Raw genomic sequence first — 288,358 nt, forward strand, 5'->3', positions numbered from 1 at the left:
CTGCCTCTTCCCTCCTGTAGACTAAGCAATAAAAGAACAATCTAAAAAACAAACAAAACAAAAAAACCACTCCCATTTAGAGCAAGGCAGCTCCTTGCCTATGGCCATGAATGGAGACTTGCTTTTGCTGTTGAGGTATTCTTCACTGGAAGCAGATGTTCTTCCATTGATTTCATAGACCACGGTTTCCTCAGGGGCTGGGTAGTACCTGGAAGTCTAGACAAGGTCAAGGACAGCTTAGGCTTAGGAAGGACTCTTTAGTGGATGGATACTCTGTCCAGGGTCCCCCTCAGGTTCTCAGGTAATGTCCATCTGAAAGTGGAATGGGGAGGTGATGGGGCCTGGCAAGGAACTTGGGGATTATAATTCTAATAATTGAGTTAAAAGTGCTTGATAGAAGTAAGGGTGTATCATAGTCATGGGGAGAACTCTGCTCTTTCCACTTCCCTCTGCAGACCACTGGGCTTGCAGGGCTATCCACCTCTACTCCCTTCATGCAAGGCCTGGAATTTGAGAGGACAAAGGGTTGGCTTATTCCTCCCCAAATGTAAGGACTGAAGGCATGTTGGGCAGGGAGGAAGAGATGAAGTCTGGTTCCAGGCAAGTGGGGAGTGGCCAGAGCTGGGAAGAGAAAATGGGGATAGACTCCAGTTCATGTTTTTGCCAGTTGTCAGTTTGGAGGCCATTACTGCAATGAATGAATTCCCACACTTTTCATTCTTTGTTTCAGTACATATTAAATTCCAAATAATTCTAGATTATATTGTATGTCTTCCCCTCGGCTAGGAGATAGAAGAGCTCCTAGAGCGGTTTCTCCACCTACTTTTCATTATCACTCCTGAAGAAGCCTTTTTAGATATTTTTGTCCTAATTCCTATTGCTCCCTCCCATGAAATTTCGATACCACAGATATACTGTATATATATTTAATAACTGTATATTTGTGCTTAATACATAAAATATTTTTATTAAATACAGGGGTAGTGATGACTAAAATGTTTAAGTTAAAAGTTTAAAAATCATAAAAGCTATTAACATTTAACTTTATAACTATTTGCTGAACAACTTTTTTAAACATTTTTTAAAAAGATTTTATTTATTTATTTGACAGAGAGAGACACAAGCAGGGGGAGTGGGAGTGGGAGTGGGAGAGGGAGAAGCAGGCTTCCCACTGAGCAGGGAGCCCAGTGCAGGGCTCGATCCCAGGACCCTGGGACCATGACCTGAGCCGAAGGCAGACGCTTAACTGACTGAGCCACCCAGGCACCCCCTTTTAAACATTTTTTTAAAGATTTTATTTATTTGTCAGAACGAGAGAGTGAGAGCACAAGCAGGGGGAGCGGCAGGCTCAGGGACCCCAATGCGGGGCTCGATCCCAGGACCCTGAGATCTTGACCTGAGCCGAAGGCAGAGACACTTAACTGACTGAGCCACCCAGGCATCCTTATTTGCTGAAAACTTTAAATGCAATTTATTTATATTATAATGTAACTTACATTGTAATGTATCAAATTACATATGAAAATTAGCCATTTATTTTAAGTAGGCTCCACACCCAATGTGAGGTTTTAATTCATGACCCTGAGATCAAGAGTCACATGTTCTTCCAACTGAGCCAGCCAGGTGCTCCTGAAAATTAGCCATTTTTATTTTTATTTTTTTCAGCCATTTTTATAACAGATATGATAGCAGTGTAATAATTTTTTTAAAAAAGTTATTCACAACTTATTTTTTCTAGCAAAAGTAAAACAATTGGAAATTTAAATTAATTTAAAACTATTTTTAGTGAACTTAATTTTTAAGTGTTACTTGATACGAGAAAATAACTAGCTGCTAGATATTCATTCAGGTATTAACAGTTTTTCTTTTCAGTACTTAACATAAATAATGATGGAGTGAATAACTTTTGTAGAGTTAAATAGAAACTATTTTAATTTAATTCTCAAAGCCCAAATAACACAAAGGCACTGAGGGTCAAAGGCAGTCAATGGCAGCCAAAAGGCACACACGGGCCACTTCTCACTATATGTCTGCAGTGGAGGAATGGATTGAAAGTCCTCCAGTCACAGCCATCTATTCTCCGAGATTTTGTAATGCTGACCTTGCATAGGTTTTGTGTATCTTCCGTGACCTCAGCATTGCTGCTCATGTGATAGCCAAGAAAACCCAGTAAGAGAAATTAAAAACTGAGGAGTAAGATTTTTATCAGGTAGGCTTGAGCCTTAGAGGACCACAAACTATCAGAATAGCTGATTATTTTTGCCTCCCCAAGAGCCAATTTTCACCCCTCTGGGGGTGATTACCCACCACCCTATCCACCAACACTCACACATTGAAAATGCAAGCCCTAGAGTAATATTTCCTGTGGACTGAATAAAACAAGGTAGAATGAATGCTGGGTATCCAGGAAAGGGGGGTGAGGGGAGAGAGTAAGAGAGAGTATCTTCTAGAAATCAAGCATTTGTGAGAACAAAATGGACAGCAAACCTTTCCCCAAACTTAACACTTTCAAAAATGCCTTGGTTCAACATAATGCTACTAATCCATGTATAACCACCACTCACCCCTTATCCAAAAGGAGATTACCGCGAATCTTATCACTATCTCCAGCTCCAGGTCCAGTACTTTTGGGTGATAGCCTTTCCTATTCTAGTTACCTTACAACCCTTTCTAGATATGCTACAAGCTATGAACTAAATTGTATGTTGAGCCACCAAGCACACACTATATTCTACAGTGGGGCAAAGATGAAGAGGATGGAAATAAATTACACATACACACAGAGAGAGAACAAAGAAGGAAATAAGGAGGATGGTTATAGTCTTTGTTACTGAAACTAGCCTAGTTTCAGTACTCTCCAAGTACTTTGTTGTATTATTGTTATTGCTATCAGTTCTCCAGTCTTATTCCTTCCCAGTCTTGGATCATCAGGCCAGAGTGTTAGTTGGTATTGATTGTGTGCCTGGCCAGGTCACTTTCTGGATAAAGAGATCAACCAGATTCATAGCTCCAAGTTTTGCCTTCTAAGAGGATTTCTCTTCCTTTACTTCCCATCAGGGTCACACCTGAGTGGAGCTATTAACGCTACAGCTGTCAACTGCCACCTAGTTCCTCCTTATCAAGCAGCAGCACCTGCAAACCATGTCCCTGGGTTTTTTCTTCTTCAGTAAGCTGGTTATTGGAAATTACCCACAAACACTTAGGTGTGAGCTGACAAAGAGCAAGCAGTGTGGCAGGAGTAGGGGCTATGGGAGTGTGAACCTCCTGCAACTCACTTGTTCCTTCAGGTCCTTCTCCAGACTGATTTTGTTTATACCACTGTCCTTTGGTGATGGAGTGTTGTTATTGCCTGCCCAACTTTTTGGCTTGGTGGATCAGATGGCACCAAGCCCAGGATGGGCTGCTCAGTTTGCAGGGTCACTGGGGATCCCATGGTTAGGTATTCGAACTCTACCAGGGCCAGTAATTTAACTTTGCTGAATTAGTCATCAGGTGCCAGGAGCTGTTTCTTAAAAGGAGAGTAGTTATTTGACAAAGTGCATGACTTTTGCTTTAAAACTCTAGAGGCTTGTGCTTTGATTCTCCAGTTGGGGCTTGTCAGAGGCTCTATACAGCATCCCAATCTGTCACACTCACTCAACGCACTCAGACATTTACTTGTTTATTAAACAAACATGCATTAGAGACTAAAGTATTCATGGGTCCCAGAGTGTCCCACTCTCAAGACACAACCAGTCCAGTGAGGGAAACAATGACAGCATCGAGAGGAACCATGAAGAGCTATGAGAACCCAAATGAGCAAGTGATTCGCTCTTTTTTGGCAAAGGCATGTTATTAGTCACAGATGGCGTGTGATGAACATCAGCACAAATGCATAGACACAAGCCCACATGTATATGTCTAAATATAGGCATTGTGTACACACATTCTGATTATGGATTATGAGTCAGCGGTCAGTGTGCTCTGGTGGAAGGAGCCCTTGATTGGGAGGTAGGCAACAGAAGTTAAACTGCTCTAGCTTCCTTACATGGTCCCTATGTGACCTGAGACACATCCCCGCTTCTCTCTGGCCTTGTATCACCTGCCTGTAAGATGAGAACAGCATTAGCTCATAGTCCTGTGAGCATCACTTTAGATAGTGGATGAGAAGCACCCAGATTGCTCCCTGATACACAGTAGGTGACGTCCTCTGTGACTGATTTTGGGTGACAGTCGATGGGAAAGTGCTTTGTAAACTGCATGGTGCACTGTGCCTATAAGTATGAAGGTTGGTACCAGGCATTTACATGTACATGCACACGTTTGTGTGCGAGGGCGGTATGCATTGTGGAGATAGCCATGTGTCCAAACTGGGTATTGAGCTGTATAGGCAGGGCCATAGGTGGCCCCAACCAAGAGACCCCTGGCTGTAGGTGGTGCCATGGAGCAGGGATGATGCCACCAGTACCCTCTGCTCTGAGGAGTAAGATGGGTGGGAGTCAAAGGTCTGAGTCCACCTCAAGGGGAGCCTGCCAGTCTGAAGGTAACAGAAAGGGAGCCATGAGGACCAGGCCTTCCAGTGCAGTGCCTTGCCTAAGACACTACCACCTCTGCAGTGGGGGGATGCTGGGGGGCAGGGAGGAAAGCCTGGTTTTCAATCCTGGCTCTTCTTTTTTGGATTTTTACATTTTATTTCTGGCTCTTTTTTACTGGCTGCATGACCTGGGGCTGTTCTTCTCTCCTCCCTGGGCCTCAGCTTCCTCAGGTTTCATAAACCGTTAATGGTAATGCCCACCCCACAGAGCTGTTGTGAAGACTGAATGAAGATTGAATTCCACACATGTGGAGGCAGACGGTGCTGTGACTGTGCACAGGTGCCCAATAAAAGAGAGTGCTTCCTCCCTCCTGCACCTCATTTCCCATTTGTTCTACCCAAGCCATCCTCCCAGCAAGAACAATACCTGTATTAACAAGCCCAGGCACAGGGCCAACACTAAGGAAAATGTATGTCTTTATCTTATTTTATGCCCATAATGTGCAGGTTAATATGCTGGCTGGAGAGAAGAGACTCATGCCATAGTCAGAGATGGGCCAGAACTGGGAGAGATGGAGCCCAGGGCACAGTGACCTGCCTGGGAGGGCAGGAGAGGACAGGGGAGGGCTTCCTGGACCAAACCATGGAACAGCAGCTGGGCCCTGGAAGGGGGTAGGGGGAGGGCGGGAAAAGAGCAGTAACTGGTGGGGTACAAGTGCTAACAGTGGGATGGCCTGAAGTGGGGGTGGGGAGCTGTGGCATCAACCCTGAGTAAGGGAGAAAATAGATTCAAGGATGGGGCACCTCAGGGCAGCTGTCAGGGCATGTAGTGGTCACCAGCTGACAGAGGAGAGCAGCCTAGGTGGGGGAAACTGCACACGCAAAGGCACAGAGTTGTGAAAGAGAGGAGGGGAACCAGTCAGGCAGGGGTGAAGGGTGCTCACTGTAATGGGGCTGGAGGAGCAGCCAGATCTGGGCAGGCCTGAAGTGTCAAGACCAAGCTAACAGACGTGCAGATGCTGTTAGCACATGGGAGCCATTCAAGGATGGATCAAGACTGAGTGGCTGATTGGGTGGAAGAGCGGGTATGACCAGAATCTGCTTTTACCCTGTCACTGAGTCCTCCCATCCTCAGGACCCATGCAGTGGCTGTACCACCCACCCACAGCCCACCTGGGCCAGCTCAGCCAATGCCTGGGGTTGCTTGGGCCCTTCCTACCTGCTTGCCCTGAGCTGAGAGACCAGACTCACCTCTGATGTGGCCTCTGAGGTTGAGTTCACTCTCACCATGCTGGCATAAGTAGATGGAGTGGGGTGTGACTTGGATTTTCCTAAGATAGTAGACAATGTGGCTCTGGATGTGGTCCTGCACTCAGTTCACCAGGTAATGTGTGCCCTGTCAAAGATCTTGATGTAGGACAGATGGCTGGGTCTCCCCAAGCAGGTACAAAGGTGGCTAAGGAGGTGATGGTGATGGGCTCTTTTATTATTCCCCATTTGCTCCTCTTGAGCCATGTCTATCCCATTCTGTGCCCCAGGATAATGATTTTTCTTGATTGCGTCCTCACAGCTCCCCTTCTGCAAACAAGACACATTGGCATGAGATGGAGGATGATCAGAGAGTTTAGGGTGTTTTTTCCCATGTATTCCTATTTACTGAGTTGTTTTTTGGCCATGTCTGAGTTCCCTAACCATGGCCATAAACTCCTGTGGGTAGCCCTTGTCCCCATTTATAAACCACTGTCTTATAACCTATTCCCTTGATCTTTAAATTTTTGGAGTGGAAATGGATTTCAGCTGATCAGTCCTTGGGTATCTGGCCATCCTTTGTAAGTTCCCTTAACACTACCCACCTCTGAAAATTAAGTCTTCACTAATTTATCTTCAGTTACCCATTGAGTGTGCCATCTGTTTTTTGAAACTGTTCTGATTGACAGAATGTGAACAAAAATGGAATGTATGAATGTGAGAGTAAAGGATGGAGTGGATGAATGTAATGTGAATAAATACATGAATGATCAGTAAGTAAGTGTGAATGAGGGAATGACAGAATAGGTTGATCTATAAACTTCCATATTTATTCCACTAATTGCTTTCCTCAAATGACCACTGAGAATACAAGGGCAACGGGAAGACAGTGTGAATTGCAGGCTGCCCTTGAGGATACCATCTCAGGCTCTGTAGGCCAGAGAGCTGTCCTGGCTGCCAGCCTCGCTTTAAATTTCATCTGCAGATGTTTGAAGGCCAGACTGGCTACATCAGAATCACTATGTGAGCTGTTAGAAATACAGATTACTGGACCCCACCCTTCTGGATTCTGCTTCAGTAGGTTGGGGAGGGGCCCAGGAATCTATGTTTTTAACCCATTTGCAGGTGAATTTGATACCAGCCAGATGGGAGAACAACTGAGCTGGCCTACCCACCTCCTCTGAGAGATGAACGGACAGGCACAGAGAAACCACTTATGCCATGTGGCCACCCTCACCAAGCTGTTTAGCTTGGAGGCTTTGCCTCATTTCAGCCTGCTGGCCCAGAGACGCAGGGTGGTATACATACATAAAGGAGAGAGACAGCCACACAGACCTGGGTTCCAATCCCAGCTTTGACCTTCTCCTAAGGTGGGACCCAGGCAAATCACTCAATTGCTCTGCTTCGCTTTTCCCGCCAGTACAATGGGGAGATGCCATCTATAGCCCAGGACCATTGTGAGGATTTGAGAAAATTCCTTCTTACAAATCACTGGTGCAGAGTCTCATGAAGATGTGATGATAACTGTAATTGTTTGAGCACTTACTAAGAACCAAGTACGGTTCCAAATGCTTTACATAAATGGTCTCATTTAATCCCCACAATCACTGTCTATGAAATAAGAGCTGTTATCATTCCCGTGCTATGGATGAGGAGACTGAGGCTTAGAGAGTGTGAATAACTTGTCCAAGGGCCCACAGGCAGCATCTGAGTCCTTGCAGGCTGCACTCTTAAGCCCTAAGCTATAAATGGCAGCTCCCTCCCCCTTCTCCTTAAAGGTTAAAACAGAGGGTAGAGCCAATCCTGTGGGGAAAAAAAAAAACAGAACAAAGACCTCTCAAAGGAAGGAAGCCAAGGGAATGTATGTAAGCAGGCGCCTCAGAGAGTATGGGGGCTCAGTTTGCCCCTAAGCTTCCTGGCAGCTGTATGTAGCAGGAAGGAGGGGGGAAGCGGAATTCCCAAGGTTCCATTTTCTGGAAAAAAGGAGGCACAGAGACATGTCTAAATGGACATTTGTCTTGCGCTGGAATTCCAGAAGAGTTGATCTTGTGGCTGGCTCGGCAAACATCCGGGACCAGAAAATCATCTGTGATTTCATGAGGCGCTAAAAGCCTTATTCACACACGTGATTCTGAGAGTCAGAAGGCAGAGGGGGAAGAAAACACATAAAAGTCTATCCCAGAGGAGAACCTTGCTAGGCTGCAATTTCCCACAGCAGTAAGGGGCATGGGAGGGGACCTAGGCCCTGTTTCCGTGTTTGTCTCTCTCCACAGCACACACCCCACAGCCTCTGTGGGAGGAGACGCAGGTCCCTGGTCTACCTGGGGACATGACACTCCTCCAGAGACTGGGCCCAGGGATGGAGGGCACGTGAGCCAGGGCGGTGTTGCGGGTGAGGGTCAGACTTCCAGAGCCTGGGAGCTGTGGGGAGGGCTGGGTCTGTCAGCCCGGGCCTTGCAGGAAGAGGCAGAGCAGGAGGAGCTAGTTGTGGGATTAGGAGAGGATTATAGCACTGGGGCAAGTGGAAGGGTGTTGTAAGCAGGAGGAGCAGCAGGTGGTGCAGGGTTTGCTTTTCCCCATGCTCAGATATTGCCCCTTTTGATGTCCCCTTTCCTGGATTTCTGCTTGGTGAGCCTTCCATGCCACCCATCTCAACCCTCCCCACCCATACAGGTGAGGCTGACTTGCCCCCATCCACCAGGATTGAGAGGGGAGAGACCTGTGTCTGAATCACCTTCTGCCCCACACTGCAAGACCAGTCTGCCTTCTCCAGCTCAGGCATCTTGGCCCACTTTGTGGTCCAGTACGATGTAGTCATGGAGGGCATCACTGGAGACGTGCAGGTGAGGGAGCCAGGGGAATGGAAAGAGTATGGGCTCTGAAGTCAGACAGGCCTGGCCAGTAATCTGGCTTCTGCAAGTTGCTCATCTGGTTTTCCCTAGAGATCAGTGAGGACAAGTGAACACGGACAGAATGTAGTATAGGGACACATGACTTCACACCATAGGAGACACATGTGCTTCCTCTAAGTGTTAGAGACCTGGAACTGTATAAATTGAATAAAACTCCAAATGAACCTATTCTTTTTTTTTTTTTTTTAAGATTCTATTTATTTGAGTGAGAGAGAGAGAGCACGCAGGAGCAGGGGCAGGGGGAGGGGGAGGGGCAGAGGGAGAAGCAGAAGGAGAAGCAGACTCCCCACCGAGGAGGGAGCCCCACACAGGGCTCCATCCCAGGACCCTGGGATCATGACCTGAGCCGAAGGCAGATGCTTAACCCACCAAGCCACCCAGGCACCCTGAAGTGTATCCATTCCTACTTGAATCAAGCTATAGCCCACTCTTAACCAGTCCTTTTGGAAAGTGAACCATTGGCCTGTAATTGGTCTCTCACACTCATGGGGCTCTCACACTTTCTGCAGCTCTGATGCTCTCATGTTCCCTCACACTTTCTTGCCGTCTCTAAGTTTGAAAAATTCTTTTTGCCTCACCTGAGCCATCGGCCTAAACAGGGAGCCCTTAATTCTGAGCTCACACATTCGTGAAGAGTATACAGAGATCCCATGCTCTGCCAGAGGGTTAGAGCATGGATCCAAGACCCTTGGCTTGACAACAACGATTGCATAGCAGCCTGAGACGTCTGGTGCCAGCCTTCCTTTCCTGCCATACCTCTCACCACCTGCAGCACACAAACCACCCTCTGGCTGCCCCACACCACACCACACCACACCACACCACACCACACCACACCACACCATACTGTACAACACCACACCACATGCCTTTCTTCAAAAACACCTGAATTTGCCACTCATTTGTGTCTGAGCATTTGCTCATACTATCTGCTTGCCCTGGGAATGTCTTCTCCCTCTTTTCTCCACTGGTCCTCATCCTTGAAGACCTTGCTCAAGTGCCACCTCTCTGATGACCCCAGCCCACGGACAATTCCTCTCTCTGCTCTGGGCTAATATAGTGCTTTGGTAACACCTCTTCCCATGCACATATTTACTCATTCATTCATACGTGGATACATCGCCACCAAGCAGAGCTACTCTAGCCCAGTCCTGTCCTCATTGACTCTGGGATCTCAGAAATGAGGTGGACACAACCCCTAGTCTTCCTTTGGAACATCCCGGTCCCTAAGCAGCTGGATACATAGAGCTTCGGCAGTCATAAACAGTTCTAAATGCTGCGTATAAATCTGTAATGGGTTATGTGCAGATACCACTGAGGAGGGTTCCAGGAAAGCCTTCCTAAAGGAGTTGGCCTTTAAATTAGCCTGGGAAAATATGAATAGACTCTACCTCTGCCTGGGTCGATAGTGTGAAGGGAATAGCATGCAGAGAGAGTGGGGGACAGTATGTGCAGAAGCACAGAGGTATGGTACAGCCTGTTGTGTAGGGGGAATAAAATAATTCTCCCTCTCAGAATAGGAGCTGAGGGTACCCTGCCAGTAGGTGGCAGCAGGTGCCTTAACCTGGTGTTCTATCATGTGGATGTGTAAATTGAGGTATTTGCTTCCTATTCTTTACCTTTTTGACCATTGCCTGGAGCAGAAATATAATTAGAACAGATGTAATTAGGCACTAAATAGCAAGACAGATACTCCCATTTACTGTGTGCCCTGACTCCTGCATCCCCTACCAAGAATCCCTCAATTGACCTCCCATTCCTGCTTGAGTATGCCCATCTTTCAAAGTCCAGCACATTCACCCCTTCATTCACTCAGCTGGGACTCCCTATGTACCTAATCTGCTTCATGCCCACTGCTGGCTGGTGCTGGGAACCCTGAAGTGCATCACACACAGATCCTATTCACTGTCTCTGGGTGAAACAGACACACACACACACACACACACACACACACACACACAAGATGAGAAGTGCTCTTCCAGTGACAACACAAGCTGGGATGGATGCCATCATGAGGGAAGAAGGTGGTCAGGCAGGGCTCCCTGGCCGAAGTAAAGACCGACCTGGGTTAAGGAATACAAGACCGTGTACCAAGTTGGGAGAAGGGCTGTGGAAAGGGAAAGGCATTCTAGCCAACTGGGGGCTGCCTGATACAGGGAATAAAGGCTGGAAATACCCAGGGGTGTTTAGGGAGCCTCAAGTAGGTTGGAGTTCCTGGAGCATTGATTTGAGGCACAAGAAATGGTAAGAGGTGAGACCGAAGGCTACGAGTGCTGCAGGGGCATGATAAGGAGCATGGAATATGTCTTGGAGGTGACAAGGGAGCCATGAGAGGGAATGACATTATGGGGTTTGAGTTTAGAAAGACCCGACTGAGCAGCTGCTGCAAAGATGCATGGATGGGAGGGGCCACAATAGAAGCAGCAGAACCAAAGAGAAAGAAGTCTTGAATCTGGGTTTTGTTAGTTTGGGATGGAGAGGAAGGGTGGGCCTGAGATATATCCAGCAGATTAAACCAGAAGGAATTGGTGGCTGGTTGGATGTGGGGAGTGAGGGGCACAGGAAGATTCAAGGGTGACGCCAAGGTTTGTATCTGGAGTGACCATGTGGATGATAGGGTCTGTAAATGACAAAGGCACACAAGGGCAGGATGGAGGAAATACATGAATTTATTGTTTGGGCAAAATACATTGGAGGCATCTTCAGACATCCAAGGGAATGGGTCCAACGGTGATCAGGTATGCAGTTGTGGAGGGGAAAGAGCGGAGAGCATTGGATTGGAGAAAGAGGTATTGGGTCATCGTGGAGATTCAGGGACTGAAAATACGAAAGCTAGGGAAGTGACCCAGGGAGAATGTGTTGAGCCAGAAGAGCAGATCCAGGATGGTAATTGCTAAGGCACAGCTTCCCAGTCCAGCAGCCATTGATCTCCTCAGCTCTCTGGGTATCCAGCCCCACCAGCTGACAACAGTCTGCTCAGAGCTCTATATCCCCACCATTTCCCTCCATTGTGCTACACAAGCATAATCATTTTCTTTGCATGCCACGACTGAAAAAAAAAAAAAAATCAGGAAGGACTGCTTAAGGGACAGGGGGAGAAAATGGAGCTCAAGTAAGAGGCTGAATCAAATGGGCCAGAAATCTGGTAGGAGAATAAGGAGAGTTTGCCATCTCTGATTCCCAGGACAGAAGATTCTTCTTGGGACCCAAAGTGATCGCCAATTGTGAAATACATCAGGGAGCTGCAGTTCAATAAGAATCAAAATACACCCATTGAGGGACGCCTGGGTGGCTCAGTTGGTTAAGCAACTGCCTTTGGCTCAGGTCATGATCCTGGAGTCCCCGGATCGAGTCCCACATCGGGCTCCCTGCTCAGCAGGGAGCCTGCTTCTCCCTCTGACCCTCCCCCCTCTCATGCTCTCTCTCTCTCATTCTCTCTCTCAAACAAATAAATAAAAATATATAAAAAAATATATACCCATTGAGTTTGGAAACCAACTAGTTATTGTTGCCTTTAGTGAGGGAAGAGTCAGTGTGTGGTGGGGGCTGAAGCCAGTCTGTGGTGTGGAGAGGAATAAGCTGGAGGTGGGCAGACCACTGTAGGTGATGATTTCATTACCTTGGCATGCTGCAGGGAGGAGAGGAGATGGTTTGAAGTTTTGATGGGATTGGGATCAATGGGGACTGTCTTAGTGGATGGAAAAGACACAACACTTCCCGCATCCTAAAGAAGACCCAGTAGCATGTGTGGGGCAGGTTGGAGAGAAGGGTCTGACTGGTGGAGGAGGTGCTGGAGGCTGGGAGTGCATGGGGTCCAGGACAGGACTGTCTGGTCCTTAATAGAGGAAGAGGTGTATGGGTGTGTGAACCCTGTGCAAGGATGGGGTGGGCAGTCCAAGGGACATGGCGTGGTGCCTTTAATTTTCTTCATTAGGAAGGAAAGGAAACATTTCCTGCCAAGTGAGGTGGCATGGCAGCTGAGGGGAGCGTGAGAGGTTGGTGACCTGGGTCATGCCTCTGGCTTCTAAGATGTGAGGTGTGAGGCCACCATGAGGAGATAAGAATGTGATTTTTCTGGAAACTCTCACCTGCCCAGGTTATGGGAGGAATAGGAGGGCAGCTGGGCTCTGCCTTGGGCCTGGGCAGTTGCAGGATGGATGACCCAGGCCTTTGAGAACTGCTGTAGAGTGCCAGGAGAAAGTGGAGACAGAGCCCTCATATGCACTTGTGAATTAATTCAAAGGCTGGAGTGGAGGGCAAGAGCAAGATGTCCTCCCTTATCCTCCTTTCCCCCTGAGTGAGAGAGGAGGAGATAGTGTGGCCAGCCTTGCCATTCAGAGAGCTCCTGAATGGCAGAGAGGAGAATAAAGCTGGCTGTCCCAAGGCAGGGCTTACTTCAGGCTACTGAGCAGCACAGACCCTCAGCAAGCCCATACTTCCCTAGGCTGAGCTGACACTGGTCCTGGGGGCCTTCCCAGCTCCCCCCTCCACTTCCCTTAGCTGTTCCAGCTCCCAGGCTCTGCAGAGGGGAGATGGAGTGGGGGAAGGGGGTCAGCAGCCAATCACATCCGTGGCAGGCCAAGGCATCTGCACCTGGTCTAACCAATCCCCTCTGAACAAACAGCTCACTCAGCCTCTGCTCCCTCCTTCCCTGCTTACTCTGCCCAGCAACAGCAGAAAGGAGGTTTAAGGAGGAGAGGGAAGCCCTGCAAACTCCCAGCCCCTGGCAGCAATGGAGCTGGGCCCCTGGCTCACTCTATAGAGGGAGGTTAAAACAATACTTACAGTTCCTGGAGCCCAGGCAAACTGTCCCCAGGGGCCCTCAAGACTGTGCAAGTCAGCTCTCATGGACAGGAACTCACATATTACAGAGATCCTGATCCTTGGAGCCTTGGGCCACAAGCCAGTCTCATTCACTCCACAGCTCTGGGGCAGGCCCTGGGCTGACAGCCTGAACAGCAGAGACACAGTTCTGGTGGAGGAGATGGACATTGAAACAAACAACTGCACAGATGCTTAATTTAACTAGAAACAGAGGGAAGGCCTAGGGAGGAAAAAAGCAGGGTGTTATGTCGGAGAACAAGAGGGGACCTGAGTTAGACTGCCTTTCACAGTTCTTGTTGGTTTCACTTCTTTTTGTCCAGTTTTACCAGGGCTATTTTATTCATTACTTTGCCCCCCAGAGCCCTCCCACCTGTCAAGAAAAACGTGGTATTCGTTATTGACATGAGCGGCTGGCTCCAAGTTTGGCACCACGATGAAGCAGGTAACGAGGACCCAGCAGACCTTTCATAGCTCTTGTTTTAGAAGGCTCAGAAAGCAGAGAGTATGGGAACAGTGGTCCCCTGGGACCAGGGACTCTACCTCCCTTCACCCTCGGATCTTTTAGGCCGAGGCCTACCTTAGGGTCCTGGTAACCTTGCACACCAGGAGCCATGTAGACCCGAAACCACAGAATACTGGGAACGTTGAAACATTGGACAATGGGGCTATAACCATCAAGACCCTTAAGCACAAAACTTCAGATCGCCAAGGGGCCCAGAGTCATAGAACCTTTAAGCTGGAGAACTCTGGTGTCATAAAACCTGAGTCAACAAATAAGAAGAAGATCATAGTCAATTTAGACTCTGAACCTTCCAGAGGCCACAGGTTTGTTTTGTCCTGGTTTGTTTATTTTACTTCAAAGCCAGAAAAATATGGTGCCCTGGCACTGTAGTGCTTAGAAACTACAGAGTCCTGGGTCCATCTAGATTTAAATATTGTAGCCCTTCTACCAGAGCACCCTTAGAACGGAATAGTGCAGCCATAGGCCAAAGAGATTTTGAGTTTAGAGCCTGAATCCATAAAGTTTTGGAAGCAGTATTTTGAACTCCCATACTCTGGGACTCTAGAATTATAAAATTCAAGTGACCTGGAGCAGTACAGTCTATGTGCCTTGAAGTTCTGAACCATAGAGCCCATGGGACCTAAGGCTACTGACTTGTATTTTACCAGGGTGTAACCAAACTGGGGGAAGGGAAATATTGAGAGCTGTCTTTTGTAGTCTTATGTGTAGGGGAAAGGATATACCCAACTCCAAGCTTTTCTAGCCTTTCCATCTCAACTGAGGTCAGGAAGAAGCTGAGGAGCACTTGTGGAGGTCATAGTTCAGGGGCATAGGTGCCCTAAAAGACTGAGACCTGAGCATAGAACTATGAAATGCTTCTCCTTCCCCCACACAGTATCACCACATGCACTGCATTCCTGTATAACAACAGGAGATTACAGCTGACAGAGCTGGAAGCCTAGACTCTTTAGGAAAGAATATCCCGAGAAACCCAAGACAATAGAGGAGTCAAAAACAAGGACCCTAAAAGAAATGTTTGCCTCTGACACATGCAACTGTAACAACTAGCAAGCACAACCTAATTCCTAGCCAGATAAACATAGAATCTACCACTAAAGACCTATTTACCTCAGGTCTTTTTACGTGACACATCATGTCTGCTTTCACCAAAAACTTACAAGCCATGCTAAAATGAAAAAAAACACAGTCCAAAAAGATGAATCAACCATCAGAACCGCACTGATATGGCAGAGAAATTATTAGACCTGGAATTTAAAATGGCCATGACTAATATGCTAAGGGCCCTAATGGGAAAAGTGGATAACATGCAAGAACAGACAGGTAATGCAAACAGAGATGGATACCCTGAGAAAAACAAAAGTAAATGCTAGAAATATAAAACACTGTAACAGGAATGAAAAATGCCTTCGGTGTGGGCTCATTAGGAGACTGAACATGGACAAAGAATAAGTCAATAAGCTTGAGGATGTGTTAATAGGAACTTCCCAAACTGAAAAGCAAAGAGAAAAAAGAACGTAAAACAAAATAAGACAAAAGAGAATATCTAAGAACTGTGTACAATTACAAAAGTGCAACACATATGTGTAATGGGAACACCAGAAGGAGAAGAAAGAAAATAACAGAAGAAATACTTGGGGGCGCCTGGGTGGCTCAGTTGTTTAAGCGACTGCCTTCAGCTCAGGTCATGATCCTGGAGTCCCTGGATCGAGTCCCGCATCGGGCTCCCTGCTCGGCAGGGAGTCTGCTTCTCCCTCTGACCCTCCCCCCTCTCATGTGCTCTCTCTCTCATATAAATAAATAAAATCTTAAAAAAAAAAAAAAAAACAGAAGAAATACTTGAAGGAATACTGGGTACAGATTTTCCAAAATAAATGACAGTCACTAAACCACAGGTCTGGGAAGCTCAGAGAACACCATGCAGGATAAATACCAAAAAAATCTACACATAGGCATATCCTATTCAAACTGCAGAAAATCAAAGAAAAAGTTCTAAAAAAAAAAAAAAAAAGCCCATGGAGAATATCCCCACCTTCCTTATACAGGAAGAAGAATAAAAATTACCGGGGTGCCTGGGTGGCTCAGATGGTTAAGTGTCTGCCTTCGGCTCAGGTCATGATCCCAGGGTCCTGGGATCGAGTCCCACATCGGGCTCCCTGCTCAGCGGGGAGCCTGCTTCTCCCTCTGCCTCTCTCTCTCTGTCTGTCTCTTATGAATAAAGGAATAAAATCTTTAAAAAAAAAAGAATAAGAATTACCTTAGACTTCTCTTGAGAAAGCATGCAACAACAACAACAAAAAGAGTGAACTGAAATATTTAACGTGTTGAAGAACAACAAAACAAAGCAAACAAACAACAAAACCCAAAAACTACCAGCCTAGAATTCTGTATACAGCAAAATTGTCTTTCCAACGTGAAAGAGATAGAAAGACTATTAGCCAAACAAAAATTGAGGGAATCGTTGCCGGTAGACCTGCCTTGCACAGGTAAATGTGAAAAGAAGTTTTCAGAGAGAAGGGAAATGGTGTAGTTCAGATATTTGGGTCTACATAAAGAAAGAAAGAGTGTTAGGGAAGGAATGAATTCAGGTAAGATAAACTCTTTTCTTTTTGAATTAATTGTTCTAACAAAAACTGTTCAAAATAATAACAGAAATAATGTGTTCAGTGACTACAGCTTATTGATAATTGAAACTAATGACAGCAATGTTATATAAGAGACAGGAGGGATGAATTGGGAATATTCTGTCATGAGGTACTTGTACTACACATGAAGCTATAGTGTTTTTTGAAAGTGGACTTGGATTAGTTGTGAAAGCATATTGCACATTCTAGGGAAACCACTAAGAAAAAAAAATTAAAACCATAATGGCTCTGCTAAAGGACAAGAGAAAATGGGATCATATAAAACATTCAATTAAAACCACAGAAGACAGAAAAAGAATAGAAGACAAAAAAAAAAAAGGAGGAAGGAAAAGAAAAGAAAAACAAGGGCAGCAAATAGAAAAGGGTTAAAAACATGGCAAATATTATTCTATCTATAACAGTAATCACTTTAACTGTGAATGGTCTAAACACACCTATTAGAAGACAGAGACTATCAGTGTTGATTAAAACCAAACAGAACCTAACAAAAACAAACAAACAAAAAAACCAGACCCAACGATGTGTTGTCTATAAGAAACCCATTTTAAATATAAAGACACAGACAGATTAAAAGTAATGGTATGGAAAAAAATAAAAGATACCATGCTGAACACTAATAAAAAAGCTGGAGCAGCTATACTAATTTCAGACAAAGTAAACTTTAGAGCATGAAAATTATCAGGGATAAAGAGATGCATTGTATAAAGGAACAAAAAGCAAATTTCCCTGACAGATATAACACACTGCTCGATCTCTTGGTAGATATGGCATCGTTCGCATGGAGGATCTGATTCACAAGATCTATATTACTGTAAAGTGTTTCAAAGAAACAAAAGACTTCCAGTGGCCCTTCAAATTATCTTCTCCATGAGGTGGAATGAAGAAAAAGATCACCCATTTTGTGGAAGGTGCAGATGCTGGCAATAGGGAAGACCAGATCAACAGCTTATTAGAAGGATAAACTAAGGTATCTAGCATCACTATTTCTGCAATTTGGCCAGTTAATACACAAGGACTGCTTTCAGACTGAAAAAGAAATCTTATATAACTATAATTATATAATGGCTCTCCAAGAAGACATGACAATCCTTAATGTGTAATGCACCTAACAGTAGAACATCAAAAGACATGAGGCAAACACTGATAGAAACTGCAAGGAGAAAAAGCTGAAACCACTGTTATATAGTTAGAGACTTCAGCTCCCTTCTGTCACAAATGGACAGATCCAGCAGGCACAAAATCAGTAAGGACTTAGTTTAACTGAACAGCACCATCAATCAGTTGGATCTAATTGACATCTACACAATACCTCATCCAACAACAGCACAATACACAACCGTCTCAAGCTCACATAGAACATTTGCCAAGGTAGACTCCATTGTGGGCCATAAAACACGCCTTAACAAATTTAGAAGAATATAAATCATACAATAAATATATGCTCTCACACCAAGCGGAATTAAACTAGAAATCAATAACAGAAAGATAGCTGGAAAATCTCAATAGATTAAACAACATACTTCTAAAAACATAATTTGTCTCTGGTTAACAGGAGATTCTCGGGAAGGGCCATCATGCTCTAGGTTGCAGTCCTCTGAATGAAAACAAGAATGAATGGCTAAATCCTTAAAACCATACAACACTTAGGCCTTAGTACCTCGTATAGAAATAACCTTTCAGTCTTGAGCAAGACCTCAGCTCCCTATTCCAGAATGTGTGACCTGAGCTCATCCTGTGGCAGGAAAGACTCTGATCCACTTGAAAGCATTCAAGGCATCTTCTATCAGTTTAAGGTGTAGAGAAAGGTGGGCCACAAGTGGTATTCCTTGTGGTCTCCGAAATCTGTAACAATATAAAATTTTGAAGGCATAATGTTTAACACCTCCAGAATATGGATTTGAGTCCCTGGTTCATTGGTGACTAGTTGTGTGACCCTGAGCAAGTCACTCCAACTCTCTGAGCCTCAGTGTTGTCACTGATAAAATGGGTATAGTATCAGTACCTTTTTCATTGTGTTGCTATGACGATTAAATGAGCTGACGCATCTAAGCATTTGGCACAGTGCCTGGAACATAAAAAGTGCCCCATAAGTGGTACCTAATTCTAGGACCTACATTCCGTATTCCCTGAACCTCCTATGTGCCCAGCCCTATGCTAGGTATTGCCATGGAGAAGGGAGCCAATAGGAAGAAGCATTTGAAGCCGTGTTCTCAGAGGGCTCAACATCTCTGTGGAAAATGAAAATATTCTACGTATGACAGTCAGCAAACCATCTGGCACAGGGAATATCTGGGTACAAGGGGCATGGGTCAAAGTAAGCAATCAAGGAAGGGCTGCCCAGAGAAGGAGCAGTGAAGATACGGATAAGTAAAGGGGAAGTGGGAAGGTCTGTTATCCAAAGGGCTCAACAAGAGCAAAGTTGTGGAGAAAAAAAAAAAATGGAATCTGGGTTATCTGGGGGCTGGTGAGAAGATCCGCCTGGAAGAAATGGAAGGTGAGGTAAAAGAACAGATTACATAGGGCAGAACCAAAGCATGCCAAAGTCACTGAAAAGAAGTTATAAAGACCTAGAATCATAAAGCTCTTAAGCTTTAGGGTCCTGGAATCACTGAATCCTGGGTCATGGGGTCCAGGAACCATGGAACACACAGGATTCTAGTACCCTGAATGCATAGAGCTTGAACCTTCTAGACCACTACTGTCTAATAGAACTATCTTGATGATAGAAATGTTCTAAAGTTCTGAGGTGTCCCATACAGTAGCCACTGTTCTGCAATAACTCTCGTGTGGTTATTGGACACTTGAAATGTGGCTACTGAAAGTAAAGAAATAGCATTTAACATTTTTTTTCGTTAATTTTAACTAACTTACATTTAAGTAGCTACATGTGGCTAGTAGTTACCATTGGACAGTGTAGTTCTAGGCTTAGATCCATAGGGGCCTATAGCATTTTCCCCTGAGAATTCTAGACTTCCAGAGTGCCAGAGTCAGAGAGTCTTAAAACCATACAACACTTAGGCCTTAGTACCTTGTATAGACATAACCTTTCAGTCTTGAGCAAGACCTCCAGCCTTGGTCCATCTCCTTCACTTCATCCATATCCCACAGACTGAAAAGGCCACGAATGTGATCCTGAGTGACCTGCGGGTCAACGACCACTTCAACATCATCACCTTTTCTGACTCGGTTAGTGTCTAGAAAGCTGGAGGCTCCATCCAGGCTACCATCCAGAATATCCACAGCACCAAGGACTACCTGGGTCACAGGGAAGCTGATGGTTGTGAGTGTTAGACCTACGCACTCAAATGGATGGGCTATGGTAATGTGGGGAATTCCTTTTTATTTTTTATTTATTATTTATTTATTTTTTCTGTTTTAGGTAGGCTCCACACCCAACGTGGGGCTCAAACTCATGACCCTAAGATTAAGAGTCACGTGCTCTACCGCCTGAGCCAGCCAGGTGCCCCAGATGTGGGGAATTCTTGAAATGCTCCCTTCATTCCCCCATCCACCTCACCTCTCACAATACCTGAAATATCACTATTATATTTTATCCAAATACATCCCTTCATCCTTCTGGGTCCCTTTTCCTAGTAGAAAGAACATAGCACTATGTATTTTAGGGCACATTCTTCTTTGGCCCTGAGTTTCTTTAAAGCATATACTCAGAAGAATTTGCCAAAACTTTTTAAAATCAGTAATCTACATACTTATTTCCAAGCATTTGGTCAAGCTACCGTCCTGATTCTGGCTTTTGATCAATCGTCTCTCAGAAAAGTACTCAAGTCTCCCCCACCCACCACCTCCTGTCAACTCAGCCCTTTCTTCCCCTGTAGCCTGGAGGTGGGGTTGCTATCGTTGGGGAGCTGCCTGTCTGACTAGAGAATTAAGATATCCCCCCAGGAAACAGGCAAATCATAGTCTGAGGAAGGGAATGATAAAAGCCAAGGACATGTGGGCCCCACTGTCAGATCTCAGGGAGCCTGTGTGGGGGTGGGGGAGTTAGGAAGGATAAGCAGCAGAAACAGTCTGAGCAAAGATGAGGAGAAATGACTGAGCCTGAGAGGTTGGTGAGGTGCCCAGAGTGTCTGCAATGGGGATAGAAATAACTAGAAAAGATGGTCTCACAGTCAGCTTCCCAATTAGGGACCAACGTTCACCCAGCTCTGCTAAACCATAGCAGTGCTAAACCACAGCAATCAGGAGACTGGACGGGGCCCCAATAAGGGGAGGATTCCTCTCATCATCTTCCTGACAGATGGGGAGCCCACAGCCAGTGTGATGACCCCCAGGGTGACCCTCTCCAACATCTGTCAGGTGCTGGGCAACAGGGTGTCCCTTTTCAGTTTGGCCTCTGGGGATGAGGCTGACTTCCCATTGCTGTGTCACCTGCCCCTGGAGAACCAGGGAGCAGCCCAGTGCATGTATGAGGGCACTGATGCACCCCTACAGCTGGAGGACCTCTATGAGGAGGGCCTCTCCATGCCTCTGCTGGCAGATGTGCATCTGGACTGCCTGGGCGGCTTGGTTGGGGCCTCCCCTTGGGCCTTTTCCCCCAGTTATTCTGGGGGCTCAGAACTGGTGGTGGCAGGACAAGTGCAGGCAGGCAGGCAGGCAAGCAGGAACTGGGCATCCACCTGGCAGCCCGTGGCCCCTAGGGTCATCTTCTTGTGGCCTGCCACAGTGAGGTGGCCACCAACAGCAGCCAGAAGAACTTTGGTGTCCCAGGGGAGCCAGCCTACAATGTAGCCCACTTCACCTGCTGCTTCTGGGCCTACATCACTATTGAAGAGTTGCTGAGGGATGCTTCCGAGCCCGTGACACCACCACTCTCCACCTGCTGGCCACCAAAGTCCTCAACCTGTCCCTTGAATACAACTTTGTCACACCTCTGACTTCACTGGTCATGGTGCAGCCCAAGGAGGCAAGTGGGAAGGCCAGGATACAGACTTCCACTGCAGCTGGACCAGCACCATTATGCCCTCATCCACCAGCAGGCATGGCCTAGGGACAGGCACAGCCCAGTCAGCCTTGGTACCCAAGGTGTCTCCCAAATCAAGGCTTGTGAAACCAAGGTCCTATTTATCCTCAACGACTCCTGCCTCTACAGAAATTATGCCCAGTTCCAAGGAGTTGGAGCCACTGGGTCAGAGCACTAAGTACCCTATCCACCCCAGCACACCCAAAGCCCCCAAATCCAGCACAACAGGATTCTGGCACTTTGGTTCAGCCAACTCTCAGAATAAAAACTGCTGCCTTTGGGCCCTCAAACTCTGGTGCCCCGTTGCTTATGAAGCCCAGTGCACCATCACACCAGAATCCTGGTACCCTATTACCCATGAGTTCCAAGACACAAGTCCCACCTCTGAATCCTGGCACCCTATCCCAGCCCAAAGCTGGCATTATGAAACATGTTATTCCACTGCCCTCCAAACCTGGGGCTCCATCACAACCCAAACTGGATGTTCTATCACACTCTCAACCTGGGGTACTCACGTCACAGTCACCCAAAAGCTTGCCACAGCCCAAGCCTGGAGTCTCCACACTTCAGATCCTCAAATACCTACCACACACTAAACCAAATGTTCCTGCTCACAAGACCCCAATCTGTCACACCCTAACCCCAGGATCCTCTTACCTTAGGCCCCTAAGATAATCCCATCACCTCTTAAATCTAGTACCCTACCTCCCCAAAATGACCCAAGCTTATCATTTTCCAAACCTAAGACCCCAGTCCCCAATAAACCCAAAACCCCATTACCCCCCAGACCTGCCAGACCTATGCCCCCACCTCCTCGGGATCCAAGCACATTCACAAGCACAACCTCAAGTCCCGCAAGTCCCAGCAGCACCATGACCAGCTCTGTCCTTGGAGAAGCCCTCCCTATTACCTTTGGCTCCACCTAGCCCTCTCGGCTGCCCCAAGAAAGCTCTGGCATCAGCATGACCTGCTGCTGGGGCCCCAAAGTACCAGGCAAATTCTGGGACTATCTGTGTCAGAAGTCCCAACAATGAGCCTACCCAGCAGCTCCAGGCCTATGCCAGAAGGCAGCCCCCCCAAACCTGCCAGACTTGCTGCCATCTGGCACCCTCCCTGAGGCAGTCAGCCTACTCCATCTCCCTGAGGAGCTAGAGCTGCTGTCTGAGTCAATGGTGGAGTCCATGATCATGGAGTCCTTGAATCCACCAGCTTTCTATACCTTCCTCACTCCTGATGAAGATGGTGAGTGCCATGGGCAAGAGGTCAAGCCATGTGGGGGAGGTATGAATGGAGAGCTCCAGGGATTGGGAGCGTACAAGTCTTCTGCAGATTCTAGTGATGACAGTTGCCTGATTGCTTGCTTTGAGACTTTGAATCAGCTACTTAACCTCTCTGGGCCTCAGTACATAAGCACAGAATTAGAGGAGGGATGTTAAGACTGGGAAGGCTAAAGAGAAACAATCTGGTCAAGCTGTGGTTTTGACATTTGCTATGTTGGACAAGAGAATTGTTCATGCTTCCCAAGCAGGGTAGGGATACAGGGTTCTAAATGGAAGCACCACTGGGTAAGGCAGGTCTGATTAGTTCTTTTGTGCTCTGTAAACCGCCCTGCTAACAGAGAGGGGTACACAAATTGGAAAAGATGATAATTATTATCTTTAAGTTGCCCAAAGACTGTGAAGTAATAACAGTTAACATTTTTTTAGTCCTTCCTATGTGCAGGTACTCGTCTACATTTTGTACTTTTAGTCCCTCATTTAACACACACACACACACACACACACACACACAACCTGTTGAAATCTGCATTTTACTCATGGGGGGGAAACTGAAGTACAGAGAACTGAAGTAACTTATTCCATGTCACACAACTAGGAAGAGATCTGGACCTACATTAATTTGGTCATAGACTGAATGTGCTCCACCACTCCATTGTTCTGTCTTCCTAAGAAGAGTGACATTTCCTGGGAGACCTTATAGGGCAGGATTAGAACCAGTTGTTGGTGGCAGTAAGTCACAGGGATTCAAATTTGGGCATGAGATCCTTGGCATGCCCCTCTCCTTCACCACTCACCAATATCCCATCCATCTTCAGTTCTTGGCAATGTTACCTCTGACATATTTGCCAAATGCACCCACTTCTCACCACCCCAACTGTCACTATCTTAGGGCAGATTACCATCGTGTCTACCTTAGAAAACTGTTCCAGTCTCCTCACTGGTCTCCCTGCTTCCTCTCTCGGGAGATTTTTTTTTTTTTTTTTTTTTTTTGCCATTCTTCCCCAGCAGCAAAAGGATCATTTAAAAACAAAGATTACTTCATGTCCCTTTCTTACTTAGGTCCCCTCAAGGGTTTCCCATCACACTAGGAATGAAGTCCAAAGTTCTCTTTATAGCCTACAAGGCCCTGTGTGATCTGCCCTCTATCCCATACCCCTCTGACCTCACTTTCTCCCACTCACTCTCTGAACTCTAGCCCCCCTGGCCTCCTCTCTATTCACTAATGGGCCCTGCCTCAACCCCATCTCCACTCAGGGACCTCTCTCAAGCTGTTCCCTCTGTTTGATAATCGCTCTGTCCTGCCCTGCCCTGCCCCCTGTCTACCATCTTCATCTCTTGCATTGCCACTCAAATTCAGATCACACCTTAGATCTCAGCTCAGATGTCCTTCCCACCCTCTCCCCAACTGCCCCAGACTTCATCCAATATCTGTAATTCCCTCAGTCACTTTATTACTTTTTCTGGGGCTCCTGGCCTGGTTCAGTCAGTAGAGCATGTGACACTTGATCTCGGGGTTGTGAGTTCGAGCCCCATGTTGGGATGTAGAGATTACTTAAAAATAATACTGGGTGTTGTATGTAAGTGATGAATCACTAAATTCTATTCCTGAAACCAATACTGCACTGCATGCTAACTAACTAGAATTTAAATAAAAATTCAAAAAGAAAAAAAATAAAATTTTGTTTGAACGATTAAAAAAAATAAAACCTTAAAAAGAGAGAAAGTGAGCAAGTGAGAGAGAGAGAGAGAGTAGACAGACAGACAGAGATATTCACAAAGACCCAGACACAGAAGCAGAGGAGACAAGAAACACAGTGATACATAGAGACACAGGGACACAGAGGTAACCAGGGAGACATAGGTCAACACCATGGTCCAAGACCATGTGTCTTGTGCTAGGCTTGGGCCCTCTGCACTGGGACTGGAGCAAGCTTGACTGAGAAGGACAGTCCCATCAGAGCACAAGGGTGTGGGGCTTGGTGTAAGCAGGTTAGGCAAAGACCCAAGGACATGGGCACATGGGCTTGGCTGGAATAGACTTGGAGGGCACTGCGCTGCTCCTGGAGAGAAGGCAGGCAAGTACAAGCACAGAGACATGCTGACATGATGACTTACAGACACGGGATAGGGGATGAGAGGAGAAAACAGAGACACAGGGCCACAGATCTACCAAAGCATAGAAACAGAGATGCTGCACACACCAAGACTTGGTAGCAAAGACCCAAGGACATGGGCACATGCAGAGGAGCACACTAAGAGTGGAACTGGAGCACAAACTTATATACTCAGAGATCCAGTGGCAAAAACGTGGGAACACAGACACCCAAACTGTGACAAACACCAGCTAAGACACGGGGGTTAGGCTAGGTAACAGAGAGACATAAAGACAAGCAAGCTGGAGGCCCAGATATAATGGAGACACTGTGACATAGGGACACAGGAATTTAGAAAGGGAGAGAGAGAGAGAGAGAGACAGAGAGAGAGAGAGATCCCAGAATAAGTAGACATGGGGATGTGAACCCACAAACACAGCCATATGGATACAAGCTAGAAATGGGAACAGATACACAGGAACATGTCTGGGAGGATCAAGATAGGAACAAAGAAACCTAGACACATAGAAACAGACACACAGAACATAAACAAACGGGCAGAGACACAGTGACAAGGAAATCTATCCAGAGAGGCAGGGAGGCAAAGGCATAGAACAAAAATAAACCTGGGGATACCCAGAAATAGAAACACACAAATAGGCCACAAATGAAGAGCTGGGGACAGTGAATCAGGCACAGGGACGCAGAGAGTGGCTCAAAAATAAAAAGACACGAGTAGGAGAATACAAAGATGGCAGCAGTGTAGGGGAATGCTATGCTCACCTCGTCACACAACCAGAACTAGATAATTATCAAATCATCCTAAATACCCCAGAAATAGACCAGAAGACTGACAGAACAAACTCTGTAACTAAAGGGAGAAAAGAGGCCACATCGAAAAAGGTAAGGAAGTGGGGAGACATGGGTTAGGGGAGAAAACAATCCTGGGTGCTGCAGAGGGGAGGGAGCTGTGGTCACAGAGAAGGGTAAGAATGAGGAGCACGCAGGGGAATGCACAAAGAGAATGCATCCCCAAAGCCATTGGCTTGAAAAACAAGAGTGGCTGAATTTCACGAGTTCTTGCAACCAAGGGGGCTTAAAGGCTGGAGTTTTAGAGGTCAGTGGGCTTGGCTGGAATGGACTTGGAGGGCACTGCACTGCTCCTGGAGAGAAGGCAGGCAAAGGACCTGAAGACAGACAGTGTGGAAACAGCAATCTGAAAATCACCTGGGACACACAGTGGGAGAGTTTATTTGTTCTTCTCGTAGCGTGTCCCTGAGAGCCAGTATTCGTGGAGATGCTGCTCCGGGGACAAAGAAGCTGACTGGCGCTATTTCCCTCCCCTGACCCACAGCATAAACAGGGAGCCACCTGGAGCAAGCAACACAGCGCCCACACTGGCTGCCTAACCTGCTTACACCAAGCCCCACACCCTTGTGCTCTGATGGGACTGTCCTTCTCAGTCAAGCTTGCTCCAGTCCCAGCACAGAGGGCCCCTTCCCAGAAGACCAGGAGAAAACCATGCCCACACTACATCTCCCAACCAGAGAGTTCTGCAGGGCTTCAGTTCCAGTGGAGGTACTTTCAGGTCTCATCTAACAAGCAGACTAGAGCACATCTACTTAAAGCTCACCACTTTCTGCCAAAGGACCAAACACTGCCCACTGGAGGCAGAGAGCCTCTGCAGACAGCTACCCTGAAGGATAGAGCAGCCAAAACACTCCTGCAGAGTGCACACAACGCACACCAGAGACACTCCCTGAAGTGCCAAGCCCTGGACACTACATGACCTCTTCCTCATTAGGCCTTCGCTCTCAGGAGCAGGAAACATAACTGGCTATTCTCACACACAGACAAAGGCAGAGACCTAGACAAAATGTCACATGGAGGGATTCATCCCAAATGAAAGAATAAGATAAGGTCATGGCCAGAGATCTAAGCAAGACAGATATAAGTAACATGAGTGCTGGAGAATTTAAAGCAACAATCATAAGAATACTCCCTGGGCTTGAGAAAGAGTAGAAGATTTCAGGGAGACCCTTACCACAGAGATAAAAGAGTTAAAAGCCAACCTGACAGAAATGAAAAAGGAAATAACTGAGATTCAACCCCGGCTGGATGGAATAACCACAAGGATGGAAGGAGCAGAGGAATGAATGAGTGCTATAGAAGATAGAATAATGGAAAATAATGAAGCTGAACAAAAGAGAGAAAGCCAAACTATGGATCATGAGGAAAGGCTTTGGGAACTCAGTGACTACATCCAACATAATAACATTCGTATCATAGGAGTCCCAGAAGAGGAAGTGAGAGAAAAGGGGACAGGGGGTTTATTTGAGAAAATAATAGCTAAAAACTTCCTTAATCTGGGGACAAAAACAGCCATCCAGAACCAGGAGGCACAGAAAACTCCCATCAAAATCAACAAAAACAGGCCAACACTAAGACATAATGTAATTACATTTGAAAAATAGAGTGATAAATTAAAAATCTTAAAAGCAGCAAGACAAAAGAAGTCCTTAACCTACGAAGGAAGATACATAAGGCTAGGTGAGATTTCTCAACAGAAACTTGGCAAGCCAGAAGGGAGTGGCATAATATATTCAAAGTGCTGAATGGAAAAGTCTGCAGCCAAGAATACTCTACAGCAAGGCTATCACTCAGAATAGAAGGAAAGATACAGAGTTGTCCAGACAAACAAAAACTAAAGGAGTTCGTGACCACTAAAACAGCCCTGGAAGAAATATTAAAGGGACTCTTTGCAAAGGAGAGATGAACAGGGATAATGACAAGAAAGGATCAGAGAAAATCTCCAGAAATGACAAGAACAAGAAATAAATTGGCAATAAGTACATACCCAGCAATAATTATTCTGAGCGTAAATGGACAAAATGCTCCAATTAAAAGACATAGGGTGTCAGAATGGATAAAAACAACAACAACAACAACAACAACAACAACAACAACAACAACTGAGTCTCATCTATATACTTCCAACAAGAGACTCATTTCAGACCTAAAGACAGCTGCAGATTGAAAGTGAGGGGATGGAGAAACTTTTTCTCACACAAAAGGATGTCAAATGAAAGCCAGCATACTGATTCTTGTATCAGACAAACTAGACTTTAAACCAGACTGTAGCAAGAGAAGAATGACACAATTCATAATAAAGGGGACAATACAGCAAGAAGATCGAACAATTGTTAATATCTGTGCACCCAACATGGGAGCCCCAATAAAACAATTAATAACAAACATGAAGGACCTCATTGACAATAATACAATAATAGTAAGGGACTTTAACAACCCACTTACAGCAATGGACAAGATCATCTAAGCAGAGAATCAACAAGGAAACAATAGCTTTGAATGACACACTGGACCAGAGGGACTTTACAGATATATTCAGAACATTCCATCCTAAAACAGCAGAAGACACATTCTTTTCATGTGCACATGGAACATTCTCCAGACTAAATCACATATTAGGTCACAAATCATGCCTCATCAAATACAAAAAGATTGAGATCATACCATGCACCTTTTCTGACCACAACACTATGACACTACAAGTCAACCACAAGGACAAAAATTGGAGAGATCACAAGTACATGGAGGTTAAACAACATGCTACTAACGAGTGAAAGGGTCAACCAGGAAATCAAAGAAATTAAAAAATACATGGAAACAAATGAAAATGAAAACAAAATGGTGCAAATCCTTTGGGATGCAGCAAAAGTCCTAAGAGGGAAGTATATAGCAATACAGGCCTACATTAAGAGGCAAGAAAAATCTCAAATAAACAACCTAACCTTACACTTAAAGGAGCTAGAAAAATAACAACAAACAAAGCCTACAATCAGCACAAGGAAGGAAATCATAAAGATTAGAGCAGAAACAAATGACATAGAAACAAAAAACAAAAAACAAACAAACAAAAGACAATAGAACAGGTCAATGAAACCAGGAGCTGGTTCTTTGAAAAAATTAATAAAATGGGTAAACCCCTATCTAAACATAAAAAAGAAATGAGAAAGGACCCAAATAAATAAAATCACAAATGAGAGAGGAGAAATGACAACCAGCCCCACAGAAATATGGACAATTACAAGAGAATTACAAGAATATTATAAAAAAAAAACCAATATGCCAACAACCTGGGAAAAATGGATAAATTCCTAGAAACATATAATCTACAAAAACTGAAACAGGAAGAAACAGAAAACTTGAAAAGACTGATTACCAGCAAAGAAATTGAATCAATAATAAAAAATCTCCCAACAAACAGGAGTCCAGGGCCACACGGCTTCACAGGGGAATTCTACCAAAGATTTAAAGAAGACTTAATACCTATTCTTCTCAAACAATTCCAAAAAATGGAAAAGGAAGGAAAACTTCCTCATTCGTTGTATGAAGCCAGCACTACCCTGATACCAAAACCAGACAAAGATTCCAGCAAAAAAAGAGAACTACAGGGCAATATCCCTGATGAACACGGATGCAAAAATTCTCAAGAAAATACTAGCAAACCTAATCCAACAATACATTAAAAGAATCTTTCACCACGATCAAGTGGGACTTATTCCTGGTCTGCGAGCATGCTTCAATACTTGCAAATCAATCAGTGCCATACACCACATTATGGTGTGTGGATCAACCATATGATCCTCTCAACAGATGCAGAAAAAGCATTTGACAAAGTAGGACATCCATTCATTATAAAAACCCTCAACCGGGGCACCTGGGTGGCTCAGTCATTAAGCGTCTGCCTTCGGCTCAGGTCATGATCCCAGAGTCCTGGGATCGAGCCCTGCATCGGGCTCCCTGCTCGGCGGGAGGCCTGCTTCTCCCTCTCCCACTCCCCCTGCTTGTGTTCCCTCTCTCGCTGTGTCTCTCTCTGTCAAATAAATAAAATCTTTAAAACAAAAACAAAAACACAAAAACCCTCAACCAACTAGGGTAGAGGGAACATAACCTAATAAAGGCCAAATACAAAAAACCCACAGCCACTGTCATCCTCAATGAGCAAAACCTGAGAGCACTTCCTCTACAATCAGGAACAAGACAGGGATGTCCACTCTCACCACTGTTATTTGACATAGTATTGGAAGTCCTAGCCATAGCAATCAGACAATGAAAAGAAATAAAAAGCAACCAAACCAGCATGGAGGAAGTACAACTTTCACTATTTGCAGGTGACATGATACAATATAGAAAACCTGAAAGACTCCATCAAAAAATTGCTAAATTTGATGCACAAATTCAGTAAAGTTGCAGGATACAAAATCAACATACAGAACTCTGTTGCACTTCTATACGCCAGTAATGAAGCAGCACAAAGAGAAATCAAGGTATCAATCTCATTTACACTTGCAGGAAAAACCATAAGATACCCAGCAATAAACCTAACCAAAGAGGCAAAAGACCTGTTCCCTGTAAACACTAAGACATTGATGGGAGAGCTAAGATGGCAGCATAGTAGGAGGACCCTAGACTTGCCTCATCCTTTGAACACGGCTAGATAACTGTCAAATCATTCTGAATACCCACGAAATCAACCTGAGGACTGATAGAACAGACTGCACCACTAGAGGGAGAGAAGAGGCCACATTGAGGGAGGTAGGAAATACAGAGATGTGGTTTGTGGGAGAAAGGGATCATGGGAGCTGCGGTGGGGAGGGTTCCCTGGCCGCAGAGAAGGGCAAGAGAGAGTGGAGTGCACAGGGATACACACAAAGAGAACACTTCTCCAAAGCCATTGGCTGGGAAAACGAGAGGGGCTGATTTTCATGAGTTTTTGCAACCAGTGGGACACAAAGACTGGAGTTCTAGAGGTCCCTGAGCTTGGCTGGGGTAGAGGCCTGAAGACACTGTCTTACTCCTGGAGATGAGGCAGGCAAGCAACCCCGGGACAGACTGTGCGATCTGAGGATCATCTAAGGTGCATGGGAGGGACTCTTCGTACTTTTTTGGAGCACATCTGCAAGAGATGGTATGGCCTCTCTGGGGACAAAAGAACTGGTAGGCGCCACTTCCCTCCCCTGCCCTTCAGCATAGGTGCAGAGACACTTACTGAGGGCAGCAAACCCAGACACTGGCTGTTTAGCCTGCTTTGCTCCAAATCCCATGCCCCTGTGCTCTGGCGTGACTGCCCTTCTGGGTCACACCTGCATCGGTCCCAGTACTGTGACACCCTTCCCCAGAGGACCAGCACAGGTCCCCACCACACCAGGTCCCTGAAGTTTGGAATTTTAAAAATCAGCAAGTGTGGCTCGGATAGAGCCCAAGGTGCGCTGCACTGCTCCAGGCAGGCAAGCAACCCAGAGACAGCGTGAAAACAGCAATCTGAAAAAAGCCTGGGATGCATGAGGGGAGATCATTTGCTCCTCTGAAAGTGCTTTCCTGAGAGCAGCAAACACGGGCTCCCAGACTCCTGTCTCCGGAGACAAGGGAGCTGGCTGGCGCCACTTCTCTGTCCCACCCGTCAGCATAAACTAACTTCAGTAAACAACACAGTGTCAACACAGGCTGCCTTACCTGCTTCTACCAAGTCCTGCCTCCCTGTGCTCTGCTGGTACTACTGCTGTTTTGGGGCAAGCGTGCTTAAGGAACAGCTCAGTGGGCCACTTCCCCAGAAGACGAGCAGAAACCCCCGCACGCAGGATGTCTACTGACCACAGAGTTCCGCAAAGGTTCAGTTCTAGTGGAAACAGTATCAGGTCCCTTTTAACAAGCAGACCAGAGCACAACTAGTTAAAACTCGCCACATTCTGGCCAAGGTCCAAACACTCCCCCTCTGCAGGCAAGGAGAACCTCTGCAGACCACTGGCCTGAGGGATAGAGCAGCCAAAACACAGCATCAGAGGGCACACAGCACACACCAGGGACACTCCCTGAAGCACCAGGCCCTGGGCATTATATGAACCCTTCTTTGTAAAACCACTACTTGCAGGAGCAGGGAACATAGTGGGCTTTTCTAACACGCAGAAGAAGACAGAAACTGAGACAAAATGCCAAGATGGAGGAATTCACCCCAAAAGAAAGAACAAGAAAAGGTCATGGCCAGGGATCTAATCAAAACAGATATAAGTAATATACCTGATCCAAAACTTAAAGCAACAATCATAAGGATACTAGCTGGGCTTGAGAAAAGCTTGGAAGACATCAGGGAGACCCTTACTGCAGACATAAAAGGGCTAAACACCAATCAGACCAAAATGAAAAATGCAATAACTGAGATTCATAACTGACTGGATGTAATGACCACAAGGACGGAAGAAACAGAGGAATGAATAAGTGATATAGAAGATAGAATTATGGAAAATAATAAAGCTGAACAAAAGAGAGAAAGAAAAATTTTGGATCACAACAGCAGACTGAGGGAACTCAGTGACTCCATCAAATGTAATAACATTCATATCATCGAAGTCCCAGAAGAAGAAGAGAGAGAAAAGTGGGCAGAAGGTTTATTTGAGGAAATAATGGCTGAAAACTTCCCTAATCTGGGGAAGGAAACAGACATCCAGTTCTGGGAGGCACAGAGAACTCCCAACAAAGTCCACCAAAGCAGGCCAACACCAAGACAATATTGTAGTGAAGTTTGCAAAATACGGTGATGAAGAAAAAAATCCAAACAACAGCAAGACAAAAGAAATCCCTAACCTACCAGGGAAGGCCCATACAGCTAGCAGCAGATCTCTCCACAGAAACTTGACAGGCCAGGAGGGAGTGGTATGATATATTCAACATGATGAATGGGAAAAATCTGCAGCCAAGAATTTATCTAGCAAGGCTATCGTTCAGAATAGAAGGAGGGATAAAGAGTTTCCCAGACAAACAAAAACTAAAGGAGATTGTGACCATTAAAGCAGCCCTGCAAGAAATATTAAAGGGGACACTTTGAGTGGGAAGGGAAGACCCAAAGTGACAAAGACAAGAAAGGAACAGAGAAAATGTCCAGAAACAATGACAAAACAAGCAACAAAAAGACACCAAATACATATGGATGAATAATTAGTCTGAATGTAAATGGATAAAACGCTCCAATCAAAAGACATAGAGTGTCAGAATGGATAAAAACCCAAGACCCATCTATGTGCTGCCTACAAGAGACTCATTGTAGACCTAAATCACACCTTCAGACTGAAAGTGAGGGGATGGAGAAATATTTACCATGCAAATGGACATCCAAAGAAAGCCGGAGTAGCAATACTTATATCAGACAAACTAGATTTTAAACCAAAGACCGTAACAAGAGATGAAGAAGGGTGCTACATCATAGCAAAGGAGACTATCCATCAAGAAGACTTAACAATTGTAAATATTTATGCCCCCAACTTGGGAGCACCCAAATATATAAAACAATTAATAACAAATATAAAGGAACTCATTGATAATAATACAATAATAGTAGGGGACTTTAGCACCCCTACACTTACAGCAATGGACAGATCATCTAAGCGGAGATCAACAAGGAAAGAATGGCTTTGAATGACACCCTGGACCAGATGGACTTAGCAGATATATTCAGGACACTTCATCCCACAACAGCAGAATACACATTCTTTTGGAGTGCACATGGAACATTCTCCAGAATAGCTCACATATTGGGTCACAAATCAGGCCTCAACAAGTACAAAATGATCAAAATCCTACCATGCATCTTTTCTGACCACAACAGTATGAAACTTGAAGTCAACCAGAAGAAAACATTTGGAAAGACCACAAATAGGTGGAGGTTAAACAGCATGCTCCTAAGCAGTGAATGGGCTAACCAGGAAATTAAAGAAGAAATTTTTAAAATGCATGGAAACAAATGAAAATGAAAACACGACAGTTCAAAACCTTTGGGATGCAGCAAAAGCGGTCATAAGAGGGAAGTATATAGCAATACAGGCCTACCTCAAGAAGCAAGAAAAATCTCAAATAAACAACTTAACCTTACACCTAAAGGAGCTGGAGAAAGAACAACAAACGAAGCCTAAAGCCAGCAGAAGAAGGGAGATAATAAAGATTAGAGCAGAAATAAATGACGTAGAAACTAAAGAAACAGTAGAAGAGATCAATGCAACCAGGAGATGGGTCTTTGAAAAAATTAGTAAAATTGGTAAGCCCCTACCTAGACTCATAAAAAAGAAATGAGAAAGGACCCAAATAAAATCACAAATGAGAGAGGAGAAATGACAACCAACACCACAGAATTACAAGCAAGTATAAGAGGATACTGTGAAAAACAATATGACAACAAACTGGACAACCTGGAAGAAATGGATAAATTCCTAGAAATATATAAACTACCAAACTTGAAACTGGAAGAAATAGAAAACTCGAACAGGCCAATAACCAGCAAAGAAATTGAATCAGTAATAAAAAATCTCTCAACAAACAAATGTCCAGGGCCAGAGAGCTTCATAGAGGAATTCTACTAAACATGAAAAGAAGAGTTAATACCTATTCTTCTTCAACTATTCCAAAAAATAAAAATGGAAGAAAAACCTCCAAATATATTCTATGAGGTCAGCATTACTCCAATTCCAAAACCAGACAAAGACTCCAGCAAAAAAAAAAAAAAAAAAGAGAACTACAGGCCAATATCCCTGATGAACATGGATGTAACAATTCTCAAGAAAATACTGGCAAATTCACAGACCTCTACCTCTGAAACAAATAATACATTATGTGTTAAAATAAAGAAGAAGATAGTAGGAAGGGAAAAATGAAGGGGGAGAAATCGGAAGGGGAGACGAACCATGAGAGACTATGGACTCTGAGAAACAAACGGAGGGTTCTAGAGGGGAGGGGGTAGGGGGATGGGTTAGCCTGGTGATAGGTTTTAAAGAGGGCACGAATTGAATGGAGCCCTGGGTGTTACACGCAAACAATGAATCATGGAACACTACATCAAAAACTAACGATGTAATGTATGGTGATTAACATAACATAATAAAAATAAATAAATAAATAGATAAATAAATAAATAGATAGATGAATAAATAAATAAATAAATAAATAAATAAATAAATAAATAAGACAAAGAAAATACTGGCAAATTCAATCCCACAGTACATTAAAAGACTCATTCACCGGGATCAATTGGGATTTATTCCTGGGCTGCAAGGATGGCTCAATATTTGCAAATCAATCAACGCGATACACCTCATTAATAAAGGAAAGGATAAGAACCATATGGTCCTCTCAATAGATGCAGAAAAAGCATCTGATAAAGTAGAACATCCATTCATGATAAACACCATCAACTGAGTAGAGGGAACATACCTGAACATACTAAAGATCATATATGAAAAACCCGCAGCTTATATCATCCTCAATGGGCAAAAACTGAGAGCTTTTCTTCTTCAGGAACAAGACAGGGATGTCTTGAAGTCAGGAACAAGACAGGGATGTCCACTCTCACCACTGTTTTTTAACATAGTATTGGATGTCCTAGCCACAGCAACCGGACAACAAAAAGAAATAAAAGACGTCCAAATCGTCAAGAAAGAAGTAGAACTTGATATTTGCAAAAGACATGATACTCTATATCGAAAACCCAAAAGACTCCCCCCAACAATTGTTCAAACTGATGTATGAATTCAGTAAAGTCACAGGACACAAAAATCAACATACGGAAATCTGTTTTGTTTCTATACACCAATAATGAAGCAGCAGAGAGAGAAATCAAGGAATTGTCCCCATTTACAATTGCACCCAAACGCATAAGATACCTAGGAATAAGCCTAACTGAACAGGTGAAAGACCTGCACTCAGAAAATTATAAAGCACAGATGACAGCAATTGAAGAGGACACAAAGAAATGGAAAGACTTCCCATGCAAACAATGAATCATGGAACACTACATCAAAAACTAATGTTGTAATGTATGGTGATTAACATAACATAATAATAATAAAAAAAAAAGACTTCCCATGCTCATGGATTGGAAGAACACATATTGTTAAAATGTCTATACTACCCAAAGCAATCTACACATTTAAGGCAATCCCTATCAAAATACCAACAGCATTTTTCACAGGGCTAGAACAAACAGTCCTAAAATTTGTATGGAACCACAAAAGACCCCAAAGAGCCAAAGCAATCTTGAAAAAGAAAAGCAAAGCTGGAGGCATCACAATTGTGGATTTCAAGTTATATTACAGAACTGTAGTGATCAAGAAAGTATGGTACTGGCCCAAAAACAGACACATAGATTAATGGAACTGAATAAAAACCAGAAATGGACCCACAACTATAGGGTCAACCAATCTTCAACAAAGTAGGAAATAATATCCAATGGGAAAAAGACAGTCTCTTCAACAAATGGTGTTGGGAAAAGTGGACAGCGACATGCCAAAGAATGAAACTGGACCACTCTCTTACATCATACACAAAATGGATGAAAGACTTAAATGTGAGACAGGAATCCATCAAAATCCTACAGGAGAACACAGGCAGTAACCTCCCTGACATCAGACATAGCAACTTCTTACTAGATATGACTCCTGAGGCAAGGGAAACAAAAGCACAAACAAACTATTGGGACTTCACCAAGATAAAACACTTCTGCACGGTGAAGGAAACAATCAACAAAACTAAAAGGTAACCTTCAGAATGGGAGAAGATATTCGCAAATGGCATATCTGATAAAGGGTTAGTATCTAAAATCTATGAAGAACTTATAAATCTCCACACCCAAAAAGCAAATGATCCAGTTAAAAAAAAATAGGCAGAAGACATGAATAGACATTTTTCCAAAGAAGACATCCAGATGGCTAACAGACACATGAAAAGATGCTCAACACCACTCATCATCAGGGAAATGCAAAGGACAACCACAATGAGCTACCACCTCACAGCTGTCAGAATGGTTAAAACTAAGAACACAGGAAACAGCAGGTGTGGCTAGGATACAGAGAAAGGGGAACCCTCTTACACTGTCGGTGGGAATGCTAACTGGTGCAGCCACTCTGAAAAACAGTATGGAGTTTCCTCAGAAAGTTAAAAGGGTAACTACCCTACAATCCATCAAGTGCACTACTAGGTATTTACCCAAGGAATCTAAAAATACTAATGTGAAGGGATATATGCACCCTGACGTTTATAGCAGCATTATCTACAATAGCCAACTTATGGAAACAGCCCAAGTGTCCATCAACTGATGAGTGGATAAAGAAGATGTGGTATATGTATGTTGGAATATTACTCAGCCATAAAAGTGAAATCTTGCCATTTGCAACGACATGGATGGAGCAACCGAGCATTGTGCTAAGCAAAATAAGTCAGTCAGAGAAAGATAAATACTATATGATTTCACTCGTGTGGAATTTAAGAAACAAACAAACAAAAAAGGAACAGATGGGAGAAAAAAGAGAGAGAGAAGGAAATCAAGAAACAGACTCTTCACTATAGAGCACAAACTGATGATTACCAGAAGGGAGGGGTGGGTGGGTAATATAGGTGATGGGGATTAAGGAGTGCACTTGTTGTATTAAGCACCAGTGATGTATGGAAGTGTTGAATCACTATATTGTACACCTGAAAGTCATATTACATGGTATGTTAACAAACTGGAATTTAAATAAAAACTTAAAAAAAAAAAAGACATTGATCAGACACCAGACACAAGCAGTGAGACAGGAACACAGAGATGGTGAGTCAGATCAAAACAAAAGCAGGGTCAGAACAAGAAGGTAAGAGAAACAGATGCAGAGAGGCACCCTGGAAAATAGATGCATAGAAACAAGAACACAGCCATGGGGACATAGAGAACATGAGGCAGGGACCGAGAAATAGAGTTATTGAGTCACAAAACAACTTAAGACACTGTCACAGCAACATCAAGAAACAAATACAGAGACATTGGCCCAAACTGGGGAAAGTAAATGGAGAATTACAGTAAATACCAAATCACAGACATGGAGAACAAAGTCCCAGAGATACACAGACTCAGAGACTCACCCACTAAAGGTACATGGAAGGAAGCATATGCAGATTCACGAGCACAGACACTGCAACACAGAGGCTCAGAGACACCCAGATACAGGAATACAGAGACCCTGAGACACACTTCCAGTGGATCACAGAGGTTCAGGGGTATGCAAGGACTTGGGGACGCACAGAGTTAAAAACATAGAGATACTGGCACTGGAACACAGAAGCTCATGGGCATCCTGATACAGAGATGCACAGATGCTAGTTCACAAGCTAAGGCTCAGGGACATTTAACAATTTAGGGACATGCAGACTCAGGGACGCACAATGACTCAAGGACACATCAAGACTCAGGAACATGCAAAGATTCAGGGACATGTAAAGAATCATGAATACACAAAACTCAATGATGCACAGAAGAAGGGATGCACAAACACAGAGAATTGTTGGATTCCCAGACACTGAGACACAGAGATCTATGGGCACACAGAGACAGGAAGACACAGACACTAGATTGAAGAGGCTCTGGATATGCAGAAACTCAAGTACCTTCAAGGACAAGGATGCGCAGTCACTAGAACACAGTGATGAGGGACACACAGAGACAAGAACATAGAAGCCGAAGAATACAGGCAGAGACTCAGGGACGCTCAGAGATGGTGATATACAGACACTGAAACAGAGACTGATAGGATGTATAACACAGGGATGCATAAAGAATGGGACACAGAAACTCACAGACTTCACAGGGGGTCAAGGACATGCAGATACTGGACCACAATATACAATGGAAATCACAGACACCAGAGCACAGGGACACTGGGATGCAGAAACCTTGGGAAACTGAAATATGCAGACACTGGAACACAGCTGGACACTTGCCCGTATAAATATTAAGATACACACAGCCATGAAGAAACATGGGAACCCACTAACACACAGAGAGACACAGGCATACACACAAACACACAGACACTAGAATAGATGTCAGAACACACAGGGATGGTGGCACACAGAGACAATGGGACCAGGCACTGCCACACAAGTACCGGTACATACAGACACTGGGATACACAGAGGGACACATAGAACCTGAGATGGACACACACACCTTTGAGACACAAGGAAACTGGGGTATGAAGACTGAAGCACACAAAAGAGGAAACTCAGAGACACACAGTAGCATGCCAATACTGGGACACACAGACGATAGGATGCAGGCATTGAGGCACACAGACTCAAGGACAGACAAAAACACTGAGACACACAGACACTTTGACTCACAAATAGTGGGACAAGCAAACACTGGAATACACATACACTGAGGTACAGTGGCGTTGAGACACACAGAAACTGGGACACACCCTGGGACATACAGTTATAGAGGCTTACACAGGCAGTGACACATACAGCCATGTGGCTACACAGAACTGGGCCATATAGACATTGGGTCAAACAGACATTGTGATACACAGACACTGGGCTACAGATACCGAAGTACACGGAAACACTGAAACTAGTAGATACATGTAACATGCAAATGGTCAAGTTACACAAAGTGGGACATACAGAAACTGAGGAACGCAGATACCAAGACACACAGACACTAGAACATACAGTCATTAGGACATAAACAGATACTGGGGACACCCAGACATTAGAGTACAGAGAAACTCTGATCTGCAGACACTGGGAAATATACAGACACTGTGATACACAGTCGTTTTGACACAGACACTGATGCACAGCCAGGGGTAGAGGAAGAAATTGGGATTTATAGACACTGAGGTTCACAGACACTGGGATACAAAAACACTGGAATACACAGATACGTGGGGGGCATAAACACCGGGACACAGCCCCTGAGACACATAGACATTTGGATGTAGAGACACTGAAGAATACAGTCCGTGGGACATTCAAGCACAGGGAAACAGGGTGCACAGACAGAGACAAACGACCACTGGGGCATACAGACACTGACACACACAGACGTTGCAATGCGTAGGTAATGGAACACACAAACGCTGGGGTTCTCAGGAACTGGGAGGTACAGACACCAGAAAACATATAGACCATGGGATATACAAACACTGGTTGCAAACACTTAAACCTACAAATTCTGGGACACATAAACACTAGGACATACAGACACAGGGATATAGTCTCTGAGGCACACAGAAACACTGAAACTCAGATATACTACACCATGCTGACACAGGGACATCGTTACTGAAACATACAGACATTAAGATACTCTGACCCAAACACACAGAAACTGGAGTACAGACACTAAAGCACACAAAACACTGAAACACATAAACACACTGCACCATGCTTTCTTTGGAACACACAAACACTGGAACATACAGACATTGACACAGACACTGGAACCTGCAGTCATTGGGACATGCACGGACAGGAGAACACATAGACACTGGAACTTACAGATGTGGGGATACAGACACTGGGACATACAGACACTCTTTTCACAGATATTGAGACACACAGATGCTCGTACAAAAACACTAGGGCACACAGACAGGAATAGGCACACAGAAACACTGAACTGAGATACACAACCAACATGTTGGCATTGTGACACACAGACGCTAATGCACTCACTTATAGACATAAAGAGAAACTGAAATACAAAAGACATTGTGGTACATAGACGCTAAGACACATAGACCTTAAGACACACAAACATTTGGATATACAGAGACTGGGTGAATGATGGAGCCATTTCCTAAGACGGGGGAACCTAGGAGAAGAAGTAGGCTTTGGTGGGGAGCCTACATTAGTTTAAGGTGTCTGTGGGCCTCCAAAAACAGTTATTCATTAATTAATCTCTCTTCTTTCTCCAAAAGTCTTGAGATTTGATGCATAGATCTCTGTTAGAATAATTTTGGTTGCAAGTAGTAGAAAATCCAACTCAAACTATTTTAATAAAGGGGACTTACTGGCTCATGCAACTGAAAAAAAAAATTCAAAAGTAGGGTGGGCTTCAGAACCAGTTCAGCTCTTCAATGATATCACCAAGGTAACATTCAACTTCTTTCTATCTCTTCACGGCCTTCCACAGTCACTCTATCCTAAGCTTGGCTCCCTTAACCACAGGGTGACTGCCAGCAGGAACAAACACTGGAGGGAAGTCCTGAGTTTCACTCTAACTTGCGTACATGCCCACTTTCAAATCAGTTATTGTGTCCTGGGATATAGGGTTGTGTTAACTGGCTTAAACCAAACCTGAGCCCACTCTTGGATGTAAAGATTGAGTCAGCCTCAACCAACTACAGGGCTGCTACACATTGTGTGAGGGGTAAAATGAACGCTGGATACACCACCAAGCATGTCACTACATCAGAATAAGTGGTTTGGTTATAATAAACACGGCAGACCAGGTCAAATGAATAAGTGCCCAGTAATGATGGAGTAGTAATTATACCAGAAGACCCATACTGGGGAAAGGTACTCAACACAGCCCAAAAGCTTGAGCTTCCTAGCAACCATGGTGCAAAATGACAATACAGTGATGATCTCTGAAAGTGATCTTCAGGTAGCTGTTTCTTCATAGTAGCAAATGACTGCTACTGCTATAACCGCCACAGTCCCCTCTATCTTCTATGTAAGTTGGGTAGAATCTACAACTCAGCAATGCTACTATTAACAGAGGATAAGATAGAGGCCAAGAGAGTGTGTGTGACCTACTTTGGAGGACAAAGCAAGTCAATGGCAGAGCCAGGACTAGAACCCCCAATGTTTCTTAGCTATAAACAACAGAAATAAACTCTGGCTGATTAAAGCACAAAGAAATTTGTTAAACAGTTCTTAGATAGTTCACAGAGTCTGTGAGAGCAGGAAAACCAGATGCAAAGGCAACATAGCCGGGAATGATACCCAGACTCCTACCTCAGAATTTTTCCAGAGGAGATACTGCTCATGACGGCCACTGGAAACTGATGCCATCATTTGCAGTTCCCACCTCACCAGCTCTTCCACTGCCTCTGGAAATCAGATGTAGTTGCTGCAGCTGCATTCACCCACCAACAAAATGGATCCCATGTAGCCCCTGCTTCCTTAAGCTTAACCCCTGATTATAAGTCTAGGATAAGTTGATCTAATTACTGTAGTCTAGTCATGTGCCCAAGCCTCAGCTGCAAAGGAGTCTAGGTAAGTGAGGAGGTGGCTTTTTCAGCTTCTGTTGTGGCAGGTGGGCTCTGTTGTATAAGGCAGGGGATTACCAAACACAGAAAAGAAGTCAATAACCAAAAATGGCGGTAAGTCCTCATTATACCTGGCTTACTGTCACCCTACCCAGGGCTTCTACAATGGAGCCACTTATTCTGCAACCAGTTGTTCAATAAGCATTCCCCAAGTATGGTAAACTAGCAACACTAGGAGAAAAATGTAGGGGGTAGGAGACATATGTTCTCCCTGTCCTCCTTCCAGGCTGGTTGGAGTGTTCCACCCACACAGGAGCTCTTTGGTAAATAGCACCAAATACTCCTGAACAAGGTTTAAGACTGGGAAGGCTTCCAGGGGTACGTGGGTGGCTCAGTTGGTTAAGCATCTGACTCTTGTTCTCAGCTCAGGTCTTGATCTCAGGGTTGTGAGTTCAAGCCCTGCATTAGGCTCCATGCTGGTCTTGGAGTCTACGTAAAAAAAAAAAAGACTGGGAAGGCTTCCAGAGGAATAAAACTTGGCCTAGACCTTCGAGGATGGGTAGACGTCAGAGAGGAAAAGAAGAGGAAAAGAGCATTACATCTAGCCTCCACTCTCAATCCTCTTCTTTTTCATCTGGTCCCTACCTGGTTGCTGGCTGTCTGAGTACCTATTCACATGTGTAGAGGATGGTTGAACATCACCATTGCCTCTGGATTTCCAGGCCTAGAGCTAAGGGCCATGCTGGGGCCAGCAGCAAACAGACACATGGTACAAATGGCTGGACGGTATAGACCAAATGAGGCCCAGCAATGGTCTCCATTGTCACCCAGAAGGATATGTGATCACACACACCATTTCCTTCTCCCTTTTCACGTGACCTCAAGTTGGTGAGTTTTTCCCTCTAAGTCTCAGTAAAATGGAGAGAATCAGTCATATTTTGCAGGACTATGAGGTTGAAATAAAAAAGTATGTATGTATGTATGTATGTATGTATGTACATATTTACATACATACATATACACCTTTATAGTACCTGACTCAATGCCTAACACATAAATGGTACTTGATGTTATTATCATTCCTCTTAGAAAGTCAGAGGTTAAAGGAACTTTAAAAATTATCCATCTCGGCCAACAGACACATGAAAAAGTGCTCAACATCGCTCGGCATCAGGGAAATCCAAATCAAAACCTCAATGAGGTGCCACCTCACACCAGTCAGAATGGCTAAAATTAACAAGTCAGGAAACAATAGATGTTGGCGAGGATGCGGAGAAAGGGGGACCCTCCTACACTGTTGGTGGGAAGCAAGCTGGTGCAGCCACTCTGGAAAACAGTATGGAGGTTCCTCAAAAAGTTGAAAATAGAGCTTCCCTATGACCCAGCAATTGCACTACTGGGTATTTACCCCAAAGATACAAATGTAGGGACCTGAAGGGGTACGTGCACCCCGCTGTTTATAGCAGCAATGTGCACAATAGCCAAGCTATGGAAAGAGCCAAGATGTTCATCGACAGATGAATGGATAAAGGAGATGTGGTATATATATACAATGGTATATTATGCAGCCATCAAAAGGAATGAAATCTTGTCATTTGCAACGACGTGGATGGAACTGGAGGGTATTATGCTGAGTGAAATAAGTCAATCAGAGAAAGACATGTATCATATGACCTCACTGATATGAGGAATTCTTAATCTCAGGACACAAACTGAGGGTTGCTGGAGTGGTGAGGGATCGGAGGGATGGGGTGGCTGGGTGATAGACACTGGGGAGGGTATGTGTTATGGTGAGCACTGTGTATTGTGTAAGACTGTTGAATCACAGACCTGTACCTCTGAAACAAATAATACATTATATGTTAAAAATAAAAAAAGAAGAAGATAGTAGGAAGGGAAAAATGAAGGGGGGAAATCGGAGGGGGATACGAACCAGGAGAGACTATGGACTCTGAGAAACAAACTGAGGGTTCTAGAGGGGAAGGGGTGGGGGGATGGGTTAGCCTGGTGATGGGTATTAAAGAGGGCACGTTCTGAATGGAGCACTGGGTGTTACACGCAAACAATGAATCATGGAACACTACATCAAAAACTAATGATGTAGTGTATGGTGATTAACATAACATAATAAAAATAAATAAATAAATAGATAGATAGATAGATAGATAGAGAGATAAATAAATAAATAAATAAATAAATAAATAAATAAAATTACCCATCTAACACTCATTTTTTAGGGTAGCTAGGGCCTAAAGGCGGTAAAAACATTGCCTGGGATCACACAGGTTAATGGCAGAGAAAGAACTGTAACCCATTCTTTTCAACTCCTTCTCCAAGGCTGTTTTTTTTTAACCTTTTTCTAGCTGAGTCATGTTGATTACAATCCACACTATGGGGGTAAAGTCAGTGGGTCATCATCCTTCCAGTGGGTGTTGGCCTGTCTTCAACAGTCGGAGGACTTATTCATCTAAGATATATAGAAAATTTATCTATGCCGGGTTATTGCTAGACAAGTTGAGGGACTAAAGAGGACTCAGACCTGATCCCTGCCCCTGAGATATTCCAAGACCCGAGAGAAGATGGTTATAAACACAGACAACTGCAAACAAACAAACAAACTAACAAAAACTAGAGATTTGTGTGTGTGTCAGGTAGTGAAGGGACTAAAGGGTGACTTTAAGGGATGTTAATGATATTAGCCTCTCCCCCCCCATATAAAATCCATAAATCAATCCACATCCATATCAAATAAATTAAATGGCAATGATGTTCTTTCTATGGACAATTACAGCTTCTCAATCTTTTGTAAAGTGTGACTAAATTAAATCCTGAGAGACTTCCAGCTATGGCTTAATGAGAAGGTCAGCAAATGCTCCCCTCAAAAAGTAACCATCAAGCAGACAAAATTGATTTTAAAAACCCCAACTGTATTGGAAACCAAAGGAATACAACAGTCTCAGAAGTGTTTATACTTGTGTGTATGTGTTTGTGTGTTTGTGTGTGTGTTTCTATTTTTTCCAGGTTTATTGAGAAATAATTGGCAAACATCACCATATAAATTTAAGGCATACAGCATGACTGCTTGATTTATATGTATTGTGAAATGATTATCACAATAAGTTCAGCTAATATCCATCTTCTCATACAGATACAATAAAAAGAAAAGAAAGAAGAAAGGGATAAAGGCAAAAAAATTCTCCTTGTGGTGAGAAGTCTTAAGATTTACTCTCTTGGATTAAGGACCTAAATGTGAGACCGGAAACCATAAAAGCCCTGGAAGAGAGCACAGGCAGTAATTTCTCCAACTTCAGCCATAGAAACATTTTTTTTAGATATGTCTCTTGAGGCAAGGGAAACAAAAGCAAAAATAAGCTTTTGGGACCATATCAAAATAAAAAGCTTCTGCACAGCAAAGGAAACAATCAACAAAACTAAAAGGCAGTCTTCAGAATGGGAGAAGATATTTGCAAATGACATATCAGATAAAGGGCTAGTATCCAAAATCTATAAAGAACTTATCAAACTCAACACCCAAAAAACACAAATAATCCAATAATATATATAATGTATATAATATATATAATATATATGTGTAATGAAAATAAAAAATAAATGGGTATTAAGGAGGGCAAATACTGCATGGAGTACTGGGTGTTATACAAAAACAGTGAATTGTGGATCACTACATCAAAAAACTAATGATGGATTGTATGGTGACTAACATAAAAAAATAAAATAAAATAAAAATTTTAAGAAATGGGCAGAACACATGAACAGACATTTCTCCAAAAATAACCATACAGGTGACCAGTAGACACATGAAAAAATCACATCACTCATCATCAGGTAAATGAAAATCAAAACTATAATGAGCTATCACCTCACATCTGTTACAATGGCTAAAATCTAAAACTCAAGAAACAACAAGTGTTGACAAGGATGCAGAGAAATGGGAACCCTCGTACACTGTTGGTGGGAATGCAATCTGATACAGTCACTGTGGAAAACCGTATGCAGGTTCCTCAAAAAAGGAAAAATAGAAGTACCATATGATCCAGTAAGTGTACTACTGGATATTTACATGAAGGATATGAAAATGCTAATTTGAAAAGGTATAAGCACCCCTATGTTCACTGCGGCACTATTTACAATAGGCAAATCGTGGAAGCAGCCCAAGTGTCCACTGATAGATGAATGGGTAAAGAAGAAGTCATATATAATGGAATATTATTCAGCCCTAAAAAAGATTGAAATCTTGCCATTTGTAACACGTGGATGGAGTTAGAGAGTGTAATGTTAAGTGAAATAAGTCCATCAGAGAAAGGCAAATACCATGTGATTTTACTCATATGTGGGATTTAAGAAACAAAACAAATTCAACTAGTGAACCATTGAACATCATATCAAAAACTAATGATGTACTATACCTTGGCTAATTGAATTTAAGTAACAAAAAGAAAGAAACAAAACAAATGAACAAAGTATAAAAGAAAAAGAGAGAGAGAGAGAACCAAAAAACATACTCTTAACTATAGAGAAGAAACTGGTGGTTGTGAGAGAGGAGGTGGGGGGAGGTTGGGTAAAATAGAAGGCAGGGATTAAAGAGTACATTTATCACAATGAGCACTGGGTGATGTATGGAAGGGTTGATTCACTATATTGTACACCTGAAACTATTATAACACTCTATGTTAAGTGTACTGGAATTAAATTTTTTTAAAAAAAGGTTTCTTCTCTTAACGACTTCCCTATATATCACACAGCAGTGTTAGCTATCGTCATCATGTTGTACATTATATCGTAGTACTTATTTATCGTTAACTGGAAGTTTGCACCTTTTGACCACTTTCCTCCAATTCCCCTTCACTGCACCCTCTGCCTCTGGTAACCACAAGTCTGATCTCCTTTTCTATGACGGTTTTGTTTTTTTAGATACCACATCCAAGTGCGATCCTACAGTATCTGTCTGTCTCTGTCTGAATTATTACACTTTTAAAAAAAGATTTTATTATTTATTTGAGAGAGAGGACACAAGCAGGGTGGAGGGGCAGAGGAAGAGAGAGAAGCAGACTCCCTGCTGAGCAGGGACCCCAATGTGGGGCTCCATCCCAGGACCCTGAGATCACGACCTGAGCCAAAAGCAGACGCTTAACCGACAGAGCCACCCAGGCGCCCCTGAATTATTTCACTTCCCATAATCCTTTCAAGGTCCATCCATGTTGTCACAAATGGTAAGATTTTTTCCTTTTTATGTCTGAATAATATTCATATATATAATATATAATGTGGTATGTCCATGTTACATATAGTGTGGTATATATGTATATAGATATGTGGTATAGACATATGTATAATGTGGTAAATGTGTGAGTATATATATGATATGTTTGCGTGCGTGCATGTGTGTGTGTGCGCGCATCACAACTCCTTTATTCATCCATCATAGGCACTTTCCATATCTTACCTATTGTAAATAATTCTGATATGAACATGGGGGTGCAGATATAGTCTCAAGTTAATGTTTTTATTACCTTTGGATTTTTCTCAGAAATAAATATCCACAAAATTTCTGGATTATATGGTAGTTCTATTTTTAATTTTTTGAAAATCCTCCATAATGTTCTCCATAGTGGCTGCACTAATTTACAAACCCACCAACAGTGAACAAGGGTTCCTTTTTCTCCACATCCATGCCAGCCTGTGCTACCTCTTGTCTTCTTGATGATGGCCCTTCTAATAGCTGTGAGGTGATATCTCTTTGTGGTTTCAATTTGCACTTTCCTCATGACCAATGATGCTTAACAGCATCTTTTCATGTACCCGTTGGCTTTTCATAGATCTTCTTTGGAGAAATGTCTATTCAGATACTTTGCTCATTGTTTAATTGGGTTATTTGATATTTTGCTATTGAGTTGTATGAGTTCTTCATATGTTTTGGATATTAACCCATTATTAGATACATGGTTTGCAAATGTTTTCCCCATTCTGTAGGTTGTCTTTTCACTTTGTTGAAAGCTTCTTTCACTGTGCAAAAGATTTTTAGTTTGATGTAGTCCAACTTGTTTATTTTTTGTTTTGTTGCTTCTGCTTTGGGTGTCTTATACAAAAAAGCCATTACCAAGACCCATGTCAAGGAGATTTGTTCCTCTTTCCTTATGGAAGTTACATGGCTTCAGGTCTAACATTTGAGGTCTTAATATATTTTGAGTTGATTTTTGTAAGTGGTGTAAGATATGAGTCCAATTCCATTCTTTTACATGTGACTATTCAATTATCCCAGCACCATTTAGAGACAGTCTTTTCTCCACTAAGTATGCTTGGCTCCCTTGTCAAATATTAGTTAACCATATGTGCTTGGGTTTATTTCTGGGCTCCTGATTCTGCTCCATTGGTCTATTTCTCCATTGTCATGCCAGTACCATACCGTTTTGATGACGATAGCTTTAGAATATAACTTGAAATCAGAAAGTGTGATATCTGTGGCTTTGTTCTCCTTTCTCAAGATTTTTTTGGGGGGTGGTAGTGCTATTGAGGGTCTTTTGTGGTTCTATATAAATTGTAGAGGGCCTTTTTCTACTTCTGTAAAAAAAAATGCATTGAAATCTTGATAGAGAGTGCAGCAAATCTATAGATGGTTTACGGTAGTATTGACATTTTTAACAATATTAACCCTTCCCATCCATGACCACAAGATCCCTTTCCATTGATTTGGGTCTTCTCCAATTACTTTCATCAGTTCCTTCTAGTTTTCAGTATGGAGATATTTCCCCTCCTTAGTTTAATTTATTTTTAAGTCTTTCATTGCTTTTGATGTAATTGTCAATGGGAGCAATTCCTTCTCCCTCTGATTAGAGGCATATTTTATTTAAAACAGGTTTGGAATTGAATCATTAAAATCAAAATCATTAATATAAATAATATTTATTGACAACTTTATGCTAAATACATGTGTGTACCTATATATATTGTTTTTACTGTCATTATCTCATTTTGCTTTATGTCATTCAAAGGAGTTGGTCATTTTATGCCCATTTTTACAGGATACTTGGCAATGTAATGTAAACTGATCTAAGTATATGCAATTAATAACTGATAGAGACATAAGTTTAACCCAGGCACTTCTGTCTCCAACAACTATGCTATTTCTTTTCTTTTTTTATTTCTATTTTATTATTGAGGTATAGTTGACATACAATGCTACGTTTCAAGTGAACAACATAACGATTTAATAATTCTCTACATTACTCAGTGCTCACCAAGATCAGTATAGTCACCATTAGTCATTATACAACACAGTTACAATATTATTGACTATATTTTCCACGCTGCAACATTCATCTCCGTGACATATTTATTATATACCTAGAAGTTTATACCTCTTAATCCCCTTCACCTATTTCACCCATACACCCACCCACTCACACTCTGTTAACCCCAAGTTTGTTGTCTATAGTTGAGTCTGTTTTTTTGCTCTGTCTCTTTTTCTCCCTTTGTTTGTTTTGTTTCTTAAATTACTCACAGGGGAAGAGAGGAAAAATTGAAACAAGACAAAACCAGAGAGGGAGACAAACCATAAGAGACTCTTAATCATAGGAAACAAAATGAGTGTTGCTGGAGCAGAGGGTGGTGGGAGGGATGGGGTAGCTGAGTGATGGACATAGGGGAGGGTATGTGCTATGGTGAACGCTGTGAATTGTGGAAGACTGATGAATCACAGACATGCACCCCTGAAACAAATAATACATTATATGTTAATAAAAAATTTAAAAAATAAAATAAAATAAAAATAAATAAATATCAGGCATGAAAAAAATTACACATATGAGTAAAAGCATATGGTATTTGTCTCTCTCTGACTGATGTATTTCATTTAGCATTATACTCTCTAGCTCCATCCAGGTTGTAGCAAATGGCAAGATTTCATTCCTTTTTGTGGCTGAATAATAGTCTGTTGCATTTGTATACTACCACTTCATCTTTAGCCATGCATCTATCAACGGATACTTAGGTTGCTTCCATAATTTGGCTATTGTAAATAATGCTGCAATAACCATAAGGGTGCATGCATCCCTTTGAATTAGTGTTTTTGTATTTTGGGGATAAATACTCAGTAGTGCAATTACTGGATCATAGGGTAGTTCTACTTTTAATTTTGTGAGGAACATCCATACTCTCTTTCACAGTAGCTGCACCAGTTTGCATTCCCAAGAAGAGTTCATGAGGGTTCCTATTTCTCTGGATCCTTGCCAACAACTGTTTTCTCTTGAGTTTTTGATCTCAGCCATTCTGACAGGGTTAAGGTGATATCTCATTGTGATTTTACCTTGCATTTCCCTGATGATGAGTAATGTTGAGTATCTTTTCGTGTGTCTGTTGGCCATCTGTATGTCTTCTTTGGAGAAATGTCTGTTCATGTGCTCTGCCCATTTTTTAACTTGATCGTTTGTTTTTTATTTCTTTTTCAGTGTTGAGTTCTATAAGTTCATAGATATTTGGGTACTAAATCTATCGGATATATCATTTGCAAATATCTTCTCTCATTCAATAGGATGTCTTTTAGTTGTGCTGGTTGTTTCTTTGCTCTGCAGAAATTTTTATCACGCTGTAGTCCCAATAGTTTATTTTTAGAGTTACCATGTGGAAACAGGTTGTGTAGCAATCAGGTTGTTCTTTATAGTAAAGAGTCTGTTGGTTTGCATCTCTGTCTTTTTTCTTCCATTTATTCATTTCTTTTGTTTCTTTTTTAAAATTTTTTTGATATTTTATTATGTTATGTTAGTCACCATACAATACATCATTAGTTTTTGATGTATTGATCCACGATTCATTGTTTTCATATAACACCCATTGCTCCATGCAGTACCTGCCCTCGTTAATACCGATCAGTGGGCTAATCCATCCCCTCCCCTCTAAAACTCTCAGTTTGTTTCTCGGAGCACATACACTCTCATGGTTCGACTCCTCCTCTGACTTCCCCCCCTTCATTTTTCCCTTCCTTCTCCTAATGTCTTCCATGCTATGTTACTGGTTGAGACCTGATTTGTGACCTAGGATGTGATCTATTCTGGAGAATGTTCCATGGGCACTAGAGAAGAATGTACATTCTGTTGCTTTGGGATAGAATGTTCTGAAGATATCTGTGAAGTCCATTTGGTCCAGTGTGTCGTTTAAAGTCTTTATTTCCTTGTTGATCTTTTGCTTAGATGATCTGTCCATTTCAGTGAGGGGGGTGTTAAAGTCCCCCACTATTATTGTATTGTTGTTGATGTGTTTCTTTGATTTTGTTATTAATTGGCTTATATAATTGGCTGCTCCCATGTTAGGGGCATGGATATTTACAATTGTTAGATCTTCTTGTTGGATAGACCCTTTAAGTAGGATATAGTGTCCTTCCTCATCTCTTATTATAGTCTTGGGTTTAAAATCTAATTTGTCTGATCTAAGGATTGCCACCCCAGCTTTCTTTTGGTGTCCATTAGCATGGTAAATGGTTTTCCACCCCCTCACTTTCAATCTGGGGGTGTCTTTGGGTCTAAAATGAGTCTCTTGCAGGCAGCATATCAATGGGTCTTGTTTTTTTTTATCCAATCTGATAGCCTGTGTCTTTTGATTGGGGCACTTAGCGCATTTACATTCAGGGTAACTATTGAAAGATATGAATTTCATGCCATTGTCTTGCCTGTAAGGTGACTGTTACTGTATATTGTCTGTGTTCCTTTCTGGCCTATGTTACTTTTAGGCTCTCTCTTTGCTTGGAGGACCCCTTTCAATATTTCTTACAGTGCTGGTTCTGTGTTTGCAAATTCCTTTAATTTTTGTTTGTCCTGGAAGCTTTTTATCTCTCCTTCTGTTTTCAATGACAGCCTAGCTGGATATAGTATTCTTGGCTTCACATTTTTCTCATTTATTGCTCTGAATATATCATGCCAATCTTTTCTGGCCTGCCAGGTCTCTGTGGATAGGTCTGTTGCCAATTTAATGTTTCTATCATTGTAGGTTACATATCTCTTCTCCCGAGCTGCTTTCAGGATTTTCTCTTTGTCTCTGAGACTTGTAAGTTTTATTATTAGATGTTGGGGTGTTGACCTATTTTTATTGATTTTGAGTGGGGTTCTCTGTGCCTCCTGGATTTTGATGCCTGTTTCCTTCCCCAAATTAGGGAAGTTCTCTGCTATAATTTGCTCCAATATACCTTCTTCCCCCCTCTCTCTCTCTTCTTCTTCTGGGATCCCAATTATTCTTATATTTTTTCGTCTTATGGTATCACTTATCTCTCGAATTTTGCCCTCGTGATCCAGTCATTGTTTATCTCTCTTTTTCTCAGCTTCTTTATTTTCCATCATTTGGTCTTCTATATCACTAATTCTCTCTTCTGTCTCATATATCCTAGCAGTTAGAGCCTCCATTTTTTATTGCACCTCATTAATAGCCTTTTTGATTTCAACTTGGTTAGATTTTAGTTCTTTTATTTCTCCAGAACGGGTTTCTTTAATATCTTCTATGCTTTTTTTAAGCCCTGCTAGTATCTTTAAAATCGTCATTCTGAACTCTAGTTCTGACATCTTACTAACGTCCATCTTGATTAGGTCCCTGGCAGTCGGTATTGCCTCTTCTTCTTTTTTTTTGAGGTGATTTTTTCCGTCTTGTCATTTTGTCCAGAGGAGAATAGATGAATGAGAGAACAAAATGCTAACAGGGTAACAATGATCTTGGAAAAATATACACTAAACAAATCAGAAGAGACCTGAAACCAGGGGAAAAGAAAGGAAAAGAAAGAAAAAAGAAAGAAAAAGACAGATAAAACAAACAAAGAAACAAAACAAAACAAAAACAGAATATAATCAAATATGATCAAGCTGGTGCCTAGATCAGTGCCACACACTACATTTTGGGCATATTTTGATCTGTTAGAAGAACGTGCCTCCAAAAATTTTAGAGAAAGAAAAACTTATATATATACAAAAATAAGGGTAAATACGATGAAGGGATGGAATATGACTATAAAGATGAAAATTAGATTTATTATTAGATTTTATAAAAGGAATTGATAAGATCAACCAATGAGAAATATAAGAAAGAAGATTATTTTAAAAAAGAGGGAGAGAATGTGATCAGGCAGGAGACCAGAACAATGCCAAACACTAGAGATTTAGGGTATATTTTGGTCTGTTAGACGAATCTGTATCCCAAAATTTTAAAGAGAGAACAACATATATATATATATATATATATACCAAAAATAAGGTTAACTACTATGAAGGGATAGAATATGACTCTAAAAATGAAAAATAAAAAAGAGTTTTTAAAAAAGGGATTGATAAGATGTTGGTTGGAAAAGGGAAAAAAAAATAAAAAAAAGGAATAGAAAAAAAAGAAAATTAAAAAATTTACTTTGAAATACTAAAGAATCAGGGGGGCAAAAAAGCCATGAATTCTATGTGCTGTATTCCCCTAGCACTGGCATTCTGCCATTCTCATTGATCGGTAAACTTGGTCTTGGCTGGCTGTTCTTGCTGATCTTCTGGGGGAGGGGCCTGTTGTAGTGGTTCTCAAATGTCTTTGTGGGAGGCAGAATTGCTCCACCATTGCCAGGGCTGGGCTAAATAATCTTTTTGTGTTTGCTCTCGGGAGCTTTTGTTCCGTGCAAGCTTTCCGTAGAGCTTTGGAGGTTGAGAGTGTAAATGGCGTCCTCCCAATCTCCACCCAGAGGAGCCAAGAGCTCGGGGCCCCACTCCTCATTGCGCCCCCAGAGAAAAGCAGTCAATCACTCCCGTCTCCCCGGTTTCTGGCCTCACTCTGTGCTCACCTGGCCTGTGACTGAGCATTTCTATTTCTGGCACATGATCCCATTTGGAGTGTCCAAACCCAGCAGATTCCTGTGGTGCGCTCTTGAACCGCTCTTCCCAGGGGAGGAAGGGGACTCTCCCTGGATCTGCCACTTGTTGGGTCCCTGCTGGGGGAGCAGTGGCCCGACTGTGCCGCGGATCACGGTTCATGGCAACCCCGAACTGCGAGCCCACTCCTTGTCTCTGTCTCTGCAGCCAGCTTCCCTGCTTCGATAGCTGGGAGCTCTGCTACACTGAGGCACCCCCGGTCTTTCTGTGACCCCAGGGGTCCCGAGACCACACTGTCCCAGCGAGGGTTCCACCCCCCGCTTAGCCACTGGAGCAACATCCCTCAGCAGAGCAGACTTCTAAAATTTCCGATTTTGTGCTCTGCTGCTCTATCCTTTGCCAGTAGTGGCTGACTGAGGCCCCCTCCCCCCGCCATCTATCTTCCTGAATATCACCTCAGATTCACTTCTCTGCATGTCCTACCTTCCAGAAATTGTGGCTTTTCTGTTCAGAGAGTTGCTGCTATTCTTTTCTTTGGTCTCCTGTTAAGTTCGTAGGTGTTCAGAATGGTTTGATCCCTATCTAGCTGAATTCCTGGGACCAGACGAAATTTAGGTCTCCTACTCCTCCCGCAGTTGTTGATAATAATTTTTAATAATTGTTTCTATTTCTTTGGCCTAAGTCGTGATCTCTCCCTTTTCATTCATAATTTCACTAATTTGGGTCCTTTCTCTTTTCTTTTGGATAAGTCTGGCCAGTGGTTTATCGATCTTATTAATTCTTTCAAAGATCCAGCTTCTAGTTTCCTTGATCTGATCTACTGTGTTTCTAGTTTCTAATTCTATGATCTCTACTCTAATCTTAATTATGTCTCTTCTAATGCGTGGCTTAGGCATCGTTTGTTGCTTTTTCTCCAGTTCTTTAAGGTGTAGGTTAGTTGGTGAATTTGGGATTTTTCTATTTTTTTGAGTGAGGCTTAGATGGCTATGTATTTCCCCTTTAGTACCCCCTTTGTAGTATCCCATAGGTTTTGGACCAATGTGTTTTCATTCTCATTGGTTTCCATGAATTGTTTAATTTCTTGGTTGACCCAAACATTCTTGAGAAGAGCCGTCTTTAGCTTCCAAGTGTCTGAATTTCTTCCAATTTTTTTTTTTTTTTTTGTGATTGAGTTCCAGTTTTAAAGCATTATGGTCTGAGAATATGCAGGGAATAATCTCAATCTTTTGGTATCAGTTGAAACCTGATTTGTGACCCAGTATGTGGTCTATTCTGGAGAAAGTTCCATGGGTGCTCGAGAAGAATGAGTATTCTGTTGTTTTAGGGTGGAATGTTCTGTAAATATCTATGAGGTCCATCTGGTCCAGCATGTCATTCAAAGCTCTTGTTTCTTTGTTGATTTTCTGCTTAGAAGATCTGTCTATTGCTAAGAGTGGAGTATTGAGGTCTCCTACAATTAAGGTATTGTTATCAATATGACTCTTTATTTTGGTGAACAGTTGGCTTAGGTAGATGGCTGCACCCATGTTGGGGGCATAGATATTTACAATTGTTAGATCTTCTTGTAGGGGAGACATTTTAAGAATGATATCATGTCCTTCTGTGTCTCTGACTACAGACTTTAGCTTAAAATCTAATTTGATATAAGCATTGCTACCCCAGCTTTCTTTCGAGGTCCGTTGACATGGAAGATGGATTTCCATCCCTTCACTTTCAGTCTGGATGTATCTTCAGGTTCAAAATGAGTCTCTTGTAGACAACATATGTATGGGTCCTGTCTTTTTATCCAATCTGCAACCCTGTGCTATTTAATGGGAGTGTTTAGGCCATTCACATTGAGAGTGATTATTGAAAGATATGAATTTATTGTCATCAGGTTGCCTGTGAAGTCCTTGTTTCTATAGATTATCTCTGTAAATTTCTGTTTTATACCACTCTTGGGGTCTTTCTCCTTTTATAGAACCCCCCCCCCCTTAATATTCCTTGCATGTCTGGCTTGGTGGTCACATATTCTTCCAGTTTTTGCCAGTCTGGAAGCTTTGCATCTCTCCATTCATTCTAAATGACAGCCTTGCCAAATAAAGTATTCTTGGCTGCCTGTTATTCTCATTTAGTACCCTGAATATGCCTTGCCAATCCTTTCTGGCTTGCCAGGTCTCTGCCGATAAGTCTGCTGTTATCCTGATTTTCCTCCCTCTGTATGTAAGGAATTTATTCCCCCAATTGCCCTTAAGATGGTTTCCTTGGTTCTAAGATTTGCAAGTTTGCCTATTACATGCTGGGGCATTGGCCTGTTTTCCTTGTTCTTGGGAGGGGTCCTCTCTGCCTCTAGGACACGAATGTTTTTTCATTCCCCAGATTAAGGAAATTCTCAGCTATGATTTGCTCAAATAGATTTTTTAGTCTTCTCTCTCTCTCCACCCCTCAGCAATTCCAGTAATTCTGACATTTGCACGTTTCATGGTGTCACTTTTTTCTCTGATTATATTTTCATGGATTTTGAGTTGTTTTTCCAGGGCCTCCACTTTTTCCTTATTTTCTATCAATTGGTCTTCTAGATCACTAATTCATTCTTTGCCTCACTTACACTAGCTGTTAGATTATTTAGATTAGATTGGATCTCATTGATAGCATTTTTAAGTCCTGCCAGTTCAGCTTTCTTTTTTGCCCTTAGAGACTCTGTGTTGCCATTAATTGATTTCTCCATTCTAGCTATTGTCTTCACAACTGCTACCCTGAATTCCATTTGCAACATCTTGGTTATATCTCTATCCATTTGTAAATCTGTGAGAGAAGTCACAGTCTCTGAGTCTTTCCTATTTTGGGGGTTCCTCCTCCTAGTCATTCTGTTGAGGGGTGGTTGAGGGAATGTACAGAGTCCAAATTATTGGCCAGAACCCAAGCAAGATGCACCTGCTTTATAGGGACCTTAGGGTTGTTGGCCTCTTGTTCTCCCAGCGTGTGTTCTGGGGGAGGGGCCTGCCAAGCTGTTACTCAGGCAATCCTGTTTGGGCAGAGTTGCCCTGCCCCTTGTGGGGGGGCCTTGGGCTCAGTGAAAACCGGTTTTTTGGGACTTTTGTTCTCTGCTAGCTTTCCCTGGTGGCTTTCTGAGTCTCTTCCAAGAGTCAGAGCAGAAGAGATCATTTCCAGCCCTCTGCCTCAAAGCAGAGAGATTGTAGTCTGATTCTTCAGTGAACTCTCCAGGCCACACTATCTCCGTTTCTGTCTGTGCTGCTATAAACTGCACTGTCCTGGGTTGTGCGCCCCTCAGCAGCACTCCCAGTCCTCACCTCTAGTTCAGGGCATGTCTCTGCTCTTTGTGCTTCTAAAATGGCCAGCCACCCCCAGTTTACATGGGCGGCCCCGCCACTCCAGGTTTCAGTCTGAGGGGCTGCCCTGAAGTCCTTTCCCCATGGTTACTGCTCTGCGAGTCTGTGCCTCATCCCCAGCATGGAAGGCTTTTGCACTCCTGTGTTATTTCACTTTCCTGGCGCCAGCACTTATGGCAGCTCCCTTCCCCTTCTGTTTATCCTCTGATATCTGCCCGCAGAATCACGGCTCCCCACTTCATACCTCAAAACGAACCACCTGCAATATTGTGTTTGTAGAGATCCAGATCTATCTTCTTACATCTCAGGCTGATTTCGTGGGTGTTCAGAGTGGTCTGGTAGATATCCAGCTCAATTCCAGGGATGGGTAGAAATAGGGTCCCCTACTCCTCCACCATATTTTCCTCTTCCTCTATTTTTTAACTTTTTCAAGAACCTCCACAATGTTTTCCAGAGTGACTGTAGCAGGTTGCATTCCCACCAACAGTGTAAAAGGGCTCCCCTTTCTCTGCATCTTCTCCAACATCTGAGGTTTCCTACGTTGTTAATTTTAGCCTTTCTGACAGTTGTGAAGTGGTATATCTTTTTTTTTAATTTATTAAAGTCGCCAACATATAGTATATCATTGGTTTTTGATGTAGTGTTCATTAATTAATTAGTTGTGTATAACACCCAGTGCTTATCACATCACGTGCCCTCTTTAATGCCCATCACCCAATTACCCCATTGCCCCACCCATATCCCCCTTGACAACACTCAGTTTCCCAGAGTCAAACATCTCTTATTGTTTTTCTACCTCTCTGATTTCTTCCTTTTCAGCTTTCCCTCCCTTCCCCTATGATCCCTTGCACTATTTCTTATATTCCACATATGAGTGAAACCGTATAATTGTCTTTGTCTGCTTGATGTATTTCACTTAGCATATTCCCCTTGAGTTCCTTCCACGTTGATATAAATAGTAGGTATTCATTCTTTCTGATGGCTGAGTAATATTCCATTGTATATATGAACTACATCTTCTTTATCCATTCATCTGTTGAAGGACATCTCAGCTACTTCCAGAGTTTGGCTACTATGGACGTTGATGCTATGAACATTGGAGTGCAGGTGACCGTTCTTTTCACTACAACTGTATCTTTGGGGTAAATACCCAGCAGTGCAGTTGCTGGGTCAAAGGGTATCCCTATTTTTAACTTCTTGAGGAAACTCCATACTTTTTCTAGAATGGCTGTACCAGTTTGCCTTCCCACGAACAGTATAAGAGGGTTCCCCTTTCTCCAAATCCTCAACATTTGACATTTCCTCCCTTGCCCATTTTTGCCATTCTAACTGGTGTAAGGTGGTATCTCATTGGGGTTTTGATTTGTATTTCCCTGATGACACGTAATGTGGAGCAGTTTTTCATGTATCTGTTGGCCATTTGTATGTCTTCTTTGTAAAAGTTTCTTTTCGTGTCTTCTGCCCACTTCTTGAGTGGATTTTTTGTTTCTCAGGTATTGAGTTTGATAATTTTTTTATATATCTTGGATACCAGCCCTTTATATGATATGTCATTTGCAAATATCTTCTCCCATGATATGTTGCCTTTTAGGTTTGTTGACTATTTCCTTTGCTGTGCCAAAGCTTTTTATCTTGATGAAGTCCCAAAAGTTCAATTTTGCTTTTGTTTTCCTTGCCTTTAGAGACATGTCTTGAAGAAGTTGTTGCACCTGAGGTTGAAGAGGCTGTTGCCTGTGTTCTCTTCTAGGATTTTGACGGATTTCTCTCTCACATTTAGGTCTTTCATCCATTTTGAGTTTATCTTTGTGTATGGTGTAAGAGAATGGTCCATCTCATTCTTCTGCATGTGGCTGTCCAATTTTCCCAGCACCATTTATTGAAGAGAATTTCTTTTTCCCATTGAATATTTTTCCTGCTTTGCTGAGGATAAATTGACCATAGAGTTGAAGGTCTATTTCTGGGGTCTCTATTCTGTTTCATTCATTTATCTTTCTTTCTTTCTTTCTTTCTTTCTTTCTTTCTTTCTTTCTTTCTTTCTTTCTTTCTTTCTTTCTTTCCTTTCTTTTCTTTCCTTTTTTTTTTTTTTTTTTTTTTGCCAGTGTCATGCTGTCTTGATGATCACAGCTTTGTAATATAGCTTGAAGTCAGGTAATTTGATGCCTCCAGCTTTGGTTTTCTTCTTCAACATTCCTTTGGCTTTTTGGGGTCTTTTCTGGTTCTATACAAATTTTAGGATGTGTGTTCCAGCTCTGTGAAAAATGTTGATGGTATTTTGATAGGGATTGCATGGAATGTGTAGATTGCTCTTGGCAGCGTAAACATTTTCACAATGTTTATTCTTCCACTCCCTGAGCATGTAATATTTTTCCGTCTCTTTGCGTCTTCCTCAATTTCCTTCATATGTGTTCTGTAGTTTTTAGAGTACAGATCCTTTACCTCTTTGGTTAGGTTTATTCCTAGGTATCTTTTGGTTTGGGGTGCAATTGTAAATGGGATTTATTCTTTAATTTCTCTTTCTTCAGTCACACTGTTAGTGTATAGAAATGCTACTGATTTCTGTGCATTGATTTTGTCTCCTGCCACGTTGCTGAATTGCTGTATGAGTTATCCAGCAACCATGCGGTGGGTTCTTTTGGGTTTTCCACATAAAGTATCATGTCATCTGCAAAGAGTGAGAGTTTCACTTCTTCTTTGCCAATTTGAATGTCTTTTATTTCTTTTTGCTGTCTCATTGCTGAGGTTAGGATTTCTAGTACTATTGTGAACAACAGTGGTGAGAGTGGGCATCCCTGTCATGTTCCTGATCTTAAGGGAAATGTTCTCAGTTATTCCCCATTGAGAATGATATTAGTTGGGGGCTTTTTGTAGATGGCTTTTATGATATTGTGGTATGTTCCCTCTCTCTACACTGTGGATAGTTTTAATCAAGAAAGGATGCTGTTTTTTTGTCACATGATTTTTCTGCATCTGTTGAGAGGATCATATGGCTCTTGTCCTTTCTGTTATTAATGTAGTGTATCACATTGATGGTTTTGCAAATGTTGAACCACCTTGCATCCTAGGAATAAATCTCCCTTGGTCGTGGTGAATAATCCTTTTAATGTACTGTTGGATCTTATTTGCTAGTATTTGGTGAGTATTTTGGCATCCATGTTCATCAGGGATATTGGTCTGTAATTCTCCTTTTTGGTGGGGTCTTTGTCTGGTTTTGGGATTAAAGTAATGTTGGCTTCAGCAGGAGTTTGGAAGTTTTCCTTCCATTTCTATTTTTTTGAAACAGCTTCAGAAGAATAGGTATTAGTTCTTTCAATGTTTCATGGAATTCCCCTGGGAAGCCGTCTGGCCCTGACTCTTATTTGGTGGGAGATTTTTGAATATTACCTCAATTTCCTTGCTGGTTATGGATGTGCTCAAGTTTTCTATTTCTTCCTGTTTCAGTTTTGGTAATTTATAAGTTTCCAGGAATGCATCCATTTCTTCCAAATTGCCAATTTGTTGGCATATATTTGATCATAATATGTTTTTAAAATAGTTTTTTTTCCCTTGGTGTTGGTCATGATCTCTCCTCTTTCATCCATGGTTTTATTAATTTGAGTCCTTTCTCTTTTCTTTTTGATAAGTCTAGCTAGGTGTTTATCAATCCTATTAATTCTTCCAGTGAACCAGTTACTAGTTTCGTTGATCTGTTCTACTATTCTTCTCATTTCTATTTCATTGATTTCCGCTCTAAGCTTTATTATTTCTCTTCTCATGTTTGGTTTAGGCTTTATTTGCTGTTCTTTCTCCAGATCTTTTAAGTGTAAGTTTAATTTGTGTATTTGGGATTTTTCTAATTATTTGAGCTGGGCTTGTATTGTTATGTCCTTTCCTCTTAGGACAACCTTTGCTGCATCCCAAAGTTTTACACAGTTGTCTTTTCATTTTTATTTGTTTCCATGAATTTTTTAAGTTCTTCTTTAATTTTCTAGTTGACCCTTTCACTTTTTTAGTAGAATGTTCTTTAACATTAAAGTGTTTGAGTTGCTTCCAAATTTCCTATTTTGATTGAGCTCAGTTTCAAAGCAGTGTGGTCTGAAAATATTCAGGGAATAATCCAAATCTTTTGGTACCAGTTGAGACCTGACTGTGACCCAGTATGTGATCTATTCTGGAGAATGTTCCATGTTCACTCTTGAACAATGTTTATTCTATTGTTGTAGGGTGGAATGCTCTGTATATATCTGTGAAGTCCATCTGGTCCAGTGTGTCATTCAAAACCCTTGTTTCCTTGTTGATCTTCTGCTTAGATGATCTGTGAAGTCCCATACTATTATTGTATTATTATCAATGTATTTCTTTAATTTGGTTATTAATTGGTTTATATAATAGCTGCTCCCATGTTAGGAGCAAAAATATTTATTATTGTTAGATCTTCTTGTTGGATAGACACTTCAAGTATGATAAAGTGTCCCTCTTCATCTCTTACTACCGTCTTTGGTTTAAAATCTAATTTGTTTGATATGAGGATTGCTACTCCAGCTTTCTTTGGAGGTTAGTTAACATGATAAATGGTTCTCCACCCCCTCACTTTCATTCTGGAGGTGTCTTTATGTCTAAAATGAGTCTCTTGTAGACAGGTCTTGCTTTTTTTTTCTTGTAGACAGGTCGTGCTTTTTTTAATCCATTCTGATACCCTGTTTCTTTTGAATGGAGCATTCAGCCCATTCACTTTCAGGGTAACTATTGAAGGATATGAATTTAGGGCCATTGTATTACCTGTAAAGGGCCTGTTTCTCTAGATTGCCTTTGTTTCTTTGTGTTCTATGTTACTTTTGGGCTCTCTCTTCACTTAGATTCCCCTTGATTATTTCTTTCAGGGCTGGTTTAATGATTACAAATTCTTTTAGTTTCTGTCTGTAAGCTATTTATCTAACTTCCATTCTGAATGACAGCCTTGCTGGATAAAGTATTCTTGGCTGCATATTTTTCACATTTAGTTTGTTGAATATGACAGTCATTTTTTCCTGTCATGTCTTGTGGACAGGTCTGTTGCCAGCCTTATGTGTCTACCCTTGTAGTTTAAGGAGTTTTTCTCTTCAGCTCCTTTCAGGATTCTCTCTTTATCTTTGTATTTTGTAAGTTTCAGTATAGTATGTTGGGGTGTTGACCTGTTTTTCTTGATTTTGAGTGGATATCTCTGTGCCTCTCGGACTTGAATGTCTGTTTCCTTCCCCAGATTAGGGACTTTCTCATGTATAATTTGTTCAAATAAGCCTTCTACCCCTTTTTCCTGCTCTTCTGGGGCTCCTATGATATGGATATTATTTCAATTTATGGAATTTCTGAGTTCCCAATGCCAACCTTCATGATCTACTAGTTGTCTTTCCTTCTTCTTTTCAGCTTCATTATTTTCCATAATTTTATCTTGTATATCACATATCCTCTCTCCCCTTCTTTAGTTCTCATACAAATTTTATCTAGTCTCTTTTGCATCTCAGCTATAGCATTTTTTTTCTTTCTTTTTTAGAAAGAGTTTTTTTTTTAAATTTAAATTCAATTTAATTAAGACATACTGTATTATGCATTTCAGAGGGAGAATTTAGTGTTTCATCCTTTGAATATAACACCCAGTGCTCATTATATCAAGTGCCCTCCTTGATGCCCATCACCCCCATCACACATTTAACCTCCCACCTCCCCTTGATCAACTCTGTTTGTTCCCTATAGTTAAAAGTAGCCCTTATGGTTTGCCTCCATCTCTATTTTCATCTTATTTTATTTTTCCTTCCCTTCCCCTATGTTCATCTGTTTTGTTTCTTAAATTCCACATATGAGTGAAATCATATGGTATTTGTCTTTTTCTGAGTGACTTATTTTGCTTAGCATAATACACTCTAGGTCCTTCCATGTCATTGTAAATGGCAAAATTGCATTCTTTTGATGGCTGACTAATATTCCATTGCATATCTATACACCACATCTTCTTTATCCATTCATCAGTTTATGGATATTTGGGCTCTCTCCATAGTTTGGCTACTGTTATAATGCTGCTATAAATAATAGGCTGCATGTACTTTTTCAAATCTGTATTTTTATATTCTGTGGGTAAATACTTAGTAATTGATTTGTGGGATTGTAGGGTAGTTGAGTTTCTTGCAGACAGCATATTGATGGGTCTTGCCTTTTGATCCAATATGATACCCTGAATCTTTTGACTGGAGCATTTATCCCATTTACATTTAGAGTAATTATTTTTTTTTTAAGATTTTATTTATTTATTTGACAGAGAGAGACACAGCGAGAGAAGGAACAAAAGCAGGGGGAGTGGGAGAGGGAGAAGCAGGCTTCCTGTGGAGCAGAGAGCCTGATGCGGGGCTTGATCCCAGGACCCTGGGATCATGACCTGAGCCGAAGGCAGACACTTAACGACTGAGCCACCCAGGCGCCCCATTTAGAGTAATTATTGAAAGACATGAATTTAGTGTCGTTGTACTACCTGTAAAGTCTCTGTTTCTGTATATTGTCTTTGTTTCTTTCTGGTCTATGTTACTTTCAGGCTCTCTCTTTGCTTATAGGTTCCCCATTAATATTTCTTGCAGGGCTGGTTTTTTAGATTTTATTTATTTATTTGACAGAGAGAGACACAGTGAGAGTAGGAACAGAAGCAGGGGGAGTGGAGGAGGGAGAAGCAGGCTTCCCGCTGAGTAGGGAGCCCGATGTGGGGCTCGATCCCAGGACCCTGGGATCATGACCTGAGCCAAAGACAGATGCTTAATGACTGAGCCACCCAGGCGCCCTGGGGGAAGAATTTTTTTTGTGCAATCCCCTGCACACTAATTTCAGTCTTTCTCTCTCTCTCTTTCCCTCTTGTTCCTTTCTCTGTGATCATGTCTCCCTCCCCTTTGCAGCAGCTGCAATTCTTTTCTCCCCCAATCAACTCTCCTCAGCTCCTACTTTCCATGATGTGGCCATTTTTCTCCCTCTAGGTGTGCAGTTTGTTCTCTCAGTCTTCAGATTAATTTCTTGAGTGTTTAGAATGATTTGATATTTATCTGGCTGTGTTTGAGGGACAAGGCAAGCATAGGGTCCCTCTACTACTCTGCCATCTTAACTCTTCTACAATTTTCTAAAATTTATTAAGACTTGTTTTGTGTCCTAACATGTTCTATTCTGAAGAATGTTACACGTTCACTTGAAAACAGTGTTTATTCTGTTATTTTTGTATGCGATGTTCTGTATAGATCTACTATGTCTATCTGGTCTAATTTGTCATTCAAAGGCATTGCTTCCTTATTGATTTTCTGCCTGGGTGATCTATTCATTGACATAGGTGTGGTGTTATAGTCCTCTACTATTACTTTGTTAGCATAAATTTCTCCCTTTATTCTGTTAATAATTGCTTTATGTATTTGGGTGCTCCATTGTTGGGTAAGTATTTACAATTTTTATTGAGCTGATATTTCTTGTTAGATCAATCCCTTTATTAGTATGTAATGCTTTTCTGAGTTTTTTATTACAGCTTTGTTTTAATCTATTTTGTCTGATATATGTATTGCTACCCTGATTTTTTTTCTCATTTATTTGCCTGGTAAATGTTTTTCCATCCCTTCACTTTCAGTCTGTATGTGTTGTTAGGTCTGAGTTGATTCTCTTGTAGGGAGCATATACATGGGTCTTGTTTATTCTTCTATTCTGCTCTCCTATGTTTTTTTATTGGAGCATTTGAGCCATTTACATTTAGAGTAATTATTGATAGATATGTACTTACTGCCATTTTGTTGTTTTGTTTGTTTTTGTAGTTTTTCTCAGTCTCTTTCTTCTGCTGCTGTTGTCTTTCTTTGTGATTGCTGCATTTCTGTAGTGCCTTCATTCTCTCTTTATCTTTTTTAGGTATGTTTTATAGGTTTGGGGTTTGTGGTTACCATGAAGTTTACGTATAACATCTCAAGCGTATAGCAGTGTATATTAAGTTGATGGTCTTTTAAGTTTAAACACATTCTAAAAATACTTTTTTAAACTCCCCCCTCCATGTTTTATGTATATGCTGTCATATATCTATCTTTTTATTCACAATTTTCTTATGTCAAATTATAGCCTTTTCTTTTCCACTTTAAGAAGTCCCTTTAGGGGCGCCTGGGTGGCTCAGTTGGTTGGGCGACTGCCTTCGGCTCAGGTCATGATCCTGGAGTCCCTGGATTGAGTCCTGCATCGGGCTCCCTGCTTGGCGGGTAGTCTGCTTCTCCCTCTGACCCTCCCCCCTCTCATGCTCTCTCTATCTCATTCTCTCTCTCAAATAAATGAATAAAATCTTAAAAAAAAAAAGAAGTCCCTTTAGGGGCATCTGGCTGACTTAGTCAGTAGAGAACAGAACTCTTGATGTCAGGATCATGAGTTCAAACCCTACATTGGGTTTAGAGCTTACTTAAAAAAAAAAGAAGTCCCATACAGTTTCTAATTTTTCCTTATAAACAATGCCATGCTGAATATCCATATGTAACTCTTTGTATTTAAATCTACTTATTTTCTTTGGATAAATTCCTAGAATTGGAAATGCTGAGTCAAAAATATTTGCTCATTTTTGGGGCACCTGTGTGGCTCAGTCAATTAAGCATCTGCCTTTGGCTCAGGTCATGATCTCTCTGTCTCTCAAATAAATAAATAAAATCTTTTAAAAAATACCTGCTTATCATTTAAATGATTTTCAATACATATTGTCAAATTGTCCACTAGAAAATTATACCAATTTATATTCCTGCTGATACATGGTCCGAGTGATCATTTCCCTACCACTACTAACAGAAAGCATTAGCAATATTTTGTCAGTCTTATATTGAAATCTCATTGTTTTAATTTAAATTCAATTGATTGCTAATAAAGTTGAAACCTTCTGATAATAAAAAAAGAAGTCCTTTTAACATTTCTTGTGAAGCTATTTTAGTGGTGATACCGTTTCTTAACTTTTGTTTGTCTGAAAATCTTTTTATCTTTTCTCCAATTCTGAATGTTAACCTTGTTGGGTAGAGTATTCTTGGTTGTAGGCTTCTCCCTTGCAGCACTTTAAATGTATCATGCTAATCCCTTTTGGGATTGCAAAGTTACTGTTGAGAAATGAACTGATATCCTTATAGGGGTTTTTTTGTGTGTGTGTGCAAATTTTTCTTCTCTCTTGCTGCTTTCAAAATTCTCCTTATCTTTAAACTTTGACCTTTTAATTATTATGTTTTGTGGTATAAACTTCCTTGAGTTCATCTTGTTTGTAACTCTCTGTGTTTCTTGAACATGGATGTCTATTTCTTTCCCTAGGTTAGGGAAGTTTTTCACTATTCTTTCTTCAAATAAGTTTTCTTCCCCTTTCTCTGTCTTCTTCTTCTTCTGGGACCCCTATAATAAGAATGTTCCTTTGCTTGATGTTGTCCAAGAGACCCCTTAAGCTATCTAAATTTTTAAATTAAGTTTTTATTTTAATTCCAGTATAGTTAGCATATAGTATATTAGTTTCAGGTGTACAATATAGTGATTCAACAAGCTATCCTCATTTATTAGATTTTCCCCCTATTTTTGCTGTTCAGCTTGTGTTCTTTCCATTACCCTGTCTTGCAGATAGTTGATATTTCTTTCTGTACTCTCTAATATATTGTTAATTCCCTGTAGTGTATTCAGTTATTGAATTCTTCAACTTTGATTGGTTCCTTTTTAATATTTTCTATTTCTTTATTGAAGGTCTCACTGAGTTTTTCCACTCTTCTCTCCATTGTCATGAGCATATTCACAATCATTACTTTAAACTTTTTTTCAGTTTGCTTATCTGAATTTCATTTAGTTTCTTTTGAAGTTTTGTCTTATTCTTTCTTTGGGAGCATGTTCCTTTGTCTCCCCATTGTACTTGATTTTCTCTGTGTTTTTATGGATTAGGAAGAACAGCTAGTTCTCCTAAACTTGGAGGAATGGTATTGTGTATGGTTGTCCTCTATGTAGACTCTGTGTTTTTGATGACTTTCACTGCCTGGCCGAAGTTGTGGCTGGTATGGGCTGGGTTTCATGGGCACTCCATTCTTTAGATTTTTGTTTGGGTGGCTGAAGCTGAAATGAGCATGGCATGGGGTCTCCTTGAGGCTCTCTGCTCAGGAGTATCTTGGCATGACTGATAAACCTGAAGTTGGTGCAAGCTGAGGGGTCGCTGGGCTCTCCGTACAGCAAGAGAGCTGAAGGTGAAGTGGATGCAAGCCATTGTGTCCTGGGACTCTCTACACTGAGGGCACTTTGGCAGGACAGCTGAAGCTAGAGTAGATGCAAGCTAGGTGTCCCAGGGTGCTTAGCATAGGGGGTTCCCTTGCCAGGCCACTGGAGCCAAGACCATCCTGGGGAGAGGTATTATAGGTTACTCCATACAGGGGGTGCCCTTGTTGTTTGTTTGGAACCGTGGCTGGGGTTTCCAGGGTACTTGCATAAGGGCAACCTGGTGGGGCTGCTGGATCTGAAGCAGATGTCACCCAGAAGGTCTCAGAGTACTCTGCATTGAGGGTGCCTTAGCAAGTCATCTGAAGCCAAAGTGATGTGGATCTGGAGTGTCCCAGGGTGCTTTATGTCCGTGTCACCTTGGTGCAAAGGATGGAGGTGTAGTGACCACTAAACAAGGATGTCCTAGTGTGCACTGCCCTGTGGCCACTTCTGTGGGATAGCTGGGTCTATTGTGGGCCAAGGGCCCAGGAACTGCGGTGGCAGACTGGTTGGAGTGCCCAGCCTCTGCTCCTATTTACATTATTAATATAAAGGAGAGTGTAGAGGTGTCTTCAAGCTCAACCCACCAGAAGAGAGTTCTAGCAGCTTCCTCTTCATCTGATGAAGTTCCTGGGCTGGCTCTTTTATATGTTAGTTGCTCTTAATTTGTAGTTTTTTATTCTATGCCCCAGCATGTTCAAGTCCAGTGTGGGCTAGGTATCTGGGGTTCACTGAAGTAGAAAACAAGCTATGGTATCAGACCTCACTTTGGTCTGCACTTTCAAGAGCAAATTGTGTCACTCACCAATCCCTTTTGCTCAGACAGAGTTGCAGCAGTTCCTCAGCCATTTGGCAGAGTTCTAGGGCTGGATCTTTTATAAACTACTTGCTCTTTTAAACTGTGGCTTTCTTTTTGTGCCCAAGGACAGATGAATCTGCTCCTGGTCCCTCAGTACTATCCTTTCCCCAGTTCACAGTATCAGGGTTGGTGATTCCTATAGTTACTATGTCTCCATCTCTCTTGTTCTCTTTTGCCATTCTCTTTGTTGTTAGCTGTGCAGAAGCTATTCAGTCAGCCCTCAGTTCTTCTTCAGGAGTAATTCTCTACCCAATAGGTGTAATTTTGGAGTGTTCCATGAAGGAAGCGAGTTCAGGGTCTTCCTACATCACTATCTCAGAAGGAACCTCCAACACTTGTCATTTTTTTTTTTTTTTTGTCTTTTGATACAAGCCATTCTCACTGGTGTGAGGTGGTATCTCATTGTGGCTTTGATTGGCATTTCCCTGATGATTAGTGATGTTGAGCATCGTTTTGTTTGTCTGTGGGCCATCTGTATGTCTTCTTTGGAAAAAAAAAAGCCTATTAAGGTCCTCTGCTTATTTTTTCATTGGATTATTTGCATTTTTGGTGTCATTATGTAAGTTCTTTATATATTTTGTATATTAACCAACCCTCTTATTGGGTATATTATTTGCAAATATCTTCTCCCATTCTGTAAGTTGCCTTTTTGTTTGTTGATGGTTTCCTTTGCTGTGCAGAAGCTTTTTATTTTGGTGTGGTATCAATAATTTATTTTTGCTTTCATTTCCCTTGCCTGATGAGAAATATCCATGAATATGCCACTAAGGACAATGTCTAAAAAAATTATGACTATGTTTACTTTTAGGAGTTTTATGCTTTCAGGTCTTACATTTAGGTCTTTAACCCATTTTGAGTTTATTTTTGTGTATGGTATAAGAAAGTGGTCATTTCTATCTTTTTCATGGACCCAGTTTGCATTCCCACCAACAGTGCATGAGGGTTCATTTTTCTCCACATTCTTCCAACACTTACTCTTTATATTTTTTATTTTAGCCATTCTGACAGGTGTGAGGTGATATCTTATTCTTGCTTAGATTTCCATTTCCCCGATGATGAGTGGTGAATATTTTTTTGAATGTATTATTGGATTTGGTTTGCTAATATTTTGTTAAGGCCCTTTGCATATGTTTTCATGAGGGATATTGAGCTATAGTTTTCTTTTTCTGTAATGTATTTGTCTGTTTTGGTATCGAGGTAATGCTGGCCTCATAGACTAAATTTGGAAATTTTCTTTACTCTTCTATTTTTTTGGAATAATTTGAAAATAATAGGTATTAACTACTTTATTTTTTAAAGCACTTTTAAAAAAATTTAATTCCAGCATATAGTTAATATACCGTGGTATATTAGTTTCAGGTTATTTCAATATTTGGTAGAATTTTCCTGAAGCTGTCTGGTCCTGGACTTTTGTTTGTTGGGAATTTTTTGTTTACTGATTCAATATAATTACTAGTAATGGTCTATTTAAATTTTATATTTCTTCCTAATTCAGTTTTGAAAGATTGCATGTTTCCAGGAATTTACCTATTTCTTCTCGAATGTCTAATCTGTTGACATATAATTTTTTCATAATATTCTCTTATAATTTTTTGTATTTCTGTGGTGCTGATTGTTATCTTTTCCCCTTCTTTACTGACTTAATTTATTTGATTTCTCTCCCTTGTTTTCAATGAGTCTGGCTAAACATTTATCAATTTTATTTCTCTTTTCAAAGAACCGCCTTTTGGTTTCATTGATATTTGGATCAATAAATGAAAGGGAAATTCCTAAACTCATTATATGAGGACAGCATTACCTTAATTCCAAAACCAGACAAAGACCCCACTAAAAGGAGAATTATAGGCCAATATCCTTGATGAACATGGATGCAAAAATTCTCAGTGACATACCAGCAAATTGAATTGAACAGTATATTAAAGGAATTATTTACCACGATCAAGTCGGATTTATTCCTGGGCTGCAGGGTTAGTTCAATATTTACAAATCAATCTACATTGATACACTACATTAATAAAAGAAAAGATAAGAATCGTATGATCCTGTCAATAGTTGAAGAAAAAAGCATTTGACAAAATACAACACCCTTTCTTGATAATAACCCTCAACAAAGTAGGGATAAATGGAACATACCTCAACAACATAAAGACTATACATGAAAGACCCACAGCTAACATCATCCTCAATGGGGGCAAACTGAGAACCCTTCCCCTACAGTCAGTAAAAAGACAGGGATGTCCACTCTCACCATTACTATTTGACATAGTACTAAAAGTCTTAGTCTCACCAATAAGACAACAAAAAGAAATAAAAGGCATCCAAATCAGGAAGGAAGAAGTCAAACTTTAACTATTTGCAGATGACATGACACTCTACGCAGAAAACCTAAAAGATCTCACAAAAAAACAAAAATCACTAGAAGTCATACATGAATTCAGCAAAGATGCAGGATACAAAATCAATGTGCAGAAATCTGTTGTATTTTTTAAATTTTATTTTATTATGTTATGTTAGTCACCATAAAATACATCACCGGTTTTTGAGGTAGTGATCTACGATTCATTGTTTATGTATAACACCCAGTGCTCCATGCAGTACGTGCCCTCCTTAATACCCATCAACCAGTTAACCCCCCAGCCCCCTCCCCTCTGAAGCCCTCAGTTTGTTTCTCAGAGTTCATAGTCTGTCATGGTTCTACTCTCCCTCCTATTCCTTCCCCCTTCATTTTTCACTTCCTTCTCCTAATGTCTTCCATGCTATTCCTTATGTTCCACAAATAAGTGAAACCATATGATAATTAACTTCCTCTGCTTGACTTATTTCACTTAGCATAATCTCCTCCAGTCCCATCCATGTTGATGTAAAAGTTGGGTATTCATCCCTTCTGAGGGCTGAATAATATTCCATTGTATATATGGACCACATCTTCTTTATCCATTCATCTGTTGAAGGGCATCTCAGCTCTTTCCACAGTTTGGCTATTGCAGACATTGCTGCTATGAACATTGGGGTGCATATGGCCCTTCTTTTCACTACATCTGTGTCTTTGGGGTAAATACCCAGGAGTGCAATTGCTGGGTCATACTGTAGCTCTATTTTTAATTATTTTGAGGCACCTCCACACTGTTTTCTAAAGTGGCTGTACCAACCTGCATTCCCACCAACAGGGTAAGAGGGTTCCCCTTTCTCCACAACTTCTCCAACATTTGTTGTTTCTTGCCTTGTCAATTTTTGCCATTATAATTGGTGTATGGTTGTATCTCAATTTGGTTTTGATTTGAATTTCCCTGATGGCTAATGATGATGGACATTTTTTCATGTGTCTCTTAGCCATTCATATGTCTTCTTCGGAGAAGTGTTTGTTTATGTCTTCAGCCCACTTTTTGACTTGATTATTTTTTGGGTGTTGAGTTTGAGAAGTTCTTTATAGATCTTGGATACCAGCCCTTTATCTATAGTGTCATTTGCAAATATCTTCTCCCATTCTGTGGGTTGCCTCTTTGTTTTGTTGACTGTTTCCTTTGCTGTGCAGAAGCTTTTGATCTTGATGAAGTCCCAAAAGTTCATTTTTTATTTTCTTTCACTAGCCTTTGGAGATGTATATTGAAAGGAGTTGCTGTGGCCCATGTCAAAGAGGTTACTGCCTATGTTCTCTAGGATTTTGATGGATTCCTGTTACATTGAGGTCTTTCATCCATTTTGAGTTTATCTTTGTGTATGGTGTTAGAGAATGGTTGAGTTTCATTTTCTGTATATAGCTGTCTAATTTCCCCGGCACCATTTATTGAAGAGACTTTTTTTCCATTGCATATTTTTTCTTGCTTTCTTGAAGGTTATTTGACCATAGAGTTGAGGGTCCACATCTGGGCTATCTATTCTGTTCCATTGGTCTATATGGCTGTTTTTGTGCCAGTATCATGCTGTCTTGGTGATCACGGCTTTGTAATATAGCTTGAAATCGGGCAATGTGATGCCCCCAGCTTTGTTTTTCTTTTTCAACATTTCCTTGGTGATTCGGGGTCTTTTCTGATTCCATACAAATTTTAGGATTGTTTGTTCCAGCACTTTGAAAAATGTCATTGGAATTTTGATTGGGATGGTGTTGAAGGTGTGGATTGCTCTGGGCAGCATAGACATTCTAACAATGTTTATTCTTCCGATCCATGAGCATGGAATATTTTTCCATCTTTTTGTGACTTCTTCAATTTCTTTCATCAGTGTTTTATGGTTCCTAGAGTATAGATCCTTTACCACTTTTGTTAGGTTTATTCCGAGGTATCTTATGGGTTTTGGTGCTATAGTAAATGGAGTTGTTTCTCTAATTTCTCTTTCTACAGTTGCATTGCTAGTGTATAAGAAAGCAACTGATTTCTGTGCATTGATTTTGTGTCCAGCCACATTACTGAATTGCTGTATGAGTTCTAGTAATTTGGGGGTGGAATCTTTTGGATTTTCCACAAAAAGTATCATGTCATCTGTGAAAAGTGAGCGTTTGACTTCTTTGCCAATTTGAATACATTTTGTTTCTTTTTGTTGTCTGATTGCTGTTGCTAGGACTTCTATTACTATGTTGAACAATAGTGGCAAGAGTGGGCATCCTTGATGTGTTCCTGATCTTAAGGGAAAGGCTCTCAGCTTTTCCCCATTGAGGATGGTATTCACTGTGGGTTTTTCATAAATGGATTTTATGAACCTGAGGAATGTTCCCTCTATCCCTATACTCTGGAGAGTTTTAATCAGGAAAGGATGTTGTATTTTGTCAAATGCTTTTTCTGCATCAATTGAGAGGACCATATGGTTCTTCTCCCTCCTCTTATTAATGTGTTCTATCACATTGATTGATTTGCGAATGTTGAACCACCCTTGCATCCTGGGGATAAGTCCCACTTGGTCATGGTGGATGATCCTTTTGATGTATTGTTGGATCTTATTAGCTAGAATTTTTGTTGAGGATTTTGGAATCCATATTCATCAGGGATATCAGTCTGAAATTCTCCTTTTTGATGGGGTCTTTGCCTGGTTTGGGGATTAAGGTAATGCTGGCCTCATAGAATGAGTTTGGAAGTTTTCCTTCTGTTTCTATTTTTTGAAACTGCTTCAGTAGAATAGGTATTATTTCTTTGAATGTTTGGTAGAATTCCCCAGGGAATCCATCAGGCCCTGAACTCTTGTGTTTTGGGAGGTTTTGGATCACTGCTTCAATCTCGTTACTGGTTATTGGCCTATTCAGGTTGTCAATTTCTTCCTGTTTCAGTCTTGGCAGCTTATAGGTTTCCAGGAAGGCCTCCATTTCATCCAGATTGCTCAATTTATTGGCATATAGTTGTTGATAATAATTTCTAATAATTGTTTCTATTTCCTTGGTGTTAGTCGTGATCTCTCCCCTTTCATTCATAATTTTATTAATTTGGGTCCTTTCTCTTTTCTTTTGGCTAAGTCTGGCCAGTGGTTTATCGATCTTATTAATTCTTTCAAAGAACCAGCTTGTGGTTTCATTGATCGGATCTACTGTGTTTCCAGTTTCTAATTCATTGATCTCTGTTCTAACCTTAATTATTCTCTTCTAATGTGTGGCTTTGGCATCGTTTGTTGCTTTTCCCCCAGTTCTTTAAGGTGTAAAGTTAGTTGGCGAATTTGGGATTTTTCTATTTTTTTGAGTGAGGCTTGGATGGCTACGTGTTTTCCCCTTAGGACTGCCTTTGCAGTATCCCATAGGTTTTGGACCAATATGTTTTCGTTCTCATTGATTTCCATGAATTGTTTTTCTTTGATTTCCTGGTTGACCCAAACATTCTTGAGCAGAGTGGTCTTTAGCTTCCAAGTGTTGAATTTCTGCCAAACTTTTTCTTCTGATTGAGTTCCAGTTTTAAAGCAGTGTGGTTTGAGAATATGCAGGGAATAATCTCAATTTTTTGGTATCAGTTAAGACCTGATTTGTGACCCAGTATGTGGTCTATTCTGGAGAAAGTTCCATGTGTGCTCGAGAAGAATGAGTATTCTGTTGTTTTAGGGTGGAATGTTCTGTATATCTATGATGTCCATCTGGTCCAGTGTATCATTCAAAGCTCTTGTTTCTTTGTTGATCTTCTGCTTAGATGATCTGTCTATTGCTGAGAGTGGAGTATTGAATTCTCCTACAATTAACTTATTGTTATCAATATGATTCTTCATTTTGGTTAACAGTTGGCTTATATAGATGGCTGCTCCCATGTTGGGGGCATAGATATTTATAATTGTTAGATTTTCTTGTTGGACAGACCCTTTAAGAGTGATATAGTGTTCTTCTGTGTTTCTAACTACAGTCTTTAGCTTAAAATTTAATTTGTCTGATATAAGAATTGTTATCCCAGCTTTCTTTTGAGGTCCGCTGGCATGGAAGATGGATCTCCATCTCTTCCCTTTCAGTCTGGATGTATTGTTAGGTTCTAAATGAGTCTCTTGTAGACAGCATATGGATGGCTCCTGCCTTTTTATCTAATCTGCAACCTTGTGCCCTTTATGGGAACATTTAGGCCATTCACGTTGAGAGTGATTATTGAAAGATATGAATTAATTGTCATCATGTTGCCTGTGAAGACGTTGTTTTTATAGATTGTCTCTGTAAATTTCGGTTGTATATCACTCTTGGGGTCTTTCTCTTTTATAGAACCCCCTTTACTATTTCTTGCAGGGACAGCTTAGTGATCACATATTCTTTCAGTTTCTGCTGGTCTTGGAAGCTCTGCATCTCTCATCCATTCTAAATGACAGCCTTGCCCGATAAAGTATTCTTGGCTGCATGTTCTTCTCATATAGTTCTCTGAATATGTCTTGCCAGGACTTTCTGGCTTGCCAGGTCTCTGTGGATAGGTCGGACGTTATTCTGCTACTCTTCCCGCTGTAGGTAAGAAATCTCTTCCCCCTAGATGCCCTTAAGATGGTTTCCTTGGTTCTAAGATTTGGGAGTTTTACTATTACATGTCGTGGCGTTGGCCTGTTTTCTTGTATCTTGGGAGGTATCCTCTCTGCCTCTAAGACAGGAATGTTTGTTTCATTCCCCAGATTAAGGAAGTTCTCAGCTACGATTTGCTCAAATATATCTTCTAATCTTCTCTCTCTCTCCACCGTCTCAGGGATCCCAGTAATTATTCTGACATTGGAACATTTCATGATGTCACTTATTTCTTTGATTCTATTTTCATGGATTTTGTTTTTCCCTGGCCTCCTCTTTTTCCTTCTTGTCTATTAATTAATGTTCTAGATCACTAATTTGTTTTTCTGCCTCGCTTACCCTAGATGTTAGATTGTTTAGATTAGATTGGATCTCATTGATAGCATTTTTAAGTTCTGCCAGTTCAGCTTTCTTTTTTGCCCTTAGAGACTCTATGTTGCCATTAATTGATTTCTCCATTCTAGCTATTGTCTTCACAACTGCTACCCTGAATTCCATTTGCGCCATCTTGGTTATATCTGCATCCATTTGTAAATCTGTGGCATAAGTCACAGTCTCTGAGTCTTTTCTATTTTGGGGGTTCCTCCTCCTAGTCATTCTGTTGAGGGGTGGTTGAAGGAATGTATGGAGTCCAAATTATTGACCAGAACCCAAGCAAGATGCACCTATTTTCTAAGGACCTTAGGGTTGCTGGCCTCTTGTTTTCCCAGCCTGTCTTCTGGGGGAGGGGCCTGCCACATTGTTACTCAAGCAACCCTGTTTGGGCAGAGTTGCCCTGCCCCTTGTGATGGGGATGGGTTTAGTGGGAATCAGTTCTTTGGGGGCTTTTGTTCTCTGGTGGCTTTCCCTAGTGGCTTTCCATGTCTCTTCTGTGAGTCAGAGCAGAAGAGACTGTTTCCAATCCTCTGCCTCAGAGCAGAGAGATTGCAGTTTGTTCTTCGGTGAGCTCTCCAGGCCACACTATCTCCATTTCTGTCTGTGCTGCTATAAACTGCAATGTCCTGGGTTGTGTGCCCCTCCGCAGTGCTCCCAGCCCTGCCTCCACGTCGGGGCACGTCTCTGCCGTCTCTGCTGTTTGTGCTTCTAAAACCCCCAGCCACCCCCAGTTCTCACGTGCAACCCTGCTGCTCCGGGTTTCCACCCCGGGGGCTGCCCTAAAGTCCTTTCCTCGCTGCTACCGGTCTGCGAGTCTATGCCCTGTCCCCAGCAAGCGAAGCTGTCACTCACCCGTGGTGTAGGATCCCCATGGCCAGGCTCCCTCCCACTGTCATTTATCCTCCAATATCTGCCCGCAGAATCAGGGCTCCCCACTTCGTACCTCAAAATCAACCACCTGTGATATTCTGTTTGTAGAGATCCAGATCTTCTTACATCTCAGGCTGATTTCGTGGGTGCTCAGAGTGGTCTGGTAGATATCCAGCTCAATTCTGGGGACCAGTTGAAATAGGGTCCCCTACTCCTCCACCATCGTTTCTTCCCCCTAATATTAGGGAACTTTAACAACCCACTTACATCAATGGAAAGGTCATCTAAACAGAACATCAACAAGGAAACAATAGGCTTGAATGATACCCTGGAGAAGATGGACTTAATCAATATATTCAGAACATTCCATCTTAAACCAGCAGAATGCACATTCTTCTCAAGTGTGCATGGGACGTTCTCCAGAATAGATCACATATTAGGTCACAAATCAAGACTCAACAAATAGAAAAAGACTGAGATCATACCATGCTCCTTTTCTGACCACAATACAATGAAACTACATTAATCACAAGAAAAAAAAAATCAGAAAAGACCACAAATACACAGAGGTGAAACAACATGCTACTAAAGAATAAACCGGTCAACCAGGAAATCAAAGAAAAATTAAAAATACATGGAAACAAATAACAATGAAAACAGGAAGGTCCAAAACCTTTGGATACCAGCAAAAGCATTCCTAAGAGGGAAATATATAACAATACAGTCTTACCTCAATAAGCAAGAAAAATCAGAAATAAACCACCAAAACTTACACTTAAAGGAGGCAGAAAAAGAACAAATGAAGCATAAACCCAGCAGATGGATGGAAGTAATAAAGATTCAAGCAGAAATAGATGATATAGAAACTAAAAATAAAAAAAAAAAGAAATAGAACAGATCAATAAACCCAGGAACTGGTTCTTTGAAAATATCAATAAAATTGATAAACCTCTAGCCAGACTTGTCAAAAAGATAAAAGAAAGGACCCAAATAAATAAGATAAAAAACAAGAGAGGAGAAATAACAAGCAACACCACAAAATACAAAGAATTATAAGACAATATTATGAAAACTCTATGCCAACAAATTGGACAACCTGTAAGAAATGGATAAATGTTGAGAAACATATAAATTACCAAAACTGAAAGAGGAAGAATTAGAAAACTTAAAGAAACCCATAACCAGCAAAGAAATTGAATCAGTAAGCAAATGTCTCTCAACAAACAAAAGTCCAGGGCCAAATGGATTTACAGGCAAATTCTATGAAACATTTAAAGAATATTTAATACTTATTCCTTTCAAATGATTCAAAAAGTAGAAAAGGAAGGAAAATGTCCAAATTCATTCTATGAGGCCAACATTACACTGATATCAAAACCAGATAAGGACTCCACTGAAAAGGTGAACTACAGGCCAATATTCCTGATGAACATAGATGCAAAAATTCTAAATAAAATAGTAGCAATCTGAATCCAGCAATACATTAAAAAGTCATTCATCATGATCAAGTGGGATTCATTCATGTCTTGCAAAGGTGGTTCAATACTCACAAATCAATCAGTGTGATACAGTACATTAATAAAAAAAAGGATAGGAACCATATGATCATTTCAATAGATGCAGAAAAAGCATTTGACAAAGTACAACATCCATTCATGATAACAACCCTCAACAGGTAAGTTTAGAATTAACATACCTCAACATAATAAATGCCCTATATGGAAACCAACAGCTAATATCATCTTCAAGGGAAACAAAACAAAACAAAACTGAGAGCTTTTCCTTTTCAGTCAGGAACAAGACAGAGATGTCCACTCTCACCACTGATATTTAACACAATACTGGAAGTCTTAGCTACAGTAATCAGACAATAAAAAGAAATAAAAGGCATATGAATAGGCAAGGAAGAAGGAAAACTTTCACTATTTACAGGTGACATGATACTCTATATAGAAAACCAGAAATAGGGGCGCCTGGGTGGCTCAGTCGGTTAAGCGGCTGCCTTCAGCTCAGGTCATGATCCTGGAGTCCCGGGATCGAGTCCCGCATCGGGTTCCCTGCTCAGTGGGGAGTCTGCTTCTCCCTCTGACCCTCCCTTCTCTCATGCTCTCTGTCTCATTCTCTCTCTCAAATAAATAAAATCTTTTAAAAAATTAAAAAAAAAAGAAAACCAGAAATATTCCATCAAAAAGTTGCTAGACCTGATACACGAATTCAATAAAGTCACAGAATACAAAATAATTGTGGACATACCTGTTACATTTCTATATACCGGTAATGAAGCAACAGAGAAATTAAAGGAAACAATCCCATTAAAAATTGCTCCAAAAATAATAAGATATCTAGGAATAAACCTAACCAAAGAGGTGAAAGACCTGAACTCTGAAAACTATAAAGCACTGATGACAGCAATTGAAGAGGACACAAATAAATGGAAAGACATTCCATGCTCATGGATTGGAAGAACAAATACTGTTAAAATGTTTATACTACCCTAAGCAATCTACACATTTAATGCAATCCCTATCAAAATACTAACAGCATTTTTCACAGAGCTAGAACAAACAATCCTAAAATTTGTATGGAACCACAAAAGACCCTGAATAGCCAAAGCAACCTTTAAAAGAAAAGCAAAGCTGGAGGCATCACAATTCCAGACTTCAAGTTATATTACAAAGCTGTAGTGATCAAAACAGTATGGTGCTGGCACAAAAACAGACACATAGATCCTTGGAACAGAACAGAAAATCCGGAAATGAACCCACAGCTATATGGTCAGTTAATCTTAGACAAAGCAGGAAAGAATATCCAATGGGAAAAAGACAGTCTCTTCAACAAATGGTGTTGGGAAAACTGGAGAGCAACATGCAAAGAATGAAACTGGACCACTTTCTTATATCATACACAAAAATAAATTCAAAATAGATTAAAGACCTAAATGTGAGACCTAAAATCATTTTAAAAAATGTAGAAGAGAACACAGGCAATAACTTCTTTGACATTGGCCATGGCAACTTCTTACTAGATATATTTCCAGGGGCAAGGGGGGAAAAAAAAGCAAAAATAAACTATTGGGACTACATCAAAATAAGAAGCTTCTACACAGTGAAGGAAACAATCAACAAAACTAAAGGCAACCTCATAATGGGAGAAGATATTTGCAAATTACATATCCGATAAAGGGTTGGTATCCAAAATATACAAGGAATGTATACAACTCAACACCTCCCCAAACCACCAAATAATTCAATTTAAAAAAATGGGCAGAAAACAGAAACAGACATTTCTCCAAAGATGACATATACATGACCAACAGACTGAAAAGATGCTCATCATCCCTTATCAGGGAAATGCAAATCAAAACTACAGTGAGCTATCACCTCACACCTGTTAGAATGGCTAAAACCTATAACACAAGAAACAGCAGGTGTTGGCGAGGATGCGGAGAAAAAGGAACACTAGTGCACTGCTGGTGGGAGTAAAAATTGGTGTGCATCCACTCTGGAAAATAGAATGGAAGTTCCTCAGAAAGCTAAAAATAGAACCACTTTATCATCCAATGATTGTACTAATGGGCATTTACCCAAAGAACACAAAAACACTAATGCAAAGGGGTACATGTACCTTTATGTTTATAGCAGCATTATTTATAATAGGGAGGATATGGAAGAAGAGGAAGTGTCAATGGTTTGATGAATGGATAAAGAAGATGTGGTAGATACATACAATGGGATATTATTCAGCCATACAAAATGAAATCTTGTCATTTGCAATGACATGGATGGATCTAGAGAGTATAATGCTAAGCAAAATAAGTCAATCAGAGAAAGTCAAATACCATATGATTTCAGTCATGTGTGGTATTTAAGAAACAAAACAAAAAGGGAAAAAAGAGAAGGAGCAAGAGAGAGAAATCAAGAAACAGACTCTTAATTATAGAGAACAAACTTATGGTTACCATAGGGTAGATTGGTGGGGGGATCTGTTAAATTAGGTGATGGGGATTGAGGAGTGCATTTGTTGTGATGAGCACAGGGTGATATATGGAAGTGTTGAATCACATATTGTACACCTGAAGTTAATATCACACTGTATGTTAACTAACTGGAATTAAAATTAAAACTTAAAAAGTAACTTATTTAAAACAATATTTTAGAAAAAAAAATAGATCTGAGTTTTTTAGGGACAAGCATACTATCTTACTTGTCTTTGTTTGCCCATATCCAGCGAGGGCCTTGACATAGCTGTGTGCTCAATGTATAATTAAGGATTGAGTGAATAAATAAATGCCCTAGGAGAACTGTTTGCTGCACAGGGGAGCAGTGCTCCATTTCACAAGAGAGAGTCTAAGTACTAGCTTAGTGTACCAGGAAAGGAGGAACATGGTCCCAATAAAATTTTTCAGATAAGTTGATATTCATTGAAAGCATCAATATAGTCATCAGGGATAGAAAAAAATTGGTAGCCTTTCTTACCTTTACTATTTTTATTCTGAATTGTATATGATGTGGGGGCACCCTATCTCTTACTGTTTAGAGCCTCTAAATGTCTTAATCTGGTCATACTTGAGAGAGGGAAAGGAATATGACCTGGTCCCCTGTCCCCAGAACAGCTCCTGGGGAGAGATACCCAGACACACACTACAAAAACACACTCTGTAATTAATGTTGGCATAGAGGGGACTGTAGGAAGGGATGTGGGAGCTCAGAGAAGCACAGTCCTCTTAGGGGGAACAGAGCCATCAAATAGGAATGGGGATACAGGGTGGGTGATAGAGAAATCAAATGGGACTAGGAAAGAGTGATTACTGAATAACTGATAGTAAGCAGAAAAGAGACCACACTGAGGAGATTGAAAATTTGGAAGCAGTGAGTGAAGGAGGAGGTTGACAAGCAGGGAAGGAGACCCCTCTGGAGGTGGAAAAAGGCAGGACCACTTCCGGCTGGGGAGGGGAAGCCAACAAGCTCAGACCTAAGGAGAGGCTTGGAGAGAGCGGACGCCTTCTGGATTCCAGAGGACGAGGTGAGCTAAGGTACCCAGCTTTGGTGAAGACCCTGTGGGAGCCTCTGAGCTATGGCTTCAGTGTGCTTGACTCCACACACCCTAAGGTGAAGAAAACCTGCTGAGGGTTCAGAAGCTAACTGCATCAATGTGGTCGGGTTTAGAGGTGCTTGGACCCTGTTCGTACGGGAGATAGAGGGGACAGAATCCCCTTTGGGCCTTATAATGGAAACATCTGGACTCTGTTCGGGCCGCAGAAAGGAGGGATGCAGACCCGGTTCGGACTGCGGGAGGATAAAACAATCGTTCAGGCAGTAGAAAGGAGCAGAACCCAGTTCGGGAGGGTGATAAGCTATGGCAGGACTCCGGTAGGCTGGTGAAAGGGGACAGGATCCGGTTTGGGCCACAGAAAGTAGGGATCAGGACCCAGAAATGAAGGGCAGAATCCCTTTTGAATAGCAAGAATGGCTCAGACGGAAGCGAAGAGTGGCTAGGACCTGGTTGATTATGGTTTGAAAAGGGAAGGGACAGAAGCTGGTAGTATTGGGGAACAAGGAATACACAAAAGCGTAATACCGTTGGATCTGTGGGTGGGGTATCGATGTCGCAGAAAGGGTGGGACCGGTCACTTGCAAACGTGGAAGTGGGGGAGCGGTTTTGGGGAAGGGGCAGTGCAGGGACACACTGGAGAGAGGATGGAACGGGAGCATTAAGGAAAGAGGAGGAGCGGAGAAGTACTGCAGAAAGGAGGGAGGGGCATACTGGGAAGGGGCGGTGCATGTCTGTACCGCAGAGTAGAGGTGGGCGGTGTTAGGGAAGGGGCGGTGCAAAGCAGTACTGCAGAGGGAGCGGGCTGGCGTTGCGGGAAGGGTTGGACGGAAATGTGACGCCGTTAGGAAGAGTGGGTCAAGGGCTTGTCTGAGACGTTCTGCTTCTCTGAGAGCAGGGGGCGTCTGTGAGATTGAGGTGGTTAGACTGTCCAGTACACCAAAGCGCATGTGCTCCAGTTGGCACGCATGCGCACTATTAAGTTGCAGTACGGGGGAGGGGGGCGTATGTATTAAGGGGCGGGGCTGTAGAACTGACTTGCAGTTTCTTGGAGGCAATGGGGCTAGGGTTCGGATAGGAGGTCTGGGTTTCTAGATATGAGAACCCCATAGTTGAAGCGTTTGGGGTCCAAAGGTGGATGAGATCCCCCTTCTTTCAAGATAGTGGGAGGTCTGGTGAGTCTCCCTCTCCTTCTTATTCTCCCCTAATTCAGGCCACTTCCCCTCAGGCTCAGCAGTTACTTCGCCTTTCAGAAAACTGAATAGGACAAATGACTGCGGTTATAGGATGCTCCCATTCCAGGTGAGGCCTCTCTACATTCTCACCAGGCCATCTGCCCAGTCCTGAGTTCATTTACAGATCTTGAGCCCCCTACCACTCTGTAGTTGAAGAATTTCCTGCCTAACCTGTCCTCCCTTGCAAGGTGAAGGAGGAGGAGAGGAAAACCTGCCTGACTTTAGCTCCTGCTCCCTCCCTCTTCCCTTATCCTCCCCTTCAATCACTGCTCAGAGGAAGGGGAGGCCTTCGTGGAAAGGGTGGGCTGTAGGGAGTCCAGATGGCTCAGCAGATCATAATCCTAAGTGTGTAGGGCCCTCTGCTTCCCCCTGGGAGCCTGGGGTTTCACTTCCCTCCAGATATAGACTGAGACCACAGAAGAGGACAGTGTCTTGCTGATGCATACCCTCTTGGCAGCAACCAAGGACCCTCTGGCCATGGACCCTCCAGTTGCCAACCGGCCTAAGAAAAGCAAGATCAAGAAGGCCCCTATTAAGGCTATTACTAAGGCCATACATGCTGCCCCTACAGTCTCATCTGCCAATGTGATTGCCACGGACAAGCCTAAAGTAACTTTGCAGGCTTTAAACCTGCCTGTCATCCCCCAGATCAACCAGGCTTCAGCTACCACTGAAGTAGCCAATACTCAGGCTTCTTCAGTCGCTGCTCAGCCTAAGAAAGCCAATAAGACAAAGAGAGTTACTGCTAAGGCAACCCAAGGCTCCCAATATCCAACTGGCAAGGAGAGTGTCACTACACAGATCAAGTTGTCCTTACAGGCCCTAAACCTACCAGACATCCTGCAGGCTATCCAGGCTCCAGTTACCAGTGGGTCAGCCAACTCCCAGGCCTTGATAGCCCCCACTAAGCCTAAGAAAGTTTCCAAAGCTAAGAAGGCTGCCAATAAGGCCATAACTAGTGCTATTGCTATCTCATTGGCTCCAACCACTACCCACACAGCTACCACCCAAGGCCAAATTAATAATGAAGCAGCCACTACCCATGCCACAGCAGCCTGCATCAGAACTAATAGAGCCTCCAAAGCCAAGAAGGCAACTGTTAAGGTCATAAATACTGACACTGAAGTCCTAGAGACCCCAAATGCTGAGAGAGCTAGCAGGCAGACTGAGGCCTCAGCAGTAGTTAACTGGCCCAAAAAATTCAAGGGCAAGAAGGCTGCCAAAAAAGGCCCAAAATCTGCCTATGAGGTCTCTGAGGCTCCACTTGCTGCTCAGATGGTTACAAACCAAGCCCTAGAAGCTGCCCTTCAGGTCAAGAGAGGGTCCAGGGTTCATAACTCTGCCACTAAGACCCAGGCAGCTGAAAACCAGACTAAAATTGTAGACCAAGGGGCCCAGGCCAAGATGGCCACCTTTAAGACCAACATAAGTGCCCTTGAGACTCAGGTTGCTGCTGCTGTCCAGGCCCTGGCAGATGACTACCTGGCCCAGTTGAGTCTGGAGCCTACAACCAGGACCCGGGGCAAGAGGAACCAAAAGGTGAGATCTCTGACATCACCATCCTTAACTTTTCACTTCTTTTCCATTCCTATCCTCCTAGTTTGTTCATTTGTTCTATAAAAGTTTACTGAGACTTTTTACCCTGAGCCAGTCTGTGTTTGGATAGGCTGTGAGAGATGCTGAGAAGAATGTGATATAGTTCCTGCTCCCTGAAAGTTCACAGATTGGCAGGGGAAATAATACATCCATACACTTAGCTACAACCTGGATATAATTCAACTGTTATTTACATAGTAGTTACCATGTGCCAGGGTCTTGGGTAGTCATACAGGTTGTGTCTTTATGTTTTGAAAGTAACTCCTACTATCTAGGGATCATAGATCCCAGTTTTACAGATGAGAAACCGAGTCCCAGAGAGGTGAAGTGACTTGTCCAAGGGATAGAGTTAGCAAAGTTAGTGGTGGCCTAAAGAAGAGGAGGAACTCCAGGTCCTGCCCTTGGGTTGCTTCTGTCCTGATACAGAAATGAAACTCCTGGCTGGAAGACAGTGAAAGACAAATCTAGGACTTAGGGTGGCCAATTGTAAGGTCAGGACCCACTACAAGAAGGGTTTGGGGAATTTTCAGGAGAAGGTAGGGTAAGGAGACAGAGCTGTCTCTTTCACCTGGTGACTCTGGACCTTCCTTCTTTCTAATGATATAGTCAAAGCATCTGAATGGGGATGAGAGAGGTGGCAGTAATTACAGGTTGATCCCATGGGGCTGGAGGCCTCCGCCACCCCGAGACGTGGCCATTTTGCAAGAAAGGGTAAGAATCCAATGCTGTCCAGTCTCTTCTCTTTTTCACCTCCCCTCTTTTCTGTCATTCTTCCAAGTTTTCTAAAAACATATTGAGATCTCCCCATGTATTCCTCTTCTCCCAGGCAAATAAGTTGGTGAAATACCTGTGGGTTAAGGACCAGACAAAGATCCCCATCAAGCGCTCAGGTAGAGTCATAACAACCCTCCTCCCTGAAATCTCTCCATTCCCCTCTCTCCCATGCCCTGGACTAACCATTTACTTTTATAGCCTCTTCATTCTCTCATATGTCCTCCCCTGCCCTCCTCACACTCTGCCATGGCTGGCATCTTCCATTAACACAGTTCAGAACTCAGACTGCACTGAATCCACAGGCTGGCCAAAGGGCCGCAGCTCTGTGGCCCTTGCTCAGCCCAGCTGCTCCCACCTCACCCTTCCTACAGACATGCTGAAGGATGTCATCCAAGAATATGATGACTATTTCCCAGAGATCACTGAACGAGCAAGCTACGCTCTGGAGAAGGTGAAGGGGCAGCCCTGAGGGATGGGCACAATGGGGAAGCCTTGAATCAACAAAGACATACATGTCCCTTCTGGGATAGACCACAGAGACTCACCTAATCCATCCCCATCACTATGCAGTTGGGCATACAGTGACTAGCCCAGGGTCACACAGCAAGTCAGTGGTAAAACACAGTTAAGACTCAACCCTCCCAACTTAGTCCTGTTTGATGCTGGACGTGTCCTGTAATGTATTTCAAATGCTCACCTCTCCTTTTCATTCCCTATTCTCTATCTCCCTAAATCCCCACTAATTACAAAGGTGATGCTGATAATAGTACATTTCTTACCTGTTTTCTGTAGCGGTGGCCACTTAGCTAAGTGCTTTATCTGCACTATCTCACTGATTTCTCATACACACTTAAAACCCCAGCGACACAGGGAACTGTGGGATTCTCAGGAAGCTCACTGATGCCTAGGCTGAATTTTGTGATCTCACGGGCTATTCTTTTACTTGGCAGATGTTTCGAGTCAATCTGAAGGAAATTGATAAGCAAAGTAGCTTGTATATTCTCATCAGCACTCAGGAATCTTCTGCAGGCATACTGGGAACGTAAGCTGGGAAAGGGCTGGGGTGGGAGGGAGGCTCTACTTCTGTCTCTGGCACTACCCCATCCCTGTCATCTCTCCCCACATCTCCTTGGAGAGTCAGGAAGACAGGACCTAAAAAGTCCCTGTTCCAGTTCCTGCACATAGTTGGAGTCCTGCACATGGTAATGGTGCTTGATTACGATTGACTGAAGGGTATAGAAGCCTGGAGCAGTGCATTCCTCCTGTCAGGTTTTCTGTTTCTCCAGAAGCTTCCCAGGAAAGCAGCCTTGTCATTGCTTGTCTCTTCCTACTGGCTTTGGTAGAGTGGGATTCTCAAGGGAGGGCTTCCTGGTGTGGGTGAATCATGATGCTTGAAGGACAGGAGCACCACTGGGGCTGTGCCTAGAATTCTTTTGGGGCAGAGGGGTCTGGGAGAGAAAGAAGGGACTCACATTGGCTGGGTCCCTGGGTTGTCCCAGTTTGACAGGCATTCTTCTATCCTCTTGGCTACCTGGGATGGGGTAGGATTGGATTTTCCCCTGCTACTCAATAGGAGATTGAGACTCAAGAGTCTAAGAGCCTTGCTTAGGGTCACATAGCGCTTGAAGCATAGACTGGGCAGAATTCTGTCACGTCTGAGGAATCTGGGAGAGGATAGCCTAGTGAGCTGGCTGGTGTGTTTTTTGCAGATGGCCACTGGACATAAACCTCTCTCTACCTTGTTATTCCCCTAGGACCAAGGACACACCCAAACTAGGTCTTCTCATGGTGATTCTGAGTGTCATTTTTATGAATGGCAACAAGGCCAGTGAGGGTGAGTGGCTGGGCATGCAGCTGAATGGGTGGCACAGTTGGAATTCCACATGTTCATTTTCTGTCCCTGTCTCCTCTTGCCTCCCCTTGCAGCTGTCATCTGGGAGGTGCTGCACAAGCTGGGGCTGCGCCCTGGGTATGATTGGGCTCTCTCAGCGCTTGCTGTCCATGTTGTCGTTTGGAAAGAGAGGATGGCCCCAGGACTGCATCAGCTTGGTGGTCTGGTGGAGTGAGCGGGGGTGCTGGACTGGGTAGAGGGTCCAGGGCTCTGACCTGGGTGGATGGGCGATATGGTCCTGAACTCTCTGCATCTTCCCACCCCTATGTCATTCTAAGCTGAGATAGTGGATAGAACTTCAGGGGCATCCCTGACAAAGAAGCAGCTGGCCTCAACTTATTGCTTCTAGCGACCATGTGTTCACTACTTTCCTGGCTTCATTGGGACTGCTGCATGTGCTAGAGAGGTTTCTTCCATGTTGAGAAATGCCTCTTCCCTCATCTGGGAAGTTTTCATCTCTGTTTATGGGTTATTTTTCCCATTGTCAGGGTGAGGCACTCGCTCTTTGGGGAAATAAGGAAGCTCATCACAGATGAGTTTGTGAAGCAGAAGTAAGTGGTGTTTGGAGGCTTTGTCTGGCCCTGAAGCGTTCTGAGTGTACTGGTCTGGTTCAGAAAGTGCTCAAACAGCCCTTTTATTACACTAGCTTTAGAGGTAGTATGGGTATCCTATGCCCTAGAAATGAGTCCTGTCCACAATTCCCATGAGTGGAGAGTTCCAGGACTGGGCTAGACCAAAGACAAGGCCCTTGCTTTGGGGTGTGCTCAGAGCAGGGTGCCTGAAGAATGGCTCCTCTGTTTACAACACACCCAATAGGAACTTGGGTTTACTCCTCACAGGTAGCAAGATACTTTGGCCTTCCTGTGACATCATGCCCTATACAAGCCTTCTCTGAAGCATCAAGTGACTGCCTTGCACAGATCCAAAGGGAAATGACTCAATATTGGAGACCAATACCATGAACTGTGTTTGGGAGTGAGTCTGGGGAAGGAAGGTCTTAGAAATCCTTCTCCAGGAGCTGAGTTTAGTATTTGAAGGAAGTTGCCACCTGGTGCCCAGTGGTTACACAACAGATTTGTTTGGTCAGAAGCAAGTTTCATTTCCTTTCTCCAAGGTACCTGGAGTACAAGAGGGTCCCTAACAGCAGACCACCTGAATATGAGTTCTTCTGGGGCTTGCGCTCCTACCATGAGACTAGCAAGATGAAAGTCCTCAAGTTTGCATGCAAAGTAATAGGAGAGCTGCCCTGACTTGTCATATTAAGGGTACCCTAGCTGGGGCACGCTGTGTGCAGGATGGTTAGGTACAGGGCAGCCTGCAGTTAGTATATAAGTGTATGGAACTTCACTGATGTCTGAGAATGCTGCCTAACATAAAGTTTACCTTGTTTCGTTCTTTCTTTCATAATTTGTGTTAGTCTGCTTGCACTGTCTTAACAAAATAATACAGACTGGGTGGCTTAAACAACAGAAATTTATTTTCTCACGGTTCTGGAGGCTGGAAGTCCCAGATCAAGGTCCAGCAGTGCCAGTTTCTGATGAAGCCTCTCCCTCTGGCTTGCATATGAATGTCTTCTTGCTGTGTTCTCACATGGAGAAAGAGCCTCTTATAAAAACACTAATCTTATTGGATCAGGGCCCCACCGTATGACATCATTTAACTCTACTTCTATAAAGGCCCAGTCTCCACATATAGTCACACTGGGGGCTGATGCTTTAACATATGAATTGGGAGGGAGAGACACAAACATCCAATCCATAACATACTCTCTTTTCATTTCCCATCTTCTCAGTGAGGTTAAGTAACTTGTCCAAGGTCACACAGCACCTTAGTTATCAGAGCTGAGATTGGATCTCAGGACTGATAGAGCCCCAGAAAACTAAGAATTAAGAAAAAATACAGCTATTGATTTTATACAAATCTCATAGTATGTACTTAATGCATAATTATAAATGTTATTGTCCTTATATTGATTATCATTCCCATTTCAGGTACAGAAGAAAGACCCCAAGGACTGGGCTGCTCAGTACCGGGAGGCAGTGGAGATGGAAGTCCAAGCTGCAGCTGTGGCTGCAGCTGAGGCTGAGGCAAGGGCTGAGGCGAGAGCCCAAATGGGGATTGGAGAGGAAGCTGTGGCTGGGCCCTGGAATTGGGATGACATGGATATCGACTGCCTAACAAGGGAAGAGTTAGGCGATGATGCTCAGTCCTGGAACAGATTTTCATTTGAAATTGAGACCAGAGCCCAAGAAAATGCAGAAGCCAGCACCAACATCGACTTCAGCAGAGGAGCTAGCACCAGGGCTACCTTCAGTGATAGTGCTAGTATTAGCTTCAGTGGTGCGCCCAGCCCCAGTGGTGGCTTTGGTGGCAGAGCTGGCATTAGCTTTGGGGGCACACCCAGGACCAGTGCCAGCTTCAGCAGTACAGCCAGCATTTGCTTTAGTGGCATACCCAGCACTAGCACTAGTTTCAGTGGTGCAGCCAGCATTAGCTTCAGTGGTGCAGCCAGCACCAGCTCTAGTTTCAACAGTGAAGCCTGCATTAGCTTTGGTGGCACATCTTGTACCAGTGCCAGCTTTGGTGGTGGGGTCAGCTCCAGTTTCAGTGTCCCACTCAGCAGCAGTCCCAGTTTCAGTGGTGGAGCTAGCTCTGGCTTTGGAGGCACACTCAGCACCACTGCTGGCTTCAGTGGTGCACTCATTACCAGTAGCAGCTTCGGCAGTATGCCCAGAACCAGCACAGTCTTTAGTGGTGCGCTTAGCACCAGCACTGGATTTGGTGGCACACTGAGCACTAGTGTCTGCTTTGGTGGCTCTCCCAACTCCGGTGCCAGCTTTGGTGGCACACTTAATACCAGTATCTGCTTTGGCAGCTCTCCTAGCACCACCACTGGTTTTGATGGAGTACTCAGCACCAGTGTCTCCTTTGGTGGCTCTTCTAGCACCAGTGCTGACTTTGGTGGTACACTAAGCACCAGCATCTGCTTTGGTGGCTCTCCCAGCACTGGTGCCAGCTTTGGTGGTGCATTCAGCACCAGTGTTGGCTTTGGTGGTGCACTCAACACCAGTGCTGGTTTTAACAGTGCTGTCAGCACTAGTGGTGGCTTCAGCAGTGCACCCAGCACCATCTCTGGCTTTGGCGGTGTGTTCAGCACCAGTGCTGACTTCAGTGGGGCACTTAGCACCACTACTGACTTTGGCATTGCTCCCAGTACCAGCATTGGCTTTGGTGGAGTTCCCAGCACCAGCCTCTGCTTTGGCAGTGTGTCTAACACCAGCCTATGCTTTGGTGGCCATCCTAGCACTAGCACCTGCTTTAGTGGTGCTACCAGTGCTAGTTTTGGTGATGGATCCAGTACCACTACTGGTTTCATCTTTGGCCATGGGTTAAGCACCAGTGCTGGATTTAGTGGTGGACTGAGCACCAGTGCTGGCTTCGGTAGTGGACCAGGGACCAGTGCTATCTTCGGTAGTGGACTGAGCACCAGTGCTGGCTTTGGTAGTGGAATGATCTCAAGCGATGGCTTTGGTGATGGACTGGGCACCAATGCTGGTTTTAACAGCGCACTTGGTACAAGTGCTGGCTTTAGTGGTGGCCTCAGCATCAGTGATGGCTTTGGTGCTGGGCCTAATAACAGTTTCAACGGAGGACCAAGTACCATCATTGGCTTTGGCAGTGGTTCCAACACCAGCACTGGCTTTATTGGCGAACCCTGCACCAGCACCAGCTTCAATGGTGGACCCAGTTCTATCATTGGCTTCGGCAGTGGACCAAGCACAGGTGCTGGCTTCAGCAGTGGACCAAGCAGTGGTGCTGGCTTTGGCGGTGGACCAAGAAATGGTGCTGGCTTTGGTGGTGGAGCCACCAGCCTTGGTGCCTGTAGCTTCTCCTATGGCTAGTGAGGTTTCAGGTAATTACAACATTTCCACAGCCATGGCCCATGGGAATGGATATAAGAGCGGGAAATGTTATAAGAAACCCCAAAGTGGGAGGTTTGGGTGGGAAGATGAGGACAATGAAGGAAGTATGAGAAAACAGTATATTTGGTGCTAAAATGTGTTCCTGTTTGGTGTTTTGTTTTCAGGTTTATTTCCCAGGTTTACAGATACGGCTAATGAATTCCAGCAGTTCTTCCCAAGGAGCCAAGGTACATCCTTGGAATTTTTGTCCACACAGCAGTATAAGCAGATACTATCAATTAGCTGAGGGTGACATGCTATGAAAAATCTGCTTGTTGATCCTACTTTGTTGTTTGCTTCTTGTGTGCTGTCATATTTTGGTATCAGAGTTACATTAAATTTGCAAGATGAATTGGAGGTTTTTGTCTGTCTTTTATTGTGCTTAGGTTGTTGTGAGTGACATTTCAGGTTCATAGAAGAACTAGAGATCAGTGTAGCTCTTCAGAGAAGGTGGGCTGCAGCTTTAGGCTAAAATGAAAGTATGATTTCAGTGGGATAGAGACCTGGAGAAAGCACGGCAGGCAAGGGGATTATAGATTGAGCAAAGATATGAGGGGGGGGGAAGCCTAGAATAGAAGGCAGAGGGAGAGGGTTCTAGACAGTAAATATAGATTCATTTTGAGACATTTGTATAGGAACGGAGAGAGAGAGTGGGACTAGATGTGGACACAGGAACAAGGGAGGGTTTTCTTGAGATAAGAGAGAGAGATCTGAGCATGTTGCAGAGTGTGGGGGCAAAAACCAATAAAGGACAGGAGATAGATATAAAATAGTCAAGAATTGACTGAAGTAGCACATGCCTGAGAAGGTGGGATGGGATAGAGTGCCAGGGAATAGAGGGTGACCCTGACTGAATAGGATTTAAAGGTGGCTGTGGAAGCAGATAAACGTAGGTTTGTTTCAAGCAGTAGATCCTCCCAAAAAAGTAATGTGGATTATACAAGGTTTGGGTCTTGCTGGTGGCTATGATGGAAGAACAAAGGAATCAAGGCAGTGAGTATATGAGTGTCTGTCTCTTCACCACTGGGTTGCTGATACCTAGATGCATGGAGAGTGGCTGAAGAAATGGAACATAAGATTCAAGCTGGCTAGGGATGGTAGAACAATGAGGAGGAAGAGAACTGGTGGATTGGAAGACAATGGAGGAATCAAAGGCTTATACTCTTGATGCAGTACAAGAACAAATAGTGTTCATTCAAGAAATACTACACACATGCGCACTATGTGAGAGGCATGTTTCTAGGGATCCTGTGGATGATAGAGTTGTAAGGACTGGGGGCCAGTGGTCAGATAGTGGGATCCTTGTATTTAAGAAATCATACTGGAGGGGCACCTGGTTGGCTCAGTCATTAAGTGTCTGCTTTCGGCTCAGGTCATGATCCCAGGGTCCTGGGATCGAGCCCCACATCAGGCTCCCTGCTCGGTGGGAAGCCTGCTTCTCCTTCTCCCACTCCCTCTGCTTGTGCTCCCTCTCTCACTGTGTCTCTCTCTGTCAAATAAATAAAATATTTTTAAAAAAGAGAAATCATACTGGGGTCGGGTTGTCTAGATGATGCCAAGATCCATGGAGTGGATGGCTGAGGGGGAAATGGTCACTAGAGTTGAGGGGGTCAGGGGACTTGGAGGCCAGGGTATTATTTGGACAATTTGTATGGACAGTGAAATCACTCAGGATGGCAGCAGGAGTTGGAGAAGAGAGGAACACTGTGGTCCAGGTACAGATTCTTCTGAGTGTAGGAATGAAGGTGTCAGGTCCTCAGCCATGCTGCCCACCAAGGAACAAGGCCCATATGTACTCATAGAGACTTAATCTCCTACTTCAATTTTAGAGGTGCTACCCCAGAACCCTTCCCTTCAGGAAGTCCTCATCCATTCCATACCCCACAGCACCAGAGGAATTTCACAAGTTGGGATCTTAAGAAGATCCTGTGGGAGAAGCCTCACAATGACTTCCTCTCCCTTTTTGTAGGCAGCAAGAGAAATCTTTATTGATAAGGGTTTAGTAATTAAGAAAGAAAAAGTTTAATTCACAGCTAGATAGCTCCTTGGTTGTAGCTAGAAATCAAGACCTGTAGGCCAAGTCCAGGATCTTAAGGTAGGAGAAGTGCAAGGATAGCAGCTCTTAAAAGTGGGAGACAGTGAGAGCAAAGGCAGTTTTACTTCTTGGAAAGGGCTCAGTAGTGGGCAGGGACAGTGTCCAGAGCTTCCTCAGGTTCTCGGGTGATGTCCACATTCTGAGAGGAGAGAGCCCAGGATTAATAGGAAGGAGCCAGCACTGTGGAGACCCAGCCCCTCCCCTGCCTTTTGTCCTCACTGCCAGGTTCCCCTCCTTCAGCCAGGCCTGGATCCTTTTCTCAGGCAAGCCCCTGGGGAATCTCAACCTGAGGACTTTGGAGTATGTTGCTCTAGCCCTGCATCTCTATGGCACCTCAGACCTGGGCCACAGTTCCTGCATTTCTGGGTGCTGGTTATTCTACCTGTTGGTATGAAACACCCAAGCTCTGTGGGATTGGGGTGGCCTTTCTGTGAAGGTGGGTGCTTTCACCATGTGCCTGCTTAGGCCACAGAGTCCCTCACCTACCTCAGGTTTCTCCCGATGTGTGTTTACGGCTTCCACGTTCAGGTAGATGGACTCCACTTTGCAGCCTCAGAAAAGAACAACCAGTCCATCCATAAGCCCCCAAAGTACGTACAGATCTTCCCTGAGCTGTCATTCGCTCCCTCACCCATCACTACCCATACCCCGAGCTCCACACTGTGTGCAGATTGTGACTACTCTGTAGGGAGGGGAATGTAGACCAGCTGTGTGTTGTAAGGGGAAGACACCAGGTCTAAGAGAAGCCAATGGGATGTTCTCCCAGTTGTCCCTAATAGTCTCAGAGTTCTCTGAGCCTCAGTTGCTCAACTTTGAATGGAAAGGAGATGAGAATAGATGATCTCTGGGGACTCCCCCAACTCTTGTGCCCTGTGAGACAGCAATCTAATCTATATAATAGTGATGGAGCCCTGTGGACCTGCTAAGCTGTGTTAAGTGCTGAAGTGGTGGAAGAGTCCTGGGGCCATTGCCTTGGGGCAATCAGTCCCAGGTAAAGTTTATTTAGAGGACAAAATGATTATGGCAACAACAGAGGTGTGGAAGGTCACAAAGGAATTCTGAGAGCCTGAGGAAAAAGGAGAGTGGTATCACTGGGCGCTGTCAGAGGTGGTCCAATGCTTATGGAAGCCCCCCTTAGCTCCATCCCTGTGGATTGCAACCTACTCTGGGCTTCAGTGCACTGTCTTCCCTATTCACACCCCAGAAGATATTTGAGTCTCTCTCTCCCCTGCTCATAAATATTTCATAGCAAACCAATGTCCCAAGAGACAGTCTAAACTGACCAGGCTGGTCTTTCAGATCTTTCTTCAATCTGGCCCAACCTACACTTACTCCTCTGGTCCCCTCTGGGGACCTCTTCTTCTTCTACAGGTTAGTGTTCCGTGTTTGGTGCTTTGGTAGAGCCAGAGAAAGTTGAGGACAGGCCCCGGATTTAGAGGCCATCCCAGGTCTTCCCTGTTCTCATCCTATTATTGCCAATTCTTCCTTCACCAGGACATCCAATTACCCACCCAAGAAACCTCCCCCAGGACTCTGCTGGGCAAATGGTATGCACTGGAAGCATGCTCATGCTCTCTATGTGTCTTTCCTCAGATGAGGGTGGGGGCACTCACCATAAGCCACAGGTGTGAGTTTAAGCACTGTGTGCAAAGGACACTTGAGATATGGCAGCTCATCTGGAAAGGAGGAGAAAGCAGCCATCAGAGACAAGGTACTGGGGAAGGTGCCATCTCCCTAGGCCTCCTCTGCCATACCCCCTTCCTTATGACCACCTTCATCAGGGTTACACCCTCCCACACACACTCTGCAGTGGGCGGTGTTGAGAACAGGGTGGGCAGTGAGGAAGGATGTAGAAAGGTGGCCTCTAGAGCAGAGAGGAAGGAAGGCCCTGGGGAATGCGGACAGACTGTGAGTTCCCCAGGAAGGACAGGCTGGTTATTTGGGATGTGGTCTATCTCCTCACTCACAGGGCAAACATGAGACTAAGGCAGACCTCCCTCCTGCCCCCAGCCTCAGGTCTTCCACAGGTTCTTCTAGCATGAAGGCCCACAAATGTGTCTTGGCAAGTGTTTTCTGGGAGCTTGTTATGTGCCAGGGCCCTTGGAAATGTGTACATGTACCTTGGCAGCTCCCACAGTTTTCTCTCCAGCCCAGGCCTGTGCTTTCTGACTCCTCTCATGCTTGTTGATGGACAAGCATTTCTCAATTCACTTGTTTCCAGTTGTTGACTATTATTCATAAAGTTGTTTTGAATATTCATGTACCATTTCTTTTATGAGCCTAGGTTTTCATTTATTAGACATCCTTGAGAGGAGGAGATGATCAGGCCCATTCCATGGGTGAGGACACTAAGGCTCTGAGAGGAAAGACACTTGTCCTATGTCACAGTCAGGAGGTGGCAGCATTGGGACTTGAACCTAAGACCCTCTGAGGCTAAATGCATGCTCTGCCCACTGCAGCCACCGACCACTGCCTTGGAGGGACTCACAGTGTCATGGGGGCAACACCCCCATCCCTCACCACTCTCCAACAATAACCACCCTCTCCCAGCCAGGCTGCCCTTACCACTTGCCAGCTCCCTTCACTGGGCCAGATCCAAACCCCTCATGGCTTCCCTGCCCCCAAGGCTCATCGTGGGCTTTCAAGGCTCCCACCACACTCCAAGCCTCCTGAGACATCAGGTTTGGCGATATCCTGGGCATCCATCCCACTCTTCCTCCTCCTCGTCTTTGTCATTGTCATTGTCAGGTCCTGGGGCCCAGTGGTCTGGGTGCAAGATCTCATTCCATCCTCACTGATACTCTGTGGGGGCTACTGTTCCCCATGGCACATGTGACAAAATGGACTCGGAAAAGGGAAGTGACTTGCCTGAGGTCTCTGGCCTAGCTCTGCCATCACCTGGACAAGTGACCTTGGTCCAACCTTTTCTCTCTCTGGCCCTCAGAGTTCCCACCTGTCACAGCACAAGATTGGGCTAGATAGATATACTCTGAGGGTGCCCCAGCTCTGAGGTCCTGTGGGTCTGCTTTCCCAGTCACAGCATCTCTCTGGGCCTCAAGTTTCCTCACTGAATAATAGGGGTAAGAGCATGTACCCAGCACTGCCTAGCCCAGCTCCCAGGGCGGCTGGGCGCAGCTGGCGTGGCCTGCGCATGAAAGAAGGTAGGAAGTGGGTAAAGCAGTGGGAGAATGACAGGTACATGTGCCCCTCCCCCACTCTATACGTGTCTGAGATGGGGGTCCTCTGGAAAGCACCTGAGGTTGACACCCCTCCCTGTCCCACTGAGCCCCGTGACCTCGGGCAGGTCACTTCACCTCTCAGAGACTCCATCCCCTCATCTGCACAGTTAGGGTTACTTACGCTGCTTGCCTCACGGTCCCAAAGACAGTACCAAGCAGTAGAAATTGGAAGTTATTGGAAATCTAACAGCACAAGAACCCTCACCCCAAACCACATCCCCTTTTCCAGTGAGGAGACTGAGGGCCAGGCAGAGGAAATGATTTGACCAACGTCAAGTTCTCAAGTTCCCCGGGTTTCAATTTGGGATGACTCCATATTACAATGCCCTTTTTTGGAAACTAGCATAGTAGAGAAGATTCAAGTCTGTAGGACATTGCACAATATAACTTTCAAGTATAACTTTGCAAGGTTTTCACACACCCTCACAGTATCCTGGAGATGCTAATACTTCAGCATCCACATCAGAAATGGACTGTCAAACCAAAGAGTGACATAACAGTCCCTTGCCAGTCTCGCTGCCCTAGTTTGCAGTTCAGCATATGTTGTTAGTGTATAGATACTTTGTAAATTACAGTGTCTAGATATCTTTTAAAGAAGAAATTATCATTTAAAAAAGTAAAATGAAAATATCACTATCTTGGGAGAAATCATCCCCACAGCAAAGACAGAAACTTATAATCAGGATCATGAAGCAACAGAATGTCCCATTACCACCTGATGACAGCATGTTTCAGAGAAGTACTGTCTCAGCTTTTTCAGGTTGATGCATACTGTTAAGGTTGGCTTTGAAAATATTAACTCAGAATAATACTAATACTAAAAACAGCAGCTAACACTTATATAGCCCATACTATGTGTCATGAACTGTCCTAAGCTCTTTACATATTTTAATTTATTTAAACTTTTTTATTGTTCTCCCCATTTTACAGATGAGGAAATTGAGACCAGAGAGGCTAAAGTAATTTGTCAAAGCTAGTATGTGACAGAGCAAGAATTTGACCTCAAGCATTCTTAATCTAGATACTGTGCTCTTAACCACTAAGATATAAACCACAGACTGCTGGTGTCAGGGTCCCAAATCATATCCAGTTCCCTATGCCAGGAATAGAGAGGAGAGTGGTACCTGAGCTCTTATCCAGGAAGTAGGCCAGGAGGCACCGCATGACAGCCTGATGGCAGATCACCAGTACATTTTCCTGCCGTTCTAGCTCCATTATAACTGGCTCCAGACGCTGAACCAGATCCTCATAGGACTAAAAATGACAGAATATTTGGGTAAAAAAGGTAGATGAAGAGATTTGCCCAGAGAAGAACTCAGGACTAGGAATCAGAAAAAGTTGGTTCTGGCACCAGTTCAGTAGTTGACCCAGTAGTATGACCTTAGACCACTCATTTCTTTTGTAGTGTCTTAGTTTCTCATCTACTAGATGGGAGCATTCAATACAGTGGACCAAATAACAATAATAATAAAACTTCTCAATATAAAATTCCTAGATTTCTTCCCCTTCAGGTTTCCCTCCCTTCCCCTGTTGTCCTCCATGCTATTCCTTATGTTCTGCATATGAGTGAAACCATATGATAATTGTCTTTCTCTGCTTGACTTGTTTCACTTAGCATAATCCCCTCTGGTTCCATCCATGTCGATGCAAATGGACTTGGGGAAACAAACTGAGGGTTACAGAGCAGAGGGGGGTGGGGAATAGTGTAATCGGGTGATGGGAATTAAGGAGGGTACATGTTGTGATGAGCACTGGGTGTTATACACAACTAATGAATCACTGAACACTACATCAACAATTAATGATGTACTATATGTTGGCTAACTGAACATAATAAAAATAGATAAATAAAAATAGTATTTTTCCTCCTTAAAAAATAAAATAAAATAAAATTCCTAGAAAAACTAGATAAAATAAATGTTTGCACTGCTGATCTTTCAACAAAATAAAGGAAAACATGAATGTAGGGTTCCAAAATGAAGAAAAACTTGGGGAAAAAAGAGAGGTAAGTGGATGTAGAAGGCACAACTGGGGGCATTTGCCAATCACAGTATCTGAGAGGCTTGAGATTTTTTTTTTTTAAAGATTTTATTTATTTATTTGAGAGAGAGAGTGAGAGAGAGAAAGAGCACAAGAGGGGGAGCGGGAGAGGGAGAAGCAGACTCCCTGCTGAGCAGGGAGCCCGATGCGGGACTCGATCCCGGGACTCCAGGATCATGACCTGAGCCGAAGGCAGTCGCTTAACCAACTGAGCCACCCAGGCGCCCAAGGCTTGAGATTTTAAAACATCATAGAGACAGAAGACAAGGCCTTAGGTGTTCACAAGGTGGAGAATTGGGACTGAAATTTTCACAAAAATCTGAGACACTCAAAGGGCTACATCATTAGTAGAAGTGTAAACTAGAAAAAATATCCACAGGCAAAAGGAAACGATAACATTTATCTGCTTCTGCTTGACTCAGTGGAAAAATTAGGAAAAGCTTCCTATAATAATATATTAACCACAAGCTTACTATCAGGTGGGTTTGTGGTTCAGACTTACAATACACATGTTTTAGAAAATGCTAAGATGGGAGTTTAATGAAAAGCAATTTCAAGTCATTAGTTCTAAAGTATATGGAAGAAGCAAATGGAAATTATCTCTGAATCCTCTCAACTTAGTCTGTGCAGAATTCTTACATATACATTTTGTCAAACTGAAGCTTGCATAATAGGCATGGGAGATAAGCTATCATGAGTGAAAATAAACAGAAACAATAAGAGGAGAACCCTAAAAACATAAGATAAAAGATCCATTTAAATATACATATGTAAAATAAATATGTTTGAAATTTATAAAGAAATAAAAGATGGAATAAAAATGTGAGAAAAAATAAGACACTATTAAATATATGATAGAGATTTAAAAAAACTAATAGAATTTTTAAAAATAAAAATTTATTTATTAAAATTGAAAACTCAGTGGACTGAATAAATGAAAGATTAGATACAACTTAAGAAATAGTGATTTGGAAGATAGAGCTGAAGAAATTACTCAGAATGCAGCAAAGACATCAAAAATAAGTTAGGAAACATAAAGGAATTGGACGGGATTAACACCCATTCAGTTTTATTTCCAGAAGGAGATAATAGAGATTATGTGAAAAAGGGAAGAAGCCATAATGTCTGAGTTTCTAGAATACAAGAAGACCTAACAGTTGTAAATATTTATGCCCCCAACATGGGAACAGCCAACTACATAAGCCAACTGTTCACCAAAATAGTCATATTGATAATAATATGTTAATTGTTGGAGACCTCAATACTCCACTTTCAGCAATAGATCATCTAAAAAGAAAATCAACAAAGAAACAAGAGCTTTGAATGATACACTGGACCAGATGGACCTCATAGATATATACAGAACATTCCACCCTAAAACAACAGAATATTCATTCTTCTCGAGCATACATGGAACTTTCTCCAGAATAGACCACATACTGGGTCACAAATCACGTCTCAACCGATACCAAAACATTGAGATTATTCCCTGCATATTCTCAGACCATAATGCTTTAAAACTGGAACTCAATCACCAGAAAAAATTTGGAAGAAATTCAAACACTTGGAAGATAAAGACCACTCTGCTCAGGAATGTTTGGGTTAACCAGGAAATCAAAGAACTTAAACAATTCATGGAAACCAATGAGAACAAAAACACATCAGTCCAAAACCTATGGAATACTGCAAAGGCGGTCCTAAGGGGGACATACATAGCCATCCAAGCCTCACTCAAAAAAACCAAAAAAATCCCGAATTCACCAACTAACTCTACAACTTAAAGAACTAGAGAAAAAGCAACAAACGATGACCAAGCCATGCATTAGAAGAGAAATAATTAAGATTAGAGCAGAGATCAATAAATTAGAAACTGAAAACACATTAGATCAGATCAAGGAAACTAGAAGCTGGTTCTTTGAAAGAATTAATAAAATCGATAAACCACTGGCCACACCTATCCAAAAGAAAAGAGAAAGGATGCAAATTAATAAAATTATGAGTGAAACAGGAGAGATCACGACAAACACCAAGGAAATAGAAACAATTATTAGAAAATATTATGAAGAACTATATGCCAATAAATTAAGCAACCTGCATAATGGATGCCGTCCTGGAAACCTATAGACTGCCAAGACTGAAACAGGAAGACACTGACAACCTGATTAGGCCAATAACCAGTAACGAGATTGAAGCAGTGATCCAAAACCTCCCAAAAATCAAGAGTCCAGGGCCTGATGGATTCCCTGGGGAATTCCACCAAACATTCAAAGAAGAAATAATACCTATTCTCCTGAAGCTGTTTCAAAAAATAGAAACAGAAGGAAAGCTTCCAGACTCATTCTATGAGGCCAGCATTACCTTAATCCCAAACCAGGCAAAGACCCCATCAAAAAGGAGAATTTCAGACCTGATGAATATGGATTCCAAATCCTCAACAAAATCCTAGCTAATAGGATCCAACCATACATCAAAAGGATTATCCACATTGACTACATGGGATTTATCCCTGGGATGCAAGGGTGGTTCAACATTCGCAAATCAATCAATGTGATAGAACACATTAATAAGAGGGGAGAGAAGATCCATATGGTCCTCTCAATTCATGCAGAAAAAGCATTTGACAAAATACAGCATCCTTTCCTGATTAAAACTCCTCAGAGTATAGGGATAGAGGGAACATTCTTCAGGTTCATAAAATCCATCTATGAAAAATGCACAGCGAATATCATCCTCAATGGGGAAAAGTGGAGAGCCTTTCCCTTAAGATCAGGAACACATCAAGGATGCCCACTCTCGCAACTATTGTTCAACAGAGTACTAGAAGTCCTAGCAACAGCAGTCAGACAACAAAACGAAACAAAGGTATTCAAATGGGCAAAGAAGAAGTCAAACTCTCTTTTCGCAGACGAAATGATACTTTATATGGAAAACCCAAAAGACTCCACCCCCAAATTACTAGAACTCATCCAGCAATTCAGTAATGTGGCAGGATACAAAATCAATGTACAGAAATCAGTTGCTTTCTCATACACTAACAATGCAACTGTAGAAAGAGAAATTAGAGAAACAATTCCATTTACTATAGCACCAAAAACCATAAGATACTTCGGAATAAACCTAACCAAATAGGTAAAGGATCTATACTCTAGAAACTACAGAACACTCATGAAAGAAATTGAAGAAGACATAAAAAGATGGAAAAACATTCTATGCTCATGGATTGGAAGAATAAACATTGTTAAAACGTCTATGTTACCCAGAGCAATCTATACCTTCAATGCCATCCCGATCAAAATTCCAATAACATTTTCAAAGTGCTGCAACAAACAATCCTAAAATTTGTATGGAATCAGAAAAGACCCCGAATCACCAAGGAAATGTTGAAAAAGAAAAACAAAGTTGGGGGCATCACGTTGCCCAATTTCAAGCTATATTACAAAGCTGTGATCACCAAGACAGCATGGTACTGACACAAAAACAGACATATAGACCAATGGAAAAGAATAGAGAGCCCAGATATGGACCCTCAACTCTATGGTCAAATAATCTTTGACAAAGCAGAAAAAATATGCAATGGAAAAAAGACAGTCTCTTCAATAAATGGTGCTGGGAAAATTGGACTGCCACATGTAGAAGAATGAAACTCGACCATTCTCTAACACCATACACAAAGATAAAGTCAAAATGGATGAAAGACTTCAATGTGAGACAGGAATCCAACAAAATCCTAGAGGAGAACATAGACAATAACCTCTTTGACATTGGTCACAGCAACTTCTTTCAAGATACATCTCCAAAAGCTAGTGAAACAAAAGCAAAAATGAACTTTTGGGACTTCATCAAGATAAAAAGTTTATGCACAGCAAAGGAAACAGTCAACAAAACAAAGAGGCAACCCACAGAATGGGAGAAGATATTTGTAAATGACACTACAGATAAAGGGCTGATATCCAAGATCTATAAAGAACTTCTCAAACTCAACACCCCCCCAAAAAATAATCAAGTCAAAAAATGGGCAGAAGATATGAACAGACACTTCTCTGAAGAAGACATAAAAATGGCTAACAGACACATGAAAAAATGTTCATCATCATTAGCCATCAGGGAAATCCAAATCAAAACCACATTGAGATACCACCTTACACCAGTTAGAATGGCAAAAATGGACAAGGCAAGAAACAACAAATGTTGGAGAGGTTGTGGAGAAAGGGGAACCCTCTTACACTGTTGGTGGGAATGCAAGTTGGTACAGCCACTTTGGAAAACAGTGTGGAGGTGCCTCAAAAATTTAAAAATAGAGTTACCCTATGACCCAGCAATTGCACTCCTGGGTATTTACCCCAAAGACACAGATGTAGGGGGAAAAAGGGCCATATGCACCCCAATGTTCATAGCAGAATGTCCGCAATAGCCAAACTGTGGAAAGAGCTAAGATGCCCGGGGGCGCCTGGGTGGCTCAGTTGGTTAAGCGACTGCCTTCGGCTTAGGTCATGATCCTGGAGTCCTGGGATCGAGTCCCACATTGGGCTCCCTGCTCAGCAGGGAGTATGCTTCTCCCTCTGGCCCTCCCTTCTCTCATTCTCTCTCTGTCTCTCAAATAAATAAATAAATAAAATCTTTAAAAAAAAAAAAAAAGAGCCAAGATGCTCTTCAACAGATGAATGGATAAAGAAGATGTGGTCCATATATACCATGGAATATTACTCAACCATCAGAAGGATGAATACCCAACTTTTACATCAACATGGATGGGACTGGAGGAGATTATGCTAAATGAAAAAAGTTAAGCAGAGAAAGTCAATTATCATATGGTTTCACTTATTTGTGGAACATAAGGAACAGCATGGAGGACATTAGGAGAAGGAAGCGAAAAATGAAGGTGGGGAAATTGGAGGGGGAGATGAACCATTAGAGACTATGGACTCTGAGAAACAAATTGAGTGTTTTAGAGGGGAGGGGGTGGGGGGATGTGTTAGCCCGGTGATGGGAATTAAGGAGGGCACGTACTCCATGGAGCCCTGGGTGTTATATGAAAGCAATGAATCATGGATCACTACATCAAAAACTAATGATAGTTTGGTGACTAATATAACATAATAAAATAAAATAAAATTTAAAAAAATATATAAAAAATAAAGCCTTTGGGATGCAGCAAAGGCAGGCAGAAGAGGGAATTACATATTAATACATGCCTTTCTCATGAGGCAAGAAAAGTCTCAAAGAAAGAAGTTAACTTTACCCCTAGTGGAGCTGGAAGAACAGCAATTAAAGTCTAAATCAAGCAGGAGATGAGAATTAATAAAATTAGAGCAGAAATCAGTGATAGAGAAATAGAAAAAAAGCCAAACAGAACAGATCAATGAAACTAGGAGCTGGTTCTTTGATAGAATTAATAAGATTGATAAACATCTAGCCAGGCTTATCAAATAGAAAAGAGAAAGTATCCAAATAAATAAAATCATAAATGTAAGAGGAAAGATCACAGCCAACCCCAAAGAAATATAGACAATTTTAAGAACATATTATGAGCAATATATGCCAACAAATTAGGCAATTTGGAAGAAATGGTTGCATTCCTAGAAACATATAAAGTACCAAAACTGAACCAGGAAGAAATAGGAAATTTAAACAAACTCATAACCAGCAAAGAAATTGAAGCAGTAATCAAAAATATTCACAAAACAAGAGTCCAGCTCCAGATGGCTTCCCAAGGGAATTCTATGAAACATTTAAAGAATTAATATCTATTCTTCTGAAGCTCTTTCAAAAAATAGAAACGAAAGGAAAACTTCCAAATTTGTTCTATGATGCCAGGATTACTTGGATCCCCAAACCAGACAAAGACCCCACTCACAAGGAGAATTAGAGACTAATATCCCTGATATGCATGCATGCCAAAATTCTCATCAAGATTCCAGCTAATAGGATCTAACAGTACATTAAACAGATTATTCACCACGACCAGGTGGGATTTATTCCTGGGCTTTAAGTGTGGTTCAACATCTGCAAATCAATCAATGTGATACACCACATTAACAAGAGAAAGGACAAGAACAATATGATCCTCTCAATAGATGCAGAAAAAGCATCTTTCTTGTCAAAAACTCTCCGCAGTGTAGGGAAAGAAGAAACATACCTCAATATCATAAAAAATAAATAAAAAATTTTTATCATGAAAATCCCACAGTGAATATCATTCTCAATGGGGAAAAACTGAGATATTTTCTCCTAAGGTCAGGAGCAAGGCAGGGATGTCCACTCTCACCACTATTGTTCAACATTGTACTGGAAGTCCTAGCCTCAGCAATCAGCCAAGAAAAAGAAATAAAATGCATCCAAATCAGCAAAGAAGAAGTCAAACTTTCACTCTTTGCAGTCAACATGATACTCTATGTAGAAAACCCAAAATAGTCTCCCCTCCCAAAAATTGCTAGAACTGATACAGGAATTCAGCAAAGTGGTAGGATATAAAATCAAAGCACAGAAGTCAGTTGCATTTCTATGCACTAACAATGAAGCTGCAGAAAGGGAAATCAAGGAATTGATTCCAATTATGATTGCAACAACAAAAAAATAAGATACCTGGAATAAACCTAATCAAAGAAGTAAGTATCTTTAATCTGAAAACAATAGAATACTTATAAAAGAAATTGAGGAAGACACAAAGAAATGGAAAAAACATCCATATAATGGATTGGAAGAAAAATATTGTTAAAATGTCTATGCTACCCAAAGCAATTTACACGTTCAGTGCAATCCCCATCAGAATACCATCAGCATTTTTTACAGAGCTGGAACAAACAATCCTGAAATTTGTATGGAACCAGAAAAGACCCTGAATAGCCAAAGGAATGTTGCAAAACAAAACCAATGCTGGTGGTATCACTATTCTGGACTTCAAGCTGTATTACAAAGCTGTAATCATCAGGACAGTATGGTACTGGCACAAAAACAGACACATAGATCAAAAGAACAGAAGAGAGACCCCCTGAAATGGGCCCCCAACTCTATGGTCAACTAATCTTTGACAATGCAGGAAAGAATATCCAATGGAAAAAAGACAGTCTCTTCAAAAAATGGTGTTGGGAAAAACTGGATAGCCCCATGCAGAAGAATGAACCTGGACCATTTTCTTACACCATATAGAAAAATCAATTCCAAATGAATGAAATACCTAAATGTGAGACAAGAACCCATCAAAATCCTAGAAAGGAACACAGACTGCAACCTCTTTGACCTTGGCCATAGCAATTTCTTGCTAGACATGTCTCCAAAGCAAAGGAAACAAAAGCAAAAATGAACTATTGGGATTTCATCAACATGAAAAGATTTTGTACAGCAAAAGAAACAGTCAACAAAACTAAAGGGAGCCTATGGAATCAGAGAAGATACTGGCAAATGTCTTATCAGATAAAGGGCTAATATCCAAAATCTCTAAAGAACTTATCAAACTCAACTTCCAAAAAACCAAAAAATCCAGTCAAGACATGGGCAGAAGACATGAACAGACATTTCTCCAAAGAAGACTTAGAAACAGCTAACAGACACATGAAAAAATGCTCCACGTCACAGCCATCAGGTAGACAAATCAAACCCACAATGAGATAGCACCTCACACTGGTCAGAATGGCTAAAATTAACAACTGAGGAGTCAACAGATGTTGGTGAGGATGTGGAGGAAGGAGAATCCTCTTACACTTTTGGTGGAAATGCAAACTGGTGTAGCCACTCTGGAAAACAGTATGGAGATTCCTCAAAATGTTAAAAACAGAGTTACCCTGTGACACAGCAATTGCACTCTGAGGTATTTATCCAAAGGATATAAAGATAGTGATTCAAAGGGGCTCATGCACCCCAATGTTTATAGCAGCAATGTCCACAGTTGCCAAAATATGGAAAGAGCCAGATGTCCTTAAACAGATGAATGGATAAAGAAGATGTGGGCAGGGGCGGAGCAAGATGGCAGAGGAGTAGGAGACCTGGATTTCATCTCCTCTCAGGAATTCAGCTGGATAGGGATCAAACCATTCTGAACACCTACAAACTCAACAGGAGATCGAAGAAAAGAAGAGCAACAACTCTCTCAACAGAAAAGCGACCACTTTCTGGAAGGTAGGACGTGCGGAGAAGTGAATCCGAGGCAATATTCGGGAGGATAGACGGCGGGGGAGGGGCCTCTGTCAGCCGCTTCTGGCAAGTGATAGAGCCGCGGAGCACAAAATCGGAACTTTTTTTTTTTAAAGATTTTTATTTATTTGACAGAGAGACACAGCGAGAGAGGGAACACAAGCAGGGGGAGTGGGAGAGGGAGAAGCAGGCTTCCCGCTGAGCAGGGAGCCCGATGTGGGGCTCGATCCCAGGACCCTGGGATCATGACCTGAACTGAAGGCAGATGCTTAACGACTGAGCCACCCAGGCGCCCCCAAATCGGAACTTTTAAAAGTCTGCTCCGCTGAGAGACGTCACTCTGGTGGCTAAGCGGGGGGTGGAACCCTCGTGGGACACTGTGGTCTCAGGACCCTCGGGGTCACAGAAAGACCGGGGGTGCCTGAGTGTGGCAGAGCTCCCAGGTAATGGAGCAGGGAAGCCGGCTGCAGAGGCGGAGCCCAGGCGCGGGCTCTCAGCTCGGGGTTGCCATAAACCGTGATCCGCGGCACAGTCGGGCCACTGCTCCTCCAGCAGGGACCCAACAAGCAGCAGATCCAGGGAGACTCACCTTCCTCCCCCGGGAGGAGCCACGTGGGAGTGCACCGCAGGGATCTGCTGGGTTTGGAGACTCCACCCGGGGTCGGGTGCCAGAGATAGAAACGCGCGGTCACAGGCCGGGTGAGCACGGAGTGCGGCCGGAGACTGGGGAGACGGGAGTGACTGAGGGCTTTTCTCTGGGGCTCACTGAGGAGTGGGCCTGAGTTCTCGACTCCTCCGGGGCGGAGATTGGGAGGCTGCCATTTTCACTCTCCACCTCCAAACTGTACGGAAAGCTCGCAGGGAACAAAAGCCCCGGAGAGCAAACCCGAGCAGATTACTTAGCTGGGAGGGGGCAAGGGCGGGGCAATTCCACCTCTGGCAGAGACATTTGGAAACCACGGCAACAGGCCCCTCCCCCAGAAGATCAGCGAGAACAGCCAGCCAAGACCAAGTTTACCGATCAATGAGAACGGCAGAACTCCAGGGCTAGGGGAATACTGAACATAGAATTCATGGCTTCTTTACCATGATTCTTTAGTAGTTCAAAGTTAACTTTTTTTTTTAACTGTCTTTTTTTCTTTTTTTTTTAATTTTTCTTTTTCCCTTTTTCAACCAACATCTTATCAATCCCTTTTTAAAAAAACATTTTTATTTTTCATTTTTAGAATCATAGTCTATCCCTTCATAGTAGTTACCCGTATTTTTGGCATATATATATAAGTTGTTCTCTCTTTAAAATTTTGAGAGAGTTTCTTCTAACAGATCAAAATATACCCTAAATCTCTAGTATATGGTGTTTTCTACTCCCCTACCTGATCACATTCTCTCCCTTTTTTTTTCTTTTTTCTTTTTTAAATCCTCTTCTTTCTTTTTTCAAACAACTTATCAATTCCTTTTATAAAATTTTTAATAATTTCCATCTTTGCAGTCATATTCCATCCCTTCATCATATCAACCCTTATTTTTGTACATATATAAGTTTTTCTTTCTTTAAAATTTTGGGAGGCACTTTCTTCTAACAGACCAAAATACACCCCGAATCTAGTGGGTGGCACTGATCTATATACCAGCCTGATCATATTTGATCACATTCTGTTTTTTTTTTGTTGTTGTTGTTGTTTTGTTTTGTTTGTTTTTATCTTTATCTTTTTCTTTTTTTTCTTTTTCTTTTTTCTCTCTTTCCATTTCTTTTCCCACTGCTTCAGGTCTTTTCTGATTTGTTTAGAATATATTTTCTGGGGACGTTGTTACTCTGCTAGCATTTTGTTCTCTCATTAATCTATTCTCCTCTGCACAAAATGACAAGACAGAAAAAATCACCTCAACAAAAAGAACAAGAGGTAGTACCGACTGCCAGGGACGTACTCAATACGGACATTAGTACGATGTCAGATCTAGAGTTCAGAATCCTCACTTTAAAGATACTAGCTGGGCTTGAAAAAAAAATATGGAAGTTATTAGAGAAACCCTTTCTGGAGAAATAAAAGAACTAAAATCTAACCAAGTAGAAATCAAAAAGGCTATTAATGAGGTGCAATCAAAAATGGGGGCGTTAACTGCTAGGATAAACAAGGCAGAAGAGAGAATCAGTAATATAGAAGACCAAATGATGGAAAATAAAGAAGCTGAGAAAAAGAGAGATAAACAACTACTGGATCACGAGGGCAGAATTCGAGAGATAAGCGATACCATAAGACAAAACAACATTAGAATAATTGGGATCCCAGAAGAAGAAGAAAGAGAGAGAGGGGCAGAAGGTATAATGGAGCAAATTATAGCAGAGAACTTCCCTAATTTGGAGAAGGAAACAGGCATCAAAATCCAGGAAGCACAGAGAACCCCTCTCAAAATCAATAAATATAGGTCAACACCCCGACATCTAATAGTAAAACTTACGAGTCTCATAGTCAAAGAGAAAATCCTGAAAGCAGCTCGGGAGAAGAGATATGTAACCTACAATGGTAGAAACATTAGATTGGCAACAGACCTATCCACAGAGACCTGGCAGGCCAGAAAGGACTGGCAGGATATATTCAGAGCACTAAATGAGAAAAATATGCAGCCAAGAATACTCTATACAGCTAGGCTGTCATTGAAAATTGAAGGAGAGAGAAAAAGCTTCCAGGACAAACAAAAACTAAAGGAATTTGCAAACACAAAACCAGCCCTACAGGAAATCTTGAAAGGGGTCCTCTAAGCAAAGAGAGAGCCTAAAAGCAACATAGACCAGAAAGGAACACAGACAATATATGGTAACAGTCACCTTACAGGCAATACAATGGCACTAAATTCCTATCTTTCAATAGTTACCCTGAATGTAAATGGGCTCAATGCCCCAATCAAAAGACACAGGCTCTCAGACTGGATGAAAAAACAAGACCCATCAATATGCTGTCTGCAAGAGACTCATTTTAGAACCAAAGACACCCCCAGATTGAAAGTGAGGGGGTAGGGGCACCTGGGTGGCTCAGTCGTTAAGCATCTGCCTTTGGCTCAGGTCATGATCCCAGGGTCCTGGGATCGAGCCCCACATTGGGCTCCCTCCTTGGCGGGAAGCCTGCTTCTCCCTCTCCCACTCCCCCTGCTTGTGTTCCCTCTCTCGCTGTGTCTCTCTCTGTCAAATAAATAAAAATAAAATCTTAAAAAAAAAAAAAAAGAAAGTGAGGGGGTGGAAAACCATTTACCATGCTAATGGACACCAAAAGAAAGCTGGGGTGGCAATCCTTACATCAGACAAATTAGATTTTAAACCAAAGACTGTAATAAGAGATGAGGAAGGACATTATATCCTACTTAAAGGGTCTATCCAACAAGAAGATCTAAGAATTGTAAATATCTATGCCCCTAACATGGGAGCAGCCAATTATATAAGGCAATTAATAACAAAAGCAAAGAAACACATTGACAACAATACAGTAATAGTGGGGGACTTTAACACCCCCCTCACTGAAATGGACAGATCATCTAAGCAAAAGATCAACAAGGAAATAAAGACTTTAAATGACACACTGGACCAAATGGACTTCACAGACATATTCAGAACATTCCATCCCAAAGCAACAGAATACGCATTCTTCTCTAGTGGCCATGGAACATTCTCCAGAATAGATCACATCCTAGGTCATAAATCAGGTCTCAACCGGTACCAAAAGATTGGAATCATTCCCTGCCTATTTTCAGACCACAATGCTTTGAAACTAGAACTCAATCACAAGAGGAAAGTCAGAAAGAATTCAAATACATGGAGGCTAAAGAGCATCCTACTGAAGAATGAATGGGTCAACCAGGAAATTAAAGAAGAATTTTAAAAATTCATGGAAACCAATGAAAATGAAAACACAACTATTCAAAATCTTTGGGATGCAGCAAAGGCAGTCCTAAGAGGAAAGTATATAGCAATACAAGCCTTTCTCAAGAAACAGGAAAGGTCTCAAGTACACAACCTAACCCTATATCTAAAGGAGCTGGAGAAAGAACAGCAAATAAAGCCTAATCCCAGCAGGAGAAGAGAAATAATAAAGATCAGAGCAGAAATCAATGAAATAGAAACTGAAAGAACAGTAGAACAGATCAACGAAACTAGGAGCTGGTTCTTTGAAAGAATTAACAAGATTGATAAACCCCTGGCCAGACTTATCAAAAAGAAAAGAGAAAGGACCCAACGCAACAAAATCATGAATGAAAGAGGAGAGATCACAACCAACACCAAAGAAATACAAACAATTATAAGAACATATTATGAGCAACTCTATGTCAGCAAGTTAGATAACCTGGAAGAAATGGATACATTCCTAGAGATGTATCAACTACAAAACTGAACCAGGAAGAAATAGAAAACCTGAACAGACCTATAACCACTAAGGAAATTGAAGCAGTCATCAAAAATCTCCCAAAAACCAAAAGCCCAGGGCCAGATGGCTTCCCAGGGGAATTCTACCAAACATTTAAAGAAGAATTAATACCTATTCTTCTGAAACTGTTCCAAAAAATAGAAATGGAAGGAAAACTTCCAAACTCATTTTATGAGGCCAGCATTACTTGATCCCAAAATCAGACAAATACCCCATCAAAAAGGAGAATTACAGACCAATATCCCTGATGAACATGGATGCAAAAATTCTCACCAAAATACTAGCCAATAGGATCCAACAGTACATTAAAAGGATTATTCACCACGACCAAGTGGGATTTATCCCTGGGCTACAAGGTTGGTCCAACATCTGCAAATCAATCAATGTGATACAATACATTAACAAAGGAAAGAACAAGAATCATATGATCCTCTCAATAGATGCAGAAAAAGCATTTGACAAAGTACAGCAACCTTTCTTGATCAAAACTCTTCAGAGTATAAGCATAGAGGGTACATACCTCAATATCATAAAACCATCTATGAAAAACCTACAGCGAATATCATTCTCAATGGGGAAAAACTGAGAGCTTTCCCCCTAAGGTCAGGAACACGGCAGGGATGTCCACTATCACCACTGCTATTCAACATAGTATTGGAAGTCCTAGCCACAGCAATCAGACAACAAAAAGAAATAAAAGGCATCCAAATCAGCAAAGAAGAAGTCAAACTCTCACTCTTTGCAGATGATATGATACTTTATGGAAAACCCATAAGACTCCACCCAAAAACTGCTAGAACTCATACAGGAATTCAGTAAAGTGGCAGGATATAAAATCAATGCACAGAAATCAGTGGCATTCCTATACACCAACAACAAGACAGAAGAAAGAGAAATTAAGGAGTTGATCCCATTTACAATTGCACCCAAAACCATAAGATACCTAGGCATAAATCTAACCAAAGAGACAAAGGATCTGTACTCAGAAAACTATAAAATACTCATGAAAGAAATTGAGGAAGACACAAAGAAATGGAAAAATGTTCCATGCTCATGGATTGGAAGAACAAATATTGTGAAGATGTCAATGCTACCTAGAGCAATCTACACATTTAATGCAATCCCCATCAAAATACCATCCACTTTTTTCAAAGAAATGAAACAAATAATCCTAAAATTTGTATGGAACCAGAAAAGACCCCGCATAGCCAGAGGAATGTTGAAAAAGAAAAGCAAAGCTGGTGGCATCAGAATTCTGGACTTCCAGCTCTATTACAAAACTGTCATCATCAAGACAGCATGGTACTGGCACAAGAACAGACACATAGATCAATGGAACAGAATAGAGAGCCCAGAAATGGACCCTCAAATCTATGGTCAACTAATCTTTGACAAAGCAGGAAAGAATGTCCAATGGAAAAAAGACAGCCTCTTCAACAAATGGTGTTGGGAAAATTGGACAGCCACATGCAGAAGAATGAAACTGGACCATTTCCTTACACCACACACAAAAATAGACTCCAAATGGTTGAAAGACCTCAATGTGAGACAGGAGTCCATCAAAATCCTAAAGGAGAACACAGGCAGCAACCTCTTTGACCTCATCCGAAGCAACTTCTTCCTAGAAACATCGCCAAAGGCAAGGGAAGCAAGGGCAAAAATGAACTATTGGGACTTCATCAAGATAAAAAGCTTTTGCAAAGCAAAGGAAACAGTCAACAAAACCAAAAGATAACCGACAGAATGGGAGAAGATATTTGCAAATGACATATCAGATAAAGGGCTAGTATCCAAAATCTATAAAGAACTTATGAAACTCATCACCCAAAGAACAAAGAATCCAATCAAGAAATGGGCAGAAGACATGAACAGACATTTTTCCAAAGAAGACATCCAAATGGCCAACAGACACATGAAAAAGTACTCAATATCCCTCGGCCTCAGGGAAATCCAAATCAAAACCTCAATGAGATACCACCTCACACCAGTCAGAATGGCTAAAATTAACAAGTCAGGAAACGACAGATGTTGGTGGGGATGCGGAGAAAGGGGAACCCTCCTACACTGTTGGTGGGAATGCAAGCTGGTGCAGCCACTCTGGAAAACAGTATGGAGGTTCCTCAAAAAGTTGAAAATAGAGCTACCCTATGATCCAGCAATTGCACTACTGGGTATTTACCCCAAAGATACAAAAGTAGGGATCGGAAAGGGTACGTGCACCCCGATGTTTGTAGCAGCAATGTCCACAATAGCCAAACTGTGGAAAGAGCCAAGATGTCCATCAACAGATGAATGGATAAAGAAGATGTGGTATATATATACAATGAAATATTATGCAGCCATCAAAAGGAATGCGATCTTGTCATTTGCAACGACGTGGATGGAAATGGAGGGTATTATGTTGAGCGAAATAAGTCAAACAGAGAAAGACATGTATCATATGATCTCAGTGTTATGAGGAATTCTTAATCGCAGGAAACAAACTGAGGGTTGCTGGAGTGGGGGGTGGGGTGGGAGGGATGGGGTGACTGGGTGATCGACACTGGGGAGGGTATGTGCTCTGGTAAGTGCTGTGAATTGTGCAAGACTGTTGAATCTCAGATCTGTACCTCTGAAACAATAATGCAATATATGTTAAGAAAAAAAAAAAGAAGAAGAAGAAGGTAGTGGGAGGGGAAGAATGAAGCGGGGGAAATTGGAGGGGTAAACGAACCATGTGAGACGATGGACTCTGAAAAACAAACTGAGGGTTCTAGAGGGGAGGGGGGTGGGAGGATGGGTTAGCCTGGTGGTGGGTATTGAGGAGGGCACATTCTGCATGGAGCACTGGGTGTTATGCACAAAAAATGAATCATGGAACACTACATCTAAAACTAATGATGTAATGTATGGGGATTAACATAAGAATAAATAATAAATAAATAAAATGAAATAAAAGAAGATGTGGTATATACAATGGAATATTACGCAGCCATCAAAAAATGAAATCTTGCCATTTGCAATGATGTGGATGGAACTAGAGGGTATTATGCTGAGCAAAATAAGTCAGTCAAAGATTGACAAACACTATATTATTTAATTCATATGTAGAATTAAAGAAACAAAACAGATGAACATAGGGGAAAGGAAGGAAAAATAAGAGGAAACAGAGAGGGAGGCAAACCATAAGAGACTCTTAACTATAGGAAATAAACTGAAGGCTGCTGGAGGGCAAATGGGTGGGGCGATGGGGTAACTGGGTGATGGGCATTAAGTGGTCGCCTGAAGTAATGAGCACTGGGTGTTGTATGCAACTTATGAATCACTGAATTCTACCTCTGAAACTGATAATGTGGTACATATTAATTAAATTGATTTTATTTTATTTTTTTGTAGTTTTTAATTTTATTATATTATGTTAGTCACCATACAATACATCATTAGTTTTTGATGTAGTGATCCACGATCCATTGTTTTCGTATCACACCCAGTGCTCCATGCAGTGCGTGCCCTCCTTAATACCCATCACTGGGCTAACCAATCCCCCCTACCCCCTCCCCTCTAGAACCCTGTTTGTTTCTCAGGTTCATAGTCTCTCATGGTTCATCTCTCCCTCCAATTCCCCCCCCCCCATTTTTCCCTTCCTTCTCCTAATGTCCTCCATGTTATTCCTTATGTTCCACAAATAAGTGAAACCAGATGATAATTGACTTTCTCTGATGGACTTACTTCGCTTAGCATAATCTCCTCCATTCCCATCCATGTTGATGTAAAAGTTGGGTATTCATCCTTTCTGATGGCTGAGTAATATTCCATTGTATATATGGACCACATCTTCTTTATCCATTCATCTGTTGAAGGGCATCTCGGCTCTTTCCACAGTTTGGCTATTGCGGACATTCCTTCTATGAACATTGGGGTGCATATGGCCCTTCTTTTCACTACATCTGTGTCTTTGGGATAAATACCCAGGAGTGCAATTGCTGGGTCATAGGGTAGCTCTATTTTTAAATTTTTGAGGCACCTCCACACTATTTTCCAAAGTGGCTGTACCAACTCGCATTCCCACCAACAGTGTAAGAGGGTTCCCCTTTCTCCACAACCTCTCCAACATTTGTTGTTTCTTTCCCTGTCCATTTTTGCCATTCTAACTGGTGTAAGGTGGTATCTCAGTGTGGTTTTGATTTGGATTTCCCTGATGGCTAATGATGATGAACATTTTTTCATGTGTCTGTTAGCCATTTGTATGTCTTCTTTGGAGAAGTGTCTGTTCATGTCCTCTGCCCACTTTTTGACTTGATTATTTGTTTTTTGGGTGTTGAGTTTGAGAAGTTGTTTATAGATTTTGGATACCAGCCCTTTATCTGTAGTGTCATTTGCAAATATCTTCTCCCATTCTGTGGGTTGCCTCTTTGTTTTCTTGACTGTTTCCTTTGCTGTGCAGAAGCTTTTGATCTTGATGAAGTCCCAAAAGTTCATTTTTGCTTTTGTTTCACTAGCTTTTGGAGATGTATCTTGAAAGAAGTTGCTGTGGCCGATGTCAAAGAGGTTACTGCCTATGTTCTCCTCTAGGATTTTGATGGATTCCTGTCTCACATTGAGGTCTTTCATCCACTTTGAGTTTATCTTTGTGAGTGGTGTTAGAGAATGGTCGAGTTTCATTCTTCTGCATGTGGCTGTCCAATTTTCCCAGCACCATTTATTGAAGAGACTGTCTTTTTTCCATTGCATGTTTTTTCCTGCTTTGTCAAAGATTATTTGACCATAGAATTGAGGGTCCATATCTGGGTTCTCTATTCTGTTCCATTGGTCTGTATGTCTGTTTTTGTGCCAGTACCATGCTGTCTTGGTGATCACTGATTTGTAATATAGCTTGAAATTGGGGTACGTGATGCCCCCAGCTTTATTTTTCTTTTTCAATATCTCCTTGGCGATTCGGGGTCTTTTCTGATTCCATACAAATTTTAGGATTGTTTGTTCCAGCACTTTGAAAAATGTCATTGGAATTTTGATCGGGATGGCATTGAAGGTATAGATTGCTCTGGGTAGCATAGACATTTTAACAATGTTTATTCTTCTGATCCATGAGCATGGAATAGTTTTCCATCTTTTTGTGTCTTCTTCAATTTCTTTCATGAGTGTTCTGTAGTTCCTAGATTATAGATCCTTTACCTCTTTGGTTAGGTTTATTCCGAGGTATCTTATAGTTTTTGGTGCTATTGTAAATGGAATTGTTTCTTTAATTTCTCTTTCTACAGTTGCGTTGTTAGTGTATAAGAAAGCAACTGATTTCTGAGCATTGATTTTGTATCCTGCCACATTACTGAATTGCTGGATGAGTTCTAGTAATTTGGGGGTGGAGTCTTTTGGGTTTTCCACATAAAGTATCATGTCCTCTGCAAAAGGAAAGAGTTTGACTTCTTCTTTGCCAATTTGAATACCTTTTATTTCTTTTTGTTGTCTGATTGCTGTTGCTAGGACTGCTAGTACTATGTTGAACAACAGTAGTGAAGAGTGGGCACCCTTGACGTGTTCCTGATCTTAAGGGAAAGGCTCTCAGCTTTTCCCCATTGAGGATGATATTCGCTGTGGGTTTTTCATAGATGGATTTTATGAACTTGAGGAATGTTCCCTCCATCCCTATACTCTGGAGAGTTTTAATCAGGAAAGGATGTTGTATTTTGTCAAATGCTTTTTCTGCATCAATTGAGAGGACCATATGGTTCTTCTCTCTCCTCTTATTAATGTGTTCTATCACACTGATTGATTTGCGAATGTTGAACCACCCTTGCATCCCGGGGATAAATCCCACTTGGTCGTGGTAGATGATCTTTTTAATGTATTGTTGGATCCTATTAGCTAGGACTTTGTTGAGGATTTTGGAATCCATATTCATCAGGGATATCGGTCTGAAATTCTCTTTTTTGATGGGGTCTTTGCCTGGTTTGGGGATTAAGGTAATGCTGGCCTCATAGAATGAGTTTGGAAGTTTTTCTTCTGTTTCTATTTTTTGAAACAGCTTCAGTAGAATAAGTATTATTTTTTCTTTGAATGTTTGGTAGAATTCCCCAGGGAATCCATCAGGCCCTGGACTCTTGTGTTTTGGGAGGTTTTGGATCACTGCTTCAATCTCGTTACTGGTTATTGGCCTATTCAGGTTGTCAATTTCTTCCTGTTTCAGTCTTGGCAGCTTATAGGTTTCCAGGAAAGCCTCCATTTCATCCAGATGGCTCAGTTTCTTGGCATATAGTTGTTGATAATAATTTCTAATAATTGTTTCTATTTCCTTGGTGTTAGTGGTGATCTCTCCCCTTTCATTCATAATTTTATTAATTTGGGTCCTTTCTCTCTTTTTTTGGATAAATCTGGCCAGTGGTTTATCAATCTTATTAATTCTTTCAAAGAACCAACTTCTAGTTTCGTTGATCTGATCTACTGTGTTTCTGGTTTCTAATTCATTGATTTCTGCTCTAATTTTCATTATTTCTCTTCTAATGCATGGCTTAGGCATTGTTTGTTGCTTTTTCTCTAGTTCTTTAAGGTGTAGAGTTAGTTGGTGAATTCGGGATTTTTCTATTTTTTTGAGTGAGGCTTGGATGGTTCTGTATTTCCCCCTTAGGACTGCCTTTGCAGTATCCCATAGGTTTTGGACCGATGTGTTTTCGCTCTCATTGATTTCCATGAATTGTTTAAGTTCTTCTTTGATTTCTTGGTTGACCCAAATAGTCTTAGCAGAGTGGTCTTTAGCTACCAAGTGTTTGAATTTCTGCCAAAATTTTCTTGTGATTGAATTCCAGTTTTAGAGCATTGTGCTCTGAGAATATGTAGGGAATAATCTCAATCTTTTGGTATCGGTTGAGACGTGATTTGTGACTCAGTATATGGTCTATTCTGGAGAAAGTTCCATGTGTGCTCGGGAAGGAGTATTCTGTTTTTTTAGGGTGGAATGTTCTGTAAATATCTATGAGGTCCATCTGGTCCAATGTATCATTCAAAGCTCTTGATTCCTTGTTGATTTTCTGCTTAGATGATCTGTCCATTGCTGAGAGTGGAGTATTGATGTCTCCTACAATTAACGTATTGTTATCAATATGACTATTTTGGTGAACAGTTGGCTTATGTAGATGGCTGCTCCCATGTTGCGGGCATAGATATTTACAATTGTTAGATCTTCTTGTTGGATAGACCCTTTAAGAATGATATAGTATCCTTCTGTGTCTCTTATTACAGACTTCAGTTTAAAATCTAATTTGTCTGATATAAGAATTGCTACCCCAGCTTTCTTTTGAGGTCCGCTGGCATGGAAGATAGATCTCCATCCCTTCACTTTCAGTCTGGATGTATCTTTAGGTTCAAAATGAGTCTCTTGTAGACAGCATATGGATGGGTCCTGTCTTTTTATCCAATCTGCAACCCTGTGCTGTTTTATGGGAGCATTTAGGCCATTCACGTTGAGAGTGATTATTGAAAGATATGAATTAATTGTCATCATGTTGCCTGTGAAGACGTTGTTTTTATAGATTGTCCCTGTAAATTTCTGTTGTAGATCACTCTTGGGGTCTTTCTTCTTTTATAGAACCCCCCTGAATATTTCTTGCAGGGCCGGCTTACTGGTCACATATTCTTTCAACTTCTGCTGGTCATGGAAGCTCTGCATCCCTCCATCCATTCTAAATGAAAGCCTTGCCGAACAAAGTATTTTTGGCTGCATGTTCTTCTCATTTAGTACCCTGAATATGTCTTGCCAGGCCTTTCTGGCTTTCCAGGTCTCTGTGGATAGGTCTGACGTTATTCTGATGTTCCTCCTCTGTACGTAAGGAATCTCTTCCCCCTAACTGCCCTTAAGATGGTTTCCTTGGTTCTAAGATTTGCAAGTTTTACTATTACATGCCAGGGTGTTGGTCTGTTTTCCTTGATCTTAAGAGGGGTCCTCTCTGCCTCTAGGACTCGAATGTTTGTTTCATTCCCCAGATTAGGAAACTTCTCAGCTATGATTTGCTCAAATACATCTTCTAGCCCTCTCTCTCTCTCCACTCCCTCCGGGATTCCAATGATTCTGACATTGGAATGCCTCATGGTGTCACTTATTTCTCTGATTCTATTTTCCTGGATTCTGAGTTGTTTTCCCCTGGCCTCCTCTTTTCCCTTTTTATCTATTATACTGTCTTCCAGATCGCTTATTCTCTCTTCTGTCTCAGTTACCCTAGCTGTTAGATTATCTAGATTGGATTGGATCTCATTGATAGCATTTTTAAGTTCTGCCAATTCACCTTTTATTTCTGCCCTTAGAGACTCTATGTTGCCATTAATTGATTTCTGCATTCTAGCCATTGTCTTCACAATTGCTAGCCTGAATTCCATCTCTGACATCTTGGTTATGTCTGCATCCATTTGTAAATTTTCAGCATAAGTCATAATCTCTGAGTCTTTTCTGTTTTGGGGGCTCCTCCTCCTAGTCATTCTGTTGATGGGTGGTTGATGGAATGTATAGAGTCCAAATTATTGACCAGAACCCAAGCAAGATGCACCTGTTTTCTTGGGACCTTAGGGTTGCTGGCCTCTTGTTTTCCCAGCCTGTCCTCTGTGGGAGGGGCCTGCCACGCTGTTATTCAGGCAACCCTGTTTGGGCAGAGTTGCCCTGTGTCCCTGTGGCGGGGAATGGGCTCAGTGGGAACCAGTTGTGGGGGCTTTCGTTCTCTGGCGCCTTTCCCTGGCGGCTTTCTGCATCTCTTCCATGAGTCAGAGCAGAAGAGACTGTTTCCAACCCTCTGCCTCAGAGCAGAGAGACCTCAGTCTGTTCTTCAGTGAGCTCTCCAGCCCACACCATCTCCGTTTCTGTCCATGCTGCTATAAACTGCAGCGTCCTGGATTTTGCGCCTCTCCGCAGCGCTCCCAGTCCTGCCTCCAGGTCTGGGCACCTCTCTGCCCTTTGTGCTTCTAAAACCACCAGCTGCTCCCAATTCGTGTGCACGGAACTCCGCCGCTTGGGGTTTCCACCCCCAGGGTTGCACTTCACCAGCACGACCCTGGTGCACCGGGTTTCCGTCTCGGAGGCTGCAGTTCGCGTGCGTGCGACCGTCGCTTCGGTTTCTGTCAGGGGGGATGCAGTTCGTATGTGCGCTATCATCGTTCCGGTTTCTATGGGGGGGGGGGTGCTGCAGTTCGCGTGCGCGTGACCCCGCCGGTCTGGTTTTCCACCCCGGGGGCTGCCCTAAAGTTCATTCCCCGCGCTACCGGTCTGCAAGTCTGTGCCCCGTCTGCAGCGCGCGAGGCTGTCACTCACCGGCGGTGTAGGATCCCCACGTCCAGGCACCCTCCCGCCGCCGTTTATCCTCCGATATCTGCCTGCAGGATCAGGGCTCTCAGCTTTGTACCTCAAAACCAACTGCCTGTGATATTCTGTTTGTAGAGATCCAGATCTTCTTACATCTCAGGCTGGTTTCGTGGGTGCTCAGAGTGGTCTGGTAGTTATCCAACTCAATTTCGGGGACCAGTTGAAATAGGGTCCCCTACTCCTCCGCCATCTTTCCCCTCCTCATTAAATTGAATTTAAATTAAAAAAATTAAGAAAGAATGAAACATTATATAACTTAAATATAGGTGTAAAATCTCAGGAGCAGAATTCTAAAGAAGGGAGAAAAAGAGAAATATAAACTAAGCATAAAGGCTCAGGTGAAAAAAAGATCTCAAATAAAAGAATAGAAATAAGCTCAATTAAATCAGTAATTACAATAAAAGTAAATGTATCAGAATTACCATTCAAAAGACATATATTTGCAGGTTGTATTAAAAACAACAAAAGCTGGGGTGCCTGGGTGGCTCAGTCAGTTTGGCATTTGACTTGATTTTGGCTCAGTTCATGGTCTCTTGTTCATGGGGTTGAGCCCTGTGTTTGTCTCAATGATCAGTGGGGAGTCTTCTTTTCCTCACTCTTTCCCTCTCCTTCTGCCCCTCCCCCTGCTCACGATCTCTATATCTCTAAAATAAAATAAATAAGGCTTCTAAAAAAGCAGTTATATGCTGTTTACAAGAGACATAAAACAAAAATACCCAGAGAAATTGAAAGTGAATGAATAAAGATGAACTAGGCAAATACTAACCAGTAAACACACACACACACACACACACATTAATATTAGATAAAATACACTTTCAGGCAAAAAAAACTTTATTCGGGGAAAATATTATTATTCATAATAAAATATGCAATTCATTAAGAAGATATAATTGCTTTAAATTTGTATGCCTGCAATAACATAGCCTCAAAATATATAAGGGAAAATAAAGGCAAACTCAGACTGACTTTATAATGTCATTTCTGAGGATGAGGATGAAAGTGTGAACTTTGTAACACAGGATGTCTATTGTTTTACCTTCCCTGGTGTCCTGCTTTTCTGATAATTGTTCCCAGGAATGTATATCAAAAATGGAGTATGACTAATAAATACTTTAAGTTGTGGAACTGGCTAAATGAAGCTGCTGGGTTGAAAGTGATGAGGATCCACCTGATGTGGGAATTAGGGAACTGATGGTCTGGTTCATGTGGTGGCAAAGAATCTGCTTTAACTATTAGACATTGTCCCTTAGGACTCTAACCCACTGTCCAGAGAGACTGTATCTTTAGGCAACTTGGCAATAAAATGACAGGAGTATGTTAAACTACTTCAGGTGTCTTTAGTGAAAAGATACCAGAGACAAAATCTAGGATGAAGCCCCTCTGAAAGCAGGTGGGAAATAAGGAGGCAATTTTTTAGCTTTAATAAAAGAGGAATCCGTTGCCAATAGCCATGAAGCAGAGACAGCCAAGAGCCAGATTATCATGTGCGTTGTGGGATGGGAGCTGCTACAAAATATGCTTTACTCTGCTTCTAAAGCTGTCCAGGGAACTATGGAATTTTGGCTGCTGGAATGAAGATACTGGGAGGATTTCTAGGAGCCAGGCAATACTTCCAAACCTTACCTCTCCCTTGGGATAGCGGTAGCGATATTTATCTTGGTCCCGTAGTGCAAATTCTTCAGGATAGTGTTCCTGGATTTCTTCATAGGTCATCTCCTCACAGACACCCTGAGAAAAATTATTTGGGGACAAAAGTATTCACAAGGTGAAATCCATACCTTTACCATAGTTCTGAATCCAGTGATTATGGAACAGCAGCACACAAGCACCTGGTTGTCTGTGAAGACAGCTTTATGTTTGTGCCTATTGTCTGAGTGTGTGTATGTGTGTGTGTGTGCATGAGATGTGTGTATGTGAGAGTGTGCACATGTGTACAGGTGTGTTCAGTTTGAGTATGTAGTATATGGCGGGTACGTGTGTGGTGTTTCTCTATGATTGTCCCAATAGGTTTGTAGATGTACATTGTACATTTAAGTATGTATTTTATAAATATATGGGCTTAAGAATTTTAGACTGTATTTGTGTGTATATGTGTATCATGCTGGTATGTTTAAAGACATAGGCCTTGTATTTGTGTATTTGTCTCAGTATTTGTAGTGTGTTTGGTGAGTGTGTCTGTGTACAGGTTGTCTGAGCATCTTAGAATATGCCCACATGAGTGTCTCTGTGGTCTGTTTCTCCATGTGTGTCTAGTGTGTCTGTGGCATGTATTTCTGTGAGTGTGTATGTCTCTGATTATGTCTCTGGTGTATATGTGTGAGTAGATGTATGCCTATGCCTGAGGTCATGTGAATTTATGTATGTATCTCTAAGTGTGTCTGTGAGTGTGTATGTGTGTGCATGCATGGTGCAGGTGTAGATTGGTAGATGTATCTGAAACGGATCCTATGTCAGACTAGAAGGTCAGTGTGTCTGTGAAGTGTATGTCTGTGAGTGTAAGCATATTTGTGGTGGGTGTCTATGACTGTGTATACAAGCACACACATGTGTGCACATACATAGCAGTGCTCTCCCATTTTATAGCATTTCCCATCCCCTCTGCTCCTACCTATGCTCCAGGACCTCTGGCAGAAAAAGAAACAGGTATCCACAGATATCTCAGAAGACAAGAATTAACAAATTCCTAACAGTTTCAGAGTGGGCCTTGGGGAAATACAGTCTTCTCACCCAAAGCAGGAATCCAGAGCTCAGAGAATGAGTTCCTCAGGAGTACATGAGAGCTTCCCAAGTTCACTTAAAAATCCCCGGAAGTGAGGTGGCTGCTGGGAGTGGGGGTGGGAAGCAATGTTGGGTTTATAAGGTTTCCTTTTTGATTGTGTGGATTCCAATTAGACTTTCCTGTAAGGAGCAACAGGCTCTGGTTGTTGTCTTTTGAATTATATACCAGCCTTTCTTTAGGGGTGAAGTTCACCCCTGCCATAGCCCACAAAACAGCTATGCAGTGTCAAATTTCTCTACTGACACTGTCCATGGGAGAAAGTGCACTCTACTGGATACACAAGATCCTTCCAGATTAGCTTTGACTTTCTATTTTGAGGCATGCTGGGAGCCTGTTGCCTGTGGTAATGACCACTGACTTCATATTGACTTAAGGCAAATACCCTAACCTCTTTGAATTTTATTTTCCTCATCTGAAAAATGAGGAGAATTACAACGACCTCACAAAAGTGTTTTGAATATTAGAAATAATATATGTAAAAGAGCCTAGCACAGAATGTACAAGGCACATTTTAAAGACTCAATCAGTATATATATTATATACTGATATTAATATATTAATTAATTAATATTATATTATAAATAACATTATATAAAATATATTATGATATATAATATATTAGTAAATTAATATTATATTAATAATTAATTAATAATATATTATTGATCATGGAAAATAAACCAGAAACTTAGGCATCATTCTAAATTATTACTTCTTCCTTACTCCTCCCCTAGAGCAAATTTCTGTAATTCTATCTGTTAAATTTCTCAAAAATCTATTCCTTTTTCTTTCCCATCTCCACTGCTACAATCTTAGCAGTTACACACACACACACACACACACACACACTACCTTCTTTGTTTATGCGTCTCTCTGCCTGACATACCATTCCTGATCCTCTCTACCTGGCTCACTGTTAATTAACTCTCAGCTAGGCATCACTTCCTCCAGGCAGATCCTGGCTGGGTCAGATGCTTTGCCTGGACATCTGTGCCTATCAGAGACTATATCACACATACTGTTTTGTATTCCTGTTTTTTTTTTTTTCTATCTACCCTGTTTCGACTGAAAATTCAATGAAGACAAGGATCAATTTCTCTCTCCAGCACCACCCCAGAGTCTGAAACAAAGTAGGTATACAATAAATGCTTACACCACATGTGGGCCAGAAACAAGTAGTGACTGATCTCTTATGATGAAGGTTTATATATTTGCTTGAATGTGTTTTATAGCAACTATATGTGATATGTAGAACAATACTGTATATTCCTTTTCTAAATATGCATATCTCTGTACATCTATAGCTAAGTACAAGTGTATGTGTGTAGACACACATATACTTTTTATATTTATTGAAGTATATCTACCAGGCAAGCAAGTTAACCTAACTACATGCAAGTTATCTATACTTGTGATAAAGCTTTTACTTTTACGTCTAACAATCATAACCTGTGGACTGCTACCTAATGTCAGTTTACCTATAGCTCAGGTGAGACAATGGGGAGGAGAAAATGCCATCGCAAAGAGCACATGGAAAACCTGACTCTGAAGCAAGATTGCTATGTCATGAGGGTCAGATGGTCTTTCTTCTTCATTCTATTTCCAAAGCCACTACTCTGGTCCATTGTCACCTCTTGCCTGGATTAATGCAGCCATCCCCATACTGATCTACATACTCATTCTGGTCCTCTTCCTACCTAGTTTCCACACATGACCAGAATGGTCTCTTATTTATTTATTTATTTATTTATTTATTTATTTATTTATTTATTTATTTATATTCGTCAAGTATCATTAACATATACTGTTATATTAGTTTTAGGTGTATAACATAATGATTTAACAATTCTGTTTTTCAGTGCTCATCAAGATAAGTGTACTCTTAATACACTGTGTCTATTTCACTCATCCTCCTGCTCACCTCCCTTCTGGCAACCCACCAGTTTGTTTATGTAAGAGTCTGTTTTTTGTTTATCTCCTCTTTTTTCTTTGTTTATTTATTACATTCTGCATATGAGTGAAATAATACGGTATTGTCTTCTTTTTAAGAATGTGAATCACATTCAGGCCACTTCTTAACTTAGACCACATCATTGGCTTCCCATTTTTAGGGCAGCACCCAAATGCCTCAACATGAATTATAAAACTCTTTGAGCTGCCTTCCTTTCCAACCTCATCTCCCTTATACTTCCCTTCTTACAACGTTTTGTCATAGGATATGCACTGTCTTATTTATGGCTTGCTTTTGGGCTCCATGAGGACAGAGAACATGTCTATTCTGGCCTTCACTGGCTCCCCAGCACACAGAACAGTGTATGGTATATGGCTGGTTGTTGAGAAATATTTGTTGAATTAATTGTGCTCTTCATAGGAGCCAAAGCAGAGGCAATCCAGGGGATAAGCCCAGAGTCAAGTCCCATCAGCCACCAGGAAATCCATCCCCCTCCATCTCACCGCATCAATTTCGTTCAGGGCCTTCCACTGCTCGTAGGGAACACCCAGGGCCTCAGCTGTCTGGATAGTCCTCTTCATGTGGCTGGTCCACACCTTCAGGGAGCTGATGCCCTGGGACTGAATGAAGTTAGCCAGGGCATAGGCGTACTGGGGGGTGGGGTTACACAGGATGAGAAAAGGGAAGAAAGAGAGAGATGAAAGAAGACAGAGTAGCTGTGAGATCTGCCATAAATGGTGAAATGATGATGAACAAGAAAGAGTAGAATTTAAATGTTTCCAATTTATAAACAAGGATATGACAAGGATCAAGGGAATAGAAAAGGTTATGTGTGTTTATGTGTGTGTGTGTGTGTGTGTTCATTGACACTTGCTTATTAAACCCCTTACTCAGTTATTCATTCAAATAGCCCACGTCTGGCGTTTGTGAAGCCTGGAACAAGACTACAAATGGAGGCACTCTACCTGGTCAACCTCCTTTCTCTTCTCATTTCTGCCTCCATCCTGCACTTGTAGGTGCCTTGAGTACATGTTTGTAGATAACCTAGTCACATGACCAAATTCTGTCCACACCCTATTTCCACAGATTCCCATGATCCACAAACAGTGACCCTTCAGCCACCCTTTTGCCTAGGGGTAAACACTAAAAACTAACCCAGGTGGACAGACTCTGGGATAGACCCACACAGGCATGGAAAGCAAGCCAGAAGGGTAGGGGATTCTGGGTTTTGGGTCCTCAAAGTGTGGTCTAGGAGTAGGGGGTGTGGGATTTGGGGGACATTTCTTTTTGACTCTGGGGATTCTCATTTGCTTGAGTTGGAGTCTTGGAACCCAGCTTCTAAGGGCATTCGAACATATACTGAGTGCGTGTGGTCATGTGCTGCGTATCAGGGTGTCCTGTTCTCAAAACACAGCCAGTCCAGTAAGGGAAACAATGACAGCACTGAGAGGAAACATGAAAAGCTGTGGGAGCTAAATGAGCAAGTGATTTTTTTCTTTCACATAGAGTCATGTTATTAGTCACAGGTGGTATGTGAGGAACATTGGCACAAATGCATAGATGTATTTATATGTACATGTGTATGTACAAATAGAAGTATTGTGTATACACATTCTAATTATAGATTATGAGTCAATAGTCAGTGTGCTCTGGTGTAAGGAGCCCTTGATTGGGAAGCAAGCAACAGGGGTTAAACTTCCCAGCATCCTTATATGGTCCCTGTGTGACCTGGGACACATCCCCGTTTCTCTCTGGCCTTATAGCTTCTGCCTGTAAGATGTGAACAGCATTAGCTCACTGAATCTTGTCCTATGAGCATCACATTAGATAGTGGAAGAGGAGAACATGGAGTGCCCCCTGACATACAGTAGGTGACAGCCTCTGTGATTGATTATGGGTGAGAGTCGATGGGAAAGTGCTTTGTAAACTGCATGGTGCACTGTGCCCATAAGTATGAAGGTTGGGGCCAAGCATTTATGTGTGCATGCACAAGTTTGTGTGCGAGAGCGGTATGCATTGTGGAGATAGCCATGTGTCCAAACTGGGCATTGAGCTGTATAGGCAGGGCCATAGGTGGCCCCAACCAAGAGACCCCTGGCTGTAGGTGGTGCCATGGAGCAGGGATGATGCCACCAGTACCCTCTGCTCTGAGGAGTAAGATGGGTGGGAGTCAAAGGTCTGAGTCCACCTCAAGGGGAGCCTGCCAGTCTGAAGGTAACAGAAAGGGAGCCATGAGGACCAGGCCTTCCAGTGCAGTGCCTTGCCTAAGACACTACCACCTCTGCAGTGGGGGGATGCTGGGGGGCAGGGAGGAAAGCCTGGTTTTCAATCCTGGCTCTTTTTTACTGGCTGCATGACCTGGGGCTGCTCTTTTCTCCTCCTTGGGCCTCTGCTTCCTCAGGTTTCATAAACCATTAATGGTAATGTCCACCCCACAGAGTTGTTGTGAAGATTGAAAGGGGACACACATGTGGAGGCAGACGGTGCTGTGACTGTGCACAGGTGCCCAATAAAAGAGAGTGCTTCCTCCCTCCTGCACCTCATTTCCCATTTGTTCTACCCAAGCCATCCTCCCAGCAAGAACAATACCTGTGTTAATAAGCCCAGGCACAGGGCCAAACACTAAGGAAAATGTGTGCCTTTATTTTATTTTATACCTGTAATGTGGAGGTTACTATGCTTGGCTAGAGAGGAGATTCATGCCATAGTCAGAGATGGGCCAGAACTGGGAGAGATGGACCTGCCTGGGAGGGCAGGAGAGGACAGAGGAGGGCTTCCTGGACCAAACCATGGAGCAGCAGCTGGGCCCTGGAAGGGGGTGGGGGGAGAGGGCAGGAAAAGAGCAATAACTGGTGGGGGACAAGTGCTGACAGTGGGATGACCTAAAGTGGGGGTGGGGGCTGTGGCATCAGCCCTGAGTAAGGACGAAAATAGATTCAAGGATGGGGCACCTCAGGGCAGCTCTCAGGGCCTGTGGTGGTCACCAGCTGACAGAGGAGAGCAGCCTAGGTGGGGGAAACTGCACAAGCAAAGGCACAGAGTTGTGAAAGAGAGGAGGGGAACCAGTCAGGCAGGGGTGAAGGGTGCTCACTGTAATGGGGCTGGAGGAGCAGCCAGATTTGGGCAGGCCTGAAGTGTCAAGACCAAGCTAACAGACGTGCAGATGCTGTTAGCACATGGGAGTCACTCAAGGATGGATCAAGACTGAGTGGCTGATTGGGTGGAAGAGCGGGTATGACCAGAACCTGCTTTTACCCTGTCACTGAGTCCTCCCATCCTCAGGACCCATGCAGTGGCTGTACCACCCACCCACAGCCCACCTGGGCCAGCTCAGCCAATGCCTCAGGGTGCATGGGGCCCTTCCTACCTGCTTGCCCCGAGCTGAGAGACCAGAGTCACCTCCGATGCGGCCTCTGAGGTTGAGTTCACTCTCACCGTGCCGGCACAGATAGATGGAGCGGGGTGTGACGTGGATGTTCATGAGATAGTAGACTGTGCGGCTCTGGATGTGGTCCTGCACTCGGTTCACCATGTAGCGTGTGCCCACATCGAAGATCTTGATGTAGGATAGGTGGCTGGGCCAGCCCAAGCAGGAGCAAGGGCAGCTCAGGGGATGATGATGGAGAGGCTGATCCCAAGACAAATCCCCAACCACAAACCCCGCCTTCAAGCCTCTTGTACAATGCAGGTTTCACCTACCTTTCCTCTAACAAAATGTCATGCCTTGCCCTATTCTGGGTACCTGCTCTAGAGACGTGGCTCCTGGCCTCCCCCAAAGAGCTCACTGCCTGCTACCATCTCCCCCTGTTTCCTTTCTTCAGTTTCAGCTTGATCCAGGCTATCTTTTCACATTCACTTTTTACACTCCAGGGATCTGGGTTCCGTCCTTTATAGTTCACACTCTTGAAATCCTCAGAGAAAAGCAGTAATCCTGTGTCCCTGGCTGCCTTCCACATCTTACTGGCAGCTCCTGAATTCTCTACTCAGTCTTTTAAATTTCAAGCTGAGCTCTGCACCTCTGTTCTTCAAGTCTCTGCTATGATATATTGTCTTCGACACCCTACAGGCAGCTACCAGATTGTGTCTGTGCGCACTTGTGTCTGTGTGTGTATATCTCTCTTCCCACTCAGAAAGGGAAAAGGGTTGGGGTTTTTTTCCCTGTCATGCAGTCAGTAAACAAACTCTCCTTTGTTCTAAGCATTGTGCTTGAAGTGGGGACTCAGCATCTGCCCTTTGGGAGCTCTTAGGTCAGTCAAGAACACACACTTGGAAACACATGACCAATGCGCAATACCCCTTCCATAAATAGTCATTCACTCTTAGTTGTGCCAAGTACTGGAATGTGGGGATACAGAGATGGTCCACAACATGGAAATCTTGTGGTCCTTGTTTCAAGTCCCCTTTTATCCCCTCAATTCTGTGCTCTAGTCATGAACTAATAATCATGAGTGATAATCAAACTATTCAACAACCTGTCTGCAGAGGAGCTGGGAATGAGCAATACTGACTAATTGGAAGACTAGTACCATGGAGTAAGTCTTCTGAGGCCCCTACTGTACCAGGCATGAGTCCTTTAGTTGTTGGACTATAGGGAGTTCAAGGAGATCCCTGCAAAGAGGTGGGGAAGGCTGCACCAATGGGGTAGCATACCAGGAACCCTGGATGCACAGTAGCAAAACAAAGTAAATAGAATTAGCTGCACTAACCCAAGGCATGTAAAGCAATGGCTGATGGGTTTGGTTTCAGAAAGCCTCTCCTCTGATCTTCCTAGAGAAGGCCTTTTTATCTGTACCATACTTAATCATTCCCATCCCTGTCATCTATGTTCAACGGTTCCTACAGGACACTTGCACTTGTTGAGCATTTTCTTTTGTGCATCTGGCAGGGAGTGGGGACTTAAAATACATGAATCCTTATAATCATCCTAGGAATCAGGGATTATTACCTGTGTCTTATAGGTGAGGAAACTGAAGCACAGAGAGAGGAAATGATTTGTTTAAGGTTAACCTCTCCAACTATCTTGTCTAGGACTCTCAGTACCTAGCAGTAGAAAATATCTGATGTAGCCTTGTTGCCTAATTACTGTCTGTTCCTGATGCTAGGTCCTGGGTAGCTCTAGGAGAACTTTCAAATTCCTCACCTTAGTCTGACATTCTGGCCCTGCTTGGCCTCACCTCACAGTCCCACACCCACACCCATGCCCATAATTTCTCTGTTTCAATCTAGCCTTCATGCTTTTGCTGGTATATTCTCTAAACTCCCCTACTTTTATTCAGATTTAACTACACTATTCCAAAATGCTCTTCTGTTTGCTTGAAAAGGCATTCCTTGCCTGCTTTCCAAAGCTGAGCTCCTATGCATCCATCCCTTAAGAGCCAGCACTTTCACTCTCTCTAGGAAGTCTTCTTTGAGCTCGGGATCATGTGAAGTCATTTAGAGGTGCTTCCCACCAAAAGTAATATCTTAGCTAGTGCCTATCTCTACCATGTGTAATCTAAAATAAAAATTATAAACTATATTATAAAATGAGGAGGTCTCATGAAATTTTGTGATTTTTTTTCATTTTGACCACATTGATGCTGGTTTTGAAATTAAAATAGTAAAAGCTTTCCAGATTGTTTTATTCCTATTTTTGGTAGATTCCACCTTTCTGGTACCCCATACACATGCCTAGTCTACCTATACTGGGTAAACCTACTCTTCCCGATCTCTTTTCCCAAGCTGGGCTGAGTTTCCTCCTTTGTGTTTCTCTAGCCCACTTGGTTTACCATTTCTACAATTCTGATCAACTGCACATTCATTGGCTCCCCCAACCAACTGGGCATTTTATCACAGCAGGGACAGCCCTTCTCTCTTTAGATTCCTAGGGCACAGCTTTGACTGGGCCCTGATACATGGACTGTAAATGTCTGTTGATGTGAAAATGATTAAATAAAGCCAACCTTCAGAATATGTCATCTTCAGGCCCAAACTGATTCATCAAACACTAACTGAGGACCTGCAGGACTCTAGGCTGAAGACTGGGGGCTTTCTCAATGCTTCTTTCACTTTAGCTCCCCTTCTTCAAGCTTCTTTCACCATATGCTGCTAGTCTCTATGGTGCATTTGTGGAAATTTGAATAAGTTACACTTTTCTCAGGGCAGAAACATCCCCACTCCAGTACACATGCCTTGGTGAGAAAAACAAGTGTACCCTTGACCTGGTTGTCCTTGCACAGTGAACAATCTTTACAATTGTACATAAAGGTCCTGTTCCTTGCACCAAGTGTCTAAGCCTCATGTGACAATTCTTTATGAATTAGGGATGTGGGAGGGGCAGAACTAGGCTGGAAGTCTGAGATAAGGGTTTGAATAAATGTTCTACTGACTCATTATGTGGCCTTAGGTAAGTCCTTGCCCTGTTCTGGGTCTCAGTTTCTCCATTTAAGGAGCAGTGCAGTAACAATACTTGCCTCTTAGGATTTTGGTTGGGCAAAGCTAGAAGGATTCTGCTTAAACTTCTTAAGGTTTTAATGACTATTTGAGGTTTCCTCATACTTCTCACTTGGGGCCCAAGGGGTCTGGGTGACCAGAGTCTCTTCTCATCACAACCCGTTTTGAGGCTTCTGGGAATATCCTATGTCTAAAACTCACATATTCCCTGTACTATTAGCTAACATGTTTCCAATTTTTAGCTGGCATTATGAATGAGAGTTTCATGTTTTTCATGTGTCTTCCCATATGTTAAGGCACTATGGAAGATATCTGCAGATAGAAACCACCTCTCTTGCCATTATTTATACTCCTATGTACACCACAGTTCAAAGAGACCAAATACCTATTGATTGAAGAGGTACATGGGTTTGTGAAAAGAGACATGAGTAGGAGACAAAATATATGGTTAGATTCCTAGTTCTACCCCTTGATTTGTGCTGGGAGCTTGGCAAGTGGTTTCAGCTAAGATTCAATTTCCTCTTCTTGAAAATTTATGAACATAAGATCTATTTTGGCTTCCTTTATAGGGGTGCTGAGGGGATTCAATGAACCAAAGAAGGTGAACATGTTTGGAAACTGAAGTGTCATCCAGGTGTGAGGAATGCTTTTGAAAAAAAATAACAGCAACAACTACAGAAGGGAAGCATTTGTTCTTAGAGATCAGGGTCTTGATCTGCCCATATTGGTCAGGAAGGGACTATTTTAACACTCTCATGGACATTTTATATATCAAGGAATCACTACCCCAGATACTTAGAGCTTGGAGGATCCTTGAAGACAAATAATCAAATCTAGCTCCCTGATTTTACAGATAGAGAAGCTGAGGCCCAGAGAGGGAGGGCATTTTCCCAGGTCCTAAAGGACATCAAAATAGGGTTAAAGATCCAGTCTTGGATTTTAGGGTTCTGGGTTCTTACCTGTCCAGTTCATCATCCAAGGGTTGGTAGTTGACCTTATAGCATTCAATTCTCTTTAGAAAGTCTTCCAGAACCTTTTCCCTGTCACAGTCTATGTAATCAGGGCTGCCAAGTTTTACTTGCTAGGAAAAGGGAGAACAGAAGAACTGTGAGAGACAGAGACTCTAACAGTGACCTTTGGAAGTGCCCTTAGAGATCATTGAGTACAACATCCCTCATCATAGAGATGAGAAAATTGAGACTTAGACAAAGGGTCTTGCCAAGTTACAAATCAGTCAATTTAAGTGAATTTGGAATGTGTGACTCCTTATGCTTTATTTCTATATGATTAAACAAGGTCTGTTACATTGTACTCAGTTCCAGAGCACACAGTGTTTAAGAAGAACATTTAAAAGAAGATGTGGTGGGGTCTCTGGGTGGCTCAGTTGGTTAAGCGTCTGCCTTCGGCTCAGGTCATGATCTCAGTGTCCTGGGATCGAGCTCCGTATCGGGCTCCCTGCTCAGCAGAGAGCCTGTTTCTCCCTCTCCTTCTGCCTGCCGCTCTGCCTACTTGTGCTCTCTCTCTCTTTCAAATAAAGAAATAAAATCTTTAAAAAAAATAAAAGAAGATGTGGGTTGGCTAATTGAATTTAAATAAAAAAATAAAAGAAGATGTGTTGTGTATATATATACAATGGTGTGTGTATATATATATATTACTCAGCCATCAAAAAGAAGAAATCTTACCATTTGCAACAACGTGAATAGAACTAGGGGGTATTATGCTGAATCATAAGAAATAAGAGTAAGAAATAAGTCAATCAGAGAAAGGCAATTATTCTTTTTTTAAAAAAATATTTATTTGAGAGAGAGAGCTTGAGAGAGAGGGGGAGAGAGAGAGAGAACGAGTAAGGGGGAGGGGCAGAAGAAGAGGGAGAAGCCGACTACCCACTAAGCAGGGAGCCCAATGCAGGACTCAGTTCCAGGACTCTGGGATCATGACCTGAGCCAAAGGCAGACGCTTAACCGACTGAACCACCCAGGTGCCCCGATTTCACTCATGTGTGGAATTTAAGAAACAAAACAGAGGATCATAGAGGAAGGCAGGGAAAAATAAAATAATATGAAATCAGAGAGGGAGACAAACCATAAGAGACTCTTAACCATAGGAAACAAACTGATGTTTGCTGGAGGGGAGGTGATAGGGGGATGGGGTAACTGGGTAATGGGCATTAAGGAGGGCACTTGATGTAATGAGCAATGGTTGTTATATGCAACTGATGAATCACTGACTCTACCTCTGAAACTAATACTACACTATATGTTAATTAATTGAATTTAAATTAAAAAAATTAAAAATAAAAGAGGACCAGAAATTGTGATGTGAGAAATGGTTGAAGAAGAGGAACAGGAGATTTTGACCAGGGGTCATAATGGCTTACATGTATTGAGTGTTTAATGAGAAACATGGCATGTTGGCTTTAAATTTCTGAAAAGTTGACGTCTCCTAATCCCCCAATGCCTATCTTCTCTATATTTATTATTTTTTTTATTCTTATGTTAATCCCCATACATTACATCATTAGTTCTAGATGAAGTGTTCCATGATTCATTGTTTGTGCATAACACCCAGTGCTCCATGCAGAACATGCCCTCCTCAATACCCACCACCAGGCTAACCCATCCTCCCACCCCCCTCCCCTCTAGAACCCTCAGTTTGTTTTTCAGAGTCCATCGTCTCTCATGGTTCATCCACCCCTCCGATTTCCCCCCTTCATTCTTCCCCTCCTGCTACCTTCTTCTTCTTCTTTTTTTTTTCTTAACATATATTGCATTATTTGTTTCAGAGGTACAAATCTGAGATTCAACAGTCTTGCACAATTCACAGCGCTTACCAGAGCACATACCCTCCCCAGTGTCTATCACCCAGTCACCCCATCCCTCCCACCCCACCCCGCACTCCAACAACACTCAGTTTGTTTCCTGCGATTAAGAATTCCTCATATCAGTGAGATCATATGATACATGTCTTTCTCTGTTTGACTTATTTCACTCAACATAATACCCTCCAGTTCCATCCACGTCGTTGCAAATGGCAAGATCTCATTCCTTTTGATGGCAAGAGAGAATGGAAATCAATAGGAGAGATATTTAGAAAATAGAGTGGGGAAGATCTGGTGCCTGCTGAGAGGTGAGGGATGAAGACGCATCTAGGATGACTCCCATATTTTTTTTAGGCTCAGGTAACTGATTGGATGATAGCGCCATTCATTGAGATGACAAATGTGAGTGGAGAAGATAGGCATTGTGTCCACAATGGTGCTATCATCCAATCAGTTACCTGAGCCTAAAAAAAATATGGGAGTCATCCTAGATGCGTCTTCATCCCTCACCTCTCAGCAGGCACCAGATCTTCCCCACTCTATTTTCTAAATATCTCTCCTATTGATTTCCTTTCTCTCTTGCCTGGACACTTACTCTAGCTTTGTGACTAATTACTCTTGTCTACAGTCTTGTTACTTCTGATGTACTCCTCATACTAGCAGCCAGAAAGATATTTTTAACATGCACATCTGACCATGGAATTCCCCTGCTTAAAACTCTTCACCATTTCCTTATATGTTTTAGGGCACAATGTGAACTATTTTATCAGGTGGCCCATTTGTCATAATTGAGTCCAAAATGATTTCTTCATCTCATCTCCCATTGTACTCCTATTCTTCCACACACTTTGCTCTAGCCAACTTAATACCTTAATACCTCATTGGAGGTATGAAAAGAAAATATAGACAAACGTTTAGCTGAGATTTCAAGTATCTGATGGAGGATTGAGGGAGGTAACCTTTAAGGTCTCTTCTGTCCCTGAGCTCCAATAATTTCATGAAATAAGGAACAATAAAATGTGGCAGATCCAGTTCTAGACCACATGTTTAGAATCTAAGAACCACATGTTTAGAATCTAAGAACAGTTATATTTCTGATACAAGCCTGAGGTTCAGTCCCAGTTCAACTTCTTTCTGGTTGTATGAATTCTTGAAAACTCTTCTCTTGGAATCTCTGTCTCCTCTCTCCAACAATGAAAGATTCCGAACATGCAGGCTTGTTGTAACAAATCAGTAAGAGTCAAGCTTGGTGCCCAGTGCATATTAAGGACTCTATATTATGGCTTCTTTAAATTTCATAGGACTTTTTTTCAGAAAATATGAATTTTATTTTATTTCATATATTTTTTGTTATGTTATGTTAGTCATCATAGTTTTTGATGTAGTGTTCCATGATTCATTGTTTGTGTATAACACCCAGTGCTCCATGCAATACATGCCCTCCTTAATACCCATTCCTGGGCTAACCCATCCCCCTACCCCCCTCCCCTCTAAAACCCTCAGTTTGTTTCTCAGAGTCCATAGTTTCTCATGGTTCATCTCCCCCTCCGATTTCCCCCCTTTCATTTTTCCTTTCCTTCTCCTAATGTCCTCCATGCTATTCCTTATGTTCCACAAATAAGTGAAACCATATGATAATTGACTTTCTCTGCTTTGTAGGCCAGGACAGTCAAGAAATACTTCCTATAGGAAGTAGGAAGAGAAGCTCAGAGAAGAATACCACCTTTAATAGCCTCATAGAGGTCTTTTTAGGTGTTATCCAAACCTGAGGAAAAGTAAGGAGGACAAGGTAAAGTGCTCCTCACCCTGATGTTTTCTGCAATAATGCCAGGGTCATTACAGATGGACTCAATGAAAAAGACCTATAAGAGAAAAAGAAGAGAAATTTCCAGCAGGGAACTGTATTTGGTAGGGCCAAACATAGCTTCACCTCTTCTCAGTGGCTCTGAATCATCTCTAGGGGCATCTCTGACAACATAATTTCATACAGTGTTACTTTCAGGATTCTGAGTTTTATTGAGGCATATTGACTCTAAACTGAATGGCCCTGGGCGCCTGGGTGGCTCAGTTGGTTAAGCGACTGCCTTCGGCTCAGGTCATGATCCTGGAGTCCCTGGATCGAGTCCCGCATCGGGCTCCCTGCTCGGCAGGGAGCCTGCTTCTGCCTCTGACCCTCCCCCCTCTCAAGTGCTCTCTCTCTCTCATTCTCTCTGTGTCAAATAAATAAATAAAATCTTAAAAAAAAAAAAAAAAATAAATAAATAAACTGAATGGCCCTGGATTACTTTTTTATGTTTTTACTGGTTTTTAGTTCTTATATATGCTTTTTGTAGTAGTTCTCTTCTCTCCTTCCTCATTTCCACCCCCCACAGTGTCAGCCTGTCAGCAATTATCTTCCATTGCCTAATATAACGCCTCTTTCCTGTTCTGTTTTCTTGCTTCTAACTGTGATCTGGAAAGCCATATAACCAAATTAAAATGTTGAGCCTGATTTGTAGCTGATTTGACAGATTAGAGTCCTCTGGTTTGCCTTTCTTTGGGGTTTGTACTAGATAAATAGGCTCTAGATAAGAGTGGGAGTGTTACTATACCTTGTAACCATGTTCCTTAGCAAACTGCAGAATTAGTGACCGTCGTTCTCTGGTAGTGTTGGTGGCATCAAAAACCTAGAGGCCAATGATGAGATTGGTTTACTCTGAATTTGGTTTTGAGAGAACACCTATGCCTTGACTATCCTTGTGCTAAGGGGAGGGCTTCCAGGGTGACATAGAACTTGACTGAGTTTTGAAGAATAGGAAGGATTTGAAATTGACTTATTCCAATTTCTTAAGCATTCATTGAGCCCTTATTGTCAGTCCAGAAATGTAGCAGACTCTAGGTATAAACAAGAGGAAAATTGTAAATTTTTATTAGGGTAATTTTATAGGTAAAACAACCAAGGCTTAGAGGAAAGATTTGCCTTAACCAAGGCCCCAAGAGTTGCTAACAAAGCAGAGCTAGAATGGATCTTCTCAATTCCTAGTTGAGGATTCTTCCTTCCCTATCACTTTGGAGCTCTTCAAGAACAGGAAACAACTCCCTATCCTCAGCACCTCAGGTGGGACCATTTGAGGATCTTTTCCCCTTTTAGAATTCACAAATTTTACCCCAAGGGTCTATGAGATTAAATTGACTAGATATTTAGGTAAATCTCTAGAACTCAAAAATGTTTGTACTGTAATCTTAAAGTGTACTGAAGTCTTACTGAATTCTTGGGGGTGGAGTGGTAAAGCATAGCAGTTAAGAGTGTAGATTTTGGACCTATGCAACCTGAATTCTAGTTTTAGCCTTGCTGCATACATGCTGTGCCACCTTGGGAAATTATTTAATCTCTCTGTGCCATTTTTCTGGGCTATAAAATGGAGTATAACAACAATGCCTGTCTTATGGGAGAGGGTGGAATTAAATTAATATGTGCAAAGTACTTAGAATAGTGTGTAGAACATAGTAAATGCTCAATACATATTAGGGGTCCTTCATTCTGGCAGAAACTTGAGGGAAAATGCAAATTTCCTTACCGCAACATGACCTTCCTCATGGCTGAGATAGTCATGGACATCCTTCAGGGCTGCCAGGGCACACTGCCTGAAAAAGATGGAGAAAGAAACAGACAATCCTTGTCCCCAAGATGAGTTCCTCTCTATTTTTCTCCATTGTCTTTTGCACCATCTCTCAGATGTCTCACATTAAATTATTCATCAATGAAACATTTACACAGGGTATTCTATGTTCAAGGCACTATGACAAGCACAGACAGGTCACACAGTTGAAAGTGGCTCTGTGTGCACATTTTAGGGGCAGGCATAAAGTGGCATACCCAGGAAAAGTGGACTAATGACAGAGACATAATATTTAAAAACAACCTTTGAGGGGATAGAGCTCAAGTGGAACTGGTCCTTAAACCCAGGTAGAGTTTGAGTATATAGTGTGTGAAGTAGAAGGCATTCCTGGAATGGGTAACAGTACAAGCACAGGTATGATGGTGGCAATATATTTATGCATTTGGCAAAAATCTATTTAGTGATTACTCTTTGCTGGGTTCTATTATAAGGGCATGGATCAATAAATGAGACCTAGGATCTGTTCTGGAAGTGCTCAGTGTCTTGTAGAGGAGAGAGAACTTGAGATTGAATAAATGGTACTGGAGAGACTGGAATGGGCCATGCTATTGAGACTCTTAAATGCTCAGACTCAAATTTTCCACTCTCTCCTGTAAGGAGTAGGAGACCATTAGTTCCTAAGTTCTTAAGTAGGGGATGGTTATGACCAGAAACAGACTTTGGGTAAACTAGGGGAAGGGCTTTTCCAACCACCCTTTGAGAGTCTGGAAAACCTCCTTGCTAACCCAAATTACTCTGCCCCACACCCCCATTATCTGAACAAAGCCCTCCTTCAACAAGGAGCAGCACTGAACTCTAAAATATTAGACACTTACTTCCTGATATGTAGGGCCTCCATGTTGTCTGGAAGAAAAAATTCATAGTTCTTGTAGCTCACTGCCTCTCGTCGGTACTGGCCTAAATTAAACACTGAAAGCAGGGACACCTGGTGAAGGGGTTGGAAAGATTCTAGTGGAAAAATATGTCATTGTTGGGAGGGATTTCAGAGATTGAAGGAGGTATAATTTGTAGCTATAGAATATGCTTATAAAGCTTCAAATTATGGCTACCATCTCATTTATTCCTCAAAACAACCCTGCAACATAGAAATTATAATCCCATTTTACAAATGAAGAAATTGAAGTTCAGAGATAGGAAGTAACTTTCATAGTTAATAAGTGGGAAGCTGGGATTAAAAACCAGGTCTGTTTGGCTCCAAAGCTAGTGGATTTTCTGCTATTCTATCATAAACTCTAACCCTTCAGTGCTCTACTCCATTGGAAAGATAAGGAAAGAGATCCAGTGAGTAAAATCAATCACTAAGGATCAAACAGGTCAGCAGGTAATTTAGTGGTCAGTAGGTAACAGGACTAGACTGGGCCTCCTGAATCCTAGTCCAATGTTACTACATTTTCCTGTATCATGACAGAGAATCTAAATTTATTGCCCTCTCTAAGCCATACTTTCTCATCAGTAATAATGAAAAACCTGAGAGAAGGTAAGGAAAGGAGGAGAAAGAGGATAAGAAGCTAATGCAATATTTCATTCATCCATTCAATAAACACATTCTGATGCACACTCTGTAAAGCAGGACATGAGTTCTGAAGTCTCAAAGATAGATGAGATATGCATGATGGGGTCCCAAGGAGCTCACAATCCAGCAAGTAGGACAGAGAGTAAACCAGTAAATATAGAGTTCCCACACAGTTTGTTAAGTTCTCTGTCAGGCATTCGAAAGAATAAGGGGGAAGGACAAATTAATTACACTTGGGGTAATCTAAGATCATTTCTTGGAGAAAGCAGCATTTGAACCAGTCCTTTTAGGAAGGCAGGCCTTTTATAGACAGGCATGGGGGATGGGAGTGGGGAACAAAGACATTCCAGGTAGAGGAACACCATAAGCAACGGTATGACATTGGCAGAAGGCAGAATATGTTTAGGGGATGGTGAGTCATTCACTGTGACTGAAGCCTGAGAGACTGGCTGGGGTGGATTGTGGAGGGCCTTGAACAACAGGCTAAAAAGCTTGGGCTTAAACCTGCAGACCAAGAAGATCCTTGGAGGCTGTAGGTATGGTAAGCTTTGTGCTTTGAAACATGACTCTGAGGCTTTGTGCTCTGTGAGAATGGACTGGACTGGAGCAGATGGAAAGCATGTGTATTAGGGCAAAGACCCATCCATCACCATCTCATGTTCTCCTAACACCCAGCAGGAGCTACTTGGAGCCAGAGTCCTCCACAAGAACTATTCCTTCTCTCCTCTTCTGCCAATGTTCTACTCCTCCCACAAGACCAAGCTCAAATATACCCTATCTAGAAGCTTTCTCTGCCTTCCAGTTGGTGATTTCCTCTGTGAGCCCCCTCAGTACCCTGATCTAGGATTCCTTAAGTGACCATGAGGTGTTAGTATGCATCCCAGCCAGATAGAAAACTCTTCAAGGACAGGGTGTGAATCTCATTAATTTTTGCATCTTCAATGCCTAGCATGGGTTTTGGCACATAAAAAACCATTGGAAAACCCTTTGCCAGTGAATTAGAGAAAGTGCATGAAGGAAAAGAAGAAATGGGAGAAAGAGAGGAGGAGAGTTGAAGAGAGGGAGGGAAGGGGGAAGATAGGATGCTGAGATGGGCAAGAGAAAGGAGAGAAAAATAATGGAGAAAAGGTGAGTATAGGGTCAAGGTGGGATTATTTTTTCTTCCCATCAGTAGAGCCAAGTAGCAGACCTGGCACAGTGAGTGTCGGCTTTGGAATCAACCAGATGTGGGCTCATTTCCTGGTTCTGTCACTCAATGGCCATGTGCCTTTAGAGGTACTTCACCTCTTGGGCATTAATTTAATCAACTGTAAAATGATGATAATACTAGATTCTTTTTCATGGGCATTTTAGAACTTAAGAATAGATGTTAGTTCTTTGAGGATAGGCATCCTATCCTACTTGTCTTTGCCCAATATCCAACAAGGGCTTTTACACAGCTATCTGCTCAGTGAATAATTAATGATTGAATAAATAAATGCCCAAGGAGAACTGCTTGCTGCAATGGGGAGCAGTGCTCCATTTCACAAGAGAGAGTCTAAGTACTTGCTTAGTGTACCAGGAAAGGAGGAACATGGTCGCAATATAATTTTTAGATAAGTTGATATTCATTGAAAGTATCAATATAGTCATTGGGGATAAATAAAAAACACTGGTAGACTTTCTTACCATTACTGTTTTTATTCAGAATTGTATATGATGTGGAGGCACCCTATTTCTTACTGTTTAGAGCCTCTAAATGTCTTAATCTGGTCATATTTGAGAGAAGGAAAGGAATATGACCTGGTCCCCTGTCCCCAGAACAGCTCCTGGGGAAAGATACCCAGACACACACTACAACAGCACACTCTGTAATTAGTGTTGGCATAGAGGGGGCTGTTGGGAGGGTTGGTATGGGAGCTCAGAGAAGCACAGTCCTCTTAGGGGGAACAGAGCCATCAAATAGGAATGGAGATACAGGGTGGGGGTGGGTAGAAAAATCAAATGGGGAATAGGAGAGAGTGATTACTAAATAACTGATAGTAAGCAGAAAAGAGACCACACTGAGGAGAATGGAAAGTTGGAAATAGGGAGTGAAGGAGGAGATTGACAGGCAGGGAAGGAGGCCCTTTTGGCGGTGGAAAAAGGCAGGACCACTTCCAGCTGGGGAGGGGAAGTAAAAAAGCTCAGACCTAAGGAGAGGCTTGGAGAGAGTGGATACCTTCTGAACTCCAGAGGATGAGGTGAATGAAGGTGCCCAGCTTTAGTAAAGACCCTGTGGGAACCTCTGGGCTGTGGCTTCAATATGCTTGATTCTACATACCCTAAGGCTTGAAGAAAATCTTAAGGTTTTGGATAAATGGTAATGCTAATCAAAATAGTATTATTGGTGTTATAATAATAATAATGGTAATAAATAATAATAATGGTAATAAAAATAGTATATTACTCATAGGATTGTGTTAAGTTCTTGCAAAACTGGAGGTCCTTGAGAACAGACATTTAATCTTACTAGTTTTCCTATACCTAGTACCTAGAATACAGTTAGGCATAGAGTATGTGCTCAAGAAATTGTAAAACTTTTAAGAGTGTGGTGGTAGTTGTTGTAGTAATAGTAGTAGTAGTAATCCTAAGATTGGTAATAATGTTTTGAGGCATTCTGAGGCCTGCTACCTTACTCTTCAGCCAGTGGCCGGTAGGGGGCTATAGAACAAAGGGTTTCAGAGACATACCTTTAGTCGGTGTTCCTATCCAGTTGAGATATCTTGTGAGCTTCGTGGAGATGTAGGTCTTTCCTCGAGCTGGTAAACCCACCATGATCACCATTGTGGGGGAATTGGTAAACTGGGGTATTGATGCTGGAAGATAAACAAAATCTCAAAGCCTTATCCCCAGGTCCCCATCATCTTCTGTTATCAGCTCAGAGATGTTGAATTGGGAAAACATCTTCCCTACTATTATAACAATGACAATAACAAAAACCTGGAAATTTTCAAACTGACTTCTGAATTCATCAGAAAACTGAGATTACAGTGTGAACAGCTAACCCCAAATCCATAAAGACAGGTAGTCATCTGCAGGGAGCAATAGGGCCCAGGTATTTGCTTATCTTTCATAGATACTACTGCACAACATATAAACTCATAAGAGGATTCAGCTAAAAAATTTTAATAAATTGCTAAAGGTTCATTGTGGGCTAGCATGAGAATGTGAAGCCCCTGGGGCTGAAGACATAGGCGGTTTTGCATCCTCTAGGAATTCCATCAGGTACAGAAGAATCCTGAAAAATATGTCCTGTAGTTCTGGCTTGGAGAGGAAAACAGAATAGCAGCCATTGCTGAAATTGTGCCCAGGCCATTCTCCCTTTGTATTCTATGAAACAAAAACCTTAGTCTTCATAGAGAAAGGGAATGCAACTGTAGTTTGAGAGCACTGGTGGAAATTAAGTGCTGCTGACAGAGAGGAATGGCCAACACTATTGAAACTCTGCTGAGACCAATCTACTCCATCTCCCCTAAAGAAAATAAGCCTTAATCTGAAGAAGGAAGGGCAACAGAAAGTGAGGACACTGGTAGAAACTCAACACAGCTGGAGAAGGAAAATGGAAAAATGCTGTAGCCCAGGAGGCATCGGAATATGCACTAGGCGCACCATTATGGTTAAAGAAGAATCAGGAACACATGGGAAGGTCACACCTCCAAGATTGAGGATAAGACTGCCTAAGATGGAGGCTTAATCAGACTAACATGGAACATCATTAGTCCCCTATTCCCTACTATCAGGCTAAAATAAGTAAAATAATAGAAGACTACATCTTCAAAGGATGCAAAAGATAACTGTCTCCAGAGAGCAGTCCAAAGGGAAGAATCAAGGCAAGAAAAAAAATAGTCTGAAGAGACAAATCATTAGGATCAGACTCAGTTATGATATTCATGTTGGAATTATTAGGCAAGGAATTTAAAATAGTTACGATTGATAAGTTAAAAGCTTTATTGAAAAGGTGGATAGCATGCAAGATCAGATAGATAATTTCAGTAGAGGGATGGAAAGTATAAGAAAGAATCAAATATAAATGCAAGAGAAGAAACACAGTAATTGATCTGAAGAATGTCTTCAATGTTCTCATAAGTGAACGTAACATAGCTGAGAAATATATGAACTTGAAGATAGATCAGTAGAAATTACACACCCTAAAAAGCAGAGAGAAAAAAAAATTGTAAAAAAACAAACAAACAAAACAAAACAACCCAGAACAAAACATCCAAGAACTTTGTATGAAATAGTGTAATATATATGTAACATAGAAATATCATATATAGACATATATATGTAATTAGAATATATATATATATATATATAATGTAATATATATGTAATTAGAATAACAGAACGAGAAGAGGGAGATAATGGGAAAGAAGAAATATTTGAAGAAAGAACTGCCAAAATTTTCCAAAATTCAGTTATTGATACCAAACCACAGATTCAAGTATCTCAGAGAATACCAAGCAAGATAAATAAAATTTTAAGCACACCACACCAGACATAGCAAATTCAAACTGCAGAAAATCCGGCAAAAATAAAATACTGAAGGAGGCCAGGAAAAAGGGGTAGTAGGAACACCTTACTTACAGAAGAACAAGGAGGAGAATTATACTGGACTTCTTGTAAGAAGCCACATAAGCAAAAAAGATAGTGGAATAAAAAATTTAAAGTATTGGAAGTAAGCAACAACAGCAACAACAACAAAAAAGCCCCACAAACGCTGCCAATCCAGAATTCTAAATTCAGTAAAAATGTCCTTCAAAAATAAAGGCAAAATAAATACTTTTATTTCAGACCAAAAAAAAAAAAAAACAGGAAATTCATCACAGGCAGACCTTTCTTATAATAAATATTAAAGAACAATATTTAGGCAGAAAAGATCTGATATAGGTCAGAAAATTGGATCTACATCATTAAAGAAAAGCATTGGAAAAGGAATAAATTAAGGCAAAATATACCTTTTATTTTGCATATTCTTAATTGTTCTAAAAGATAACTGACCATTTAAAGCAATAATAGTAATAATGTATTGGGTGTTCATAGCATATATCAAAATGAAATAAGTAAAACAATGACACAAGGAAAGGGAGGAAGAGTCTGGGAATATTCTGTTATAAGGTATTTGTTCTACATGTAAAGTGATATAGTGTTATTTGAAGGTGAACCCAAATTATTTTAAAACATACATTGTAAACCCTAGGGGAACCACTAAAAAGTAAAAAAAAAAAAAAAAAAAAAAAAAAAAGCATGAAGATATATAAATGATAAGTAAACACAAGCAATAAAATGAGATCATGAAAAATGCTCAGATAAGATGAGGAAAAAGCAAAAAAAAAAAAAGATAAAAAAGAAACAAAGAAATCTGGGAAGATGGTGGTGGAGTAGGAAAACTCTAGGCTTGCCTTGTCCCACAAATACAACTAGATAACTATCAAATCATCCTAATAACCCCAAAACCAACCTGAAGAATGGCAGAACAAACTTCACAACTAAAGGTAGAGAAGAGCCCACATTGAAGAAGGTAAGAAGTGTGGAAACACACCTTGGGAGAGAAACAGATCATTGTCACCATGGTGGGGAAGGAGCTGCAGTTGCAGAAAAGGGTGACACAGACTAGCACACAGGGGAGCCCACATAGAGAAGACAAGCATCAATGGAAATTGGCTTGGAAAGTAAAAGGGGCTGAATTTTGTGAGTTCTTGCAACCACCAAGACTTAAAGCCTGGAGATTTAAAGGCCAGCAGGATTGGCTCTGGGAAAGCATAGAGGGCATTAAGGATGCTCTTGGAGAGAAAGCAGGGCAAACAGTCTGCGGGCATAAAACTTGAAAACAGCAATCTGAAGAGTGCCTGGGATACACAATGGGGAGGTTATTTGCTCATCTTGGAGTGTGTCACTGAGTGGTAACATTCAGGGAAAGACCCCACTGGGAACAAAGCGAATGACAGGCACCATTTCTCTCCCCTACCCCTCAGTTTAAGAACAGGACCACTTGTGGGACCCAGCCAAGGCCTACACTTGCTACCAAACTAGCTTATACCAAACCGTGACCTCCCCCCCCACACACACACACACTCTGGTGGAACTGCCCTTCCCAGTCATGCTTGCCTCAGTTCCATTGTGGCAGGACCCTTCTCCTAGAAGACCAGCTCAAACCCCTGCCCACATTGCATCCCTCGAACCAGGAGTTTTGCAGGGCTTTGGTTCTGGCAGCAATGGTGGAAGCACAAGCAGACCAGAACACACCTAGTTAAAAATTGCCACACTCAGACCAGGTACCAAATATTGCCCACAACAGGTGAAGAGAGCCTTTGCAGATGACTAGCCTGAAGGATAAAGCAGCCATGATACAGTGGCAGAGCACATGCGGCACCAATTGGAGACATCCCCTGAAGCACTAGGCCATGGGGAATAGAGGACACTATACTATGGGGTATTATAGGACCTCTTCTTCATAAGGCCATTATCCTCAAGAACAGGAGAAGTAGCTGACTTTCCTCACATACAGGAACATGCATAAGTACTTACACAAAATGAGAAGACAGACAAATTTATTCCAAATGCAAGAATTGGATAAGGCCATGACCAGAGGTCCAATCAAAACAGATATAAGTGACATGCCTGACAGAGAATTTAAAGTAATGATCATAAAGATACACACTGGACTTGAGAAAAGACTGGAAGGCATCAATGAGTCCCTTAATACACAGATAAGGAATAACATAACAGAGATAAAGGGTTCAATAAATGAAATGAGAAACACACTTGATAAAATGAACAGCAGGCTGGAAAAAGCAGAACAAATTAGTCATCTAGAAGACAGAGTAATCAAAAGTAATCAAGCTGAACAAAAGAAAAAAGAATTGTGCAAAATGAGAATAGGTTTAGGGAACGGAGAGACTCTATCAAACATAATAACATTCATATTATAGGGATCGCAGAAGAAGAGAAAAAATAGTGGGCAGAAAATTTACTTGCACAAATAATAATGAAAAAATTCCCTAATCTGAGGAAGGAAACAGATATCCAGATCCAAGGGACACAGCAATGCTCCAACAAAATCAATAAAAGCATATCCACACTAAGACATATTATAATTAAAATGGCAAAAATTAGTGATGAAGAAAAATTTTACAGGCAGCAAGTCAAAAGTTACATACAAGGGAAACCCCATAAGACTGTAAATGAACATTTCAGCAGAAACCTTGCAAACCAGAGAGAGGGAAATGATACATTCAAATTGCTGAATGGGAAAAATATACAACCAAGATACTCTATACAGCAAGGCTATCATCCAGAATAGGAGAGATAAAGAGTTTCTCAGATAACTAACATAACATAATTAAAAAAAAAAAAGTTTCTCAGACAAACAAAAACTGAAGGAGTTCATGATCATTAAACCAGCCTGCAAGAAATATTAAAGGGGACACTTTGAGTGGAAAGGAAGGATTATAAATGAGAAGATGAAGGTAGGAAACACAAAAGCAATAAAAATTAATATTTCTGTAAAAAACCAGTAAAGGAACTCACAAAATAAAAGATTGCAAAATATGATACCATATATCTCAAACATGGGAAGGAGAGGAGTAAATAATGAGTTCAAACTTAAATGACCATCAACTTGATATAGACTGCTATATATGGGAGATGTTATATGCAAATCTAATTGTAACCACAAATCAAAAACCACTAATATGTATGCAAAGAAAAAGAGAAAGAAATATAAATGTATCACTAAGGAAACCCAGCAAACCATGAAAGAAAGAAAGAAGGAAAGAGAATGAACAGAGAAAAATTTCAGAAACAATCACAAAACAAGTAATAAAATGGCAAGAAATACATATACATCAATAATTACTTTGAAAGTAAATGGACTAAATGTTCTGATCAAAAGACATAAAGTAATACAATGGATTAAAAAGCAAGACCGATCTATATGCTGCCCACAAGAGACCCATTTTAGACTGAGACGCATGCAGATTGAAACTGGGAGGATGGAGAAGAATTTATCATGCAAATGGATGTTAAAAGAAAACTGGAGGAGCAAAAATTATATCAGACAAACTAGATTTTAAAACAAAGACTGTTACAAGAGACAAAAAAGGACACTGTATAATCAAATGGGGACAATCCAACAAGAAGATATAACAGTTGTAAATATTTATGCATCCAAGATGGGAACACCCACATATGAAAAAGAGATAAAAACAAACACAATGGGGAAGAGCAAGGTGGCGGAGGAGTAGGAGACCTAAATTTTGTCCAGTCCCAGGAATTCAGCTAGATAGGTATCAAACCATTATGAACACCTACAAACTCAACAGGAGATCAAAGAAAAGAATAGCAGCAATTCTATAAACAGAAAAGCGAACACTTTCTGGAAATTAAGACTTGTGAAGAAGTGAATATGAGGCAATATTCGGGAAGATAGACCACAGGGGGAAGGAGCCTCCCTCAGCCAGCTACCAGCAAGTGATAGAGCACCAGAGCAAAAATGGGAACTTTGAAAAGTCAGCTCCGCTGAGGGATGTCGCTCCAGTGGCTAAGTGGGGGTGGAACCCTCGCTGGGACAGTGTGGTCTCAGGTCCCTCAGGGTCACAGAAAGACCGGGGGTGTCTGAGTGTGGCAGAGCTCCCAGGTATCAGAGTGGGGAAGCCGGCTGGAAAGATGAGCCGAGAAGTGGGGTCTCAGCTCAGGGTTGCCATGAACTGTGATCCATCGCACAGGCCACTGTTCTTCGAGCAGGGACCCAACAAGCAGCAGATCTGGGGAGACTCCCTTTCCTCCCCTGGGAGGAGTGGCACAGGAGTGCACTGCAGAAATCTGTTGGGTTTGGAGACTCCAAATGGGGTTGTGTGTCAGAGATAGAAATGCTTGGTCACAGGCCAGGTGATCACAGAGTGCAGCCGGAGACCAGGGAGACAGGAGTGATTGATTGCTTTTCTCTGAGGGAGCACTGAGGAGTGGGGCCCTGAGCTCTTGGCTCCTTCGGTATTAGAGACTGGGAGGCTGCCATTTTCATTCTTATCCTCCAAAGCTGTATGGAAAGCTTTCAGGGAACAAAAGCTACCGAGAGCAAACCTGAACAGGTTACCTAGCCTGGTCCCTGACAAGGGCAGTGCAATTCCGCCTCGGGCAAAGACATTTGAGAATCACTGCAACAGGCCCCTCCCCCAGAAGATCAGCAAGAACCTCCAGCCAAGACTCAGTTTCCCAATCAATGAGAACTGCAAAGCTAGAGCACTAGAGGAATACAGCATGTAGAATTCATGACTTTTTCCCCATGATTCTTTAGTCTTTCAAAGTTAATTTTTTAAATTTTCTTTGTTTTTTTCTTTTTCTATTTTTTTTTCTATTTTTTTTTAAAGATTTTATTTATTTATTTGACACAGAGAGACACAACGAGAGAGGGAACACCAGCAGGGGGAGGGGGAGAGGGAGAAGCAGGCTCCCCGCAGAGCAGGGAGCCCAATGCGGGACTCGATCCTGGGACTCCAGGATCATGACCTGAGCCGAAGGCAGTCGCTCAACCAACTGAGCCACCCAGGCGCCCTTTCTTTTTCTATTTTTAAAAAATTTTTCTTTTTCCCTTTTTCAACCATCTTATCAATTTTTTTTTCTAAAATCTTTTTTCATTTTCATTTTTAGAGTCATATTCTATCCCTTCATTATAGTTAACCTTAAGTTTTCTCTCTTTAAAATTTTGGGATACAGTTTCTTCTAACAGACCAGTATAAACCCTAAATCTCTAGTGTATGGATTTGTTCTAGTCTCCTGCCTGATCACATTATCTCCCTTTTTACTTTATTTTTTTAATTTGTCTTCTTTCTTTTTTCAACAAACTTCTTATCAATTCCTTTTATAAAATCATTTATATATATTTTTTAAATTTTATTATGTTATGTTAGTCACCATACAATACATCATTAGTTTTTGATGTGGTGATCCATGATCCATTGTTTTCGTATAACAACCAGTGCTCCATGCAGTACGTACCCTCCTTAATACCCATCACTGGGCTAACCCATCCCCCCTCTCCCTTCCCCTCTAAAACCCTGTTTGTTTCTCAGTGTCCATAGTCTCTGATGGTTCATCTCTCCCTCCGATTCCCCCCCCTTCATTTTTCCCTTCCTTCTACTAATGTCCTCCATGCCATTCCTTATGTTCCACAAATAAGTGAAACCATATGATAATTGACTTTCTCTGCTTGACTTATATCACTTAGCATAAAATCCTCCAGTCCCATCCATGTTGATGTAAAAGTTGGGTATTCATCCTTTCTGATGGTTGAGTAATATTCCATTGTATATATGGATCACATCTTCTTAATTTTTATCTTTACAGTCATATTCCATCCCTTCATCATATTTACCCTTATTTTTGTACATATTTAAGTTTTTCTTTCTTTAAAATTTTGGGAGGCAGTGTCTTCTAACAGATCAAAATACGCCCAAAATCTAGTGTGTGGCACTGATCTATTCACCAGCCTGATCATATTTGATCATATTCTTTTTTCTTTCTTTCTTTCCTTTCTTTTCCCCCTGGTTTCAGGTCTCTTCTGGTTTGTTTAGTGTATATTTTTCTGGGGTCATTGTTACCCTGTTAGCATTTTGTTCTCTCATTCATTTATTCTCCTCTGGACAAAATGACAAGATGGAAAAACTCACCTCAAAAAAAGAACAAGAGGCAATACCCAACTGCCAAGCACCTAATCAATACAGACATTAGTAAGATGTCTGAACTAGAGGTCAGAATCATGATTATAAAGATACTAGCTGGGATTGAAAAAGCATGGAAGATACTAGAGAATGCCTTTCTGGAGAAATAAAAGAACTAAAATCTAACCAAGTCAAAATCAAAAAGCTATTAATGAGGTTCAATAAAAAATGGAGGCTCTAATTGCTAGGATAAATGGGGCAGAAGAGAGAATCAGTGATATAGAAGACCAAATGATGGAGAATAAAGAAGCTGAGAAAAAGAGAGATAAACAACTAATGGAGCAGGAGGGGAGATTTTGAGAGACAAATGATACCATAAGATGAAACAATATTAGAATAATTGTGATCCCAGAAGAAGAAGAAGAAAGAGAGAGAGGGGCAGAAGGTATGTTGGAGCAAATTATACCAGAAAAGCTCCCTAATTTCGGGAAGGAAACAGGCATCAAAATCCAGGAGGCACAGAGAACCCCCCCAAAATCAATAAAAATAGGTCAACACCCCAACATCTAATAGTAAAACTCACAAGTCTCAGAGATAAAGCGAAACCCTGAAGGCAGCTCAGGACAAGAGGTCTGTAACCTACAATGGTAGAAACATTAGATTGGTAGCAGACCTATCCACAGAGACCTGGTAGGCCAGAAAGGACTGGCATGATATATTCAGAGCACTAAACAAGAAAAAATATGCAGCCAAGAATACTATATGCACCTAGGCTGTCACTGAAAATAAAGGAGAGATAAAAAGATTCCAGGACAAACAAAAACTAAAAGAATTTGCAAACACCAAACCAACCCTACAAGAAATATTGAAAGGGGTCCTCTAAGCCAAGAGAGAACCTAAAAGTAACATAGACCAGAAATGAAGAGAGACAAAATACAGTAACAGTCACCTTACAGGCAATACAATGGAGCTAAATTCATATCTTTCAACAGTTACCCTGAATGGAAAAGGGCTAAATGCCCCAATCAAAAGACATGGGGTATCAGATTGGATTAAAAAAAAAAAAAGACTCGTCGATATGCTGCCTGCAAGAGATTCATTTTAGACCCAAAGACACCTCCAGAGTGAAAGTGACAGGGTGGAAAACAATTTACCATGCTTATGGACATCAAAAGAAAGCTGGGTGGCAATCCTTGTATCAGACAAATTAGATTTTAATTTTTTTTAAAGATTTTTATTTATTTATTTGACAGAGAGAGAGATAGCGAGAGCAGGAACACAAGCAGGGGGAGTGGGAGAGGGAGAAGCAGGCTTCCTGCCGAGCAGGGAGCCCGATGCGGGGCTCGATCCCAGGACCCTGGGATCATGACCTGAGCCGAAGGCAGACGCTTAACGACTGAGCCACCCAGGCGCCCCACAAATTAGATTTTAAATCAAAGACTATAATAAGAGATGAGGAAGGACATTATATCCTACTCAAAGGGTCTATCTAACAAGAAGATCTAACAATTGTAAATATCTATGCCCGTACCATGGGGGCAGCCAATTATATAAACCAATTAATAACAAAATCAAAGAAACACGTTGACAACAATACAATAATAGTAGGAGACTTTAACACCCCCTCACTGAAATGGACAGATCATCTAAGCAAAAGATCAACAAGGAAATAAAGGCTTTAAATGACACAGTGGACCAAATGGACTTCACAGATATCTTCAGAACATTCTATCCCAAAGCAACAGAACTACCAAAATTGAACCACAAAGAAATAAAAATCCTGAACAGACCCATAACCACTAAGGAAATAGAAAACATTCTTCTCTAGTGCCCATGGAACATTCTCCAGAATACATCACATCCTAGGTCACAAATCAGCTCTCAACTGGTACCAAAAGTTTGGGATCATTCCCTGCATATTCTCAGACCACAATGCTTTGAAACTAGAACTTAATCACAAGAGGAAAGTCAGAAAGAGCTCAAATACATGGCAGCTAAAAAGCATTCTAGTAAAGAATGAATGGGTCAACCAGGAAATTTAAGAAAAATTTTTAAAAAATCATGAAAACAACTGAAAATGAAAACACAACTCTTCAAAATCTTTGAGATGCAGCAAAGGTGGTCCTAAGAGGAGAGTATATAACAATACAAGCCTTTCTCAAGAAACAAGAAAGGTCTCAAATACAGAACCTAACCCTACACCTAATGGAGCTGGAGAAAGAACACCAATTAAAGCCTAAACCCAGCAGGAGAAGAGAAATAATAAAGATCAGAGCAGAAATCAATGAAATAGAAACCAAAAGAATAGTAGAACAGATTAACGACACTAGGAGTTTCTTTTAAAGAATTAATAAGATCTATAAACCCCTGGCCAGACTTATCAAAATGAAAAGAGAAATGGCCCAAATAAATAAAATCATTAATGAAAGAGGAGAGATCACAACCAACACCAAAGAAATACAAACAATTAAAATAACATATTATGAGTAACTATATGCCAGCAAATTAGACAATCTGGAAGAAATGGATGCATTCCTAGAGATGTATAAACTACCAAAATTGAACCACAAAGAAATAAAAATCCTGAACAGACCCATAACCACTAAGGAAATAGAAACAGTAATAAAAATCTCCCAAGAAACAAAAGCCCAGGGCCAGAAGGTCTTTCCAGGGGAATCCTACCAAACATTTAAAGAAGAATTAATACCTATTCTTCTGAAACTGTTCCAAAAAATAGAAATGGAAGGAAAACTTCCAAACTCATTTTATGAGGCCAGCATTACCTTGATCCCCAAACCAGAAAAGACCCCATCAAAAAGGAGAATTACAGACCAATAACCCTGATGAACACAGATGCAAAAATTCTCACCAAAATACTAGCCAATAGGTTCCAACAGTACATGAAAAGGATTATTCACCACGACCAAGTGGGATTTATTCCTGGGCTGCAAGATTGGTTCAACATCTGCAAATCAATCAACATGATACAATACATTAATAAAAGAAAGAACAAGAACCATATGATCCTCTCAATAGATGCAGAAAAAGCATTTGACAAATACAGCATCCTTTCTTGATCAAAACTCTTCAGAGTGTAGGGATAGAGGGTACATACCTCAGTATCATAAAAGCCATCTATGAAAAACCCACAGCGAGTATCATTCTCAATGGGGAAAAATTAAGAGCTTTCACCTAAGGTCAGGAACACAGCAGGGATGTCCACTATCACCACTGCTATTCAACATAGTACTATAAGTCCTAGCCACAGCAATAAGACAACAAAAAGAAATAAAAGGTATCCAAATTGGCAAAGAAGAAGTCAAACTCTCACTCTTTGCAGATGATATGACACTTTATGTGGAAAACCCAAAAGACTCCACCCCAAGACTGCTAGAAGTCATACAGGAATGCACTGTTTTCCACAGGTGACCATGTATTTATGACAGGGTCGAGGAAGGAAATGGTGCCTGCCAGCTCCTTTGTTCTTGGAGGGGTCTCCCTGTGATCCCTGGCTCTCCAGGCTATGCTCTGAGATGAGTAAATTTCTCTCCCTCCCATGTGCCCCAGGCACTTTTTAAACTACTGGTTCTATGTTGTATCTGTTTAGGCTGTTTGGTGTGCTGCCTCTTTAAGGTCAAGGACTCAGTTTTCTAATACTTTCAGGGCTCCCCCAGAGCCCAGCTTACTGATTTTTAGAATTCCAGGCTTTAATTCTCACTGGCTTTAAGAACTCATGAAATTGGCCTATCTCACTTTCAAAGCCAAATATTATGGGTGTTTGTCTTCCCCATGTGAGGACCTCAGTGTAATCATCTGTTTGTGGCCCTTCACTGTGCTCCCAGCTCCCTCCCACCTGAGAATAGCCACATTCCATTTAAATCTTAAATAGTGTCTTTGCCTTTCCTATCTTATTCGATGTGGCCTATTTTCTACCTTTGGTTATGGGGTTTGTTTTGCCAGTCTTTGGGTCATTTCTTGGGTTATTTACACTTTTGTGAGTGTTATCTAGTTCTATCTGTAGGATGAGGTGAGCTTTGGGTCCCCCTACTCTGCCATCTTTCCCTCTCTTATAGATGTTTGCTGTTTCAAGCCACCAAGTTTTAGATTTAAAAATTCCTGCCTTAGAACTTTGGCTTTAAGAGACAGCATATACAGGGGATACTAAACAAAATTCTGGGCTCAAAGTTGGAGGCTGAATCAGAGTCTGCCTAAAGTCAGGACACAACAAGGTGACATTATCAGTTGGTTAAAACAAACAAACAAAAAACACCCAGCTGAGAAAGGCTGTCTCAACCTTGTTTTCATGGAGGAAACAAAAGTATAAATAAGTGGGGTTTTTTTGTTTGTTTGTTTCTGTTTTCTTTTGGTTTATTTTGTTTGTATTTCTCAGTGTTGTTTTTGTTGCTATTTTTGTATTTTTTCTCTTTTTCATGTATTCTTTTCTGGAAAAAGTGATGAGATGAGGAAACTCATCCAAAAAGAAAGAACAGGAGGCAGTACTCACTGCCCGTGATTTAATCAATATGGATATAAGTAAGATGTCAAAACTAGAATTCAAAACAATGATTATAAACATACTAGCTGGGCTTAAAAAAGCATAGAAGACACTAGAGAATCCTTTACTGGAGAAATAAAAGAACTAAAATCCAATCAGGCTGAAATTTAAAAGGCTACTATGGACACACAGTAAAAAATGGAGGCTCTAACTGCTAGGATAAATGAGGCAGAAGAGAGAGTCAGTGATATAGAAGACAACATGATGGAGAATAAGGAAGCTAAGAAAAAGAGAAAAAAACAACTACTGGATCATGAGGGCAGAATTCAAGAGATCAGTGATACCATAAAGTCAAATAATAGAATAATTGGGATCTTGGGGGGGGGGCAGAAGTTTATTTGAACAAATTATAGGTGAAAACTTCCCTTATCTGAGGAAGGAAACAGGCATTCAAGTCCAGGTGGCACAGAGAACGGCCCTCAAAATAAACAAAAATAGGTCAACACCTCACCATATTATAGTGAAGCTTGCAAATTTCAGACATAAAGAGAAAATTCTTAAAGCAGCTCAGGACAAGAGGTCCTTAATCTACAAGCATAGAAACATAAGGCTGGCAGCAGACCTGTCCACAGGCCTGACAGGCCAGAAAGGACTGGCATGAAATATTCAAGGAGCTAAATGAGAAAAACATGCAGCAAGAATACTTTATCCAGGAGGACTGTCATTCAGAATAGAAAAAGACATAAAGAGTTTCCAGGAAAAACAGAAACTAAAAGAATTTATAATCACTTAACCAGCCCTGCAAGAAATACTGAAGGGGATCCTCTGAGTGGAGAGCCCAAAAGTCACAAAGCCCAGAAAGGAACAGAGACAATCTACAAAAACAGTGACTTTAAGGTAATACAGTGGCATTAAATTCATGTTTTTCAATAATTACTCTGAATGTAAATGGACTAAATGACCAGTCAAAAGACACAGGATATCGGGTTAGATTGAAAACAACAACAACAACAACAACAAACAAGACCTATTGATATGCTGTCTACAAGAGACTCATTTTAGACCCAAAGACACCTCCAGATTGAAAGTGAGAGGGTGGAGAATCATTTATCATGCTAATGGACACCAAAAGGAAGCTGGGGTAGCAATCCTTATATCAGACAAACTAGATTTTAAAGCAAATACCATAAGAGATGAAGAAGGACACTATATCATATAAAAGGGTCTATCCAACAAGAAGATCTACCATTTGTATATATTTATGCCAACTTGGGAGCAGCCAAATAATAAACCAATAAATAACAAAATTAAAGGAACTCACTGTTGAAAATACAGTAATAGTAGGGGACATTAATGCCCCACTCACAGTAATGGGCAGATCATCTAAGCAGAAGATCAACAAGGAAACAAGGGCTTTGAATGACATGCTGGCCCACATGGACTTAATGCATACTCAGAGCATTTCACCCTAAAGCAGCAGAATACACATTCTTTTTGAGTATACATGGAACATTCTCTAGGATAGATCACATACTGCATCAAAAATCAGGTCTCAACTGGTACCAAAAGATTGGGATTATTTGCTGCATATTTTCAGACCACAATATTTTAAACTTGAACTCAAAAACAAGAGAAAGTTTGGAAGGACGCCTGGGTGGCTCAGTCAGTTAAGAGTCTGCCTTTAGTTCAGGTCATGATTCCAGGGTCCTGGGATCAAGCCCCATATCAGGCTCCCTGCTCATCAGGGAGTCTGCTTCTCCCTCAGCCCCTCCCCCAGCTCATGCTCTCTCTCCTTCTATCAAAAAAATAAATAAATACAATAAAAAATAAAAAAAAAAACAAGCGAAAATCTGGAAGGAACACAAATACATGGATGTTAAAGAACATCCTACTAAAGAATGAATGGGTTAACCAGGAAGAAAAAGAGAATATTAAAAAAAAAAAATCAAGGAAACAAATGAAAATGAAACACAACTGTTCAGAACCTTTGGGATGCAGCAATGATTGTTCTAAGAAGGAAGTATATAGTGATACAGGCCACTCTCAAGAAACAAGAAAAGTCTCAAGTGCACAACCTAACCTTACACCTACAGGAGCTGGAAAAAGAAAAGCAAATAAAGCATACATCCAGCAGGAGAAGAGAAATAATAAAGATTAGTTTAGAAATCAATGAAATAGAAACCAGAAGAACAGTAGAACAGATAATTGAAACTAGAAGCTGGTGCTTCTAAAAAATTAATAAGATCAATAAATCCCTAGCCAGATGAATCAAAAAGAAAAGAGAAAGGAACCAAATAAATAAAGTCATAAATGAAAGAATAAAGATCACAACCAACACTGAAGAAGTACAAAAAATTATAAGAGCATATTATGAGCAACTATATGCCAACAAATTAGGCATCTAGAGGAAATGGATGCATTCTTAGAGACATATAAACTACAAAACTGAAACAAGAAGAAATAGAAAACCTAAAGAGACCCATAACCAAAAAAGAAATTGAATCAGTAATCAAAAATCTCCCAATAAACAAGAGTCGAGGACCAAATGTCCTCCCAGAGGGATTCTACCAAACACTTAAAGAAGAATTAATACATATCCTTCTGAAGTTGATTCAAAAATAGAAATGAAAGGAAAACTTCCAAACTCATCCTATGAGGCCAGCATTACCTTGATCCCAATACCAGACAAAGACCCCACCCAAAAGGAGAATTATACACCAATATCCCTGATGAACATGGATGTAAAAATCCTCACCAAGTTACTAGGTAATGGGATCCAACTGTACATTAAGAGGATTATTTACCACAATCAAGTGGGATTTACTCCTGGGCTGCAAGGGTGGTTAAACAGTTGCAAATCAATCAATATGATACCTCACATTAATGAAAGAAAGGGCAAGAAACATATGATACTCTAAATGGATGCAGAAAATGAATTTGACAAAGTACAGCATCCTTTCTTGATTAAAACTCCCTGCCATGTAGGAATAGGGGGAACATACCTCAATATCATAAAATCCATATATGAAAAACCTACAGTGAATATCATCCTCAACGGGGAAAAAAATGAGAACTTTCCCTCTAAGATCAGGCACAAGACAGGGATGTGCAGTCTCACCACTGTTATTCAACATAGTACTAGAAGTCCTAGCCTCAACAATCAGACAACAAAAAGAAATGAAAATCATCCAAATTGGCAAAGAAGAAGTCAAACTCACTCTTTGCAGATGACATAGGTTCTACGTTGAAGACCCAAAAGACTCCACCCCAAAATCACTAGAACTCATACAGGTATTCAGCAAAATGGCAGGACATAAACAAAATGCACATAAGTCAGTTGCATTTCTATACACTAACAATGAGACAGAAAAAAGAGAAATTAATGAAACAATTCCATTTACAATTGTACCAAAACCCAGATGATATCTAGGAATAAACCTAACCAAAGAGGGAAAGGATCTGGACTCTGAAAAGTATAGCATACTTATGAAAGAAATTGAGGAAGACACAATGAAGTGGAAAATCATTCCCTGCTCATATATTGGAAAAACAAATATTGTTAAAATGTTTATACTACCCAAAGCAAGCTACACATTCAATGCAATCCCTATTAAAATACCATCAACATTTTTCACAGAGCCAGAACAAATTATCCTAAATTTTGTATGGAATGAGAAAAGACCCCAAATAGCCAAAGGAATGTTGAAAAAGAAAACCAAAGCTGGTGGTATCACAATTCCAGACTTCAAGCTCTATTACAAAACTGTAATCATCAAGACAGCATGATATTGGCAGGAAAAGTGACACATAGATCAATAGAACAGAATAGAGAACCAGAAATGGACCCTCAACTCTATGGTCAACTAATCTTTGACAACACAGGAAAGACTATCCAATAGAAAAAAGACAGTCTCTTCACTAAATTGTGTTGGGAAAATTGGACAGCCACATGCAGAAGAATGATACTGGACCATTTCCTTACACCACACACAAAAATAGACTCAGAGTGGATGAAAGACCTCAATGTGAGACAGGAATCCATCAAAATCCTAGAGGAGAACACAGGCAGCAGCCTCTTCGACCTTGGCCACAGCAACGTCTTGCTAGACATGTTTCCAAAGGCAAGGGAAACAAAGGCAAAAATGGACTTTTGGGACTTCATCAAGATAAAAAGCTTTTGCACAGCAAAGGAAATAGTAGACAAAACCAAACAACAACTGACAGAATGGGAGAAGATATTTGCAAATGATATATCAGATAAAGGGCTAGTATTCAAAATCTATAATGAAGTTATCAAACTCAACACCCAAAGAACAAAAAATCCAGTCAAGAAATGGGCAGAAGACATAAACAGACATTTCTCTAAAGAAGACATACAGATGGCCAACTGACACATGAAAATATGCTCGACATCACTCAGCATCAAGGAAATACAAATCAAAACCACTATGAGATACCACCTCACAGCAGTCAGAATGGCTAAAATTAAGTCAAGAAACAGCAGATGTTGGCGAGGGTGTAGGGAAAGGGGAACCCTCTTCCTCTGTTTCTGGGAATGCAAACTGATGTAGCCACTCTGAAAAACAGTATGGAGGTTCCTCAAAAACTTAGAGATAGGACTACCATACAACCCAGCAATTGCATGACGGGGTATTTATTCAAGGGATACAAACATAGTGATTTGAAGGGGCACATGCATCCCAGTATTTATAGCAGCAATATCCACAATTGCCAAACAATGGAAAGAGCCCAGATGTCCATCGACAGATGAATGGATAAAGAAGATTTGGTATCTATATCCTATGGAATATTACTCAGCCATCAAAAAGGATGAAATCTTGCCACTTGCAACAATGTGGATGGAACTAGAGGGTATTATGCTAAACGAAATAAGTCAGCCAGAGAAAGACAAATATCATATGATTTCACTGATATGTGGAATTTAAGAAACAAAACAGATGAACATAGGGGAAGGGAAGGAAAAATAAAATAAGACAAAATCAGAGAGGGAGTTAACCCATAAGAGACTCTTAACTATAGGAAACAGACTGAGGGTTGCTGGAGGTGAGGTGGATGGGGGGATGGGGTAACTGGTGATGGGTATTAAAGAGGGCAATTGATGTAATGAGCAGTGGTTGTTATATGCAACTGATGAATCACTAAACTCTACCTCTGAAACTAATACTATACTATATGTTATTTAACTGAATTTAAATAAAGTAAATAAAACCATTGAAATTAAATATGTAATGTATAAATTAAACAGCAAATTTTAAAAAAGTGAAAAAATTTCATGAACTGGAAGATAAATCTGAAGAATTTATAAAGAATATGCCATAGAAAAAATATATAAAAATATGATATTAAAATAAAGGCATGGATAGAGTGGAAAGTCTATCATGAGTCTGACTGCAGTTCCAGAAGGAGAAGATAGAGATAATGTGGGAAAAGCAACATTTGAATAAATTATACGTGAGAGAATTTTTCGGAATTGATGAAAAACATTAGTGCTCAGGAAAGGAAAGCCCAGCTTAAAAAAATAAAAATGAAAAGAAGCAACATTTAGAAAAATCATAATAAAATATAAGAGCACTAAAACCAAATAAATATTGAAAAGCAATAAGGAAAAATATTCCCTAATAAAAGTAACATTTAGATTTGCAATTCACTTCTCAATGCAGTAATGAAAACCAGAGATAGAGGAATGATATCATCAAATCCTATGAGAAAATACTATTAAATCAGTATTGTTTATTCACCAAAACTCTTTTTAAGAATGAGGATGAAATAAATGCATTTTCAAGCAAAAAATTGAGAGAATTTATCAACAGAAATTCAGTATGAGGGTTTATATGGGATATACATAAGGAAGAAGAAAAATCGTACCAGAAGGGAGAGCTAACAGGCAAGAAGAAATGGTGAACAAGTAAAATGGTAAACATGTAGATAAAAATAAGTCAACATTGACTTGGGAAATGACAATAAAAATGTCTAATTTGGGGGTTTATAAAATAACCAAGGAACTTTCAGTTTCAGTTCCAACAGCTTGTAAATTAGTGTTCTTTACAAGAAAACTTTGGTCAATCTGAAAATCAATGACTTTTCTTGGACCTATCTGAGAACTGAGGTTATATAGAAAACTGCCACCCTGACATGTGAAGTCAGGCACTTCTAAAGACAGCATCTGATTCACTTACGTGGAGCAGAAAGCACTTGATGTCAGAAACTAGTTGGAACATTAAATAGTAATTTTGACAAACTGCTGGAGACTATGGACTAGCATGAGAATTAGGAGCTGCTGAGGCCTGTGTTCTTAGGGGCCTCCACACTTTGGCAGGAATTTCTTTCAGGAATTCCACAAGGTTTTCACTTTGAGCATACAAGAGAGTTCTCAGGATGACATTGGCAAGAGGAGGACAAGGGTAACCATTGTGAACTCCTCCTAGACCCTTCTGCCTAACAAATGCCTGGATTCCAAAAGGAAGGACTGCAATTCTAAAATTTTACAACAGCTGGGGGAAGAAAAGTCACCCACAGCAACCTGCCCCAGCATTCATATATCACCTAAGGAGAATAATAATAGCCACATCAACAGAAGAGAATGCTTCAAGGTAATAGACTAACAATGCTATAGCCAGTGATGGATCAAAATACTTCTGATGGACATAGCCCCCAAACACTGGCCGATTGTGCAATCCAAAGATTAAAACTTAATGAGAGGACTAGAGAACACCACCCTTCCCACACACCTTTCTACCACACTAATATTCCTTCAATAATAATAGCAATTACAACTGGGAAAGCTTCAAGAGAGAGACTCTCTCTGAAGTACAACCTAATGCAAAGCCCGAAAGCCAAGAGGAGAGACAAAAAAGGTCACTAGAGAAATATAAAGCCTCTTGTACCTATAACTATAACCAACTTCAGAAACTCTGAGACAAAGAGAAAATCTTGAGGGAAGCCATAAAGGGGTTGGGGGGAGGCACCTTACCTGCAGAGGAACAATGATAAGAATTACAGAAGATTTCTCATCAGAAACCATGCAAGCAAGAAAACAGTGGAATTAAATCATTGAAGTGTTGAAAGAAAAAAAAAAGATAATTAGCATAATTTTTTCTAAAAAGTGAAGAATCAAGACCTTCTCATATAAACACACATATTAATTCATTGATAGTTGCTATAGACTGAATGTTTGTGTCCCCCCCAATTTTTTTAATTTTTTTTATTGTTATGTTAATCCCCATACATTATATCATTAGTTTTAGATGTAGTGTTCCATGATTCATTGTTTGTGCATAACACCCAGTGTTCCATGCCGAACGTGCCCTCTTTAATACCCATCACCAGGCTAACCCATCTCCCCTCTAGAACCCTCAGTTTGTTTTTCAGAGTCCATCGTCTCTCATGGTTCGTCTCCCCCTCCGATTTCCCCCCCTTCATTCTTCCCCTCCTGCTATCCTCTTCTTTTTTTTTTCTTAACATATATTGCATTATTTGTTTCATAGATACAGATCTGAGATTCAACAGTCTTGCACAATTCACAGCGCTTACCAGAGCACATACCCTCCCCAGTATCTATCACCCAGTCACCCCATCCGTCCCACCCCACCCCCCACTCCAGCAACCCTCAGTTTGTTTCCTGAGATTAAGAATTCCTCATATCAATGAGGTCATATGATACATGTCTTTCTCTGTTTGACTTATTTCGCTCAGCATAATACCCTCCAGTTCCATCCACATTGTTGCAAATGGCAAGCTCTCATTCCTTTTGATGGCTGCATAATATTCCATTGTATATATATACTACATCTTCTTTATCCATTCATCTGTCGATGGACATCTTGGCTCTTTCCACAGTTTGGCTATTGTTGTGCCCCCCAAAATTTATATGTTAAATTCTAATGCCCAATGTATTTGGAGGTGGGACCTTTGGGAGGTGATTAGGTCATGAAGATAGAACCCTCATAAATGAAATAACTGCCCTTATAAAAGAGACCTCAGAGAGCTCTTGTCCCTTCTGCTATGTGAGAACAGTGAAAAGATAGCCATCTATCAACCAGGAAGTGGATCCTTACCAGACACTGAATCTGTTGGCACTTTGATCTTGGATTTCCCAGCCTCCAGAACTGAGAAATAAATTTCTATTGCTTATAAACCACCCAGTCAATGGCATTCTGTTATAGCAGCTTGAACTAAAACACTAGCAAAACTGCCCTGCAAGAACTGTTTAAAGTTCTTCAGGCAGAAGGAAAATTATAAAGCTCATAAATTTGGATCTACATAAAGAAAGGAAGAGAATGGGAAAAGGAATAAATGAAGGTTAAAAAAACCTTTTATTTTTCATATTTTTAATTGATCTAAAAGATAATTGTCTTTGTAAAGCAATAATAATAACAATGTATTGGGTTATTATACCATATGATTAAGTGAAATGAGTAACAGCAATATCTCAAGGGAAAGGATGGAGGAATTGCAAATAATTGGATATATGGTACTTGCACTACACCAGAAATAGTAGTGTTATTGAAGATGGTCTTAAATTATTTAAAAATGCGTATTTCAAACCCTATGGGAATCATTAAAAATGTTTTGAAAAGGAAGCATCACTAATAACTAAAGAGAGGAGATAAAATAGAATCACATAAAATACTCAATTTAAAATGAGAGAACACAGAAAAAAAGAAGGGGAGAATAAATAGCAATACATAGAAAACACTTAAAAGGGTTGTAGATTTCATTCTATCTATACCAGTATAACCCAATGTAACCCAGAGAATGAAAAGAAAAAGAAGCAGAGGAATAGGACCAGAGAAAATGAACAGGAAAATAAAATTTTAAATGGTACACTTAAGCACTAACTTATCAATAATTATGTTAAATGGTCTAATGACACCAATTTAAAGAGATTGTAAGAGTGGATAAAAACTATGTGATCCATCATTATACTGTCTAAAAGAAATGCATTTCAAATTCAGTGACATAAGTAGAGTTAGAGTACTAGATCATATGGTGGTTATATTTTTCAATTTTTTGAGGAACCTCCATACTGTTTTCCATAGCAGCCACACCATTTTACTTTACTATCAACAGTATAAAAGGGTTCGGATTCCTCCATATCTTCTCCAACACTTGTTATCTTTTTAAAAAAAATAATAGCCATCATAACAGGTATGAGGTAATATACCTCATTGTGGTTTTGATGTGCATTTCTCTGATGATAAGTGATAATGAGCATATTTTTAAATAAGCATCTTTATATACACCTATTGGCCATTTGTACGTCTTCTTTGAAGAAATGTCTATTCAAGTCCTTTGAGCATTTTTTAATCAGTTTTTTCTTTTTTTTTCACTATTGAGTTGTAGGTGTTCTTTATATATTTTGGATATTAACCCCTTATCAGACATATGGTTTGCAAATATCTTCTCTCATTCCATAGATTGCATTTTTTACTCTCTTGTTTTTTGGGCTTTGTTTTTGTATTTCATTTTAGTTTTTGCCATGCAGAATCTTTTTTAGCTTGAGGTAGTCCCAACTTGTCTATTTTTGTTGTTGTTTGTGCTTTTGGTGTCATATCCAAGAAATCACTGCCTAGTCTAGTGTCTAATTTTGGTTAATATCAAAGAAAAATATAATTATCTAAAAACAAAGACTAGTAGCATATTGCTGTTTTCCCAAGCTACTCTATGTGAGGATAAATTTTCTCTATACATTTCACCAAGATAAAATATTGCAACAGATTGAATGTAGAAGATATAAGAATACATCTGCTATTAAGCCACACATACAAGAGATTTGCAAATATGGAAAACAAATGTTCTTTCCCATTTTATGAAAATAAAATTATTTTTAATGGAAAGATATGCTATTTATTTTAACATGTAATGGGTTTATTACTTTCATACTTAAATGAGTTAATAAATGTGTATTTTAAACCAAAAAGTAATATATCATGCAATCATTAATTTACAAAAAAGCAAGAGTGGCTCTATTAATATCCAGTAAATTAGACTTTAGTGCAAAGAAAATTACTACATACAAAGTACATATATACTACATACATTACATAATGATAAAAGGAGTAATCTCTAGGAAGATATAACAATCTAAAGTATATACACATCAGACAACAGAGGCTCAAGATAAATGAAGCAAAAACAGAGCTGAAAGGAGAAATAGACAAATCTACAGGAATATTTGAGGACTTCAACACACATTCTCAGCAACTGATAGAATTATTAGAATCAGCAAGAATATTGAACTAAACAATACAATTATTCAGAATTTCTAACTTACATATATAAAACACCACACCTAGAAACACCAAAATAAATATTTTGTTCAAGTGCTCATGGTGCATTCACCATCTTCTGGGCCATTAAATAATACTCAGTAAATTAAAAATGACTGGAATTATAAATAATGTGTTGTTTGGTCATAATGAAATGACACTGAAAAGCAAAAGAAAGAAGAAAGTCTTTAAACACTTGAAAATTGAAGAACATACTTATAAATAATCCATAACTGAAAAAAGAAGTTTCAAAAGAAATTTTTTAAATATGCATAGAATTTACCAAAAATACAACTTATATGTGGAATGCAGGTAAAGCAGTATTGATGGGAATTGGTAGCACTAAATGCTTACATTGGAAGCAAAGAAAAGTCTCAAATCAATAACCTAAGTTCCCATTTCAGAAAACTGGAAAAATGAGAGCAAAATAAAAGAAAGCACAAGGAAGGAAATAATAGACAAAAGCAGAAATCAATGACATTGAAAACAGAAAAAACAACAGAGGAAAAAAAACCCAGAAAGCTGACTCCCCCCCCCCCAAAAAAAATCAGTGAATGGATAAACCTGTAGCATGAATGGCAAATATACAAAGAGAGGACACAAATAGCCAATATAAAAAATGAAATAAAAGACATCACCATATATCCCATAGTCATTAAAAAGCTAATACTGGGAGGTGGGGGAAGCTAATAAGGGAATACTACAAAAATTTTGCACTTATAAAATTGACTTCTTAGAATTCCTTAGAATTTCAATTCTTTGAAATGAACAAAATCCCACAACTCAGCCAAGATAAATAGACAATCTGAATATTCCTATAACCATTAAAGTAATTGAATTGAAAATAAAATCTCTAGAAAGAGACATCTCTAAGCCCAGATGTATTAGTTTAAAAAGTCTATCACACATTTAAAGAATTAACAAAATTTTACATAATATCTTCAAGAAAACAAGAAGAGGAGAGAGCATTCCCAACTAATTTTATGAGGTCAGAATTACCCTGATACCAAAACAAGACCAAGAGAGTACCAAAAAAAAAAGCCCATAGTTCCTCTCATGAAATTAAACCAAAAATCCTTAAGAAAATGTTGCCAAAGAGTATCCAAAATTGCATATGAAGAACCATATTCAATGATTAAGTGGGACTCAGTACAGGTATGCAAGGCTAGATTAACATTAAAAAAATCAGTGTAATCCACGATATTGACAAGATAAGGAAGAAAAATTTATCAATTTATGCAAAAAAGTAGTTCATAAATTAAACACCCACCGATGATAAAAGTTATCAGTAAGTTAGGAATAGAGGTGAATTATTTCACTTGTTGTAGTAACCTCTACAACAAATATCTATGTTCACCACTACCCTTAAAAGTGACTGAGTGCTTTTCCCCCTAAGATCAGAACCAATGTAAGGATGTCCACACTCTCCATTCTTTTGACATGGTACTGAAAGTCTAACCACTGCATTAAGGCTGTAAAAAGAAACAAAAGGCATACAATTTGGAACAGAATAAATAAAATACTCCCAGTTTTCTGATGTCATAATTATCTACAGTTGAACCTTGAACAACACAGGTTTGAACTGTGTGGGTTCATTTATATGCAGATTTTTTTCAGTAAATACAATATAGTACTGTTAATGTATTTTCTCTTCCTTATGATTTTCTTTCTTTTTTTAAGATTTTATTTATTTATTTGACAGAAAGAGATACAGTGAGAGAGGGAACACAAGCAGGGGGAGTGGGAGAGGGAGAAGCAGGCTCCCCCTGAGCAGAGAGCCCAATGCAGAGCTCGATCCCAGGACCCTGGGATCATGACCTGAGCTGAAGGCAGTTGCTTAATGACTGAGCCAACCAGGTGCCCCTTCCTTATGATTTTCCTAACATTTTCTTTTCTCTAGCTAACTTTATTGTAAGAATACAGCATATAATACAAATAACACAGAAAATATGTGTTAATCAAATGTTTATGTTATTGGTAAAGCTTCTGATCAACTGTAGGCTATTAACAGCTAAGTTTTGGGTGAGTCAAAAGTTATATGTGGATTCTCAATTGTGAAAGGAGGATTTGTGACCCTAACCTCTACATTGTTCAAGGTCAACTGTACATAGAAATCCCCCCAAACTATAAAAATTCCTAGAACTAACAAATGAGTTCAGGAAAGTTGCAGGATACAAGGTTAATACATAAGAATCAATTGCGAGGCTTTTACTTCCATCATTAGGAGCTCCGTGAACCCACTCCCCAGTGAAACAAGGAAAATTGACATATATTATTTTTAAAAAAGTAACCTTTTAAAGTCTCTAGAAATTGTCCTAATGGAATATAGCACATGAAGAAGCATTTATTCAAGAAAACCTACTAAAATTCAGTAAGAACAATGAAAGTCTGTGACATTTGTGCCATGACCTTCACTACTACCGCCCAAGCCTAGCTTGATGGAACCTCCATTCCAAGTATGTGTGGCCAAGAAGGTGAAGCTCCTTTATCCTTAAGGAGATCATCCAGTCAAATGATATGCTACCTCACTAAGTAGAACAGACAGCCAGCACTTCACATCCTTTCCAGCTCCAAGTTGCAATGGCAAGTGTGGCTAAGAGGTTGAAGGTTCCCTTCTATCCATCTAATTCCCACCCATGGAATGAAGGCTATTCGTCAGGGTACAACAGGTTCAGAATATTTGGTCCTGACCACCCTCACCTCAAACTGTTCATATGCCAGGGGTTTCACACCAGGATAAGCAAATGGAGAAGACTGAAGGTAACACTCACAGCACTGGCTCAGAGGGTTTGCCCATGGACAGAGGCAATCCAAAAGACAAGAAAGCTCTGACACTTTCCCCAAAGGAACTGACTTTACTTTAAACAGAGTGTAGAGAAGCTTAAGCCTAAGGATGTGCTTAAAAATAATAAGTTCAGGGGCGCCTGGGTGGCTCAGTTGGGTAAGTGACTGCCTTCGGCTCAGGTTATGATCCTGGAGTCCTGGGATCGAGTCCCACATCGGGCTCCCTGCTCGGCAGGGAGTCTGCTTCTCCCTCTGACCCTCCTCCCTCTCATGCTCTCTGTCTCTCATTCTCTCTCTCTCAAATAAATAAATAAAATCTTTTAAAAAATAATAATAATAAGTTCATTTAATTAAGAGCAATAGGCTAAACTATAGGTCAGCTAGTTCACCAGAAAGAACCAGAGAAAGGAGAAGATAAGAGCTATAAACAGAAAAATGAAACTGAACCATTCTCTTACACCACACACAAAGATAAACTCTAAATGGATGAAAGACCTCGATGTGAGGCAAGAATCCATCAAAATCCTAGAGAACATAGGCAGTAACCTCTTCGACATTGGCCACAGCAACTTCTTTCAACACACGTCTCCAAAGGCAAGGGAAACAAAAGCAAAAATGAACTTTTGGGACTTCATCAAGATCAAAAGCTTCTGCACAGCAAAGGAAACAGTCAACAAAACAAAGAGGCAACCCACAGAATGGGAGAAGATATTTGCAAATGACACTACAGATAAAGGGCTGATATCCAAGATCTATAAAGAACTTCTCAAACTCAACACTCAAAAAACAAATAACCCAGTCATAAAATGGACAGAAGAAATGAACAGACACTTCTCCAAAGAAGACATACAAATGGCTAACAGAGACATGAAAAAATGTTCATCACCATTAGCCATCAGGATAATTCAAATCAAAACCACATTGAGAAACCACTTCACACCAGTTAGAATGGCAAAAATTAACAAGGCAGGAAACAACAAATATCGGAGAGGTTGTGGAGAAAGGAAAAGCCTCTTACACTGTTGATGGGAATATAAGTTGGTACAGCCACTTTGGAAAACAGTGTGGAGGTTCCTCAAAAAGTTAAAAATAGAGCTACCCTATAACCAAGCAATTGCACTCCTGGGTATTGACCCCCAAGACACAGATGTAGTAAAAGGAATGGGCACATGCACCCCAATGTTCACAGCAGCAATGTCCACAATACCCAAACTGTGGAAGGAGCCAAGAAGCCCTTCGACAGAAGAATGGATAAAGAAGATGTGGTTCATATATACAGTGGAATATTACTCAGCCATCAGAAAGGATGAATACCTACCATTTGCATCGCCATGGATGGAACTGGAGGGGATTATGCTAAGTGAAGTAAGTCAGCAGAGAAAGACAATTTTCGTATGGTTTCACTTATTCCTGGAACATAAGGAATAGCACAGAGGACATTAGGGGAAGGAAGGGAAAACTGAAGCGGGGGGAATCAGAGGGGGAGACAAACCATGAGATTATGGACTCCAGGAAACAATCTGACGGTTTCAAAGGGGAGGGGGGTTGCGGGATGGGTACATGGTGATGGGTATTAGATAGGGCACGTGCCCTCTACCCCTCTCCCCACTTGAGCACACATGCTCTCGCTCTCTCTCTCTAAAATAAATACATAAATCTTTAAAAAAAAATAAGAGAGAGAAAAGAAGGCGGAGGAATAGGGGACCCTATTCCAACTGGTCCCTGGAATTGAGCTGGGTATCTACCAGACCAATCTGAACACCCACGAAATTAGCCTGAGATGTAAAAAGATAGATCTGGATCTCTACAAACACAATATCGCAGGCAGTTGGTTTCAAGGTACTAAATGGAGAGCCGTGATTCCGTAGGCAGATATCGGAGGATAAGCGGCAGCGGGAGGGAGCCTGGCCATGGGGATCCTACACTGCCAGTGAGTGACAGCCTCACACGCTGGTACGGGGCACAGACTTGCAGACTGGTAGCGGTGGGGAAAGGACATTAGGGCAGCCCCTGGGATGGAAACCCGGAGCTGCAGGGTCATGCATGTGAACTGGGTGTGGCTGGTGGTTTTAGAAGCACAAAGGGCAGAGACGTGCCCTGATCTGGAGGCAGGACTGGGAGCACTGCAGAGGGGCACACAACCCAGGACGCTGCAGTTTATAGCAGCAAAGGCAGAAATGAAGATAGTGTGGCTTGGAGAGCACACTGAAGAACGGACTGTGATCTCTCTGCTTTGAGGCAGAGGGTTGGAAACGGTCTCTTCTGCTCTGACTCTCGGAAGAGATGGAAGAGATGCAGAAAGCCGCCAGGGAAGGCTGCCAGAGAACAAAAGCCCCCAAAACTGGTTCCCACTGAGACCATCCCCCACCACAGGGACGCAGGGCAACTCTGCCCAAACAGGGTTGCCTGAGTAACAGCATGACAGGACCCTCCCCAGAAGACAGGCTGGGAGAACAAGAGGCCAGCAACCCTAAGGTCCCTAGAAAACAGGTGCATCTTGCTTGGGTTCTGGTCAATAATTTGGACTCTATACATTCCCTCAACCACCCATCAATAGAATGACTGGGAGGAGGAATCCCCAAAATAGAAAAGACTCAGAGACTGACTTATGCCACAGATTTACAAATGGATGCAGATATAACCAAGATGTCAGAGATGGAATTTAGGCTAGCAATTGTGAAGACAATGGCTAGAATGGAGAAATCAATTCATGGCAAGACAGAGTCTCTAAGGGCAGAAATGAAAGCTGAATTGGCAGAACATAAAAATGCTATCAATGAGATCCAATCTAATCTAGATAATCTAACAGCTAGGGTAAGTGAGGCAGAAGAACGAATCAGTGACCTGGAAGACAATTTAATAGATAAAAAAGGAAAAGAGGAGGCCAGGAAAAACAACTCAGAATCCATGAAAATAGAATCAGAGAAATAAGTGACACCATGAAGCGTTCCAATGTCAGAATAATTGGAATCCTGGAGGGAGTGAAGAGAGAGAGGACTAGAAGATGTATTTGAGCAAATTGTAGCTGAGAACTTCCCTAATCTGGGGAATGAAACAAACATTCGCATTCTAGAGGCAGAGAGGACCCCTCCCAAGATCAGTGAAAACAGGCCAACACCCTGGCAAGTAATAGTAAAACTTGCAAATCTCAGAACTAAGGAAACCATCTTAAGGGCAGTTAGGGGGAAGAGATTCCTTATGTACAGAGGGAGGAACATCAGAATAACGTCAGACCTATCCACAGAGACCTGGCAAGCCAGAAAGGCCTGGCAAGACATATTCAGGGTACTAAATGAGAAGAACATGCAGCCAAGAATACTTTATCCGGCAAGGCTTTCATTTAGAATGGATGGAGAGTTGCAGAGCTTCCAAGACCAGCAGAAATTGAAAGAATAAGTGACCACTAAGCCGGCCCTGCAAGAAATATTAAGGGGGGTTTATAAAAGGAGAAAGACACCAAGAGTGATATACTACAGAAATTTACAGGGACAATCTATTAAAACAACGTCTTCACAGGCAACATGATGACAATTAATTCATATCTTTCAATAATCACTCTCAGTGTGAATGGCCTAAATGCTCCCATAAAATGGCACAGGGTTGCAGATTGGACAAAAAGACAGGACCTATCCATATGCTGTCTACAAGAGACTCATTTTCAAACTAAAGATACATCCAGATTGAAAGCGAAGGGATAGATATCCCTCTTCCATGCCAGTGGACTTCAAAAGAAAGCTGGCGTAGCAATTTTTATATCAGACAAATTAGATTTTAAACTAAAGTCTGTAGTTAGAGATACAGAAGGACACTATATCATTCTTAAAGGGTCTATCCAACAAGAAGAACTAACAATTGTAAATATCTATGCCCCCAACATGGGAGCAGCCATCTACATAAGCCAACTGCTAACGAAAATAAAGAGTCATATTGATAAAAATACATTAATTGTAGGAGACCTCAATACTCCACTCTCAGCAATAGATCATCTAAAAAGAAAATCAACAAAGAAACAAGAGCTTTGAATGACACACTGGACCAGATGGGACTCATAGATATATAGAGAACATTCCACCGTAAAACAATAGAATACTCACTCTTCTCGAGCACACATGGAACTTTCTCCAGAATAGAAGGTCTCAAATGATACCAAAAGATTGAGATTATTCCCTGCATATTCTCAGACCACAATGCTTTAAAACTGGAACTCAATCACCAGAAAAAATTTGGCAGAAATTCAAACACTTGGAAGCTAAAGACCACTCTGATCAAGAATGTTTGGGTCAACGAGGAAATTAAAGAACTTAAACAATTCATGGAAACCAATGAGAAACAAAACACATCAGTTCAAAACCTATGGGATACTGCAAAGGCAGTCCTAAGGGGGAAGTACATAGCCATTCAAGCCTCACTCAAAAAAACAGAAAAATCCCGAATTCACCAACTAACTCTACACCTTAAAGAACTAGAGAGAAAGCAAAAAATGATGCCTAAGCCATGCATTAGAAGAGAAATGATTAAGATTAGAGCAGAGATCAATGAATTAGAAATCAGAAACACAGTAGATCAGATCAAGGAAACTAGAAGCTGGTTCATTTAAAGAATAAGATTGATAAACCACTGGCCAGACTTATCCAAAAGAAAAGAGAAAGGACCCAAATTAATAAAATGATGAATGAAAGGGGAGAGATCACGACTAACACCAAGGAAATAGAAACAATTATTAGAAATTATTATAAACGACTATATGCCAATAAACTGAGCAAACTGGATGAAATGGATGCCTTCCTGGAAACCTATAAGCTGCCAAGACTGAAACAGGAAGAAATTGACAACCTGAATAGGCCAATAACCAGTAATAAGATTGAAGCATCAATCAAAAACCTCCAAAAAAAACAGGAGTCCAGGACCTGATGGATTCCCTGGGGAATTCTACCAAACATTCAAAGAAGAAATAATACCTATTCTACTGAAGCTGTTTCAAAAAATAGAAACAGAAGGAAAACTTCCAAACTCATTCTATGAGGCCAGCATTACCTTAATCCCCAAACCAGGCAAAGACCCCATCAAAAAGGAGAATTTCAGACCGATATCCCTGATGAATAAGGATTCCAAAATCCTCCACAAAATCCTAGCTAATAGGATCCAACAATACATTAAAAGGATCATCCACCACGACCAAGTCGGATTTATCCCCAGGATGTAAGGGTGGTTCAACATTCGCAAATCAATCAGTGTGATAGAACACATTAAGAAGTGGAGGGAGAAGAACCATATGGTCCTCTCAATTCATACAGAAACAGCATTTGACAAAATACAGCATCCTTTCCTCATTAAAACTCTTCAGAGTATAGGGATAGAGGGAACATTCCTCAAGTTCATAAAATCCATTTATGAAAAACCCACAGTGAATATCATCCTCAATGGGGAAAAGTTGAGAGCATTTCCCTTAAGATCAGGGACACGTCAAGGATGCCCACTCTCACCACTATTGTTCAACGTATTACTAGAAGTCCTAGCAACAGCAATCAGACAAGAAAAAGAAATAAAAAGTATTCATACTGGCAAAGAAGAAGTCAAACTCTCTCTTTTCACAGACGACGATACTTTATGTGGAAAACCCAAACGACTCCACCCCCAAATTACTAGAACTCATGCAGCAATTCAGTAATGTGGCAGGATACAAAGTCAATGCAAAGGGAGCAAGATGGCGGAGGAGTAGGTGACCTGGATTTCGTCTGGGCTGCGGAATTCAGCTGGATAGGGATCAAACCATTCTGAACACCTATGAACTCAACAGGACATCGAAGAAAAGAATAGCAACAACTCTCTGAACAGAAAAACGACCACTTTCTGTAAGGTAGGACCTGCGGAGAAGTGAATCCGAGGTGCAATTTGGGAGGATAAGTGGCGGGGAAGGGGGCCTCCATCAGCCGCTACCAGCAAGTGATAGAGCTGCGGAGCACAAAATCGGAACTTTTAGAAGTCTGCTCTGCTGATGGAGGTCGCTCCGGTGGCTAAGCTGGGGGTGGAACCCTCGCAGGACAGTGTGGTCTCAGGACCCTCGGGGTCACAGAAAGACCAGGGGTGCCTGAGTGCGGCAGACCTCCCAGGTATCGGAGGGGGGAAGCCAGCTGCAGAGACGGAGCCGAGGAGCGGGCTCTCAGCTCCGGGTTGCCATAGACCGTGATCCATGGCACAGTCGGGCCACTGCTCCTCCAGCAGGGACCCAACAAGCGGCAGATCCGGGGAGACTCCCCTTCCTCCCCCGGGAGGAGCAGCGCAGGAGCACACCACAGGGATCTGCTGGGTTTGGGGACTCCACACGGGGTTGGGTGCCAGAGATATAAACACTTGGTCACAGGCCAGGTGAGCATGGAGAGTGGCCAGAGACCAGGGATTTGGGAGTGACTGACTGCTTTTCTCTGGGGTCTCACTGAGGAGCAGGGCCTCGAGTTCTTGGTGGAGATTGGGAGGCCGCCATTTTCACTCAGCCTCCAAAGCTGTATGGAAAGCTTGCAGGGAACAAAGGCTCCCGAGAGCAAACCCGAGCAGATTACTTAGCCTGGACCCGGCAACGGTGGGGCAATTCTGCCTCCAGCAAAGACATTGGGGAACCACGGCAACAGGCCACTCCCCCAGAAGATCAGCGAGAACAGCCAGCCAAGACCAAGTTTACCCATCAATGAGAACAGCAGAACTCCAGCGCTAGGAGAATACTGCACAAAGAATCTATGGCTCTTTTACCATGATTCTTTAGTCTTTCAAAGTTAATATTTTTTTAAACTGTCTTTTTTTTTTTTTGAATTTTTCTTTTTCCCTTTTTCAACCAACATCTTATCAATCCCTTTTTTCAAAAACATTTTTATTTTTCATTTTTAGAGTCATATTCTATCCCTTCATAGTAGTTACCCGTATTTTTGGCATATATATATGTTGTTCTTTCTTTAAAATTTTGAGATAGTTTCTTCTAACAGATCAAAATATACCCTAAATCTCTAGTGTATGGTTTTTTTCTACTCTCCTGCCTGATCACATTCTCTCCCTTTTTTCTTCTTCTTTTTTTAAATCCTCTTCTTTCTTTTTTCAAACAACTTATCAATTACTTTTATAAAGTTTTTTATAATTTTCATCTTTACAGTCATATTCCATCCCTTCATCATATCAACCCTTATTTTTGTACATATATAAGTTTTTCTTTCTTTAAAATTTTGGGTGGCACTTTCTTCTAACAGACCAAAAGACACCCAAAATCTAGTGTGTGGCACTGTTCTATGTACCAGCCTGATCATATTTGATCATATTCTTTTTTTGTTTTGTTTTGTTCTGTTTTTGTTTGTTTTTATATTTATCTTTTTCTTTTTTTTTCCTTTTTTTATTCTCTCGTTCCCTTTCCTTTCCCCCGCTTCAGGTCTTTTCTGATTTGTTTAGAGTGTATTTTCTGGGGACATTGTTACCCTGTTAGCATTTTGTTCTCTCATTAATCTATTCTCCTCTGGACAAAATGAAAAGATGGAAAAAATCACCTCAACAAAAAGAACAAGAGGTAGTACCGACTGCAAGGGACCTACTCAATATGGACATTAGTATGATGTCGGATCTAGAGTTCAGAATCCTCACTTTAAAGATACTAGCTGGGCTTGAATAAAGCATGGAAGTTATTAGAGAAACCCTTCCTAGAGAAATAAAAGAACTAAAATCTAACCAAGTAGAAATCAAAAAGGCTATTAATGAGGTGCAATCAAAATGGGGGCGCTAACTGCTAGGATAAATGAGGCACAAGAGAGAATCAGTGATATAGAAGACCAAATGACGGAAATTAAAGAAGCTGAGAAAAAGGGAGATAAGCAACTACTGGATCATGAGGGCAGAATTCGAGAGATAAGCGATACCATAAGATGAAACATTAGAATAATTGGGTTCCCAGAAGAAGAGAGAGAGGGGCAGAAGGTACATTGGAGCAAATTATAGCAGAGAACTTCCCTAATTTGGGGAAAGAAACAGGCATCAAAATCCAGGAAGCACAGAGAACCCCTCTCAAAATCAATAAAAATAAGTCAACACCCCGACATGTAATAGTAAAACTTACGAGTCTCAGAGACAAAGAGAAAATCCTGAAAGCAGCTCGGGAGAAGAGATATGTAACCTACAATGGTAGAAACATTAGATTGGCAACAGACCTATCCACAGAGACCTGGCAGGCCAGAAAGGACTGGCAGGATATATTCAGAGCACTAAATGAGAAAAATATGCAGCCAAGAATACTCTATCCAGCTAGGCTGTCATTGAAAAATAGACGGAGAGATAAAAAGCTTCCAGGACAAACAAAAATTAAAGGAATTTGTAAATGGGAAACCAGCTCTACAAGAAATCATGAAAGGGGTCCTCTAATCAAAGAGAGAGCCTAAAAGCAACATAGACCAGAAAGAAACACTGACAATATACAGTAATGGTCACCTTACAGGCAATACAATGGCACTAAATTCCTATCTTTCAATAGTTACCCTGAATGTAAATGGGCTAAATTCCCCAATCAAAAGACACAGGCTATCAGATTGGATTAAAAAACAAGACCCATCAATAGGCTGTCTCCAGTAGACTCATTTTAGACCCAAAGACACCCCCAGATTGAAAGTGAAGGGGTGGAAAACCATTTACCATGCTAATGGACACCAAAAGAAAGCTGGGGTGGCAATCCTTATATCAGACAAATTAGATTTTAAACCAAAGACTGTTATAAGAGATGAGGAAGGACACTATATCCTACTTAAAGGGTCTATCGAACAAGAAGATCTAAGAATTGTAAATATCTATGCCCCTAACATGGGAGCAGCCAATTATATATGGCAATTAATAACAAAAGCAAAGTAACACATTGACAACAATACAATAATAGTGGGGGACTTCAACACCCCCCTCACTGAAATGGACAGATCATCTAAGCAAAAGATCAACAAGGAAATAAAAACTTTAAATGACACACTGGACCAAATGGACTTCACAGACATATTCAGAACATTCCATCCCAAAGCAACGGAATACACATTCTTCTCTAGTGTCCATGGAACATTCTCCAGAATACATCACATTCTAGGTCATAAATCAGGTCTCAACCAGTATCAAAAGACTGGGATCATTCCCTGTCTATTTTCAGACCACAATGCATTGAAACTAGAACTCAATCGCAAGAGGAAAGTCTGAAAGAACTCAAATACATGGAGGCTAAAGAGCATCCTACTGAAGAATGAATGGGTCAACCAGGAAATTAAAGAAGAATTTAAAAAATTCATGGAAACCAATGAAAATGAAAACACAACTGTTCACAATCTTTGGGATGCAGCAAAGGCAGTCCTAAGGGGAAAGTATACAGCAGTACAAGCCTTTCTCAAGAAACAAAGGTCTCATATACACAACCTAACCCTACAACTAAAGGAGCTGGAGAAAGAACAGCAAATAAACCCTAAACCCAGCAGGAGAAGAGAAATAATAAAGGCCAGAGCAGAAATCAATGAAACAGAAACTAAAAGAACAGTAGAGCAGATCAACGAAACTAGGAGCTGGTTCTTGGAAAGAATTAACAAGATTGATAAACCCGTGGCCAGACTTATCAAAAAGAAAAGAGAAAGGACCCAAATCAACAAAATCATGAATGAAAGATGAGAGATCACTACCAACACCAAAGAAATACAAACAATTATAAGAACATATTATGAGCAACTCTATGCCAGCAAATTAGATAACCTGGAAGAGATGGATGCATTCCTAGAGATGTATCAACTACCAAAACTGAACCAGGAAGAAATAGAAAATCTGAACAGACCTATAACCACTAAGGAAATTGAAGCAGTCATCAAAAATCTCCCACCAAACAAAAGCCCAGGGCCAGATGGCTTCCCAGGGGAATTCTACCAAACATTAAAAGAAGAATTAATACGCATTCTTCTGAAACTGTTCCAAAAAATAGAAATGGAAGGAAAACATCCAAACTCATTTTATGAGGCCAGCATTACCTTGATCCCAAAACCAGACAAATACCCCATCAAAAGGAGAATTACAGACCAATATCCCTGATGAACATGGAAGCAAAAATTCTCACCAAAATACTAGCCAATAGGATCCAACAGTACATTAAAAGGATTATTCACCACGACCAAGTGGGATTTATCCCTGGGCTGCAAGGTTGGTTCAACATCCACAAATCAATCAACATGATACAATACATTAACAAAAGAAAGAACAAGAATCATATGATCCTCTCAATAGATGCAGAAAAAGCATTTGACAAAGTACAGCATCCTTTCTTGATCAAAACTCTTCAGAGTATAGGGATAGAGGATACATACCTCAATATCATAAAAGCCATCTATGAAAAACCTACAGCGAATATCATTCTCAATGGGGAAAAACTGAGAGCTTTCCCCCTAAGGTCAGGAATGCGGCGGGGTTGTCCACTATCACCACTGCTATTCAACATAGTATTAGAAGTCCTAGCCACAGCAATCAGACAACAAAAATAAATAAAAGGCATCCAAATTGGCAAAGAAGAAGTCAAACTCTCACTCTTTGCAGATGATATGATACTTTATGTGGAAAACCCAAAAGACTCCACCCCAAAACTGCTAGAACTCATACAGGAATTCAGTAAAGTGGCAGGATATAACATCAATGCATAGAAATCAGTGGCATTCCTATACACCAACAACAAGACAGAAGAAAGAGAAATTAAGGAGTCGATCCCATTTACAATTGCACCCCAAACCATAAGATACCTAGGAATAAATCTAACCAAAGAGACAAAGGATCTGTACTCAGAAAACTATAAAATACTCATGAAAGAAATTGAGGAAGACACAAAGAAATGGAAAAAGGTTCCATGCTCACGGATTGGAAGAACAAATATTGTGAAGATGTCAATGCTACCTAGAGCAATCTACACATTCAATGCAATCCCCATCAAAATACCATCCACTTTTTTCAAAGAAATGGAACAAATAATCCTAAAATTAGTATGGATCCAGAAAAGACTCCGAATAGCCAGAGGAATGTTGAAAAAGAAAAGCAAAGCTGGCGGCATCACAATTCCGGACTTCCAGCTCTATTAGAAAGCTGTCATCATCAAGACAGTATGGTACTGGAACAAAAACAGACACATAGATCAATGGAACAGAGTAGAGAGCCCAGAAATGGACCCTCAAATCTATGGTCAATTCATCTTCGACAAAGCAGGAAAGAATGTCCAATGGAAAAAAGACAGTCTCTTCAACAAATGGTGTTGGGAAAATTGGACAGCCACATGCAGAAGAATGAAACTGGACCATTTCCTTATACCACACACAAAAATAGACTCCAAATGGTTGAAAGACCTCAATGTGAGACAGGAGTCCATCAAAATCCTAAAGGAGAACACAGGCAGCAACCTCTTTGACCTCAGCCACAGCAACTTCTTCCTAGAAACATCGGCAAAGGCAAGGGAAGCAAGGGCAAAAATGAACTATTGGGACTTCATCAAGTGAAAAAGGTTTTGCACAGCAAAAGAAACAGTCAACAAAACCAAAAGAGAGCTGACAGAATGGGAGAAGATATTTGCAAATGACATATCAGATAAAGGGCTAGTATCCAAAATCTATAAAGAACTTATCAAACTGAACACCCAAAGAAAAAATAATCCAATCAAGAAATGGGCAGAAGACATGAACAGACATTTTTCCAAAGAAGACATCCAAATGGCCAACAGACATGAAAAAGTGCTCAACATCACTCGGCATCAGGGAAATCCAAATCAAAAACCTCAATGAGATACCACCTCACACCAGTCAGAATGGCTAAAATCAACAAGTCAGGAAACAACAGATGTTGGCGGGGATGTGGAGAAAGGGGAACCCTCCTACACTGTTGGTGGGAATGCAAGCTGGTGCAGCCACTCTGGAAAACAGTATGGATGTTCCTCAAAAAGTTGAAAATAGAGCCACCCTATGACCCAGCAATTGCACTCCTGCGTATTTACCCCAAAGATACAAATGTAGGGATCCGAAGGGGTACATGGACCCCAATGTCCAGAATAGCCAAACTGTGGAAAGAGCCAAGATGTCCATCGACAGATGAATGGATAAAGAAGATGTGGTATATATATACAATGGAATATTATGCAGCCATCAAAAGGAATGAGATCTTGCCATTTGCAACGATGTGGATGGAACTGGAGGGTATTATGCTGAGCGAAATAAGTCAAACAGAGAAAGACATGTATCATATGACCTCACTGATACGAGGAATTCTTAATCTCAGGAAATATACTGAGGGTTGCAGGAGTGGGGGGTGGGGTGGGAGGGATGGGGTGGCTGGGTGATAGACAGTGGGGAGGGTATGTGCTCTGATAAGTGCTGTGAATTGTTCAAGACTGTTGAATCTCAGATCTGTACCTCTGAAATAAGTAATGCAATATATGTTAAGAAAAAAAAAAAAGATAGCAGGAGGGCAAGAATGAAGGGGGGAAATCAGAGGGGGAGACGAACCATGACAGACGATGGACTCTGAAAAACAATCTGAGGGTTCTAGAGGGGAGGGGGGTGGGAGGATGGGTTAGCCTGGTGATGGGTATTAAAGGGGGCACGTTCTGTATGGAGCACTGGGTGTCGTGCACAAACAATGAATCATGGAACACTACATCTAAAACTAATGATGTAATGTATGGTGATTAACATAACAATAAAAAAGTAAAAAAAAAGTCAATGCACAGAAATCAGTTGCTTTCTTATACAATAACAATGCAACTGTAGAAAGAGAAATTAGAGAAATGATTCCATTTACAATAGCACCAAAAACCGTAAGATACCTCGGAATAAACCTAACCAAAGAGGTAAAGGATCTATACTCTAGGAACTACAGAACACTCATGAAAGAAATTGAAGAAGACACAAAAAGATGGAAAAATATTCCATGCGCATGGATCAGAAGAATAAACATTGTTAAAATGTCTATGCTACCAAAACAATCTATACCTTCAATGCCATCCTGGTCAAAATTCCAATGACATTTTTCAAAGTGCTGGAACAAACAATCCTAAAATTTGTATGGAATCAGAAAAGACCCTGAATCGCCAAGGAAATGTTGAAAAAGAAAAACAAAGCTGGGGGCATCACGTTGCCTGATTTCAAGCTATATTATAAAGCAGTGATCACCAAGATAGCATGGTACTGGCACAAAAACAGATACATAGAACAATGGAACAGAACAGAGAGCCCAGATATGGCCCCTCAACTCTATGGTCAACTAATCTTCGACAAAGCAGGGAAAAACATGCAATGGAAAAAGACTCTTCAATAAATGGTTTTGGGAAAATTGGACAGCCACATGCAGAAGAATGAAACTCGACCATTCTCTAACACCATACACAAAGATAAACTCAAAATGGATGAAAGACCTCAATGTGAGACAGGAATCCATCAAAATCCTAGAGGAGAACATAGGCAGTAACCACTTTGACATTGGCCACAGCAACTTCTTTCAAGATACATCTCCAAAAGCTAGTGAAACAAAAGCAAAAATGAACTTTTGGGACTTCATCAAGATCAAAAGCTTCTGCACAGCAAAGGAAACGGTCAAAAAACAAAGAGGCAACCCACAGAATGGGAGGAGATATTTGCAAATGACACTACAGATAAAGGGCTGGTATCCAAGATCTATAAAGAACTTCTCAAAGTTAATACCCAAAGAACAAATAATCAAGTCACAAAATGGGCAGAAGATATGAACAGACACTTCTCCGAAGAAGACATACAAATGGCTAACAGACACATGAAAAAATGTTCATCATCATTAGCCATCAGGGAAATTCAAATCAAAACCACATTGTGATACCACCTTAAACCAGTTAGAATGGCAAAAATGGACAAGGTAAGAAAACAACAAATGTTGGAGAGGTTGTGGAGGAAGGGGAACCCTCTTACACTGTTGGTGGGAATGCAAGTGGGTACAGCCACTTTGGGAAACAGTGTGGATGTTCCTCAAAAATTTAAAAATAGAGCTACCCTATGACCCAGCAATTGCACTCCTGGGTATTGGCCCCAAAGACACAGATGTAGTGAAAAGAGGGGCCATATGCACCCCAATGTTCATAGCAGCAATGTCCGCTATAGCCAAACCGTTGAAAGACCCGAGATGCCCTTCAACAGATGAATGGATAAAGAAGATGTGGTCCACATATACCATGGAATATTACTCAGCCAATAGGATGAATACCCAACTTTTACATCAACATGGATGGGTCTGGAGGAGATTATGCTAAGTGAAATAAGTCAAGCAGAGAAAGTCAATTAACATATGGTTTCACTTAATGGTGGAACGTAAGGAATAGCATGGAGGACATTAGGAGAAGGAAGGGAAAAATGAAGGGGGGGGAATCTGAGGGAGAGATGAACCATGAGAGACTATGGACTCTGAGAAAAAAACAGGGTTTTAGAGGGGAGGGGGGAGGGGGGATTTGTTAGCCCAGTGATGGGTATTAAGGAGGGCAGGTACTGCATGGAGCACTTGGTGTTATATGAAAACAATGGATTGTGGATCACCACATCAAAATCTAATGATGTATTGTATGGTGACTAACATAACATAATAAAATTTTTAAAAAAAGAAAGTAAAAAATATACATCATACAAACTGCAACCAGAAGGAAGTTGGAGTGCCTATACTAATGTCAGATGAAGTAGATGTTTAAAAACATTGCTAAAGATATGTAAGGACACTTTATAAGGACAAAAGGGTCAATTCTTTTTTTTTTTAAGATTTTATTTATTTATTTGAGAGAGAGAATGAGAGAGGGCATGAGAGGGAGGAAGGTCAGAGGGAGAAGCAGACTCCCTGCCAAGCAGGGAGCCCGATGCAGGACTCGATCCTGGGACTCCAGGATCATGACCTGAGCCGAAGGCAGTCGCTTAACCAACTGAGCCACCCAGGCGCCCCAAAAGGGTCAATTCTTAAAGAATATATAATCATTATAAATATATAACCTTAAGAACAGAGCCCTAAATAGTTGGAGCAAAAACTGACAGAACTGAAGGAAGAAATTCAATGATAAAGGCTAGAGACTTTAATACTCCACTTTCAATAATGAATAGAATAACTACACATGAAATCAATAGAGAAACAGAAGACTTGCACAACACTATGCACAAAAGAGTCCTATCAGACATCTTTAAAAACATTTCACCCAAAAACAGCAGAATACACATTCTTCTTAAGTGCACATTGAACATTCTCCAGGATAGATCATATTCTAAGCCATAAAACAAGCTTCTGTAAATTTAAAAGGATTCCATTCATATAAAGTATGTTCTCTAATCACAAGGGTGTGAAATTAGAAATTAATATCAGAGAGCACTTTGGGAAATTCAAAAATATGTGAACCAGGAGGAAGAATATAATAAACAGAGAATAAGAAAGCATTAGAGAAAATCAACAAAACCAAAAGTTGGTTCTTTGAAAATTAACAAACACAACAAACCTTTAACTAGGTTAACTACAGCAACAACAAAAAGCCCTCAAATTAAGAAATTCAGGAATGAAGGAGGGGTTATTACTATTGACCCTACAGAAATAAAAAAAGAATTATAAGGGAATACCATGAGCAGCTCTATACCAACACAATAGATGACTTAGATGAAATGGACAAATTATGACAGTGATACAAACTCCAAAACTGACTCAAAAAGAAACCTGATTTGATCTATAACAAGTAAAGTGATTGAATAAACAAAAAACTTGCTATGAAGATAAGTAATTCTTTTTTTTTTGCTTTTAATTTTTTTAAATTTTATTTTAAAATAGCTATGACCCAGCAATTGCACTACTGAGTATTTACCCCAAAGACACAGAAAGGATTAATACTTATCATTTACATCAACATGGGTGGAACTGGAGGGTACTATGCTGAGCAAAGTAAGTCAACCAGAAAAAGGCAATTATCTTACAGTTTTACTCATATGTGGAATATAAGAAACAGCACAGAGGATCATAGAAGAAGCGAGGGAAAACTGAATGGGAAGTCATCAGAGAGGGAGAAAAACCATGAAAGACTCCTAGCTGTAGGAAACAAACTGAGGGTTGCTGGAGGGGAGGTGGGTGGGGGGATGGGGTGATTGGGTGATGGGCATTAAGGAGGGCATGTGATGTGATGAGCACTGGGTGTTATATGAAACTGATAAATTATTGAACACTACATCTATAACTAACAACTAAGTTGGCTAATTGAATTTAAATAAAAAATAAATGATATATAAAATTTTTTAAAAAGGAAACATCAATGAAACCAGAAGATGTTTCTTCGAAAAAAATCAATAAAGTTGATAAACCTCTAGCCAGTCTTGTCAAGTAAAAAGGAGGAAGGGTTCAAATAAACTCACAAATGAGAGAGAATTAACAACCAATACCACAGAAATACAAATAATCATTAGAGAATATTATGAAAAAAACTAGATGCCAAAAATTGGACAAACTAGAGGAAATGATAAGTTTCTAGAAATATATAAACTACCACAACTGAAACAGGAAGAAATAGAAAACTTGAACAGAACAATAACCAGCATAGAAATTGAATCAGTAATTAAGAAACTCCAAACAAACAAAAGTCCAGGACCAGATGGCTTCACAGGTGAATTCTACCAAACATGGTCAAGAGATACATGAAAAGATGTTTATCATCACTTACCATCAGGAAATGCAAATCAAAACTACAGTAAGATATCACCTCATACCTGTCAGCATGGCTAAAATCAACAACACAAGAAACATCATGTGTTCAAAAGGATGTGAAGAAAAAGAAATCCTCTTGCACTGTTTGTGGGAATGCAAACTGGTGCAGCCACTGTGGAGACAGTATGGAGATTCCTCCAAAAGTTAACAATGGAACTACCTTGTGATCCAGTAATGGAGCTAGTGGGTATTTAACCAAAGAATACAAGAGCACTAATTCAAAGGGATACATAAACTCCTATGTTTATAGCAGCATTATTACAATACCCATGGTATGAAAGCAACAGAATTATCCATTGATTGATGAATGGATAATGAAAATGTGTTATATATATATAAGAGAATATTATTCAGGCATAAAAATGAATAAAATCTTGCCATTTGCAATGATGTGGATGGAACTAAAGAACACACTGCTAAGAAAAATAAGTCAGTCATAGAAAGACTAATACCATATGATTTCATTCACATGTGGAATTTAAATAACAAAACAAGCAAAAGAAAAACAATAAGAGAGAGAGACAAAACAAGAAGCAGATTCTTAATTATAGAGAACAATCTGATGGTTACCAGAGTGGAGGAGGCTGGAGGGATGGGTGAAATAGGTGATGGAGATTAAGAAGTGCACTAGTTGTGATGAGCACAGGGTGAGGTATGTAAGTGTTGAATTACTATATTGTACATCTGAAACTAATATGACACTGTATGTTAATTAACTGGAATTTAAATAAAAACTGAAAAAAAAACAAATAACTTTGGATTAGACATTGGTTTCTGGGATCTGATACTTAAAGCACAAGCAAGAAATGACAAAATAAATAATTAGACATTATCAAAATTAAATTTTTTTTTTTTTTTTGCTTCAGAAGGTACTATTAAGAAAGTGAAAAAGCAGCTCAGAATGGGAATAAATATTTGCAAATCATATATCTGGTAAGAGTCTAATTTTCAGAATATATGAACAACTCATACAAATCAACCTTAACAAAAAGACAACCCTTGGGGCACCTGGATGGCATAGTCAGTTAAGTGTCTGATTCTTGGTTTCAGCTCAGGTCATGATCTCAGGGTCATGATCTCAGGGTTGTGAGATCAAGCCCCATATCGGGCTCTGCACTGAGTGCAGAGTCTGCTAAAGTTTCTCTCTCTCTCTCCCTCTGCCCCTCCCACCCGCTCACTTTCTCTCTCAAATAAATAAATAAATATTTTTAAAAAGACAAATAATCCAATTTAAAAATAGGCAAAGCATTTGAATAGATATTTCTCCAAAGAATATATACAAATAGCCAATAAGTTTATGAAAAGATGTTCAACATCATAGTTATTAGTGAAATGCAAATGAGCATCATGAGATATCATTTCATATTCACTTAAGATGGGTATTATAAAAAATGGACAATAACAAGTGTTAGTGAAGATACAGAGAAATTAGAACCCTCATATGTTGCTTTTGGGGATGTAAAACTTTGACAAACAGTTTGGCCACTTTGAAAAACAGTTTGACAGTTCCTTAAAGCATCATAGATTGAGTTATCAGATGACTCAGCAATTCTGCTCCTAGGTATATATCCAAGAGAAATGAAAACATATGTCCACACAAAAACTTGTACAACAATGTTCATGGCAGCATTATTCATAATTGCCAAAAGTGGAACCAGCCCAAATGTCCATCAATTTATGAGTAAACAAATGTGGTATAGCCATACAGTAGAATATCATTCAGTTATAAAAAGAAGTACCTACACATGATACAACATGGATTAGCCTTGCACACATTTTGCCCAATGAGAACAGGCAGGTACAAAAGGCTACATATTGTATGATTCCATTTGTATGAAATGTCCAGAACAGGCAAATCTATAGAGACAATAAACAGATTAGTGTTTGCCAGGGGCTGAGGGGAAAGGGGATCTGGAATGACTCTAAAGGGTATAGGGTCTCTTTTGAGGCTGATGAAAATGTTCTGGAATTACTGGTGATGGTATACAACCATGTGAATATAATAAAAAAAACCACTGTATATTTTAAAATGGTTTATTTCACATTATGTGAATTATATCTCTATCAAAAACAATTTTTTAGAAAGCATAGGAAAAGTTATACCAAGCAAATATTAAGCTAAATAAAAGTAATAATATCAGAAAAATATTTTTATTTTAGGGCAAAATGCCAAAGATACTAAATTACCAGAAATAATTTCCTTACACATTGATAAAGTATTAAATTCACCAGGAGGATATAACAGTTGTAAATTTTTAATAATTATTTACAAAGCATCAAAATTGACATAGTTATAAGGAGACAGTAACAAATTTTTCATATCAACAAGTAGACAACACCCCAGAAGAATGTAGAACATTTGAGCTAGATTAACAAACATGATTTAATTGAAGTATATACTACACTAAACCCAACTATAAAATGTGTATTTTTTCAAGTGCTTATGGAATGTTTACTAAAAATGACCTTTTGTTGGTCCATAAGGCAAATCTAAATAGGTTTCAAAGAACTGAAATCACAGGAAGCTTGTTCCCTGACAAGAATGTAATCAAAATGGAAATGGCAAGGGCACTGATCTGTCAAGAAGTTGGCCAATGGACTGGCACCAAATTCCTGGAGACTTCCTGCTGTGTCAGGCATTAACCCTTTAGTTGCTAAATGGAGATTAATAGGTCCCCACAGTCCTGAGTAAAGGGCTGAGGTGCCCAGGGCAAGGAGTAAGTGGTGGGGAAACTAAGAAAGCTGGGAACAGTGATTATTTACCAAATAATCTGGAAATATTTAAGAAAATCCTTATGTCCATACAATTATGCATCTGAGGAATATCAGTCCTATTTTTTTTCCAAAAACATAACTTTCTATTTTTTTAAATTTTTATTGTTATGTTAATCCCCATACATTACATCATTACTTTTAGATGTAGTGTTCCATGATTCATTGTTTGTGCATAACACCCAGTGCTCCATGCAGAACGTGCCCTCCTCAATACCCATCACCAGGCTAACCCATCCTCCCACCCCCCTCCCCTCTAGAACCCTCAGTTTGTTTTTCAGAGTCCATCGTCTCTCATGGTTCATCTACCCCTCCGATTTCCCCCCCTTCATTCTTCCCCTCCTGCTACCTTCTTTTTTTTTTCTTAACATATATTGCATTATTTGTTTCAGAGGTACAGATCTGAGATTCAACAGTCTTGCACAATTCACAGCGCTTACCAGAGCACACACCCTCCCCAGTGTCTATCACCCAGTCACCCCATCCCTCCCACCCCACCCCCCACTCCAGCAACCCTCAGTTTGTTTCCTGAGATTAAGAATTCCTCATATCAGTGAGGTCATATGATACATGTCTTTCGCTGTTTGTATCAGTCCTATTTTTTTATCACCTCTATTTAGTAGGTAAATTATAGCATCAGATGCTTATACTCAAAAACAGGAAAGTCTGAAAATTAATGAGCAGAAGTTAAAAAGAAAAATCAAAAGAAAGTGAAAGAAATAGAATAATGGTAAGAAAAACAGTTAAATAGAAAACAAAGATATAACAGAAATGTAAAAAGCCAAAAGTTGATTATTTTTAAAAACTTATAAAAGTGACAAACTTCTGGCAAGACTGATCAAGAGGAAAACGAGAAGATACCAATAAACAATATTAGAGCAAAAGAGAGGACATAACTGCAAATGCAACATTTAAAAATCTGAATATAAGAACTTCAAGCAAATACATTTAAAAAGTGATCTGAGATAGAAAAATTCCTAGAAAACCATAACTTAATATTAACAAGTAGAAATAGCAAACTGGAATGATTCTATAACTATTTAAAAGATTGTATCAGTTAAAAATTTTCTTACAAAGAAGATAGTAGGCTCAGATGTTTTTATTTGGAAGTCGTGCCACCTTATATAACCTCTGTCAGAAAACAGAATGAAAGGAAATCATTCCCACTTCATTTTATGCCACTAAAATCAAATAGAGAAACACGAGAACCATGGTAAAATTAGGAACCAAGCTCATTCATGAACAAAATACCAAATTCCTAAATAAAATATTAATGAACTAAATCCAGCAGTTTTTATTTATCCTAGGACTGCAAGATTAGTTCAACATAAGAAATATCTCCAATGTAATTCACATTAACAAATTAAAATAGAAAATTAACATGTCATCTCAAGAAATAGAGAAAATACATTTAATAAATTTCAAAGTTTACTCATTTAAAAAATCCTACTGGCAAACTAAGAATAAACTGGAACTTTCTTTTTTTTTTTTTTTTTAGAGGGATTTTATTTATTATTTGACAGAGAGAGAGACAGATTGAGAAAGAGCAGGGGGAGAGGCAGGCAGAGGGAGAGGGAGAAGCAGACTCCCTGCCGAGCAGGGAGCCCCGATGTGGGACTCAATCCCAGGACCCTGAGATCCTGACCGGAGCCGAAGGCAGACGCTTAACCAACTGAGCCACCCAGGCACCTGGAACTTCTTTAACCTATTAAGTGAAATCTACAAAAAACTACTGCAAATTTACTCAGTGGTGAAACTTTAAGAACATTCCCTTTAAAATTAGGATCAACATAACAATGCACACTATTAACATTTCTATTCAACAATGTACTTAAAATGGTGTGTTTTTGTTGGAGATGAGTGGTCCCAGGAGCGCAGTAATATAAGAAAAAGAGATACAAAAATATAAAGATGGGAGGTGAAAAAAGAGAATTGTCATTTACATATAAATTATCAAAATTAATAAGAAAGTTTATCAGGTTTTCTAGTTACAAATGCAATATACAAAAACTACAATTATATTCATATACATTACCAATAAACTGCTAGAAAATGTAATTTTCTAAAAAGGTATTGTTTACAATAGCAACAAGAAATAAAGGAATTTCTTATAATGATGTGCAAGCCCCTTCACATTATAAACTTCACTTGAATAACATGAAAAGGTTTTAAATAGATGGAGAGACATACTGTGTTTACAGAAGACAATGTCACAGAGATTGATCTTAATTTGATCTTAAATTGATCTACAGATTGAATGTAATTCCAATCAAAATCCCAGAATTCTGTGTGTATGTGTGTAACTTGAAAAGCTAATTCCAAAATTTATGCAGACAAAAAATTTTACTGCAGTATTGTTCATAACCAAAAACTAGAAACTACCTAAATGTGCATCAACAGTTAGATGGAAAGGGGTGCCTGGGTGGCTCAGTCGGTTAAGCGGCTGCCTTCGGCTCAGGTCATGATCCCAGGGATCTGGGATGGAGTCCTGCATCATGCTCCCTGCTCAGTGGGGTGTCTGCTTCTCCCTCTGCCCCTCCCCCTCCCCATGATCTCTCCCTCTCTCATGCACTTGCTCTCTCTCTCTCTCTCAAATAAATAAACAAAATCTTAAAAAAAAAAAAAACAGATGGATAAACCATGAGGTATTCACAAAATGTAGTACTACACAGCAAGGAGAATAAACAATATAACTACATGCAACAATAATATAGATGGCACACAAAACATAACACTGAATGAGAAAAAAGTCCAGATGGACATACACAGCTTTTCAGGCACTTTACACACGTTAATGCATTTAATTCTCAGAACAACATCATTGATTGTGTTCATCTCCTCACCCACTGCCCTTTTTGGAACCAGGCAGGTCTAGAGAGGATGCTCCAAGCAAAGGATGATTAAGATCTTTCAGTGGTAAACAGACTCTCCAGCAAGAGAGATGAGGCAGACATTTTCCAGGGCAGGATTTGGCAAACACCAAGTTTATTGTGTCTGCAGTCTGACATAATTCAATCACTAATGAGCGACTGTCTTGTACACACAGAGCCCATGCTTGCCTATGGTGAGTAGTAGAGTGAGTGGAAGTAGAGCATTAAACATCTGCTGTGTGCCAGGTTCTGAGCTTGATGCTGAGGATATGAGGGGCAGAAAGACCACGCACCCACCTTCTTGTTTAAATAATAATTAACATTTATGGAGCACTTACTATGAGCTGGACATTCTAAGCATTTTATATATTTTATTCTCTAATCTTCACGACAACACTATTATTCACTTATTTTTACAGATGAAGAAATGGAAGCACAGGGAGGTAAAGAGACATGCCCAAAGTCACAGAGGCAGGAGGTGGCAGAGCTGGGATTCAAACCTAGGCAGTCTGGATCCAGACCTCTGAATCACTGAATCATCCCAACAACACAATGTGAGAAATAGTTATTAGTTCTGTTTTGCAGCTAAGGAAAGAGAGGCTCAGAACTAAAGTGAGCACATATTTGTTTTGCACCCTCTATGTGACAGAGACTATATTAGGTGATTTATGTGTATTATTTCTGCAACCTGAAAGACAGAGTTCACGGAAATATAAAGGTCCTAACTCTGGAGGACCCAGGTATGCAGAGACTGGCTTGCCTGCTTGTCAACTAAATCCAACAGCCCCTTGGAAAGAAATAAAGTGGTTCACTGGATGGCGGTGGGATGTAATTCTCAGTCTCATCCAGGCTCCTAGATCTCTAGATGAGTGAGTGAAACTGCTGGTGGAGAGAAGGAAAGAGAACAGGAGGCTGTTTTTTTTTCTGTCTCTCCCTCTTCTTCCTCCATCTACATCTTGCATACTATACACCATATTTAATATCCTACATCTTCCTGTATTCTCTAAGCAACTACCTCTCCTCCCAATAGCACTGAGCCTGGACTTCCTCTAGCGTTAGCATAGTGGGAGCTTGGTCAGGTGGACCTCAAAATGTCTGGGTCCCACAGTCCACAGCTGTCTTATCTCTGCCCACCTCATGGTTCCTCAGGCCATAATCCTTGGGCTGGAAGCACCTTGGTCTACAACCGTCCCCTGTTATCTGTGGGAAATGGTATACTTCAGTGTTTTAAAAAAAATATTTACAAGTTTTGTTTGCTTCTCCTTTGTCTCTGTTTTCTTAAATTTTCAAAATGAATATTACACAGCAGGCTCTTCCTGAGAGGCTGTTTTCTCTCTCAAATTCCCAGAGTAGCAAAAGTGTCCATGTGTGCCAAGAAGGCAATGCAGAAGACAGGACACCCAGACTTTCCCAACTCAGACAGGTATAGACTTATTAGAAGAGGCTTGAGAAAAGGGAGGAGCAAAACTGACCAATGGCATGGTACTGTTGTGTATCCAGCACCTGTTCCCTGAGAAATTATGCCAGGAACCATTACCTTATTTCACCCAAGCACTATCAGACAGGACCAATTTCCAGACACTTCATTGAGGTCACCAAAATGAAACATTCTAGGCTAGCACTGAACAGTTCCAAACTAGCAATGTCAAATTTCAAACAGGAAGCATTTCAAATAAGCTCTGGATGAGAAAGGAAAAAAAGTGCCTAGTCAAAAATCCCTCTAAGATGGTCTTTACCTAATCCTCATTCTTTCTCTGTCCTTCATCTCTCTCTTTCTCTTATTCTTTCTCTATCTTTTCTGACATTATCCTTTTGTTGTTCTACAGTTACTTCATTCAGCTGCTTATCTAGTCCAACTTTCAGGATGGGTTGGGGGTAGATGTGGGGGAGGGGCATGTCCTTTGCTCTTCTTCTACACCCACTCTACCACCACCACCTTGAAGCCCATGAAAGCAAATCACACTTACAGCCCCTCCTCCGCTGTAGCCGGCTGCTGCCACTGCTGTGTGGAATCCAGATCTTCTGCAACCTGTTTTGGGTGAGCTCTCCCATCTCTTGAGACATCTTAGGTGTCGCAGCTAATGACACCACTGTCCACAAGGTACTGGGCCTCACTTCCTGTCTTACTAGCTGTCTCTTCTGTTAATGTGGCCACAGCAGCAGGTGGACAGAGTTGGGACAGGCAGGTGCACTGGGCTTCTGAGCCCTCTGGCAGCCTGTCTCCAGCCCCCTCTCCTCTTTCCTAGTCCTTGCCTGACTTGCCTGCCTCTGTGCCTGTATATACCAGTGGGGGCTTGGGTGCAGAGAGAGAGGTTGGGCAGAGGTCAGCAGAGGCCTCTGAACTCCAAGGGCTGTGTACATAGGAGATAAGTTGGAGCCCAGCAAGGAAGGCAGCCAGCAAGACAGCCTAGGTCTGGCCAGTTACTTCCCTCCAATGAAGACAGGACTAGTAGAACATGCAAATAAAAGACCAAAGATCATGTGCTTATATCCTGTGTGGGGTGGAAAAGGTAAAGGTGATGGAGGCAGGTCTCAGCCGCTTTCACAGCTTTGAAAAAAAAAAAAAGGGCCCAAGTATAATGTCAAGTTCTAACCCAGAAACAGAGATCCACATCAGAAATTCAAGGTTCTCAAGTACAAACAAAATCCCTACTGAAAAATGTACTTTTGAGCTAGCAATCAAAAACCAGAAGTGGAAGTGGAAGGTTCATTGTCTCACTGTTTCCCCCCACCCAAAATGTTATTGCGACGGTTGTCTTCCCCTGAATTCTGCTGCCTTTCCTACCACAGGGCCTCTCCCTCCTAAAATGTGCTGCTTGGGGTCACTCTTGGGAGAGATGGGCACCATCTGATCATCTTTATGTTCTCCCCAGCCAAGGCTAAATAAATTAGAGTAAACCTGACACCTTGGAAAGAGAAGTAAATGTAGCCATTTCTGTGGGGAGAGATAGTAAGCACTGCACACATGGCTGCCAGCTGCCATTAGGTGCCCTAGGAAGAAAGGCCTCATGATCTGACTACAGTTCTTCATACCAAGTTGAGGAGATGGAGGCTTAGGGTGAAGGCTGCAGCAGGCTGAGTGTGGGGAGCAGGGAGCAATGACCTCAAAGTAGGACAAGTCCATAGGGCAGAGCCATCCCACCCAGATGTGTCTACTTTACCTTCCCCTGGGGGGAAGAGCTCATGTAATGACACAGCGTACCTGGAATATGTCCAAGTGTACTCTTACTTCATTCTTTTGCAACATTCCCACCCCCTGATGAACCTCCAATGATTGGCTACAAGGAATCTCAACTTTCTTCCATTGAACTAGGCTACACAGGAACAAGCTTTTGGGTATAGAAATCTCTAATCCCTTTCCTCCAATGTTCTTGGCTGCACTTCGCCTTTTAAGAAGTTCCCTAAAAGTTTATTCTCAGTATCCTAGTCTATACAAAGGTTATATTCCCTCTAGTTGTGTATAAATCAATCCAAACCTTCAATACATTTTGGAGCCTGCCCATCTAAATGAATTTACTGAGGCAGTGAATCACAGTGGTTAACAGAAATGGGCTGGGGAGCCATACTACCTGAATGGAATCCCACCTCTTCCCCCATTATGAGATCCTGGGCAGAAAACTTAAATTCACAGTGCCTCAGTTTTTTCATCTGGTAAGAGTATCTACCCACTTAAAGTTGTTGAAAACTCAACGTGTTGATACACATAAAGCAACCTGGGAAATGTTCAAAATACACTAGTTAACACCTATTCCCTTTGTGAAGTAAATGATCAATCACCTCTTTGGCTAATCTGAAACTTCTAATGTAATGCTGGGTATACAAGAAACAATAGGGGAATTTATAACATATAACAAAGGGTTAATATTTATAATAAAGAGCTCCTGCCAATCAATTAGAAAGGTAAATTTACTTTTACTTTTTTGGTTTTGTGATACAGAAGGCCCTAGAAATCATTTCACCTGACCGTCTCTGGTAAAATGGAGGCCTAGAGAGGGGAAGTATTTTCCTAAGGCCCTATAGCAAAAAGTACCCAAGTCAGAACACTGAGGACCTGGTTTTTCCCAGTCCAAGGCTTTTTCTGTTAATTGATCAATTTAGCTTGACTTAAGAATGTGGTATTCCAAATTATCTCAGAACCTTTAGAGTTTTAGAACTAGACTTTGCAAGAGATACAACTCTCTTAATCCTAATAAGTCTCCTAATAAGTATTACTCTGCCAATGCTAATATTTTATTTTTCCTCAGCATTGGCTTTGCCAGCTACTGAGTTGTTTTTTTTTCTTTTTCTGACACTGCAATATTGCATTTTGTATATTTTTGTGTTACTTTTTTAATTGAAGTATAATTAACATACAGTGTTATATTAGTTTCAGGTGTACAGTATAATAATTCAATAATTCTATGCATTTCTCAGTACTCATCTAGATAAGTGTACTTTTAATCCCCTCTATCTATTCTACCCCTCCCCTCATCAACCCCGCCCTGCAACCACCAGTTTGTTCTCGTGTTTAAGAGTGTGTTGTCTTTATTCTTCATTGTTTGCTTCTTAAATTCCACAAATGAGTGAAATCACATATTTGTCTTTCTCTGACTTACTTCACTTATCATAATACTCTCTAGCTCCATCTATGTCATTGCAAATGGCAAGATCTCCTTCTCTTTATGCCTCTTATGCCTGAGTAGTATTCCATTATATGTGTAGGGGTGTGTGTGTATGTGTGTATAGTGTGTGTGTGTGTGTGTGTGTGTGTGTATCTGTATCTCTATATATGTATCAGATCCATTCATCTATTGATAGACACCTGGGCTGCACCTTAGCTTTGTAAATAAGGCTGCAATAAACATAGGGGTGCATTTGAGTTAGTATTTTAATTTTCTTTGGGTAAATACTCAGTAGTGGAATTGCTGGATCATATGGTATTTCTATTTCTATTTTTAATTTTTTGAGGAACCTCCATACTGTTTTTCACAGAGGTCCCATCAATTTGCATTCCCACTAACAGTGTATGAAGGTTCCTTTTTTTCCCCCACATCCTTGCCAATACTAGTTATTTCTTGTGTTTTTTATTTTATCCATTTTGATAGATCTAAGGTAATATCTCACTTTGATTTACAATGCTAATAATCTTAATAATAACCCTTTACATGTAAGTTTTCTATTGCCCACAAAGTAACAACATATTCCATATCCTAGTTGCTCCTTACAAACATTCTCACTAGTTTCTTAGGGTAACTAAGGTCTAGGGAGGGGAAGTAGCTTGTCCAAGGTAATTGAGCCAGTCACATGAACCCCCTTCTATGTTTATAGTTTTGTCCTCATGACCCTGCCAAGAGGCAGAGAGATAATTTTAGCCACAGGAAATCTGAGATAGGAGGCTAGCAAGCTATTGGCAAGGTCTGAAAGGGTAAGCCTGGGGTCCAGGCTTGAAAACCCAAGTTAAAATTGCCTGGAACTGGAACTAGCTAGCTGGTTGTTTGTTGTTGTTATTGTTGTGTTGTTTTATTTTGCTTTTGTAGTTATGTGTGTGTTTATCTGGGTTTTTGTTTGTTTACCTCTGTTACCAACTTTGATCCTAGAAGCAGGAGAACTAGAACTAAACAAGCTTTATGGAAAGGTCTCAGAATGGCTGTTCTAAATGAAACCCCAACCTAATTCTCTAGCCATGTCTCTCTTTAGACCCCCATGCTTAAACTGCACTGGCTGACTCACTGAGTCCCCAAACATAACATATACTTTTTTTACCTCTGGACCTTTGCTCTACCTGAAATGCCTTCTCTTTCCTTCCATTCTCAATGAAATCTGACTCACTCTTCAAGAACTGGTTCAATGTTGCCTCCTCTGGGAAACTTTCCCTGTAACCTGGGACAGGCATTATCTTCAGTTTTCATATTGTCTATGTGATTCCATTTATCTGAGCAAGTATCCACCAGTTTTTACTGGTGTACTTCCTTACTAGACTGTGAGTTCCTTGAGGATGGGGACTAGACCGCAATTATCTGAGATCAGTGTTTCCAGTGTCCAGCTCAGGTGCTGGCAAAGAGGAGACACTTGCTCAATGAGTTATTTGTACAATCTATCTCTCTGCCCTAAATGAGATGAACATATAGACAAATAATTCCCCATTCAGAAAGTTAAATATTATAACTGAGATCTATGCAGGGAACTGGGTGGGCAAACTAACTAGGTCTGAAAGTAGAAGGTGGTATCTAGAAAGTTTCTCAACCTTGAATGGGGTAGAATAGAATAAACAAAAGAATGAAGTCCCCTACCCCGAAAAAGTCCAATTAACTGGTTGCAGAAAAAGAGTTCACTCAGTATCTGAGACTCACTCAAGACCAAGATCTGAACCACAAATTCTAAAATGGGGTTAACTCTAGGGAGAAAAAGCACAGAGTGTGACTTCCTGAGGCCCACAGATCCTGACCATCTTCCCAAAGTGTGGGGTGCATAGAAGAATTCTATTAAAAGCATTATTAAGACCATACTCATGGGTTACAAAATCACAAATGGGGTATCTCTATTAGTAATTCTTGGGAGTGTGTGGGTATAAATGCATTTGTGGGGGACAAGGGTGTACAGGGGACATTGGCCACATGCTTATAGTTTATGTGCTGATACATGAGTATTAGGCCTTCTGTGGCAGCAGCCTAGGTACCACTTCCTTTATAGCCACTGCCCTGGCTCACTATCCCCCCACTATATTCAGCCCCATGCCTGGGGCCCAAGACTCACTGCATCCTACCTAGGAGTGGCTCTCTACAGACCATAGTCACTCCAGGAGAAGAGCAGCTGGAGGTCTGTGGGTGGTATTACCCGCAGAGGCTACAGAAAAAAAACAGGATCACTAATCTCAGAGAGAGCATGGAAGTCCTGAAACATCTCCAGAGATTTGGTTCCTGTTCTACTCCTCTTCATCTTGAGACAGCCCTCTGAAGGAAGTAGGCCAGGGACTTCAATTTCCATTTTAGTAAGGAGGTTATTGAAGCCCAGAGAAGGTGAAAATCTTGTTCAAAGTGCCACAGCAAACCAGACCCACTTTATACACCATTGGAGAGGTGTGAGATATAATCCCTACCATCCAGTTCACTCAGAACTGGAATAGATCAAGATAGACTTCTAAAGGTGCTAGGGAACTGCCCTTTTGGTCAGTGTCCCACAAAGACAGGTGGGGACGGTTGACAGATAGGTAGATAGATAATTAGATACAGATATCATCTTTCCCCCAACTCTCCCATACCCTTTAAGGCACACTTCAAGTAACCCCTATATAAAGAAAATTTTCCAGAGAGCCTAAAGAATGGATTTGGATTTGTGTACCCCTATCTATTTTTCCTTCTGTCTCACCTACCTGTTCTCCTAGAGGTTTTTTCTTCCATCACTAATTATCCGACCACACAGCTTTCTTGCATTTAGACCTTCAAAGCAGGTACAGGGATGGCGTCAAAGAGGGAGTCTGGAGGCGCTGGTTGGTTCCTTGAAAAGGCTGTGGAAATACCCTTGATAAGAGGGGCATGTGTGCACTCTTGAAATATCAGCTGTGTTAGTTGTCAAGGAAGTTCCTGAGCCATCCGGAACCTTTTCTCATCAGGCCAACCATGTGTTCACCTTGCCCCAAAGGTCAGAACTAATATTAACAAGCAACTGCAGAATGGGGAAATTAAAACCAGCAATGTAGACAGGCTAGATCTGGATTTCCTCGGGTCTGAGTTGCAGGTTGGTCTTCAGTGTAAATGGGCACGATCTCTTACTGGACAGTGATTTGGCAATACGAAGCAAGAGCAATAAAAATGTTAATTTCCTTTGTCCTAGTTATCCCACTCCTGGGACTCAGTCCTGAGCCAATAACCACCAAAGCATGAAAAAGCTCAAAGCACCAACATTTTTACTTTAATTGCAGAGCTATTTATCCTGATGGCAACAACTGGAAGGTAATCTTTAAGTCCTTTAGGAGGAAAAGCAGCTCTTTGGGTCTTTTCTACAGACATTGAGGATGATGGCTTAATTCTGGGGGAAAATTATGCTGCAGTTTGGGGTGAGGAACCTAAGAATGCAAAGTCATGCTTTTCCTTGGACATTGGGCATGTCTATTATTCCTATTTTTGTGTTCTCAAAAACAAGTCACTAATCTTGCTCTTGCATTTGCCCTGTGTTTGTTTATTCAGTTAGGAAATCTTTATTGACTCCTAATATATACTGTGCCCTAGATTAGAGGATGGCGCTAAGAAGATACATCAGACATGGTCATTGCTCTCAAGTGGGTAGAGCAACTGGTAGTTGTGTGACAAAAACAGATATCCATGGTAGGTGTGCACTGAGATAAGTGATGTGACAGAAAGGACCAGGGGGTGCTGTGGGGGCCCAGAGGAAAAGACCTAACTGGGGAGGTGTGTGGGTGTTAGGAAAAACTTATTCAGGAAAGTATTCCTTGAGCTGATTAAGATAGGCTTTGAATCCTGGCTCTACCACTTCCGTGAGACTGGGGTGACTTCACTCATTCTGTCATACTTAGCCTTAATACCCCTTACAGGGTTGTCCAGAGAATGAAACAAATAATGCATATGGAAGAGCCATGGAGTACACTGGGAGACAGTGTTGCTCTGGAGCTTGGGTAGCCCACTTAAATTCCCTGGGCCTCGATTTTACTCATTTGAGAAATGGAGCCACGAAAAAGTATGTGTTGGGCCATGTCCTTAGGAATGTTATAAGGCTTAGGACAAATAATGGCTATAGGGTGGGCTTGAGACAGCTTCCTCTCTTCCCCTCCCTTTGCCCTATAAGGCCAGGGTACTTCTAAGTCTAATTCCACTAGAGCACTTCTTACTGCTGCTCCCTCTAGCTGCGCGGTTCCCTTCGAGCCTCCCCTCTCCCACACAAGCCCAGTTACAGCAATTACTCCCAGGATGCCAGCGGCGCACTTGGAGGTAAGGTCAGTCACACTGGGGGCGGGGCTTCGGTTGCCATGCGGTTTCGTTCAAGGTTCCGCTGCTTAAAAAGTCCCATCTGTAAGTTATTGGAAGCACCACGGGGGCTTGTGAGCAGCACGGAAAGGCAGACAGATTCTGGTGCTTGGGCTAGTGTGCGGCGAGAGGAGGGAGGAGGAGGAGCCTAACTGGAGGACTTCCTTTGCCGTTCATTCCTCCTAGGCGTCGGCACCACCCCATCAACTTCCGCTCCTCCCGCCAATGAGAACTGAGGGGATCGAAGCCCCGCCCCACCTTCGCCACACCTTGGTGGCGCGCAAGAGAACGCATGCGCCAGTGCGCGCGGAAGGCGGGATCTGGCCAACCTTGGGGGTGTCCAGCCGTCCTGTGTACCCTAGGTTGGGCGCGGATTGTGTGGTGTTGCAGTTCGCCGTCGAGATGTTGCGCGTGGTGAGCTGGAACATCAATGGGATCCGGAGCCCCCTGCAAGGGATGGTATACGAGGAGCCCAGCAACTGTGCAGCCATGGCCGTGGAGCGCATTTTGGACAAGCTGGATGCCGACATCGTCTGCCTTCAGGAGACCAAAGTGACCAGTCAGCGCTCAAAAATCCAGGATCCCTACCATACTTTATCTTTTCCACTAACTTTTGTCCCCTACTTAATTCTCATTTATTTTACCATTTCTCTATCCGTAGAGTCTTCCTCTTAGACCCAGTTCAGAATCCTGATCCTCTACCCCTCAACCCCTATTTCTCACTCCAGCTTGATGTCTTGATTCCTACTTCATCTCCTGTCCTCAGCAGAACTTTAATTCCCTCACCCGTGCAACCTTCATCCTCGCACAGATCCTCTAATTCCCACTCATTCTCCTGCCCCAGCGCAGTACCCCAAATTTCCTCCTCACACACTATCCAGCTCCAACTCCCAAGTTAGATCCCCCAAATCCCCTTCCCTGTCCCCAGCTCACATCCTTTAATTCCCACCCCATCTTTGCCCCCAGCTCAGACTCCCTGATTTCTTCCTTTTTACCTCTCCATCTCAGATCCTCAGTTCTCCTGTCAGATCCCCTAGAGCTCTACCCCCATTTCTCCTTCCCAGCCTCAGAACCTCTTACCATTTCTATCTCATGTCCCACGCCAAGGTTAGATCCCCTAGTTCCCTCTCTCTCCCACCCTAGCTCAACACCCTCCATTCTTTCCCTCTCCCTTGCACCCCCCTTTAATACCCTCTAACAACTTTTTCCTCCATCCCCAGTTCAGATCCTCTAATTGCCTCCCTCTCCTACCTCATATTCCCACCTCAGATTCCTATTTCTCCCTCCCATATTCCATTTCCCACCTCCAGCTCCCTCCATTCACCTAATCACTAGCTTCCTCCCACCTAATTTCCCTCCTCCCATTCCATAGCCTACCCCTTCTTATTTTGATATCAATTCCCTCTCTAGTCCCCACCATTCTAGCTCCTCTTCTAATCATAGATACTTCATTTTTTCTCCCAACTCTGGCTCTGATGTGTGCGAGGAATTAGCCTACAACTTTAATTCCAAACCCTTGTGTGTCCTGGGCCCTACTTTTATCTCTGACACAGTCTTACATCTTTTTTTTTTTTTTTTTTTTTTTGCAGGGGATGTGCTGACAGAGCCCCTGGCTATCATTGAGGGCTATAACTCCTATTTCAGCTTCAGCCGTAACCGCAGTGGCTATTCTGGTAAATGGGGCTTTTTGGGGACTTTAAATTAGTGATGGGTGAAGCAGATCGGGAGTGACCAATATTTGATGAGAAGGTAATAAGAAACTCAGGCTTTTATTTAAAAAATTTTTTTTGAAATTACGAAGCTGCTTTTAATACTTTGGGGTGAGCCCCACAGGAATAAAAAACACTGGGAAGGGATAACCCCCCACTCCCAGGATGGCCTAGAGGAAGAGAGGCTACCTGAGGGGAAAGAAGCACAAAAGGGATCTGGAGACTCAGGGCAAAAGGAATGCCATTGGTGTTGGGACCTGTGAGCACTACAGGAGAAAACGTGAGCATGGTGGGACTGGCTCCAGGTACACAGGGGAGGCCAAGAGGGTTGGACACGAAGCCACAAAGCTACTTGGGTTCCTCCTTCTTCTCGTTTGCCTTTTTCTGCTGCTTCTGCATGACCTCTGAGTCCCTCTGCTTGCAGGTGTCAGCCGAAAGCCTGTCACCTTGGCACTTTCCCTTAACCTAGTAGCTCTGCTTTTTCATACTGGCGGTTGAGCTAATGCTGGTTACCATGGGTCATGGCGAGGGCAGCAGCTGTGGCTTACCTCCATTGCATCCCCTCACTCTGTCCGATGTTGTGATGCCCCAGGCTTTTAGTCCCACGCCAAGGTTAGAGCTAAAATCACATGAAGCTACGTGAAGGATAGTTTTTATGTGTAAAATTATCCTGTTTGACTTTGGAAGCACAGTCAGTCATGTGGTAGTTAATTGTATGAGCTCTGGAGTCAGACTACCAGAGTTTGAATCCTACCTCACTTCTAGCTGTGTACCCTCTGGCAAGTTAGTCAACCTCTTTAGGCTTCAGCTTTCTCAGCTGAGAAATGGAGATAATGCCTAACTCCTAGGGCTAGTACAGGCATACCTTGTTTTGTATGTATATATATATGTTTATATATACATATTATATGTAAATAAATATATAACAAATATATGAATTTACATATCTATATATAAATATGTTTTTATATATACATATATGTAAAGCACTTCACTTTATTATGTTTTGCAGATATTGCATATTTTATAAATTGAAGGTTTTATGGCAACCCTGTGTTGCAAAACTCTTGGCACCATTTTTCCAGCAACATTTGCTCATTTCATGTCTCTTTGTCACTTTTTAGTAATTTTACAATATTTCAAACTTTTTCATTATATTTGTTATGGTGATCTGTGATCAGTGCTTGCAACTCGCTAAAAGCTCAGATGACAGCATTTTTTAGCAGTAAAGTATTTTTTTAATTTTATTTTATTATGTTACGTTAGTCACCATTCAGTACATCATTAGTTTTTTATGTAGTGATCCACGATTCATTGTTTTCGTGTAACACCCAGTGCTCCATGCAGTACATGCCCTCCTTAATACCCTTCACCAGGCTAACCCATCCCCCCACCCCCTATCCTCTAAAACTCTCAGTTTGTTTCTCAGAGTCCATAGTCTCTCATGGTTCACCTCTCCCTCTGATTCCCCCCCCTTCATTTTTCCATTCCTTCTCCTAATGTCCTCCATGATATTCCTTATGTTCCACAAATAAGTGAAACTGTATGATAATTGACTTTCTCTGCTTAACTTATTTCACTTAGCATAATCTCCTCCAGTCGCATCCCTGTTGATGTAAAACTTGGGTATTCATCCTTTCTGATGGCTGAGTAATATTCCATTGTATATATGGACCACATCTTCTTTATCCATTCATCTGTTGAAGGGCATCTCGGGTCTTTCCACAGTTTGGCTATTGCGAACATTGCTGCTATGAACATTGGGGTGCATATGGCCCTTCTTTTCACTACATCTGTGTCTTTGGGGTAAATACCCAGGAGTGTAATTGCTGGGTTATAGGGTAGCTCTATTTTTAATTTTGTGAGGCACCTCTACACTGTTTTCCAAAGTGGCTGTACCAACTTGCATTCCCACCAACAGTGTAAGAGGGTTTTCTTTTCTCCACAACCTCTCCAACATTTGTCGTTTCTTGCCTTGTTAATTTTTGCCATTCTAACTGGTGTAAGGTGGTATGTCAATGTGGTTTTGATTTGAATTTCCCTGATGGCTAATGATGTGAACATTTTTTCATGTGTCTGTTAGCCTTTGTATGTCTTCTTCGGAGAAGTGTCTGTTCATGTCTTCTACCCAATTTTTGCCTTGATTATTTGTTTTTTGGGTGTTGAATTTGAGAAGTTCTTTGTAGACTTGGATACCAGCCCTTTATCTGTAGTGTCATTTGCAAATATCTTCTCCCAGTCTGTGGGGTGCCTCTTTGTTTTGTTGACTGTTTCCTTTGCTGTGCATAAACTTTTTATCTTGATGAAATCCCAAAAGTTCATTTTTGCTTTTGTTTCACTAGCCTTTGGAGATGTCTTGAAAGAAGTTGCTGTGGCTGATGTCAAAGAGGTTACTTCTTATGTTCTCCCCTAGGATTTTGATGGATTCCTGTCTCACATTGAGGTCTTTCATCCATTTTGAGTTTCTCTTTGTGTATGGTGTTAGAGAATGGTCGAGTTTCATTCTTCTGCATGTGGCTGTCCAATTTTCCCAGCACCATTTATTGAAGAGACTGTCTTTTTTCCATTGCATATTTTTTCCTGTTTTGTCAAAGATTATTTGACCATAGAGTTGAGGGTCCATATCTGGGCTCTCTATTCTGTTCCATTGGTCCATCTGTTTTTGTGCCAGTACCATGCTGTCTTGGTGAACACTGCTTTGTAATATAGCTTGAAATCAGGCAACGTGATGCCCCCAGCTTTGTATTCTTTTTCAACATTTCCTTGGCTATTTGGGGTCTTTTCTGATTCCATACAAATTTTAGGATTGTTTGTTCCAGCACTTTGAAAATGTCATTGGAATTTTGATCGGGATGGCATTGAAGGTATAGATTGCTCTGGGTAGCATAGACATTTTCACAATGTTTATTCTTCCAATCCATGAGCATGGAATGTTTTTCCATCTTTTTGTGTCTTCTTCAATTTCTTTCATGAGTGTTCTGTAGTTCCTAGAGTATAGATCCTTTACCTCTTTGGTTAGGTTTATTCTGAGGTACCTTATGGTTTTTGGTGCTATTGTAAATGGAATCAATTTTCTAATTTCTCTTTCTACAGTTACATTGTTATTGTATAAGAAAGCAACTGATTTCTGTGCATTGATTTTGTGTCCTGCCACATTACTGAATGGCTGTATGAGTTCTAGTAATTTGGGAATGGAGTCTTTTGGGTTTTCCACATAAAGTATCATGTCATCTGCAAAAAGAGAGAGTTTGATTTCTTCTTTGCCCATTTGAATACCTTTTATTTCTTTTTGTTGTCTGATTGCTGTTGCTAGGACTTCTAGTACTATGTTGAACAATAGTGATGAGAGTGGGCATCCTTGACGTGTCCCTGATCTTAAGGGAAAGGTTCTCATCTTTTCCCCATTGAGGATGATATTCGCTGTGGGTTTTTCATAGATGGATTTTATGAACTTGAGGATTGTTCCCTCTATCCTTATACTCTGAAGAGTTTTAATCAGGAAAGGATGCTGTATTTTGTCAAATGCTTTTTCTGCATCAATTGAGAGGACCATATGGTTCTTCTCTCTCCTCTTATAAATGTGTTCTATCACATTGATTGATTTGTGAATGTTGAACCACCCTTGCATCCCAGGGATAAATCCCATTTGGTCATAGTGGATGATCCTTTTGATGCATTGTTGGATCCTATTAGGTAGGATTTTGTTGAGGATTTTGGAATCCATATTCATTAGGGATATTGGTCTGAAATTCTCCTTTTTGATGGGGTCTTTGCCTTGGTTTGGGGATTAAGGTAATGCTGGCCTCAGAGAATGAGTCTGGAAGCTTTCCTTCTGTTTCTGTTTTTTGAAAGAGCTTCAGGAGAATAGGTATTATTTCTTCTTTGAATGTTTGGGAGAATTCCCCAGGGAATCCATCTGGTCCTGGACTCTGTTTTCTGGGAGCTTTTTGATCACTGCTTCAATCTCGTTTCTGGTTATTGGCCTATTCAGGTTGTCAATTTCTTCCTGTTTCAGTCTTGGCAGCTTATAGGTTTCCAGGGAGGCATCCATTTCATCCAGATTGCTCAGTTTATTGGTATATAGTTGTTCATAATAATTTCTAATAGTTGTTTCTATTTCCTTGGTGTTAGTGGCGATCTCTCCCCTTTCATTCATGATTTTATTAATTTGGGTCCTTTCTCTTTTCTTTTGGATAAGTCTGGCCAGTGGTTTATTGATCTTATTAATTCTTTTGAAGAACCAACTTCTAGTTTCCTTGATTTGATCTACTGTGTTTCTGGTTTCTAATTCATTGATCTCTGCTCTAATATTATTTCTGTTCTAATGGGTGGCTTAGGCATCATTTGTTGCTTTTTCTCTAGTTCCTTAAGGTGCAGAGTGAGTTGGTGAATTCGGGAATTTTCTGTTTTTGAGTGAGGCTTGAATGGCTATTTATTTCCCCCTTAGGACCGCCTTTGCAGTATCTCATAGATTTTGAACTGATGTGTTTTGTTTCTCATTGGTTTCCATGAATTGTTTAAGTTCTTCTTTGATTTCCTGGTTGACCCAAACATTCCTGAGCAGAGTAGTCTTTAGCTTCCAAGTGTTTGAATTTCTGCCAAATTTTTCCTTGTGATTGAGTTCCAGTTTTAAAGCATTGTGGGGAATAATCTCAGTTTTAAAGCAATATGTAGGGAATAATCTCAGTGTTTTGGTATCGGTTGAGGCCTGATCTGTGACACAGTATGTGGTCTATTCTGGAGAAAGTTCCGTGTGTGCTTGAGAAGAAGGAGTATTCTGTTGTTCAGGGTGGAATGTTCTGTATATATGTATGAGGTCCATCTGGTCCAGTGTGTCAGTCAAAGCTCTTGTTTCTTTCTTGATTTTCTGCTTTGATGATCTGTCCATTGCTGAGAGTGAAGTATTGAGGTCCCCTACCATTAACGTATTATTATCAATATGACTCTTTATTTTGGTGAACAGTTGGCTTATGTAGATGGCTGCTCCCATGTTGGGGGCATAGATATTTACAATTGTTAGATCTTCCTGTTGGAATAGACCCTTTAAGAATGATATAGTGTCCTTCTGTGTCTTTAGTTTAAAATCTAATTTGTCTGATATAAGAATTGCTACCCCAGCTTTCTTTTGAGGTCCGTTGGCATTGAAGATGGATCTCCATCTCTTCACTTTCAGTCTGGATGTATCTAGGTTCAAAATGAGTCTCTTGTAGACAGCAAATGGATGGGTCCTGTCTTTTTGTCCAGTCTGCAACCCTGGGCCATTTTATGGGAGCATTTAGGCTGCTCACGTTGAGAGTGATTATTGAAAGATATGAATTAATTGTCATCATGTTGCCTGTGAAGACGTTGTTTTTATAGATTGTTCCTGTAAATTGCTGTTGTATATCACTCTTGGGGTCTTTCTCCTTTTATAGACCCCCCTTTAATATTTCTTGCAGTGCCGGCTTAGTGGTCACATATTCTTTCATCTTCTGCCAGTTGTGGAAGTTCTGCATCTCTCCATCCATTCTAACTGAAAGCCTTGCTGGATAAAGTATTCTTGGCTGCATGTTCTTCTCATCTAGTACCCTGAATATGTCTTGCCAGGCCTTTCTGGCTTTCCAGGTCTCTGTGGATAGGTCTGACGTTATTCTGATGTTCCTCTCTCTGTACGTAAGGAATCTCTTCCCCCTAACTGCCCTTAAGATGGTTTCCTTGGTTCTAAGATTTGCGAGTTTTACTCTTACGTGCCGGTTTCTTGGCTTGTTTTCATTGATCTTGGGATGGGTCCTCTCTGCCTCTAGGACACAAATGTTTATTTCATTCCCCAGATTACGGAAGTTCTCAGCTATGATTTGCTCAAATATATCTTCTAGTCCTCTCTCTCTCCACCCCCTCAGGGATTCCAATAATTCTGACAGTGAAATGTTTCATGGTGTCACTTATTTCTCTGATTCTAATTTCATGTCTTGTGGCCCTGCTGCTCCGGGTTTTCGTCCAGGGGGCTTCCCTAAAGTCCTTTCCCCGCTGCTACCGGTCTGCGAGTCTGTGCCTGGTCCGCAGTGCGGGAGGCTGTTGCTCACCAGCAGGCAGGATCCTGACAGCTGCCTCCCCCTTCCGTTTATTTTCCGATATCTGCCCTCGGAATAATGGCTCCCGCCTTCCTACCTCAAAAGCAACCGCCTGGGATAATCTGTTTGTAGAAATCCAGATCTATCTTCTTATATCTCAGGCTGATTTTGTGGGTGTTCAGAGTGGTCTGGTAGATATCCAGCTCAGTTCCGGGGACTGGCTGGAATAGGGTCCCGTACTCCTCTGCCATCTTTTCCCCCCTCCAGAAATAAAATATTTTTTAATTAAGGCATATACATTGTTTTTTTTAGACATAAAGTTATTGCTCATTTGATAGACTACAGTATAGTAACAATATAACTTTTATCTGCACTAGGAAATCAAAATATTCATTTGGCTTGCTTTATTACAATATTTTTTATGTGGTGTTCTGGAACTGAACTCACAATATATTGGGGTATGCCTGTATAAGGATTAAACAAATTAGTCCATGTGATAATAATAGCTAACATTTTTTGAGCACTTAACCATGTGTCCATGTAAAACATTTAGACTATTAGCTATTACTGTTCTGTGGCTTTTGAATTTTTAAAAATTTTTTAAAGATGTTATTTATTTGACAGAGAGAGAGAAAACACAAGCAGGGGGAGCAGCAGAGGGAGAGAGAGAAGCAGGCTTTCTCCTGAGCAGAGAGCCCAGTGCAGGGCTCCATGCCAGGACCCTGGGATCATGACCTGAGCTGAAGGCAGATGTTTAACTGACTGAGCCATCCAGGTGCCCCCTCTGGCTTTTTTAGATGAAGGAACTGAGACTCCAGGGTGTGAGTAGAATTGCCTCAGTCTCTCGGGAGCCATCCATGGCCCTTGAGTTGGGAGAGTTGTCAGTACAGCCACAATAGATGAGGATGACTTACGTGACCTATGTGGGGGCAACAATCTGTGCAATAGGCTGTTGGCTTCTAGGCCCTTTCAGAGTATCCTGTCTATCTCCAGGTGTAGCCACCTTCTGTAAGGACAGCGCTACCCCCATGGCTGCTGAAGAAGGCCTGAGTGGCCTACTTGCCACTCATAATGGGGACGTGGGTTGCTATGGAAACGTGGATGAATTCACCCAAGAGGAGCTTCGGGCTCTGGATAGTGAGGGCCGGGCCCTCCTCACACAACACAAGATCCGGTAATAGCCCACATCCCCCTGTTGCTGAGCATTGCTGCTTCTACTCTTAGTGTGGTGATTCTGAGGCTCACCTTATAAACATTCATTGTGGAATATGTCCCATGTTTGCCTTTCTCGGACTCTAGTTCTGGCTTGGTTACTCACTGTATGACCTTGGGCAAATCATATTCCCCTCTGACCTTTGAGTTCCCCATCTCTACAGTGGGGAACTGGCTGGCAGGTCCAGCTCTCTTATTACCACAGGCACCTCAAAGGCAACTTGGCAACTCATTGCCCCAAGTTGCTTTCTTTCTGGGTGTCCTGTCATGAATGGCAGCACCATCACCTGGTTTACCTAGGAGTTATCCTAGATGCCCATCTCCCTGCCTTACCTATAGTCAGTCCCCAAGTCCTGTGCATGCCAGTACATTCATGTCTTTCTGTCCCCTTCTTCACATCTGTCCCACAGGTAACCCATTAAGTGGAAGCCACATGGTGTGGGGGAAGGGAGGCTTGAAAATGACTTTTTCTTGTTGTGTGTGGGGGGGTCTCTTCTCCTCAGCACATGGGAAGGGAAAGAGAAGACCTTGACCCTAATCAACGTGTACTGCCCCCATGCGGATGCTGGGAAACCTGAGCGGCTGTCCTTTAAAATGCGCTTCTATCGCTTGCTGCAGATCCGAGCAGAAGCCCTTCTGGCAGCTGGCAGGTATGGTAAGCCTGGGTGGTACTTGAGCTTGTTCTAGGTGCCCAACCCATTTAGGTGTCAAGCTCCATTGGAAGGGATATGGGATCTTTGTCTTTTGAGTTCCTTTATAGCCTAGTTGGAGACACTAGCATGCCTACCTGAATGGGCTCTGCATTGTATGAGCTGTGAGGACCAGGTAAAGTGATACAAATATGGGTTTTGTACTCAGATACTTCTAAGCACCTATCCTGGCTCCTTTTACTCACTATGAGTCCCGAGGCTAGCTCTGCTTTTATTTTCTCTTGTTAAGTGAGTGTATGAATTCCTACCTTACAGAATAGTTTGAAGGATGAAATGAGGTGAAGAAGAAGGTAAAGTGCCTGGGAGCAAATGAAAAGTCTTGTCCCAGGGAAGGACAGGAAAGTGAGGTGGGTTAGAGTAATCAAGGGATACTTCCTAAAAGAAGTACCTGGGCTCAGCTTTGAAGGACCAGAAAGATGCCATTAAGTAAAGATCAGTGAGACAATCATGTCAGAGAGGGAATGATGTCATCTTTGGGGATCAGAATTGGGTTGGTAAGGCATAAAACGTAGCAAGGTTTTAGTCCAACTCAGCATTGGGCTTGGCTCAAAAAAGGGGCTGTAGGAAGAGTCTTTGGATTAGTTTGCAGAAGAGCCACATAAACAGATGTGGCTCCCAGTTGGGAAAATGAACAGGAGTGAGATAATGAAAGAATGGTGGTGGCGGTGTGACAGGGAAGAGAATGGACATTACAAAGTACGATTGGAGAGGTAGGCGGCTATGCATTGCTGTGGGCTCCCACCTTGGCCTCAGTGTGTGAGAAGGGGCTGATCTGAGTTCTTGGGCCTAGAAGAAAGTAAATGGGCCAGGAGTAATGCTTCCCTTTCTTGAATGTCTAGTTGATAATCCCATGTCATGTTTTTTAGCCATGTGATCATTCTGGGTGACCTGAATACAGCCCACCGCCCCATTGACCACTGGGATGCAGTCAACCTGGTAAGGCTCTTCTAGGCCCCTTTCATCACTTCTGACTGTGGTTCTCTTTAGCAAGCCAGCCAGTGCTGGATTTTGGGTCCAAGGGTAGCTTCCTTCATGGAAAAGCAGAGCTTAGTTTGAAATAACTATTCTCAAAGCACTGAGGATTGTTCATTCATTCAGGAGACATTACTGTCTTGCCCTGGGCTTGGTCCTGAGCCATGTGCTGAGGACTCAGTTACTAGTCGGTTCTGGCTCTTGGCCCCTCAAAGATTTCAGCATGGTGGGACGCTATGGACCTGTAACCAGCCAATTACAGAAAGGTATCTTCAGGGCTGAAGCAAGAGATAGCAGGCCAGGAGTCTAGGGGAGCCTGGAGAGATGGGATTCCTGAGCCAGTGTAGACATTAGGGAGGCATCTGAAAATTATTGAATTTTAAAAGATGAGTAAAACAGCTTTGAGGCTGGGGGAAGCAAAGCATTCTAGCTTGAGCAAAGGCTGCAAGGTGAGAATTTGCTTGGTATGCATGGTGAACTGCAAGTCCCATTCTTGGTAGGGGTTGACAGGGGAAGGGAAGTGAGTGGCAGGAGATGGGGAGGGAAAGTCCTTTGGGGGCCAGATTTCAAGGTCCTTGAATTCCACATTGCCTTGATCATTTCCCTAATACACTGTTTCCTGCTCATGAACTTTCAATACCTTCCTGTTACGTCTGCAATGCAAAGAAAACATCTAGGCCTGGTGTGGAAGGCTTTTTAATCTCCATTTCCATGTACCCCTACACACTCCGTCCACTCCAGCCAGGTTGTCTGCTTTCAGTCCATTGCAAAAAGTTACTTTCATTTTGACTTTTCTCACTGTACCCTCTGTCTTTTTTTTGTACGAACCTTTCATCTTTGAGTCCTTCTAGGTCAGTGGTTCTCATTCCCTGACAGCACATTAGAACAAGGAACTTTTACAAGAATATTAATACCTTGGTGCCGCCCCAGACCAATTAAATCAGGATCTGTTGGGTGTGGGGCCAGGGTAGCAGTATGTTTTACAAGGTCCCGGGCTGATTTTCTTGTACAGTCAGGCTTGAGAACCACTGCCTTAGAATCTACAAGCCAGTTTTCATCTTAGCTTGCCTCATGAGGGGAGTGATCAAATCAGTAACTTAACGCTGGCATAGTCCAACTCAGCATTGGGCTTGGCTCAAAGAAGGGGCTGTAGGAAGAGTCTTTAGATTAGTTTGCAGAAGAGCCACATAAACAGATGTGGCTCCCAGTTGGGAAAATGAACAGAAATGAGATAATGAAAGAATGGTGGTGGCGATGTGACAGGGAAGAGAATGGACATTACAAAGTATGAGCCTTCAGTCCCTTCCAACCTTATTTCTCATAAGGCATTTACTCAGTCTGTTCTTTCTGCTTCCTGCAATAGTGTCATATAACTTTATGCCTTTTCTTCTTAGTTCAGAACTATCCTAGATCTCTCAAGTGTACTTCTTACAGTCTTCCTTCCAGAAAAAGACTAATAGTATCAGGTCACATGACAAACAGTCTTTCCAAAATAGCAGAATATGTCCACTTCCCAAAAGACTGGCTCTTCTAGTCTTCATCTCCCTAAATGGCACCATCATCCCCTTGGCTACTCCAACCAGAAGCCTGGGAATTATGTTCGTATTGTCCTTCCTCTCTACCCCCACTTCCCACATTCAGCTAATCAGTGGGTACTGTTGATTTTAGTTCCAAATCATCTCTTAATTTCATTTTTATTTGTCTACTCTGGCTCTACCCTAGTCTAAGTGATTATCATCTCTTGTTTATGTGGACTAGGATAATTATCTCCTGCCAGTCTGCTGGTCCCCAGTCTGGTCTCCCCTTGTTTTTTGGGTTCGTGCTTCCCCTCTCCATGGGCCCATTACAGAGGCTGCGTTCTCAATTTGTAACACCCTCTGCCTGGGTTGCTCCTGCTCAGCCTTCACTTTCCAGCTCCAGATCACTTCCTGAAAGGAAGCCTTATTGGTCCCCTGGACAAGCTCAGGTTCCCACTTTGTCCCTAGTATCATGCCTGGCACATAATCAATGTTCTTTGAACATTTTTTTCATTGAATGAGTGGGTAGGCCAGGTGGATTGGATGGATGGATGAAGATGAATTGGAGATCAGAGCCAAAGGAAATATTTAAGTATGGATTTCTGGAGCTCCTCAGCTGAGGAGTTTGTGGGGGAGAGAGGAGATGGTCTATGAGGCCTTTGACACACACAAAATAAGCCAAATAGTTCCAGAGGGTTTAAATGAAAAGGTAACAGTTTCGTTAACTCATAATCCCAGCCCTACTTCCTAGAGGCAACCACTTTTAACTTCCTGCTTTCCATCCTTTTGGTGAGCAGTTCTGAGAATTGCTTTGATTAAGTGAACGACAAGCTTTCAGATTTGACATTTAATCCCAGCTCTGCCAGTTCTGGGCCGTGTGACCCTGAGTAGTAGTTTCTTTTGGAACAATCACATTTTCTTGTCTGAAAAATGAAGCAGTTAGTCTAAGTCTCTTCCAGGTCTAGGCATCTAGTTTTACCTCTGTCTTCACCCCTCTCCCCCTTCTCCAGGAATGCTTTGAAGAGGACCCAGGGCGCAAGTGGATGGACGGCTTGCTCAGTAACCTGGGATGCCAGGCTGGGTCCCATGTACGGCCCTTCATTGATAGCTACCGCTGCTTTCAGCCAAAGCAGGAGGGGGCATTCACCTGCTGGTCAGCAGTCAGTGGTGCCCGCCATCTGAATTATGGCTCCCGGCTTGACTATGTGTTGGGGGACCGGACCCTGGTAATAGATACCTTCCAGGACTCCTTCCGGCTGCCTGAGGTGATGGGCTCTGACCATTGTCCCGTGGGTGCAGTCTTGAGTGTGTCCTCTGTGCCAGCAAAACAGTGCCCACCTCTGTGCACCCGCTTTCTCCCCGAGTTTGCAGGCACCCAGCTCAAGATCCGTCGCTTCCTAGTTCGTCTCAAACAAGATCCTGTGTGCAAGCAATCAGCACTGCAACTCAGCAAACAAACCCAGGTACAGATGCACCAAAACAAAGCCCGTGTGCGCTCAACCAAGCCTCGGCCAAGTCAGGCTGGCTCCAGCAGAGGCCAGAAAAACCTGACAAGCTTCTTCCAGCCATCATCCAATTGTCCCCAAGCTTCTCCTATCTTGGAGCTTCCTAGTGTGGGTGCCCTCATGACCCCAAAGACTCTAGAAGAGGAGGTGATGGCCAAAGTGGTGGAGGGACAGGCCAATGCTTCAGAGGCCAAGGATGAGAAGGAGGTACGGACTTCTTTTTGGAAGTCTGTGCTGGGGGGGCCCTTGCCCATGCCGCTCTGTGGGGGTCACAGGGAGCCATGTGTGATGCGAACTGTGAAGAAGCCAGGACCCAATCTGGGCCGCCACTTCTATATGTGTGCCAGGCCCCAGGGTCCTCCCACTGACCCTTCCTCCCGCTGCAACTTCTTCCTCTGGAGCAGGCCCAGCTGAACCAACCCAAGGTACAGATGTCTGGCATGGTCAACCCTGTACATAATCTGAAGCCAGCTCCCTCCTAAGCTGCCTCTTTCTTCCCCAAGGAATCTTCCTCCTCTTCCACTTTCCTGAAGAACCCTTCCTTTTCCTCTTCCTCCTTTAAGGCCTCTCTGACTCTCTCTTCTTCCTGCCTAGCTCCTCCTCATTGGTGAGCTTCTTATTTCTTAATGCTGTGACCCAGTTCCCCCACTCCACTTCCCACCTTCCTGTCAGAAGTGCACAGGAACCAGTTGCCCCAGGAAGTTGATTTTAAACCCTTTTCTTTCTTGCTGAGAAATATATCTGTGCCTAAATAAAGTCTGTGTTTTTGTTTTAGCACACCATGTCATGTAGACATTTTGGATGTGCTTCATGAAGTTGAATCAGAGACATTATCTCAACACTAGGTTTGCCAGCTGCCTGTAGCCTGACGATACAACTCCTAGGAAGTGGGGAGGCAGGAGGAGTGGTACTACCATAAAGGTGCTCTGTTGAGTTGTAAAGGTCCCCTGCACTGCTGAGGTTAGATAAGCAAGGGAGGTGGGTGTGGTGTTAGAAAGCTCAGGTGGGTTGCATAGCCTTAAACCAATGCTTCCCAACTGGTGTCCCACAGCTGCCACAAAACGGGTTATAGGGTGGGAAGAAATGGCCCTAGAATTGACAGGTAGAGCACAAATGTCAGGAGAGAGTGCCTCCTAGGCAAGTAGTGTTATTAGTTTACCTGGGTGTGCAAATGTTTTCTGTGTGCTATGACCTGGAAAGATTGGGAGCATTTCCTTGAAAAAGTTGCTTGCTAATATAGCCAAGTCTCTTTCCCACCTTGGAAAATAGAGCTGGTAGGTCCTGTTCTATAAGGTACTGTGGAGAGGAGAGGATAACTGATTGGGGACATCGATTCTGTGTGCTGGAAAACACCTCCAGAGTTTTGGGGAACTATTTCTCTCTTCCAGGCAGTTCAGTTAGGGCTGATTCCATCTCCTGGCTTCAGGGGCTACATGAGCATAGGGTTTCCAGCTCTACCAGTGAAGAGTCAATCCCTGGATTTTTGTTGAAACCATTGGGAAGGAGCCATTTCATATAAACCTGCCAAGTGTCCCAGCTCTTCGTATGCAACTCATTGTGTAGTTTTTGGCTGCCATCTTCCTCTTTCTGGATCAGTGTCCCTATCAGTAAAATGGGTTGGTCAGACCAACAAGTGATCTATGGTTTCCTCATGGCTCTGCCACTTGTCTGAAGGAGTCAGATATAATGCAGTTCCCTGTCTAATGAAGGGCTACAAATGCTGCAGTTTGTTCTTTATTTTCAGACTGAAGTCAGTGAGAGGCACACAGCAAAGCAGAGGACAGGAGGAGGCTTAGTCCCATGTGAAGTGCAGATGGGGTGGGGCTTTGAGGCAGCTGGCTTCTCAGGCATAGGTGGTGACATACTGGGGCCCCATGTTCCCAAAGTAGGAACGTTCCCACTCACTCATGAGCTCAAAGTGCACAGGCCGATGACAGAAATTGCAGGCAGCCATAGACACATCCTGGAGGGGCAGCCCCACCTCAGTCCAGGCTACCAACAGCTTCTCTGAAAGGTGGTAGGGGGTGGGGAAGGAAAGAATTGGTTAGACTAGGTCTTCTTAATCCCTGTGTCACAATACAGATGTGCCAAGATAATGATCCCCTCAAGCCTCTAGGGTATCTTGGAACCAGAAGGAACTCCTGTTTGCTCCATTGTGTGCTATGAATATTACCATTTGTGTATGGGTGCTGTAATGTATAAATGATTGGGAAGCACTCATTTAACATAATTTAAAGCTGTACTAGCCTGGCCTGGACCACTCCCTGAGTACAGGACATGCTGTGACCCAAGAAGTGAATCCATCATCAGGAAACAGCCTAATGAAGATAACAGTGACAGCAACCATACAGTGTCATCATTTGTGACCTGGGAGTCTGGAGCGGGAGGTGGTCCTGGAGTGGGTGGGAATCCAGAGGAGAGAACCTGACCCCATTGTTGGAAATGCCTCAAGTGTGTGCCAGGGCTCTGTCCTTGACTTTGTTTTTATGCTTATTCCCTGGGAGATCTTGTTTAGTCTCATGGCTTTAAACACCATTTATATGCTGAGGATTCTGAGCTTTTCATCTCAGCCCAGACCCCTCTTCTGAATTCTAGACTTGTATATCCAACTGCCTTTCTGTATCACCACCTGGATGTCTAATCAGCATCTCTAATTTCACATGAGCACAGCTGAGCTACTGATCTCCTTACCTTCCACCAAGTCTACTCTACTTTCAGCCTTACCCATCTCTCAGTTGATGGCAATTCTAGTTGTTCAGTCCAAAAATTTTAGAGCCATCCTTTATTTTTCTCTTTCTCTCTTACCACACATCCCATCTATCAGCAAGTAACCATTGACTTTACCTTCAAAATTTAGACCACCTCTCATCACCTCGAATGCCATCATCAGGTCTGAGTCACTATCCTCTCTTACTTGGATTATTATAGTAGCCCCCAAATGGATCTCTACTTCCACTCATTCTCCCTTCAGTCTATTCTCAACATAGAAGTTGGACAAATTCTGTTAAAACCTGAGTCAACTATGTCACTCCTCTGCTCAAATCTCTCAAAAGACTGTCTATTTCAGAGTTAAAGCCTTCACAGTCTGGCCTCACATTTCCCCTCACTATTCAGTTTTCTCTTTGCCTCTTGCTTACACAGCTCCATCCACATTCATCTCCTTATTGTTCCTCAAATATAGAAGAATACTCCTGTAATACGTTCTTCCCTGCCTTAGTCTATTCCTTCTGTCTAGGATGACCTTCCCTTTGATATATGCCCAGCTAACTCCTTCACCTCCTTCATAGCTTTGCTCAAGTGTCACTGGAGTGATCTCCACCCTTAACACTCTACTTAATGCTACAACCCTCCTCCAAACCAGCCCCTCCACCCCAGCACTTCCTATTCCCTTATCCTGCTCTATTTTTTCCATAACACTTAAAACTACCATGCTATATTCATTGCTTATTTTATAAAATTTTTTGACTATCTCCTTCCACTAGAATGTAAGCTCCAGAAGGATAGTGATTTTGTGTCTGTTTTGTTTACTACTGGATCCCCAGCACCTAGAACAGTGTCTAGCAAATAGTAGATACTCAATAAATATTTGTTGAAAGAATGAATGAAAGGATGACTAAGTCTAGATAAAGGAAGTAAGCCAGAGGAAGGAGTGAGGGAGGGCATTCCAATAAAAAGGGAGCATTTTTAGCAAAGTACCAAAGGTAAGAAAGTAGAGCAAAATAAGGGAATTACAAGTTACTCAGTGTAGCTGGAAAAATAAAATGAATGTGGAAAAGAGGTGAGGGCCTAGAGATCACCATGTTTAAGGCATTGAATGCCATGCCAGGGAGCTTCAACTGTTCTACAGGCCAGTGATCTCCAAATTTTGGACTGTACATTCTATCAGTATAAACATTTTAGCACATGCCTCCAATCTATGTATGTTTTTTATATATGGATACACGTATCATTGTCAGTCTAAATGTTAAAGATCGATATCAGTAAGGCCTAATTTCCTATTTTTAAGATAAAAAAAGGAAACACAAAATTCTAATAACCCCCCTCACCCTATGGGTCATTCGCATACTTCACATTGGAGGCCACTGCTCTAGTCCACACAAATAGGAAACATGAAGACGTTTAAGCAAGGGAAGTATATTGTCAGATGTTTGGACAAGAGATTAGAAGGGATCAAGAGAGAAGCAGGAAAATTAGGAAGAAATTACATTGACATGTATTCAAAAAACTGTCAATAGAAAAAAGAACAGATTTGAGAGACTGGAAACCATTTGCAGGATTGGGTTGACTGGGGTTAAAGGACTGGTGGAGTCATGGTAAATGCCTCTCATATCTCTTTCCTGCAAAAGCTCAGCATAAATGGACACTCAAAGAACCGAGAATACTGAGGGCTCTATAATTAAAGCCCAGAGCAACTTAGAGGACTGAGCAAAGTGTCCAGGAGTGGATCATCAGCTCAGGCAGTTGTGGTTATGACTGTGGAGGTAGAGACAGACTCCCCAGTTCAAATCCAGTAGCTGTGTGACCTTGGACCAGTTACTATATATTTTTGTGCCTCAATTTCCACATATATAAAAGGGAAATGCTAATAGCACCTCAGCCTCATGAGTATTAGATGAGTTAATACATGCAAAGAGTTTAGAACAGTGCTTGGTGCATGTTAAGTACTTAATAGATGTCGGCTAGCATTATTTGATGTTTTTGAATGAATGGCACCTACCTGTCTTGTCTTCCTTGAACTCTCATACTACCTATGCTCCAGACAAACAGAATGACTGTTGCCAATGCATGTCTTCTGTTTTCCTATTTCTAGGTCCTTGCTCATGGAATTTCCTTATTCTGGAATGTCTTTGTACTATACCACATGTACTTCAAGGTGCAGCACAAGGAGTTCCTCACCCACAAAGCTTTCCTAACTTCACACTTCCTACTTTCTCTAGCCATAAGTGATCACTCTTCCTCCAGCTCCCAGAGTACTGGAGCTCATCATACTGGACCAGTACTGTCTATGTCTATGTCTGTCTCCTTTTTCAGACTGTCAGTTGCCTATATGTCTTTTGTCTAACAGACTTGGAATGAACATCTGCTCTGTCCCAGGCCCTGTGCTAAAAACTGCATTCAATGGGAATCCAGTAAACTTTAGGTGAATTGACCAAACTGGCATCATTCAGGATAAAACTCAGGCTATTCAGTAGCTCTATAAACCTCTCAATCCAGTCCCTGTCTTATGTTGTCTTTGTAGACTTATAGATTGGCACTCCCTTCTTCCACTCCATTCCTACTACCCTACATTTCAGTAACACCTGCTTATTGTTCGTGATATATCTCAGGCAGCTTTGCACCATTCTCTTTGCCTTTCTTTATGCTCTTCCTTCTGCAAGGAATACCACTTCCACACTCTGTTTCTTATCTTGGTCCAATACCACTCACCTTATAAAACTCAGGTGTCACCTCCATTAGGAAGCCTGTCTTGAATCCTGCATGTTGGGTCAGGCCTCTCCTCTCTGCTCCCACAACTCTGATGCACTGTCTTTGTTGAAATTTGATCACCTCTTAAAGTCATTCTATGGCTCACCTGAACTGGAGCCCTATGAGTCTAGGGACTGTGTCTCATCCATTTATTACCCTAGTATAGGGTCTGGCACACAATAGATGTTCTAGAGATACACTCTTAAACTGAATGGCATTCATTCCCTCAACTTCTTCAGGTCCTGGGGCTGAAGGGAAAGAGAGTATATAGACACCCATATTGAGAACTTACGCACAAAGTCTTCCATCATCTGAGGGCTGTGGTGGGGAGAGGGTGCCAGGCGCAGCAGCTCTTCACCCCGGGGAACAGTTGGGTAGTTGATGGCCTGCACATAGATACCATGCTTGGAGAGCAGGAGATCACAGATCTTGCTGTTCAGTGCTGCATCACCCACCTGGGCACAGGAGAAAGCTTGTTATTATCTGCTACCCTGGCCCCACTATCACTAGTTCCGTTAAGCAGGTGGAGGGAACCAGACGAAAGAACATCATTGAATTTTGGGACGGATTTTCTTTTTCATAAGGGGCTTTGTGGCAGCTCCAGAATTTTTATCAAGGAGTTGCTCAGAGGCAGCAATTAAATTTGAAGGGGTTGGGATTGAGGTGGTGCTAGGTACCTTGTCTTGAAGCGGTTTGCAGAGCAAGGACACTGGTTTTACCTAAATAGTATGTTAATTTGGGGTGGTTTTGGGTAAGAAGATGAACCCCCTAAGCTACCTCTGGGGTGCTGTAATTGGCTTAATTTTTTAAAAAAGCATATTTCAAAAATAGTCTTTCCCAATTTCCCCAATATTTCCCACTTATCCCCAAAAAGGAATATTGGCTTAACCCAAGCAGTGACTATTTCTCAACCATAAAACAGTCACAAAAAAAATCTCCTGACATACTGACACACACAAATAGACGTTATTTAAAAGAGAAGTAGCAGTTCATTTTTAAAGGCAGTAAACACACATGGTTGGAAATCCAAAATAGCACTTTTTCCCATGGTTTTTGACTTTCTACTTTCTGACTTTAATTTTTTTTAACTTCAATTCTTACTAAGAAATATGTTTCACATCATGACCGTATTTTACATACACATACACATATGTGTGCATATACACATATATAGAACTGAAACATTTCTCACAAAATGATACCTTCTCCATGTGTGATGTACTCCAACATTTTTTTAGAATTTTTAATACTAGTCATAATATACTAAACTGATATTGTGACCCACTAATGGTTTTGATCCACAGTTCCAAAAACACTAAATTGTAGGTCCTGGGTACCCAATATTGTAAGGGTCAGGACAGTCTAATAATCATGAGATAATAGCTAATGCAAAAAGAGGTGACCAATCCAGAATGACTGATAATTTTTCAAAAAGGGTTAGTAGCTCGAAATGAGGGTAGTTAACAGGAAAATAAAGGACTGATAAGAGGAGCAGGTGTTGGTTTGCTGGGTGTGGGAAGAGATAAGTGGGTAGGGTGGTGGTCAGGGTGGGGCTCTCACCCGGATAGGGATGATGTGGCTGGGGCAGGGGATGACAGGAAGGCCCCTGTCCATTAGTAGCTGGCGCATGTGCTTGACATTGCGCTGGTGGGCTCGCCTCAGGGCTTGGCCCTCCTCTCCCTTGAGCAGCCGCACAGATTCCAAAGCCCCAGAGAGCACCATGGGAGGCAGTGAAGTGGTAAAGATGAAGCCGGCAGCATAGGAGCGCACCATGTCCACCAAGTCACAGGTGCTGGCGATGTAGCCACCCACACAGCCAAAGGCCTTGCCTGGAGACAAGGGGGAAGAGGAGGATATGCACAGAGCCCATAATTAGTCTTTAGAGGAACAGGATCATGTCCAGATAACACAAGGATGTGCACCAGAAGCTGGAGCTCCAGACTCCTTTTTCCAGGCCTCTGCTTATCTCTCTTGTCCATGACAAGACAGACAGCTGATAATTCTGCTGCTTTGAGATAGGACTTTCAAGGCCTGCCACATGCAGTGACTAGATAGGCAGTAGCTGGGTGGGGACCTTTAGCTGGTTAGGCCCAGTAGTTGAACTAAGATGAAGCTTGGGGATGGATTGGGGGAGGAATTTAGAACCACAACTCTCCATGTACTGACTTGAACCTGGTTATTTGGCCCTGCTTAGGGTTCTTCTCAAAAAACCCTCCCAGACTTTCTCAGCAACTCTGCAGTGGGGTAAGAGTGGAAGGAGGGACTCCAGGAGTTCCATAGCCTGAGGCTATGAATTTTACCCAAATAACTTCTACAGCTTTGGGGAGGGGGAAGGAAAGGGTCTTGCAGGGGCCTCCTTTCTGGATTATATATAAGGCACTCACTCACCAAGAGTTCCAGAGACAATGTCAATCTTGTACATAATTCCATCACGCTCCCCAATTCCAGCACCCCGGGACCCATATAGTCCTACAGCATGAACCTCATCCACGAAGGTCAGAGCCCCATACTGGTGGGCCACATCACACAACTCCTCAAGAGGACAGATGGCACCTGAGAAAAGCCAAGAAATAGAGGTAGGAGATCACAACCCCTCCCCAGCCCCATCTCCAGTGTGGAATTTGTGACCCATAACTATTTAGGGTTGGAAAAGGGTGAGGGTGTGCACACTTGGGACTATTTGAAACCTTAAATGTGTTGACTGCCTCCACCTCATGCCCACTAAAGGTGTGTGTGTGTGTGTGTGTGTGTGTGTGTGTGTGTGTATGTTTTCCCTAGTTTGTAATCAAGGCTTGCCTCTGTGTTTTCCTATTTTTACTTCTGACAATATCTGTCTTCTTGTTCAAGCCATTTTCCAGCCTCTCTTTTCTCCCCCCACCCCAAGTTTGTATATTTCCACTTAGGGTTGGCACTAGCCCATATGATGCTTTTGTTTTAATAAATTCAAAAGAGCAAGTTTTTGCTCCAGGTTAATGCAGTCCTGATTTCAGATCCAACTGATCCCTTCAGGCAGGTACTTTTGGAAGCCTTGTCAGTATCTTTATATTGCACTGGTCCTCCCTGTTTCTTTCTGGATTTCTGTTACTATCTCTTTTTTTTTTTTAAAGCCATTTCCATTATTATTTCTCTCTCCATTTTTTTGTCTCTGCTTTTGTTTTTCTCTATCCTCTTTCCTTCCCCTCTCTTTTCTCTCTTCTCTTCCCTCCCTTCTTCCCCTCCCTCCATTACTTCTCTTTCTCGCTGTTTGTGTCCCTTTCTGTCTATCTCTGTGACTATCTCTCTGCTTCAGACTTTCTTTCCCTGTACCTTTGTTTCTCTTTCTGAGTTTCTTTATGCCTCTGTCTTTTTGTCTTTTCTGTGTCTCTGTGGGAGTGCATTTCTCTCATCTCTGTCAATATTGTTACCTGAGGGAACCCTCCCACAGGCTGTCTCAATCTATTGAATGAAAGAGAATTAGAAGTAATCTGTTCACTCCTCACCATTTTTCATACAGATTTACCATTTTCCTATGTTATTCTAGATGTCTTCTATGCTGATAATTGTTTATAAGGTCTTCAAATGGCTGTGAATCTCATCTATAGACTTTGTAGCCACTTTGCATATATAAGAACTCATACCTTCTGTCATTCCCCATCTGAAAAATGCTGAGGTGCAGGGAGTTGGAATACAGAATAAAGTTCTTCAGGTGAAACAGGGGCTCCAAACCAGGATTAAAGAATGAGCAACTCAGGACAACATGAGGGGAGAAAATCACTGGAGGTGGAGCTCAAGACAGAGAGAGATGGCTCAAGCATCATTTCAGTGGAAGAAATTTAGCCCTAGAATTGACAGTTTAAGTAGTGTCTACCAACAAAATAAGGAGACATTCATTTGTAAATATAAGGAAGTAAAATAATTGCAACATGGTTTCCACTATTATGATATTTACTTAGATCATAATAAATGGAATGACTTCCATTGTCTCTAATTCTTACAACCAGTTACTTTATGTTGGGGAAAACTGAAGCTCAGGGAGTTGAAGAGTTAACCAAGATCATAGGAGCAAGTAAGTGCCAGAGGTAGGATTCAAACCCAGGTCTCTCTCATTTGAAAACATGTTTCGATTCCAATGCTTCATACTGGAAGAATCTCCCAGGCAATGGTTTGTAAAATTTTTCATTGCAGAAACCAGACACTAGAGTGATTCCATTCCATTTCTAATGGAGGGAGTGCTGTGTGAAGGAATTGGAATCATATGTTCTAGGGTACAAATACTCTGGCACCAATTTACTGAGCCAACCAAAACAAGTTGGGTGCTGCCTCTGAACTTCAGTTTCTTAACCTGTAAGATCAGTATAATAGCTGCCTTTGGCATTTACTGGTTGTATGACCTTGGGCAAGTTACTTGTTTGTGTCTCAGTTTCTTCATGTAAATAAATAGGAATAATAATAGCAAAGACCTCATAGAATTATTGTGGAGATTAAGTGAATTAATATGTATAATATACTAATAATTTTGCTTGGCATGTAAACAAATTTTATACATGTGAGCTATTATCATTGTTATCATTGTTTTTATGATATACATACCATCCATGGAGTGAACAGTCTCAAAGGCCACAATTTTGGGTGTCCTAGGGTTGGACTCCTTTAGAAGTTTCTTCAGGTGATCAGGGTCATTGTGCCTGAAGACAAACTTGGCTGCTCCACTGTTGCGAATACCTTGGATCATTGAAGCATGATTGCCTGCATCTGAGTAAATCTCACACCCTGAAGAACCAGATGCATATTCCTTAAGCTTCTGTTCCAGTATTTCCACTTCAACCTCAGGGCTGAACTGACAGGGGCAGAGAGCCAGCTGTCCCTCCCTTTGAAGACCCTGTCTGCTCCCCTCTCCTCTGGAAGCCTTTGTGACACCTCTTCCTCCCTTGAAAGAACTCCCCTGCCCTGAAATTCTGACCCCTACACCCTTCCCTTCAGTCATTTCTAAGCCTGATCTGGCACTATCTTGGGGTGGAAGAAATTTAAATTCCCAAGAAGCTCTAGAGTTTCTTGAGGACAGGGTCTAGGTTCCTACTCCCAGATACATAAGATCAAGCCTTGGAAAGGAATTTATCCCAGGGAATGTTCCTGATAATAGATTCTTCCTGGTCTAGATGAAATCCCACCTCTTCCAGGTAGCATCCCTCTGCTTATAGTTATAGGATGGATACTTAACAGATTTTCCATTTGAATCATAAGCTCATGGCATGTTAGAGCAGAACAGAACATTAGTGAACAGGGAGTCCAGCTCCTTAACTATTATAAGTGAGGAAGCTAAGATCTACAGAGGGGAAGACCTTTCTCTAGGGCCTGAGAAATGCAGGGCTTTTCACTGAACAAATATGAGAGAGCAGATGGAGGTGGGAAGTTGGTGGAGGAAATTGATTCTTGGCTCCCCCAAAATTGCACTGACATCAAGGAAGTGTGGCCTTTCATTAGAGCAAGTTATCACTTATCACTTCTAAGTGAGGAAATCAGGCATGACTTCCTAGAGGACCTGTCATGAAGGAAAGTAGACTGGGAGTTTCTTGAGAGCAGGAATTACACATTTTTGTTGTTGTTAATGCAAGAAGATGTTTGAAGGATGCATTATACACAGTGTAGTTCCAATGAGTTAAGCATATGGCTATTCCCATATGCTTCTACAAATACTTTTACAAACACTTATATCTTAGTGAAAGATGTTCCTTGAAAGATGCATTATACACAGTGTAGTTTCAATGGGTTAAACACATGGCTATTCCCATCTGCTTCCACACATAAGTTTACAAACATATGTTAATGAAAAATGTTATTTGTAGCTTTGATTTGTATTTCCCTGATGATCAGTGATGTTGAGCACCTTTTGATGTGTCTGTTGGCCCCCTGTATGTCTTCTTTGGAAAAATGTCTATTTATGTATTCTGCCCATTTTTAAATTGGATTATTAGTTTTTTAGGTGTTTAGTTTTATAAGTTCTTTATATATTTTGGATACTAACCCTTTATCAGATATGTCATTTGCAAATATCTTCTCCATTTCATAGATTGCCTTTTACTTTTGTTGATTATAAACTACCAACACTGAAACAGGAAGAAATAGAAAACTTGAACAGACCAATAACCAGCAAAGAAATTGAATCAGTAATAAAAGAACTCCCAACAAACAAAGGCCCAGTGCCAGATGTCTTCATAGGCAAATTCTACCAAACATTTAAAGAAGAGTTAATACTTACTCTTCTCAAATTATTTCAAAAAATTGAAAAGGAAGGAAAACTTCCAAATTCATTCTATGAGACCAGCATTACCCTGATTCCAAAACCAGATAAAGACTCCACTAAAAAAGAGAACTATAGGCCAATATCCCTGATGAACATAGATGGGAAAATTCTCAGTAAAATATCAGCAAACCAAATCCAACAATATACTTAAAAAAAAATTCACCATGATCAAGTGGAATTTATTCCTGGTTTGGAAGGGTGGTTCAGTATTCACAAATCAATCAATGTGATACATCACATTAATAAAAGAAAGGATAAGAACCAAGTGATCATTTCAATAGATGCAGAAAAAGCATTTGGAAAAGTACAACATCCATTCATGATAAAAACCATCAATAAAGTAGGTTTAGAGGGAACGTATCTCAATGTAATAAAGGCCATATATGAATAACCCACAGGCAATATCATCCTCAATGGGGAAAAACTGAGAGCTTTTCCTGTATGGTCAGGAACAAGACAGGGATGTCCACTCTCACCACTGTTATTTAACATAGTACTGGAAGTCCTAGCCACAGCAATTAGACAAGAAGAAGGAATAAAAGGAATCCAAATCAGTAAGGAAAAAGTGAAATTTCCATGACTTGCACATGACGTGATGTTCTATATAGAAAACCCAAAAACTCCACCCAAAAATTGCTAGAACTGATAAATGAATTCAGTAAAGTCTCAGGACACAAATAAATGTACAGAAATCTGTTGCATTTCTATACACTAATAATGAAGCAGCAGAAAGAGAAATTAAGGAATCAATCTCTTTTATAATTATACCAGAAACAATAAGATACCCAGGAATAAACCTAACCAAAAAGACCTGTACTCTGAAAACTATAAAACACTGATGAAAGAAATTGAAGATGACACAAAGAAATGGAAAGACATTCTATGCCCAAGCATTGGAAGAACAAATATTGTTAAGATGTTTATACTACCCAAAGCAACCTACATATTCAATGCAATCCCTATCAAAATATCAACAGCATTTTTCACAGAGCTAAAACAAACAATCCTCAAATGTGTATGGAACCACAAAAGACCTTGAATAGCCAAAGCAACCTTGAAAAAAGAAAAGCAAAGCTGGAAGCATCACAATTCTGGATTTCAAGTTAGATTACAAAGCTGTAGTGATCAAAACAGTATGGTACAGGCACAAAAATAGACACATAGATCAATAGAACAGAATAGAAAACACAGAAATGACCCCACAACTGTATGGTCAATTAATCTTCAACAAAGCAGGAAAAAATATCCAATGGGGGCGAAAAACAGACTCTTCAACAAATGGTGTTAGGAAAACTGGACAGCAACATGCAAAAGAATGAACTGAACCATTTTCTTACACCATACACAAAAATAAATTCAAAACCAATTAAAGACCTAAATGTGAGACCTGAAGCCATAAAAATCCTAGAGGAGAACATAGTAACCTCTTTGACATTGGGTATAGCAACTTCTTACTAGATATGTCTTCTGAGGCAAGGGAAACAAAAGCAAAAATAAACTATTGGGACTTCATCAAAATAAAAAGCTTTTGCACCATGAAGCGAATAATCAACAAAACTGAAAGGAATAACATATTTTATCTTTCTGTCTCTGGTTCTCAGTATAGGTCTAAGTACACAGTAGATGCTAAGTAAACATTTACTGAATGAATGGATGGATAAATTACTGATTTATAAGTGAACAAATGAATATATTACTGAATGAAAGAGTGAGAGGAGGGGTATCAAAGATGAGGCTGAAGAAGTAGCTAGAAGCTAGATTAGTGAGGGCTTTAGAAGCCATGATAAAAAGTTTGGGTTTGGTCCTAAGGGCAATGGGGATATATTAAAGGGTTTTGGGCAGGGGGTAACAAAGATAGGTTTGCATTTAAAAAAAAATACTATTCTGCCTGCTGTGAAGAATAGAATATAGGAGGGCAAAAGTGAAATCAAGAAAATGATGTTGGGGGTGCTCGGTGGCTCAGTTGGTTAAGTGTCTGCCTTCGGCTCAGGTCATGATCCTGGAGTCCCAGGATTGAGCCCCATATCAGGCTGCCTGCTCATCAGGGAGTCTGCTTCTCCCTCTCCCTCTGCCCCTCCCTGCTTGTGTTCTCTCTCTTACTCACTCTCTCTCTCAAATAAATAAAATCTTAAAAAAATAAAATGATGTTTGTTTAGGCTAGGATGATGGCAGTAGAAATGGAAAGAAGTTTAATTCTAATGGTTGAGGAGGATGTTCACTGAAAAAATTCCTAAAGAGGCTGGATTTAGTTGGAGTTATGTGTGCTCTCAGAAAAAGTTTCCGAGAAACAGTGGGGATGTTTACAGTGTACTGAAGAATCAATAGGAAGTAAGGAAGTAGATAGCAAGTGTGGAGATTTCTCTCAGTTTGTCTGTTATAGGAAGGAGAGAGATAGGGCAGTAGCTAGAGAGTGATGAGAGGACATTTTTTTTTTTAGATGAAAGAGACTTTAGCATGTCTAAAGAGGAGAGGCTAAAGATCTAAGAAGGAGAGAAGGAAGTGATAGATCAAGGTTTCTTTGGAGGTGGAGAGGAATGAGACACAGAGCACCAGCAAAAGGATTAGTCAACAAGATAAAGGGCACCTCTTTCATTGTGACAGAAGAGAAAAAGTGAGGAGAGGACATGTGGGATGTTTATGAGTTTGTAGGTAGTTTGTGTCAAGGAGTTGAGGACATTGCTACTTGAAGACTTCTATTTTCAGTGAGGAAGGAGTTGACATTATCTGCTGTGGTTGAGGGTAAGGTGGAAGTGTAGGAAGGCTAAGAAGACTGGGAGGTTTGCAAAACTGCTCTGGAGATTTGGAAGGCTGACCTTGGAAACAGGATTGCTAGACAGCATAGAGGACCTGGTAAAGGTTGGGGACCATGAATTTTTAGTGGCTCCCACCTGAATAATTATATGCACCTAGGATTGACATGAAGAAGGTGGAGAGTTATATTTATCTGTGGTTGGGGATGTGATGGAATGACAACAGGCATATGAATTGAGGATATTAGCTAGAGAGTGGGAGATTGGGAAGATCAGGTCCAGATGGGATACAATGAAGGGATTGGCTTTAGGCAGAAGAGTTGTGCCTTCAAATTGTAAAAGGAAAGAATGAAAGAAGCATAAATGAAAAATCAGATAAGTTTGTAGGTTTGATGGTTTTAAGTTAAAAGAGTTTCTGTCTGGTGGCTTCTGTTTTCTTTGTGATATGAGATGTGAGGTTATTTGCTAAGATGAAAGAGGAGGTAGTCACAGGTTTTAAAAGAAAAGAATATTTGAAGAAAGCTAGTATAGGGACATAAAAGAACTATTTATGGGTGTTAGGAGCCCAGGTGAATTGGGGGAGGGGGTGATAAATTTATGGTGTTACCTTTCTGTGAGGTTGGGCAATGTTCCTCAGTAGTACTCTTCAGCCTAACTGAAGAAGGTGTTAAATGAGAGGGATATAGTCATCCAGTGTTGAGGATACATAAAGTGGGTTAGAAGGAAGGGCAATTGGGAGCAAGTGAACTCAGAATAGAGGGAAAAGGTGATGAAGGCAGTGAGACTGCATTCTGTAGTTCAAGATACCAAACCTGAACAGAACTCAGGCCCCAGGCTTACCTGGCAGGATCTTTGCCAGGGTGAAGAGAGTAGAGTCATTGGCCACAAAACAGGAAGAGAAGAGCAGGGCTGCGTCTTTTTGGTGCAGCTCAGCCAGCTCCTGCTCCAGCTCCACATGAAACTTACTGGTACCTGAAATGTTGCGGGTACCACCAGCTCCAGCTCCATGACGCTGCAGGGTCTCCCTGGCCAGGAGAAAACAGAGGGAAAACACGGAGAGGGAAAAACCCTTGTCAGGCACTGAGGAACTACACAGGTTTCTCTTCACTGATGGAGGTCAGTGTTGACTTAGTGATCCTATATGAGCTGTGTCCTATGTAATCAAGTAGAGGGCAGGATGGAGACAGTGAGGATACATGGGTACTCCTCGGCTGATGGCACTCAGGGATAGAGGGAGAAGCTAGGTTGAATTTGAACAGCTTGGAAGACCTTCTAGAGGAAGTCACACAGTATCTCTGGCAATACTCATTCTGTAACCAGAGTAAGAGCTCATGGAAAGTGGACCTTGCTTGGTCTTCTACCTTTTCCATAGAGCTGGACAATCAAGAGTTTGGAAATCATGGTTTGTTGACTGACATGGTTCATATCTGAGAATTAGATATGCTGGAAGACCATGGACAAAAGGGGTGGTAGGTGGAACTCAGGTTTCCACTCCCAGCTCTGCCTTTCCCTTCCATGTGTGGCTTTGATTCTTCTCTGTATGTGTCCCCACAGCTCATGCCCCAGATCTTACTACTCACTGTGTAGCTTGCAAAACCCGAGGGTGCCGGCTCATGCCTAGGTAGTCATTACTGCACCAGACAGACACATCCTTTGAGGCCATAGATGCCTCAGAGAAGTGTTGGGCAAAGGGGTATGCATCAGCCCAGCGGTTTACGGTCTTGAACACACGGTAGGTGTGGTCCTGTTTCTTCTCAATGATCTTATGCCTGAAAAATTGGTCATAACCAAAAACATGGTTTCCTGCAGAAGTAGAGATGGAGATGAAAGGAATTCATTTTTAAATCACTTCCTGAGTAGTCCATATTTTATCCGTGCTGTTGATTTTGAGTTCTCCAGTTTTCTTTCCATTTATTCAATTGATCAGTCATTAACTTACTGAGCCACAGTAACTCTCCATTATTTCATTCAATCATCCCTTTGCTTTCTCACTTGCTCATTCACTCAGCAAATTATTCATACATTCACTTGGGCTTCCTACCCCTGGCAAGGCCTCCTCTCTTTTTCTAAGGTTATTGTGGCAGCCTTCTTGCTGAAATCAATACTTCTAGTTTCAGTGGAAAGAGTATCAACAGATTTGGTTCCTAGTTATTGCTCTGCCACTTCCTAGTTATGTGACATTAAGCAGGTCATGAATCCATTTTCTTAGTTTTAATTTCCTCATCTGTAGAATGGGGCTAATAATACCTTCTTGGAGACTTGTGACCATTTGATGACAAACAGAATGTCATACAGCCCAACTAATGTTTGGTACATAGTATTATTATAATTATAGTAGTAGTAGTAGCTAATATTTAAATATATTATTATAATCAATATTTAATGAGTGCCTATTACATGTAATGCCTTCTCTTAGGAACTTTATAAATGTTATTTCTTGTATTCCTCACAATAGCCCTATGTGGAAAGTATTATTAGTATCTCCATTTTACAGATGAGGAAATGGAGGCATAGACAGGTTAGGTAACTTGACCAAGGTTATGCAGCAAGTAAGTGACCTACAAGTAAGTGACCTAGAGTTTACTTTTTAAAACTGCTATTTACTGCAAAATGAAGCAATACTATTTTCAAGATAAATTGAAATAATGTATGCCAAAGGACTTGTTAAACTCTAGAACTCTTTATACGAAACGGAAATCATGAATGTTGCAGATGACAACTTATGTGGTAGGGATGTAAGCTGGTAACATCTTTGCTGCAGGGATGTTTGGAAATATGTATCAAGAGTTTTTAAATGCAAATACTGGCATACCTAGAGAAATATTTACAGCATTGTTAACAGAAAAAATGATTGATATCCAGAACTTATTTTTTAAAAAAAACTCTGAAGAATTGGGGTGCCTGGGTGGCTCAGTCGGTTAAGTGTCTAACTCTTGATTTTGGCTCAGGTCATGATCTCAGGGTTGTGAGATTGAGCCCTGAATCAGGCTCCTGCTTAAGATTATCCCTCTCCTTCTGCCCCCCAGTTCTCCCTCTCAAAAAAAAAAAAAAAAGAATAACATAAACACCTCTGAAAACTTACTATGAAAACTTTTCAACCCAGTGGAAAAATGGGCAAAGGATATAAACATAAAACTCAATAAATGTAGAAGAAGTTGCTTAATCAAGGAAAAACCAAACTGCAAAATAAAACTTCCACCGATAATTGATAAAGATTTAAAAGTTTGCTAATATCAAATGCTAGAGAGAGTGTGAGAATATGGATACTCTCTTTGATAACTGGTACACCACTTTGGAAGGCTAATTGACAATGTTTATTAATATTGAAAACATACACAACCTTACACCCTAAGAATTTTCACCTGTTAATGCTATCCTAGAGGAAAAAAAAAAAAAAAAGAAACCTGACCTATGTGCATGAAGAGGTACATTCAAAGTTGTTTGTTACACCACTATTTGTAATAGGAAAAGTTGGAAGCAACTCAATAGGGGGATAGCTAAATAATGTCTAGTATATCCATATGGGGTCTAAGATAATACTATATGTTATCTCTGAGTACATTTATATGTACATAAAGCCAACATACACTATAAACCAGAATAAAGTGCAAGAAAAATAATAACCTGAATTTTAACTGCTTGATTAATTGAATGATATTGCATCCATGCTACAGAACAAGCTTCAGCCATTAATAATTATTATGCATCTCTAGGCTTAGGGACATGAAATGATGCCCATGATATATTGTTAGGTAAATAAAGCAAGATAACAAAACCAGTAGAATAAAATCACATTTCTAATAAAAACATGTGTGTGGAGGGAAGCATAGGAGGTGTGTGTGTGTGTGTCTGTGTGTGTGTGTGTGTGTCTGTGTGGTTAGCTACAGAAAAATATCTGGAAAAAATATAAAAAGCTAATGGTGGATGGTGGAACTCTGAGTGATTTAAATTTCCTTCTTTATATTTTCCTATATCTGTTGAAAAATACTTTAATGAATCATCTTCCTTTTATATTAGAAAAAAGCCAAATTCCATTATGAAAAATGAATATAAACACATACAAGAAAGGGGAAAAGGCTGTCTGTAAAGGGTGAGTTTTTGAGGGAAGCATGGAGAAGAAATAGTAGGAATAAACCTAGTATTTAATGAGGCCTCAAAACAGCTAGAAACACTTCCATAAATCTAATTTTATTTCTTCCTCATGATAACCTGTTGAGGCAAGAATTAAAATCTCATTAAAGGGAAGTGACATACTTGCCAAAGCACATTGATCCAGCAAGTGCCAGCATTAAAATTTAAACCCAGACTCCCTTTGGTTCCAAAGCACTTCTTTGCCATTTCCTCTACTGTTTCAGAAGCCCCTTCAGCACTCCTTCCACATTCCAACTCCCCTTATTTCCACTTCAACAAACTCACCAATCATGTTGTTCTGAACCAGGTGTGTGACCTTCTCTGAAATTAGCTCTGGCTCCTGGGGATTGGAGAATGGCTTTCTCAGGCTGGTTGAGGCCAGGGATCTGGGCAGGTCTGACAGAGAGTGTGAGATTCATTGGCCATGAAGAGAGGGGAGAAAAAAAGAAAGCATGTGCTGTCCTCTTTAAACTCAGTACAACATGAAAATTGAAGTTTATGAAGTAGAGAAGCCTGAAGAGAGAAGAGGTATTCTGCAAAGTGAGCCCCTACTCCTCTCCCCAAGTGAAAACTTCTGTGTTAGGACACCTTCCATAAGATGTTACATTTTCCCATTAGGATTTTCCCTTGGGTAAAGTAACTGGAGCAGCCACCCTGAATCTTGTACTTGAGAGGCATATGCAGGGCAGTGTACCTTATTCTTTTCCGAATATCATTAAAATTCAATTTTGAAATTTTTACCTTTAATGATATCCTAAAAGGGCTTACGAAAAATGTCAACAGTGTGGCCATATTTCAAGTGTGATTATCTTGAATAGTCTGCACCAATTGAGTTGACCTTGGGCTCATACCCTTCTAAAAGATGTACCTGCTTCCAACACTTACTTTTTCATGCAAATCCAGATTGTTGTAATGTGGTATTGCTTAAATGTGGGAGCCCAGACTGTTGGGATCCATTTAGCCACTTGGGAGAGAGGAGGCAGAACTCTAGAGGGCTCATTTTAGACTAATGGCTTAAAGTTTCAAGAGCCTATACATGTATGTGTGTTGGGGAGGGTACATTTCAGTGCACTGTCTAAGCTATTGGCCTACCATGGTCCCCTTGGGAAAGACTGGACTTCCCATTATGGGATGTATACTAGCTGACCTAGAATTAGCCTAGCTCAGGACTGTAATGAAGTGAATTCAAGTATTAGGAGTAGAGCCTGGATGAGGTGGCACTTGACTCCAACCTGTCTTGAAAGTCTTCACATCCTCCTGGACTTCTGGAGCTGCCTTCTGCACAATCTTGCTCTTCCCATCCTGGAGTTCTGACAGCATAAAGGGACAGTGTCTCTTGGCCCAAGATGGAGAGTCTATGCAAAAGTAAGAGAATAAATGGCAGTGCATTTTTAGCCATAAATTTAGTTTAACAATGATTACTAAGACCAACTGTATCCCAAAGCTCTATCTCAGGCTATGATAGAGATACAGAAATGGATGAGTCTGATCCCTGTGCTAGGGGAGCTTCTAGGCTGGCAGAAATGGTATATACTGAAGACACATTATGAACAGTGCTGGGATGAGAGGGAGGACATGGGCTATAGAAGTCTAAAAGAGGGAGGGGACGTGACCCAGAATTGGAATTGGACAGGCTGGAGGTTTAGACAAGCATCACAGAGGAGATGATGCCCAAGTTAAGTGTCACATGAGAAGTATGAGATATTCTGGTAAAGGGTATGGGTGAGCGTCATTTGACAGGACCAAAGACACAGAAGCTTGAGACAATAGAGTTGATCCAGGCAATTTTAAGTAGTATCAGCATGACTGGAGTATATATAGTGTGAGGGGCATGATAGTGAGACTCTTGAGAGATATTGGCAGAAGTCAGAACCCAGGTGTGTTTTGGGACCAGCTCATTTAGCCTTGACACTTTTCACATGAACCTTCTCATTTATTAGGCAATGATGGTCAGTATGACTTGGAACTTTGTCTCCAGGACCCAGACATTCTCTCCCATTTGCCAGAAACTTCTTCTTACCTCCTCCAGCCTTGGTTGCCTTAAGGTGGATTTGAGAACAGGTTGGTCCATAGGTGGCCAGTATAGGACAGCGTCCAGTACCAAACAGGAACTGGTGAGTCTTAATCATCTTGCCCAGGAGGCCTATGTGGCCCCGGGCAAGCACCGGACAGCACTGTAGCAAGATGGCTGCTGCTACCATCTTGAACCCGAAGTCCTGAACAAGATGTGGAAGAGATAAGAGTCCATCATGAAGGCCTGGCCAAAAGCCAAGGGTCATTCCTGTGTTTGAACCTTTGCCTTTAGCTTCCCACCCAATGCACACTGCCCTCTCCAGAGATGCCCTTATTGTCCTTCCACAGTATGAACTTTTCCCAATGTCAAAATGTACCAATAGCACATCAGGGAGGAAGAAATGAGACCATGACCATTAGACAATGGGGTAAAGGAAAGAGTTCCAACTGAAGGTCAGAAAGCCTAAATTCTGATTCAGACTCTGCCACTGATCCCTTCTGTGATGGTGAGGATTACTGAAATGTGATTGTATGTGGCAGGATGAGAGCTGATAACCCACCAACTCTTTGATAACACTTAAAGCTAAAAAGTCTTTCTAAGAATATCAACTTCAGTCAAGTTAATATTCAGCCTGCTAATGCAGACAGATGTCATTGGCCAGGGCTCCTGAGGCTTGGCTTAGAGTGTTTACTGAGCAGGCCCAACCAGAGAGGGAAAAGGAGCTTGAGGCCACAGGTACCCAGCTTAAGTAGACTCAGGGAATAGGACAAAAGGGCAGGCCCTAGGCCATATAGGCTATGTGCCACCAGACTGGTATTTTGCTGCCTTTGAACTTGCTCCTGGATTTTTTTTAAAAGGACAATTAGAGGGGATGAAAACAAGACCAAAGGGGTCTGGGAAACAAGTCTATGCAGTAATGAAAGAGGCAGAGGATAAGACAGACAAGAGAAGGGACAGAGTGAAGATCAGAAAAAAGATAACAGATACCCATAGTAGGCATTCAATAAATATGTGTTGAATTTGTGAGTAAATTAATGAATGAATAGGGACTGAAGTAAAGTAAAGAAAGGAAGGGTAGGGAAAGAGTCAGAAGAAAAGAGAAACTGGGAAAGATAAAAGGAGGAAAGTGAGAGAGAACAAAGATACAGTGGTAGTGGTGAAGTTAGAAGAACAGAAATTGTGGAAGAGAAAGAGATCAATAACATAGGGAAAGGGGATAGGTTTGTGATATAAATAGGGAGAGGAAGACTGATCCAGAAAAACAGGAAAAAAGGATGATGGGGAATACAAAAGGATAAGGAAAGAGACTTAGATGAGAGAGAGAGAGAGAGAGAGAGAGAGAGAGAGAGAGAGAGAGAGATTGAGTGACAGAGCAGAGGTAGAGGCAGAGATATACAGAGGGACACAAAATGGACATGAGGAGAGATCAAGGAGCATACAGGAATATACCAAGACTCAGAAAACTCAGCACAGAAGAGGAGGGAATCCAGCAGGAGCAGAGAGTCAGTCAGGCACAAAGATGAAGGATAAATGCTGCCAGAGATAGTGGGGGTGGAGGAGAGCAATACAGAAGAGTTAGGGTGGGAGGAGATCGACCCTACTGAGCGAGATGAGAGAGAGAGACTGAGCAACAGAGAGAAGGGAAGAGAGACAAGATCAAAGGATAAAGATGGAGAGGTGGTTAAGTGTTGAGGGTTGGGATGAGGGAGGGCTAAGAGATACAAAGAAAAAGACAAAGAACAAGAAGGAGAAGTAGGGGCGCCTGGGTGGCTCAGATGGTTAAGCGTCTGCCTTCGGCTCAGGTCATGATCCCAGCGTCCTGGGATCGAGTCCCGCATCGGGCTCCCTGCTCCTTGGGAGCCTGCTTCTCCCTCTGCCTCTCTCTCTCTCTCTCTCTCTCTGTCTCTCATGAATAAATAAATAAAATCTTTAAAAAAAAAAAAAGAAGAAGGAGAAGTAGATTAAAAGGAAAAGGGCAAACTGGAGATCCAACATCAGAGGGTGAGACAAAATATGGGACAGGACAATAGAAGAGATATGGGGGAATGTGGGAAGACGAAGGTCCTGGCACCACCAGGAGAGCTACTGAGTAGAATCTAGCAGCACCTCTAGTATACAGGACTTTATATTCTAAGGGAAAAGTAAACAGGAGGAGCTCATGGCACTGTCCTTATATGGCAACCTCCTTCATTTCTTACAGAGCAACACCTCTCCCCCTAATTCACAAAGCAATCTCTTCCCCTTGTTCATCCAAGAGCGTTTTCCCTCCAACATTCACAGGCTGTCATAGGAGCATAGGTCAGTATGTGGGGCAGGGTGTGTGGTCCCTGAAATTGGGAAAGGCCAAGGGGTATTAAAAAACTAAATGAAACTCATGTTAAGCCTTTAGGACAACGCCTGGCACATAGTAAGTTTTCAATAAATGTTAGCTTTCCTTACTTCGATTTTGGCTTCCCAACTACCTGTTGGATGTTCTTGGAAAGCCACTTCCCCTCTCTGGGTCTTAGCTTTCATCAGCTGTCAGATGTAAGGTATTTATGCCTACTTCATATGGTAAGTAATGAATTGGATCCAATGCCTACATCGTATGTGGAGATATCAGTTTCCCTTCCCTGACTGCCTGCAAAGGCCAAAGCACTTAGGGTTGAGTCTGCAGACCACAGATAAAGCTCCCAGTATTTATCACCTTTGGGGTCTGACCACTCCCTAAGCTGAGACCAGGGTGTGGGAGAGAAGGAGAACTCCTTTCTAGAATCATGTCTGAGCATCTGGCCGGGGCTGACTCTGGCAATATGTGGTAAGGATGGGTGGATGATCCAGGGAAAGGCAGGCAAAGAAGATGGCCAGTTTCCAGGCTCCTGCAAACTCCCTTCCCCAACATCAACACTGACAACAATAATGACAACAACACTGGGATATGTAATGGGAAGGAAAGCCCCCAAGAATGGAAGCAGAGTCCAGTCCTGCCTTGGGATTGTGGTAGATTAAGGCCTATTCCCACCCCATGTATAGTTCAATATACTCATCATCTCTAAGGGATTTTTGGCCATGATATTCCCAGGCACCTGGAAAAATATAGACTACTTCTTGGAATTTGTTAAATTATCAAGTTCTTTCAAACTTCAATTCCAATTTCTCTGTTCTGATACTCCTTTCCTTGAATTTGCCCAGCCCCACTCTGCCTGCCCACCTTTATGATCCATAATCTTGCAGTCCAGTTACCTTCAACTCGGTTTCCATTCCATCTCACTACCTATAGTAGTGGGATTGGAGTGAGTAAAATTGAATCAAGAAAGTATTTTAGGCAATTTAGGGTATTAAGAGCACAGTCTCTGGAGCCAGACTTTTTTGCATCCTGACTCCACCACTCACTAGCTCTGGGACCTTAGAAAAGTCATTTTCTCTTCTCTATATCTTATATCTGTAAAATGTAGATAATAGCAAAGACAAACTACTTCATGTTGTGCAGATTCAATAAAACAATCTATGCAAAGTATATAAAAGAGTGCCTATCTTAGAGTAAATACTGAAAACAATGTTAGCTATTATTTCTATTTTCTACATTTTCTATGTTCAGAAAGTAAAGGTGCATACGAGGAATGCAGACTAGTTGTACACCAGACTAGTTCTTAAAAATTGATTCTTGTCTCAATCCTGATTTTTGTCCTTATCCTATTACAACTTACTATGTGAACTTGGGCTCTGTACTTTCCTTCTCTGTGCCTCAGTTTCTCCACAGGCATTGGACTAGATAACTTAATAGATTTCATTTGGTTCTAATAGTCAAACACTCACAGAGTACTCACTGTGTCAAACACTTGTAAATGCTTCACATGCATTGACTTATTTGATTCTCACAACAACCCTGTGAGGTAGACACCACTATCAACTTTATTTCAAACCTGAGGAAACTGAGCCTCCCCCCACCCAAGATTAAGTAACCTATCCAGATCACAGAGCTAGTAAATAAGAGAAGTAGGATTCAAACCTAGGCAATCTGGCTTCAGAGCCTGCTAACTTAACCACTATGGATCTATGATTCAAATATTACTACATATTTTCTTGACTGAGAGCCTGACTCCAGACATTAATCCCTTCAGCTGCACTAACAGTCCCCTTTCTGGGACATTTGATTTTGGACTGTGACAAATGCCTTTACCAAAGAAACAGATTTCTAACTGAAATGGGGTCTCAGGCACTGGTGAACATTAATTAATTAATTAATTAATTCCATTTAACAACTTATGCACCCGTTGTGTGGTAATCTTTGCCAGGGATCTTCATAAAACAATGCTTTTACCCAAAGATCTAATGGTGAAATTTCAGGCCAAGTGACAGATCATTACTCAAAGGTGTTCCCTGCACCTTAAAATCCTCTTTCATGTCACCAGCGGATCTATAGTCCCAGAGATCAGAAGGGCCAACCACAACACTACCCCAGCAGAGAGCTAGAAACCACTCATTGCCACGTTCCTTGTTCCCTCTCTCCCCTTTGTGGCCTGCTTTGCAAGAATCAGTTAGATCTGGAGGGGATGTGATCACTTTTCTTCAGGAATTGGATGTATCAAGCCTTACTTCCGCTCCTAGCATGCTCTCACCATCATGAAAGAGTCAGAGAATTTTATATACTTGGAGTCATAGAACCAGAAATTTTTAGAAACAATATTTTAGAAGACCACAAAATCAAAATTAGAAGAGATTGTAGAGATTATAGGACAAGCACCCCACCCTTTTTTTTTTTTTCAGAGAGTGAATGACTTGCCTAGGGTCTCACAGTGAATTAGGGTGAGAATATAAATTTATTGACTTTCAGAATAGGGCCCTTTTAGTGATGCAAAATTCCTCTTCCACCTTCTCTCCTTATTTATACTAATCAACTCTCAAGTCCTTCAGATCTCTCTCTACCTAATTCATCATTCCCATCATCCCCACATTCCCTCAATTTTCTCTGCCTACCTCTGGCCCCTTAGACACTGACCTACTGAGCTCTGCCATCAGCTGAGCAGAGAGAAAGAGTCAAAGTGAGGGAGGAATGGAGAATTACTGGAAGAAATACCAAGACACCTTTCTGGGAGACAGAGAAGGAAAGGAATAGAGAGACAGAAAGACAGACTGAGAGATGCAGGGTAGAAGAAAGAGAAAAAAAAAAGATTGAGAGAAGAATGTGAAGACAGAACTCAGGCAAAGGAAAAATAGGAGAAAGCTAGAGGTCAGAGAGAGATGAAGTGAAGTGAAAGATCCTGAAAACTAACAAGGGAGAGGAAACAAGGGGGGGGGGGACAAGACAAAGGAAAGTCAAAAACAGGAAAAGCCAGAAAAGATATAAGGGGGGGGAAGAGAAAATGACAGAGACAGATTCTAAGGAACAAAGTCAGATCCAGTCAGGCCAGAGAGTCAGAATGCTCAGCCTTGAGGTGGGCAGCAGACCAGAAAGGCACACCCACACTGAAAGCAACTCTTACCTGTTGCCCTGCACCGAGGACGAACGAACGACGGGTGGGTGCTGTGGGTCAGGGCCTGGCATTTATCCCTTCCCCCATGGCTCAGCTCCACCCTTCTCTCCTTCTGCTGGCCAGGCTCTCCATTGGCCCCAAAGGTATCTCAGGCTTTTGCTAGAGATAAAACCCAGTGTAGTACCCTGTCACCCAACCCCTTCATTTAGCACTGCCTTTCCATTTTCTTTCTCTTCTCCCTCTGGAGTAGTAAAATGAACTTGCTGGGTTTTGGAATCAGATAATCCATATATAGCTAGGGCACCTTGAGCAAAACCACCTCTCTGACTCTTGGCTTCCTCAATATAAAAGGGGGCCAATAAAACTCAGAAGCAACTGTACCACAAGTGGGAATGTCCTCAAACAGGCAGCTTCCTTAGACAACATTGAGGTCATTGTAACAATTTAAAAACATCATCTACAGAAAAACATTTGCACAGTGCCTGTTCAAAGAAATAACAACCAATGTTGACTGAGTGATTACTATGCACCAGACCTTTCATTAAGTTCTTTACAGGGATTAATTTAGCACATCCCAATAAGGACCTTATGAGACAGGTGCTATTATCCCCATGTTACAGATGAAGAAACTGAGGCTCAGGAAGGTGAAGTAACTAACTGATAATTACCTAGCTAGTAAGAACAGAGCCCCACTGAACCCAAGCAATCTGGTTCAGGAACTTACACTCTTCAGAACTCACACTCTTTTAAAAATTTTTTTAAATTTAATTTAATTTTATTATGTTATGTTAGTCACCATACAATACATCATTAGTTTTTGATAAAGTGATCCATGGTTCATTCTTTACATATAATACCCAGTGCTCCATGCAGTACGTGAACTCCTTAATACCCATCACCGGGCTAACCCATCCCTCCACCCCCCTCCCCTCTAAAACCCTCAGTTTGTTTCTCGGAGTCCATAGTCTCTCATGGTTCCTCTCCCCTCCGATTCCCCCCCCCTTCATTTTCCCCTTCCTTCTCCTAATGTCCTCCATGCTATTCCTTATGTTCCACAAATAAGTGAAACCAGATGATAATTGGCTTTCTCTGCTTATTTCACTTAGCACAATCTCCTCTAGTCCCATCCATGTTGATGTAAAAGTTGGGTATTCATCCTTTCTGATGGCTGAGCAATATTCCATTGTATATATGGACCACATCTTCTTTATCCATTCATCTGTTGAAGGGCATCTAGGCTCTTTCCACGGTTTGGCTATTGCAGACATTGCTGCTATGAACATTGGGGTGCATATGGCCTTTCTTTCCACTACACCTGTGTCTTTGGGGAAAATACTCAGGAGTGCAATTGCTGGGTCATAGGGTAGCTCTGTTTTTAACTTTTTGAGGAACCTCCACACTGTTTTCCAAAGTGGCTGTACCCACTTGCATTCCCACCAACAGTGCAAGAGGGTTCCCCTTTCTCCACAACCTCTCCAACATATATTGTTTCTTGCCTTGTCAATTTTTGTCATTCTAACTGGTGTAAGGGGGTATCTCAATGTGGTTTTGATTTGAATTTCCCTGATGGCTAATGATGATGAACATTTTTTCATGTGTCTGTTAGCCATTTGTAGGTCTTCCTCGGAGAAGTGTCTGTTCATGTCTTCTGCCCATTTTTTGACTTGATTATTTGTTTTTTGGGTGCTGAGTTTGAGAAGTTCTTTATAGATCTTGAAGTCAGACCTTTGTCTGTAGTGTCACTTGCAAATATCTTCTCCCATTCTGTGGGTTGCCTCTTTGTTTTGTTGACTGTTTCCTTTGCTGTGCAGAAGCTTTTTATCCTGATGAAGTCCCAAAAGTTCATTTTTGCTTTTGTTACACTAGCCTTTGAAGATGTATCTTGAAAGAAGTTGCTGTGGCTGATGTCAAAGAGCTTACTGCTTTTGAGGGATTCCTGTCTCGTGTTGAGGTTTTTCATCCATTTTGAGTTTATTTTTGTGTATGGTGTTAGAGAATGGTCGAGTTTCATTCTTCTGTAGATAGCTGTCCATTTTTTCCAGCACCATTTTATTGAAGAGACTGTCTTTTTTCCATTGCATATTTTTTCCTGCTTTGACAAAGATTATTTGACCATAGAGTTGAGGGTCCATATCTGGGCTCTCTATTCTGTTCCATTGGTCTATATGTCTGTTTGTGTGCCAGTACCATGCTGTCTTGGTGATCACTGCTTTGTAATATAGCTTGAAATCAGGCAACCTGATGCCCCAGCTTTGTTTTTCTTTTTCAACATTTCCTTGGCGATTCGGGGTCTTTTCTGATTCCATACAAATTTTAGGATTGTTTGTTCCAACACTTTGAAAAATGTCATTGGAATTTTGATCGGGATGGCATTGAAGGTATAGATTGCTCTGGGTAGCATAGACATTTTCACAATGTTTATTCTTCCAATCCATGAGCATGGAATGTTTTTCCATCTTTTTGTGTCTTCTTCAATTTCTTCCATGAGTGTTCTGTAGTTCCTAGAGTATAGATCCTTTACCTCTTTGGTTAGGTTTATTCTGAGGTATCTTATGGTTTTTGGTGCTATTGTAAATGGAATCAATTTTCTAATTTCTCTTTCTACAGTTGCATTGTTATTGTATAAGAAAGCAACTGATTTCTGTGCATTGATTTTGTATCCTGCCACATTACTGAATTGCTGTATGAGTTCTAGTAATTTGGGAGTGGAGTCTTTTGGATTTTCCACATAAAGTATCATGTCATCTGTGAAGAGAGAGAGTTTGACTTCTTTGCCAATTTGAATACCTTTTATTTCTTTAAAAAAACCTTTATTTAAATTCAATTTAATTAACATAGAGTGTATTATTAGTTTCAGGGGTAGAATTTAGTGGTTCATCAGTTGCATATAATACAAAGCACTCATTACAAGTGCCCTCCATAATGCTCATCACCCAAATACCCTATTCCCCCACCCACCTCCCCTCCAGCAGCCCTCAGTTTGTTTCCTAGAGTTAAGAGTCTCTTATGGTTTGCCTCCCTCTCTGTTTTTATTTTATTTTTCCTTCCTTTCTCCTACATTCATCTGTTTTGTTTCTTAAATTCCACATATCAGTGAGACATTATGGTATTTGTTTTTCTCTGACTGACTTATTTTGCTTAGCATAATACACTCTAGTTCCATCTACTTTGTTGCAAATGGTAAGATTTCAGTCTTTTTAATGGCTGAGTAATATATATATATATATATATATATATATATATATATATATATATATATATATATATATCACCTCTTCTTTATCCATTCATCTGTCAATGGACATCTGGGCTCTTTCCATATTTTGGCTATTGTGGACATCACTGCTATAAACATTGGGGTGCAGGTGTCCCTTCAGATCACTACATCTGTCTTTGGGTAAATACCCAGGAGTGCAATTGCTGGGTCATAGGGTAGCTCTATTTTTAATTTTTTGAGGAACCTCCACACTGTTTTCCAAAGTGGCTGTACCAACTTGCATTCCCACCAACAGTGTAAGAGGGTTCCCTGGTCTGGGCCGCCCAGGCCCTGGTGGCAGCCGTGGCTGACCCCTGGGTCTGTGGGCACAGTTCCAAGCCAGGCCTCTCCAGTGCCGGTCGTGGTGGTGGCAGCAGCAGCAGCGGCATTGGCAGCAGCTGCCTCCAGCCCCGTGTCCACAGGCCCAGGTCTGCGCCGTGTCTTCCTGGGCATGGGCGGCAGCGGTGGCTCGCCTGGTCCACCCCGGGTCCTCTCCTGTTCGGGTGTGGGTGTGGCTGTGGGCATGGGCAGCGGCTGCAGTGGTGATGCTGTGGCCACTGGGTCCCAGCGTTTGCCCCTTAAGCACCTGTATTCTGTTGGAGCGCTGTTGTCAGTCCCTTCCCACCCCGACCACCGCTCTCCAAGCTATCGCTGGTCCCCAGGCGCAGGACGCTTTTGCACTGGGGTATTACTTTCCAAAGGCTAGCTTCTGGCATTTCCCTCCTCCCTCTGTTTATCCTCCGACATCTGTCCAAGCAATCCCAATTGTCTTTCGTACCTCTCGACTGATGATCCTCTGCCCGCATAAAGATTCAGACGTATAATCTATCTCAGGCTGATTTCGTGGGTGTTCAGTGGCTTGGCAGATATTTAGCTAAATTCAGGGGACCAGTTGAAACGGAGTCCCTCACTCGTCCACCATCTTGCCTCCAGGTCCCAGGGAATGCTTTTTTAAAATGTATTATTGGATGCAATTTGCTAGTATTTTATTGCTAATCTTTTCATCTGTTTTCATCAGGGATATTGGCCTGTAGTTCTCTTTTTTAGTGGAGTCTTTATCTGGTTTTGGTGTCAGGGTAATGCTGGCCTCAGGATTAATTTGGAAGTTTTCCTTCCATTTTTATTTTTGAGAGTAGTAGGTATTTAGGTATTAACTCTTTCAATGTTTGGTAGAATTCACCTGTGAAGCCATCTGGCCCTGGACTTTTGTTTGGTGTTTTTTGTTTGTTTGTTTGTGTGTGGGTTTTTTTTTTTTTTTGGTCTGTTCAAGTTTTCTATTTCTTCCTATTTCACTTTTGGTAGTTTATATGTTTCTAGGAATTTATCCATTTTTTCCAGGGTGTCCGCTTTCTTGGCATTTAGTTTTTCATAATCCCTTATTGTATTTCTGTGGCATTGGTTATTTCTCCTCTCTCATTTGTGATTTTATTTATTTGAGTCCTTTCTCATTTCTTTTTTATAAGTCTAGATGGGGATTTACCAATTTTATTAATTTTTTCAAAGAACCACCTCCTGGTTCTATTGATCTGTTCTATTGTTTTCTACTTTCTATATCATATATTTCTGCTCTAATTTTTATTATTTCCTTCCTTCTGCTGGCTTTAGGCTTCATTTGTTCTTTTTCTAGCTCCTTTAGGTGTAAGGTTGGTTGTTTAGTTGAGATATTTCTTGCTTCTTGAGGTGGGCCTATATTGCTATATACTTCCATCTTAGGACCACTTTTGCTGCATCCCAAAGGTTTTGGACCATTGTGTTTTCATGTATTTTTAAAAATTCTTCTGAGTTTCTGGTTGACCCATTCATTGTTTAGTATAATGTTTAACCTCCATGTATTTGTGGTCATTCCAGGTTTTTTTTTTGGTGTTTCACTCTAGTTTCATAGTGTTGTGGTTAGAAAAGGAGCATGGTATGACATCAATCTTTTTGTATTTGTTGAGACCTGTTTTGTGACCTAATATGTATCTAATCTGGAGAATATTCCATGCACACTTGAAAAGAATGTGTATTCTGCTGTTTTAGAATGGGATGTTCTGAATTCATCTGTTAAGTCCTTCTGTCCCACTGTGTTAGTCAAATCCATTGTTTACTTGTTGATTTTCTGTTTAGATGATCTGTCCATTGATGTAAGTGGGGTGTTAATGTCTACTACTATTATATTATTATTAATTAGTTCCTTTATGTTTGTTATTGTTTTATATATGTGGGTGTTCCCATGTTGGGTGCAAAAATAATTACAATTGTTAGATCTTCTTGTTGGATTGCCCCCCCCCTTTTTTTTTTATTATATATTGTCCTTCATCATCTCTTGTTACAGTGTTTGTTTTGAAGTCTAGTTTGTCTGGTATAAGTATTGCTACTTCAGCTTTGTTTTGACATCAATTGCATGGTAAATTTCTATCTCCTTACATTCAATCTGCAGATGTCTTTTTTGACACCTTTTGTCTGTTTTTAAAGATTTTATTTATTTATCTGAGAGAGAGAGAGTGAGAGAGTGAGTGGGGGGGAGGGCAGAGGGGAGAGAGATGGGGAGGGAGAGGGAAAGAATCTCAAGCAGACTCCCCACTGATCATGGACCCTGATGCAGGGCTCTATCTTACAACCCTGAGATCATGACCTGAGCCGAGACCAAGATTCAGATGCTTAACTGAGTCACCCAGGCACCCCCACCCTATATCTTTCGATTGGAGCATTTATTCCACCTACATTCAAAATAATTGTTGATATATATGTATTTATTGTCATTTTATTACTTCTTTGTCATTTTTTCTGGAGATCTTCTCTGACCCTTTCTTACCTTTGTCACTTTTGGTCTCTTCTTTGCACTCAAAGTGTCCCCTTTAATATTTCTTGCAGGGCTGGTTTAGTGGTCATGAACTCCTTTAGTGTTTGCTTGTCTGGGAAACTATTTATTTCTTCTTCTATTCTGAATGATAGCCTTGCTGTATAGAGTATTTTTGGCTACAGATTTTTCCCATTCAGCACTTTGAATATATCATGCCACTGTCTTCTGGATTGCCAAGATTCTGTGGAGAAATCTTCAGCTAGCCATATTATAAGTTTTCCCTTGTAAATTAAGAACTTTTTTTTTGTCTTGCTGCTTTTGAGACTTTTTAATCACTTTATTTTGCAAATTGAATTGCAAAAGTTCTTGGTATTGGCATGCTTTTGTTGATTTTGATGGGAGATCTCTCTGCCTCCTGGATCTGGATATCTGTTTCCTTCCCCAGATTAGGAAAGTTTTCAGCTATTATTCCTTCAAATAAATGTTCTGCCACCCTATCTCTCTGTGTTTCTTCTGGGACTCCTATAATATTAATGTTATTATGTTTGGTGGAGTCACTGAGTTCCCTATGTAGATTCTTGTGTTACATAATTCTTCTTTCTCTCTTTTGTTCAGCTTCATTACTTTCCATTACTTTGTCTTCTAGGTCACTAATTCTTTCCTCTGCTTCTTCCAGCCTGCTGTTCATTGCATCAAGTGTGTTTCTAATTCCATTTGTTGCACACTTCATCTCTGATTGATTCTTTTTTAACTTTTTTAGTTGTGGTAAAGGTCTCACTGATGTCTTCCATTATTTTCTGAAATCCAGTGAGTGTCCTTCTGATCATTGCTTTAAATTCTCCATCAGACACATTATTTATATCTGTTTTGCTTAGATCTCTGGCCATGTCCTTATCTTATTCTTTCACTTGGGATAAATTCTCCCATCTTGGCATTTTATCTAAGTCTCTGCCTTCTTCTCTGTGTTAGAAAGGCCAGTTATGTCTCCTGGTCCTGAAAGTAATAGCCTTATGAAGAGGAGGTCATGTAGTGCCCAGGGCCTGGCACTTCAGGGAGTGTTTCTAATGTGTGCTGTGTGTGCTCTGCTGTTGTGTTTTGGCTGCTGTATCCTTCAGGTCAGTCATCTACACAGGCTATCCTTACCAGCTGTGGGCGATGTTTGGTCCCTGCCCTGAACATGTTGAGTTTTAAGTAAGTATGCTCTGGTCTACTTGTGAAATGAGACCTGTTACCACCTCCACTGGAACTGAGGCCCTGTAGAACTCTGGTTGGGAGATGTGGTGTGGGCAGAGATTTGTGCTGGTCTCATGGGAGAAGGAACTAATGTGCTGGGACTGAGGCAGGTATTACTGAGAAGGGCAGTTCCACGAGAGTGCTGGGAAATGGGGCTCAGTGAATGCAAGTTAGGCAGTCAGTGTCAGTGCTGAGCTTTTCCCACAGACGGCTCTGTGTTTATGGTGATGGGAGGGAATTGGCTCTGGCCAGCTCCTTTGTTCCCAGAGTGGTGTCTCTGTGCATGTTGCTTCTCAGGAATGCACTGAGTAGAGTGAATATTGTCCCTACTGTATGCCCCAGGTGCTCTTCAGATCACTATTTTCAAACTGTCTTCCCCCAGGTTGTTTGCCTGCCTTCTCTCCAGGAGCAGTGCAGTGCCCTCATGGCTCCATTCCATTCAAGTCTGATGATCTTTAAAATCCAGATTTTAAGTCCCCCTGCTTGCAAGAACTCACAAAATTCATCCCCTTTTTTCTTCCAAGCCAATGGCTTTGGGGAAATGCTCTCCTTGTTCACTCTCCTGTGTGCTCTCTCTCTCTCCCTCTCTCTCTCTCACCTTTATCCATGACCACACCTCTCTCCCCTCTGCAGGACACACAATCTGTTTCTCTTCTGAACTACATCTCTGCCTTTCTTCCTTCTTGGAGTGGCCTCTTCTCTCCCTTTAGTTGTGGACTTTGTTCTGTCATTCTTCAGTTCAATTTCTGGGGTATTTAGGATGATTTGATAGTTATATAGTTGCGTTTGTTGGATGAGGCAAGCCTAGGGTCCTCCTACTCCGCTGCCATCTTTGTCTCCACTTGAAATCTTCTAAGTTCATGTCTAGTATTAGGAAAGTTCAGTTTCTTGTAGTTAGAGGGTGAAAATACCCAATTTTTTGATGGTTGTCATGTGGGGACTTTTCTCAGCTTTTAAAAATTGCCCATGTTCCTCATTAGATGGCCTCTTCCATCCTCAAGCCAGTGATAGTTCATCAAGTTCTTCTCATGCTTCAAATCTGACTTCCCCTAGTGCCACCAACTGGAGATAATTCTCTGCTCGTAAAGGTGTACCAAATATGATTAATGGTAATAAAAGAAGGAGAGGAGAGAAAATGCAGAAAGGATATTTGAATAAATATTGGCAAAAATCTTCCTACATTTTATGACAATCTAGTCATTCAAAAAAGTCAACAAATTGGGGTGCATGGGTGGCACAGTCAGTTAAGTGCTGACTCTTGATTTCAGCTCAGGTTGTGATCTCAGGGTTATGAAATCGAGTAGTGTGTCAAGTTCCATGATCAGCACAGAGTCTGCTTGAGATTCTCTCTCCTTTTCCCTCTGTGCCTCCCACTTGTGCTCTCTCTCTTTTTCTCTCTAAAATAAATGAATAAATCTTTTAAAATAAACATCAACAAATTCCAGGTAGAATAAACTAGAGATTGATACATCACAATCAAATTGTCAAAAGCCAAAGCCAAAGAAAAACCTTCAAAATAGGGAGAAATGACTCATTTTGTACAGAGTATCCTCAAAAGATTAAGAGCTATTTCATCAAAAGTATGGAGACAAGAGATCACTGTAATGCAAATGTTATTACACTTGATGGAGTCTCTGAGTTCCCTAAGACTATTCTAATTTTGCATATTTTTTTTCTCTCACCTGCTCAGCTTGATTACTTTCTATTACTCTGTACCCAGGTCACTATTTCATTATTCTGCTTCTAGCCTGGTATTATTCCATCTAGTGGAATTCCATCTATTTTTAATTTCATTTATTGTGTTCTTCATCTCTGATTGGTTATTTTTTTAATCTCTTTGTTAAGGGTCTCACTGATATCCTCCACTCTTTACTCAAGTCCAGTGAGTATCTTTATGATCATTACTTTAAATTCTGTATCAGGCATATTACTTATATTGACTTTGCTTGAATCTCTTTCTGTGATTTTGTCCTATTCTTTCATTTGGGATATATTCCTCTGTCTCCTCATTTTGCCTAACTCTATGTGCCTGTTTCTCTGTGTTAGAAAAGTCAGCTATGTCTCTGCTTTTGAAAGTGATGGTCTTTTTTTTTTTTTACCTTTTTTTTTATTCTTATGTTAATCCCCATACATTACATCATTAGTTTTAGATGAAGTGTTCCATGATTCATTGTTTGTGCATAACACCCAGTGCTCCATGCAGAATGTGCCCTCCTCAATACCCACCACCAGGCTAACCCATCCTCCCACCCCCCTCCCCTCTAGAACCCTGTTTGTTTTTCAGAGTCCATCGTCTCTCATGGTTCGTCTACCCCTCCGATTTCCCCCACTTCATTCTTCCCCTCCCGCTACCTTCTTCTTCTTTTTTTTTCTTAACATATATTGCATTATTTGTTTCAGAGGTACAGATCTGAGATTCAACAGTCTTGCACAATTCACAGCGCTTACCAGAGCACATACCTTCCCCAGTGTCTATCACCCAATCACCCCAGAAAGTGATGGTCTTATGAAGAAGAGGTCCTATAGTGCCCTGCAGTGCAGTATCCCATGTTCACCAGAAACTGGTGCTTCAGTGGTATTGCCTATGTGTGTTGTGTGCACTTTGCTGTTATATCCAAAATACATAAACAACTTATGAAACTCAAGAACAATAAAAAACACAAAAATAATCCAATTAAGAATGGGCAGAAATCATGAACAGACATTTTTCCAAAGAAGACATATAGATGGCCAACAGACACATGAAAAGATGCTCAACATCTCTCATTATCAGGGAAATGCAAATCAAAACCACAATGAGATATCACCTCATACTTGTCAGAATGGCTAAAATCAAAACCTCAAGAAATAACAAGTGTTGGAGAGGATGAGGAGAAATAGGATCTCTCCTGCACTGTTGGTGGGAATGAAAACTGGTGTAGCCACTCTGGAAAACAGTATGGTGCTTCCTCAAAAAGTAAAAAATAGAACTACTTTATGACCCAGTAATTGCATTACTGGGTATTTACCCTAAGAATACAAAAACACTAATTTGAAGGGATATATGCACCCCTATGTTTATTGCAGCATTATTTACAATAGCCAAATTATGGAAGCATCCTAAGTGTCCATCAATGGGTAAATGGATGAAGATGTGATCTATGTGATATAAATAAATAAATAAATAAATAAATAAATAAATAAATAATTCACTCAGAAAAAGGAATGAAATCTTACCTTTTGCAAGAACATGGATGGATCTAGAGAGTATAATGCTAAGTGAAATAAGTCAGTCAGAGCAAGATAAATACCATATGAGTTCACTCACATGTGGAATTTAAGAAACAAAACAAACGAATGAAGGAAAAAAAAGACAAACCAAGAAACAGGCTCTTAACTGTAGGGAACAAACTGATGGTTACCAGAGGGGAGGTAAGTAAGGACATGGGTGAAATAAGTGAAGAAGTTTAAAAGTACACTTATCTTGATGAGCACTGAGTAATATATGGAATTGTTGAATCAATATCTTAAACACCTGAAAGTAATATAAGACTGTATGTTAACTGAGCTGGAATTTAAAAAAAAAAAAAACTAATCTGGAATCAAAATTTTTAAAAAGTAAAAAACAAACACAAACAAACAAAACTTAGAGGCTAGAAGGCAGTGGGATGATATATTCAAAGTGCTGAAATGAAGATACTATTAGACAAGAATTCAATATCCAGTGAATTTATTCTTCAAAGTAAAGGAGAAATTCATAGGTTCCAAAATAAATAATGAGACATTTTATTAGCAGCAGAACTTCCCTACAAGAAATGCTAGAGGGAGTCCTTCAGGTTGAAATAAAAGTACACTAGACAGTAACTCAAATCCAGATGAAGAAATAAAGAATTCTGGTAAAGGTAACTACTTTGCAAATACTAAAGAATTTTATAATGTAGTTTTATAATTCGTTTTTTCCTATTATTTGATTAAAAAGAAAAAAGCATAAAGCAAAAAATATATATATCTATGTTGATAGCATAAAAGGTTTAAGATTTATATAATAATATTAGCAAAATAGCACAGGCAGCTGTGATGAGAGATAGGGGCAATTGTTTTTGTATATAATTAAAATTAAATTGGCATTAGTTGGAACAAGATTGCTATATATTAGGATGTTGATTTTAAATATCACCAGGGCAACCAATAAGAAAAAAAAAAAAAAAGAAAGGCAGACTGCTATAGGCAGCACTTCATTTGGATATGTCTGGTGTCTTGGAAGCTTGACTACCCTATGTTCTCCGATAAATGGACCTTGAGAGCTTGTTTGGAGGTTCTAGCAAGGGAGTGCATCTACTTATATAACCTTGACCAAAGAATAGTCCTTCTCTATTGGGGAAGGTCGTTCTTTTTTACTGAGTGTGCATCTTTGGGAGGGATGCACATGAAGCAAATGAGGGATGAGGGGGCCACCTGCCTAGCCAGCCAGATCAGCTGAATCAACCCTGGCAATCACTGGGGTGACAGATGTCACAGCCAGATTGCCCTCACATCCAGAAAATTTTAAAGTAGAGTAAAAAAACAAACAAAACAGTAACATAGTAAATAGAACAAGTAAATTAAAAATAGTACACTAAGAAATAATATCTATTTAACACAAACTTAGAAATGTAGATTGTCTTTAATTAAACAAAAAAAAAGACATGCCATGCAAAAAAAAAATGGCAGATGTAAATCTTACCTTATCAATAATTACATTAAATGCATTAAACATTTAAAAGGCAGAAAATTGCAGAATAAAAGAAACAATATGCTGTCAACAAGAGACATGATTTTATTTTTAAATTTTATTTTGTTAGTCACCATACATTACATCATTAGTTTTTGATGTAGTGTTCCATGATTCATTGTTTGCTTACAACACCCAGTGCTCCATTCAATACGTGCCCTCCTTAATACCCATCACTGGGTTAACCCATCCCCCCACCCTCCTCCCCTCTAAAACCCTCAGTTTGTTTCTCAGAGTCCATAGTCTCTCATGGCTCATCTCCCCCAGGGAGATGATTCCCCCCCCCCTCATTTTTCCCTCCCTACTATCTTCTTCTTCTTCTTCTTCTTTTTTTTTAACATATAATGTATTATTTATTTCAGAGGTACAGGTCTGTGATTCATCAGTCTTACACAATTCACAGCACTCACCATAGCACATACCCTCCCCAATGTCTATCACCCAGCCACCCCATCCCTCCCACCCCCACCACTCCAGCAACCCTCAGTTTGTTTCCTGAGATTAAGAATTCCTCATATCAGTGAGATCATATGATACTTGTCTTTCTCTGACTGACTTATTTTGCTTAGCATAATACCCTCTAGTTCCATCCACATCATTGCAAATGGCAAGATTTCATTTTTTATGTCTGCATAATATTCCATTGTGTATATACCACATCTTCTTTATCCATTCATCTGTTGATGGACATCTTGGCTCTTTCCATAGTTGGGCTATTGTGGACATTGCTGCTATAAACATTGGGGTGCGTGTACCCCTTTGGATCACTACATTTATATCTTTGGGGTAAATACCCAGTAGTGCAATTGCTGGGTCATAGGGTAGCTCTATTTTCAACTTTTTGAGGAACCTCCATACCGTTTTCCAGAGTGGCTGCACCAGCTTGCATTCCCACCAGCAGTGTAGGAGGGTTCCCCTTTCTCTGCATCCTTGTCAACATTTGTCATTTCCTGACTTGTTAATTTTAGCCATTCTGACTGGTGTGAGGTGGTATCTCATTGAGGTTTTGATTTGGATTTCCCTCATGCCGAGTGATGTTGAACACTTTTTCATGTGTCTGTTGGCCATTTGGATGTCTTCTTTGGAAAAATGTCTGTTCATGTCTTCTGCCCATTTCTTGATTGGATTATTTTTTCTTTGGGTGTTGAGTTTGATAAGTTCTTTATAGATTTTGGATACTAGCTCTTTATCTGATATGTCATTTGAAAATATCTCCTCCCATTCTGTCGGTTGTCTTTTGATTTTGTTGACTGTTTCCTTTGCTGTGCAACAGCTTTTTATCTTGAAGTCCCAATAGTTCATTTTTGCCCTTGCTTCCCTTGCCTTTGGCGATGTTTCTAGGAAGAAGTTGCTGTGGCTGAGGTTGAAGAGGTTGCCACCTGTGTTGTCCTCTAGGAGACAAACTAGATTTTAAATGAAAGACTGTAATAAGAGATGAAGAAGGACACTCTGTCATAATAAAATGATCTATCCAACACAAAGGTCTAATGATTGTAAATATTTATTCCCCCAACTTGGGAGCACCCAAATATATAAACCAATTAATAATGAGTTAAGGGAACACACTGATAATCATACAATAATAGTAGGGGACTTCAAGACCCCACTCACAACAAGGGACAGATCATCTAAGCAGGAGATGAACAAGGAAAAAAGGGCTTTGAATGACACACTGGACCAGATGGACTTCACAGATATAGTCAGAGCATTTCATCCTAAAACAGCAGAATACACACTCTTTTCGAGTGCACATGGCACATTCTCTAGAATAGATCACATACTGGGTCACAAATCAGGTCTCAACCAGTACAAAAAAAATGAGATCATATCTTCAGACCACAATGCTGTAAAACTTGAAGTCAACCTGAAGAAAAATTTGGAAATAATAAAAATACATGGTTAAATAACATCCTATTTAAGAATGAATGGGTCAACCAGGAAATTAAAAAAGAATTTAAAAAAATACATGGAAGCAAATGAAAATGAAAACATGACAGTTCAAAACTTTTCAGATGCAGCAAAGGCAGGCCTAAGAGGGAAGTATATAGCAAAACAGGCCTTTCTCAAGAAATAAGCAAAGTCTCAAATACACAACCTAAACTTATACCAAACTTATACCAAAAGGAGCTGGTAAATGAATTGCAAGTAAACCTAAATCCAGGAAGAGAAGAGAAATAATAAAGATTGGAGCAGAAATCAATGATATAGAAATTAAGAAAAAAAAAAACCAGTAGAACAGATCAATGAAACTAGGAGTTGGTTCTTTGAAAGAATTAATAAGATAGATAAACCCCTACAAAGACTTATCAAGAAGAAAATAGAAATGACCCAAATAAATAAATCATGAATGAAAGAGAGAGACTACAATCAACACTGATGAAATATAAACAATTATAAGATAATGTTATGAGCAATTATATGCCAACAAATTATGCAATCTGGAAGAAATGTATAAATTCCTAGAATCATATAAACTACCAAAACTGATCCAGGAAGAAATAGAAAACTCGAACAGACCCATTATCAGCAAGGAAATTGAATCAGTAATAAAAAATCTCCCAACAAACAAGAGTCCAGGGCTGGATGGGTTCCAAGTGGAATTCTACCACACATTTAAGAAGAATTAATACCTATTCATCTGAAACTTTTCCAAAAATTGGAAATGGAAGGAAAACTTCCAAAGTCATTGTATGAGGCCAGCATTACTTGGTCCCAAAACCAAAGACCCAACCAAAAAGGAGAATTACAGAACAATATCCCTGATGAACATGGATGCCAAAATACCAAGATACTAACTAATAGGATCCAATAGTACATTAAGAGGATTAGTCACCATGACTGAGTGGGATTTATTCCTGAGCTACAGGTTTTGGTCAACATTGGCAAATCAATCAATGTAATATACCACATTATTAAAAGAAAAGATATGAACCATATGATCCTCTCAATAGATGAGGAAAAAGCATTTGACAAAATACAGCATCCTTTCTTGATAAAAACCCTTTATCGGGGCGCCTGGGTGGCTCAGTTGGTTAAGCGACTGCCTTCAGCTCAGGTCATGATCCTGGAGTCCCTGGATCGAGTCCCGCATTGGGCTCCCTGCTCGGCAGAGAGTCTGCTTCTCCCTCTGACCCTCCTCCCTCTCATGCTCTCTGTCTCTCATTCTCTCTCTCAAATAAATAAATAAAATCTTAAAAAAAATAAAAATAAAAAAATAAAAAAAAAAACAAAACCCCCCCCCCAAAAAACCCTTTATCATACAGGGGTAGTGGGAACATACCTTAACATCATAAAGCCATATACAAAACACCAAAGCAAATATCATCCTCAATGGGGAAAAACTGAGAGCTTTTCTCCTAAAGACAGGAATGCAAGAAGCATGTCCACTCTCACCACTGTTGTTCAACATAGTACTGGAAGTCCTAGCCTCAGCAATCAGACAACAACAACAACAACAAAAATAAAAGGCATGCAAATTATCAAAGAAGAAGTCAAACTTTCACTCTTTGCAGACAACGTAATACTCTATGTAGAAAACCCCAAAGACTTCACCCCAAAGTTGCTAGAACTCATACAGCAATTCAGCAATGTGGCAGGATATAAAATCAATGCACAGAAATAAGTTGCATTTCTATACACTAATAATGTGACTGAAGAAAGAAATTAAGGAATTGATCCCATTTACAATTGCACCCAAAATCATAAGATACCTAGGAATAAACCAACAAAGGTAAAGGATCTATATTCCAGAAACTACAGAACGCTTATGAAAGAAATTGAGGAAGACACAAAGAAATGGAAAAATGTTCCATGCTCATGAATTGGAAGAACAAATAGTGATAAAATATCTACGTTACCCAAAGCAATCTGCACATTTGATGCAATCCCTTTCAAAATACCACCAGTACTTTTTGCAGAGCTGGACCAAATAATTCTAAAATTTGTATGGATCCAGAAAAGACCCCAAATAACCAATGCAGTGTTGAAAAAGAAAACCAAAGCTAGAGGCATCACAGTTCCAGACTTCAAGCTGTATTACAAAACTGTAATCATCAAGACAATATGGTACCGGCACAAAAACAGGCACATAGATCAATGGAACAGAATAGAGAGCCCAGAAATGGACCCTCAACTCTATGGTCAACTAATTCACAACAAATCAGGAAAAAATATCCAATGGAAAAAAGTCTCTTCAAAAAACGATGCTGGGAAAATTGGACAGCCACAGGCAGAAGGATTAAACTGGACCACTCACTTTCTTACACCATGCACACAAAAATTTCAAAATGGATGAAGGACCTAAATGTGACACAAGAATCCATCAAAATCCTAGAGGAGTACACAGGCAGCAACCTCTTTGACTTTGCAGCAGCAACTTCCTAAACACATTTCCAGAGGCAAGGGAAAGAAAAGCAAAAATGAACTACTGACTGGGTCCTCATCAGGATAAATAGCTTTTGCACTGCAAAGGAAACAACAAAACTAAAAGACAACCTAGGGAATGGGAGAAGATATTTGCAAATGACATCAAAGAAAGGGGTAGTATTCAAAATCTATGAAGAACTTGTGAGACTCAACATCCAAAACCCAGAAAAATACAGCCAAGAAATAGGCAGAAGAAATGAACAGACATTTCTCCAAAGAAGATATAAAAATGGTTAACAAACACATGAAAATATGCCCAGCATCACCTTGTATCAGGGAAATACAAATCAAAACCACAATGAGGTATCACCTCACACTGGTCAGAATGGGTAAAATGAACAACTCAGGAAACAACAGATGTTGGCGAGGATGTGGATAAAAGAGAACCCTCTTACACTGTTGGTGGGAATGCAAACTGGTGTAGACATTCTGGAAAACAGTTTGGAGGTGCCTCAAAGAGTTAAAAATAGAACCTTATGATCTAGCAATTACACTACTAGGCATTTATCCAAAGGATACAAAATAATGACTCAAAGGGGCATTTGCACCCCAATGTTTATAGGAGTAATGTCCACAATAGCTAAACTATGGAAAGAGCCTAGATGTCCATCGACAGATGAATGGATAAAAAAGAGGTGGCATATATATACAATGGAATATTACTCAGCCATCAAAGAGTGAAATCTTGCCATTTGCAGTGGTGTGGATGGAACTAGAGGGTATTATGCTCAGCAAAATAAGTCAGTCAGAGAAAGACAATACCATATGATTTCACTCATGTGGAATTAAGAAACAAAAGAGATGAACATAGGAGAAGGGAGGAAAAATAGTAAGATGAAAGCAGAGATGGAGGCAAAACTCAAGAGACTCAACTCTAGGAAACAAACTGAGGGTTGCTGGAGGGGAGGTGGATGGGGGATGAGGTGATTGTATGACAGGCTTTAAGGAAGGCACTTGATGTAATGAGCTTTGGGTGTTATATTGCAACTGATGAATCACTAAATTCTATCCCTGGAACTAATAATACACTGTATGTTAAATAAATTGAATTTAAATAAAAAAAATAAACATAGGCACTTAAAAACATAGTTCCAAAATACATGAAGCTAAAACAGAATTGAAGAAACAGACAATTCAACAATAATAGAGGTATACTATACCACTCCACTTTTAATAATGGATTAAGCAGATGATCAACAGGGAATTAAAAACTTGACAACACACTATACCAACTAGACCTAACAAGCATTTACAGAAAACTCCATGCAACAACAAAAAATATATACATTCTTTTCAAGTGCACGTGAAACAATCTCCAAGAGGGACCATATAGTAAGCCAAAAAGCAAGCCTGAATAAATTTAAAATGATTTAATTATATAAAGTACATTCTTTGACCACACTGGCATGAAATTAGAAATCAATAAGTAAAAGAAATTTTGGATATTCACAAATATGTGAAAATTAAATGACCCACATAAGTAAGAAATGAGTCAAAGAATAAAGCACAAGGGAAATTAGAAAATATTTTAAATGAATTAAAATTAAAATACAATGCACCAAAATTACTGTGATGCAGCTAAAATGTAATTTATTAGAACATTTATAGTTTGTAAACATCATATGAAAACTTATGGAATGTACCTAAAATACTGTAGGTAAATATATAGCTGTAAGAACTTATATTAAAATATAAAGGTCTCAAGTTAATAATACAAGCTTCTACCTTAGGTAATTAGAAATATAGATGAGCAAACTAATCATAAAGTAAGTTGAAGGAAGCAAATAACAGTGGGGTGGAAAGAAATGAAATATGTAACAGAAAGCAATATAGAAAAAAAATCAATAAAATTAAAGTTGATTCTTTGAAAAGGTCAACAAAATTGACAAACACCTAGTCTTGCTAAGAAAAAGAGATGACACAAGTTATTAAAATAAGCTTTACAAGTGGACATCCCTACCAATCTTATAGAATACAAATAAAAAGGAATGTTAGGAAGACTGAATGTCAACAATACAGATCATGTAGATAGAATTGACTAATTTGTCAAAAGACATAAAGAACTGTTAGAAAACAGAATTCAACTTATAACTGAACTGAAGTTCTTCTGCCTGATGCACAACAAAGACAAACACTGAGACACAGAGTATGCAGCAAAGAAAAGGTTTATTCGAAAGGCAACCTAACAAGGAGACAGGAAGGTAAGCCTTAAATCCATCTCCCCAAAGGAAGAGAGGGAAATTTAAAGGCAAATGATAAAGGTCTGGGTAAAAAGTTGCAGCTGTGCTTATTAGTCTGGAGTGGTGCTTATTAGTCCTATTAAAAATTTGGTTACAAGGCTCAACCCCCAGTATCTTACAATCATTTCTTATTCTTGAGGGAATTTGGACAACGATTACTCCAGTTACTTCCTGTTGAAATGGGGCAAAGATTGGGGTTAAAGTAATGGTGACTTTCTGCACTTATTTAGAAATACTCTTTAGTTCCAGGTTGAAACACAACATTCTGCATTACCAAGATTAGTTTTTTAAATTTTTTTTATTTAAATTCAAGTTAGTTAACATATAGTGTATTATTAGTTCTGGGGGTAGAATTTAGTGATTTATCAGGTGCATATAACACCCAGTACTCATTACATCATGCCCTCCTTAATGCCCAACACCCAATTACCCCATCCCTCCACCCACCTCCCCTCCAACAATCCTCAGTTTGTTTCCTAAAGTTTAGAGTCTCATGTTTTGCTTCCCTCTCTGTTTTTACCTTATTTTTCCTTCCCTTCCCCTATGTTCATCTGTTTTGTTTCTTAGATTCCATATATGAGTGAAATCATATGGTATTTGTCTTTCTCTGACTTATTGTGCTTAGCGTAATACTCTCTATTTTCTTTTTTTAAATTTTTAATTCTTTTTTTAATACTCCCTATTTTCTATCCACATCATTGCAAATGGTAAGATTTCATCTTTTGATGGCTCAGTAATATTCCATTGTGTGTGTGTATGTATACATATTCTTCATTCATCTGTCGATGGACATCTGGACTCTTTCTATATTTTAGCTATTGTGGACTTGCAGTTATAAACATTGGGGTGCACATGCCCCTTAGAATCACTATGTTTGTATCTTTTGGATAAATACCTAGTAGTGCAATTGCTGGGTCATAGGTTAGTTGTATTTTTAACTCTTTGAGGAACCTCCATACTGTTTTCCCGAGTGGCTGTACCAGTTTGCAAGATTTTTATACTTTCCTTACTAGTTCTTGTACCACATTTCATCTAAAGTCTTAGGGGAGATTTGTTGTAACCAAGTATTTTGTTGTACTTATCATTGGTTTATTTAGATCAGCTCCCCTAAATAGTAGTATCAGGTCCATCAGAGGCTTGCTGGTCCAAGCAGGTTCTTTTTCATGTTCTCCTTGCTGATAGGGTATAGGGAACCTGTGGAATTTTATAATTCACCTGTGATGAATCCACAGCTTAATTCCATTTAGTTTGACTGAAGAATGGGTGGTTGATAGCACCTCATAAGGTCCTTTCCAATGAGGTTGGAGTTGGTCCTCCAAGTGCTTGCTCTTCCAGGTCTTAATAACACCAAGTCTCCAGAATTCAGGCAGTATATGGGTACATCTGTGGGGTACATGAACCTGTTGGAAGCAAATTTATGTATTAAGCATACCTGAGAGTATTCAATTCCCTAATATGAGTCCCACCAGGAACTCCTAAGTCATGAGAAGAGTGTAGGAAGAGTTGTCCATACAACATTTCATAGGAGCTTAAACCAAGCCTACTTCTAGAGGCCACTCTTACTCAGAGCAGGGCAGCCAGCAAGGCTTTTTCCCAAGTTAAGTTGGTTTCTTGGCATATCTTTGTTAAAGTTCATTTTTGTCTGTTTTTCCAGGTGGTTGGAATCTCCAGGAATTGTGCAATTTCCATTATAGTGCAAGATATTTGCCACTGCTTGTGCAACTTTTGCTGCAAATGCTGTTTCATTGTTCCTCTGAATTGTTAGTGGCAATCCAAATCTAGGAATAAGTTCACTTAAAAGAGTTTTGGCGAAAGAGGGAAAAGATGGCAGAGGAGTAGGGGACCCTATTCCAACTGGTCCCTGGTTTTGAGCTGGATATCTACCAGACAACTCCGAGCACCCATGAAATCAGCCTGAGATGTAAGAAGATAGATCTGGATCTCTACAAACAGAATATCGCAGGCATTGGTTTCAAGGTACAAAGCGGGGAGCCATGATTCTGTGGGCAGATATTGGAGGATAAATGGCAGCGGGAAGAAGCCTGGCCATGGGGATCCTACACCTCCAGTGAGTGACAGCCTCACACGCTGGGGACAGGGCACAGACTTGCAGACCTGTAGCAGCTGGGAAAGGACTTTAGGGCAGCCCTTGGGACAGAAAACTGGAGCAGTGGATGGAAATCTGTGCGACCTTGGAATGGCTGGTGATTTTAGATGCACAAAAGGCAGAGATGTGCCCTGACCTGGAGGCAGGACTGGGAGTGCTGCGGAGGGACGCACAACCTAGGATGCAGCAGTTTATAGCAGCACAGACAGAAACAGAGACAGTGTGGCCTGGAGAGCTCACTGAAGAACAGACTGTGATCTCTCTGCTCTGAGGCAGAGAGTTGGAAACGGGTTCTTCTGCTCTAACTCTCAGAAGAGACGTGGAGGGCTGCCAGGGAAAGCCGCCAGAGAAAAAAAAGCCCCCCAAAACTGGTTCCCACTGAGCTGTGAGGGCAGGGCAACTCTGCCCAAACAGGATTGCCTGAGTAACAGCATGGCAGGCCCCTCCCCCAGAAGACAGGCTGGGAGAACAAGAGGACAGCAACCCTAAGGTCCCTAGAAAACAGGTGCATCTTGCTTGTGTTCTGGTCAATAATTTGAACTCTATACATTCCCTCAACCACCCCTCAACAGAATGACTAGGAGGAGGAACCCCCAAAATAGAAAAGACTCAGAGATTATGACTTATGCTGCAGATTTACAAATGGATGTAGATATAACCAAGATGTTGGAGATGGAATTCAGGCTAACAATGGTGAAGACAATACCTAGAATGGAGAAATCAATTAATGGCAACATAGAGTCTGTAAGGGCAGAAAAGAAAGCTGAATTGGCAGAACTTAAAATGCGATCAATGAGATCCAATCTAATCTAGATAATCTAACAGCTAGGGTAAGTGAGGCAGAAGAATGAATCAGTGACCTGGAAGACAATTTAATAGATAAAAAGGGAAAAGAGGAGACCAGGAAAAACAACTCAGAATCCCTGAAAATAGAATCAGAGAAATAAGTGACACCATGAAGCATTCCAATGTCAGAATTATTGGAATCCCAGAGGGGGTGGAGAGAGAGAGAGGACTAGAAGATGTATTTGAGCAAATCGTAGCTGAGGACTTCCCTAATCTGGGGCATGAAACAAACATTTGTGTCATAAGGGAAGAAAGGACCCCTCCCAAGATCAAGGAAAACAGGCCAATGCCCCGGCATGTAATAGTAAAACTCGCAAATCTTAGAACAAAGGAAACCATCTTAAGGGCAGTTAGGAGGAAGAGATTCCTTACGTACAGAGGCAGGAACATCAGAATCACGTCAGACCTATCCACAAAGACCTGGCAAGCCAGAAAGGTCTGGCAAGACATATTCAGGGTACTAAACGAGAAGAATATGCAACCAAGAATACTTTATCTGGCAAGGCTGTCATTTAGAATGGATGGAGAGATGCAGAGCTTCCAAGACTGGCAGAAACTGAAAGAATATGTGACCACTAAGCCGGCCCTGCAAGAAATATTAAGGGGGGTTCTATAAAAGGAGAAAGACACCAAGAGTGATATACAACAGAAATTTACAGGGACAATCTATAAAAACAACATCTTCACAGGCAACATAATGACAGTTAATTCATATCTTTCAATAATCACTCTCAATGTGAATGACCTAAATGCTCCCATAAAACGGCACAGGGTTGCAGATTGGACAAAAAGACAGGACCCATCCATATGCTGTCTACAAGAGACTCATTTTGAACCTAAAGATACATCCAGAGTGAAAGTGAAGGGATGGAGATCCATCTTCCATGCCAGCGAACCTCAAAAAAAGCTGGGGTAGCAATTCTTATATCAGACAAAATAGATTTTAAACTAAAGTCTCTAGTTAGAGACCCAGAAGGACACTATATCATTCTTAAAGGGTCTATCCAACAAGAAGATCTAACAATTGTAAATATCTATGCCCCCAACATGGGAGCAGCCATCTACATAAGCCAGCTGTTAACCAAAATAAAGAGTCATGTTGATAACAATAAGTTAATTGTAGGAGACCTCAATACTCCACTCTCAGCAATGGACAGATCATCTAAGCAAAAATCAACAAAGAAACAAGAGCTTTGAATGATACACTGGCCAGATGGACCTCATAGATATTTACAGAACATTCCACCCTAAAACAACAGAATACTCACTCTTCTCGAGCGCACATGGAACTTTCTCCAGAATAAACCACATACTGGGCCACAAATCAGGTCTCCACCGATACCAAAAGATTGAGATTATTCCCTGCCTATTCTCAGACCACAATGCTTTAAAACTGGACCTCAATCACAAGAAAAAAATTTGGCAGAAATTCAAACACTTGGAAGCTAAAGACCACTCTGCTCAAGAATGTTTGGGTCAACCAGGAAATCAAGGAAGAACGTACACAATTCATGGAAATCAATGAGAAAGAAAACACATTGGTCCAAAATCTATGGGATACTGCAAAGGCGGTCCTAAGGGGGAAATACATAGCCATCCAAGCCTCACTCAAAAAAATAGAAAAATCCCGAATTCACCAACTAACTCTACACCTTAAAGAGCTAGAGAAAAAGCAAAAAATGATGCCTAAGCCATGCATTAGAAGAGAAATAATTAAGATTAGAGCAGAAATCAATGAATTAGAAACCAGAAACACAGTAGATCAGATCAATGTAGCTAGAAGCCAGTTCTTTGATAGAATTAATAAGATCGATAAACCACTGGTCAGACTTATCCAAAAGAAAAGAGAAAGGACCCAAATTAATAAAATGATGAATGAAAGGGGAGAGATCACGACTAATACCAAGGAAATAGAAACAATTATTAGCAATTATTATCAACAACTATATGCCAAGAAACTGAGCAATCTGGATGAAATGGAGGCCTTCCTGGAAACCTATAAGCTGCCAAGACTGAAACAGGAAGAAATTGACAACCTGAATAGGCCAATGGTTTGTAACGAGATTGAAGCAGTGATCCAAAACCTCCCAAAAAACAAGAGTCCAGGGCCTGATGGATTCCCTGGGGAATTCTACCAAACATTCAAAGAAGTAATACCTATTCTACTGAAGCTGTTTCAAAAAATAGAAACAGAAGGAAAACTTCCAAACTCATTCTATGAGGCCAGCATTACCTTAATCCCCAAAACAGGCAAAGACCCCATCAAAAAGAATTTCAGACCGATATCCCTGATGAATATGGATTCCAAAATCCTCCACAAAATCCTAGCTAATAGGATCCAACAATACATTAAAAGGATCATCCACCACGACCAAGTGTGATTTATCCCCGTGATGCAAGGGTGGTTCAACATTCGCAAATCAATCAGTGTGATAGAACACATTAATAAGAGGAGAGAGAAGAGCCATATGGTCCTCTCAATTGATGCAGAAAAAGCATTTGACAAAATACAGCATCCTTTCTTGATTAAAACTCTTCAACATATAGGGATAGAGGGAACATTCCTCAAGTTCATAAAATCCATCTATGAAAAACCCACAGTGAATATCATCCTCAATGGGGAAAAGCTGAGAGCCTTTTCCTTCAGATCAGGAACACGTCAAGGATGCCCACTCTTGCCACTATTGTTCAACATAGTACTAGAATTCCTAGCAACAGCAATCAGACAACAAAAAGAAATAAAATGTGTTCATATTGGCAAAGAATAAGTCAAACTCTCTGTTTTTGCAGATGACATGATACTTTATGTGGAAAATCCAAAAGACTCCACCCCCAAATGACTAGAACTCATCCAGAATTCAGTAATGTGGCAAGATACAAAATCAATGCACAGAAATCAGTTGCTTTCTTATACACTAACAATGCGACTGTAGAAAGAAAAATTAGAAAAACGATTCCATTTACAATAGCACCAAAAACCATAAGATACCTCGGAATAAACCTAACCAAAGAGGTAAAGGATCTATACTCTAGGAGCTACAGAACACTCATGAAAGAAATTGAAGAAGACACAAAAGGATGGAAAAATATTCCATGCTCATGGATCAGAAGAATAAACATTGTTAAAATGTCTATGCTATCCAGAGCAATCTATACCTTCAACGCCATCCTGATCAAAATTCCAATGACATTTTTCAAAGTGCTGAAACAAACAATCCTAAAATGTGTATGAAATCAGAAAAGACCCCAAATCGCCAAGGAAATGTTGAAAAAGAAAAACAAAGCTGGGAGCATCACATTGCTCGATTTCAAGCTGTATTACAAAGCTGTGATATATAGCCTTCCAAGCCTCACTCAAAAAATAGAAAAAATCCCGAATTCACCAACTAACTCTACACCTTAACGAGCTAGAGAAAAAGCAAAAAATGATGCCTAAGTCACGCATTAGAAGAGAAATAATTAAGACTAGAGAAGAGATCAATGAATTAGAAACCAGAAACACAGTAGATCAGATCAATGAAGCTAGAAGCCTGTTCTTTGAAAGAATTAATAAGATCAATAAACCACTGGTCAGACTTATCCAAAAGCAAAGAGAAAGGACCCAAATTAATAAAATTATGAATGAAAGGGGAGAGATCACGACTAACACCAAGGAAATAGAAATGTCTATGCTACCCAGAGCAATCTATACCTTCAATACCATCCCGGTCAAAATTCCAATGACATTTTTCAAAGTGCTGGAACAAACAATCCTAAAATTTGTATGGAATCAGAAAAGACCCTGAATCGCCAAGGAAATGTTGAAAAAGAAAAACAAAGCTGAGGGCATCATGTTGCCTGATTTCAAGCTGTATTACAAAGCTGTGATCACCAAGACGGCATGTTACTGGCACAAAAACAGACATATAGACCAATGGAACAGAATAGAGAACCCAGATATGGACCTTCAACTTTAAGTTCGAATAATCTTTGACAAAGCAGAAAAAAATATGCAATGGAAAAAAGACAGTCTCTTCAATAAATGGTGCTGGGAAAATTGAACAGCCACAGGCAGAAGAATGAAACTCGGCCATTCTCTAACACCATACTCAAAATGTATGAAAGATAAACTCAAAATGTATGAAAGACCTCAATGTGAGAAAGGAATCAAAATCCTAGAGGAGAACATAGGCAGTAACCTCTTTGACATCGACCACAGCAACTTCTTTCAAGATACATCTCCCAAAGCTAGTGAAACAAAAGCAAAAATGAACTTTTGGGACTTCACCAAGATCAAAAACTTCTGCACAGTAAAGGAAACAGTCAACAAAACAAGGAGGCAACCCACAGAATCGGAGAAGATATTTGCAAGTGACACTACAGATAAAGGGCCGGTATCCAAGATCTATAAAGACCTTCTCAAATTCAACACCCAAAAAACAAATAATCAAGTCAAAAAATGGGCAGAAGATGTGAAAAGACACTTCTCTGAAGAAGACATACAAATGGCTACCAGACACATACAAAAATGTTCATCATCATTAGCCATCAGGGAAATTCAAATCAAAACCACATTGGGATACCACCTTACACCAGTTAGAATAGCAAAAATGGACAGGGAAAGAAACAACAAATGTTGGAGAGGTTGTGGTGAGAGGGGAACCCTCTTACACTGTTGGTGGGAATACACGTTGGTACAGCCACTTCGGAAAACATTGTGGAAGTTCCTCAAAAAGTTAATAATAGAACTGCCATATGACCTAAGCAATTGCACTCCTGGGTGTTTACCTCAAAGACAGAGATATAGTGAAAAGAAGGGCCATATGCACCCTAATGTTCATAGCAGCAATGTCCGCAATAGCCAAACTGGAAAGAGCCGAGATGCCCTTCAACAGATGAATGGATAAAGAAGATGCGGTCCATTATACAATGGAATATTACTCAGCCATCAGAAAGGATGAATACCCAACTTTTACATCAACATGGATGGGACTGGAGGAGATTATGCTAAGCGAAATAAGTCAAGCAGAGAAAGTCAATTATCATATGGTTTCACTTATTTGTGGAACATAAGGAATAACATGGAGGACATTAGGAGAAGGAAGGGAAAAATGGGGGGGGAATTGGAGGGAGAGATGAATCATGAGAGACTGTGGACTCTGAGAGACAAACAGGGTTTTAGAGGGGATGGCGGTGGGGTGATGGGTTAGCCCAGTGATGGGTATTAAGGAGGGCACCTACTGCATGGAGCACTGGGTGTTTATATGAAAACAATGGATCCTTTATTACCACATCAAAAACGAATGATATATTGTATGGTGAGTGACATAGCATAATAAAATTTAAAAAATTAAAAAAATTAAAATAAAAAAAAAGAGTTTTGGCAACTTCTGAGACCTTCTTTGAATGGCATGGAAAAGCTTCAGTCCAACTCGTAAAGGTGTCTACATTTACTAGCAAATTTTAAAAATAAATTACCTCTTGCTTTTGGCATCATGGTAAAGCCTATCTGCCAGTATTCTCGAGGTTTCGTGCCTCTAAGTTGTATACCTTTTAGAACTGGTGGAGGTCCAGTCTTAGGATTGCTTTTAGCACAAATGCCACGTTTTTAAACAGTTTTCTGAAGATTGGGACCCACAATATACTTCTGGCTCATTTAAGAGTAGCACCTAACCCATAACAGGTGGTTTGGTGAACATGGTTAATTATTTCTTCCATAATATGTTCTGAGACTTGACTTGAGGAGGAGTTAAGATGGTGGAGGAGTAAGAGCATTCTGAGCTTGTCTCATCACTTGAACACAGCTAGATAGTTATCAAATTATTCTGAACACCCAAGAAGTCAATCGGAGGTCTGAGAGAACAAAAACTGCAAGTCTACAAATAGAAAAATGACCACCTTTTGGAAGGTAGGAAGTACAGAAGTTCACTTGGGGGAGAAATATCTGTGGATGCAATGGCGAGGAGGGAGCCTGCTTATGGAGGCTACCCCAAAATGTTAGAAGTGTTGGAGTGCGAAATCTGAACTTTTATGTTTGCTACCATGGGGGACAAACCTGGATTAAAGGTGCTCAGGTGGTGAAGTGGTGTACAATCCTAGGAATGACAGGGTGGTCTGAGGATCCATTGGGTAGTCCCAAGATACTGTTCTATTCCCAGGCATAGGAACCAGGAAGTTGGCAGCAGTTCTTGGTGCCAGCTTTCTGTTATAAACTATGAACCACAGGGGCACTTGGGTGGCCCAGTTGTTAAGCGTCTGCCTTCAGCTCAGGTCATGATCCCAGGGTCCTGGGATCAAGCCCCGCATCAGGCTCCCTGCTCCGTGGGAAGCCTGATTCTCCTTCTCCCACTCCCCCTGCTTGTGTTCCTGCTCTCGCTATCTCTCTCTCCCTGTCAAATAAATAAATAAAATCTTTAAAAAACAAAAAACAACAACAACTATGAACCACAGCCAGTTGAGTGACCACTTTCCTGGGACGGGCTGGCAAGTGTGGCAAGACCATCCTCTGGAGAAACAGTGCAGGTCTGCATCGCAGACATCCCTGTGATTTGGAATTTTGAAACTCCATCATGCACCTGAGATAAAAAGGCTTGGACATGGGCAGGGTGAACACAGGGTTCAGACAGAAAGCGGGGACACAAATAGGGTGATTGATCACTTTCCTGTGAGGGCTCATTGAAGAGTACAGGGCCCTAACTTTCAGCTCTGAGGCTGAAGAGCAGGTTATATCCATTTTCGTCCCACCCGCTGGTGCTGAAAGCTTTCAGGGAGCAAAACAGTGCCACCTAGTGAAGGCTGGAGCCAGTACACTAAGCCCTGCCACCCTGTGTCCTGGAGAAGCATTTCCATGGGAACAAATCAGCCTGAGAATCACCACAGCAGGCCCCTCCCCCAGAAGACCAGCACAAATAACTTGCTCCCACAGATTTTATTGATTATAGAGTGGTCTAAAAGTTCAGCTTTAGGGGAAATAAGATTGCGCTTCCTTTTGACTTTTATTCTTTATTTCTTATATTTTTGATATTATTTATTTTCTTATATTTTCCAATTCTTTAAAAAAAATTTATTACTAATGTTTAAATATATATGTCATATATATAAATATATTATTTTTGTCTACTTTCACTTTATTTTATTTTATATATTTTAATTTTTTTTTTTATTTTGGGATCTAAATTCTTTTAACAAGCAGGCCAAAACAAACCCAGGATCAAAATTAGCAAAGACCAGAAAGGAACAAAGACAATCTATAGGAACAGTGACTTTACAGGTAATACAATGGCACTGAATTCATATCTTTCAATAATTACTCGGAATGCAAATGGAATAGTGTTCCAATCAAAATACATAGGGTGTCAGAATGGATAAAAAACCAAGACCTATCAACATTCTGCTTACAAGAAACTCATGTTAGACCCAAAGACACCTCCAGATTGAAAGTGAGGGGATGCAGAAAAACTCACCATGCTAATGGACATCAAAAGAAAGCTGGGGTAGCCATTCTTATATCAGACAAACTAGAGTTTAAACCAAAGATTGTATTGGGTGTTATATGCAACTAATGATTCATTGAACACTACATCAAAAACTAATGATATACTATATGTTGGCTAATTGAATTTAAATAAAAAAAAGAATTAATACCTATTCTTCTAAAATGGTTCCAAGAAATAGAAATGTAAGGAAAACTTCCAAAGTCATCTTATGAGGCCAGCGTTACTTGATCCCAAAACCAGACAAAGACCCAACCAAAAGGGAGAATTATAGACCAAAATCCCTGATGAACATGGATGCAAAAATTCTCACCAAGATTCAACAGTATATTAAAAGGATTATTCACCACGACCATGTGAGATTTATTCCTGGGCTGTAGGTGTGGTTCAATATCTGCAAATCAATCAATGTGATACACCACTTTAATAAAAGAAAGGATAAGAACCATATTAACCTCTTAAAGATGCAGAAAAAGTATTTGACAAAATACAGCATCCTTTCTTGATAAAGCCTTCTACTGTGTAAGGATAGAGGGAACATACATCAACATCATAAAAGACATATACGAAAGACCCACAGCAAATATCCTGAGATGATAAAAAGCTGAGAGCATTTTCCCTAAGGTAAAGGACACAAGAAGGATGTCCTCTCGTACCACTATTATTCAACATAGTGCTGGAAGTCCTAGCCTCAACAATCAGACGACAAAAAGAAATAAAAGACATCCAAATCAGCAGAGAAGAAGTCAAACTTTCACTCTTCACAGATGACATGATACCCTAAGTAAAAAACCAAAATATTCCATCAAAAAATTGCTAGAACTGATACAGGAATTCAGCAAAGTTTCAGGATATAAAATCAACACACAGAAGTCAGTTGCATTTCATATATCTAACAATGAAGAAACAGAAATCAAGGAATCAAATCCATTTACAAATATACCAAAAACCATAAGATACCTAGGCATAAACGTAACCAAAGAGGTAAAGTATCTGTATTCTGAAAACTATAGAACACTTATGATAGAAATTGAGGTAGACACAAAGAAATGGAAAAACATTCCATGCTCATGGATTGGAAGAGCAAGTAGTATTGAAATGTGTATGCTCCTGAAAGCAATCTACACATTCAATGAAATCCCTATCAAAATACCATCAACATTTTTCACAGAGCTGGAACAAACAATACTAAAATTTGTATGGAAACAGAAAAGATCCGAATAACCAAAGGAGTGTTGTAAAACAAAACCAAAGCTGGAAGCTCACTATTCTGGGCTTCAATCTGTATTCCAAAGCTGTAATCATCAAGACAGTATGGTACTGGCACAAAAACAGACACATAGATCAATGGAACACAATAGAAAACCCAGAAATGGACCCTCAACTCTATGGTCAACTAATCTTTGACAAAGCAGGAAAGAATATCCAATAGAAAAAAGAATCTTTTCAACAAATGGTTTTGGGAAAATTGGATAGCTGCATTCAGAAGAATGAAACTGGACCACTTTCTTACACCATACACAAAAATAGACTCAAAATGGATGAAAAACCTAAGTGTGAGACAGGAATCCATCAGAATACTAGAGGAGAACACATGCAGCAACCTCTTTGACCTCAGCAGCAGCAACTTCTTGCTAGACATGTTTCCAAAGGCAAGAGAAACAAAAGCAAAAATTAACTATTGGGACTTCATCAAGATAAAAAGCTTTTGCACAGCAAAGGAAACAGTCAACAAAACTGAAAGGCAAGCTACAGGATGGGAGAAGATATTCACAAATGTCTTAGCAGATAAAGGACTAGTATCCAAAATCTATAAAGAACTTAATCAAACTCACCCCAAAAAACAAACAAAAATCCCGTCAAGAAGACATGAAGACATGAAGAATATTTACAAATGGACAACAGACACATGAAAAAAATGCTCCACATCACTTGCCATCAGGGAAATACAAATCAAAACCACAACCTCACACTGGTCAGAATGGCTGAAATTAACAACTCAGGAAATAACAGATATTGGTGAGGATGTAGAGAAAGGATAACCCTCTTACACTGTTGGTGGAAATGGAAACTGGTGCAGCCACTGTGGAAAGCACTGTGGAGGTTCCTCAAAAAGTTAAAAATAGAATTATCTTACACCCAGCAATTGCACTACTAGGTATTTATTGATAGGGTACAAACAGTAATTTGAAGGGACTCATGAACCCCAGTGTTTATAGTGGCAATGTCCACAATAGCTAAAAAAACAGATAAACATAGGGGAAGGGAAGGAAAAATAAAATAAGTTAAAAACAGAGAGGGAGGCAATCCATAAGAGACTCTTACCTCTAGGAAACAAACCGAGCATTGCTGGAGGGGAGATGGGGTAATTGGATGATGGGCATTAGAAGTCACTTGATGTAATGAGCACTGGGTGTTATATGCAACTGATGAATTACTAAATTCTATCCCTTAAACCAACAATACACTATATGTTAACTAAATTGAATTTAAATAAAAAGTAAAAAAAAACAAACAAACATGATTCTGTCAATAGATGTAGAAAAATCATTTGACAAAATACAGCATCCTTTCCTGATTAAAAAAAAAAAAAAAGCCTTGACATGTAGGGATAGATGGAACATACCTCAATATCATAAAGGCCATATATGAAAGACTCACAGCTAATATCATCCTACTGGGGAAGAACTGAGAGCCTTTCCCCTAAGGTCAGGGACAAGACAAGGATGTTCACTCTCACCATTACTATTTAACATACTACTGGAAGTCTTAGCCTCAGCAATCAGACAACAAAAAGAAATAAAAGTCATCCAAATTGGCAAAGAAGAAGTTGAAGTTTCACTTTTGCAGATGACATGATACTCTATGTAGAAAACCTGAAAGGCTCCACCAAAACATTGCTAAAACTCATACATGAATTCAGCAAAGTTGTAGGATAAAAATCAATGTGCAGAAATCTGTTGTATTTCTACACACCAATAAGTAGTGGAAAAAAGAAATCAAGGAATCAATCCCATTTTCAGTTGCACCAAAAACAATAAGATACTTAGGAATAAATCTAATGAAGTAAAAATCTATACTCTGAATAGTATAGAACACTTATGAAAGAAATTGAAGAGGACACAAAGAAATGGAAAAGCATTTCATGCTTATGGACTAGGAGAAAAATATTCAGTGTTCATACTACTCCAAGGAATCTACACATTTAATGCAATCTCTATCAATATATCATCAACATTTTTCATGGAGCTAGAACAAACACTCCTACAATTTGTATAGAAACACAAAAGATCCCAAATAGCCAAAGAAATCCTGAAAAAGAAAAACTAAACTGAAGGCATTATGATTCCAGACTTTAAGCTATATTAAAAAGTTGTAGTTAAGACTTTATGATACTGGCACAACAAAGACACATAGACTAATGGAACTAAATAGAGAACCCAGAAATGGACCATCAACTCTATGGTCAACTAATCCTCAACAAATCAGGAAAAAATATCCAATGGAAAAAAGTCTTCATCAATGGATGAGTGGGATAAAAAAGATGTGGTACCTATACATAATGAAATATTATTCAGCCATGAGAATGGAGGATATCCTCCCATTTGCAACAAACTGATGAACCTTGAGCACAATATGCTAAGTGAGATAAATCAGACAGAGAAAAGCAAGTACTGTATGATATCACCTACATGTGGAATCTCTAAATGTTATCATTATTAAATGTGTAAAAAACAGTAAATGTTAGTCACTAGGGGTTGGGGGTGGATAAGAGTGATGGTATTTAAGGGTACAATCTTATAACAAGTAGTAAATAAACCATAGAGATCTAATGCACAGTATAATGAATATAGACAATATTTTGCTATAATTATGTAATGTAAATAAATATTGCTATACTGGCAATTATATAAATCTATCAAAATAACACACTGTACACCTTTAACTACACAATGTTACACATCAAATTTATTCAATAAAAAATCAGGTTGATGTAAAAAAAAAAAAGATGCTCTGAGATAAGGATTCATTATATTTCCACTGGCTTTACTGCCAGCACTTGTCCAAGTCCCCATTCTTTAGTTCTTCTTAGGTCTTCTCAGGAATATGAGGCTGGATATTTAGTTAAGTCTATGCCTGGTACTGATGTCAGTATTGAGGGTTTTGGAGTCTGTATGGTCTGCTAACTTGGTAGCTTGATCTGTCCAACTGTGCCCTTGGGCAATCAAACAGTTCAGTATCTGGTGTCCTTAGCAATGGACAATAGATGGCTGGACACCATTGCATACAGCTCTTTGTTGTCTTTGATCCATAGAACTGTTCCTATCCATAAACATCTCAAAGTCTGGATTTTCTAATGACAGATACCTCAAATTAGGATGGCTGGAATAAACTCGTTCAATTATCTGTATGTATCTTGTGATCTTTCTGAGTGGGGTAAACCACAACAAGCATGAAGATTGTTTAAACATTGTAGCAATTTTTCTCTGAAGTTTCCCTCAGCTTCAGTTTGCAGGGCTTCAGAAAAAAAAAAAAAGGCAGTTTTAGCTCTCAATGATTCCAAGTCAAGAGAATGGGAGAAAATTGGAAACTTTAGTTTGGAGAGTCATAGCCACCACATATTTAAGGAAACCAGAAGAATTCAGGATCCAGTCCAGTTTTATAGGCAAACAAACACTCAAGGACAGTTAATCAGAACTAGAATCTAACATCCACAAAGATGTGTTACTGAAACATAATTTCTCTCTAAAATTACCTTCATTTACAAAGATAGCCAAATTATCACAAATTTGTTTGTAAAATAAGTTCAATTTTAACAAACTTGGCTTAATTATTTACATAAGCACAAGAATAATGATTGGCTATATAGTTGTTTGTTTTTTAATCTGCTTTGCTGGAACTTTGCACAAGGAATTTCAGATAAAACTTTTAACAGACTCTCAAGTCTAAGAAGCTAAGCCAAATACTTGCTATTAGATTTTGCCTGTAATACCTATAGATTTGGGTGAATTCCTTTCTTCTAGAGGTTTCCAAAATATCCTGAGGTTTCTGTGCCTAACCTTTACTCACCTGGTAAAGCTGCTGGGAACTCTGTAAGCAAGGTACCAGCCTGATTTTTCTAAGGGGCTTTAATGGCACCATAAAGACAACCTAGTTACCTAAAGCTGTCTGGTCATATGTGAGTTTATGCATATTTCCCTTAAATATGACATTCCAGCCAAAGCCTTGGAAATATAACCAATGTTTCCAGTTGTGTCATGCCATAAGGAGACCAGACTCTTATTGAGCTTATGCAAATAAATACATTGCTATGAAAATATAAGAATTGTCACTGAGAGTTTCTGAATTCTGGAGGGACCAGGTAGGCAGAAAAAATAAGCACTTAATACTTGTTTACAAATAAATATTTTACCAAATGTTTGTAAACCATAAATAGCTTTAAATCTGGAAGAGCAAACATTAGAGAACCAGTAATGTTTCAAACAAGGGTCTATTTGAATGCAGTTTTCCCATTAGTTCCAGAAATTCTTATTCAATTAATTGTATGATCTTAAAGATATCAGAGACCTGTATTTGCCATTGCAATGCAATTAACAAGAAAATTCTGTGACACACAACATTTAAATAATCAGAATTACAAGTGATGACATTATACCAGGACATATTAAAACATAAGGAATTTGAATAATTTGTATAATTTCCTGAACAGTTATAGAATTCAACCATACAGGGAGGGGGGGAAGATGGTGAAGGAGTAGGGGACCCTATTCCAGCTGGTCCCCAGAATTGAGCTGGATATCTACCAGACCACTCTGAACACCCAGGAAATCAGCCTGAGATGTAAGAAGATAGATCTGGATCTCTACAAACAGAATATCGCAGGCGGTTGGTTTCGAGGTACAAAGTGGGGAGCAATGATTCTGCAGGCAGATATCAGAGGAGAAAAGGAAGGGGGAGGGAGCCCAGCCATCGGGATCCTACACCAATGGTGAGCAATAGCCTCCCACACTGGGGACAAGGCACAAACTCGCAGACCGGTAGCAAAGGGGAAAGGACTTTAGAGCAGCCCCCAGATGGAAACCCAGAGTGGGGCCACGGGTGCAAACTGGGGGAGGCTGGCAGTTTTATAAGCACAAAGGGCAGAGATGTGCCCCGAACTGGAGGCGAAGACTGGGAGCCCTGCTGAGGGGCACACAACCCAGGATGCTGCAGTTTATAGCAGCACAGACAAAAACGGAGATAGTGTAGCCTGGAGAACTCACTGAAGAACAGACAGCAAAATCTCTGCTCTGAGGCAGGGGTTGGAAATGGTCTCTTCTGCTCTGACTCTCAGAAGAGATGTGGAAAGCTGCCAGGGAAAGCCGCCAGAGAACAAAAGCCCCAAACAACTGGTTTTCACTGAGCCCATCCCCCGCCACAGGGGGCAGGGCAACTCTGTCCAAATAGGTTGCCTGAGTAAGAGCAGAGCATTTCCCTCCCCCAGAAGACAGGCTGGGAGAACAAGAGGCCAGCAACCCTAAGGTCCCTACAAAACAGGTGCATCTTGCTTGGGTTGTGGTCGATAATTTGTACTCTATACACTCCCTCAACCACCCCTCAAAAGAATGACTAGGAGGAGGAACCCCCCAAATAGGAAAGACTCAAAGACTATGACTTATGCCACAGAGTTACAATTGGATTCAGATATAAACAAGATGTTGGAGATGGAATTCAGGCTAGCAATTGTGAAGACAATAGCTAGAATGGAGAAATCAATTAAGGGCAACATAGAGTCTGTAAGGGCAGAAATGAAAGCTGAAGTGGCAGATATTAAAAATGCTATTAATAAGACCCAATCTAATCTAGATAATGTAACAGCTAGGGTAAGCGAGGCAGAAGAAAGAATTAGTGATCTAGAAGATCAATTGATAGAAAAGAAGGATAAAGTGGAGGCCAGGGAGAAACAACTCAAAAATCCATGAAAACAGAATCAGAGAAATAAGTGACACCATAAAACGTTCCAATGTCAGAATTATTGGAATCCCGGAGGGAGTGGAGAGACAGAGAGAGGAGTAGAAGGCATATTTGAGCAAATCGTAGCTGAGAACTTCCCTAATCTGGGGCATGAAACAAACATTTGTGTCCTAGAGGCAGAGAGGACCCCTCTCAAGATCAAAGAAAACCAATGCCCTGGCATGTAATAGTAAAACTCACAAATTTTAGAACAAAGGAAACCATCTTAAGGGCAGTTAGGATTAAGAGATTCCTTATGTACAGAGGGAGGAACATCAGAATCATGTCAGACCTATCCACAGAGACCTGGCAAGCCAGAAAGGCCTGGCAAGACATATTCGGGGTACTAGATGAGAAGAATATGCAGGGAAGAATACTTTATCCATCAAGGCTATCATTTAGAATGGATAGAGAGATGCAGAGCTTCCAAGACCGGCAGAAACTGAAAGAATAAGTGACCACTAAGCTGGCCCTGCAAGAAATATTAAGAGGGGTCCTATAAAAGGAGAAAGACCCCAAGAGTGATATAGAACAGAACTTTACAATCTATAACAGGCAACATGATGACAATTCATATTTTCCATAATTACTTTCAACGTGAATGCCCTAAATGCTCCCATAAAACGGCACAGGGTTGCAGATTGGACAAAAAGGCAGGACCCATCCATATGCTGCCTATAAGAGACTCATTTTGAACCTAAAGATGCATCCAGACTGAAAGTGAAGGGATGGAGATCCATCTTCCATGCCAGCGGACTTCAAAAGAAAGCTGGGGTGGCAATTCTTATATCAGACAAATTAGATTTTAAACTAAAGTCTCTAGTTAGAGACACAGAAGGACACTATATCATTCTTAAAGGGTCTATCCAACAAGAAGATCTAACAGTTGTAAATATCTATGCCCACAACATGGGAGCAGCCATCTACATAAGCCAACTGTTAACTAAAATAAAGAGTCATATTGATAACAATACGTTAATTGTAGGAGACCTCAATACTCCACTCTCAGCAATGGACAGATCATCTAAGCAGAAAATCAACAAGGAAACAAGAGCTTTGAATGATACATTGGACCTGATGGACCTCATACATATTTACAGAACATTCCACCCTAAAAGAACAGAATACTCATTCTTCTCAAGCACACATGGAACTTTCTCCAGAATAGACCACATACTGGGTCACAAATCAGGTCTCAACCCATACCAAAAGATTGAGATTATTCCCTAAAGACCACTCTGCTCAAGAATGTTTGGGTCAACCAGGAAATCAAAGACGAACTTAAACAATTCATGGAAATCAATGAGAATAAAAACACATCGGTCCAAAATCTATGGGATACTGCAAAGGTGGTCCTAAGGGGGAAATACAGAACCATCCAAGCCTTACTCAAAAAAATAGAAAAATCCTGAATTCACCAACTAACTCTACACCTGAAGAACTAGAGAAAAAGCAACAAACGACGCCTAAGCCATGCATTAGAAGAGAAATAATTAAAATTAGAGCAGAAATCAATGAATTAGAAACCAGAAACACAGTAGATCAGATCAACGAAACTAGAAGTTGGTTCTTTAAAAGAATTAATAAGATCGATAAACCACTGGCCAGACTTATCCAAAAGAAGAGAGAAAGGACCCAAATTAATAAAATGATGAATGAAAGGGGAGAGATCACGACTAACACCAAGGAAATAGAAACAATTATTAGCAATTATTATCAACAACTATATGCCAAGAAACTGAGCAATCTGGATGAAATGGAGGCCTTCCTGGAAACCTATAAGCTGCCAAGACTGAAACAGGAAGAAATTGACAACCTGAATAGGCCAATAACCAGTAACGAGATTGAAGCAGTGATCCAAAACCTCCCAAAAAACAAGAGTCCAGGGCCTGATGGATTCCCTGGGGAATTCTACCAAACATTCAAAGAAGAAGTAATACCTATTCTACTGAAGCTGTTTCAAAAAATAGAAACAGAAGGAAAACTTCCAAACTCATTCTATGAAGCCAGCATTACCTTAATCCCCAAAACAGGCAAAGACCCCATCAAAAAGGAGAATTTCAGACCGATATGCCTGATGAATATGGATTCCAAAATCCTCCACAAAATCCTAGCTAATAGGATCCAACAATACATTAAAAGGATCATCCACCACGACCAAGTGGGATTTATCCCCGTGATGCAAGGGTGGTTCAACATTCGCAAATCAATCAATGTGATAGAACACATTAGTAAGAGGAGGGAGAAGAACCATATGGTCCTCTCAATTGATGCAGAAAAAGCATTTGACAAAATACAACACCCTTTCCTGATTAAAACTCTCCAGAGTATAGGGATAGAGGGAACATTCCTCAAGCTCATAAAATCCATCTATGAAAAACCCAGAGCAAATATCATCCTTGATGGGGAAAAGCTGAAAGCATTTCCCTTAAGATCAGGAACACGTCAAGGATGCCCACTCTCACCACTATTGTTCAACATAGTACTAGCAGTCCTAGCAACAGCAATCAGACAACAAAAAGAAATAAAAGGTATTCACATTGGCAAAGAAGAAGTCAAACTCTCTTTTCTCAGAGGACATGATACTTTATGTGGAAAACCCAAAAGACTCCACCCCCAAACTACTAGAACTCATGCAGCAATTCAGTAATGTGGCAGGATACAAAATCAATGCACAGAAATCAGTTGCTTTCTTATACACTAACAATGCAACTGTAGAAAGAGAAATGAGAGAAACGATTCCATTTACAATAGCACCAAAAACCATCAGATACCTCAGAATAAACCTAACCAAAGAGGTAAAGGATCTATACTCTAGGAACTACAGAACACTCATGAAAGAAATTGAAGAAGACACAAAAAGATGGAAAAACATTCCATGCTCATGGATCAGAAGAATAAACATTGTTAAAATGTCTATGCTACCCAGAGCAATCTATACCTTCAATGCCATCCTGATCCAAATTCCATGACATTTTTCAAAGTGCTGGAACAAACAATCCTAAAATTTGTATGGAATCAGAAAAGACCCCAAAACACAAAGGAAATGTTGAAAAAGAAAAACAAAGCTGGGGGCATTACATTGCTCGATTTCAAGCTGTATTCCAAAGCCGTGATCAACAAGACAGCATGGCACTGGCATTGTAGTTCCTAGAGTATAGATCCTTTACCTCTTTGGTTAGGTTTATTTCAAGGTATCTTACGGTTTTTGGTGCTATTATAAATGGAATTGTTTCTTTAATTTCTCTTTCTACAGTTGCGTTGTTAGTTTATAAGAAAGCAACTGATTTCTGTGCATTGATTTTGTATCCTGCCACATTACTGAATTGCTGCATGAGTTCTAGTAATTTGGGGGTGGAGTCTTTTGGGTTTTCCACATAAAGTATCATGTCCTCTGCGAAAAGAGAGTTTGACTTCTTCTTTGCCAATTTGAATACCTTTTATTTCTTTTTGTTGTCTGATTGCTGTTGCTAGGACTGCTAGTACTATGTTGAACAACAGTGGTGAGAGTGGGCACCCTTGACGTGTTCCTGATCTTAAGGGAAAGGCTCTCAGCTTTTCCCCATCAAGGATGATATTCGCTGTGGGTTTTTCATAGATGGATTTTATGAGCTTGAGGAATGTTCCCTCTATCCCTATACTCTGGAGAGTTTTAATCAGGAAAGGGTGTTGTATTTTGTCAAATGCTTTTTCTGCATCAATTGAGAGGACCATATGGTTCTTCTCCCTCCTCTTACTAATGTGTTCTATCACATTGATTGATTTGCGAATGTTGAACCACCCTTGCATCACGGGGATAAATCCCACTTGGTCGTGGTGGATGATCCTTTTAATGTATTGTTGGATCCTATTAGCTAGGATTTTGTGGAGGATTTTGGAATCCATATTCATCAGGCATATCGGTCTGAAATTCTCCTTTTTGATGGGGTCTTTGCCTGTTTTGGGGATTAAGGTAATGCTGGCTTCATAGAATGAGTTTGGAAGTTTTCCTTCTGTTTCTATTTTTTGAAACAGCTTCAGTAGAATAGGTATTACTTCTTCTTTGAATGTTTGGTAGAATTCCCCAGGGAATCCATCAGGCCCTGGACTCTTGTTTTTTGGGAGGTTTTGGATCACTGCTTCAATCTCGTTACTGGTTATTGGCCTATTCAGGTTGTCAATTTCTTCCTGTTTCAGTCTTGGCAGCTTATAGGTTTCCAGGAAGGCCTCCATTTCATCCAGATTGCTCAGTTTCTTGGCATATAGTTGTTGATAATAATTGCTAATAATTGTTTCTATTTCCTTGGTGTTAGTCGTGATCTCTCCCCTTTCATTCATCATTTTATTAATTTGGGTCCTTTCTCTCTTCTTTTGGATAAGTCTGGCCAGTGGTTTATCGATCTTATTAATTCTTTTAAAGAACCAACTTCTAGTTTCGTTGATCTGATCTACTGTGTTTCTGGTTTCTAATTCATTGATTTCTGCTCTAATTTTAATTATTTCTCTTCTAATGCATGGCTTAGGCATCATTTGTTGCTTTTTCTCTAGTTCTTTAAGGTGTAGAGTTAGTTGGTGAATTCAGGATTTTTCTATTTTTTTGAGTGATGCTTGGATGGCTATGTATTTCCCCCTTAGAATTGCCTTTGCAGTATCCCATAGGTTTTGGACCGATGTGTTTTCATTCTCATTGATTTCCATGAATTGTTTAAGTTCTTCTTTGATTTCCTGGTTGACCCAAACATTCTTGAGCAGAGTGGTCTTTAGCTTCCAAGTGTTTGAATTTCTGCCAATTTTTTTTTTTTTTTGTGATTGAGTTCCAGTTTTAGAGCATTGTGGTCTGAGAATATGCAGGGAATAATCTCAGTCTTTTGGTATTGGTTGAGACCTGATTTGTGACGCAGTATATGGTCTATTCTGGAGAAAGTTCCATGTGCACTCGAGAAGAATGAGTATTCTGTTCTTTTAGGGTGGAATGTTCTGTAAATATCTATGAGGTCCATCTGGTCCAGTGTATCATTCAAAGCTCTTGTTTCCTTGTTGATTTTCTGCTTAGATGATCTGTCCATTGCTGAGAGTGGAGTATTGAGGTTTTCTACAATTAACGTATTGTTATCAATATGACTCTTTATTTTGGTGAACAGTTGGCTTATGTAGATGGCTGCTCCCATGTTGGGGGCATAGATATTTATAATTGTTAGATCTTCTTGTTGGACAGACCCTTTAAGAATGATATAGTGTCCTTCTGTGTCTCTTATTACAGACTTCAGTTTAAAATCTAATTTGTCTGATATAAGAATTGCTACCCCAGCTTTTTTTTGAGGTTTGCTGGCATGGAAGACAGATCTCCATCCCTTCACTTTCAGTCTGAATGTATCTTTAGGTTCAAAATGAGTCTCTTGTAGACAGCATATGGATGGGTCCTTTCTTTTTGTCCAATCTGCAACCCTGTGCCCTTTTATGGGAGTGTTTAGGCCATTCATGTTGAGAGTGATTTTTGAAAGATATGAATTAATTGTCATCATGTTGCCTGTGAAGACGTTGTTTTTATAGATTGTCCCTGTAAATTTCTGTTGTAGATCACTCTTGGTGTCTTTCTCCTTTTATAGAACTCCCCTTAATATTTCTTGCAGGGCCGGCTTAGTGGTCACATATTCTTTCAACTTCTGCCGGTCATGGAAGCTCTGCATCTCTCCATCCATTCTAAATGAAAGCCTTGCTGGATAAAGTATTCTTGGCTGCATGTTCTTCTCATTTAGTACCCTGAATATGTCTTGCCAGGCCTTTCTGGCTTTCCAGGTCTCTGTGGATAGGTCTGACGTTATTCTGATGTTCCTCCCTCTGTACGTAAGGAATCTCTTCCCCCTAACTGCCCTTAAGATGGTTTCCTTGGTTCTAAGATTTGCAAGTTTTACTATTACATGCCGGGGTGTTGGCCTGTTTTCCTTGGTCTTAGAAGGGGTCCTCTCTGCCTCTAGCACTCGAGTGTTTGTTTCATTCCCCAGATTAGGGAAGTTCTCAAATATGATTTGCTCAAATACATCTTCTAGCCCTCTCTCTCTCTCCACTCCCTCCAGGATTCCAATTATTCTGACATTGGAACGCCTCATGGTGTCACTTATTTCTCTGATTCTATTTTCCTGGATTCTGAGTTGTTTTCCCCTGGCCTCCTCTTTTCCCTTTTTATCTATTATACTGTCTTCCAGATCGCTTATTCTCTCTTCTGTCTCAGTTACCCTAGGTGTTCGATTATCTAGATTGGATTGGATCTCATTGATAGCATTTTTAAGTCCTGCCAATTCACCTTTTATTTCTGCCCTTAGAGACTCTCTGTTGCCATTAATTGATTTCTGCATTCTAGCCATTGTCTTCACAATTGCTAGCCTGAATTCCATCTCCGACATCTTGGTTATATCGGCATCCATTTGTAAATCTTCAGCATAAGTCATAATCTCTGAGTCTTTTCTGTTTTAAGGGCTCCTCCTCCTAGTCATTCTGTTGATGGGTGTTTGAGGGAATGTATAGAGTCCAAATTATTGACCAGAACCCAAGCAAGATGCACCTGTTTTGTAGGGACCTTAGGGTTGCTGGCCTCTTGTTTTCCCAGCCTGTCTTCTGTGGGAGGGGCCTGCCGCACTGTTACTCAGGCAACCCTGTTTGGGCAGAGTTGCCCTACGCCCCTGTGGCGGGGGATGGGCTCAGTGGGAATCAGTCTTTGGGGCTTTTGTTCCCTGGCGGCTTTCCGCATCTCTTCCGCGAGTGAGAGCAGAAGAGACCATTTCCAACCCTCTGCCTCAGAGCAGGGAGACCGCAGTCTGTTCTTCAGTGAGCTCTCCAGGCCACACTGTATCCGTTTCTGTCCGTGCTGCTATAAACTGCAGCATCCTGGGTTGTGCGCCCCTCCACAGCCCTCCCAGTCCTGCCTCCAGGTTGGGGCACGTCTCTGCCCTTTCTGCTTCTAAAACCACCAGCTGCTCCCAATTTGCACGCGTGGTACACCGCCGCTTGGGGTTTCCACCCCTGGGGGTTGCAGTTCACCGGCGTGACCCCAGCGCACTGGATTTCCTCTTAGAGGCTGCAGTTCACGTGAGCGCGACCATCGCTGCGGTTTCTGTCCGGGGCGAATATCCAACTTTTACATCAACATGGATGGGACTGGAGGAGATTATGCTAAGTGAAGTAAGTCAAGCAGAGAAAGTCAATTATCATATGGTTTTACTTATTTGTGGAACATAAGGAATAGCATGGAGGATATTAGGAGAAGGAAGGGAAAAATGGGCGGGGGGGAATTGGAGGGAGAGATGAACCATGAGAGACTATGGACTCTGAGAGACAAACAGTTTTAGAGGGGAGGGGGGATTGGTTAGCCCGGTAATGAGTATTAAGGAGGGCACGTATTGCATGGAGCACTGGGTCTTTTACAAAAACAATTGATGGTGGATCACACATCAAAAACTAATGATGTATTGTATGGTGACTAACCTAACATAATAAAATTAAAAAAAAAGAAAAAAACAAAAAAACTTGGCATTTCAAATATTATCTCATAATCTTCCCCTCCTAATTATATAGTTTTCATTTCTTTTTTTATGCCTCTTGTTTCCCAGCTCCATTTTATTCTTTATCCCAATTTGCTGGATTATTTTATATATTTTTATTAAGTGTTTATTTTAATTCCAGCATAGTTAACATAACTCATTTAATTATATAGTTTTCTAGTTAACTCTGATGTCTCCTTTCCAACACTATACACAGCCAAGCCATCACCAAAACCTCCCCTCTGAACTAGATCTAGGATTTGTTCAGTTAGCTCCACCTTCAATGCGACTGTTAGAGCAACCATCTTTTCCTATCTGGATTATTGTAAGAGCCTCATTGTGATCTCTCAGTATCCATTCTAGACCCACTGTGATCCATGGTGACATAAATTTATAATTAGATTTAAATTTTTATTTTAACTTGTAGTTTTTATTACATTACTGTCCTACTCCATACCCTATGATAGTCTGTGTGATTAAGCACAACTATGCAAGCATTTAATTTCAAATGAGATGAATGTTGCAAAATACAAGATGTTTGGGAATATATAGTGAGGGGCACAAAGGGCCTGGTTGGCCAGGGAAGGCTACCTATTGCTTTTAGGATAATGTGTGAGATCCTTAGTCCAGCCCATAAGGCTTTGAATTATCAAAGCTCTGCCTATCTCTCCAGGCTCATCTCATATCACTTTCCTCCTCATTCAATAAACCCTCAATGCTCACGGTCTTTCAGATCTCCAGGTCTTTCAGATCCTGAAATACACCAAGATCCTTCTTGATTCAGGCCTTTTCACATGGTCTTCCTTTTGCCTGAGATTCCCTTACTTTACTTATTCACATGGATAACTCCTACTCAACTTTCACCTTTCAGTTTAAATGTCACTTTCCCAGGGAAGCCGCCTCTGGCCATCCAGGTTTGTTGAGGTCTCTCTGTTATGTTTCCAAAGCAACTTGTACTTTTGCTTTGTGACAATCATCAATATTGAAATAAAATAAACATTTAGATATTTATGAATGTAACATCTACTTCCCCTCTAGACTATGACCTCCATGAAAAAGGATCCATGTCTGCCTGGTTCAGTTTTGTATCCTCAAAGCACATGGTAGGCCCTCAAAGATTGGTTCGATGAACCAGAAAAAAAAGGTGAAATAGGAAACTCACCTGTGGGATGGTCTCCAGAATGGATTCAAGCAAATTACAGCAGGGATGGATCAGACAGCAGGCCTTCTGGCAAAGTGTTGAAAAGACTTTGATTCAAAGTATGGCCTTAGTGAACAAAGCTGAGCCTTGATGCCAGCACCTACAGGAGGAAATCATCTTCCTCTAACAAATTCCCTTAATAACAGAGAGCGCTTTGGATGCTTCATCCCACCCTCAGCTTACCTTTTCCCATGTCATATTTTAGGATCAAATTCTGAAAACATCCAGACTCACCATGGTTTGAGAAGTTGTTAAATGGCTGCCTTTCTGGACAACAGGAAGTCTGTTAGAGGAGAACTCTCTCCTAATAGCATTATAGAACACAAGCTGCTATAGACTGAATGTTTGTGTCCTCCTTAAAATTCATATGTTGAAACCTAATCCCCGAAGTAATGATATTAGGAGGTAGAGTCTTTGGAAGGTGATTATTGCCTTTATAAGAGAGACCCTAGAGAGCACCTCTACCCTCTTTCCTCCATGGGAGAATACAGCTAGAAGATATCCACCCAGAAACCACAAAGAAGGTTCTTGCCAGACACCAAATCTGCCTGTGCCTCGGTCTTGGACTTCCCATCCTCCAGAGCTGTGATGAATAAATCTGTGTTGTTTATAAGCCACCCAGTCTATGGTATCTGTTATAGCAGCCCAAAATGACTATAAGATATGGGGCCTGAGCTATACATTGGTCAGACACAGCTTGGCATTTGAGAAGCAGCTTGCTTTCATGCAAAGTAGTTGTCCTAAGGAGGACCAATAAAGGGGTACGCTGGATGACAAAGGTAGGAAGGGAATTTTGAACATCTTGGAAGAAAGAGCTTGGTACTTCAGGAAAGAAGACATGCCCTACAGTACTGTTGTGCTAAGGAGTGACTGTCACCAAAGATCTTTAAGCTGCACTCACTGCCAGAAGTGGCTGGTTAAGGGACAGGGCTATAATGAAACTAGAACCCAGATGGAGCAGATTGTGAGAGTGACAGCAAAGCAGGTATAGAAATACTGAGAAACCACTGTCCAGCTCCAGATCTTTACAGGAATTTTTAACTGTAGCCTGATCTGAGCAGCCATACTGTGGAACTCGTTCTATGGTTGCATGGAAAGGCAAAGAACTATGTCAGAAGAAGAAAGAAAAGCAATGCCATTATTCTGAAGCTTCAACAGGTGATTTGGGGGCTACTTTAGTGTGATAACTTTGCATTGGGTTTCCTGATTCTGAGCATGGAATTTCAGTGTGATCGAATGACTGGAATCAACCATGCTGTCAATCCTACTGTTGATTTTCTACTACTTGATAGCACTTTTCTTTTCATTCCCATGGAGAGGCAGGTTTAATTTGGTTATCTCACACCCTGGTTAATAAATTCAGTAGATGCCTTTTCTCAGTTATCCTCTTTTAGCTCTCAACAGCATGGAGCTCTATTAACTACCACTCCTGGGAGCTTTCTCTTTCCTTTCTCTGATGTTTTGCCTTCCTACTTTTTCTCTTGCCTGTTTGAGCACAACCTGGCATATTTTGTTAGCTGTTCCTCTTCATCACACCTCCAACCCAGCAAATATTTCTCCAGTTCAGTCCTTGGGCCTCTACTCACATCAGTCTAGGTCTATGCTCTCTGCCTTGGGATTCTCATCCCTCAAACATTGCTTTTAAGCATATGAATACTATTAGATTGGTATTTTTGTTCTCACCACTGCCTTGAATTCCAGTCCTGCAATTCTCTACCCCTTGCTGAACATTTGCTCTGGTAAGTTTCACTGCCAACTCATAATCAATATAGCTAAATTTAAATTAATCTCCACCACCAAAAGTGTAGCTTGCTCACATTTCTTTATATCTTAGTATATCCCACCACCATGCCCCCAAATGTCCTGGGATTCCCATGACTTTCTGATTGTTCCTTGAGTGTCTGGTCCCTATAGCCTCTCAAATACCATGGCCATTTCTCAAATTTAGGTCACAACCATCTCACATTTAGATTAATCCAATAACACATTAATAAATATTTTCATTCCCCACACTCTCTTGTCTGTCCTTTCCTTTGTTGCCAGCTTAACCTGAGGCAGATGGCATTTGGGTCACATCTTTGGTGGGATCTAAAAGGGCCCTACTGTTTGATATCTTTCCTTGATGGTCAAGGCTATTCTGGCCCTAAAGTATCCCTGCAGCTCTGTTTCTCATTACTGTCTTCCAGGAACCCTCAAACTGAATTGGTTACTAACCACCTTTAAAAGACATTATGTGCCTCCTGGTCTGACATTTTGAAATCCCATGTATCTTAAGACCTAGCTCCAAAGTCACTTCCTCCTCAGAAATGCCAGCATGGAGTGATTTCTCTCAGAATGCACTGAAATTTCTGGGGTCTAATGGTGGGGGCATGGCAAGATATCCTTTCTAAGGTAAAAGATAAGTGGTTCCACCTGGCCCTCTTACAACCAAGAAAGAGGCACAATGCCTAGTGAGCCTCTTTGGATTGACAAGGCAATATATTCCTCATTTGGGTATGTCACTCCAGCCCATATACTGAGTGACCCCAAAAGCTGCTAGTTTTGAGTGGGGATCAGAACAAGAGAAGGCTCTACAACTGATTCAGACTGCTGTGCAAGCTGCTCTGCCACTGGGACCATATGATCCTAGAGATCCATTGGTGCTTGAAGTGTCAATGGCAGATAGGGGTGCTGTTTGGAGCCTTTGGTAGGTTCCTATAGGTGAATTGCAGCAGCACAGGCCTTTAGGATTTTGGACCAAGGCCCTGCCATAACCCACAGATAACTCTCCTTCTGAGAAACAGCTCTTGGTCTGCTACTAGGCCTTAGTAGAGAATGAACACTTTACCACAAGCCACCAACCTATCATGTGGCCTCAGCTGCCCATCATATACTGGGTGTTATCTCACCCACCAAGACATAAAGTTGGTTGTGCACAGCAGCACTCCATCATCAAATGGAAGTGGTATATGCATGACTGGGCCCAGGAAGGCCCTGAAGGCACAAATAAGTTACATTGAGAAGTAGCCCAAATGTCCACGGTCCCCATTCCTGCTATACTGCCTTCTCTCTCCCAGCCTGCACTAGTCTCATGGGGAGTTCCCTATGATCAGTTGACAGAGGGAGAGAAGACTCGGGCCTGGTTTATGATGGTTCTGCACAATATTCAGCACCACCCAAAAGTGGACAGTTGTAGCACTATAGCCCCTTTCTGGGACATCCCTGAAGGCAGTGGTGAATGGCAGTGTCATTCTCAGTAGGCAGAACTTTGGGTAGTGCACCTCGCTGTTCACTTTGCTTGGAAGGAGAAATGTCCAGATGTGTGATTATATATTGGCTCATGGGCTGGGGGCAGTGGTTTGTCAGGATGTTCAGGCACTTAGAAGAAACATGATTAAAAAATTGGCAACAAAGAAATCTGGGGAAGAGGTATGTGGATAGACTTCTCTGAATGGGCAAAAACACATGAAGATATTTGTGTCCTATGTGAATGCTCATCAAAGGGTGACCTCAGCAGAAGATTTTAATAATCAAGTGGATGGGATGACCCATTCTGTGGGTACCAGCCAGCCTCATTCCCCAGCCACCCCACCTCTGTCTCATCACCCAATGGACTCATGAACAAAATGACCATAGTGGCAGAGGTGGAGATTATGCATGGGCTCTGCAACATGGACTTCTACTCACTAAAGCTGGCCTGGCTATGGCCACCACTGAGTGCCCAACCTGCCAGCAGCAGAGACCAACACTGAGCCCCCAGTATGGCACCATTCTCCAGGATGATCAGCCAGGTACTTGGTGGCAGGTTGGTTAAATTGAACCACTTCCATCATGGAAGAGGCAGTGATTTTCCTTTACTGGAATAGACACTTAATCTGGATATGAATTTGCCCTTTGCTTCACACAATGTTTCTGCCAAAACTGCCATCTGCGGCCTTTCAGAATGCCCCATCATTGTCATGGTATTCCATACAACATTGCTTCAGATCAAAGAATTCACTTCACAGCAAAAGAAGAGCATCAATGGGCCCATGTTTATGGAATTCACTGGTCTTACCATGTTCTCTACCATCCCAGAGCATCTATCTTGATGGAGCAGTAGAATGGCCTTTTAAAAACTCAGTTACAGTGCTAGCCAGATGCCAATACCTTGCAGGGCTGGAGCAAAGTTCTTCAGAAGGCTATATATGTTCTGAATCAGTGTCCAGTATATGGTGTCATTTCTGCCATAACCAGGAATTAGGTCCAGGAATTAGGGGGTGGAAATGGGAGTGGTACTACTCACTATTACCCCTGGTGGCCAACTAGCAAAATGTTTGATTCCTGTTCCCACAATTTTATGCTCTGCTGGCCTAGAGGCCTTAGTTTCAGAGGGAGGAATGTTTCCATTAGGAGACACACCAATGATCCAACTGAGTTCAAAGTTAAGACTGCTGCTTGGCCAACTTGGGCTCTTCATGCCTCTGAAAGGCAAAGAAGAGAGTTACTATGTTGGCTGTGGTAATTAATCCTAACTATAAAGGGGAAATTGGACTACTGCTCCACAATGGTTGTAAGGAATAGTGTGTTGGGTATACAGACAATCCCTTAGGGCATCTCTTAGTATTATCATGCCCTGTGATTAAGGTCAATGGAAAACAGCAACAACTCAATTCAGACAGAATTAGTAATGGCCCAGACACTTCAGGAATAAAAGTTTGGGTCACCCCATCAGGTAAAGCAGTACGGTCAGCTGAGGTGCTTGCTGAAGGCATAGAGAATACAGAATGGGTAGTAGAAGAAGGTAGTTACAGCTTAGGAGTTAAAA

General features: G+C 41.1%; 4 protein-coding genes, 1 non-coding gene and 2 pseudogenes across 17 annotated transcripts; 4 read left to right on the forward strand and 3 right to left on the reverse strand.

The window, feature by feature from the left end:
• Window positions 1–5,267: 5,267 nt before the first annotated feature.
• LOC135361860 (inter-alpha-trypsin inhibitor heavy chain H6-like) lies at window positions 5,268–23,079 on the forward strand (annotated as a pseudogene).
• A 58,692-nt stretch (window positions 23,080–81,771) lies between these two features.
• LOC123843902 (trophinin) lies at window positions 81,772–90,951 on the forward strand. The gene is given in 12 exon segments (XM_054506943.2): window positions 81,772–81,873; window positions 83,142–83,191; window positions 83,193–84,327; window positions 84,991–85,095; window positions 85,211–85,274; window positions 85,530–85,609; window positions 86,109–86,200; window positions 86,913–86,992; window positions 87,085–87,127; window positions 87,538–87,600; window positions 88,164–88,278; window positions 89,041–90,951. Coding segments are annotated over 12 exon segments (3,840 nt in total).
• On the forward strand, window positions 87,805–87,933 carry LOC123851748 (small nucleolar RNA SNORA11). The gene has a single exon (XR_006792696.1). It is a non-coding gene; the product is annotated as a small nucleolar RNA SNORA11 (small nucleolar RNA).
• Window positions 90,952–92,364: 1,413 nt separating the features above from the next.
• PFKFB1 (6-phosphofructo-2-kinase/fructose-2,6-biphosphatase 1) lies at window positions 92,365–199,110 on the reverse strand. 11 transcript variants are annotated; one of them, XM_064574117.1, is made up of 15 exons: window positions 198,921–199,110; window positions 197,376–197,510; window positions 142,107–142,232; window positions 138,698–138,791; window positions 137,781–137,847; window positions 136,815–136,889; window positions 136,029–136,085; window positions 132,362–132,483; window positions 128,338–128,575; window positions 125,474–125,620; window positions 121,864–121,968; window positions 97,470–97,599; window positions 94,720–94,782; window positions 93,593–93,657; window positions 92,365–93,245 (listed from the first exon to the last, which is right to left on the reverse strand). In XM_064574117.1, the coding sequence occupies exons 2-15, from the start codon at window positions 197,401–197,403 to the stop codon at window positions 93,186–93,188; spliced, it is 1,377 nt and encodes a 458-aa protein (XP_064430187.1). In that variant the 5' UTR covers window positions 197,404–197,510; window positions 198,921–199,110; the 3' UTR covers window positions 92,365–93,185. The 11 variants fall into 11 exon arrangements, with proteins under 11 accessions (XP_064430187.1, XP_064430188.1, XP_064430186.1 ...); XM_064574118.1 differs by having other exon boundaries at window positions 198,943–199,109; XM_064574116.1 differs by lacking the exons at window positions 197,376–197,510; window positions 198,921–199,110 and adding an exon at window positions 191,995–194,484 and having other exon boundaries at window positions 138,698–138,725.
• APEX2 (apurinic/apyrimidinic endodeoxyribonuclease 2) lies at window positions 197,895–213,434 on the forward strand. Of its 3 annotated transcripts, none has more exons than XM_045878700.3 (7): window positions 197,895–197,955; window positions 199,171–199,543; window positions 200,574–200,657; window positions 207,737–207,917; window positions 208,459–208,605; window positions 209,532–209,601; window positions 212,165–213,434. In XM_045878700.3, the coding sequence occupies exons 2-7, from the start codon at window positions 199,210–199,212 to the stop codon at window positions 213,071–213,073; spliced, it is 1,725 nt and encodes a 574-aa protein (XP_045734656.1). In that variant the 5' UTR covers window positions 197,895–197,955; window positions 199,171–199,209; the 3' UTR covers window positions 213,074–213,434. The 3 variants fall into 3 exon arrangements, with proteins under 3 accessions (XP_045734656.1, XP_045734646.1, XP_064430180.1); XM_045878690.3 differs by lacking the exon at window positions 197,895–197,955 and adding an exon at window positions 198,856–198,948; XM_064574110.1 differs by lacking the exon at window positions 197,895–197,955 and having other exon boundaries at window positions 199,404–199,536.
• On the reverse strand, window positions 200,766–201,216 carry LOC123846805 (small EDRK-rich factor 2-like; annotated as a pseudogene).
• Window positions 213,435–214,384: 950 nt separating the features above from the next.
• On the reverse strand, window positions 214,385–233,496 carry ALAS2 (5'-aminolevulinate synthase 2). The gene is made up of 10 exons (XM_045878725.1): window positions 233,307–233,496; window positions 232,519–232,641; window positions 231,572–231,682; window positions 228,736–228,958; window positions 227,996–228,180; window positions 222,695–222,874; window positions 220,514–220,678; window positions 219,686–219,954; window positions 218,418–218,580; window positions 214,385–214,666 (listed from the first exon to the last, which is right to left on the reverse strand). Exons 1-10 carry the CDS (start codon window positions 233,485–233,487, stop codon window positions 214,503–214,505), a joined length of 1,764 nt encoding a protein of 587 aa, XP_045734681.1. The 5' UTR covers window positions 233,488–233,496; the 3' UTR covers window positions 214,385–214,502.
• Between the last annotated feature and the right edge of the window lie 54,862 nt (window positions 233,497–288,358).

Source organism: Mirounga angustirostris, unplaced genomic scaffold, assembly GCF_029215605.1.
Source record: "Mirounga angustirostris isolate CCGP_5_RB_7025 unplaced genomic scaffold, mMirAng1.0.hap1 SCAF_11, whole genome shotgun sequence".
In the NCBI taxonomy this organism is placed as follows: domain Eukaryota; kingdom Metazoa; phylum Chordata; class Mammalia; order Carnivora; family Phocidae; genus Mirounga; species Mirounga angustirostris.

What these genes read in the sequence shown, in the direction of transcription:
- PFKFB1 (XM_064574111.1), bottom strand. Translation starts at nt 116,039, where the DNA reads ATGAAAGAAATTGAAGAAGACACAAAAAGATGGAAAACTATTCCATGC. An exon ending in ACTCACACCTGTGGCTTATG is followed by an intron (nt 93,658 to 94,719) that starts GTGAGTGCCCCC and finishes TTCTTTTCTGAG; the next exon opens with GCTGCAAAGTGGAGTCCATC. An exon ending in CACATCGGGAGAAACCTGAG is followed by an intron (nt 93,246 to 93,592) that starts GTAGGTGAGGGA and finishes CTCTCCTCTCAG; the next exon opens with AATGTGGACATCACCCGAGA.
- APEX2 (XM_045878690.3), top strand. Translation starts at nt 198,928, where the DNA reads ATGCCAGCGGCGCACTTGGAG. An exon ending in TCAGGAGACCAAAGTGACCA is followed by an intron (nt 199,544 to 200,573) that starts GTCAGCGCTCAA and finishes TTTTTTTTGCAG; the next exon opens with GGGATGTGCTGACAGAGCCC. An exon ending in ACTGGGATGCAGTCAACCTG is followed by an intron (nt 209,602 to 212,164) that starts GTAAGGCTCTTC and finishes CCCCTTCTCCAG; the next exon opens with GAATGCTTTGAAGAGGACCC.
- ALAS2 (XM_045878725.1), bottom strand. Translation starts at nt 233,487, where the DNA reads ATGGTAGCAGCAGCCATCTTGCTACAGTGCTGTCCGGTGCTTGCCCGG. An exon ending in GGCAACCAAGGCTGGAGGAG is followed by an intron (nt 232,642 to 233,306) that starts GTAAGAAGAAGT and finishes ACTTTTGCATAG; the next exon opens with ACTCTCCATCTTGGGCCAAG. An exon ending in GGTTCAGAACAACATGATTG is followed by an intron (nt 228,959 to 231,571) that starts GTGAGTTTGTTG and finishes CTACTTCTGCAG; the next exon opens with GAAACCATGTTTTTGGTTAT.